The 288,358-nt window shown below is 41.5% G+C and overlaps 4 protein-coding genes and 2 long non-coding RNA genes across 13 annotated transcripts; 2 read left to right on the top strand and 4 right to left on the bottom strand.

Annotated features, from left to right (window-relative positions):
• Nucleotides 1-37,790: 37,790 nt before the first annotated feature.
• Nucleotides 37,791-38,704, bottom strand: LOC140697188 (uncharacterized). Its single transcript, XR_012074035.1, has 2 exons — nt 38,618-38,704; nt 37,791-38,094 (listed from the first exon to the last, which is right to left on the bottom strand). It is a non-coding gene; the product is annotated as an uncharacterized lncRNA (long non-coding RNA).
• A 24,189-nt stretch (nt 38,705-62,893) lies between these two features.
• Nucleotides 62,894-116,313, bottom strand: PAPOLA (poly(A) polymerase alpha). Of its 7 annotated transcripts, none has more exons than XM_015247668.3 (22): nt 116,083-116,313; nt 102,247-102,429; nt 101,765-101,831; nt 98,747-98,828; nt 97,075-97,184; nt 96,569-96,622; nt 94,524-94,635; nt 93,784-93,873; nt 93,555-93,693; nt 91,980-92,052; nt 90,558-90,678; nt 89,518-89,602; nt 85,193-85,246; nt 84,545-84,664; nt 83,153-83,262; nt 79,740-79,861; nt 75,716-75,858; nt 73,265-73,365; nt 72,833-73,053; nt 69,075-69,137; nt 67,158-67,232; nt 62,894-65,082 (listed from the first exon to the last, which is right to left on the bottom strand). In XM_015247668.3, the coding sequence occupies exons 1-22, from the start codon at nt 116,088-116,090 to the stop codon at nt 64,987-64,989; spliced, it is 2,229 nt and encodes a 742-aa protein (XP_015103154.1). In that variant the 5' UTR covers nt 116,091-116,313; the 3' UTR covers nt 62,894-64,986. The 7 variants fall into 7 exon arrangements, with proteins under 7 accessions (XP_015103154.1, XP_006213961.1, XP_072819775.1 ...); XM_006213899.4 differs by having other exon boundaries at nt 102,247-102,417; nt 116,083-116,312; XM_072963674.1 differs by lacking the exon at nt 116,083-116,313 and adding an exon at nt 108,321-108,357.
• Nucleotides 116,314-116,366: 53 nt separating this feature from the next.
• LOC116281028 (uncharacterized) lies at nt 116,367-117,637 on the top strand. Its single transcript, XR_012073812.1, has 2 exons — nt 116,367-117,256; nt 117,383-117,637. It is a non-coding gene; the product is annotated as an uncharacterized lncRNA (long non-coding RNA).
• Nucleotides 117,638-130,778: 13,141 nt separating this feature from the next.
• On the bottom strand, nt 130,779-196,588 carry AK7 (adenylate kinase 7). The gene is made up of 18 exons (XM_015247665.3): nt 196,406-196,588; nt 191,781-191,969; nt 185,680-185,788; nt 179,711-179,805; nt 167,974-168,084; nt 157,850-157,930; nt 154,766-154,854; nt 152,663-152,753; nt 151,718-151,795; nt 150,541-150,690; nt 147,745-147,873; nt 145,392-145,521; nt 140,817-140,945; nt 140,507-140,578; nt 138,125-138,322; nt 134,668-134,888; nt 131,335-131,493; nt 130,779-131,023 (listed from the first exon to the last, which is right to left on the bottom strand). Exons 1-18 carry the CDS (start codon nt 196,568-196,570, stop codon nt 130,985-130,987), a joined length of 2,235 nt encoding a protein of 744 aa, XP_015103151.3. The 5' UTR covers nt 196,571-196,588; the 3' UTR covers nt 130,779-130,984.
• Nucleotides 196,589-199,423: 2,835 nt separating this feature from the next.
• On the bottom strand, nt 199,424-221,805 carry GSKIP (GSK3B interacting protein). The gene is made up of 5 exons (XM_072963673.1): nt 221,723-221,805; nt 221,046-221,134; nt 217,781-217,915; nt 204,506-204,764; nt 199,424-201,512 (listed from the first exon to the last, which is right to left on the bottom strand). The coding sequence occupies exons 3-5, from the start codon at nt 217,912-217,914 to the stop codon at nt 201,351-201,353; spliced, it is 555 nt and encodes a 184-aa protein (XP_072819774.1). The 5' UTR covers nt 217,915; nt 221,046-221,134; nt 221,723-221,805; the 3' UTR covers nt 199,424-201,350.
• Nucleotides 221,806-221,919: 114 nt separating this feature from the next.
• Nucleotides 221,920-281,105, top strand: ATG2B (autophagy related 2B). 2 transcript variants are annotated; one of them, XM_006213904.4, is made up of 42 exons: nt 221,920-222,521; nt 228,823-228,985; nt 232,033-232,185; nt 232,663-232,765; nt 234,020-234,182; nt 234,930-235,109; nt 238,997-239,093; nt 239,599-239,784; nt 240,752-240,906; nt 240,997-241,102; nt 241,802-242,063; nt 243,504-243,654; nt 244,320-244,412; nt 244,552-244,740; nt 246,520-246,793; nt 248,319-248,421; nt 250,090-250,285; nt 250,547-250,689; nt 255,057-255,214; nt 255,609-255,781; nt 256,259-256,409; nt 257,396-257,595; nt 257,764-257,844; nt 259,024-259,130; nt 259,387-259,479; nt 260,067-260,137; nt 260,522-260,598; nt 260,871-261,041; nt 262,325-262,466; nt 264,214-264,416; nt 265,401-265,627; nt 266,627-266,735; nt 267,685-267,879; nt 268,551-268,652; nt 273,551-273,629; nt 274,752-274,959; nt 275,857-275,926; nt 276,282-276,364; nt 276,975-277,096; nt 277,340-277,494; nt 278,335-278,484; nt 280,624-281,105. In XM_006213904.4, exons 1-42 carry the CDS (start codon nt 222,360-222,362, stop codon nt 280,852-280,854), a joined length of 6,237 nt encoding a protein of 2,078 aa, XP_006213966.2. In that variant the 5' UTR covers nt 221,920-222,359; the 3' UTR covers nt 280,855-281,105. The 2 variants fall into 2 exon arrangements, with proteins under 2 accessions (XP_006213966.2, XP_072819773.1); XM_072963672.1 differs by having other exon boundaries at nt 274,731-274,959.
• The last annotated feature ends 7,253 nt before the right edge of the window (nt 281,106-288,358 follow it).

The following is a 288,358-nucleotide window of genomic DNA, read 5'->3' as shown; positions in this document are numbered from 1 at the left end:
AGACAGAGTGAACACTTAATAAAAGTTTGAGTAAATGAAAGGGTGGATAGATGGATGGATGGATGGATGGATGAGTAACCCAGGGATTCTCAGTGGCTCCTCTCTCCATTCTGGAGGGGGCAGGATTTGCAAATGTAGGAACTTACTAGGATTGTTCTGGCCAACATCCTCCAGGTCTTCCCACAACTGCGTCTGTGACTCTGAGCCCGTGAAGTTCAGGGCTGGTGGGACATTCTGCTATAGCAGAGCAAGGAGCTATGATAAAACTGGACAAAACTTCCCTCCCGCCAGAAAAACACTTCAGACAGCTAGAAATCAACCAAAGCTAAGGTGAAATTGTGAAATGGTTAATCATGAAAAATTAGTGCACTTCAGATAAGAACAGTGGAAGTACCCAGCATTCTCACCCAGGCTGCTCCCATCCCTCATGCCAGATCCTTCTCCCAAGGTGGGACAAGCCATGAAAACCAGTAGCTTTGATGCCAGAGGGGTGACTTGATTTGGGGTGGAGCACTGAAAACGCCCCACCCAGGGGCACTGTCAGTAATAGTAGCAATTTCAGTGGCAAGTGAAGAGGGAAGACCAGCAATTCAGCTAGCCTGAGGCACGTACAGACCGGCAGACTAGTCAGAAATTTAACAGGGAGGTGTGGGAAATAAGACAAGATAGGAAGCCTTGACAAGCTCTGGACACATCCATGCAGAAGAGAGTGGGGAGGGACCAAGCCATACAGGTATCCCAGGTGGATTGTAAGCCTGCACACATGTGCTGAGAAGATATGAAAGGAAAAAGGGAGCAGCCTTCAAAACCCCTTGAACTTGGCACGTGCTCCTTTACCTACACACACTGATCCATCGGCAGAGGGTTGAAGCCTTACCTATTCAAGGTGTTTGAACACAACTTCTGACCAATCATTGACTAAGCAGCAGGTTGTAAAGAAACAGGGGTAAAGTCTAGGTAGCCAGGCTTTAAAAGAGAAAGAGAATTTTTTGGAAAAAAAACTAAGCAGAGACACGTGCAGGTACACTCTGAGGGAAAATAGATTCCACAGGGTTAGTCCAGGCAAATTATTTTTTTAAAAAATCAAATCGCCATATCAACCACACTTGGAGGGCAAGGAAGAATCAGAATACACAGTTGCTATGCTATATAATCTTAAATTGTACAGTTTTCAACAAAAAGTTATGAGCTCTGCAAAGAAATAGGAAAATGTGAACCATACTAAGGAAAGGGGGAGAAAAGCAGTCAGTGGAAATTTTGTCTAAGGGAAGCCCAGTGTTAGAAGTAGCAGACAAACATCAAAGCAGCTACTACAAACGTGTTCAAAAAACTAAAGGAAACCATCTTTTAAAAATTAAAAGAATGTATAAAAAATTAAAACAAAATATAACAATAGGCTCAACAGAGAATAGCAATAAAGAAAAAAATTTTTAAAGAAACAAGTGAAAACTTTGGGGTTGAACAGTGCAACTAACTGAAATGAAAAATTCAGAAGAGGGACTCAACACCAGATTTGACATGGGGATAAGAAAAAAACAACAAATTTGAAGATAGATCAATAGAAATTACCTAATCTGGGGAAAAAGAATGAATAATAATGAGCAATACCCTGCAGACATGTGGGACAACATAAAAAATATCAATATGTGTATATTGAGAGTCCCAGAAGGAGAAGAAAGAAAGATGGGGGCTGGGATGGTAATAAAGAAATAGTGGCCAAATGTTTCAAATTTGATGAAAAATGACATGTTCTAGAAGCTCAATGAACCAGAAGTAAAATAAATACAGAGATACACCTTAGACACATCATAGTCAAATTGTCGAGTGAAAAAGAGAAAATCTTGAAAGTAGCAAGAGAAAAATGACTCACCACATACAGACAAACAGCAATGTAATTAATGGCAGGCTTTTCATCAGAAACAGTGGAAACAAGAAGGCAGTGGACTGACATATTCAAGATGCTGAAGAACAAAAATGTCAAATAAGAATTCTATATTTGACACAACATTATAAAATGATTATAAATCAATAAAAAATGTTAAAAAAAAAGAATTCTATATCCACTAAAAGTATCATTCAAAAGCTAAAAGTAATATGGAGACATTCTCAAACAATGACTGAGATAATTTGTTGCTAGTAGACCAGCCTTACTAGAAACACAAAAGGAAAATTTTTATGCTGAATGAAAGGAAATAACAGCAGATAGTTACTTGAATCCATACAAAGAAATAAAAGGCACCAGAAAAAGAAAATATGTGGATAATATAAGACTACATTTTTCTTATCTTTTCCTAACTTCTTTAAAACACATAACATTGCAGGAAATCAGTAATAATAACACTGTGATGTTAAGCTTGTAACATGCACACACACACACACACACTCGACCATAACAGCACAAAGAGGTGGGGGGTGAAGGACGTGGAGCTATATTGGAGCAAGATTCTATTTTTTTCCTTTTTCAGTGGAGGTACCGGGGATTGACCCAGGACTTCGTGCATGCTAAGCACATGTTCTACCACTGAGCTATTACCCTTCCCCCCAAAGATTCTATTTTACCTGAATTAAGTTAGTATTGATCTGAAGTAGATTGTGGTAAGAAGTATATTGGAATCCCCAGAGCAACCACTAAAAAACATAAAATAAACTCAAAATTTGTTTTTAAAATACCAACAAAGGAATTAGTATAAGTTTTAAATAATCTATTTGACACAAAAGAAAGTAGAAAAAAGAAGAAAAAAGAGAAAGTACGAGAAAAAATAGCAAAATGAAAGACATACATCCAACCCACATCAATAATTAGATTAAACGTGAATGGACAAAACACTCCACCAAAAGGCAGATAGTCAGACCAAATTAAATTTTTTAAAAAAATCCAACCATATGCTATATTTAAGAGACATATTTTAGATTTAAAGACACAAATTTTGAAAATTAAAAAATAAGTTAAAAAAAAAGACAAATTTCAAAAGTCAAAAAATAAGTCAAAAAAATAAAGACAATGTATTTCAACAAATACACTGAAAGTAAAAGAATTTTAAAAAGATAGCATGCAAGTAGTAAAAATAATAAGAGTTGGGGTGGCCATACAGGCGTATCTTGGTTTTTTGCACTTCACTTTATTGTGCTTTACAGATGGTGTTTTTCACAAATTGAAGTTTTATGGCAACCTTGTGTTGTCAGATGATGGTTAGCCATTTTTAGCAATAAATGATTTTTAAATTAAGGTATGTACATTGTTTTGTTAGACATAATGCTATTAAACACTTAATAAACAACAGTACAGTGTAAACATATTACTGGGGAACAAAAAACATTGATGTGACTCACTGTATTCTGATATTCACTTCATTGCAGTGGTCTGGAACCAAAGCTGCAATATCTCTGAGTTATGCCTGTATTAATATCAGATAAAATACACTTCAAAATAAGAAATATAACTAGAGACAGAGAGGGACATTTCATAATGATTTAAGGGATCAATTTATTAGTAAAATATAATAGTCATAAATATATATAAATACCTAACCTTAGAGCCCCAAAATGTATAAAGTTATAATTAACAAAATTAAAGAGACAGTCATCACAACATTTTTTATAATAGCGAAGAGATGGAAACAACGCAAATGACCATCCACAAATGAATGGATAAACAAAATAGATATAACCACACAATGGAATATTATTCAGCCTTAAAAATGAAGGAAGTTCTGAAACATGCTACCCATAACACAGATGAACCTGGAGGACAATATGCTGGGTGAAATAAGCCAATCACAAAAAGGCAAATCCTGTATAACTTGACTTACAGAGGCATCTGAAGTAGTCAAATTCATAGGGACAGAAAGTAGAACAGAGGTTTCCAGGAGCTGGAGGAGGAGGAAATAGGGGGTTGCTTAATAGGTAGAGGGTTTCAGTTTTTCAAGATAAAAATGTTCTAGAGAACTGTTGCACAGCAAGGAACATTACTTAGCACTGAACTATACACTTAAAAATGATTAAGATGGTAAATTTTATATTATTTTTACCACAATTAAATATTAAAAATGTTAACTGAAAGGACAGACAATTCAATAATATTTGTAGACTTTAATATCCTGAGCTCAATAAAATGACGAGACCAATCAGCAAGAACACAGAACATGACACTATCCACCTATGTGACCTGACCAGTGTCTCTAGAATACTCTCCCAATGACAGCAGAACACACATGCTTTTCAAGCACACACGGAACATTATCAAGAATAGATTACGGTGGGGAGGGTATATACCTCCTTGGTAGAGTGAGTGCTTAGCATTCATGAGGTCCTGGGTTCAATTCCCAATACCTCCATTAAAAAAAATAAATAAACTTAATTTTACCCCCTCCAAAAAAAACAAAATAGATTATGTTCTAGGCCATAAAACAAGTCTCAATAAAGCCAAAAGAACTGAAACCATACAAAGTATGCTCTCTGATCACAATGGAACTAAATTAAAATCAAAAACAGCAAGAAATTCGGGTAATCCCCGAATAAGTGGAAATTAAGCAGCATACTTCTAATTACCTCGTAGGTCAAAGAAAAAAATTAACTGGAGGAAAATAAAACTTCAAAATTTATGGGATGCCACAAAAGCAGTGCTTAGAGGGAAAGGCAGCTTTAAACATTTATCTTTTTTTAAAAGGGCCTCAAATTAATAATTTAAGAAGTAAATAATAAAGATGAGAACAGAATCCAATGAACTATAAAACATAAACCAATTAAAAAATCAATAAAACCAAAAGCTCATTCTTTCAAAAGATGAGCAAAGTTGACAAACCTTTAGCCAGACTCATCGAGAAGAACAGAGAAAAGACGCAAATTATCAAGATCAAGAATGAAAAAAGGAATATCACTGCCATGTGGAAGTTCAAAAGAAACACTGTGAGCAATTTTATGCCAATAAATCAGACGACTTAAGTGAAATAGATAAACTTCTAGAGGGGCACAAATGATCAAAACTGACTCAAGAAGACATAGAAACTTTGAATAGGCCTAGTAGTTTTTAAATGTTTAATTAGTAATTCTAAAATCTTCCTACAAAGAAAAGCCCAGACTTCAATGACAAATTCTATCAAATATTTTAAAAGAGAAATAATACCAACCCTTTACAAACTTTCAGAAGACTGATTCTATCAAGCAATATTACCCTGATACCAAAGTCAGACAAGACACCACGAGAAAACTAAATCAATATACCTTATGAACATAGCTGTAAAAATTTTAACAAAATATTGGCAGGCCAAATCCAGCAATATACAAAAGATACTATTCTCTATGACTACCTAGGATTTGTCCCAGAAATGCAAGTTTTGTTTAACATCTGAAAATCAATGTAATAACATTATATTAATAGAATAAAAGACAAGAACCGTTTGAAGGTACAGAAAACATTTGACAAAATGTAACATGCATGATTAAAAAAAAAAACTCTCCACATAGTAGGAATAGAAGAGAAATTCCTCAACCTGATAAAGAGCATCTACAAAAACCTATTACTAATATCCTACCTAACAGTGAAAGGAGGCACACTTCCCCCCCAAAATTGCGAACAAAGCAGGATGCCCATTCTCACCTTTCTATTCAGTGTTTAACTGGCAGTACTAGCCAGGGCAGTCCAGCAAGGAAAACAGATAAAAGGCATCCACATTGGAAGAAAAGTGAACCTGTCTTTATTTACCACTGACATAATTCTATGTGGAGAAAAACCTAAGGAATATGCACATACACACCTGCTAGAACTAATGAGTGAGTTCAGCAAGGTCACAAGATACAGGATTCATACACAAAAACAGATTGTAGGTCAGTATTCTAATGACATACAATCTGAAAATGAAACTAAGGGAAAAATCCCATTTACAATCTTATCTGAAAGAATAAAATATTTAGAACTAAGTTTAACAAAAGAGATGCAAGGTTTGGACACTGCAAATATAAAACACTGGTGAGTTAAGATGAAGAAAATTTAAATAAATGGAGAGATAGTCCATGCACACAGATTGGAGATTCAATATTTTTAAATATTGCTGTCCAAATTGCTCTATACGTTTAACATAATCCTCTGAAAAACACATTGGGCTTTTTTAAATAGAAATTGATTGGCTGATCTTCAAATTCATATGAAAATGCAAGACCCAGATAACCAAAACAATTTTTAAAAAGAACACAGTGGAAGCACTTACACTACCTAACTTCAAAGCTTACTATAAAGCTACTTTAATCAAGAAAATGTCATCCTGGCATAAGGAGAGAATCATTAGAACAGAACTGAGAGTTCAGATTATAATACTATTACACTGATGATCAATTGATTCTCAGCAGAAGTGCCAAGGCAATTTAATGGGGAAAGAATCACGTTTTCAACAAGTGCTACTGTGACAACTGACTGTCCATATGCAAAAGGTTGAATTGAGACCCTTATCTTACACCATACACAAAAATTAATTCAAAATTAACTAAAACTTTTAGAAGAAAACTTAGCAAAACACTTTGAATCTTGGGTTAGGCTAAGAGTTTTTAGAAACACCACCAAGAACACAATCTATACAAGAAAAACAAATGATAAATCGAACTTCATCAAAATTAAAAGCTTCTGTACTTCAAAAGACACCATTAAGACAATGAAAAGAGAAGACATACACCGGCAGAAAATATTTGCAAATCATATATTTGATAAAGGATTTGTACCCAGAGTACATAAAGAACTCATACAACTCAATAATTAGAAGACAAAAAAACCCAATTTAAAAATAGACAAAACTGAATAGACATTACCAAAGAAAATATACAAATGGCTAATAAGCACATGAAAAATGTCAACATCATTAGTCATTAGGGAAATGCAAATCAAAACCACAATGAGATACCATTATACACCCACTAGAATGGCTATAATCAAAAAGACAATAACAAGTCTGGCGAGGATGTGGACACACTGGAGCGCTCACACGTCGCTGGTGGGGATGTAAAATGGTGTGGCCATTTTGAAAAACAGTGTGGCAGTTTCTTCCGAAGTTACACATAAACTTACCACACAACCCAGCAACCTCATCCCTAGGTATCTGTTCAAGAGAAATGAAACATTTGTACACACAAAGATAGTATATTATTCATAACAGCCTCAAAACTTGAAACAATCCAAATCAATTGGTGAATGGATAAACCAAATGCATAGCCTTACAATGGAACTGCATTCAGCAATGAAAAGGAAAGAAGTACTCAGATGACTTAGATGAAACGCAAAAACATCACACAAAGTGAAAGAAGCCAGAAGCAAAAGACTACATATTGTATGATTTCATTTACATGAAATGTCCCAAAAAGGCAAATTTATAGAAACAACAGATCAGCGGTTATCATGGGCTGAGGGGTGGGAGCAGGGACTGACCAAAAATGGTCACGGGGGAATTGCCAGGGTGATGAAAAGGGTTTAAAACAGGATTAGCAGCAGTCCCACTCCTGAGCATATATCTGGAGAAAATTGATTCTATAAAGGACATTCAGATCTCCCAGCACTGAACTGACTTGAAGCTTCCAACTGACAGTGATTTGAGGAGTGGCAGAGTTTGACCAGCCAGGAGCCCTTCAACAGAAGTCTGACCTGGCTTCTGGAACACTGCCAACCACTAGGGGCGACTCTCACTGCCCTGAAAGCAGGAGGCTCGACTGTATGACCGCTGGACGTCCCTTCATGATCTCCATGCCCTTGACTGCATCCCACCAGGTGCTTAATGGATGCTCTAGATGTGCGTGGTAATGAATGCCAATCAGCCTCGGAGGGCAAACCCTACAGAGGCACAGATGGAAATACACCCACGACAGCTCCGACTGTCTCATGCTTTCTTCCCATACCTAAAGGTGTGCTGGGCCACAGCCTTGAAGCTTTGTGAAGTGTGTTACCTGTATGTGCATTAGCACCAGGTTCTGAACATGACCCCTTCCTCCAAATTCCTGTGTGCTGAACCCCCTGGCTTTGGGATCCCCAGAAGGCAGGGCAGCATTCTTTCTCTGATGCAGTGACCTGTCTATCATCACCCATCCCAGGCAGCAAGCCTGGACTTTGGAGAAATTCACAGTAGTTCCTCAGTGAGAAAAGGACACCCCTCAACTTAGTTCACCTTTTTCAGACAACCCCTTAGATCCAAGTGAAGCTGAGAGAATATCAGTTATCCAGCCACAAACTGGCTTCTTCGGGGCTTAATATCCTTATCTGGAACTCAGTCATAATAGGTATGTATTGAGCCAGGCCCTACCATAGACTGATGGCTTAGAAGCAACAAACGTACGTCTCCCCGTTCTGGCTGCTGGAAGCCCAGGATCATGGCACCAGCATGGTCAGGTCTCTGCTAAAGAGACCTACTTCCTGGTTTACAGCTGGAGCATTTTCCCTGTACTGTCACGCGGTGAAAGGGACCAGAGACCTCTCTGGGGCCTCTTTTATAAGGGCACTAACCCCACCACAGGGGCTCCACCCTCATGACCTAAGCAACTCCCAAAGGCCCCCCCTCATAATACCACACCCTCCAACATCAACATTTCAACAAGTGCATTTGGACCACAGCAAGGCTCTAAAACAGTGCTGGCAACTGTTTTCGATAGAAGACCAGACAGTAAATGTTTTAGGCTCTGTGGGCAGCCGGTCTCTGTCACAACCACTTCACTCTGGTGTTGTAGTACAAAGGCAGCCACAGACAATGTGTCAACAGACGGGCGTGGCTACGTTCCAATAAAACTTTATTTACAAAAACACACAGCAGGTCAGATTGGCCCACAGGCCTTCGTCTGCCAAGCCCTGCTCTTAAGAATACAAAGAAGAATAGATGTATTTGTGTGTTAAGGGAGGTGGGGGTTCTTCCGGTCTTCTGAAATTTTGTGAAACTAGAAAAACAAGCCTTGATCACAACTAACTTTGACATGCCACAGCAAAACGAAGGCATGCGGCGAATGCCTCGTGCTGACCTCTAGCTCCAGACAGGAGCCCTGGCTCTGAGGCCGCTCCCTCCACCACTTACCAGTGCATGTGCCCCATCCAAGGTCCTTAGTTCCCTCTTCTGCAAATTGAAAATATTGATGCTAATATGAATCATGGGATTGTTATCAGAATCAGATGAGATAATACATGGGAACGTGCTCCTCAAATTACAGAAAGCTATGGAAATAGAAGAGAGTATTAATATGATCTCTCAGCCTGATACAAAGCTTGAGATGTGATCCCAGATCTGATGCTAATTAACCAGTTCTGGGCAGGTCTCTTCTCCACTCTTCACCTTGGTTCCCTCATCACTCAGATGCTCCAGATAATCAAAGTGCTTTATTTAAAACATGCACTTTTATCTTATTGTCTTTATGTCATTATTAGATAATAATAGTGATTATCATCATTTTATATCATTATTTTTGTCTTTGTTTTTATCTGAAAGCTCGCTAGATATTTTTATTTATTGCCACGGCACATACTTGTCTGCCAAAGCCACTTTGCCCCATTTGCTTTGGAAACAGGCTGTCATTATTGCCCCAGCCCAGAATGAGGACCCTTCCCTGGGCTCCAAATGGGTCATTTGCTCACCTCCACCACAGCACTCAAAACCATGTTCAGTCATTGTCTGTCTGTCTGTCTGTCTCTTCCATGGGGCTGTGAGCAACTTGACTTAGAGGCAGGGAGGACTGACTGAAGACGTCTGATTCATCTTTGTATCCCAGCACCTGCTCCAGTGCTGGATTCCTCTCCCAAGAACCTCTGGATCTGCTCAGCCATGGTTTTCTGCTGAATGGTGCTGCTGATGGTCCCGGAAGATGGTCTGGCGCCAACCGCAGGCTTGACGACCACAGAGAGGAAACGGCCCTCATCCTTGCCAGCTTCCTGGTCGGGCCATGTTGCCAAGGTGCATCTCCTGCTCGCGTACCTGACCCCTGCTGTGGCCAGACTCGGATCTCCAAATCACCCTCGAAGACAAGCCAACAGCGCCTCACCTCTGTCCTCCCGCAGCCCCCCTCCTCCTGCCTGGAGCTTTCAGCTTCTGCGACGCACCTGGAGGTGCCCTCACACCTGCAGTGACTTGTTCACAAGGGCCCACAAGCCTGCAGGCCTCAGGCTCGTGCTCTGATCACTGCTGCCACCTTCTCAACATGAGCTCCCTCAGCAGCTGCCAGAGGAGCTGGGCAATGCTCGCCGTAGGAGCAGAAGGTCAATGGCCCAGGAGGCAAAATATCACCATTGGGAAGGCAGAGTCAGTGAAAAGGTCTTTTCCTTCCCCGGGACAAACATTCAGGTAGTTCACAGGCCTCCAGAAGCTGTCCTGCAAGGACAGGCCATCAGCTGTACACGGTGGAAACTCAGTGTCTTTGTCTGGGAGGCTATGATCATGGACCAGGTGGCTTATACATAACAGAAATTGATTTCTCACAGCTGTGGAGGCCAGACGTCTGAGGTCAGGGTGCCAGCGTGGTCAGGCTCTCAGAGCCCTTTCCTGGGTCGCTGTTTTCTCTTCGTGTTCTTACATGGCAAAGGGGGCGCTAATCCCACTCACGTGGCCTCCACCCTCATGACCTACTCACCTCCTAACACCATGAACTTAGGGGCTGGGACTTCAACATAGAAACTCTAGAGAGAGATGCATTCCAGCCAGAGCACCTGGGAACACACTCACATATTTTCTCTCCCCATCCTTCCCTCTGCCTCCCCTGGGTTTTTAGTCCCCAATAAATTGTGAGCATCCAAGTTTTTGCCTCAACTTGATTTGCTCAGCAATGTGAGCTCAGACATGAGCTCCCAGGAAATGCCCACTTTGGGGACAACCATCTTCTCTCCCAGTCCTGGCCTCTCTTATCCCTCCTGACCCAGCCCAGACCCCACCTGAGCTACATTTCTCCTCGGGCTGCAGAGCCTCAGCCCTGGACTCATTCCTTGTTCCCTCAGAGGCTGGCTGTGCACGTGGCTACCCCTCTGCTTCTTCCTTCACAGTGGACTTGGGCGATGGTTTTAAATTTTGCCCACACGTTCTTTGACAATCCTCCCCTCGAAGCAGAAAGCCGAATTCTCCCTCCCCTGAGACTGAGCCAGGCTTAGCAGCCTGCTTTAGTAAATAAATGTGGTAGAGGTAGCAGTATACTGACTTCAAAGACTAGACCTTCAAAGGCACTGCAACTTTCTCCTCCCTCTTGGATCACCTGCTCTGGGAGAAGGCAGCCATCCTGTCAAGAGGACACTCAAGCAGTGCTGTGGAGAGGCCCACATGGCACAGAACTGAGCCTCCAGCCGACAGCCATGTGATGGATGAGCTGTCTCTGAAGCAGATCCTGCAGCCCCAGTCAAGCCTTCAGATGAACAGAGCCCCACCCAACATCTTGGCTGCAGTCTCATGAGAAGCCCTGAGCCAGAACCTCCCAGCTAAGCCACCCATGGATTCCTGCCCCCCAGAAACCATGCAAGATAATAAAGAATTGTTATTTTAAGCCTCTACGTTTCGATGTGATTTGTTACACTGAAATGGATAATGGAAAAGACTTGCAACACCACACGTGCCTTTTACTGTCTTAGGGGCTCCCGCCCCATTCAAGCACCTCCTCAAGCACCCACCCATATCCAACCCTCTCTTCTCAGTGAAGAAATTTGTCTCCCACTTTATGGGGCCCGGGGAGGGATGAGGCAGTCGAACATGCACGACTAGCCACCTGCTCCGTGCCCTCTGTCAGCGTGCTGACTCCTGCCCCATCCTAGCTGCCTTGCTTCCAGTCACCGGGGTGAGGTCTCCCCACGCACCTGCTCAGGACCAGCCCCTACCCTGGGCTCCTGGCTCCCCACTGGCCCTTTGTCATTGCTGGGACTTCTACCGTGCCCCTCTACAGGCTGAAACCAAGTCTCCCCTTCTGTGAGACCCTTCCTGCAGGCCGCCTCCTGCCCCCATTCTCCCCATTTATAACCAAGCGCCTTAGACGGCATGCTCGCTGTGCTCCCACCCACCCCTCAGCCGAGGAGGGGTGGCTCCTGCACCCCCACTTCGCCCCAGCTCCTCTCCCCCAGGGCACCAGTTACACCCCAGCTCCTCTCCCCCAGGACACGTCCCAATCTTTCTCTTGGGGGCTACTCTGGAGCACTTGACTCTGTGGACCACTCCTTTCCACCCCCACTTCCTTGCCTCCAGGACGTGCTCCCTCTTCTCTCCAGGAGCTCTCCAGAGCCCCGTCTTCAGCCTGCTGCCCCTCTTACGCTTCCCAGCGGCCTGTCTCTCACAGTGGAGACTACCTTCCCTTGCCGGTGGCTCTCAAATCCATGCTCATCCAGACCTGTCCTCCAACTGTGAATCTGTATCCAGCTGCCTGCAGCGTGTCGCCAAAGTCCCTCGAAGTTACCACGTCCAGAAACCATAATGCTGCGCGCTACCCTTTTTGTCTCTCCATCCCAGCTGATGGCACCTCCATCACCTGGCCTAAACCAAAGGCCTGGGAGTCGCCTGGAAGTCCCTGCCCCGCTTCCAAACACTCAGAAGTCCTATCGCCTCTTCTCCCCAAATAATGCTTAACCCTGTCCCCTTTGCTCTACACTCTGACTCCCTGACCTCAGGAAGAACCTGGCATCTCTGACCTGGGTCATTGCTCCTTGCTGGTCTCTCTTAGCTCTGTAGATCTAAGTGACAGAGACAATGGCTCTGCACAGGGAACCTCCCAGAACTGAATCGTCCCGCCCCCTCCCTAAGATTCTTCAGGGTTGCCCCTTCAGCCTCGGCGACCTATCACCTGTCAACTCAATCATCTTCAGCTCCCGTTGGTCCCAGACTCAGGCTAGCTATCACCAAATGTCTACCACCTGCCCGTGCACACCCCACGCAGTGTGACCTCCAGGTCTTTGCACTGGTCCTCCTGCCCCTGCTGGCCTTTCCACCATCCTTCACCTTATTCTTTGCCATCTTCCAAAACTCAGCGTCATCTCCTCTGAAAAGCATCCCCCAAGCACCTCTGGGCTACATCCTACCCTGCCTTGATCTTGTGACCTGGGGCAAATGGGAGTGACGCCCACCTCATAAGACTGAATAACACCAGGGTACCTGGCCCAGGGCTGGCCTGCAGTCATCAATCCACAGCTAGTACCCTTCCCGCCCTGTCCCAGCCCTCACGGCCCTGGGCTGCTCCCTTGTCTGGCCCTGGTGCCTAACGCAGAGGACTGGCTGAGAACGTGTCTTCTGAACTGGAGGAAAGAGTCGAGAGATGGAAGGAAAGGCAAGAAGCACCTGCTGGCTGATGGAGCGGTGTGGGGTAACCGTCCACCCTCCATGTGCTGGCCCCCTCTGCTCTGTCACCGATTACCTGATGGCTTTGGTCAGAGGATTCCAACTCTCTAAGCTTCACGTGTCTTTAAAACAGGAGTAATAACGCTGGTGCCTCTTCCACGGGGAGTCTGTGCGCGCTCCGGCACCATCACCCGGGGTCAGTTGGCATGAACCCGGGGCACGTGGTGCACGGCGCTTGGCCATGGACCGCCCGGTCCGGCCCTGGCCCACTTCTTCCTGACGCGCTGTGGGAGCCCCGGGACACACATATGTGCTACAAACTTGTTTCCTTGGAAAGCAGGCATCGTTTGTCCTTGCTGTTGCCCATGGGCACTTGTGCACAGCCTGCCTGGCTGGGGAAGGCACGTTGGAGGGAGCTGGTGCGGGGGTCCACGCCACCCACCCGTCTGCACCAGGGGTGTCGTGTTGGGCCTGCGTGCCCACCGCCCGGCTGCCTCCCCAGTCCCCTCCCCTTCCATTCCTCTCTCCTTGCCTGTCTCTCCCTCCTCTCTCATCTTCTGTCTCCTCTCCCTGCTGTCTCTGTTTCTCACCTCCCTGTCTCTATCTCTGCTCTCCTCATTCTGATATCGTCTCTTTGTCTCTCTGTCTTGTTTCTGTTTTTGTTCTCTCTCCCCTTTCTCTCTCTCCCTCTCGTTTCTTTCCTCTTCTGTCCCTCTCCTCTGTAGCCATCTTACTCTTATTTATCATACACCTCCCTTCTTGACTCTCCGTCCTGTGCAAAGAATTTTCCCCTTGCTGCCTCCAGGCAAAGTTGGTGGAGAAGAATGAATTTTTCATTTGTTTCCCATTATTCTGCTCCTGTACCGAAGAAAGTGGAACTCAGGCCCCTCTGTATGTGACTAGAGATACAACACACCTTGATCTCTGAGTTTAGTTTTGTCATTTTCCATTAAAGTAAACCCCACTTGGGAAGTCAGGTGCCAGGCATGAGTCATCAGAGTGGCGAGCCTGTCGGCACATCCCGTGGACCTGGCCCTGTGGGCGGTCAGGGGAGATTGGGGAGCTCCCTTTGGCTTCAGTCTCCAGCAGGAGGGTAGGAACATGTTAGAAAGTCTTCTCCAAGTTTCCAAGGATGCAGGAGCTGAAAGTTATGTTTCTAGCCAAGAGCACTGCACACACGCACACACACACACTGAAGGGAGCTCTGCACAGGTCTCACCTGTCTCCCTAACGAATGTATTCACTAGATCAGCATCTTGGGTCGCTGGAGCCAATGTGATGAGGAGGACTGGGGAAAACAGACAATCCCCAATGAGTCTTCCTTCCTCATTCTAGTTTCAAAAGAGAAACTGAGTCAAGACCCACACGCTTGGATTTGTTCTGTTAACTGTGAGGATGTCACGTCCCTCCTTGCTCCTCCACTTCCCATGATGTGGCTGGGTTCAGGGAGACTGGATCAACCATCCCAGCGTCAGATGGGCGCTCCATGGGGACACTCAGCGCTGCCCTGAAGGACGAGGTCAGTCCTTACCACACTCCGGCTTCCATTTCATCCCCCAAGTCTCCACTTCAATGGCACCTCCAAGGAGGCATCGGCCTTGCTGCACTATCTAAACCAACAAGTCTTTGGTACCATTCTCTGTCACAGCCTCTGATTCATCCCTTCCTCACACCTCCTTCAACTGGACCAGTTCTGTTTGTGTATTACCTGTTGATTGCCAGCCTTCCCGCTGCAATGCTTGCCCCTCTAAGACAGGGACCCTGCCACTGGCTCAGAGCCTGGCACATGGTAGGTGGCCAGTTAGTGTCTGTTGAATGGATGAATGGATGAATGAATGAATGGGGTCATCTTATCCAAGCTCCTGTGTGATATGTGACGGAACTGAGGCCCCAGAGGAAAAAGCGATTTGCCCAGGAACGCACAGCCCATGAGGCTCCGACTCACCCCCACCCCAGGTCTCCCTTCCAAGCTTGGTCTCCCCTCAACCAAGGGTCCTTCGACAGGAACTTCATGCCCACCCTCCTGCCATCCTCTTAAGCCAGGCCTGTATTTCCTTTGGAGTAATAATTAAAATAACATATTCACCAGCTGTTTTTCCCCTAGATTTAATCTGCCCAGGCTCTGATTTGCATATTAAAAGCACTAATTAGCCCCTCCGAGTGCTTGAGCACGGAGAGTGCAGTAACTGGCCATACCCTCCCTGAAGACCATCCCCAGTGCTCCGGGCTGGGATTCGGGCAGAGGCCGAGCCCTGGGCAGGGAGGAGCCTTTGTGTCCCTGTGTTTGGGGACTGCGGTGCCACCCAGCTACATCCATGGCTCTTTTTCCCTTTGAAGTGTCGTGTTTGATCTGTTAGCTCGTCTGTCAATTTTCGTTGTGGCACCTTTGGAGTGGTGTGTCTGAGCCCCTCCTGGCCACACCACGCGGGGCTCGGGACCCTGGAAGGTGGGCGGCCGGGGTGCAGCGACGCCCCGAGGTGAGCCCCTGCATCACGGCGGGCTGTCCTCCTCCCAAACTTTCTGCCAGCGCCTCCCAGCGAGGATGAGAAGGGGCGATTGCAGCGAGCCGGGCCCTTTAAGTGATTCCTTTATTGGAATCATACAAAGGAATAGCTAATCGCTGTTGTTATTATTTCCTTAAAAATAAAATCAGGGGAATGTGTGCGAGGGGAGGATGGAAGGGGGGGGCGTCCATAAAAGCTGTCAGCCCACGAGGTGGGGCTCTGAGCATGCCTCCTGCTGACTGCAGGCCCAGGGGTAGCTCGGCGGCCCCGAAGACGAAGATGGCTCCCCTGGGCTGAGATGCAGGATGGGGACCTGCCTGCTCCATGCACAGCTCTGGGAAGGAAACCGAGGCCTAACCCTCGCAGGAGCCGGCAGAGGCCAGCCAGGGACCCGGCTGGGGAGTCAGTCCCAGAATTTCAGAGATTCCAGCCTGGCGTGCCACATGCTGCTCCCCACTCCCGGCCCACCCCCCCTCCCCAGACCCTGGGTTTTTGCAGCAAACAGCCCCTCCCAGGAAGGCCCAGGAGCCTGCGGGGGCTGGGCCACAGCAGAGAGAGCCAGATGGCGGCTGTGTGAGCACCAGGGGGCAGGGCCAAAAACCGTAAAAGGGAAGAACGAGCTGGCAAGAGAGTTTCTTTCTTTCCCTCCCCCGGCTGGGCTCGGGGTGGGCTCCAGCTCCCACGGCTTCAAGGGAGGGCGGGCGGCCCGGCACAGCGCTGATCAGAGCACGTGATGGCCAGAGCCGGGTCTAGAGCCAGGCCAACCTCCCTGGCTGCCCCTCGGCCACTGTCTGCCAGTGCCCCCCACCCGGGCTGCGCCCTGGCCAGGAGACAGAACACCCCGCATCCGCTCTGGGCCATCTTGAGATGCTCGCATCGCCCTCCCTTGTCCATTCCTGTACTTGCTCCAGATCTGCTCGTTGGGCATCACGCCTGCGCCAGACAGGAGGATGGATGGAAGTCTGAGGAGGGGCAGGGAGGGTGAGAGATGCTGTGGCCTTGAGTCTTGTCGACACCCAGATCAGTTGCCCAGAGGAAGCAGCCTAACTAGAGGCACGGCTTGGCTTTGAAAGGCAGGCGTCCAAATAACAAGCAGGAAGCGTCAAAGTCACGTGTAACCCCTACAGTCAGCACGAAGGCCCCGGGGTGGGGAGGGAGGAGCCAGCACCCGGGACGCCCTGTGGACAGGAGACTACCCCTTAAGAACCTCTCCTTGGCGGGGACATCCCCAGAAACTCAAGGAAACACGGAGCCAGCTGAAAAGCCTTGTATCGTGCAGTGCAGACAAGAACTATGGGGACGAGAAAAGGCCAGCGAACTGTGGCAGCCTCAGCGAACTGAGGACTCTAGCCAACGGGAGAGCTGGAGTCCTCCGAGCTAGCTGGACCTGCACTGGAGCCACAGAGGGCTGGACCCGGGGGAGATGGGGCCGGGGCTGGATGGCCTGAAAGAGAGATGACCGTGCTGGGCCACTGGGGCGCCATGTGTGTGGAGATGCTCCCTGAAATCGTGGGAGACAGGGCGGCAAGGCAGCGGGGGAGGTGGGGTGTGAAGGGAAGGGACGCCCAGCAGGTGGAAGAATTTTGGCTCCCATTTGGGACTCTGAGAGCACAGGCTTCGTTCGGCAATGTCGTCAAATATTTCCAGCCTCCAACAATGAGGCACACGGGGCAATGGGAGGAAATGTCACCACCGCTGGCAGGATCCCAAGGGGAAGTGGAGTGGAGGCAGGGCTTCACAGGACCCCCGCAGGGGCTGGAGAGCCGGCCCCGGAGACCGCCCCCACCCCACCAGGAGAACAGGCAAGGGGCGGTCCCAGGGAGGGCTGGCGGCTTGATTTAGGTCTACCAAGTGGCCCACGGGGGACCCTGTTCCCCAGGAGAAATGAAGACTAACAATGAGGAAGATGGCGGCCCCAGCCTGGAAGCTCGGGCGTCACAGCCTAGAGAGTCCGAAGTCCCACCACGTGTTCTGGGTGCCATTGTCCCGGAACGGTGGGGTTTTCCCTGAGGGAACAGAATCTTTCCAATGAGACAGCAGGGACCTTGAATCAATTTGTTGCTGATAAACTCCTAACCATTGCATTTAAGGCCCACAGACGGGCAGTCCCAGGGACTGGCATCAAAGCCAGTGTCACAGGGGTTGCCCACATCTGTGCTCTTTGAGCACATTCATCTCCTCCCAGACACACCAGCTGGAAAATTTTCCTCTCTGGGACCGATGATCTAGGCTCTGAAAGTGGGTGCCCTGAGGGCACTGCTTTGACTTGAGGAACACAGCAGGGCCAGCAGAGATGGTCAGGCTGCTGCCGTGGGCTCCTCTCGGCTCTCGGATCTGGTTGTTGATGAATCAGTGCACAGCTGGAGGGCGTCCTGAAGAGGCCTAAAAGCCCAGGAACTGTGCGGAGGCGGGGCCTGGGGACAACGGTGGGGTGTGAGGACGCCCTTCTTGGACTTGCAGTCGGAGGAAGTTGACTTGAGGAAGCCAATTCACCCCTCATCTGACCCTGGGGAGGTGGAGGGTCGGATTTCATCAGTTGGCATAGAAACAGAGGAACCCAGGCTTGGAGAGATGCCCAGATGAGCACATCGTAGCGAGAACTGGGTAGAACATGAAGACAGTGTGGATGGGAGAGAGACTTTGTATGTGTGTCATGATTTTAATTTCTCCCAAACGATCTTGAAAAGCAAGAGACTGGTAACTTTATCCGACTTTCCAACAGAAGAGGGCTTTCCCGCAACACTTACAAGCTGGGCTGCTGTCTTGGTGGCATTTCATGCTGTGGGTTGGGTCATGTTTAGTTTGAACCCTACTTTGGCGCAGCAGTGACATCACTGCCTGCTGCAAGTGATGTGACCGTGTCTGGCAGGGTTGCCTGGACAGACCCGAGGTCGGAAGCAGACTCGGAGGTGGCGGGACCTGAACTGGCATCTCCTGTGGCCGTGGATCCAGGTATGATGGACCCAGTGGGAATGGTCCAGGAACTTCCGAGGCATCTCAGGAAAGGCCCCAAGAGGCTGAATTTCACAATTCCTTGGATGCAGGAGAGTTTTAAAGAGCTAAAGGGAGGTTCAAAATTGACCTTCCGAGATGCATCTTCTCAGATGCCTCTAATTTCTCCGCCAGGAGGTGCCTAGTCACACGCCTGGTTGACCTGACGCCCAGCACGTGTGGGGAGCATTGGTCCTTCCCAGGGAACACTGTCAGGCATCATGGACATTCTCAGAAGGGCCAAAGGACTCTGGAGAAGAAAGTCCTAGAAATCGGTAGAACAAAGCCGCACTCAGGACCGTCTTCCCCTCCTCACGCTTCTTCTCGCCACGGTGGGCTGGGAGGTGCGATGGGCTATAAAAACTGCCCTGCCTCTTTTATCTTCTCCTTGTTGGATGGTCTGTCCAGGGAGAGTGTGTTGGGCTGACAGCTGTTCTCGCTAAGAAGTGACCTTGCCCCTCAGGAGGAGCCAGGACAGTCAAGAGCAGAGGAGCCAAGTTGCTGGTGGCCGGGGGTGAGCCAAGCAGGCGATCTGCTTAAGGCCACACGAGCTGATGCCGCTCCGTCCATCCAGAGGTAGAGCCTGTTGGTCAAAGCCAGTCCCAAGGCCAAACCAAGAGACAAGAGGTCGGAGGACTGCAAACTAGTATGGCTGCATTTTCCCATCCACCACACACCTTGGACAACTCAGCATCTCCATTTCTCAATGGACACCCCAAAGAGACTCATGCAAACGGACAGGGACCAGAATCTTCATTATAGCCTCATTGGTTATGGCAAGATCGAAAATAAAAACTGTCATTGGGAGAAGATGTAGATTAAAAATGGCATGTTCGTGCGTTAGAAAACTGTACAGCAATTTATAAGATGAACTCAGTCTCTATTTACAACTTGGATGAATCAAAGAGCATGATGACTGGCAAAAAAACAACCCATAGAATTGAACGTATAGGATAATACAATTTTAAGGAAGTATTTTAAGTACAAAAATAATACTGTATATTATTTGTATAAATAGTGCATATACTTACACAGATATAGCATGAAATTGAGGGGATACGCATTAATTAGATGAGATTTCGTGGCTACCAGGGGTAGAATGGGTGGAGGTGGGGCTGTGGCTGGGCCAATGAGGATGCTGCGTCTCTAAATGAGAAGAAAGACGGGTGAATAGATATGTCCAATCGATACCTTTGATATCCAACACATCATCATTTCAGAATAAAGATATAAACTTGACAAGAGGGAGCCATGAAGGAGGAAGATAAAGGAGGGGAAGTGGGCAAGGGGGATTTGCAGAAAGTTGAAGAAAGATTAGCAACACGAGTTGAGGTAGGACCCGCTTTCCCATGGAAATACCCCTGCACACAGAGTGTGAACACTCTGTGCTTTGTTATACTTTTTAACTGTTGCCCATTTCTGTTCATTCTTGCAATGAACTCTCTTTGTCAGAAAGGCCACAGGCTGTTGGCGTTGTCTGGATAACACTGGTACTGGTCATCCTTTTAGACTTTATGGGCAAAGCAGCGGCTACTGCCATCCAGGCGAGTGTGTGGTTCAGTGGATCAACGTTTGTCCATTGACGCATTGGGTGAATAGGGATTGAGCACTTTTCATGTGTCTGGTGCCCTACAAGGCACTGGGGGCACACCAGGGACCCAACAACCATGGCTTCTGCCATCATGGAGACCCAGTGAGAAGCTGCTCTTGAAAATTCTGCTCCTCCCCTGAATTATCCGCTCTGCTGTGCTTTTGTGGCTTCTTCCACCTCCTCCACCCCAACAGAGTTAATATCCGCAGGCCCTGGGGTCTCCATCCATAGCAAGCTGAAAGAAACATGGAGAAGGAAAGCTGCCCTGCCTGGGGTCAGACCCACCTCTGGGGTCTCCTGCCAACGCTCTCTGACCTCCTGGACTCCAACCTGCTCTTGCCAGGGACCGCCACGTTGATCAGGCTCCGCTTCCTAGTCTGGAGCCCAGGGCTTCTGTCCTCCCTTCCCACTGCCTTGCTACCTCTGCATTAGACCAGACGTGGAGAGGGCTCGGAATGTGCTGCTGGGATTCTCTGAATTGACAAGTCTATGGAATTCCTTCCAGCGAGGACATCAGTGTGGTCCTTGTTCTGGGCTAGAGGGGGCAGGACGTCTTGATGGGGTGGGAAGGATGAGAGCCTAAGGAGGCCACACGAGGATGGACCCACCCTGTCCTAACTGCTCTCGGCTCCCCAAACGCATGCCACGTGCCTGCCCGTCCATGTTCTCACCCGTGGTGTGTTTGCCGCCTGGACTGTGCCCCGACCCTGGGAACACAGGCCCTGCCCAGGACCCCTCCCCTCCTCCAGGCTCCCCAGCACCTTGCACACGCCTCCATCTCCGGAGGCCCATAGCACGCCCTGGCCCCGGCCGTCGCGCCAGGTCCCCATCCAGGGTTCTTCCCCAGCACCACCATGTAGAGGGGAGGGAGGTAGGAGGACAGAAATCAAGCGCTGGTTCATGAAGGAAGCGGGAGGAGGGAACCGCAGGGAGAATGGAAAGATGAGGTGACACCACTTGATCCAAAAGTCCCCGGGAATGGTATGGCTTTGGCCCTTTTATGTCTCAGGAAGGAGGTGGGAGCCCTGAGGCTACAGTCATGCCAAGAAGGCCCCCTGGGGCAGAGCAGGCCGCGGGCCTCTATCCACAGGACCAGAGTGGGTGCAAAACCCGCGCAGAGAAGGGTTTCTGTCTAACCCCGCGGCTCGGGCCACACGCAGCTCTCCCTAGAACAGCGCCGGCCGGCTGCCCCCCTCACACACCTGCTGGCTCTGTATCCAGCAGCAGCGGCCGCGCCGAGGCCCTGAAGGCCTCCCGCACCCGGTTCAGTGCTGGGCTCTGGAGTCAGGCCGCCTAGGCTCAGACCTGCTGCGTCCTGAGCGCATGGCTGTGGACCCAGCCCCTAAGCTCTTGGAGCCTCCACTTCTCATCTAGAAAGCACGAGGGATGATGGCATCCACCTCACTGGTGGTTCTGAGGAGCAGTGAGCGCCCACAGGCGTGGGGCTGTGTCCTCTCACTTAATCCCCACTCAGTCCCCAACCTGAGGGAAACCGAGGCTCAGAGATCTTACGAGGCACCACCAGGTCTCCAGCCAGTAGGTGGGAGAGCCAGGATTTGGGTCCAGTGCTTCTGTCTGGCCCTGGGGAACGGAGGGGCCCCAGGAAGGGCCACTGCCAGCCCTCCTCACCTCCCAGTGCAGCCATGGCTCCAGGTGCCACTGTGATCAGTGGTCCTAAGTGGCACCACATTGGTGACCAAGAGGTGCCCCATAGTCCACTGCCACTGGCTGCGCCCCACCCCAGACCCCATCCACAGCGCACAGCCAGGTCTCCAGGGACCACCTGCACCAAACCCAAAGGCTGCTGTTCAGGCCTCGCCCATCCCCTCCCTGACCTTGAACCCTCTGCTCATTGGCTCTGAGTCACCGCGGCTCACACCTGCTCTCCCTGCAGCTCTCCAGCCACACCTCCTCAGGTCCCCTGCAGGCTCCTCTTCCCAAGTCTCAGCTGCTACCTTCCCCCCGCCCCCTCTTCTCATCTCAACCCTCAGCCACTCCCTGGGTGTTCTGGCCCAAGCTCCTCCATGGCCACCACTGATGACCCATCTAATGCCAACCCAGGTACCTCCTGAAGGTCCAAACTTATGGATCCAAAGGGTATTTTCCACCAGGATGTCCCAGAGGCACACCTGCAGCCTCCGTCGACCCGCAGCTGAGCTCTTCTCTCTCCCAAATGCCTGCTCCTCCTTTGCCCGGGTGCCCACCATCCACCACCTAAATGGAGATGTGGAGTCATCCTGGACTCCTTCTTTCTGGTGCCTCACATTGAAAGAGTGGCCAAATCCTGTTAATTCAACTTCTTAAATATCTTTCTTATACAACACCTCCTCTCCACCTCTTCTCCTCAAGCTGAAGCCTCCTCATCTCTCACCGGGACCACTGAAGTTTTATCCATGGGGTTTCCTTGGTCCAGGTCCCCACCCTGGGGCTGATGACCTGGTCGTATTTCTCCCATCAAGGGCGGCCCACTCCACCAACATGGACTAAGGGTCTAACGTGTCTGCCTTGTTTTGGGTGCCAGGGAACTGATATGGCTGAACGCCACTCTTCTCTCAAGCAAGCCTCATGGCAATAGCAGAGAAAGAATGAACTGCCCTACAAATTACAAATTACAAGCTATGGGAGATAGCAAATGGCACAATGGGAGGACCCAGGGCCCTTTGACAGGGTCTTGGGGGCCATGCAAGATTTGGGAGGGACTGACGGCTGAGACGTGCAAGTCTTTCTCACTGTCATAGGCTGAAGTCCAAACTCTCCAGTTGGCCTGTAAGACCCTTTGTAAGCTGGTCCCTAACTCCCCCAGCCTCATTCTCACCCCTTCCACACACACACACACACACACACACACGCGCACACTGCTCTCTCCAAACACGCCCAACCACCACGTGACAGCGGGTGGGGGTCCGTCTCCCTGCCATTCAGCCCCGGTACAACATCTTGCATCAAGGATCGTGTCAATGTGTGAGCTTGCAAATCGGCACTTAGCTCACGTGCCAAAGTCCACAGTCCTAAGTTTCAGTGGCAGAAAGACATTGCTGAAAATAATTGTGCCTGGCAGCACTGGGCTGGTTCCAAAAGCCGTCCGGTGCTCCAGCGCACGCGGAATCTTTGGTTGCTCTCTGCACCAGCCAGATGCCTCCATATCCTGCCCAATTAATCTGGAATGAGTTGGACTGTGATCATGTACATTCACCACAACCTGCTTCTGAAAGAAGGACCACAAAGCCGCTCCCCGGCCGCTTCCCCTCTTCCCTGCCTCGTCCCCGTCCAGAGCTCCTGCAAGGGCCCTGCTGCTGCCAGCCCCCCACAGGTAGATGGGATCAGGTTGTGGCAGAAAGCGACAGCCCCACCGGCGAGCTGGCAGCGGAGACCACGGCGCTGCCAGCCATTAGCCACTGACTCCATTCCCGCTGGCTCCGTCAGGCGACGGATGCAAATTCCTGCTCGCTGCCTCTCCCGGGAAGGAGTCCATGCACTGAGCCCTTTCCTGGAAGGGGCTCTGGCCCGTTTCATGTGGTTGAAACTCCGAAGGCATTCCTGAGGCCTGGCTTCTGCAGGCAGGGACCTGTTTCCCCAACCTGGCGCTTCCCAAAGATACCAGAAAGATGAGGCCAAAAAAGGGAAGGAACACACCTGAGTACCTGTCCGATGTTCTCTCAATAGTTCCCTCCAGCAGCCTCCCGAGGAGGACTCTGCCCTTCTTCACTCTTGCTGAAGCGCAAACGGGAAGCTCAGAGAGGGTGAGTCCAGGGTGTAAGGGCGCCCAGCTGGTGGGCAGCTCAGGTGAGGGCTCCTGGCTCCATCACCCCGTCTGCCGCATCACTCAAGCCTTTTACCGTGAGCAGGGCGGGGCCGTGACGAGCAGACCTCTCTGTTCATCTCCGTCCACGTCTACAGCAGAGTTCAGGGGACGCCTTCCTCCTTCCTCTCCTGCCCTGTTTTCTTGGCCCCTCTCTTTCTGAGGTCTCAAGGGTCCTCATTCCCACCTCCCCTTGTCCACCATTTCTGGCTATTCTTGGAGCGCAGAGAAGACCTGACTCCAGAAAGGGCATCTGGGCCTGGAAGACGGCCGGGAAGGTCCCAGGCCCTGAGGAGGAGTCGTTCTTAAGAAATCAGTGACCCAAGAAACTGTTCACATTGTGTTCCTCCCAGAAATTCAGAAAACTTCGTGAGCGCTCAGCCTGATGAGCTGGCTTAAGTTTCGGCTTTGGGGGGAGGTTGTTCTTTTTTCTCCTTCCTTTCTCCTTTCCCTGTCATCCTCCCCAGCGTCTACACTCACAGCAAGCCGCCGAGTGCCTGCACCAGCGCTCTCCTCCTCCACGCCCACTGGAGGCTTGAAGTTATGACCTAGTCCCCCACTGCTTCCTTCTGGCACCTTCTGCCCTTGCTATGTCCCTGCGCCCTCACCATGCATTCACCCCCACCTCCATCACTTCCGAGAGAGAAGCTCTGTCTTCTGGGCCCCACCCTGACCAAGGAGATACCCTATGTTCACCATCCTCCAGCACCAAAAGTTCTGTCTTTTTTTGGACCATGCACAGAGCCAGGAGCAGGAGAGAAGGGGGAAAGGAGGCAGAGGAGGAAGGGATTCGGAGAGTGAATCGTCCCCCAACATAACCAGCATCCAAGACAAGCAAGGTTTCAAAGTAGGGACTTCCTCTTTCAGCTGGGCTTCCGGTGGCCTTGTCAAGCATCCAAGCCCCAGAGGGGCTGGCTGGTTTCAGGCCGTTCTGGCGCGAGGCCTCTCCGCGCACAGAAAGTCACTCCAACAATTAAGCTCGGTCCCTTTGTTCCCTCCCCTTCCTCTCTCTCTCCCTCCCCCCCCCGCCCCTCCCATCCCTCTCCCTCCTTCCTGCGAACCCACGCCCCACTGTGCGGGGTACCGCAGCCACCCTCCCTGTCAGGCCGCCTCGCGATAGTACTGCGGAGCCGTGGAGAGGAGCTAATTGGATTTGTTGTCACCTCCTGAAGCTGCCAGGAGCTCACGTCTGCTCTGGTTACAGATGAAGACATCACGGTGACAGGCTCAGAGACAGCTCAGCTGGCATCCCAAGGCCACTAATAGAGCCATGTTGATTTAATGTCCGAGTGGAGAGGTGCAGACAAGCTGTTCAAGTTTTCCCTTCCAAACAAAGCAGGGATAGACCATCCGTCATCTGTGGATCAGTAAATAAGCATCCGTGTGCCTCCAGGAGCCCTTAACCATCGCCACGAAAGAATGACAAACTATTTTAAATGGGGAGACGGGACTTTGAAACCAAGCATCTCTCTGGTTTATGCTGCCCTCAGGGAGCTCGGCTAATTCCACCAAACATAAATTTTACTTAACTATGTAATTATGAATGAAGCCTATTAGCCTTAAAATCGCCCACTCTCTGAAGGTGTGCCCCCGTGGATGTGGTCTCGGGGGGAGCGGGGCAGATACAGAGGCCCTGGTGAGGATGCGGAGGCCCGCTTATTTGCAATGAAGTCATCTGTTTGTTCAATAGGCATCTAATGAGCACGTACTATATGCTGGGCACTGAGTGAACTGGGGACATACCTGCACTTGGAGGTGTAGATGGACACGTGGATCGGCAGCTACAGCCCAGAGCAGTAGGTGCCATGGAGGAGAAAAAAGCAGGGGGGTGAGGGGAGGACCATAGGGGAGCGCCATTCCCTCTGAGCTTCTGGAATCAGTTCCCAGGGGAAGGAGCATTGAAGTCTAGGTCCCGCTTTCAGAGGAGTCGGGGGATTCGCCACATCCTTCTTCATTCTGGGTGGCTGGGGTCTGTAATGGGTGTACCGGGGCTAACCATTCCTCCGTCGTCAGGCTGGTCCAATAGACCAGGGAAGCCTGCAGAGGCCTGTGAGTTTCACAGGAGAGGGGGAAGGGGCGATACGGCACCCGAGGTGTGAGAGCTGCAGCCTGCGAGGGGTTGAGTCTTGGAGCCCAGACTGCCTACCCAGCACATCAGCCCCCCGCCATGGGCTGGAGTCGGTCCCCTGCTTTCCCACAGCTTCTGAGCATCCAAATGATGCCCCTCCAGGGAGTTATCCTAGACCAGGCACATGCCAGGATACTGACCACCCATGGGCCATTCTCAGTGATGGGGCCCAAGCAAGGGGTATTGAAAAGATTTAAAACAGAGTGGATGCTGGCCAGCTGGACAACCCCCTCGGGCCTAGGCATCCGAATGCTCAGCCCCTAGGGCCTCTCCCATCCCTGCCCCAGTCTCTCTTTAGGATCTCACCCTAAGAGTCCACTTGCCACTCCCTTCTTCAGCCCCAATCCCTAATGGCCTGATGGAAACAGTATTAGAAGGAGCCCCACAACTAAATGGAAAGGAACCCTCCTGGCCACTCCACACTGGAGAACCATCGGAAGCCCATCCTGGGAAGGGACCTACCCCACAACTAAGGAAGCAGACTCTAGCAGAGGACCTTTACATAATCACAGACCATGAGGTGGAGCCCCTGCGTCTTGACAAAGACTTCCTGCTCCCTCAGCTGAATTGTCCCTCATTCCCCACCGTCCTCCAGTCACAGAAAAGTGCACAGAACTCCACACACCCTCAGACTGAAGCTTGGAAGAGAAAACAAACTGACTCAAATACACCGGGGGAAGAGCCAAGAGGTCGCCCACACACCCACAGGTATTTCCCCAAGTGCATTCCAACAGAGCACACGACACCTGGGACAGCAGAGCTGCCCCAGTGGAGGAAATCTGACAACATTAACGTGGCACCTATGTGGCAACCCTCAGGGAAGTGGGTGTAGGAAAGGACAGAGAGACAGAAAAACAAATATCATGGCTCATAGGGAAAAGTTACTCTGGGAAGAGAAGGAAATTCCTCATTATTGAACAACTAATGAGCATGGTAACTCAATAAAACAAAAGCAGAAAAACAAGATAATGTAACAATGGGAAGAGATGAAAAGGGAGATTGCTCAGACCTAAGGGAAAAGATTAAAGCAAAAACATCACTACAAGAGCCAGAACTCACTTTTAAACAACAAGGAACAGAAGACCAAGCTCAAAAGCGAAACTATTGACATAATGGAAAAGCTTGAGAAAAATCAGTGGATGCAAATGGAATAGAGATCAAGGTAATCGATGTTCGCCCCTGAAGCAAACAATCCAACAAACAAAACAGAAGATGCATTTAAAGAAGTAATACAAGAAAATTTCTCTAAAATGGGTAACTTTTCCAGTGGCTCAAAGAATAGACATATATTTAATGTTCCAGAAAAACTTAACTCAGAGCCATCAACACTGAAACACTGTTTAAACTTTAGAACATCAAGGATAAAAATGAGTTCTTTGAAGGCCAAGACAGACCCCCAAAGAAAAAAAAATCTAGTTGACCGAAGACTTGTCTGCAGCCATGTTCAAGGCTAGAAAGCATCAGAGAAGTAGTTGCAGGGTTCTAGAGCAGCCAGGAGAATTATAACCGAAAAGATGCTATTTGAGTACAATGGTAACAGGGGATATTCCCAAACTTAATTAAAAAAAAAAAACTGACTTGTCATTGAAACCACCCAGTTCAAATAAAAACCAGGAAAGGAAGCAGTATTTGAAAGCACCAGTGGCAGGGACTGGATCCATTTAAATATGGAGCTAAAATTCAGCAATTGTGGAATTGCAGTTTTAAAAGAGACTTTGTATTATAAATTATTGGAGCTAGTGGGTAAGGATGGGAGGAGGTGTGGTGGTCAGCCCCAGAGCTGAGAGTCCAATGGATGGTAGCAAAGTTAGAAATATGGAGGGCCTTGCACTAAGCAGAAGTAAAACACGTGCTTTTACTCTGGTTTCAGGAACCCCATCTAAATGATGGCAGCAGAACAAAACAGCTAAAAACTCATAAGAACAAAGAATATAGGAATAATCACCCAGACAATAGGAGATGTCAACAAAACTTTGGAAGATGGATGGTTGATGGATCGGTGGTAATTGACTTCTCACACCAGAGAGCTACAACATAATTGATTTCAAGGGATGGGGAGGAGGGTGGGCAACAAGAAGCAAGCCAGGCCCCTCCCACCCAGCAGCCCAGCCAGGCCCAAGAGCCAGAAGGACGAAGGACAACTGAAGCCTAGAGGATCAGATGGGACTGAAGACAGAGGACTGGTGGACAGCCAGTGTAAGGACAGCAAGACCACCAGACAGGTCACCTGGGCCTGAGGGATTTCCCAGGATGTAGGACTTTTGGTGCTAAAACCAAGGTGGTCCCTAGTTAGTCACCCTACCACCAGATATCCTCCCCTACCCCCACCCTGTGCTCCTGTGAAATTGCCACTCCCGCCCCAGGAGAAGACTGGAAGAAACTTCACTTTGTGTGACAATGGACCAGGGTGTGACTCAACAGCCGCAGGTGCTCAAGTGAAGACCCTACTGAAAGTTAGGGGTTAAGAGAAGTTTTGCCCAGAGAACATGGTGGACACTCGGCCCCTTCTCCTCATTTGCTTCAGATTCTTGGCAGCAGGACTTATACCCCCACCTGCCCTCCACACACAGCCCCACCCCAAGTAGGAGATCTGGCAATTCCCCTTTGAGGACCCTGTCCAAGAGGAAAGATCTACAGATACTGATAGTTGGGAACCCCCAAAAGAATGGCCAGATGGCCACCCAGTCATCCTCTATGAGGCAATGTCAGCCCACAGGCCCTGCCCCTGCACCCAGAGCTTCCACTTCGCTTTTTAGTGCCTCACTCTTAACTACATTTGGACAGCCAAGGATCACCACACATGATCACCAGACCTGGAGAAAAGCTTCTAACAGAAAAGTAGAAAAAAGAAGAAAATTATAAAGAGACAGCAACAGAAATCATAGAAAATACAGCATCCGTAAATAAATCTGGATGCTAACAAAACAACAACAATAAAAGGAACAACCAGAGAGCAAGAAAAGGGCCTAAGACATTGAAAACTTGACTAAAGAAATTTTAAACTCAGTAGACAGCTTAGAAGGCGAAGTTGAGGAAACCTCCGCAAACAGAAGCGAGAAAAGCAAAGAGATGCAGTCACAGCACAAATTCAACACGCCGAAGTGGTGACCGTGGCGAGCTGCTGTTCTCTTCTTCGTCGTTTTGTGTGTTTTCCAAATTTCCCACAATGGACACATAGCAGTTTTACAGTCAGAAGAAAAACATCGATAAAAATGACATAGTCAAAAGCCTGTGACCACATAATAGGCAGCATGCTGGGGGGCAGGGGTGCTGGGACAGACTGGGGAGGGCGGCTGCCAAACGCCCCGTATTCTCCACGGGCACCCAGATCTCCGGGCAGCAGGGGAGGGGGTTCCCAGATCCCTCCCAGCCAGAAGCCCAGTAGCTCAGGGTCAGACGGGACTGGGCCTACGGGAGGCTGGAGAGAGGGTGGCCAGCCGGACAGGCATGGAAAGGGGAGCAGAAGCTTGGATTGAAATAAGATGGGTCATTTTTCTCCCCATCCACAAAGGAGCCAGCAAGAGGACAGCCAAAGAAGAACCTGGGAGCTGCCAAAGTAGGAAGAACTAAGGAGCAGCCCCTCCAGGGCCTCCAGGAAGGCTGTAACATCTCCCCCTCGCTCACTGAGACCTCAGTCCTTGCCTCCATTCAGCAAAGCCGAAGCACACATCTCTATGCAGGCCCGCGCTAACTGCAGGCCATCGGGTGTAGGTTGCGCTCAGTGGTAGACAGTGTGCTTTGTATGCACAGGGTCCTGGGTTCAATCTCCAGTACCTCATGTAAATATATATATATATATACACCCAACACAAGACCCACAGCCCTGGACAAGGCCCAGCCCCCGAAGCAGGCACGTGGGCCAGAACCCATCCTAAGCCCCCGGCACTCTGACCCCATAGGGGCAGCAGGGGTGAGGAGGCCCATGACGGGGGACGAGGGGTCTTCAGCTCCCCCTGATAACTCCTTTAGGCGAGAACGTGTTTTGAAAAACCACGAAGGCAGAGGACAGTGATAACCATGGTTGCTCCGAATCCTGGGGCCCGTGAGGAAGATGATGGCAGTGACTGTGGGAGGCACCCAGGTGCTTCTCAGGGCCACCTGGCGGCCTGTCGTCCTCTCTAATCTTTGCCCGCACCCCCACCAGTCACACATCGTCACCCCCAAGTTCCCCAGAAGGAAACTGAGGCTCAGGGAGTCAGGCGACTGGCCCTGGGCTGCCCGGCTGCGGAGCGCAGACGCCCCCTCTTCCCTGGGCAGGCGTGTTCCACCTTCCAGGCTCCGAGCCGCTTGCATCACGCTGCCTGGGGAACCAGGCACGTCACCCACGGTGGGGACAGCAGAGAGCAGTCCAGAGACACGTGCCCTGATGTCCTCCGGCCTGGGGGCCAAAGCTGCCCCTCTGCCCGGCACCCCAGCGCTCCTCCCCAGTCTCCCCGTGCCCCGCTGGCCAGCCCTGGGCCTGGAGCCCGCTCCTCGGGCTCCCGCCAGTCCCCTCAGCCTCTCCAGGAGAATCCTCATTCCTCCAGAGCTGCAGCGCCCACACCGCCCCTATCCCGGGCTTTCTGCGCGACGTCTGCCAGGCCCTGCAGGAGAGGAGCGGTCCCTACACGCCTTGGGCATCTGCAAGATGGAAGGAGGGTCTGGACAGAGAGTGTGACTCTTTCAAGCAGAATGCAAGCATGTCCTTGATGAGCCCCGCGCTTCTTTGACGCGGGCTGGAACCAGCGTGCCCGGTGCCTCCCGCGGCCTCTCCTGCTGAGGGCTCTTCTCAGTTCAGGGGAAATCAGACTGACGTGCACCATCTCTCAGGTTTGCAGACACGCACGGTGATGCAGGTTCTTTCTCAGGCTGAGGTCACACCTTATCCAACCCCAACGTGGTCCAGAAGCTCCCACCGTGCTGTGATCTAGTACCAGCCCCGTGTGCTTTGAACTCGAGGGCCGAGGTTCCCTCCCACCTCTAGACTTTGCTCATGAGACCTCTGTGGCCCAGTGTCTTCTCCTCCAAGAAGCCTTCCTGGATGCCTAGCGAGGGTGGTGGGGGGTAACCCCTTGCTGTGACCCCTGAACACCCACTCGTCGCACTGTAATGTGCCTCCTGGACCAGACGGGGAGCTCTGTGTGGGCGTGATGGGTCTTGCTTCCTCATGGATTCCCAGAGTCCAACACAGTCCTGCGCTGTGAGAGCTGCGGGGCGAAGGTGTGGTGAACAGGGGACTCTGGTTCTGAGAGGTCAGTGAGAGGGCCTCCGCAGCTGTCGGGCCTCCTCCCTGGTCTCACTGCCATGGAGACACTGGACCTCAGGATCTTCCTCCACCTCACACAACGGGCTGCAGCCAGATGACCAGAATCGGTTCCTGCGGGGGCCACGCAAGTACCTCCTGCTCTCTGCAGGAATTTGAGAGCGGGTCAGAGTTGGGCGATGGCTGTCCGCACCCTGACCCATGGTCCCCATGTGTCCCAGCCCACCGCAGTGCCTCCTCCCCTAGGGCTCTTTCAGCACAAACACCCCCCCGAAAAAAGAGCCCAGTTTGTCACTGGAGTAGAGGCCAGCCCAGGCAGTCTTCCCAGCTGGTGGGACAGCTGAGAAGGCGTGCTGAGTCCCGGGTCTGCCGAGGAAGGGGAGGGTGTAAAGGGGCAGAAAGAGCACGTCCGGCGTAAACTTGCCGGACTTCACCCGCGAGTGTCTCTTTATCGTCCCATCTCCGGCAGCCCCTCACAGCGGGCTGGCCACAGTAAAAGAACTGGCTTCTTGAAGCCTCAGTTTTCCCCATGAGAAAGGCGTCCGTGTTCCAGCTGTCTGGCACATGGGAGGCACAGTCAGTGTGATTCCTGTGCCCCGCCACCTCCCTCCCCTTCTTTTCCTTCTTGAAGGCAGCTTTTGTCCACAAGCCTTTCTTGATCATGTCCCCCTCTGTCCTTGATCACGTCCCGGCGTCTTTGCCAGGGGACAAGGCTGGGCGGGGCTCCCCCTCACAGAGCCCCGGCTCTCCCAGCCCCCCTGGCCCACACTTACCACCGGGCTCTCCCCGCCCTGGGGCACCTCTAAACAAGGGAGGCACATTCCAAGGGAGAGCTGGCCCATAGCCCCCGCTAGCCCCACTGGGCTCCTGGGCCCCCTCGCGACCTCTCCTCTGCACATCCCCCTCCTCGGGCTGTGGACACGCTCTTTCAGGCTGGCCCTGGAATGGCATGAGGCACAGTTGGTCATTTCATCCAAAGTGGCTTCTGAAGTGCGACTGAGTCGGGGCCAGGGAGAAGAAAGAAGGGTCTCTTTTTTTCACTTCAGAGGCTTTGCCCACCAGGGGGACAGGTATGTGGGTCGCCTTCCGGGGGTCCTCCCGGGATCACCTGCACTTGTGGGAGTACTGACCCCACCCTTGTTGGTTTCAAGGCCTCATTAAAGAAATGGAAAACCCATCCATCCACCCTGCACAGAGCTCTCAAAGCCACCTGCGCCAGGTGTAGGGACAGAGGTGGGCATCACAGTGCTGGCCCCTACCTCGTGGAGATGACCTATGAAGGGGCCGAGGAAGGATGTGAATCGTTGCCCTTGTGATAAGGGCTTTAAAGGACAGATACAAAAAATTTCTGATCAGGGGGTTTCAGGGAAGGATGCCCAGAACAAGTGACAATGACAGTGAAACTCACAGGATAGGCAGCGTAGGAAGAACTGGAAGGGGCAGAGCAGAGAGGTGAGACTGTTCCAGGACAAAGGAAGGGGACATGCGAAGGTCCTGAGGTGGAAGAGGGAAAGGGGCTGAGCCAGGCCGTGTGGGTGTGACCGCAAGGGAAGGGGCAGCAGATGGTCCACAGCTGGCCACATCAGCCTTGGCAGGTCTGCCCGGGAATTGAGCTTTTCATAGACCAGAGTTTGGAATTAGGAGCTGTGTTCCCCAAGCGATGCTGTTAAGTCCTTGCTCGTCTCTCTGGGTCTTGACGGACTCGTGGGTTGCTCAGACATGAGCACAGTAGCTGTGTCTATCCTGCAGAGGAGGCTCCGAACTTAAAATATGCACTGTCAGCCCCGGGAAAGGAAGCCAATCTGCCAACACCCACATGGCAGGGAGGAGCGGGGTCCCCAGGGAGGGAGCCCCAGAAGGTGCCAGAAGGAGTGCAGAGTGGCCCAAGCACCGCTCGGATCCTGGCTCAGCCCTATTGGTTCATTTCTCTCAGCCTCGGTCTCCTCATCTGGAAAATAGGGACGATGACAGCTATCATGTTGCTAGGACTAGTCATGAAAGAGAAAAGGGTTTGCCTGCAGTGCGGTGAAGTGCCCGGAGCGGTGAGGAAGCACAGCGTTTAGCCCCGCAGATGGAGGAGCGGCGCCCAGCTGCGGTCCAGGCAGCGCCGTATCCCGGCCGCCCTCCGGTCCCTGGCAGCTGGCGGATCACGCTCCTTGTGTCTTCCAGGGACACGGCTACAACCACAGCCCATCCCGGAACCACACCCCAGTCTACGCCTGAAAAGACAGCCTCTGATGAGAAAGTCTGGGGGACCTAGTGATCCTTCCTGTGCCCCCAGAGTCTCAGACTTGGCCCTTGGGGGAATCTTGGGCTGCCTCCCCCTACCCAGCACAGGGGACACGTGTAGACTCAGTTCCTTCCTGTGCTTCCCTGAACACACTCGAATCTGGCCATAGCTTTCTCCAAAGCATAGCTAACCACTAAGGGAGGACTACTCGGGGGTCGAGACTTTATCCTGGGGCAGGGGAGACCTGCTGAGGGATTTTAAGCAAGGAAATAATATAAGAGGACTGTGTTTTAAAGAGAGTCCTTGGAGAACACTGAATCTAGGACAAGACTCAATCTGGCCCTCGGAGAAATGGCCTAGAGAACCAGCTTCTGAGCTGCGTCATTCGGAGCTTCAGGAAACTCATGAAATGCTGACGGGCCACCTCTGTTTCAAGCCCTAAGCCAGATATGGGGGCTTTCTCTGTGAACTTGCAGAGATTTTGGACAAGTCTGTTGTTTCTGCCTGTCCACTATCCACTCCCTGTTTGTATCAGTCAACCTAGACTGGGTGGGGCTGTAGTAACAAATGACCCCCAGGCCTCAGTGACTTACAATGGCAAACGTCTATTTCTTGCTGCTATTTCACGTAGGCTTCAAGCTGGCTGTGGCTCTGTTCCAGCATCTTCTTCACTCTTGGATGCAGCCTCTGTGTGGGACAGCACCTCGTAGAGGCAGAGGGAGAAGACGAAGGGGGCTGGCGGAAGCCTGTAGTGTTAAATCTCTTAGAGCTTCTGCTCAGACACGGCACACGTCACATCTGCTCACAAGCCGTGGACCAGAGCAAGTCCTTCGCCAAGCCCAAGGTCAGGGGGAGGGGAAGCATACTCCTCCCGTGGCAGGCTCCGCCAGTCCGGTGGCACGGGAGGGAGGAAAGAAGAATGATGACAGTCTCCCACCCACTCCGTCTGGTAACTCCTCCACCATAGATGCTGGTTCAGAATGGGTGTATGGCCCAAGCGAGGCCAACTGAGTCAACGAGATTTGTTTTCTAAGCCTTTCATTAGGGCTGAAGAGAAAGGGAAGTGTTTATTCCCATTGGCACTTCTGCAAAGTGAGCCTGGAGCTTCCAGAAGTCATCCAGGAACCACGTGGGGACGGTCTGCCTGAGGATGGAGGCCTCCCAGAGTCAGCAGGAGCAGGGCCAGCTCCCAGCAACGTCACCTGAGCCCCTGCAGCTGCCTGTGGAGCAAGCGGCCCTTGGTCTGGTTTGGTTATGAGAATCTGTTCAAGCCATTGGCACCGGGTTTCTGTCACTTGCCACCAAGAGTCCTGATGAATACAACCTAATCAGACCCTCTCTTTGACCATCACAGCCGAACCTCCCTGAGGGTCGCTCTGCCTCAGTAACTAAACATAAACTCCTTAAGGACAGAGACCCATAGCGCACATTTTGAATCACCCTGAGTATTTAACACACTCCTAAGCGCACATCTAGGGTAGAAGCACTTACTGAGCCCTTATTCTGTGCCAGGCATCGTGCTGGGTGCTTTTACATGTCATACACCATCCCAACTTTTTTTAAAATTATTTATTTAGTTAGTTATTTTTAAGGAGCTGCTGGGGATTGAACCAGGACCTCACACGTGCTATAAATCCCTCCCTCATAAATCCCAACCGTTGAGGAGCCCCATCAGATAAATATTACTGTCAAGATTCAAACTGATTAAACTCCCCATCCAAGTTGCACCCAAGTCAGTAACAGCACTGGTGCTGGAGCCCACATTTGCCCCTGCTGTTGGCAGTATTGTCTCCTGGAGCATCCAGACCACCTCCCACTGCTCCAGTTAAAGGTTCTGACTGCCATTAAAGGGGACGTGTCACTTGTCTCCAGCCCACCTGCTTGTGACCAGGGTTGGCGAGATGGCCTGTGCTCAGACCAGGGCCAGGTCTGGACTCTGTGGGCAGCAGGAGAGTCTCTCTGTCTTGGCTCAAAACCCCAGGGCTCCCCCCCTGATGTCCAGCCCAGCCTTGGACCTGACCAAAGCCCAGTGGACCCGAAAACAGGCACCAGAGGCCGTAGCCACTCAGTTCAACCGTCTCCAAAACCAGCCCACCTTCGGGCCAGCCTTCTGCCCCTCTTCCCGTAGGTCTTATAGGCCAAACACCTCCTGCCAAAATTCCAAGCGTGTGCCATGACCTGAGCTGTGTCCAAGCTGCCCCGAGTCCTCTGTCTTCCTCGAGCTCCATGTCCCCAGCACCCAGCCCTCCTACCCTGAGATTATTAAATATAACCCCCATTTGCAGGAAATATGCAAAAACTGTTTATCTTTGGAAACTAAAATATATGAAACTGAGTCATCAGGCAAATTATATGCATCAGTAAGTGATAAATGTTCAGGGCCAGCAATCCTGAAATAGCGCATGAAAGCCTTTTTGCGACTCCTCTTTCTGCCTACAGAGCACTTTTGAGCAAAGTTCATCACTGGCAGTACAAAGTCAAGCCCCACGGAACCTTTCCCACTGGTCTTGTCAGCTCAGAGGATGCTGGGGGCTCTCAGGACAGAGAAACTCGCTGGGCCACTGTCCCAGCCCCTCTCTCCACCCCAGAGCAAAGGCTGTCTTGACATCTCGTTGCTCCAGATACAACCCCAAGACTTCTGCGGTTTGGCAGCTTGGGACTGGAAAGAATTTCAGTAAAAAGCCCCTTTCCCCAGCATCTTCCCAGTACAACAGCCTGAGGGGCGGGCCACCAATGGCAAGTCCTCATTCAGTATGGCCAGCGAGGTCCGGGCAGACAGGGGCAGCTCAGGGCCCTGTCCTCCACTGCTCCTCTTCACTGAGACCCCAAGAGGGACCACAGCTCCTGGCAACTTCCCCCTCGTATCAGGTCCCCCTCCATCTCATCCCATTCGCCACCGACATGCACATCCACTGCTTCCTTCCCCTCCCCCCACACCTCCTGACCACATGGGGTCCCTGCAGATACAACATGAAGCCTTGGGCCACACTGGGCTGGACAGTGGGAGTCCAATTTCCAGTCCTGCTCTTCCCCAACCCCCTACCTGATCTTAGTCCTTCCCTGGGCCTGTTTTTACGTCTCTAATCCAAGAGTCTCTAGTCTAAAGTCCATTGGTCCATGATGGATTTTCTCATTCTGAACAACTGCTTGGGAGAATCCAGTCACTCATATAGACGCTCATTTATTTATTCAACAAACCACAGTGGGACATCTCTTGTGTGCAGGCACTCTGCTAGGCCCTGGGGCACTGGAGGAATGGCGACAAGGTCCCACCCTGGAGCTGCTGGCCATCTGGGACCAGAAGCACACCCTGGGTTGGGTGCCTGCTGAACCATGAAGCAACATGCCGCCCTCTGGTCCCAGACTGGGTCTCAGCTCCACCCTATGGCCTTATTTGCCAGAGTTCTGCGTGGAGAGGTTAGAATTTTTGTTGAGCATAGTGGTTAAAACCTTCACAGAACTAAGTTCCAATTCAGATGCCCTCCCTCATCCTCTTTTCCCACCTCAGCTTTTTTGCCTGAAAAAGCAAATAATAAGGAACAATCTTACCAGGATACCTTGGGGATTACGGGAGATCTGAGTAGTACTTGGCACACAGTAGGCAGTTAGTAAATGCCGCTTGCTGTCATTACTAAGGGAGTACCTCCCACCCCGCTGCTAATGCCGGGCCACGCTGAACTTGCCAGAGCCACACAGGTGTGGTTTCCACCAACTCAGGCGTGGTGTCAGTTTTACTCTCAGCTGTCAGAGCCCAGGACGACCTCTGCTGTCCTCTGCGGTCCTCCATCCCTCCCACCTGGCTTCCGTTCCTGCCCTATCACCATGGGGTGATCAGACTTCGGCCTTGCTGTCCTCATCTGAGACATGGAGCTGGTGCCACACACACCCCACTCAGGGCTGCCCCGGGGACCAGGTATGATGGCGTCCACAGGGCCTGTCGTAACCATGAAGGGTTTCATGGCTCAGGGTCAGCCTCCCATAAAAGCAGAAAGTCACTCTTCAGTGCAGGACCAGCTGGGATGCTTTGGGCCACAAGTAACTGAAACACAGACTCAAAGAGGTTTAAACAATAAAGAGATTCATTGCCTCACATACAGAGGACCCTGAGGTGGCACCAACTTCAGACGTGGAAGGTTGGCTGACCAGCTTCATTGTCGAGGGGAGTGGGAACCTCGGACCAAATCACAACTCACAAAGCCAAGGCCGGGTGGAGGAGGTTGGACCCTGAACAAATCAGACTCTGCCCGCGGGGAGGGAGTGGGGGTGATTCAGAGCAAGCCCGAGTGCCTGCCTGCTCACAGCTGCTCACACAGGAGCCTTGAGTGTGAACATTTCCATCCACATGCGAAGCCTTCTAAGCATTTCCTAATGGAATGGAGACAATGAGTAGCAAGAATGAGTAAACCCTTGACGGGAAGGATGCGTAGCCCTGTCCCTGGGCTTTCCTCCCAAGAGCCAGGGGCTCACACTGACTCAGACTGAAGCAGCCCCGGGCGGATTTACTGCCCACTACCTCCATCCCCACTGGGACTCTTGGTCTGGCAAGTTGCTCTAGAAAATGCCGAAGATTGTCTGCATGAATCCTCCTCCTCCAGCTCAGGAATTACAACTCACTGGGAAGGGGTGGGGAGCAGAGGAGACCAGGACCTCCAGGACCCTCCCCAGGACACTCTCAGCCTCACACCCTGACTACGGTCCCTCTAAGCAGGGCGCTGCAAAGGCCTCACTGGAATTACAGACTCGGCGAGAGGGAGGGTTCATCACAGCTTGGCTGCCAGGGCCACACGGCGGGGCAGGTACCGGGCCCCGACTTGGCCTCAGGGAACCCCACCCCCAACCCTGCCCGACCATCATTAACCGGGGCAGTCCTGATGCCCCTGCCACGGACCCCAACCACTGCCAGCGAAGACTCTGGCTCTGCACTTGGCCCCCAGCAAACCATCTGGACGGCTCTAGGGCCGGGCACCCAGCAAGGGGCCTGGTGCCTGTTGGTTGTCGTGGTTACAGGAGCCACAGAATCCCGCGGGCAAACGTGGACCACAGCCGAGGTGTGCTTCCGAAGGGACCAGCTCAGCATCAGTCCCAGAGGTGGAGGAAGTGAGGCCAAGTTAGGGGCAAGGAGTCAGGGGGAGCAGGAAGATCAGGTCCCCAGGATATCCCAGCTTCCAACCACAGGGCAGTGGACACACCCCATTTGTAACTGCATATTACAGCACTGTGGTAGCCACATCGAGGCCAGTCGGCCCTCTGTCGTTCCCTCTTCTCCAGAAGTGGCCCCCAAAGCAGGGGCTGACCCAGAGTGGCCACCTTCCATGCCGCCCACGCCCCTCCCCAATGTCTGGGCCGGAGTCTGCCTCCACCCCATTATTTGGAAACTAAGCCATGACGGTGCCAAGACCTTGGGCTGGGGCGCCGGAGTGAATTAGGTAAGAGCCCGCTCCAGGTGATGGCCGCCACATCCTGCCGCCCAGGTCCCCTTGGCGGCCCTGGTTCCTGTTCATCCTGAGGCAGCACCTCCTCCAGTTCCACAAAACTCCCCCTTCCCGCAGTAAATTCTCTCCTGTTGGGTATCTCAGAGCATGTGTCTGTTGTCTGCCCCGCAGAGAATCTGAACAAATACAGGGGCCTTAGACCCTCCCTCTGCTGGAAACTGAGGCCTGAGAGGCCCTGTGATTTGCTGAGTCACAGGGAGTGGATGGCAGGTCTGGGAGAAGTCAGCTTCAGCCCCCACTCCCGAACATTTCATAAATAGCTGGACCCCTTGGCCCTGGCTTCAGATGGGCCCCACCCCGCACACGCTGATGCTGCCACAGGAGGCAAAGTCCTGATCTGGCTCAGAACCAAGCGGGAGAGGAGACAGAGAAAGAAACGCCCTGTCGCCTGAGCCCCTGCCCACGAGCCTCCCAGGAGCTCCGGGGGAGCGGCTCTCACAGCTACTGCGAACGGCCCTCCACCTGGAACACCTCTCCAGCTCCGGCAGCTTCCTGAGGACGAGAGAAGTTGGCACAACCCCCAGGTAAAGACTAGGTGGGGAAGCAAGAGGGAACGAGTGGTTTCTGGTGTGTTTACTGCTCCCTTAGCTGGAAGGAGTGATTCTGCTCTCAGTAGTACATAAACTCTTGGCAAAGTTGGGTTTTTCATGGTTTGCTGAACTCCTGAACACAGATGTCCCATTTGTGTTTCATTAGTACATCAGCCGCTCTGCGGCTTTCGACCTCTGCACCAGGCAATAATTACCTGGCTCGGGCCCATCCCCTCACCAGCTGGCTGGGGACTTGCTCTGCCCGACCAGGGCTGTGTCTGCTGTCAGCCCTTTCCAGGCAACTGGACAGCTCCGTTGTCACCAGGGTGTCTCAGCTGGGCCCCCATTAGCATGGTGGGGGCGGGGGGTGGTCCTAAAGACTTGAGCAGATACCTCCAGAGGGAGAAGAACCTTCTAGATCCCGGGCACACTGGGGCAGGCTGGAGGAGGAAGGGGGGAACGGGGGAGAGGAGGGAGGGGAGGGGAAGAAGGCTGGAGGGGAGGAGAAAGGAGAAAAGGGGCTCTGCTGGGGGCAGATGGGAACAGGATGCACAGGAGAGGGAGGGGAGGCGGGTGGCAGCCCAGGCCCTGGTGTGGGAAGCCTCACCCCCGGGCTCGACATGCACAGGCGGGGCTGGTGGGGCCCAGCCTGCATCCCAGCTTCACACCATCTGGGTCCAGCCAATGGGCGAGAAAGAAGAGAGAACTCTGGCTAAAGATGACAAATTTCATCTCTTGGCGCCAACTTCCGTAAGTTAGCCCAGACGCCCTGCGTCTTGGTTAGAGGAGCCTGGGAACTTAGCAGCCGTAGTGCCTCAGCAGTGCCGGCCCCAGACACGAAAAAGGAGAGAGACAGTGTTCCTGGAGGGTATTTACCCCTGGAAAAACAGACGAACCGGCAGGACAGCCCTCCAGCTACAAAAATGAGCATTAGTCTGGGGCCCATGAGCAGACATATTCAAATGCCCTTGGCTGTGAAGAAGCTGGGCTCCTCCCACCCCAAGGAGCCCCTGGGATTGGAGGTGCCCTGTTAGCTGGGATGAGCAATGCCCAGGGAGGGTTAAGACAAAGGATCAGCCCTGGGCGATCAGGGAGTTGGCATCACCTCGGAGACCGGAAGTCAGCCAGCCACCTGCCCTAGAGAAGTGAGCTCAGCCCCAGGCCCTGCCCGAGTAAGGTCCGTGTCCACCTCTGTCTCCACCTCCCCAGTCCACGGTCATCTTGCCAGGGCCGCCTTTCCTCCCCCCCTGGCACCCATCCAGATGTTGCAGGCAGTGCGTCCTCTTTGTTTCCAGAAGGAAATGCTCATGAGAGGCCGCTGTGTACGTGAGGGAGTCAACTGAAGTCAGGGGGCTGGGGGTTCCATCACTGCAGTGAAACAGCCGTGATCTCATGGTGGCCTCACCACGTGCTCACGGCCCCACCGTCTCCCCAGGGCAGGGATCCGGGTGAGGAAGCCGGGCACTCACCACGGGTGCAGAATTTAAGAGTGTGCCAAATATCAGGAAATTAGGAAATATTTTAGTGCAAAAAACAATGGGAAAAAAAATCTGTAATGAACACAATTCAACATTTTAAACAGAGACAGGGTCATTCTTATCAATTTTTCCTTTTGTCTTGGGCTCCAATATGGTTCTGCATAGGTTGTATTTAAAATGTTGACATTTTGTTCATCATGGGGGTTTTTCAGTAATTTTGAGTTTTTAAATATAGCACTAAAATATTATTTTTCTCGGTTACTGAGATTTGGGGCACCCCCTTCCTTCTGTACCTGGGGCTAGGGCCTCTCTCTTCCACCCCAGTACCCCCTCTCCCTGCACACTTCTCCTTCCCGCTTACTCCTCCCTCTGCCTCTGCTCCCCAGCTCACAGGAGCACCAGCAATTTCTTCCTTTTATTTTTTTAGGGCCACTCAACTCTTTCTTCTACCTCCAAACTCAGCCCTCCACCTCCCAAGACCTGAAACTTAGAAATTACTCTTGGCTAAGGCCTGCCCAATTCAGACAGAGGGGGAGAGAGCAATACACAAGGATGGGAAGACATACAGGGGGGATTTTCTACGGACATGAGGCCCCCTCCTTCAGAGAAGACTGTCCCCGACCCAGTTATTCTGACAGCAGGAGAACCCCTCAAGCCAGGAGGAGGCTGCAAAGGCAGATGATCTGGGTAAGCTGCCATAAGAATTACGAGGATAAAAACCAGCAGCCAGAACAACAGACAAGACAACCCAAATGTCCATCAACAGATGACTGGATAAAGAAGCTGTGGTATGTGTATACAATGGAATACTACTCAGCCATAAAAAAGGAGTAAAATAATGCCATTTGAAGCAACATGGATAGACCTGGAGATCATCATTCTAAATGAAGCCAGAAAGGGACAGAAAAATGTCATATGACATCACTCATATGTGGAATCAAAAAAAAAAGGACACAAATGAACTTATTTACAAAAGAAAAGAGACTCACAGATGTAGAGAACAAATTTATGGTTACCAGGGGTTAAAGGAGGTGGGAAGGGATAAATTAGGAATTCAAAAATTGCACCTCCTGGGGAGTGATGGAAATGTTAGCTATCTTGATTGTGGTGGTGGTTTCATGGGTGTATACATCTATTAAAATTCATCAAATTGTACATATGAAATATGTGTAGTTTACTGTATAGGAACCATACCATAACAAAGGTGTTTAAAAAAAAAGAATGTAGGGTCAGGTTTGAATGGCCATTGTGTGCACTGGTAAAGGGAGATAACTTCTCCCACCATCATCCTTTCCCAGGACCCCAACATTTGGCATTTTCCTTGGCATTTGAGGAGGTGCAGGAACCCTCCAGGTGAGACACCACAGAGTCTAAGGCTGGTTTGGAAGAAGAAGGGAAGAAGAAGGGAAGGCTGGTTAACCTATTCTTTTTTGGTGGTGGGGTGTGGGTAATAGGGTTTATTTATTTATTTTTTTTAATGAAGGTACTGGGGACTGAACCCAGGACCTCGTGCAAGCTAGACATGGGTTCTACCACTGAGCTATATCCTCCCCCTAGATTAACGTCTTCTTGCCTCTCCCTCTGAAGCTTGGAGAGCCCCCCATGGCTCCCATGGCCCCTCTGCTCTTCTGACTCCACCTTCTGTGTCTGAACTAAGACCCACATGTCTTCCTAGTCCATGCCCAATTTTTATATTCCATGAGTCAAAGAGCCACTCTTGAAGAAGAGCTAATGGAGATACAGAAGAGCAAGTGCCAGGTAACAATTTCTAGGAATATCTAAGTTCTGCTTCTGAATCCAAATTAGTTAATACGCCCCAACAAAGACAAGCAGGAGCATGGCTGAATGGGCAAGAAGCTAACATGGAAAATGCACCCAAGTGAGTTTTCTCTACTGCTTTGCTGTGTGCATTTACTGAGCCAGTTATGTTTAAGCAGCCTTGGCCTCTGTTTTCCCATCTGTAAAATGGGATAATACAAATAGCTGGCCCTTGTCCATTTTCTCCATGCTTCTGCAAATTGTGGGGCCTCCTCAGAGTGTGTGGCCAGGAGACACTCCCGTGTGTCACTTGATCACTACTGAGCACCACTGATGACACAAGAAACCAGTGCTGAGAGCTCACAGTGTCTGAGCTTTTGAATCTCCCTCTTTCCAGAAACTGTTACCTTGAGTGAAGGAAAGCATACTGAAGATTGGAAAGCAATAAAGACCAGGTCTCCAGAGCCCTAGTCACAAGGCAGAGACCAGCTCCTGGGGGGACCTGCTCATACACAGTTAGAGAATGATGTCACCACACCAGGGCCAAGAATCTTGGAACCACCACCCAAACAGGAACATGGCAAGAAAATGGGGCCACGGAAGTAAAAGAAAAGGAGCACAGAGAGGGATGGACAGACGGGAGGGGCGGAGAGAGGGGGAAATCTCAAGTCCAGAGGAAGAAGGGCCGCCTGTGACCCTGGAGGGTCCCGGGCTCTGCAACCAGCCTGAACTGCTGTCTTCATGACAGACACGCGGGCCTCGGGGCGTGAGCTGGCTGCTGGCCCAGAGAGCCCAGCGCCAAGGACAGAGGCGCTGTCACTTCTCGGCCAGGGCCCTCTGGCCACGTCCCCTCCCTGAGCTGGGTCTTCCCTTCGTTACTCAGTATGGGAATGATGCAGTCTGTCTTGTGACGGTTAGGAAAATGGACATGAACTGCTAGGAATTTTCAGAGACTAAATAACGTGCCACAGGTTACAAGGTGCTTGAGGTAGGTCCGGAACCCAGGCTTCCTGGTTCGCAGCCTGGTCCGCTAGGCCACCCTGCTCTTTGTGGGCCGACACCCTGTCACTTCATTAATCCGCCAGGACAGAAGTCACAAACTGATGCTCTAAGAGACAGTCAGTCTTCATAGCACTCGAATATTTATTTTTTATTTTGTTGCTGGCGTTTTTTTTTTTTCTTTTAATAGGAAGTTTCACATAAAAACCTGGATTTCCACCTTCCCTGGAGAAATCATAAGCTGGACAAACACTAGGCCTGATCTCCGCATGGTGACGATGGACCAACCCTGGGAGGTAGCTGCCCCCCGGGGCAGGACATGAGTCCTGCTTTGCTATGCACCCCGTTCCCCCAACCTATACCAGGCCTGCTTACTGTTTCCTTTCCCCTCTGGTCCCCTGAGCATGTGGGCACAGGGACATGCAGCCTTTAGGAGGCAAAGCCTCTTGCTGCCTAGAAAAAGCCAAGAGACCTTGACACCATGGCTGATGAAAATTACAAAGCATCCCTTGAAACATGTCCGTGGTGATTAGCAGGCTGGAGACGTGATTTATGAAGAAGGATGAGCACAGGAAATGTGTCGAGCTTGGCTAAACAATGACGTGGACAGAGATGCGCCAACCATGGACCTCAGGAAGGAATTGAGTCCTTAGAGGAAACCAAAGGGGTAACACAGGAAAGGAGAAACTGAGTCACAGAAATTTTCAGATGAATTATCAGGAAACTACCCCTAGAGCTCTGAAAGCCTGGGCAAAGGGAGGGGAAATGCCTGTCCTGTTCCTGCCTGACTTCTCCTCAAAGGGGGGCACCCGATCATCCAGTGGGACAGAGGAAGCAGCTCACCTGCAGAACTCTGTGGACTGGAGGAAGTGGCCCCAGGAAGGGAGACCAGTCTTTGGTCTTCAGCATCCAAAGGAAGTGGCACTGGGGCCTGGCCAGCCTCAGCATCAGGGATGCTTATCAAAGCCTGGCCACGGGCCCTGGTTTTGGAAGACTAGTCTGTTGGATCGGAGCTTTAGTCAAGACTCTTCAGTTGGGTTTTCTGATCCCTGAAGCTGAAAGCAGCCCACTACACAAGGACTAAAGGATTGCAACTCTGCTCAGAGAGGAAACGGGTGTGACAGGCTGGGAACCATGGGGCCCCGGGAGTGGCTGGGGGCCCTGGCCTTACCTCACGGGCATCCTGACAGCCTTCCGCCTGCCCTTCTGGTCCTTCTGACACTGCAGGCTTCTGTACTGGAAGGCCTTGTACCTGTCAGTTTCCCCTGCAAGAAACTGCTTTTTCCATCACTTCTAGGCCACAAAGGGACAATTTTTTCTCTAAGTAACTTTCTTCCTCTGCTTTAAATAAGCCTCCCTCAGAAAAGCCAGAGATATTTCCTTTGTACACAGAACTCCCTACCTCACTGTCCGTCAATAAGGGGTAATTAAATCCATTCAGCTACAGCTATGTGATGGCTGTGTGTGCAGCCACTAAACTGATGCTGACAAATGATGCTTAAAGGCACAAGAGATGCTCTGCATGCACTATTAAAAGGGGTGGGGGATACAAAACCATGTGTACAGTGTGACCCCAATTTCATATGTATATAGAGAGTTTTTTAATATACACACAGTGAAAAAAGACTGGAAGAAAATACAACATTTAACCCTGGGTGGTGGAATTTGGGGTAACACTTATTTTCAACTTCAGATTTCTACATAATTTTCTAATGTTCTACAATGAGCCTAGAATAGGGTTAAAAACTAGAGTGAATATTAAAATAAAGCACTTGCCAGCGCTCAAGAAAGCACAAGGAGAGACAAGACGTCGCCTAGTGTTTTCCTCAGGGTCCAGGTCTCCAAGCACCTACAGATGTCACATCAGGCCAGAGCTGACCGTTGGGCATCCGGGTGAGCACAAGGCTCACCCTGCTGTTTGTACAAAAGGAAAAAGTCAGAAGCTGGGGTGCCTCAGCCCAGGAACCCCCGAGAGTGTGCAGAAGCCGCCTCTCCTCCCTTGGCCTCCGGGCGCCCCCATCGCATCCGCCTCCTGCCAGATCTGGAGAGTTTGCTCCCTGAGACCGAGAGGCAGCAAAGCCCCCAGAAGGGAGCTGGGGTTGCTGTGGCCCCTGCACAGGCCGACTCCCTGGGAGCCCCTCACACTCAGGGAGTTTGGCACGTGGGAGTTTAATTCTCTTATCAAAACTGTACAAAATCCTAATTTTGCAGAGTGGCAATTTGGGGGGAAAAAAAAAACCCAGCAATGGGAAAATGTTGGGTATGCAGCACTAGACGTTCAGTTCTCAGGGGATCAATTATAAAAACACTCATTCAGCTATTTCTATTCAAATGAACACCTGAAGAGGAGGCCTCAATGGTTTTAAAAGTGTGTGGATATTACTGGATAAATGTTAGTCCAATAAAAGGGATCATCATCCGCTATTTGTGTACATTTAAGTTGACACTAAAAAGATCTTTGTGGAGGATGGTTGCGGCTGCTGCTTTCTCTGCTCATCTTTTTATCTCCGATTCCCTTAACACTTTAGGAACTGAAGAAAACAGACCAAATGTGGCTGGGTCATGGGTTTGGTTTTTTTTTTTCCTTCTTTTCTTTCCCCCAAGATTAAAGGGACACGGGTGTGGGGAAGGCCACACCTGAAGTGGGGAGCTGAGGTCCCTCATGCTGATGAATATGTAATGTCCTGCTTGGAGGCGCAGTCACGATCTCTAATAAGAATTCACGAGTCTGTGTTTGAAAACAGACATTTGCATTTGCCCTGCGGTCACAGTACATGGACCATTCTTATTCAAAAATTTATTTTTCTTCTTTTTGTAAGGCCTGGAAATATTCCGCATCCGCCCTCCCCACCAACACACACGTCCTTCTTTCTCTGTTCCCTTTAAACAGAAATTAAGAGAAGGCAGCCCGAAACCCCTATTAGGAGCTGGCAGCTCCCGATAGTCTGGGGCCTCCTCTTTCCCAAATAAAGAGCTGAGACTCTGGGGACAAAGAAGAAGAAGAAGGGGGCCCAGAGCAGCCCCTTCCCCGGCAGCCGCTGGACCTGGGGGAGGACCCCCAGCTCCCAGATAGAGACCCCCCAAACCTGGTTCCAGCAGATATATATTTTCTCATGTCCAGCGGGTTCCTCAGTCCAGAATGAAATACAGAATTAAAAAGAAGGGGAGCACAACCGATGGGGAGGGGAAGTGGGGGCTTACAGCTCCCCCCATAAGAAGTCAGGGCGGGGGTCACAGGGCAGGGGCAGGGATGCCTCTGGCCGGCATCTCTCTGCCAGTGCAGGACAGGAGGAGCAGGGCACAAGGTTTCTGGGGGTGAAGTTCCTGGGAAAACAGCACTCCGCTGGACATTTCTGAAAAACAGCCTTTTAAAGGGGGGCCTTTTTCATCCTGAACCACTAAACTGTTGGCAGTGTCTGACAGGGGGCGGGTACCACCGTTTGGGGACCAGGAACCAAGCGTGAACACCTCCTCGCTGTTTGGCTCTCTCCTCCCTTGCTGCTGCCCCAGCAAAGGGAAGCTCCCGCGGCCTCTCCTGCTCGGGACCCCCGCCTCCCAGGCGGCCGGCCACGCCCGCGCCAACCGCGCGGATGCGACCCCCACGAGGCAACCCGCCCTGCCGCCCGCGCCGACCGCGCGGACACGGCTGCGCGCGGCCTCCCGCGGACTGAGAGCCGGCCCTGCCGGCCCCGGCGTCGAACCAGCATCCCGGCCTGTCCTCTGCGGAGCCCCCGCCGCGCCCCCTCCTTCCTGAGAGGTCAGCCGGGGTCAAGCGCTGAGCCCACGAACACCGACTTTTGCGCCTTCCTCGAAATTGCAGGCGCTCGGAGAGCCGTGGGCTCGTGCCGCGAGCGCGGCGCCTCCTCCGGGCCCGGGTGTGCGGGGCCCTCCTGCCTGCAATTTATCCAGGAGGGCGGCCCGGACCGGGCGCGGGGGAAGAGGGGCCCCGCGACGGAGGGGCCCGGCTGGTTCCTTTGTGGGCCGCCCTGGGGCCGGCCGGCCGAGCTCCCATTTCAGGGCTAACAGTGACACCTGCAGTTTAACCTGCCACATGTCACGCTGCAGGACAGCCCACCTGGAGGGGCCAGGCCTCAGGCCACCCCGTCCCCATCCCCCAACCTAGGGCCAAGAGGCCAGGCTTGCCAGGGGTCCCCAGGGAGGGGGCCAGGCCATTCAGCCCTCTGGGCCTAGACTAGGATTCAGAGAGGAGGGGGACCCACCTACTGCCGCCTGCTCTACTGGCCCTTCTGACACTGCCAGCTTCTGTTATTGAAGAGCCTTGCCCCCGTCAGCCTCTGCTGCAAGAAACTGCTTTTTCCATTATTACTTCTAGGCCACAAGGGGAACATTTTTGCCTTTTGCAACTCAGAGCCTCCTGAACCAAGGACCACGGTGGGCTGCTCTCCCCTGGCCAGCGCACCAGCAAGCAGCCCTCTGCCACCAACCTGGGCAAGCCGGGCGGGGAAGCAGCAGGACCCGGAGTGCCAGTTGTAGCAGCAGCTGAACATCCACCGGTGGGGACCTGGGCTGTGCCGCACTTCCTCGCTGGCTCTCTGGTCCTCGCCACCCTGCAAGGCGAGACCACCTAGGCCAATGCCCTCACTTCACAAATAAAGGGACGGGACCACAGAAGGGAACCGGCTTGGTCAAGGTCACCCAGACCACCAGGGGCCCCTTCCTGGCCTGACCATCACAGGAAAAGGCACACACAGCCTTTTCATAGATCATCCACTCTCTGTGCTCACAGTTGAATTGTTTCTCTGAATCCAGTGCCGGGACCTGACGCTGGTTTCAGCAGCCCCAGCCCCACTTCCTCCCACAGGCTAGTCCGAGATAGTCTGAGAGCCAGGACGCGGGGAGGTGGGAGAGAAAATGAACCGATGCAAACATTTCTTTATAACTTTTCTCAATATTCTGCTGATTGCTAGCTCAGTAGCAGATGTGGTATGCTTAATGATGCATAGACAAGAAGCAGCCCCTAATCCCTAAATGAACTTCTTATCTCTAAATATATACAGGGGAAGCTGTATAAACTCGATTTAGCCCCTCTGCTCTTCCAGCTATCCGGATCAAAGAGTGGGAGGAGAGAGGGGGTGCCTAGGAGACCTGGCAGGGCACGCGGAGGGCAGGGAGGAGAAAGGCGGCCACCCACAGCACCCACCGCCCCCGTGTGACCGACCGGCCCTGGCAGACAGGCAGCCCGACGTCCTGACCATTTCCACGGGCGGATCGGAGGGGCTGCCTCTCCGGGAGCCTTCAGCGGGCTGCAGCAACGACAGCAAACCCTGCCCCAGCCAGCATTCCCTCCATTTCGTTGCTTCCCGTTAACGGTGCTGAAATGATCTCCTCAGATTCCTCATGTTGGCCTCTGCAGAATTCATCTGTGGCAAGAATTTCTGATAAAGGAGGTTAAGAGCATTGGCCCTGGGCCTTCTTCACTGTGGCAGGCCCTGGGCCGGGGCCAGGGAGGGCCCAGGGGCCAGTGGGGACAGATACGAGTCCCGAGGGTAGGGTAGGGCTCAGAGGCAGACCTGTGGGCTACAGGAACCCAGACTGGGGGCTCTGCACCCTCTTCTCTGCACCAGGCCACGTAGGTGTGCCAGGGAGGCGGCAGAAGAAACAGCCAGTGCAAAGGCTCCGAGGCAAGGAAGGCCTGGCCAGTTTAAGAGCTGGCAGGGAAGTCTGGACGGCTAGAGGGCAGGGTAACAGGGGGCCTGGGGGCCGCCGGGGTAGGACCTCCAATACAGAGAAAGGAACTTGACCTTTACCCTGCAGGAAGTGAAGGGGACCCGCGGTTCCCTCAGGCTGCTGCTGACAGAGGCTCCCACTGCCATGCTGGTGGGTGGGCAGGAGGGTCCGGTTCAAGACTCAAGCCCCACAGATCCCAAGAGGCCAGTCCAGAGCCCCATCAAGCCACTTGAAATACCTTGTTTAGCCCAGAAGTCCTGCTCATCTTGAAGGAAACCCAAAGAAACACAAAAAGACACAGGAAGAAAGAGTGAAGTCGCCCTCCGCCCACCCCAGAGCCAAAGGAGAGCTTATGCATATGCAATGTGGGCCCACTCGGAAGGCTTCCCATTAGCCGCGTGGAGAAGCCGTGGCTGGGCTGGGGATCTATATTTCACCTTACGTTGCACACAGCTGGGTTCAGACTGGCACCGGTGCTAATATGCAAAAAAGGCAGTATCTGTATTCATCAGGACTCTCCCTGAGAAGCCAGGAGGGGCCGGGCTCCTCTTTCAGATCCAGCAAACAAAGAGAGGTGGGTGGGGCATGCCGGGGGTGTCAGGCTGGCAGGCACGCGCCAGGCGGGAAAGAGGCCATAGCAATGGCAGGAGAGACCAAGCCTTTGTCAAATCACAGATTTCAGGGGAAAAGCATTCTTGTTCAAAGAGGAAACAGAACACAAAGGAGCTCGGAGCCGAAAACTCTTCCAAGAACCAGTCAACGGGCCTCATTTTATTGATAGGAAAACTGAGGCCCAGAGAGGAGAATTAATTTTCCAAGAGACACACAGCAAGTTGTGACTTTTCTGGATGCATACGCAAATGCAGCTGCGTTTCATTTTGGTTCATATAGGTAAAGAAAGATCCAGGAGCTTCTCAGAGAGTCAGTCCTATCTAGGCCATGCGTATTCTGCTAAGCACTGGGTGGAGGGAAAAAAGTTGAAAGAGTGGTCCTTGACATCAAGATGCACGCAGACTGTTGGGAATAAAAACAGCTCATACAAGCTCAAACAAGAAAAAGCAAACTGTAATAAGACCTTTAAGTATGGGGCTGTCTGCATACTCGGGGAAAGCCATGTGAAGTGTACGTGGAGGATGGATGGACCACGGGCCTGGTCCTCGGCGGACATCACCTCAGGGGCTGGGGCTCGAATTAATTCTCCCACTTGTCCCTTTCTTTCACTTCACTCTGAGCCAAGTCTTGACTCCCCCTTTCCCCAAATCCCTTTCCTGAGGGTTTTCTGGAAGAAATCTAAAAACCTCACCAGTCTGTATAGAGGGACGCAGAGAAAAGACATAGCCCCAGTGGTTCAAAGTGTACGTCTCTTAAAAAGTCAACTTGAGGCCAAAAGGCAGCCGTCCTTCTCTCCCCTCCCCTGGCACAATTAGCAAATCATTTAGCAAAGCAGCTATCTATGCCAGACATATGCAGCCTACAAGCTGGACACCTCTCATCTGAGCTCGTCTCCCGATCTGTAGAATGCAGTCAACAAGGCCTGCTTCACGAGGTCCTCGTGAGGAGTACAGGGGCTCGGGTGTGTGGCAGCATTTAACCTCGCGTACGTGAAGCTGGCTGAAGTTAACGCCATCTAGGGTAATCTGGTTCGAGCTGCGAAAACAGATACACAAGCGTATCCACACGCTGTTCCCACGAAGGATCCGTGAGATGGCCACAAAGAGCCCGGCTGTGCCCCGGACGAGGTGGGGCCCAGCCTCGGGGATGGGCTCTGTGACGTTCTGCTCAGAGCTTGGAGCCTTTCCCGCTCACTGCTCGGTTCAGAGATTCAGGGCTGAGTTCCAGGGGGACAGAGTATCTGCCAGACAGACAGCCAGATAAATAAGCTTTCGCTCGTAGCCTAGATCGTCTGTCCTCCTCCCTGAGTCATCCCTTCCCCTTTTTAATCCCCACTCCACTGGTGACGACCGCAGGAGTTACTCTAAAGTCAGCCCGTGCGCCTCAGAAGGTAAAATAGTTAAGGCCGAGTGTGAACCTGGACTTGCTCTCTCTTGAATGCTCTTAGCATCCGTTTAAGGACGTGAAAAGTAAGGCAGTGACACCATATTCATTTTTTATAAAAATGATTCACAGGGCAAGGTTTTTTTTTTAACTTCATTTTTTGTAGGGGAGGTAATTAGGTTTCTACTTAATGGAGGTGCTGGGGATTGAACCCAGGACCTCACGCATGCTGAGCACACGCTCTGCCACTGAGCTATACCTTCCCCCCAAGACTGGGTTTTTTTGAAACCACCTAAATGGCTTGGTTTCCTTTACCAGCACTGGTCCAGCCCTGTGCTATATGTGTGCTGGCCACACTCACCAACTTGTTAAGCCCCTGTCATTTTATTCTGCAAAACCTGCCGTAGCCAGGGAGGCGACTGGGTAGACTTTGGGTAACCAGCCATTAGTCCTAATCCAAGGAAAGGGTTCCGACAGTGAGCCCCGAGATCTATAAGGACCTTCCAGTTCCAACCACATCCCCGTTAGCTGTGCTCCCTGTTATGGTTTATTCAGTAAATGGCAACAAGAATGGCCACAGAATCTCTCCCCGGCAAGGAGAGGAGGGATGACAGGCAGAAACAGCTCCTGCCTTGCGGAAGCCCCTTGGCCGTCAGGGTCCTCTCTGCAGCGTCTGTCCGCTCAGGACCGGTCAGAGGTTTGAATTCCGACTGGACTGCTTCCCAGCTGGTGCCCTTGAACAAACCACTGAATTTCTCTGAATTCTTAGGCTCCAGGTAGCAACACTGCTCCCACAGGGCTGTTTTGAGAACTGAATGAGAGATGCAGAGAGTGCCAGACAGCACCTAGGATGGTCAGATGTCCCCCTCCTCCACCCTGAACATGCCTGTTATAGCAACTGGCTCCACCATCTAGAAGGTGTGGGAACTTGGACAAGTATTTAACTGCTCTGGGCCTCAGTTTCATCATCTATAAGATGGGAGTCATATTATCTGCTTAAAGGATTGTTGATTCAATGAGATAATCAGTGGAAGGCACTTAGCACAGTGCCTAGTACATCAAGTTTTAATAAATGTTAGCTGGTGTTCCTCCCGCTACACTGGGAGCTTCTCAGGGTGGGAATTGGTCAATCTTTCATTCCCTGAACTTACACTGCCAATCACCTACCACGCATCACGGCTGTGGCTCTAGGTATGTATCAAGACAGCCCCAGCTTTCACAGCTCTGTTCCCAGACAAGACAGTGTGTGGCAAGTGCAAGAGACTTAGACACGGAGTGCTTCGGGAGTGGAGGGGTCTCACCCAGCCTGAGGGACCCAGACTTCTCAGAGAAGATGGTACCTGGGCCACAACCTGCAGGAGTAAAAGCCAGCCAAGCCCCAAAAGGATGGATAGTGAGGAGCTGGGGCAAGGGTTTCTGAGCTTAAGGAAGAGCACGCGATGGCCAACGGAAGAGGGGCACACTCGACCATCCTCCTTTGACACACCTGGGACTCACGCCGGGCACCTGGGGCTCAGAAGTGCTGGTGGAGTGATGCACCGGCCTGCTGCACAAGTCAGCAGGCTCACGGCCTCCCTCCAGGAGGAGATGCCGCCCCAAGGTCTCCAGGGAAGAGACATCCGTTCCCTCCAGAGCGTAACCAGAAGCAGAGCGTAACCAGCGTGAGCAAACAGCAGGGCAGCGCGTGGAGCAAGTGGGCAGCTGCGCCCTGTGTGACTGGCTGTACCAGGCTGGGCTGCCCTGGAAAAGCATCACGGCCCCGGGGAGCCGCTCACACACCCAGGCCCCCCGGGTCCCAGTCAGGCCTGGGCTGGGGCCTCAAGCTGGGCTGCGGAGCAGCTTGCGTTTTGGAACCAAGGTTCTCCGTGAGGTTGTTCAGGGAGGGGGGGAGCAGGGGCCGGGAGGTGTGTGTCTTGCCTGGGGCCGCACTCCCCTGGCCTCCTTCCAGCAAAGGTTCCCAAAGATTTGTCCTCCTTTCTCCTCTCCCCGCCTCCTCCTCGGCACCCCCCCAGATCTCCCCTCCCGGCTGAGAGGTTTATTGTTCCCTGCGCACCCTCCCCTCCAGCCTTCAGGGAAGGGTGTGAGTAGTACCAGCAGACAGACAGACGGGCCTCATCAGGACGGGAGCGCCCCAAATCCTGCTTGACTCTTTTCTCCAGTGTCTCCCACTCAGGTTACAAGATGCCTGGGGACTGGGGTGCCCTTTGGTCAAACTGCAGCGTCTCCCACCAGCGGTGGGAGCAAATGCCTCCCTCTCCCCTCCACCACTGGGGCACCGACAGCAGCCCAGTCTAGCTCGACCTCTCTGCCTGCTGGGGGCGGGTGCTGGGGGCCCGAGGCCAGTGGCTGCACGACTGGAAGAGTGAAGGAGCCGCAGAGCCTGGGCCGCAAGGGGGCCGTGGGGAGTGGCTGGGGGTGAGGGCTGCCTTTACGCATCACTATGGGAAGAGCTGTTTCAAGCCTTAATAAAGACTCACAAATACTCAGCAAAGCCGAGCTCCCACGATGATGGATGCCAAGGACTAAAAGGCTTCCTGGGGGAGGACCCTGCAGAGAAATGGGTCCTACCTTAAGAGGTCATTACATGGACCCCACTTGTCGGACGAGAAAGGGCACACTACTCACAGCCTCCGCTGGCTTCTGTGATGTGTCACTTGCCTCACAAGCCCAGTGAACTTGTTTCAGGGACATGGGACCCACAGCAGCCACGAGACAAGTGTTACACCCCTGGGGGTCGCAGCCAAGTGGCTGCGGCAAGGAGTAGGGTGCAGGCTGGTCTTGGTTGAATGAACACTCAGGGGGGCAGAACTGTGTCCATTAGAATTATATTACTACACTGCAAAAATAAGGGGGTGGGACTAGGGGGAAAGATCTGGCTAAATTAAGACCCTCTGAACTTGTTTGTTCTAACCATCTTTGTACTCATTTCAGCATAAAGCCAGCCATCACAGTGAGCCACAATTCAGTCCTCTCCTGAGGAATTTCAGAGTCCTTCCCCATCACACAGCCTGTTCCCGCCTCCACTGACCCTCCTGGTTCCAGACACCACCACGTTTCTCCAAGGCCGCGCTCCAAAGGGTGGCTCATTAGGACCCACAGGATATTCTTGGGTTCTTCACCACACCTGTTCAACAGCCATAACAATTTGTAGGGAAAATGCTTGCAATATAAAACTACTTACCCAGTAGGATTCTCAATTGTATATAAAAAAAAAAGTGCATGAAAGACGAAGAAAATACATGAAGCGATCTTAAAAACTAACTCTAAGAGGCAGGGTTACAGGTGGTTTTGTATTTTTCAAGTGTTACAGTGAGTATCTATTCTTATTATAATCAGAAAAGACCAACAATGACAAATTCTAGACATCAAATGTGCCTAAAGTCAGTTCACCTAACAATGAATTTGCCAAGACATATTCAGCCACAATCCACATCGTAAAGAACGTTTACCACGGTCACAGCCTTTTATACACAAAATAATGGACAAAACCCTCCCTACAAACAATTCATTTTTAGATGTTAGATACTGATTTCTACTTTCACCTCTTAATTTAAGCATTGTTTTTATCTAATTCCTCTCAGGGCACTTGGGCCGTAATTTTGTGTTTTTAATACGAATTTACCCCGTGAGCCCCTTCAGACATGGTACAGTAGTTACAGCACCTCCGAGCACCCTCAGAGATACCACTGTTGATCTATTTGCTCTACTCTTGAGTGGTGTAAAACCTGTTAGCACTTCTTCTAGGTACTCTCTGGCTTAACTGGCTAAAAAAAATTTATAAGAAACCATCTTAATATGCAAAATTAACTTTTTCAATCCTAATTTTAGACAAGCCAACTGTTAAAGAGAATTGGGAGTGAATGGGTCAGTTCACCCAAACTCGCCAAAGCCTGAACCTCCCCAGGACTACAGTCCTCTAGTCTCGTCGAGGTCCATCTCCCCTGCAGTCTGCAGACTTCTGGCCCCCTCATCTCTAGCACGCCGTCAGGGCGTCCAAACAGCAGAAAAGCATTTTAGCTGTGGTGAAACTAGAAGTCTATACAAAAAAAAAAAAAAAAGAGAGCTAATAACACTGGCCTTTCCCAGTAATATCCAAGAAAGTACACGAAAAGGCAACATTGCAGAGTAGGAAAACACAAGGTCCCATTTCAGGACTGAGTCCTGACAGCACAGGAGGGCAAGGTGCTTCCCAAGCTAGGCCTGTGCCCCGCCCCCAGCCGTAGGCGGTGGCGCCCTTACTGCGCGTCTGCACTAACTTCCCAGGTCACTGAAACAGTCAGACCTGCCACTTGACACCAGCTGATGTCAGAAATTCTTCCCAGTCCATTCGCTGAGTCTGAACCCTCAGCTAGAAGCAGGCAGGCACGCCGTCTCCCCAGAAGCTGTGCACTGCGTTTCTCTCGGCACTAAGACAGAAAGTGTTCTGGTGAAGAAGCCAATCTGTCCCCATCCCGCATTAATTAAAAAAAAAAAAAAAAGGACTAGAAGAAGAAGAGAAAAGGGGCTTTACTTGACTCCAGGCTTTTTTCTCCATACTTTGGTCCTGCCCAAATTTCCTATCAAGAAAGCAGCTTTGGGAATTTGGTTTGCCAGCTATTCCTTTGCAGTCTATAGCTGGCCTTTGGGCCTGCCTTCTAACAAACTCAAATTAGGTTTAACTTAGCACTTAAAAATCTGTGATTCTCTAAACATATTATTTACTTGCTAATCCACATTAAATTCCAATAAGAAATAAAGAGACAGAAAAATGTTTTACTCAAACTGAAAGGAAAGCTTTAACAACCTGCCCAGGGGCACCAGGCTCTGTGGACAAGGTGGGATTTATACTTCCTGAAGGCCTGGGCATTTCATTCCAGCCACTGGACCAGGTCCTCATCTTAGCACCAAACGTTACACCCACTGGCAGAGGCTTCAGGAGCATGAGGCTCAAGACGTGATGCAGCCTGGAGTACAATTCAACAGAAAGGCCAAGGTCTGGCAATATCCAGCTTATAAATCAGAAGAAATTACTTATTAGAGTTACCCATTTTTTCCCTCCCAGTACTACCTAGGAACCTCCAGTGAGGCAAGTTTGGGGAACTCATACCAAGCAGATGGATACAGAATTTCAAGAAACTAACTGGTGACAGTATTTAGCTGATATAATTATTTACAAATAAAATCCACCATCGGGTTGACCTGACACAAACTTTAACAGAATGTCAAATATTCAGCCTCTTTCCAATGTTAGATTTCCTAACTCCTACCTTGGACCAAAGCTCAAATTGCCATAAACCATTTTGGCTAACCCAACTGAGAACTAAAAATTGTCAAGACGTTAAGGTCAATGAGTGTTCCAGGGTAAACGCTGAAATCTGCCTGCAGCTGACTTGAAGAAAGGCATTCTTTCCACCTCCACGCAAACAAGCTGTTTGCTAGTTTCAATTCACCTATGCGAAAAAAATCGCAGTCAACAGGGATGTCTTAACAGGCAACTTTGCTGAAGACTTTCTCGAATGTGCCAAGCCTGACACAGTGATCCAGTATCCTATGAAATTCAATTCTTAGACCAGGGAGTGGGCACCCCACCACAGTGCCACTTCTACAAGTGGCAGCTCAAGCCTTTCGCTGAACCAAAATGCCTGTGTCTCCTGTCTTATTCTCCATGGGGCCCCAACCTCCCAACTGGCTCCAGCGTGTTGTCAGCCTTAGACACAGCAGGTGGGATTCTCCCTCCCCTGTCTCTTCCCCATGGAAACCAAAATGACAGGTTTCAAATAAAACACCACTCAGTTCAGAGCCCCTTAGATGCTTTAACTTCTAATCCTTCATTCATGGAAGCTCTATTGATTTGAATGTTATAATCTTAAATGGTGATCAAACCAAAAATCACAAATGAGAACTACCAAATAATTCTGAATTAATGAAGTTTTCCTAATGTCTGTGGTTTAGCATCTAACCAGCCATTGCTAATAAAAACGTAACAAAAAAGTTAACTTTCATGGGAATATGAATTCTAAGAAGCTAGCAACGAAAAAAGTGCTGAGCCGGGGAGAATCTGAAAACGTGCAGAATAAGCAAGGAAAGGGGGGCATTAAGTTATTTCCTCTGAGTTTCTAGCTTCAACTTAACTGTACACTTCCCCTTTACCTCAGGTACACTACCCTTTTTTAAAAATTTCACTCTTAGCCAGTTCAAAAGTCTAAGCCATTTCAAAGTCTTCTGGAAATACAGTAAAAATTTCAAGTTTTCCTACAGCCTGCTTGTTTAACAGTAGTCAGATCCACGGTTCTTCATAAAAGCACTGCAAGGGCAAGAGGGAGCTGATGCAAAATACCCGGAGTCCTTGCAGCTCACCGTTCCTCCAGCCACCGCAGTGCCCCAGTCTCTTCTGTAGAGATTACGGCTTACAGGGCTGTGGTTGGAGCCAATGGAACTCCTTGGGAGGTCCAGGGGCCTCGAAGAACAAACCTGGCCTTAGAGCGCAGGCCCTCAAACATGCTGTGACTCAAAGAAGGCTCACCACACCAGGGTCCTGCAAACATCACGTTACTTCCTCCCAAATCACAGCTAAGTCAAGAGGACAAACATGCAGAGATCTGTTCTGGAGGTCTCATGTTAAAGGAAGTGGAGATTGGTCACAATCTGCTTCTAAAGGTAATGCAGAAGATTGCTGAAGATCAAGGAAGTCACCGTGAGCCCAATCTAAAAATTTAAACACTGCCCAGCAATGGAAATGATGAAATACAGACTCCTCCCTCAATGCAAATGGACGATGTTGTCACAGACACAATGAACTAGATGCTTCCATGGGTTCCTTTTAACTTTGAGATTCTATGAACATATTAAAGATAATTTTTAAGGCCTTGTGACATACATACACATACTTCCAATCCAACAGTTCTGACAGAGGCAAAAACCATACTTGCAAAATCAGCTTTCAAAGATTTTCACTGTCAATCACTTAATAAGACAAAGGCCACAATAATACAGCAGTCTCCTTAAAAAAAAACCTGATCAGAATAGTCTCAGATTCAAGAAAAACTAAAGTAGAAAACATGTGACCTCGGACAGTTTAAAAAACTCTAGGCAGAATCTCTGCCTTTAAAATCACTATGGGAGAGTGCCCCGAGCTCTAGGGCTCTGTCAAGGAAATGACACAGAACAGAGAACAGCTGAACTGAGCTTATTAGTGGCGATAGGTAAGAAGTATACACAATTATAATCAACATGACTAAGACATCCAACACCCTGTGGCCAACAGTTAGCATGCACGAGGTCCTGCGCTCAATCCCCAGTACCTCCATTAAACAAACCTACCTACCCCCAGCCCCCACCAAGAAGGGTACTTACTGCAGCCTCAGCTTATTCTTGAGGTGCGAGACATGACTCCCTGAAGACTGAGGAGACTGCTCAACTCCGGTTTTCTATAAAAACGGTAACGTTTTCTAAGTAAAATTTAATGTTACTAAGCCAAATTAGAATGTATTATGAGTGCTTTTAAGAACTTGCAAAGATAATTATTTTACAGTTGGGAGGGGATTGTTATATTTGCAAATGTATTTGTCCTGAGCATTCCATGAACTTAGATAAGTATGGTAATGTGAAACTAAGTCTAAATTAAAGAGATGTAGTAGCTTAATAGTGCACTAAAGCTCCCTCTGACAGCCTTGGCACAGTGTCCAGGCACGGTCGGCTCTCTGCTGGGGGCGGCGTTCTTGGCTGTGAAGGCAGATCATGCCCTCTGTCACTCATGGGGAGCAGTTCTGCCCAACTGTCTCTTTCCGACAACTTTATCATCAATCTCTTTATTAACAGCTCCACTGCAGTCAGAAAACGCAAACAAGGACCAATTTTCATGCCAGATTTCTGGAAATCACATAGCACCAGGCACCACACAGTGTGAAAGTTTTTAAGGAGGGTGTTGTGCCAAGAGAAAGACAGCATCCACAAGGAACAAGCACAAAGTTGGGATATTTTTCATTATTAAATTAAAAGACATACCCACTTTTTTATGCCTAAGATCTGAATAGAACCCAAATATTCACATACGTGTATGGGGACTGAAGAGGGCACAGCAGTGGCACAAAATCACTACACTCCCCGGAGATAACTTTGTTTTTCTGCATTTCCATAAAATTTATCATACTCTCTGAAAATATTTTAAAGGATTATGTAACATGATCAGAAGACTGTCATAAATGTCTGCAATGAGCTGAAAGAAACCTGTAAAATTGAAAATTCTGTATTATTCAAAATATATTTTTCAGATTGAAATCTGCTGGATCAAAAACGGCACCTTACAAATTAAACAAAATACTTCTAAAGACTTACAAATTATTTGTAAGACATATATTTTTTAAAAATTGGGCCATAATCACACAATAGGAAATTTAAAACATCCAAATTAAGTGAAAACTGAGTACACTGTCTGGATAGTTCCAAACATAGAGATGCATGTTCTTAAAACACTAGGTGATAATTTTATCATTATAACTGTCAGTTACATTACACTCAGCACAAGACTTAAATCCACCACAGGTCAGGATTAATCTTTAGTGGGTTTCCCTTTAATCTATTTCATATTTCAATCTATTGATGCAGTTGTTTGAAAAATACTCCGTATCTAGACGTAAAACAAGATTTTTATGTTTTTAAGACTCTGATACTAAATAACTGAATGTACACTGTTCTACATAATGCACTGTGTTGTAGTGTGACTCAGGTAAACTGTCTTAGGGCAGTGATGTCTGTGCTCAGGTGGAAGAGGAACCCTGCTGCTAAGACCAGAGTGTCAAGTTGAAGCCCAGGGAGACTCAGCTCCAGAGTTTCTAGACGTCACTGCTTATTCCGATGTGAAACAAAACCAAGACATCCTTAGGCTCTCCTTGATCAATTCTGGGACCCACCAAGATGGACTGTGGAGGGTTTAGCATAAATCCATTCTCTCCACTAAAAAACAAGAACATCACATGTAAACAAAAACTCTAAGCTGGGTGACAAGGAGGAAATTATTTTTGACTAAAAGCATCATCCTGCACCTTAGAAATATCACAGCAAAAAATACAAAGCTTTGATTGGAGCACACACAGACTGTTCTATTCCTCACTTCACCTACTAGTAGAATTTAAAGATACCCAAAACAGGAAAAAAAAAAAGTGACTGCAGTCTTTTTTACATTATTATTAAAGTAGTAATATTTTTAATGTTAATATTTTAAATAGTTGGTGGTTAAACTCTACAAACTCTAAACAATACTGTGCCCCTCTGTAGGTATGATCTTTAGCTATCTGAAAAGGTGAGAAAGGTGACTGGAGAAAAAAGTACAACTACAATCACAACCTTCCACACAAATGTGAGCTTCCTGAAATGTGAGCTTAAGCACAGCTTTAATTCTACCCTTCATAGGAAAGGCCTGTGAATTGGGAGGGGATGAGGAAAATGAAAGTGTACTTAAAATTCCATCCCTTTCAACAAATACGTGTATGGTTTGGTCAGCTGCGATGATGTTCCCAGAACATTACGACAAAAGCATGTCTCCGAGGAAGAAAAGCAGAAGTTGAAAAGACTTCTCAAGTATATGAAATCACTTCTAGAATGAAGTACATACAGCCACTTCTGAAATACATGGCTCAGAAATATTGATGCCATCTTTCTTGGTGCCAGTAAAATGTCACAAGAATTCTTAAACTGGTAAGTACAAAAAAAGGAGAATAAATTGATTCTACAAATGAGAAACATATTACACAGAATTAAATGGACCACTTGTCTCTACATGACTGAAGGTCATGTATACTACAGAACATGCTTAGTACTTCACGTACCAAGTTCAGGTCTGGGTTGAGACAGCATCCATTCCATTTGGTTTGAAGAAAAGCTAACCAAAAAGGAATAAAGTGGAGAACTGAAAAAAAAAAAAAAAGTAAAACAAACAAAACATACAATTCAGGCTAAAAGGCAACTAATTTTCCTTGTATTATTCTTTTATTAGAATTAAAATAGGCAAAAGTATATCCAAAGGATTGTTCAACGCCTTTTTATGTAAACAATTTTTTGTTTAAATACACTGAGGTGCACTAACAGTTAATATTTCCAGAGCTTGGTCTACAAGTTTGTGTGTATTAATGATTTATCCTTTTGTGTATCAATTACTACTTGGAGCTGCTGATCATTTATTGCCACCTTGAGTGCAGGCAGTATTAATACTACGCAGAGCTCTAAAACATTTTTCTGTATGGAGAAAAAAGCATAGGTGTTAATTAGAAAAATACAAAATTTATTCCAGAATATACTCAGAGCCACAAAACGCACACTTTTAATTATCATTTTACTAATTCAGCAAGAGGCATGAAATGCTGAAAGGCCATATGGGTGACAGAGAGTCATGCTACTCAGTCCCATGTTTTAAGCATCAAGGCAGAGGAAGTACGGCAAGGTCAATTCTATAGGTGTTAACAATGGAATCAAGGGTAATTTTCACAGTATTTTCCCGTGTACTTAATAGTCCCAAAAGTTAAATTTTATTTTAATAGAAAGTCATTCCACATTGCAGTCATGTATTTTTATATAAAGGTTTTAGTATTTGGAATTTCAGAAATGAAAATACACACAACTGCATGTTCCTTGAAATAATGGCTTTTCTATAAGGAGGCCCCCCCGCCACTCAAAGCATTTAAGATGACCATACTCAAAAGTTGGCCATCACATACAAAGCAATTCATTCCTAACCCGAGTTAAGAGTGCCATGTTGACCATTTGAGGGTTTAAGCATAATCTCATATGAGTTTGGTAGAATGAGAAACACAGGATCCTAAATTCACTGAAAATCAACAGTGCCACCTGCTGACATCAGAGGTAAAGCAACAACAGCTTTAAAAACCTCGAGCTTCGAAAAGGAAGCACATGAGCGGTACACTCTACATGCCTGGAATAAATGCAAATAAAAGATACAGTGTCTGTATACACAGGATACAGTGGATGGTGGAGAGCTGCAAAGTTAACTATTGGGTACTATATTCACGTTTAACTCCCTAGTGATCAAATTATATAAAAAAACAAATACCTGATTATGTGAAATATTAATTGCTGCTAATGGCATAAATTCACCAGAAACAGATCTTTTCTAAATGTAAACAAAACAAATCCTTTTGCAAATCTTCACTTAGAGCTTACTACAACTTACAAGTAGAAGTATTATCACTGAAAAACAATAAATAAATAGTCAGTCAAAGAAACCAGCCAACTGTGGGATTGTGCTGTTTTTTTTTTATTGTGTTTTCAATGGAGAAATACATCATCTGTTTACAAAATAGCTCTTGAAAAATACAAGGAGTACAGATACTATAAAACAAAGCAAACTCCAGTCATGAGACACTACGTACATCATGCGAAAGCAACAGTCTGACCTCCAGGTTATGAAAACTAGAATTAAAAAGTCACTACACAGAAAAGGTCCAAGTTTCCAGCTTGGCAAAACTTGGGTGCAGTTACATGAAACGTTTAATAAACTGAATTCTTTTTCCCCGATGTGTAAACAAAATGACAAGACTAAATCTGTGCCTGGCAATTTCAATCTAACTCTGAAGCTACACAAAACACACAGACACCTTGTACACTTCACCTGTTAGTCTGACCATCTTTTCTTCTTAGGTGGCGGGAGGAGGGCAAGGTGACTGCGCGGAGCAAAGGTGTGGGAAGCAGAAACAGTGTGAACTAGACATTCTAAAGTATGGTGAAAAGAAAGCTTCAATTAATGCATGGCCTAAGGGGAAAAGACTACACTCCAACTTTGGAAAATTAATTTAGAAGGACAGGAGAAGACTTTAAGTAACTGCAGTTTAACATGAAAAATGCACGTGTGACAGAAGGGAGCACAATGGAGGATTCATAAAACATGCTCATCAGGAAAATCTGTTAGGTCTGCTTTGTCCAGATTAAGAAAGAATAACTAAGTATATCAACATCTGGCATCCCTCGTATTTTGTAAAGATGAATGCTCTGCTGCTTAATTATGAGGAATTATTTTCTTTAAAGAAAGGAGTTCTTAGTCTAGTGACAGATAAAACAAAACAAAAAAGGAGTAGAGAGCTAACTAGATGTCAAGTGCTTGCTAGAAATGATTTTAAAATGTTACTACATGTAAAATTTACTGACAAATTTTGGTCAATCATTTAAAAATAAAAATTAGTTTAAAATTCTTGGAGAAAATGCCTTTTCACCCACATGTTTAAAATTGAAAATCAACTTTACTATAGACAGGAGTTCTGTGGAGTGTACAAAATTCCTCACATTTAGAGATCAAATGGCCATCCAAGATAGATATCATGTTTCACAGGCATTATTTTCGTCACCCTACAGTTTCAGCCATGGGACCAAAATTTAGTGTTCTGTGCCATGTGGCCACAGGGTCACTGGTTTCACACCATGGCTTACGAAAATACTGGCATTTTGTTTCCTGTGAAGTAAGTCCTACCTTATGCATACAAGCAAAAAGGGGAAAAGAAAAAGAAGGGGGAGGGAGCAAAAAGCTTTGTTTATTTCAAAGACATCAGATTGAAGGCAAAAGAATATGGAGCTTTAATAAGCTCAAAGAAAAATATTCGCTGGCTGATCGCTGATTTGTATGCACTCTAAACAATTCTATAAATAAAACCAATATATCATTTCTTAATCATGACCCCATCAAAACAAAGTATTTCCTAATTATTCTTTCAATGTCAAATATATACCCTAGAGTTGACATTTCATTTGTAAGGGTTACAGCTACCTCACAGGGACTGAGCTATGAGCTAGGTGTACTCTCATCCTTTCTCAGAAGTGTAACAGCACACCGCCGCACAACGGCATCCAATTTGAAGACTAATGGTAAAGGAAATTCTTCAGGAAAAAAAAGAAAATCCATCAAGCTGAAAATCTAAAATTAGTTCTACTTTCTAATAAAAAAAATACATAAAAGTGCATCATCAGAATAAGGAATTCTTATGCCAGTTTGTATTGCAAATTTTCCAAACAATGCATCAAACATAAACCCAGTCCAGATGTCAATTATGGATACAAATATAGCTTGAGGTTTTGTTTTTTGTTTTTTTTTTTAAAGGCAGTAATTTTTTGAAATAGGTAATGCAACTGTTGCTAACACAATAATAATAGTACTCTTGGCTTCACATACTAACCTGGACTTCCGATCAAGTGCTGATTAGCCCAGTAAGGGAGGTCACAGAAAAAACCTAAATCCATTTTCAGTCATGTCTAGTCTTGTACCCTCCATTCTCCGTTTTTAGCATTTGAAGACAACAGGTTGAGTTGGCAGATATTGTTTATGGACCCCTGAGGTTGTTTTTACCGATTCAATCTCAGTTTTATTGAATTCTTGATAACAGGAATAGGATTTGCAGGGAGAGCAGGGATATCAGAAAGGTCTGTACTGGATGTTTTCTGAGAACAAAAGCAAAAAACACAACATTGTTCAAAGTACTGTAACTTAACAGTGAGATTTACTTTCCACTGCTTTACTTCCTAAGAAATAGACAGCACCTTATCATACATGTTAAAAGTTTAATGAAAAAAGACTAAAAGTGTTGTCAAAAATGGAGTGCAAATAAACGTGACTATTACTATGAAATTGTTCTAATACCTGTAGAAATTTTCAAATAAGTAGGAATATTTTGGCGACATACAAAAACTAAGTCATTTCAAATATAGCTTTAGTAAACAAACCCCTCAATCACCTATCATATACTGATTAATGACTAAGTTCGTTAAGCTATATTTACTTGTAATAACACTAACAGCTGTAATATTAACTGGCACTAGAGCACCCCCTTGTGGGAGAATATGTAAAGTCCACCTTATACACAGGAGCAGCAGTAACAGTTAATGGTAAACAATTATTTTCTGACCCTGTAAATTAAAAATTAAATCTACACAACTGAGCAGTAATTTGATTATTCAAAGTTTAGGGAGGTTTTATAATGTAAAAATGATTAAATTACAAAGACTTCTTTAACATTCAAAAACATAGAGATGAAATTTTTAAGTGTTTTATTATGGAAAATTCCAAACATATACAAAAGTATGAAGAGCATTATGTAATGAATTCCCATGTACTCATTATCCAGCTTCATCAATTGCTAAATCAAAGCCGATCTACAGTCCTCCCACCTTTACTCAGATTATTCTGAAGCAAATCCCAGAGATCTATCATTTCATCTGTAAATATTTCAAGTTTATCTCAAAACAATAACAATTTGTTACATAGACACAGTATTATAATCAACCCCCCGGAAATAAATATGCCCCTTACAAACCACCAAATAAGGAATGTGTTCTTAAAAAGTCAACATAATCATTCTTTTTACATAATTGGGTGATTTTTCTCTCAGTGGCTCTAGAGATCTTTCCATTAGAAAGTTCTAATTCCTTACAAAAATATCTAAAAGGCAAACACCCATGGGTACTAATCACTATAGGAATGAACTGAACCAGACTATGAAAATAGTTCCCGAGATTGATGCAGCAAACCAAAAGACATGTCGTGTAATCACAATCACAGGACAGTTTAATTCTGATAAACAAGTTTGCTCATGTATCAGTATTAAGCATAACACTTCCTAATGTTGTTGTAGTTACTCCTCTCCATAAAACTTTTATTAGATAAAGGTTATGAAAACAAAGACACCTCAGAAAGTAATCATCATATTTATATCATTAGGGACTATGAAGGTTAACAGCCAGCAAAAACACGCTGTAAAATTAACACGTTCAAATAACTGAAACACAAAGCAGCAAAATATCACTATACCAGTTGCCTTGTAACAGCAGTTATCTCAATTATCTTGTAGGGGTTAATCAGTTTAATGACTACTTAAAGAAAATACTTCGTGTCAGAGTTTGACCTAGAGTTTGGAGTATATTTAACTTGAAAGGATTCAAGAAGAAAACAATTATTTCACAGACAAAATGAAGGTTCACAAATCAATGAATAAAGTCCAGATGCCTAGTGTATGCAACGGACTGTCACAAGTAGACTTTCCAGGACAATGAAAAAATAACTTTAAAGAGCTATGGATTACACTAAATTAATAACTGACAATCAGGAGTGAAAAGTGAGGCAGAAACATATTTTAAAAATAAAAAGATAAATCTCACCAAAAAAAAACCAAACAAAAAAAACCACCTCATGAAGAATGGTTTTCAGTTCTAATTTTTCAGTCTCTGACCTATAAATAAAACCACTACGTGATCACTGCATATTATGCAATGAGGATTTAAATGATCTGCAATATCAAAAAAGATATAAGGGAATGAGTTCGCATCTCCAAAGCACGAAAGAACAGTTCCACCATATCCAGTACTCTACCTTTAAGTACAAAAAATACATCTGTACACTAGCAATTACTTTCACAAAGATAATTTTAATAAATTTCAGTTTATGCTCACTTTAATCCATTAATCATAACACTAATCTTTACAACATTTATAAAACTCGCCTTGCTTTTTGCACTTAGTACCTGAGAGGCCAACAGAGAAGCCGCTGTCTGAATGGTTTCTGATTGAGTTGTACTTGTCTCTGTATCAAGTTGTTCCTGTGAGACAAAGAGGATGGGGGAGGAAAGAGGCTTAAAAAAGGATAAAGGAACATAACTGGGTTCGGTGACTAATAAAAAAGACAAATTGGAAGACAGAAGGGATCAAGAGAAAGATGTGACTACATTACAAAATCATCTACCATCAAAGGGTTAATTATCCACAAAAAACCCCTTGTTGTAGGTTATTTCACCATTTCAGATACATATAAATTTCTATTTGCCTACTTGAATATTATAAGGCATGGTCATAAAATATCTCTTGACTTTCCAACCAACTAACTTGGACATTTTAAGTAAACAATAATTAAAGACATGCACATGCATATTATGAAATGTTGCCCAGACAATAATTAACAGAATATAAACCCAAGCTCTTAGCCATGTAAAAAAAATAAAACCTACTCAATATTATTAAATAAAATTACCCAGAAGCACAAAAACTGCTCCTATGCCTTTAATTAAACGTAGAAAATGTCTCTAAAACGTTCTTCCTTCCTTTTGGTTTCTCTTTCTCTCCTCAAAACCCAGAAAATACAAGACGCACCATGTCATTCCACTGCTCTGAACTTTTTTAAAGCAGTGCACACACAAAAATACATACATACAAAGTGAAAAGAAATACACAAACATTTGCATTTCTATAAAACAACATATACAATAATAAAATAATGAAATACAAAATTTCTCCTATGAAACTGAAAACGGTGAACAGTGTCTAAGGAGTAAGAAGTGCAGTCTCTCTGAAGCATGACTTAGCAATAATACATATCAAGTTTTAGAAGCGTCTCTTTGTCTCAATAATTCCTCTTTCATTAATTTATCCTAAGACAATAAACATTAAGTGGATGGCAGGTATTTAGCTATAGTCAACACTACAGTAGGCAAGGGTGAGTTCCTTTTTTAACAGAAACAATTGTTAACAATAGGGAACTGGTTGAATAAAATATGGTAACAGTTTTAAGGTAGCATTCTTTGTAGCTACTAATAATTTTTTGTAGATTATGTAATGGCATGAACAATTTTTCTTGGTTTACAGAGTGAATAAAGATTTGAAAGCAAAAGGCACTGGTATGTATGCACACACAAAATCTGTAAGACACCAAAGGAATACTTGCTAAAATATCAATCATGGAAGTCTAGATAATTTGGGGGAAGGAGGAAGATTTCCATTTTTTTCCTACAATAAGGAGAAAAAAGTTATAAGCCTTTGGTACATTTCAATTCTGGGGGGAAAATGATGTTCATAGTATAGTACTTTGGCTAAACCAGTCTTTCCCATCTCATTTACCTTGTTTCAAACCCCTTGCACCCCAGGTTCCAGCCAGAACTGTCTGCCAAAAAACTGGTTCTCTAAACAGACCACATGCTCACCCCAACAGTGAGATGACCTGCTCATCTTTTACTACCAAAAATCCTACGTACTCTGTAAGGACTGCCTCAAATACTATGTCTTCTTTTATGAAGCCTTTCATTATTTCTGCAGTCAGAAATAACATCTTACTCCTCTTGCCTCTCACCACCCACATCCTCCTCAATTACTTTGATAATGTAATTAATCACTTCTACCCCTTATCTTCTCTACTTATATACAGAACATCTCACTCATCACTCTATTCCATTTAGTGCCCACCAGATAAGCCCACATCTAGAAGGACCTCATACACCTGAGGAATTCAATTTCAGCATTAACATTAAAGGGGGACAAACACTTCTTTAAAAACAATACTGAAAACAACCTAAAACCTATAGAACTGTATACGGTACAATATTCTAAAGACACTTCTATCATATCTTCTGTACTCTTAACCATGTACGTATTCCAAGGCTAAATTAGTATACCTTTGTTTCTGTTTTATCATGTCCACTCAAAGCAAGACAGTTAGCATCTTCGCTTGTTTCATCCTGTTTTTAAAAAAAAAAGCTTTATTCTCGAAGATGAAAATTTAGATTACTTGCCAATCAATGCTTTAATTTATAAAAAATCTTAAAGTATAAAATAATTAACCTGTAAGACCAAGTATGCCCTTAAAATAGATTATTGGTTCACTTGTTTAAAAAAAAGTTTTCATGTTAACAAACTTGGCTTCAGTTTCCACCAAAATTTTAAAAAGAACATGAGGAAAACTGTTGTTGATCATCACCACGTATATTCCCAAAACCACTAAATTCATAAAATATTTTTTGTAAGAAAGAGTTTAAAAACAAGAGTTCCGTGATCAAGTAATTTAGGGACTTGGAACACTATCACTCCCTTTCTGGGACAGTCTCACACACACATTAGCACATTAAAGGTTCTGAAAAGTTACAGAAAGAATCTCTAACTTTCCCAAACTTAACCAGAGAATCCTCCTGGCTTGTAAGTCTTATTAACATCCTGAAGAATAGGAGATCTGAAAAATGCTCTCCTCGAGTCTTATTTTTTTTTAATTTATTATAATTCTATTCAAAACAAACAACTCATTTTTGGTAAAGAGGGGAAATGGGAAACCAAAAATGGCTGTACTTTCCCATTCCTACAGAGATCTGCAATAAACATCACTTTCTTAAGAAAAACAATTCTGACACTAACTCCTCTGTTCTATTTATTAGGCAGAACTAAAACTTAATTTTACATGTGGCTTTAAAACAAGACATAGAAAACACAGGTTAACTTATAAAGTAGAAAAGGTTTAAACCAATGTCAACCAATTCCCATAAGGACTTTCTTTGTATTCTGTAAACATACAAACTTAAAAACTAGTAACTTAAATCACACTGGGCAAATTTCAGTACTGACTGGATAAGTGACACTATGGAATTATTGTTAATATCAGTAAATATATATATATATATGTATATAATATTTATCACCCATCACACAAATATACATGGTGATAATACACTGTAGGTGTGCTTTTGAGATATTTATGGTTGAAATGACATGCCTGGGACTTGCTTCTTAACAATGGGAAGGGAGTAGGTGTCCAGATGAAACAAGACTGGCCTTCAGTTGCTAACTGTTAAAGTTAAGTGATTCAAACATAACTTGTTCATTACAATTTTGTGCATATGTTTGAAATTTTCCATGTCTTAAAAAAATACACACACATATATACATATACATATAGCATCATTTAGCCATATAATCCAGGTGATAGAGAAAACTTTATTTTTATTTTACATTTCTACCATATATATGCATTTGAGAAGCTATATTATATGATAAAAATCAAGCAAAACTAAACTACCTGCCAATACCTAAAACTGTCCTATCTACATACATGTTAGTAGTACGACCAGTTTTTCTTTCTGATTTACTAACATTTCTAATACCAAATACTCAGTGAAAGTAAAAGACGCAGTAGGAGTCCTACAAAATCAGGATATTTGTAACAATCTCCTTCAACTTAAGCACCATGAGATCTAGGCCTGGGTTTGAATCCTGGCTTTATAAATGAGAAAGGTATTAAACCTCAAGTTCCTCTTCTGAGGGTGAGGAAATTAATTAGTCTAGGAGATAACCTAAAATCCTAAGATCCCTTCCACGTCTTAAAATTTTATTTTTGTCAGTCAACTCCTTGGAGCTGCCATAAGCAAAATCCAAACTGTAAGAAAATACACAGAACAAAAAATTATAATGAAAAGGAGGAGACCGTGATGAACCTGTATTTTAAAAGATACTTAAGAAACATCCATCAACTGCTACAGAAGGATCTTATTTACTTACAGATTTGAACAAATAAAAGGTTATCTAAAAAAAAAATCAATGACACAATCAGGGACATTTGAGCAATGACTAAATATCTGGTATTAATGAACTGTTGATTTTTCTAGGTGGGTTTATTTTGTTTATATTTTCTTCTTTGTAATTATTATCCTTTAGAGATATAATTTAAAAAATACTTATGAAATGATGACTGAAATCTGTGTTTTGCATCTTAATAATCCAAGCATAGGGAAAGTGGAAAGGGCTGAAAGAATTAAGGGTACAGGGACTGGCTGAATTCACTATACCTGAAGCTACATGATGGGTACATGGGAGTATGAAATGGTTCTCTTTACTAAGTTTGCATACATTTTAAATTTTCTGTACTGAGTTAAAAATTCTATATTCCTATTGCCTCTCTAAACTAGACATGAAACATGACTGTTTTCTAACAAGGTTAAGTGCAAACGAAATTACAAGCATTGTGCTGATAAACATTTTGGAGCTCTTAGAGGTTCATTAAGGAATTAAGCCATTAACATTAAGGAAACAGAATGATAGATATCTAGAGTTATGCTTACATATACCTTATTAAGGCAAAAGAAATGTGAATTCTGAAAAGCTGACAATTCCAAATATCAATCAACAGAAAGTGGAATTACACTGAAACTACATTCTTAGGTCGTGCACAACACAACTATGCAGCACTGGGGCTTTTAATAAAAGATCCCTAGGCCTAACTTCTGGACAGTCTGATTCAGTGTGTCTGGAGGAGGCCCCAAAAGCTATATTAAAAAACAAAACAAAACAAAAACACAAAAACCTGAAAAAGTAATTCTATTACATAACCAAGGTTGAAAATCACTGCCTTAAAGAGGTAATTACAGACACAGATGTGCTTTCAGACTACATGGTGCTAAGATATACTGAACGCATTTTTCATTCTCACAGCATCATCAGTGACAAAAATCAACAAATTATTCATATTCAATTAACAGTGACTGCTTCCCAAAAAATCTAAAACAAAAGGATTCAGAGTAAGCCAGGGAATAACACTTACAGAGACAATCTTTCACCATTAAAGATCAAAACATTATGTAAGATACTTAGAATTTTGCCCCGATTCTAAAGAAACTATAGTGCAATGAGTAAGTTTCCAAATAACAAATCAGGAGCCAAAAATCACAACAAAACTGGTGTTTTGGGCTGTCATCTCTGGGACAATGGTGAATGTCTCATTAATAGGAAATACCATGAGTGACTCCAGGGACCAATAAAACTGTGTTTAAGGCTTAAGACAAACATCAAAACCAATGTACACTTTTAATGGTTTTCCTAAAACTATTTGAGACTTTGACAAAGTAGATGAGCCACTATAAAAAGTGGAAGTATTGTGAGAAAATTTACTGAAGGGTTGGAGGAAATAATGATTCAAGGTACCAAAACTAATCTGACTTTTCAACTTACGGTCGGTCATTCAGTAAGAATTCCCTGAGAAACCTCTTGTATTCATTGACCTTGTAATATCAAGTACAGTGCAGAAACTGCAAGCTCTACTTGGATCACAGAAGCCACAGCGATATGTGTATCAAAGGGGCTCCTGATATGTGTATCAATACATATGAAAGATATAGTTATGAGAGTGATAAATTAAGATGACATGTAAGTCCATGCTAAACTGTGTTACAGACTAGACATGCTATAGAAGTTTAAACAAGAAACACAGCTTTATGAAAGAGGTAGTTACTGAAAAGAGCAGAAAAAGGGTGAAGAGAAACTATGGCACTAAAGTACTACCTAAAAATTATCTTAAAAGCTTTCCCCCTTGCTGCTTCTCAATTAGGGCTCACAAAGGTCTTCCACTGGATTTTAAAATAAGCAAGGTGGTTTCCCAAGGCTAATATATAGATACCTCTTCTGTTCTGGTCTTCTTGGGACTCTCTTCTTTATGAGGTGAGGATGTCCTCTTGACTCCTACTATAGGGTTAGGGATCTTTGCTGCTGCGTTTCCTGAAGGTCTTGGTGCTGGGTTTACCAGACGTGTCGAAGAAACAACTCTGGAGACCGTAGGCTTTGGTGGTGGTGAAATGGCTGGCTGTGTGGCAGTTTGAGGAATGCTTTCACTCGCTGTACCTAAGCGGTAAGTATGTAAATACGTAACAGTTAACTCATATCAGTATCAAGTTACAAGTAACGCTTTTTGATTTTATGCGTAAGCTTACAGGCAAATAATAAAATGGTGTTAAAAACAATTCAAACTACTTAACTAAAAAAGCCATCTTTCAAAATGAAGGCTAAAACCAAATATAACGTTAAGGATTCTCAAGCCTGTCGAACTCCTTACCCCCTGAGCTTTCACTGGAATTTACTTGTGGCGCAGAGACTTCAGTAGCCTGTATGTTGGTCACAGAAGCTGCTGTTACAGCTGGAGCAGGACTGTTTCTGCTAAAAATGGAAAAAAAGGAAAAAAACTGAAATGTGAAAAAAGTAAATACAGAAGTATAAAATGCAATAAAAAATTTAGTATGTACAGAAATTATTTTTCTAAAGTAAATGATTCTTCAATTTTACTTCTCATATGTATGTACACATCAGTAATGACTTTGACACAATACAATCAGCAAAGCACAAAGACATTCTAAAGCAGTGCTAGCCAACAGGACCTTCTGTAACTATGCCCCATATCTACACTGCCCAGTACGTAGCCATTAAGATGTAGCTACTTTGCACTTATAATATGCTGGTGGGATACAGAATGTTTAATTTCACTTAATAGTAATTAAATTTAAACCACCACATGTGGCTAGTGATTACCACACTAGACAGAACAGCTAAAAATCTGTCCTCATCTGGTTTGGGGTAATGGACGTAAATGATTTGATGTAGAAGAAAATACTATCAAAAGCTAAAAACATGAAAATGGTCTGAGAAACAGAAATAAGTTTCTGCATACAAAACCTAATGGATCACAAAGCCCTAAAAGCCCGTCCAGTGGCCCACGTAAACAACAGAGAGTCTCAAAACCACTCCCCTCCTTCAATGTTCTGGATTCCACGCACTCCTGTCGTTTCAGGAAACTCAAAATGCCCCTTCTTTACTAAATCTCCTCTCTCTGCAATTTTTCTGTCTCAAATAAATCCTATACATTAGAATTTAAATAGTCTCATTTTTATTATCTCCTATAAGAAAGAGCGAGTCCTCGGTGGTTTTTCTCTTTCAGCTATAGCTTATACTCTTCAGCTGTTGAATGATGATGCCATAACAAGTTGGACAAAACTAGAAAACTTAGATTTTTGGTGCTTACATGGCATTCGCAAGCAACCACAAAGCTTTCAAGCTCACTGCTACATGGAAGTAAATCAGGTCAAGAGAGTGGGTGATGCCACACCTCTAAGAATACAAAGATGAGATAAAGGACTAAGGAGAGAGCCCGAAAGGGCACAAATATCTAATGATTAAACAGAAAAGAACTGGTCAGAGAACAACTACAGATGCAGGAGAAACCTGAAATAGCTAAGTGGCTAGTATAAAATAAATACTCAATATTTGTTAAGCAGATACATAATCATAAACTTAAAAATCCAGAAGTCTAATTTACAGAATTTAATAGTAAATACTTCAAGAAGCTAATATTAAACTTCTGAAATTACTCGGTATGTGCACCTATTTTTACATACATGTGCACAAACTCAAAGTACTTTTATACAAGCTCCAGAATTCTTATTAAAATCTCTAATTCTTCATCCTTTTTGAATGAAGAAAGATGAAACCATTAACAAAAATCTGGAAGTAAATGCTGTACAAATGGAAAACTGTTTTAAAACTCCAAGATTCAGGGACCATGCTGATGCCTAAAGTCTTCAGGTTTTGCATGACTGTGAGCTAAAAACACATCACACATTCAGAGTCTGAGAGACCAAAACTAAACCCATCATCTATTGCCCTTCGGCATTTTCTATTTCATACTAATCCACAGATTCATCCCACCTGCATCTGTGCAACTGGTTATACTTTAACAATCCAAATTTTAAGTGTTTTTTTTCCAAAAAGTAAAATATAACATGTATTCATTAAAGTGTTCAAGGTTTAAGTATCAACTCATTAATTAATGAAGCGATCAGCATAACCACCACAATCTGAAACATTAGCAGCACCGCCAGAATCTACAATAAACAGTTTCCTTTGTGTATCCGTTAAACAAAAAAACTGCAATGATACACTATAGACTTATAAAAGGTAAACATAAAGAGCGCTTTTTGTGTTCTAATTTTTGCCACCATAACTGTATTTTTCCTTCAAAATAAAAATGTTTAGCTGCTTTAAATATTTTTAAAAAGACACTTAATTCTTCAAAAGAAATTTCATCTAAAACCAGCCCACATAAATCTTCACTTTCCTCAGGAGATCTCTGATTTTCATAGATACTTCCCCCCGCTACACAGGGTAATAAACATCTTCAGGACAGAAAAGTGCTTTGTCCCTCCTGTCTGGTTCTCCTTAGCACAGCATACGGTTCACCATAGGCAGCAGGTGTTTCAACACATGAAACTGGAAGGGGCTTTGGCGCTAGAAACATTCATTCACATCTAGACATTCTGTCCAAAAATGGAAGACAAGTATGACACAGTAGGACTAAAATAAAAATACTCTCCTCAAAACTTAGAGTTAAACTGCTATTTTCTAAAAATTTAAAGATGAAATTAAAACAATAAACAAATACCTTTAACAATAACAAAAGACTGTATCTACTACATTTAAACAGGCATTCCACTTCCTTTTTTCCCTTTTTCCTTACCCCTGAGAGCTGCCAGAACTGTTCAATGGACTGGTCTTCATAGCACTAGTAGGTGAAGGCACAGACATGCTGTTATCACTGTCCATAGACAAATCGAGGCTGCTGTCATTCAGAGGTGTCAACCTGACGCCTTCTGTTGAATGCTGCAATTAAAAAAAAAAACAAATATATATTTGTTTTACCTGGATCTTTCAAACATGAACATCTTTTACTTCACTAATAAATAATTTCTACTAAAAAGGGCAAATCAGTAAATTTATGATAACCAAAATGTCGTGTTGACTATGAAAGGCAAAGATTTGGGACACAGATACTTCCTGACTTCTAAGGGTCTTCAACTTAACTACAGTTCTTCAGTGATGAAAAAGGGAAGAAAAAAATGCTACATTAAATGTACACACTGAATGTAAGACAAATTGCAAATTAAAAGCACTTTCATATGAGAATACATGTATCTTAAATCAGAGGACTATAATTACATACACACACATACATATACATATGTATTATGAAAAAAGTCAACAATGAAATTAGAAGTAATTTTTTGTTTATAGATTTTAAATTATTATACAATGAAGGTAAAAAATACACAGCTTCAAAAAATATATCAAATAGGTACAATTCAGTGCAACTCCTAGATGTTTGTATGAGCCTCTCTCAAAAACAAGAGATTTCCAGTGCTCTCTCTGCAACTTACGATTTAGCATGGTATATTTAACAGCATAAATTATCCCGTTAAAATAAAAAAAAAAAATTTTCTGAAAACTAGACTTATAACCACATTTAAATCCTAACGTTGGTCCTGTTTCATAAAAATCAAAGCACTCAAAAATAGTTACTTAGGTGCAAGCAAAACCAAAATAAAGCTAAAAAAACTAAATGGTGCTATGAGACAAAAGTTGATTTCCAAAGTGATAAAGTTTCCATTTCTGCAATGAATGCTATTATAACATCAAATTGATTTTTTCAGCCTTTTTTTTCGAATACTTTAGTTTCAGTGTTCACTTACCTACAGAAACATTTTAATGTAAATAATTTGCATTGTTAACAAAATCCCACACCAATATGTCTGTGTGCGTCTGCTTGTTCTCCAGTTCCCCAAATGACCTCATCTTTGATTAAGTCCTACACAGACACTACTTGAATACATAAATCAGTACTGATCAAGTGGGGAAGGTGAGATCTGGCAGAAGGGAGAGGAGAGAAAGTAATCCGTTTTGCCTATGAAGTCAGTTGTGAAAACAAAAATTTTCTAATATTGTAAAATAAGCTTCTTTCCTATGCAAAAATGTTACCAATCTCACTCTCTACCAGAAAAGGATCTGTTCAGCAAGTAAATTAAACTCAATTCTACAGTTACCTGAGAGGTGATCAAATACCTGAGAGATAACCAGCCACTGCTGGGGATGATCTGTGATGAAGGTTTTAACTGATTGCCCTGAATATAAAACCATTAACCTGCTTTGCCTCTGTGTATGGCACAAGAGACTTCAATGCCAAGAAATCATAGATATTCTATCAAAACTTTCTAATAAAAGATAAATGAAAACAGAACATACTACAGAGAGAAATAAACACATTTTTCTGCATTCAGACCTAGGTCCAATTCACATCTCGCAGTACCTGACCTTGGGTAAGTTTGTGAATCGCTCTTTCTTCTGTAACAGAGACAATACCTACTGGTTGCTGTATCATTAAATACAGAATACATGTATTTTTATTTGCAAATTGCAGTTAATAAAAGGAAGCTATTACTAAGAGTCCAAAGAAAAGAATCATGCACCTAGATTTCTAGACACTTGTTTTCTTGTAAAGACAAGAAAGTGCTATTTTACTAGTGGAAACTTGGAAATAATTTAAATCATGTCAAATAGAGGACAGACTTAATCATACTGTAGCTGTACAAAGAAATACTAAGCAGTCATTTAATATTTGTAATACATTCGGATAGTCACAATATAGAAAGCACTCAAAAAAGGAGGTCACAAAATGATAAGTATCATCAAAAACCTTTTAAAAAGAAGTAACTGTGGTTACATATGTGCACCAAGTAGTCTGTATAGAAATAAACTAAAACGTTAAGACCAGCAATTACTGGGTGATGAGATTATAGTTAAACTTCATTTGATACACATAATTTTTGGACTAATCAATAAATTTCTGATCACTAATGATTCTTCTTATAATCTAGATTATATCTAGATAGATACTACCTTAAGCAATCAAATAAAAATCAGACTTACTTGATGTTGTTTACTAGTTTTTCCAAGTATCAATACTGCCATGTAAACACAAGTTTTAAAAGGTAATCTGAATCAAAGGTTCTGGAAAATCTAATTATCTCATTTATAAATAACTCTTTCTTTTTTACTGAAACAGCTAAGTATTAAAGAACATAACCTATTTACTTTCACTTCTAAAATCACATGAAAATGTTTATATATTTTTGTATGTTATAAACACATCAGAAGACAAATATTTGACTTGACACTTTGGTTTAAAAATAAAATTAATGGTAAATTTTATGTTAAGTATATTTTATGACAAAAAATAGATTGCTCAGGAAAAGAACAGCACATTTTTGCCAGTTTCCAGATGATTTGATAACTCAGAAACCATCGGTTGAGAAGAGAGTAATTAACAAGTTAATCTGTATGAAGGCTTTAATGTAATACATTTTTTAATGAAACGTGCTTTCAAAATTGCATTTTACACACAACCCACCCCAAAACACCAAGTACCCTACCCCCAGGTTATGACTAATGATAATGGTGATAATAAAAACAAATATGAGCATTTTGTATGTGCCAGCCACTAGTCTGAACTACCTTTTACAGGTAATGACTCATTTCATCCTCACAAAATACATAATGAGGTAGGTAAAAATATTTCCTATTTTTAAAAACAAGGTAAATCAAGAACATGGTATTTGTAATATTATTTGCCAAACTCTCAAAGCTAGGGGGCAGAGGGATCTAAACTTGAACCAAGGAGTCTACTGTAAAATTCCTGCCCTTGATTTAGATACTGTTATATAATATATTCTATGTTTTTAACATATATTACATATATATATATATACACACACACACACACACACACATATAAATACATACACATATTCCATGTTTTAAGAAACAAAACATTAAAAAGTTGATGCCCTCTCTGTTAATTTCATTCCTCTCTTCCCAATCTCAGCTTCAGATACCCAACCATTATCCAGAAGGTGGTGGTTCTCATCCTCTAACACATACTTTCATTTCATATTCTATCTTTAAAAATAAATTGTTTCACATTTTTTAAACTTGTAAAGTTTATATAAAAGTACCAATTGGTACACATTCATCTGTACTTTTAAACTCAACATATTAACGTGTATCTCTAGTTCACTTATTTTCACTGTTATATTCCATTATAAGAATAAGCCACTTCTGAAATCACTTTAAGTAAAAATGAAATTGTTATTTCTGCACTAAAATTCCATTAAGTCCAAATAAGGAAAAAGACAGCTAATATAGTAAGTTACCCAACAGGAAGCACTAACACCAGAACAACACATTACAAAACAGTAAGTCTGCTTACCACAGTCAGTGATCTTTATACTCAATAATTTATAGTTTTTAAATAATATACATGTATAATTCTTATGCAAATAAAATCTTTTTCATTAAAAAAGTCACAATTTCCTGGATCCACATATTACCTAATTCTGCATATTTTTTAAAGGAAAGGAAATTAGACACTGATGTGAGATATTAAAGGATACGAGTAAGAGACTTCAAAAAGAGAGTATAAATATATATAAAATAAGGATAAGGAGCATTGCCACTAATTTGAGCTCTGAAGGAAGCATGTGCAGAAACCTGATTAGGAATAAGGTTTCACCTAGTGGAATTTCTTCTCAAAATGCTGTGATCTATTTCAAATATGACTTATTAACTGAGCCTAAATTCTGAAGTGCTGACAGGCTGGATACATAAAACATTATGTTAGTAATGCTTTTGTAAGTACTTTCTAAATTTACCTTTTTCTTTTTCTGAAGCACATGATTAGGCAGTAGTTGATGGAGTTGCTTTCTTTTTACATGCATTGCAGCAATTTTCATGTCCACCTCAAACATCTTGCTGTTTATTGCTTGCCTATAAACTACACAATTAGGAAATTGTTACAAGAAACAGAAACATTTTAATAAAGGCAGTTAAACTCACCCAGAAGCTAAAGTAGAAATCTATTTTCCATCAATACTACCTATCTGTAAAATTAAAACGTCAGAATCTATCTCTAATCTGACATATTTCTTTGCCTAAGCAAACTCTAGTACAGTAAGTGCCTTTTAACACAAGGTATACATAATGAATAAAAGCACAGAGTATATTAATTCTTCCAGTGTAGTAACTTTTAAAGCAATAAAAGAGTAACTCCTTAAGAAATGGCAGAATTGGAGAAAAGGGCTTTCTTAAACCCATACTCATTTATGCTACCAGTATAATTTAAAATTCTACCCCAAGTATGTAATAAATGCAGTGAAACAAAACAATGCCTGAAATACCTTTTCAAGGATCTGCAAGATAAAATTTTAAGACAAGTTATACCATATTTTCTATTACAGAAATAACTTACATAACAGAGATCACAGGAATAACAGGGAAAAAAAGATAAAAACACATTCAAATAATTTAGTTCCAGAGGGTCCCAAAATGGAAAAAACCATTCACTCAGTCATGTAAGTACTGGGCACCTATAATGTATCACAGGTGCAGTGGGATGTAGCTGAAAATAGAGACCAAAAGAACTTCAGGGTCCACATTCTAGTGGGGAAAATATAAAAACAGACAGAAAGTAAAATGTATTTCGTACCCAATCAGTGACAAGTGCTATGGAGAAAACACTGAGTAGAGAAGACGACGGGAACGTCAGCCTAGAAACTGAGATCACGTCTGAGCGGAGACTCAGGTGAAAGTGAGGAAACACACTGAGAGCACCTGGTGGACCAGCATTCCAGGAGGAGCAAACATCGAGGACAAAAGGCCCTGAGCATGCCTAGGATGTCTGAGTAACCCGCGGATGAGGCAGAGGTCATGGGGAGGCAGCAAAGTAGGAATCCGTAATTCCTCATCTGCAATTCTAAAATCCCAAAAGCTCCAAAAACAGAAGTTTCTCCTAACTGATACCAAAACTCATGTGGCAACAAACCCTCATCTGAATGATCTGTGGCTGTTTAGTATCTCTGCCTTTACTTAATATAAATACTGTACAGAAATGTTACTCTTTGACTATCAATTGTTGTCCTGGGCCCCACTGGGAACACTTCTTACGAACTTTATTACCATTCTGGCCTCAAGACACATGGATAAAGGATTCTGAACTTATAACAGAAAATGAAGACAGAGACATAATGAGAAGACTAGATCACAATAAAAGCTTGCAAACCACAGTAAGGATCTGGACTTTTATTCAGCGTGAGATGGGTAGCCATTAGATTTCAAGCAACTGAGACATGATGTGGCTAAATATCATGTTGGATGCTGACTGAGAAGAGCTAAAAAGGGACAAGGGCAGAACAGGAAAACTATAGCAGGGATCCGGAAGAGCAGTGCTAAGAGGTTTGGACTAGGGTAACAGCAACAGAAACAGCTATCAGTAGCAGTAATCTTAACATACTCAGAAAGTAGAGGCAAAAGGATTTTTTAATAGATTAATATCAAGTATGGAGAAAACAGGATTCAAGGAAGACTGCAAGATTTCTAGCCTGAACAACCACAAGGACACAGCTGCCAATGCCTGAGATCAGAAAGATTTGAAGAGAAGCTGGAGGAGACTGAGGGTAAGCATTTGAGTTTCCAACATGTTAAATTCGTTTTATGAGAAAATCCCACAAAGCATTCCACTAAAATGTTTCAAGATACAGGACAACGAAGTATTTCCTTTCCAAAATACCTGGGAGTTCCTTTAAAATCTTTTAAAATCTTTAAAATCTTCATTAGTACAGTATCTGAAAAGCAGTTCAACTAGGTGCAATGTACAAAACAAGTATGTAGTCCAAGGGTCTCGGGTGGTTTGTTAGTTTCAGTTGACATCAGTTGATGTCAGAATTTTTACTTTGGAAAAAACCACTTCTGTGGTCAGCAAGTGGAGTTATCACACTCCAAATCACACCCTTAAAATCATATGAGTGTTTTTGCTGTCATAACGATTAAAGGGTACTGCTTGATAGAGACACTATAAATATTCTTCATTGAGGACAGTTCTTCACAATGAAAAACTGTACCATGTCTTACTTACATTCCTAAAGCTGAAAAATCTACTTATCAATTATTTGAACAAAGAATTCAACTCAATTTTACATAAAAGCAAGGTATTTTTAATCCGAATTTTCTAGGAACGTAACCACCATGTACAGCAAGAGATCACCTTTCATTTTATTTGAAACTTTAATTTTTTATCATGTTACCAATGGCAATGCTACTGATGGTCTCGGAATCACAACAGATAACACCTAAATTAGTAGGAATTCATAGATATTCCACTTCCAGTGATTCTACACATAGGCAGAATCACCTTCTTAAGTATGTCTTCTAGTCACTGTACCTGTATTTACATACTGAAATACGTATTTTTTCTTTTATTTCTCCTTTACATTTAGTTGATACTTTAAAAAATTTTATCAACTTTTGTCTCTTCTTGAAGGAGGTAAAAAACTTAATGTTACATTCAAATGTCCTTAGGGGAAGACTCTTTATTGGGGACAGGTGAGAGTGACACACACTGAATTTTTTTTTTTTTTTTAAGGAGAGGAAAAGGAGAGACGTATGAAAGAAAAAAGAATTAGTCCCTAAAGAAGATGCATTTTCATCACTGTCCCCAATCACATTCGCCATTCAATTTAAAATTTGAATATCTATATACAGCCTTAGCTTCTGTCAACTGTAACCACCATTAGGTCTTTAGTTAAACCATACTACCTTGTATCTCAGGGTATAGGTCAATCTGAAATGTAGTTCTAATCATCCTATTCCCCACCCATGAATTAACACTTGAGTCTGTATCTGACACAGAAGATAAATTTCCTCATGTTACCAGAAGTTTAGTTTCATAAATTTTAAGATTCAAGATTATTGAAGCTATCGGACATAACTCACTCTTTTAAGACAATCAAATATTCAGGTGGTTTCTAATTTCATAAGTAACCATGGGCAAATTAAATTTAAAGTGGTTCAACCACTTAACTTCAGGTCTACCACAATAGAAAAAAAATCATTTCTATATTAGACATCACTGAAACTAATAACTAATCCAAAAACATAAAGGTTACTTTGATGATCACTGTTCAATATTCTTAAGTAATTTTAACAGTTATTGCAAATATCACTATTGGTATACATAAAGACAAATTCAAATATGCAAGTACATGTCTTGATTATCTAAGCAGAAATATACCTGTATCTGTGAAAGACTGAATATCATAGGTGAGATCAACACTGAGATTTTCAGAGTTTTCTGTTTTTTTAAACACTAACCCAATCACCCACATCGTGCGAAATTCTTCCCTGTAAAGTAAGAAGAGTATTACCATAGTTTATCAGGATTTCATGAAAATAGTTATCAATGTGGTTGACAAGCTGGAGTATATGGAAAAACTTAGAATACAAATACATAAGCAAACTAAGTAAAGTTCTAAACCGAACTTCATCAAAACTCAAATTCCTCCCCCACACCTGTCCCCTTTATTTCTATTGCTATATAAATAGTCCCCTATATTCCTAGGACAAATACACTCTTCATTATCTATGTACTGACAGCCAGTGTTCTTAATGATGATCCTAAGTACCAAAGGCACTGCAAACAAAGAGAAATTTTGTTCATACTAATGAAAGGAATGGTGTTTTAGAAAAATTTAAAACAAAAGAAAAAGTCTAGGTATAAAAATTCAACTAGAACTTAATATACATTCCTTAAACTTTTAAAAATTGAAAAGGCCACATGAACAGCAATCTGACCACAGCATAACAAGAAAAATGGGTTGATACATCTACTGAATGGATCACAGTCTTTTAATAAGTAAGACTGCAACAACAACAACAAAAATTATAAAAACCTCAAATGACAACTCTACATGAATCAGAGTAATAGCTATTCTATTACAGCATAATCTTAAATGATCCATTCTCCAGTATTTTCAATCTTCCTTTAATGCTACTGTTTTGTTTTTTTTTTTTAAAGCTCACTACTAAAACTCCCCTCACCCTCCAAATACAACAAAGAAGTGTAGGCAAAGTAGAATTTCATATAGGTAATAATACAGCAGCAATCAAACCAGAAACTGATCTATAAAAGACCCTTAAAAGAATGAAGTGAGGCAGCTTTTAACAACATTTTCTCAATGTTCCAGAATCTAACACAATTCAAATTTTTGCAAGGTCAATTAAAGAATGTTCTGTTTTTTTGAAAAATTAAGATAAAAGGCAAAGATTGATGTTTGGTATAGCAGCTATTCTGTAAACTACTCTATAAAAAAGGGGGGAAGGAATGTTAAGAAATGTTAAAGTGCAGATCTACAAAATCTGAACTCAAATTAGTTAACAGGCACCTCATTACCATACACCACTATCGGCAAAAACAATTTATTTCAGGGGTGATTTTTCTCAGAAAGCCATCTTTCTCTTCAATGTTTCCGATCAGGAAACAATAAATCATAAACCTCAAACTGGTCTGAGCCATATACTATCAACAGGGTAGTGACTCAAGTTATTACAAACTGTCTTTATAAAACTTCCATGGCAAAAACTGAAAAGGGGTGGGGAAACTGGACTGAGTTAGAAGACTGCTTACTTGTCAGGATTTTCTTTGGGTGCTGGAAATGACTGGGGATTCACATGCGCCAGTGTAATGAATTCATTCTTCTCCAAACTTCCAACCAGGATTCGAATTTTTGATTCCACCAAGCCCACCCTGAACAAATGTCATGTATTATTAATGAAAATTCTGGTTAATTCAGAAAGATAAAATGCACAAAATCAAGTATATTTGTGTAAAGCTGTAATATGAAGATCACAACTTAAACACACATGGGGGCAGTTCAACTGTCTAAATTTCCGCAGATAAAACTAAAGCCTTATGTTCTACCTCAAAAATGATGAAGCAACAACTAGGGGAAGAAGAAAACCAACCCATATTTCAAACTAGGAAGGTCACAAAAGACATGCCCACAAATATTTTAAAGAAAAAAAAATCATTTAACTAGAAAAAAGTACGTTAAATATACAGTTAAGAAATGATACATGGCTCTCTATAAGGCAAACGAAAGTTGTATATGGATCTCCAAATTCCTATACTTTCATTACAAGCAGCAAAGCTCCATTTATGAACAAAACCAAATTGGATGTTTTAAGGACTTTCATCTCCTACTGTGCTCTGTGGCTATCTGATTCATTTTGAAGTTTTGTTTATTTTTTTGGTAAAGTCTAATCTTATACTCACCATTCTAGGCGTTGTTTTTCTGTTGGTGCACTTGCTAGAAGTACAATATAATGCCTTTGAAGATAAAGACAACATGCTATTTATTTCATTTAAGTGCTCTGTGCTGGATATTAATACCATAATGTAATAAGCTTCGTGACAGTTACAGATCAGCATCAATTTAGCAAGAGAGAACTGCAATCTCACTTTGCACATAAAATAATAAATGCTAAATTCCACAAGTTTCTAACTACTGGTGAGTTTAATTCTTCTAAAAAAGATGGTGACTTTATGAATAATTACCCAAAAAGCAGCTTAATTCAAAAACACTGAATAAACATCAACTGATAATTTGGTTCAATGATTCTGGTGGAGTGCTTTATCTATAAAGAGATATCTCACTAAAATATAATCTATTAAAGCAAAACCATTTTAATGTAAATAAAAGCACCAAGGCTTTGGCCACAAAAATGGGATCACTAAATATACACACATTACATCAGTAACTTCGAAAATAGTATCAAATACATCATGCTTTTTAATTCAAATTAAAAGGTAGCAAAAATTAAACTGAATACTTAAGTTAGGCCCCGTGATTCTTTTCAATTAACAGTATGAATTTCTATAACAAAGAAGCAGACATCATTAATGTGAGAAAAACAAAGAAGTCTGATTTCTATGTGGAATCCAATTCCACTCAAGTTAGAGAAAAAGCAAGTTTTCATTTCAGAAAACACCATCATGACCAAGTATCAACTTTAAACCTGTTTAAAACAAACTATTTACAACTGAAGTATATTCATATAACTCAATTTCATAAGACTAAAAAAAAAGTTCAATCCAATAGACTTTTCTACAAAACCCATTTTAGGTGTTAGAAGCCAAACTTCTCACCAGAAACAACCTCAAAAAGCAAACTGACAGCATTATCTAGTCCAGATACTAGTTAAAGAGTGTGACCAAAAATTTTAAATTAACTTCAAGTACTTTTAACCTTAGATAACAGAGGTTAATATACATAAATATGAAAACATGTAAACAGAAATAGAAATACGCAATCCAAATCCATACAGATCAATACTTCCTTGCTGTTACCAGTTTAATTTGTTCAGCAATTATTTGGAGCAAACTAAATATACAGAACAAACACAGAAAGCCCAAATAAATATGCCAATAAAAGTCACATAAAAGCACTAAAAGCTCATGCATTTTATGCATTCAAAAACCCTTCATGTGGCCTTAAATGCTCTTAAATCAAACAAAATCCTAACAAGCTCAGTAACCTGATTTCCAGTTCCCTAGGAATGTGAAAATGGACATCAGATTTTTTTTAAAGGGGGTAGGGGATAGAGAAAGAACTCTCTGACAAAGGTTTAAAAACTTACAACAGGAGAAGACAAAGTATAGAAAGCAGGCATGCACACAAAAACTCAAAAAAAAGCAAAGTTGCCTGGGTACACTTAACATAGGGACAAAACTCCCTCAAGTCTCTAAATCACTCTTACCACACTGAAATGGATACCCTTAATGACCACCTGAGTCTTGAACAAAAGCTTAAATGATATACAGTGTTCTCTATTTACAGCAGAACATAAAATCTACTTGAGCATGATCTTGTTGGCAATTCAAAATTTTAAAGCCTGAAGCGCTTAATTTTGGTTCTTACTGAAATCCAGGGTAGATGAGGGGAATCTACTCTGCACATAACTTATGCATAAAGGTGTCTGTTTAAATGCAGCTCAAAGTGTTAAACAAGTATTTATACTGAAGTTAAATGTCCTTTACTCAGGCACACTTAAGTAAATAGGAAGCGGAAGATATAAAATACAGTAATTAAGTTTAATAGGAATAACCTGCCATTAAGGATTTGCAAGACTCACCCAAGATACTGAAAACAAAATCCCAACTCAATTTGTTAAGTTTTCAAAACGAGAATTTGCACTCAATTCTTGTATGTGCACTGAAAATCTAACTCCTAGACAAAAATCCTTGTAATTCCATTTAGTAACTCATGTCCAGGAGTTACAGTTCACATATTTTTGAAGTTTTTAAAAAATTTTAAGGTTAAATTATTCTATACACACATACTCTTTAAAATTATAAATTATCCATCTTATTCCTGATTTGGCCTTTTCCCCTAAAACCTTTCCCTGTTTTCTAATGAAATGGAACATCTGAAATAAATATTCACATTTCCTATGTCAATAATGATTTATTTTATTGGTTACTTACGTCAGCTTTAATATCTTAAAGGTAAAACATGAAAAATATTTTCTTAGAACTATACAATTTCGCAAGACAATGTTACTCCTTTTTTCACAAGGAACACTAATACCTTCTGAAAAATGGTTTGTGTGCTCTCTTAGACAAATGAAATTTCTTTCTTGGTTCCCTCCCTTCTAAGAATGGCAGGCAGGTATGTTACACAGGACGTAAAATCCTATACATACCAAATACAGTATTTAACCAACTTTGACTCAAGGGAAAACTAAGGATTTCAATTCAGTCGTATAGCTAATCTTTGGGCTAATTCATACAATACGTTTAAAGAAAACTTCAAATCTGAGAACATATCTAAGTCTAATTACAGCAATCACTAATTCTTTAACAGGAAATTTTTGAAATAGAAGTAGAATTTGGTACAGTTAAAATTAGCCCATTGTTGCCAAGTTTTTAAGTTTTTTTCCCAGGACTCACAGCTTAAAATTAAATTTTCCTGATATAATTTCATCTGTTTGTTACTATATCCTCATACTTAACTATGTTTAAATAAGGTTATCTTTAATAACCTAAAATAATTTTGATTGTTTCAAAATAATCCAATAAAGACAGTAATCTATAAATCTTCTAATCAGTCAGCAGAAGACTTTATAGGTACTATTTGGCATAGATTGAAAGATAGCTTAAGTTTTAAAAGATTAATCAATCAAGCTTTAAAAACCACCTTCAAAGTTCTTGTAATGTAGGTTTATCCAAATAACGTTATCAAGGTTTGTTCAATTTCAACACTAATCTTTCTCAAAGAGAAAAAGCAAGCACATAGAACTTAGGTACTTAGAACTTTGTTCTACCACCTCTTACTCCCAAGAGGAAGTGAGACAGGAGAAAGAATCAATCTAGCCTCATCTCTGACTCTCAGGGATTACGAGATGCTGACACTCTTCCGCAAGACCAATTTCTTTATTATTCTCCTTACAAGTAATCATGTACTCTTTTATGTTATAGTTTTTAAAGTTCAGAATATATGTTTGTTAGTTTAAATGTTCAAAAGTACTACCTCAACAGTAGTTAAAATAAAAAAAAACAAAGGAAAATTATCTGTCAAATGGAAAAACACAACTTACGGGGAATAAGTAATAAACAAGAACATTCAATGTTATGCTACTTAAATTTTACTGACAATGCAGTGCTCCCAGAACACAACAATTAAGCTGGCTCCATTATTGCTTTTTCATGCAAAAGATACAGAAACAAAACACAGAGACATCATGAAGGTCATCATTCTTGTTTTTAATTGGGGAAATAGCATAAAGCAATCTTGCTTAGATTATTACAAAACACAATCCAACACAAGATCAAATGGTCCAAAAAGTTTCAAGCATTAAAGAAAAAAATTTTTTTTTTTTAAGTGGGACTTTGGCAAGTTTTCAGCTCAGGGCAAATAAAAGTGCAAGTCCATTTTTTTTTAAAAAGTAAGGTTTATTATAACTTACAGTTTTCATCAAAACCAACACAATCAGGCTTTTAACCTGTACTAAGGTATTAGACCATTATATTAAAACCATTAGTAAAAAAATATTACACCCACTGAGAGTTCATGAAAATGATTTGTAGAAATATGTGAAGGGGCTTTCTTAACATTAGGGGGAAATTATAGGCCAATCATGTGCTGTAACTACTGAAAACATTTTACTATCTACATTTACTGACATTTTTATTAGCTTTGCCTATATTATAGAGAAACTTAATGATAAATAAAGTTTCCAGAACTAGCTGAAAATATTTAGTTACTTAATAGAGAATATTAACTACAAATTTTAACAGTTCAGGTATACAGATTTAGAATTTTGGTGATGACTAACAAGCCTTCAGAACCTATGATGCTACAAATGTAGAAATTCATTTACATCAGGCAGCAAAACTGTAGTAACTACAGCTTTGACAAAGAAATAATAAGGAGTTCATTAAAAACAGTATGCCCTTTGTGACAGGAAGAAAACTTGTATAGAAGATGTTTAAAGGAAAATTCAGAACTACATTAGTCTAGCAAGAAGAGATGTCACATATGCTACCATTAAACCAATACATAAGAGAGCAACGTGTCCAACATGCCTTAAAATACATACTTGTACTTTTGAAAGAAGTTTGGAGCTTCAAAAAGTTTGGACCACTCTGCCTTACTCAGCAAAATTTCATCTGTGATAGCAAGACCTAAATTAAAAACATATTAAAATGTTTGCATGCTTCAGTCTAAGAATCTAGAATTTCAAAGATCTTAAATATACCACATGCATTCACTGTAATTCTATAATCATATTTTAACACAGCAATTTTAGTCTATGACTCTAGAGCATAAAGGTCCTTACATACATACACTCCAAACAGCTGGAGGATTTTTTTTTTTGGAGATCCAGGTTTCTGGTAAATTACCATTACTCTAAAATGCCATGCTCATAGAACGACTCTCCCAAAACTGAAGCACTGTAGTTACCCGAGAGAAAAAAAATTCCCATAAGCTTTGCTTCTTGCCTTTCTAAAAAAGTTTTCCCATAAAAGAATAGCTATCTTCCCATGAGGAGCCTCTTTAGACAACACAAAAGAACTTTTCACTTGAGTTTGAAGTTGGTAGTCATAGAACTGCTTCTATTTCCTTGACTTGTGTCAAATTAAACAATCCCGTTCTAGCTACTTCCCTCTAAGGCCATTCAGCAGTAGCTACTCCTTCAAGTTAGCAGTACTCCTGGGATCCAGAAAAGTTTAGCGGTTATTACAAAATAATGGGCAGTTTGGCCAAAATCCTGCTCAAATTTCCTTCCAAGTATATAATAGCCTAGAAAATCCTCTCATGTCACCCACTGGAGACATAACTATTTCACTGATAATTTTACATGGCAACTGTATGGCACTAAACCATAAAGGCCCAGCTAAGGATACAGCTTTAAATCTTGGTTAATCGTCTAATATACAATCAAAAATAAATTGCCTAAAAAGAAATTAAACTAAGGTTTTTGAGTTAGTTCTCAAATATAAACTGTAATCAATAAATAAGCACCAAAATCCACTTCAGCAAATGCTTTCTTCACTTTAACTCCATACCCGACTACTGGGTGTACAATGGTACGTAAATCCTTCATGTATAAAGGAGAGCATAAGCATAAACACTTACCTTGTTTAAACTCCTCAACCATGACCATCCGTGTTGAAACGGACACATTGTACGTGGAGTTCTGTTGTGGGTATGCTGGTGTAATTATAGGCATAAGATGGTACCTATCACTGGGGTTTACCTACATACAACAACAGCCAATCAGTTTCTTCAAGTACATATGCAACAGACACTTGGACTTTTTACCCCTTGTTAAACTGAACCAATGATTAAATGTTATTTCATTCATAGCTGGAGTTGAGAAAGAAAAACCATGTAAAGAGACACTGTTTTTATCGAAATTCTTTACAGAATTAGAGATTTGGTCTAAACTAATGGTTTCTTTCAATCATTTGGGCATGACTATTTTGGTAACCTTACTAGAAATAGTGTGCCTGTCAAGCAAAAAAGGTTCTACTTGGGCATCTATTGATGTTTAGTTTTTCTTTTTTCAACAACAGAAAAAGGGATGCACACACAATTACACTTTTGAGAAATGTCATATTACAATATGTTCTGTGTAAAACGAATTCTAAACAAGCTGGAAACTTAGTTTTTAATATACCTTTAACTTCTCAGGAGTAGAAGCTTATTAACACATGATGAAATTACATTATGTTGGTCTCACTGAGATAATGAAATGATTTAATAACTGTTATTTTAATCCATTTACTAATAAAAGTGGCATATTTCCACAAAGTAAACTGTAAACTCCTACGAGGTTTGGAAAACTTGAAAATACACAGCTTAATGTCAATAACAAAACTTAAAACTGACTGCATTTTTGATACCGTAATAGCAAATTAATGTAGAAAATGGAATTTTATAAACCTAGAAAGCCTTATTCAAACCTAAATTTCTTTTCTCAATTAATAAAGTGCATGTTGTTAACAGCTAAACTGAGTAAGCAGTAAAGGTCATAACTTACGAAGAAGCAGAAGGGAAGCTCCTCTTTAGCCCAACCATGCCTTTGTAATCTGAATTATCCAAACCAATTTTTACAATTACATCAGAGCAATTAAAAGTGATATTGCTGAGAAGTTATCTGCCACAGTTAACATTAAGCAACAGCTTTCCTATAATAACCCAATTTTAACAGAATATTTAGAGCAAACAAAAAAAATACAGGGATTTTTAGTATCCTTTTATTTTTTTTTAAGCACAAATGCCCACACAACTTTGACTTACAAGGTAGTTCTATGTAGAATAAATTAAAATGTTAGTGACCTTGATATTAAAAACTATGTACAATTAAATGTAGTTTACAGGGTACATAATTATGCTTCTCACATCAGGACAATTATAGTTGAGATTAAAATAAAGTGTAATACGAACATGTCCACTCATACGTAAAAGGATGGAAGTCTCCCTAAAGTTTATGCAGATGATTTTTACTTGTTATTGCACAGTGTGAATTTGTAGGGGAAAAAATAATACACTAACCCTTGGGTCCCATACAGGCAAATTAAGATTGCATTCTTCAGGCTGTTTCAATAGGACTGGATTTGGCCATTCCCTGTTTAAAAAGATTGTAGCACTTGATAAGACTATTGGATATTACCATCTATGTATTTTGTTAAACATAACAGCATTTGTGAATGTGATCCTTCTTCATTCATTTTGCACCCTTGGTATATATACAATCTTTTACTCCTTTCTGTCGACGTTAGACTACTCGAAATACTTTTCCTCTATGAAATTAACTTAAACCATTTGGTAGTTTTCTCCGACTGAAGTCAAACATCTGTGCCTCTCAAAAAACTGATAAAGCACTAAGTTAAGAAGTACTATCTCAAGGCATCTGATGTGTTCACCTCAGGATAAACCCCCTCTGAAAAGACAAAGATCCTGTCTTTACATTAGCTCCATCCAAAGACAACTGAGGATAAAAAGTTAGCTCATTATAGGCAAAGAAGTATAAATAACTATAAAAACTGACGAGGAAAAATTTTCTCTCTCATGACTTTAAGGTTATACAACATGAATATGTGAAATAAAACTCTGGGGCATGAACACGTTTTCAAGATGTGTTCTATGAATTAGCTACTTCAGTCCTTTAGAGAGGAGATTAAAAAACATTTACTATCTTTAATATCAACGTTAGCTTCTTAAAAATATTATTTATTATGTGTGTGTAGCTTTAAGAGAAATTCTCACATTTTTCTCATTAAACCTGGTTATATGATTAACTGCTATCAAATCCATAAATTATAGCACATGTACTGAAAAGTGTGGCACAGTTCTAAATTATAAATGTCTCCAGTAACTCTGATTTTTATAAAATAACTAGAATTCTTTTCAGAGGGAGGAGGTACAGAGGCTGGCACAAATAGGGAGGAAAGACAAATCTTTAAAATCAATTTGATTAAAAACCAAGAACTCAACCTGTTAAGCCAAAGTAACTAATATGAAATGGCAATAATCTCTCATCTTACTTTTCTTAAAAGAAATAATGGCTGACAAATGTGACCATGCTGAAATGAGAGAGCTTAAAAAAAGGAAAAAATCTCCTGAGTTAATGACTAATCTCAAAGGGATGATCAATTGCTTTTTTTTTCAAGCACTTAGTTATTCTTAAAAGCTTTACATACATTTACATCTTTAATACTCTACCAAAGATAAATGGGCAGCTGAATGCAAAAAGCAAGAAGCTAATGGCCTACAGATTTAGAAGAACTCAAAGAGTAAATTAAAAGAGGTGGTATATGTAAGTTTTATCCAAAGTAACTGATATCACAACCTATCAACTCATTGGATTTTAGCAGACATTATAGCTAAAATTCAGAGTGTATTTAGAGAGTACAAATAGCACCTGCCTTACTATCATGGGAAAGCTAGGGGAAAGGAATGAAATTTAGGCTTGCCATTTACATACAACATGATCTCCCCCAGGCTACCTAAACTGCTACATTATGAACTAAAATTTGAATCTGAAACCAGCTCCAGAAATGTCATAGAAATAAGACTAAACTTCAGTGTCTACAATCAATTTTATTTTAATATAATCTAAACACATACCATTTAGAAAATACCAAGAAAAATTTATGTACAAGAGTTGATGCTATTGCATTTGGATAAAGCTGGCAAGTTCTTGCTACTAGCATAGCCCAGGAAACACCACCGAGGAAACCTAATATATTGGAATAGATGTTGTGGCCTGTTGACAAGGGAAAAGCAAAAAGAAAAGTTAGTGTTGAACAAAAGCTTAAACATTTTTAATAAGCTAGCCAACAAATTCTGAACTCACGTTTGGCCCACAGTTTGATAGCTCTCAGGGTTAACCTGAAGTTGTCAATGTTTGGTACTAGATGTAAAATTTCATCGGTTACCCTGCAACCTGATTAATAGGAGTGGGGGGAGGGGGAGAAAAACAAAATTAAATCATCGAAGTTAAATGGTATTATCACTTTAAAATTTTCTGAGATTAATGTCAAATTAAATAAAAATTTACTTGGCAGAATCAGTAATGTTAATAAAAAGGCAAAGAAAAAAAAGAAAACTTCTATCTTCCAGCACACATACTACCCTAAACCAAAGAATCTAAACTGTAATTTGCCTTATCTCAAACTTTAACCCATAATTAAAATGTCTTCCAGTTCAGATATACTGATGAAGGTTTGATCCAGTTATGTTTTCAAGAACTGTTCTACAAGAGCATGGTAATAAGCAATGCTAAGACAAGCGTTAAAAGGTAACCCTTTTAAATACAACAGTTGAAACGGTACAAAGGTTACCAAGATTAAAACTGAGAGTTTCATGGTGAAACCTATTAAATTAAATGTGCCAGGAATAAAGGAAATAACATAGCAAGACAACAAACTACCAGATACCCCTCTGCAATCTAACTATTCAGTAAAGCTCATTTTATTTAACTTACTATAAATAAACAATATGTTTGTAAAAAAACTTCATTATAAAACTTGAGTTAAAAACTTTCGTATTTGACCAAAACTGGTACTATGCAAAAGGGAGCAGGTTTTAACATACCGTTAAGACTTCTTATGCATCTTATATCTAAGTTTTTAAGCAGACTGTCATCTCGTAAGTCCAAGTCTTCTGGAATAGTCTGCAGTGCTAACCGTGCAAACAAAATATCAATCTAAAAAAAAAAACAAAACTTAACATTTTATATCTGTCAAATTATTTTTAAGGCATTTCTTTAAAAAAGAAAACACTTAGTACTTCTTAAAGCCAGGATCTTCTCATCAGTTGTTAACATGAGAACACCTCCAAAAGGCCAAACAAAATTCTTATCACAGGTATTTTAATCAGATAATGTTAAAACATGGTTAATACTAAACAGAACTTGTACAAATAGCTACTTGTCATTTTAATCATACTAAGTTTACTAAGTTTGCTAAATACATATATACTAGATTACTTAAAATTAACTGTTTAGTTCTCCATCTATATAAACTGTGAGTTTATTATATCCTAAAAGCTGCCCAAATATAAGCCAATATGGTTAAACGTAGCCAAATATACCTGTCAGTAAAAAATGAGCTCCTTCTATTTAAGAACTTGAGTATCTATAATATTACAGTCTGTTTCTTTTTCACTAAACAAAAACAAACAAAAACTGGCTAATTTTGAAAACTTATAGAATGCAACTGACAAAATTGGGTTTTTTCCTTTTCTCGGGGAAAGGTGGAGGGCAAAGAAAGTTGGCACAGATTTGGTAATTATTCCTTAGAGTATGATTTCATGGTTCCAAACTTTGAATGCTGTGAGAGAAACAAAACTCTTTTACAAGATCACTTTGAAAAGCAGTATTTTAAGAGCTTAATGTGAAAACTCATTTAAACATGCAACTACAGGACAGGAAAAAACTGTATACTTACACAAGTAAGTACTCGCGATATAGCCTAAATTTTCCAATGATACAGATTCCAAAAGTCCAGTATCTCTCCCAATTTAAACAGAAATAAAGACTATATGCTCACAAAAAAACAAGTAACTCAAAAAGCAACTCAGTGATGACACTGACTTTTTAAAATAAGTTAGTATAAAATTATTTCACAAAATGTTGAAATGGAAAGGCATTCCCTAAAATAGCATTATTTTATATACAATGTATGGACAGAAAACTAACACATTAAATATCTCAAGTAACCATCTGACTTACACCTCCATCCTGAAAAGTTTAGTTAGGTCTCCCACCCCCTGCCCCCACCCCCTAAAATCTCCCTTTTGTTTGTAATGTTCTTTTTGGGAAAACAGGGCATTGTTTACATTACAGATTGTTTTATATTTATTTAAACTTTGACAATAAATCAAAACTGCCTGAACCTGATAATCCGTTACTAAATTTACTATTTTATGTCTACTTATTACGGTTTGTCATATTTCATAGAAGATAGCAATTATAGAAACCACCTCTTTTGCAAAACAATGAAGTATTATTCTTCTAGTTTCTAAAACCGTATAACCTTTACTACCACCATCAGTGATTTCCCAGCACCATTATGTACAGCGGAAGTAACATAACAAATAACCGAAGTTGCTTCACTGTCAGCTTTGTCGCAACTATTTCCACTCTACACGCTGAAAACCGCAAAGAGAACTGCACGTCATCTCAAGAATTTGAGTTCATATATCCTTCTCTATAAGAAAATATTTCGGTATACGTAACATCAAGTCACAATTTGCTCTCAACTTCTTAAATATTTTATTTGAATGAAGCCAAGGCAGCTCTATTTGCAAAAATATATGGTTAAATTGCCTTAATAAGACTAAAGGTATATAAAATTTGCATATGGAAAAACTATCAAGTAAACCACTCTGCAGCAGCATTTCATAGTCAATATTTCATTACTTCTGGCTATATTTTAGTTCCTAGTTTCACAAGGCTCTTTTTAAAAAAAGACTAAAAATGGTGTATTTACAAATAGGCAGTCACTTCCAATTCAAAAAAACTTAATTCTTATTAATATTACATCAACTTACCAATTATAAAACTTTAAAATAAATCAAGTTTTTAACCTACATCTATCAAAATTACACATAGCAACAGCTGTTTATTTGAACCTTACCTCTATCCCATCAAAACATAGTTTGATAACTGGTACAAATGCTTCTTCAACAGCCTGTGAGAAAATTAAAACAAGTTTAGGGTTTCAGAAACTATGTGTTAGAACTATATTGGTTTTAGTACTTTCAAATGAACGCAATACTTGAAATTGTTTAAATATAATTTAGTACACTGCCTAACATGGACTAGGTTCTCAGTAAACAGATTTAAGACACTAGAATCCTGAATCAGATAAGCCTAGGCTCTTGATCTCTGCCATTCAGATATGTGATGGTGGCCAAGTTGCTTAATATTTATTTTGTGTGCCTCATTTCCTACTCTGTACATAAAATTACAGACTTACTGTTTTATTAGACTTGTTTGTAAAGAATAAAAATGCATGCATACAAATTAAAGGAGTCTGGCAAACTCCTTTCAATAAATTAATCGCTGTTATCATAAAACTCACTCAACTGACGAAATTAATTTTTATAATTCCTCCCCTTTTCACCCCAAACATTTACGCACTCTTAAATCTTTTACTTCTTCCTGTAATTTCAACTTTTCATAGAATGAGGTGAAAAAGTCACTTCGATCAACATGTCTTGGTGCAACACACAATGCATCAATATCGGCACCTAAAAAAAAAAAACCCATCAGCCACTAATTACTATTACAAGAAAATTATTTTGCATCTTATCATGGTACTATTTAATGTTGAAAACCTATTAACATTATACTCTTCAGCCTCTAAAATACACCCGTCTCCTAAAAAAAAAATTACCAATACAAGAAAAACATGACTCTAATTGATGGGACATGTTTTTCCCTGTAGCATCCTCTATTTGCAGTGGCCCAGGTGAAGTGAGAATCAAAGAAAGGTGACTCAGATAGGACTTATGGTAAGAGAGAGAATTATTCAAGAACACCTCCAACATCTTGGTGTCATTCATCACAGCCATGTTCATTGGTGAAACAAAAAATAGTTAACTCCTATACATTTTGTAACTGGAGCTTATAGGCTCCTACCTGCCCCTAAATGGGACCTATATACTTCAAGAAGGACCAATGGAAAGAATCCAAAGAGGCAGACCATGGTAAGACAGCTGTTATTAATTTGGTGCTTGATAGGACAGCAATGAGTGCATAGGGAGAGCACAAAAAAGATGACTAAAACCAAAAACTGAGATCACGTAAGAGGAAGAGATCAATATGTAATCAGGTCAACACAGTCATTTTCCTGAAAGATGCAACAGCTGAAACTCGGAAGACATATTCGTGAAGGGAGTGAAAAGCGTATAGTTCACAGGACACATCAAAAGCAAATGCACTCCTACAGGCACAGAATGGTGGAGATGGGGAGAAGGAATAATGCCATGACAAAGAGATCACGAGACTGGCAGATACTTCTAACAGAGAGGCCAGTGGTTAATGGTTGAAGATGACTGCCTCAGAATCCTAGCTCTGCCAAGAGATGGCGGAGAGCTGTTCAAGCTGTACTGCCTCTTTAAGTCTCAGACTCCTACTTGTTATGTAAGACTAAGAATACTGAGGAATAAATAAGATTATGAAAATCAAAAGCATGTAAACTCAGTGTTCAGGAAAAAAGAAAGAGCTCAATAAATGTTCTCTACATTCTTACTGCATATTTACTTAGAGGAAAAAACTGAAAGCATAACTAATAAAGTATTAACAGTGATTGTTAATGGCTGCAGATACACTTTTTTTTTTTGGTTTGCTTTTTGCTTCACTATTATTTCACAACTATAATAAATGCATGGGGAAAAGAAAATCCACAGGCTCTTTTTTCAAGCTTTAATTTATTTTTGTTCTGATTTCCAGACTGATATTCTTCAAGCAGAGGAAATGACACAGAGAGCAGCACTGCCCAGAAGAACTGTCCAATGGATCTCTCCAATGGGAAAAGGGTACTTTACATGCACTGTCTAGTACAGCAGTCACTAACCATATGTCGGTATTCAACAGAAACTACATTTTTTATTTCACTTAATACTGTATTGACCACGCAGGTATAGAAGGTATCATTTTATACCTTTCCTCGTACCAAATTTAGGCTCCCTGAAGTACTCTGTCTTCCATGCAAACCTAAGCTATATAATACACCACAAGTAATTGAGATGTCATTATAATTTTTATAAAATTAAATATTCCTTCTCAAGATAATGAAAACAATATTTACCTTTTGTATGTACTCCTAATCTATAAGATCCAAATGTAAAAATTTTTCCACCAACATTTTCAATTACAGATTGTGGGAGATTCTGTTGAAGCAAACAAGAAGTTACTCTGTCAGTTTCAAATAACACTGTACATTAAAAAAAAAAACCCAAGTAAGATTTCAATGCAAATTTATACAGAGGTACACAAATTATAAGCTGTACAATACACCAGGCCTTCATAGGTCAACCTACCTTGGAACTTAAGCAATTTAGAACTTTTAATTAGGGTGTCTTTAGTGAAGACCCATACTATTTTGGAAATTTTGCCACATTTTTAGAAACGGCTATAAAAATCATGTGATTCCACAGAAGCAATGTTAGAATCAGAGATTTTTATTCATGAGGTGCTGCATAATTCATGAATGTCAGAATATAACAAAAACATATATTCTGATTGCTTAAAAGGTTATAGTCAATGATTATAGCAAATATCCCACGGTATAGAAGACTATAATTTTACCATATCAAGAGTGACTTTAAGGCCAACAATGCTACATAATAATTTAGACTTTCAGATTTCCAAAAGGCTTTAGTGGGATGATTTTGAACAGAACCAAAATTACTCATAATTTCTTAGGGTGGAAACACCAGGAAGGAGAGAGAGGAATGCACTTAAAAATCACCTTCCTGACCCTGGCACTACTATAAAATACTATGGAGAATACTGAACCGCCCTTTGTGGTAAGGATGACATCTGTCCACACAAAAAACAATCAATGTATGCTAGGTCAATGTTTCTTTTTACTTTCTAATTCCTCAATAAAGTCTTACTCAGTAGCAGAACATAAGAGACCACTCTTCCTCAAAATGACATAAACTGTTACCAAAAACACTAAAAAAAAAAAAAAACTGTAAAAGTCTCAGGGATTCCCTTGTTTCACATTAATCATCACTTATGGAAAACAGACAACCTATATGTGTAATACTACATTTTTAAAAAGTAGACAATACCATATCTTCCTATATTTAGGTATTTTGAAAACCCACTTGTAAAGCTGGCCTGGTTATTTAAATTAGGCCAGCAAGATGTGCGCAGAAACATGCCTACAAAGGAAGTTAGAAAGAAGCTACCTGAGAACACTGCTCTCAGACATCTCTAGCAAAATATTCATCTTCTGGATGAGCATTCTCCGGCAGAACTGTCCAGCATAGTAGGCGCTAGCTACATTTCACCACTTGGCACCTGAAATGTAGCTACAGTGGTTGAGGAACTGAATGTTTAAATTTTAGTTAATTTAAGTTGAAACAGCCAAGTGTGGCTGGCTGGTAGCTATTACCGTATTAGACATTACTATGTTTGCATCTATTAGAAATTGTAACCCAGAAATAAAAGATTTCTTAATTCAGGTCACAGAAAAACATTTTCAATTGCAAATCTTTTTTTTTTTTGTAAGTCTCAGACTATTAGATGGCAAACAAATCACACAACTAAAATAAAATTCAAATTTTATATGTTTCCTCCAAAATATTATAAACTAATTATAACTATGTATTAAATCAGTGGTTCTCAACTGATTTAACTGGAGACATTTTTGGTTGTCACAATTTGGAGAGACTGGGCAGAGGTAATGCATCTAACAGGAAGAGTGATGCTTTACATTTTATGATGCACAGGATAGCCCCTAATAGAGAACTACGTGGTCCAAAACTATCAACAGTGCCAACATCAGGAAACCCTGTATCCAGGTCTTAAAACTAGCCAGCTAAGAAAGAAATGCCCCCTACAAAAACAGATACGTAAGATCAGACTTGTGAAGCCTAACCTCTAAAGTCCCATTCCCCAACCAACTTGCTGTGGACAGAGTTAGGCTACAGAGAAACGGCCACAGACAAATTTGGTTAGGAATAAGCATTCATTTCATTAACGCAAACAATTTTTAACCTCAGGAAAATCAGCAGAAAGAATTGTATGAAGAATTACCCCTTAAAAGAAATGAGACCATCAACGAGATAGTACTCTTGTTTCACAATGAATAAATCTAAGTTCTGACTTTGTCTACAGTTTTCAACTTAAACATCTAAGAAAAAGCCTTTAAAACAAAGTTGTTTCCTACATAAGATTAAGGAAATTACTAAATTCAATAAATGAGTAAAAATCCTTAAATTTGGACATCCTTTGCTCAGCTCAAAAGAAGTTCTTTTCAAAGTAATCATTTTTATCAGAAACTATCAAAGACAAACACGTAGTACACTTGGAGTTCCCAGTTTAGATAGAATACTCCAATTGCTGAAGTTTTAATCAACTGCTTGAAATACATATATACAGCTTTAAGAAAATAATATTACAAATTTGACTAAAACCAAGACTTTAACTTACTTTTCTTCTACCTTTATACCTTCTCTCAGGTTTGCTTCTACCCTTGGTTCCCTTTCCATCAATCTTTCAGCTGTATTATGGACTAAATACACATTTTGTCCTACCCTGGAAAAATGACCACTATTTATGGAATTTTTTAATGGTTCAAATGAATTATACACAACTGTAAGAATACATTTCTTTTACCAGAAGCTCAGTCGTGGATTCAACAGTTGAATGAATTTTCATAATACAGTAATAGGAACTCAAATAATGCTATTATAAAAAAAAATACTCAATTTGAGATTCTAATATCTGAAAATCTAAAAAATACTCATTGTTGCAGAATTCCTTAAAAGGTAGTAAGAGTCTCAAATACTTAATATACATGTTTAATACATTTTTAAAACACCTTTTGGGGTAAACATTACTTCTGTGAAGTTTATAAGTAATTACTGAGTTTCAGCTTTAAAGTGTTGCAACCAAAAGTATTCATAAAATCACTAAATTCAGTTTTTCCTACTGTCAAAATATCTAGAAACCAAATATAAATTCTGTTGTCAATAGTCTATAACAGATTCCACATTAAAGACTCTAAATCCACTCAGATAAGAACAAGTTATATAAGACAACTGTTGTATTCAGTTGGGAAGTTACTTCATACACAAACAAGTCACCTTACCTTGCTTTCACTGATTTCTCGTATCCACTCTTTCACCAGGTTATTTAACTTTCCCAAAATTAAAATCCTGTTGACAGAACAAATATCAATCAAGTATCAAGTTGCTTGTTATCCTAGATCATCACTAATAAAAATGAAGAAGTTTTCAGTAAGTGGCTTCCTAAATTTTAACCAGTTTTTATTAGTTAAAAAGAAAGTACATAATAGTGAGCAATCTCTAGGTACTGCTACACTGGGTAAGGCATTCCCCTTTCTCCTGACAATCCTGCAGTACCGTACTAACCAAAATTACCACAAATCAAAATTAAGGGATGAGAATTCTATACAGACAAAAAGATTTTTCTATGCATCACTCTTGTCTGAAACAGATGTTTTGAGGAGAATAATTCTGACTTTCTGAGTACAGAATTCTTCAAAATCAGTTTATTATGTTAATAAAAAAATTATAACCAAAAAAAATTTATAAACATACACACACTGACCTGCGCTGCAGCTCCTCTTCCTCTTCAAAAACCCCAAAGGGCTTCAGAGTCTCAATTAATTTCTGTGTAAGCAGGCAGTCAGTCTCCTTGGGAGCTGCTAAGCTGATGGGAGAGGTAATGCCATAGTGCTTCTGTGGCAGCTGTGTTTGTGATCCCTGCGTTGTAACTGGACTGCAAACAGAACTGGATAAAATTACTGCCAAAAAATTTCTACAATTTGAAACATGACTAGAAAAACTGCTTTACTAAAATGTATTTCTAAACATAGTTGGTTCTCTGCCATAGCCCAAAAAACTTTCCTTTTAAGGCATTATTTGTTTTAAACAAAAAGTAACACAAAAATCAAGTGACCCCCCCTAAAAAAACCCCCACAAAAACATTAGTTCTCCTCCCACTCCAAGGATATTAACTCTGTCACCATCTAAACTGTAAGAATCCAGATCAAATATATTGCTAGAAAAAATGCAATCTAGGACATAAAGTGGACTTCTGAGAAATTTCACTTCTTGAAAAGGAGCTAAAATCTGTTATACTGTTATTTCTGAAGAGATGAGCTACATACAAAAATGCTATTTTACCAATACAAAAGACTCCCGAAATGGATCTTAACATCTGACTTACAAAAAATGAAACTCACATACCATAAGGCAAATAACATAAACATAACTTGGGGGGGGGAACTAGATTCACACTAAGCTTGTTACAAATTTTGGTAAGAGATTTACACTTCAAAATGATGCTAGTCAAAGGCTTTTTCCTTTTAAGAGAAATTCCAGATTTTTTACAACCAGTAGGGTTTTAATACAACCGGTGAAAAGGTCTGGCATGCTCTAAATGCTTCAAAAAACTAACTGGACTCAATTACTATTTTATTTTTTATGGGGGAGGGGGTGAGGTAATTAGGTTTATTTATTTTTTTATTTTTTTAGAGGAGGTACTAGGGATTGAACCCAGGACCTCATGCATGCTAAGCATGCACTCTACCACTTGAGCTATACCCTCCCCTTTGACTCAATAATTTTTTTGGTCAAACCAATTCTTGTTTTTTATTCTCCCTGTTGAAATAATTAATTTTATCAGTCAATGGACAGGGGCTCTAAAGATAAGCAGCACAATTTATTACTTAAAAACTACCTAGTCGAATAACATACAAAACCAGGTAAGGGCTTAAGGAAGAAGCTAACATCTGAACCAGTTATTTGCCCCAAATTCTGTTCTTTAAGAAATAAAGTGTTTATTTTATATACACACATCTCTACTTTTTTTCCAAGTCTAAATATGTATATATATATATTTTTTTAATTAAAGTGCAGTAATTTACTAAAGCAATAAGGTGCCAAGAATCCTAAGCAGGTTAAGTCCCACTATGCATTTACTACCTATACCTGGGTTCTGGTTAATATTGCGACTGCAGGACTGACTACGTTTTGTATTTTGTCTTCTGATAGCAACACAAACCTAAGAATGCCAGGAAGCCCAGTGTTTGTTACTAGTCACTGGGCCATATATCATGCAGTCATTGTTTCCTGAACTAGCTATGCATTGTCTCAATTTTAACTCAACTTTTACAGTAACATTTACTGAATAAATATGAATCAGATTTATTATCTCTTGCAGCAATTAATTTCTGCCAGATCACTTCCTCCTACTGCTTTAATCTAAATCGCACAGCTATACAAGGCTATGTTAATTCACAGAGCTGGGGATCCACATGAGCGCCAAGCACTGTCAGAAGACTAAGAATCTTAACATTAATGTTCTATTCTTCACATTTATGTAGCATCTCCTATGATTAAAGTATACAAATTAGCATAAGCATAAATGCATTCATAGTATCTTGGTTAATATATATTTTAATATTTCAATCAACAAATAGTTATCATTGGGTTCCATAAAGGTGATATCAAAAAGGTGGCCCTCATAACACAGCAAACTATGTTCAGTATCCTGTAAAAACATAATGGAAAAGAACCTGAAAAAGAATAATTTATATTTATGTATACTGAATCACTTTGCTGTACATCTGAACCTAATACAATACTGTAAATCAGCTATACTTCAATAAAAAGGGTAGCCCTCAAAACTGCCTAACCATTCAAAAATCTTCCTTTGCACCATACTTTAATAGATTTCAGATAAACTACGTATTAAGTATAAAAAAATACACTTAGCACATATCTTAGGGTAATTATATTCTCCTGCATCGTTCACTGCTTCATACGAGTTTCTCCAAGTAAACTATAGCCCTTTATGACCTAGGGTTATACTTTTTTTGTTTTTTCTGTTTTTTTATGTATTTTTAAAAGTAATTTCAACATAAGTAGAGCCAGAAATGAAATCATTCTAGCTAGACTTGGTTCAAGTAAGAAAACTTCAAGTAAAGTGTAAACTGAATTCATGTCTTCCTAACTTAAAACAATAAACCTCTACTGAATTGTTCTGTTTTGGTTTTTGTTTGGTTTTGAGCAAGTAATAGTTCTTCTGCATTCTTTCCCTTTCTGAGGGTGCTAAATACATCACCAATTGATTCTGGATCATCAACAAAATATGAACACCCACTCTCTGTGAGGTTAAGCTTTCATGCTTATCTTTCCAATTTTGTCTTTCTCAAATATTCAAGTTTAGAACTGTCACACACAAAAACAATGCTTGGAAAGCCTTCTGTCTACTTCAACTATATTATCAGAATACTGGATACAGATTCAGATTCCTAAATTCACACCAAGTGTATCCACCCTAATTTGAAAAAAATGTTGATATTTACATTAGTTTCCACGTAACATTTTGATAGAACAAATCATACACAAGTTGCAAACTTTTATTTATTCAAAATGTAGTCACATCATCTAAGATAAAACCACATTTCCTTGTCCTAATTCAAGAAAGAGTATGTAGCACTTATATCTATATGTATACATGTGGAACACATGTCTAATACAAGTATACATACAGAACATATACTAATTCAAGAACACATATAAAAGAAATAAAAATAAATCACAACCAAATAAAAGGAAAAAAACATACATACTCTGAAAGGTACAAGATAAACTGTGCCTCCAATATAAATGGCTTAATCTTAGCCTAAGTGGTTGGACTAGGAATTCTAGGCTGCCAGATGCTCCGACTGTCCAAAACGTCCCAAGTAGAAACGCTGGCTATGATTGAACTTTGAGTGGAAGAAGGCAACTTTTTCCATTTAATTTAAATATCAGAAATTAAGTAGAGTGATAAAACAATTTTAGGATCTTTTTGTTGCTGTTCTATTTCTAACGAAACAAATACACACACTCCAATATTGGGTAATTTGAAGGATTCTACTTACAGGTTTTTCTCCTGGAACCATACACCAGACAGCTATCAATCCCAAGAATGCAAAGCTCTTCCTCCCATTCTTGAACACATCAGACACCTGCCCATGTCCATCACTTTCTAGAGACATTTTTACCAGTACTTAGTTTATTTTAGACATTATTCTATTTTAAAAATAACTTCTACAATTGTGTAAAACAATGACAAAAAAAGTAGGTACTAAGCCACCATACTTGTGATCCATTAAAATGTCTCTCCGGTTTTCAATTCAAGTATCAGGAACACTTGTGCATCTTCTGAGCAACTGGCTCATTTTCATCTCATGAACATATTTGTATTTACCTTTAGGATACTGCCTGAAATCTTACAAGCAAAACCAGTGGCTATCCAGCAGGTTCTTAATTCTACAAAAATTCAAAGAAATCACTATACTTCTGTAAAAACTATTTTATTACCCTAATTTCTTGCTATTTCATATCTCTATCCTTATTCTTCCTTTTCATCCATCTTTAATGCAAACATCTTGCTAGTTTTTAACATGTGATTAAATCATTCTTAAAAGTCTTAATCCTTTCTGGACCCAAGCAAGATACAAATACCTACATATACACTACATATATGAATTTTGGGCCCCTCAAAATTACAAATGACAAACACTCCTTTCCCCACTGCACTTCTCTGGGGGTCAAGGAGAAGAGGGCACAGTACTAAATACTTTCAGAATTCTTCTCTTAGAACACAGGGTGTTTATTAATACTTAAAATTTTCATCAAGGGAAAGCTTACACAGAATACATGCCCACCTTTCCTTCTTCATTATTATTTTTAATTTCAGCAATATTCTGTATAACAGTTCCATTCCAACTGCACTTGTTCTGACTCTTGGCATCTTGGTTCTACTCTTTCTACTCCCTTCCTATGCCAGTCCACCATCCATATTGCTACCAAGTGTATCTTTCTAAACCACAGCTTCCTTGAAAACGCCCATGACCTCTGGTAATGGCATTCAAAACTCCACAAAATCTGCTCTCAACTCAAAAGCAATCTGATAAAGTAGAAAAAGAGGAAGCAGGTCTGATTCTACTACTAAATATATCACTCTGGTTTCACTTCTGTCAGTAGTCATATTATTCCTGGCAAGTTGTACCTCTATGGATTTTTCTTAAAATTTATTGTAGCTCTTCTCTGCTTTGGATGGCAAACTAGGAATTTAAAAACTGTTAACATGTTTCTGACACCAAAGACCAGTTTCCAAACATAGAAAGTTTTTAAACGAATACTCAAAAGGTCTCCCCTTTCCCCAAGCTAGGCTGCCTAAGACCTACCTCTAATTAGGATAAATATTTAGGTACTTAGAAACAGCAACATTCTTGTGAAACTGGCATGTGACTGCAGCCTACTTATTTCAGTTAAATACTTGCTTCAAAAGTTCAGTTAGTTTCAATATGTAGGTTCTGAAATATCAAGAACCACTTTGGTAAAATAATTACGAACAGTGCAAATTCCTATGATTTCCTAACTGCAATTTAATAGCCATATATTCAAACAGTCAAAGTATAACCAATCTTTGGAGATATTTTTATTGACAACCATTTCAAGTCAGTAAGGAAAGCATCAAATACTCAAATGAAAGACCTACATTAGTACTTGTTTTCGCTAGCTGAATGAAACCCAAAGAGGATTTTCACTTTTATGGAAACCAGGCAAAATGCAGAAACAGCATTCAGCATTTGTTTTGCAGCCAGCCATTTCAGAGGCATCACGCATGCACCCTGAGCAGTAAGAGTGGCACCGCCAAGCTCCTTCCCCAGGAAACACGGATACTCAACATCAAACCACCACAGCTTTGTTGTGTCTGTGAGCAGCTATGCTTTACCTCAGTTTCTTCTGTGCATCTGTTAGAAAGATGTGTCCTAAGGTAATTACTTCTTCACTTTATGCCAAAGTTCAGCTTACAAAAGGTCTCATAGGACCACTCTACTTTTGGACAACGAGGGAAACCTGTATTCTTAATACATTCTTAGATCAACTTTTTAAAAGTTTCACTGCAAATCAAGTAAGTAAATTAAGACAATCATTTTTTCTGCCAGACTGGAGAAAAACAAAGCTGATGTACATCTGGTAAAAATAAAAGACTTATTATAAACCTCCAATGTTGGTGCTGGTATAAGAAAATGAGCACTCTTGTCTATCACAAAGGAAGTGAACTTGGTACATCATTTTAAAAAGCAATTTGGCAATATTCAATAATTTTTTTTAAAGCTTATGCCTAGCAACTTCACCTCTAGCAATCTATCTTACAGAAAAATACTAGGATACAGGACTCAAATTGAAGGCTCTGAAGTTGGAATATATCCTCTTTAATTTACAACACATTTTTAATACATGAAAGATTACATCAAAGTACAAATTTCCAGCCACTCCTGGTGTAGAAATATAATGGATTAGAAGATAGGCCAAACATGGGCCTAAAATCCTGTAGAGCAACAATAAGCTTGAAATGAGCAGTGTCTACCCCAGTGTTATCCCTTAGAGAGGGGGTATGCTTGGTATTTGTAGATAAATACCTTTCTTGATTCCACAGATTCTGGAATTTGACCCTTCTCATAGGAATAACACAAGAAGATATCCAAGGTCATTCTCTGAGCACTATATACAGAGCACTAACAAAATGGAAATTACCTAAATATCTATTAACATAATACAGGACTGCCTAATTCTTACAAGTTATACTATGCCATATAAAATGAATGAGGTAGTTACCACATGTAGTAGCATGGAAAGATGCCCACAATATGACAGGTGGAAAAAGCTGTAAAACATAATTATGATAATAGCTAGTATTTATTGAAACCACAACATTATTTCAGGTGGTGTGTCAAGCACCTTACATTATTTCCAGTTGTTCCAATGACTCTATTAATTGTTTCCATTTTACAGATGAAGAAACTGAAGAGAGAAAAGGCTTACCTAAATTCACTAGGCCAGCGTATGATCTCAGGCACCTGACTATAATTGTAGCCTCTATGGTGAAGTGCCTCTCTGTATCTTTGACAATAGTCTTGTATCTTTAAAAATTACTTGTGTATTATGTCTATACATGTATAGAAATAAACCAAGCTGAACTGATATGGGAGAATTTCATTTTAAAAGATCTTGTTTCAATTTGTTAAATTGCTTTTAAATATAAATATTAATGAAGTCATACAAAAGTTGAAAATCACCTAATTATACTTTCACCATTAAGCTTGTGATAGTAGAGACAAAAATCACTCCCTAAAACCACTTCTTGACACCAAAAAAACCCCAATATAAAACAATAATAAGCTTTTTATTATTAGCTTTTTAGTTTATGCTAATCAAAACATGTTTTTTAAAGAAATGAATACAATAAAAACTTTAAAGTAGATTTTTCAGTGTAATACTTCATGATTAGAAAAATACAAAGCAAATCATGCTTTACTAATGGCTCCAGAAAACTGCTAAAGTATCCAAGGTTATCAAACTTCATCAATCCAATTTTCCTAAAAGAAACTTTTCCTCATTTAACTTATTTTTGTCAGAAAGCGTATTATTTATTAGGCTGAAATTTACTGAACTAGGATTCTAAATATGTATGAAAGACAATGCTAAAATCAGGAATACAAAGATAATCTCTGTTCTCAGTGACCATTTAAATTTGGTCTGGGATTCAGATCCTTGAACAACAGATGAATGCAAAGTAAAAGCTTAAAATACATATTACAGAAACAAAGAATCAAGGCTATGCCGAAGCAAAAGGTTAAGGCGGTGTGCACTCTAAATGACTGGGAGAAGGGGGAAAGGGCATTCTAGGCAGATGACTAACACACAAAGGAAGGGACGACAAATCACCAATGGTGTTTTCCAAAACAGTTAATGTTTAACGACTTTGCATCCCAATTTAAACAAAGCTACTGATGAATCCCTGCCCCCTCCTATGCGGCATTTGGAATTGGGTGGCCCATGATATTAACAGTGTCAACGGCCTCAAAACGTATAGCTCATAGCCAAAAGAAAACACTATCATTTCTTCCTAGCTTTAGTCAGTGAAGTTAAAACTGAAAGCTTAACTTACTTGATATCCTTCGTTGGAAGCAATCAGATAAATCACAATAACATCTAATGTAATCACAGCACAATCTGCTGTTTAAAGGCCTTAACATCAAATATAATGTGCCCATTCGAATTAAGCAGGGAAAAAGGACGCTGAACAGAATAGGAATATGGGATCTCTCTAAAGTATCTGAATGTGCATTAAATATTAATGCTTAGCAGAAATAATACAGTCTCCTCTTTCACAAGAGGTTTAATATATATTTTAATTTTACTGGTAGCTTAGGAGTCAAGCATATAATCAAGACAATGTATTTGCTCACTAAGAAATTATCCTGAGGATGGCTAATTCACCTGCCATCCTGTGTAAGTGGTACTAAACATATTTAGAACCTAACTCTAGTCTTAAAATATGTATTCCAGGTGGATTATCCAGCTGGTATTTAGCAAGCAGCAGCAGAGACTCAAACACAGATGAAGGAATAGTTTATGCCCAAGGGGAATAAATAATGGTGAATGCCAAGGCCAAACTGGAAATACACGGTTGATTATGCACAGGAAAAGTACTTGTTATTCAGTCATAACAATGCCAGATTATTTTTCCTTTCCTCCTAAGGGCACTTGCAACTGTCCCCTTGCCCCCTCTCCAAGAGGGACTAGAAGTAAAAAAAAAAAAAAAAAAAAAAAAAAAAACAGCCAAATCACAGCACTCCTGCATCAATATTTGCCAAGCACAACTTGAAAATGAAGGAAATGTAACTACAGAATCCAGAAAAGCATAAAAGTGTATCAGAAAAGAATAGTCAAAATATATTAAATCATAGTATTATACACATTAACACCAGGAAATGCAATTTTGATGTTTCTGATAACCAAAATGACAAGATTATTCTTAAATAGTAACTTTAAAACTAAAAAAAAAAAAAAAAGTGGAATACAAGCTGGTTTCTGAACCATATAGACGAGAAAACAAATTTGAAAGACAATTCTGTGACAGAAGTGGAATAAACATATCTAATTTAAACTCGTGCATTTTTTTCTTCCCCAAATTCTTAAATTTTCACAAAGGAGAACACTATAAAATTCTGCAAACTTACAAATCCAAAGACTGTACAACAATCTTCCACAAAACTTGATTTTGAAAATTAACTCTACTTAAAGATATGTAAACAGACTCCAATAGAGCTGAGGAAACACAGTTTCCAACAAGGTACACAAGAGGAAAGGTATATAGTACTAGAGTGAGAATGGAACATGGAACCTAGAGTTCAATTAAGCTCCTATCTACAACGGAGCACCCTTAAGACCTCAGATAAGTGATGACTCTGAGCCTCAATTTAACCAACTTTGAGAATCACTATATCCTGCAATGGTGTCGTTTGTGAATTATAAACTGACACTGTACAATTATTTAAAACCTGCTAAACAATCAGAACATTGAACATACAAAATAAAAGACAAGCTTCTCCCACCCAACCAAAAATGAGAAATAGCTGGGACTCCAATTGGCCTCATTTTGCCTAAAAGTAACTTTCATAAACCTGTCTAGATTTAACTGAAGGTGAAATTTAACTGTAATGCTAACTTAAAGTTGTTGAGTTACCAAGGAATGGAATATTCTGACAAATCAAAACATTTTAAAAGTTGTATGTTTTCAGGTCAGAAGGCTTGGAGCAGAGGAGGGGGTACGTGGGGGATAGGTGTCAGGGAACAGGAACTGAATAGGCTTATAAATTTACTCAAATCCAAAACCTTCCTTCTAAACTTCTCCATCAAAAAAACATGAACTGAAAACGCTGAAGCTAAAATATCACATTTCAAAACCATAACCAACATTTATTAAGCAGTAAGCAATTCATTACAAAATCTAAATCTTAAAATCTGAGAAACAAAAATCTCTTTCCTAAAGGTTATCTAAGACATTGTTTTTTATTGACAACAAAAAATGTCTTTCAATCATGTGTGTGTCCATTCCTCCAAACTGTGTTCAAAAACCACCAGAGATGCTATACTAACCACCACTGGTAACAGCAGCTTGGGAGAGCTGTCAGCTACTACCCTACAGCAGCAGGTCTCAAACTTTTTGGGTCTTAGGACCCTACAACTCTTAAAACTTATTGAGGACTCCAAAGAGCTTTTGTTTATATGGATTATGTCTGCCAATATTAACTGCATTGGAAATTATAACTGGGAAATTTTTTTAAATGTCTATTTATTTTAGTAACAAGAAATCTATTACATGTTAACATAAGTAACTTTAAAAAAAAAAAACTTTTCCAAAACAAAAATATTCAGTGAAAACAGCACTGTTTTACATTTTTGCAAATCTGTTTAATTCTGGCTTAGTCTAGGGCTGCTGCTTCTGCATTCAATACTTTGATAAGTTGTTTCCGTAACTGCACATCAAGAAAACCTGGCATTATATCATTATAACTGGAAAGGAATATTTCAGGAAGACTTTTCAAATAGTGGATATTCTTCTCTAATATTACACCAAAATGCCACAAGTGGTTAATTTCTTAAAGATTACAATATGAAAGCAGAAATCACATCAATAAACCCTTCGTACTCTTGCAATAAAATCCACTGGTCCACCCTGCACTTTAAATGTACCTTTTTAACCCATGTATGATTTCATCACATTACGATTGGTGGTTTGGAAATGTGGGTTCACTGAAGATATGCGTATCTTCCAAATGGTAACATATTATCATACAGTATCAAAAAATGTTCATCAAGGGAGGATACAGCTCAGTGGTAGAGTACATGCTTATCACTATCATGCACAAGGTCCTAGGTTCAATCCCCAGTACCTCCATGAAAAGTAAATAAACCTAACCTCCCCCCCACCAAAAAAACTGATAATGCTTGCTTAAAGGAAAAAAAAAAGAGTTCATTAATAATCACCATCAATCTAATCACAAACTCTTTTACTTATTGGGAGGCTGTCAAGCTCACAAGGACAGAAAAAAAGCATTTCAAAATTCTAATTTCTGCTTGAAAGCTCAAATTGTATCATTGGCCACAAATACTCAGTTGTTTTCCTTAAAGAGACAGGGACAATTCATTTTTCAAGTAAATGCTAAGTAGTCAAATATGAATATCCATAGTTCGTAACTTGTTCTTTCAGGTAAAAACAGAGCTCCATGAGAAAAGCACTAGCTTAGCTCACAAATCACTCACGTGCTCTTTGCAAAACAACCATCCTCCTTTTTCGCATACAACTTTGTGTAACTCCCATTTTATCACAACTTATTTAAAAGACAAACTCAAGGGTCAAGACTTAATAAAATCAATATTTTTTTACTGCTTCATGGAGGCCTGTTTTTCCAAACTCTGTGTGTGTATACTGTAGTAATACAAAGACAACTAGTAGAATACGGTGCCCTGCCTCCATTCTTCCTAAAGCATGAGCAGCATTACCCACCACTGCTTTTGCACAATTGGTTCAAACGTCAACAGAGTAAAAAAGACATAACATCTCAATATTACTGTGAAAACAGTTTGGATTTTATATACTCCTCAAAAGGATCTCAAGGACCCCCCAATGCCCAGGCTTCTACAAATCACACTGAGAACCACTGCTAGTGTTACTAGCCACCAAAAGATCCCAGTTCTGCCTGTTATGAAACTACTCAAATTCCCTCTTCTTTGTGACAGCCCCACAAATACTTGGAAAAAAAGCTACTGTCTCCCGCAGGTCTTGCTAAATACCTCTTCCAACATTCAACAACGTCAACAACATTCTACAAAAGTGGCATGAATGCTAAGTCACTGATTATCTACTCTCCTTAAACTCTTTTTATCACCAGTGTGATAGCCAGAACTGAGTTAATAGCAAATAATGATCTGACCAGCACGGAGCAGGGCAGAAATCAGAATACAGTTTCCATAAGGGTATTATTCTAAAGTAAAGCAGTGATTCTCAACAAAGAGGTTTTGGCCCCCAGGTATCTGGCAGTATCTGGACATGTTTGGTTGTCATTACTGAGGAGATGGGGGGGGAGGGGGACTCCTGAAATCTAGTAGATAGAGGTCAGGGATGCTGTTAACACACTAATATACAGAGGCTTGCCCCCTGCAAGGAATTATCAGCCTAAAACATCAGTAGTATCAACATGAGAAACCCTGTATTAATGGATCCTGAGACTATCAAAACTTTTGGAAGCTTCACCATGATGGGTCTTAACCACACCAGTCTTTCAAAATCATGTACTTAATTACATATGCTTTTAAACAACATATGGAGGCTTGTTCACAATGTTTTGTAATGACCTGTAATTCAATAATCTGTTTTTTGATTTCATCCATTCTGACAACTCACCTATGATCTACACTTTAACCCCACCTACTCACCCAAAGTAACAGGACAGGCATACCAAAAATGAAAGTGGAAGTCAAACACAAGATAGCCTGGGAATCACAATTCAGAACATCAAAGAAACAAAATTAATGACACCAGAACATGAAAAACAAAGAAAGCAAATTAATGATGGGGAAAAAAAGCCTATTTAACTACGTAGTCTTTGGTCTTTTTGTTGTATATTTTGAAAGTAAAACACTTCGAGTTAAAAATAAGAGGGACAGCTAATGAAAAACTGGTCATACTATTCACATTTCAAGAAACACACGAGAAAGGCAATGTCCATGTGTGAATCTACTGTCTTCACTTTGTCTTCTATTTCAAACATTTGAACTAACTTCCAAAGAATATGAAGCACTTACATCTTTAAAGGAAATGTACACCTCCCTTCCTCAAAGAATGTTGGGAAAAAGTAGGTATAAAAGTACTTTTACTTTCTAAAGAGAAAGACAGATTAAATTATTTCTTCACTAAAGCGTTGTTAAGAAATACATTTCCTAGTACTGATCAACTTTTAATACTGACATGATTATTAGAAAGAGAAGTCCCTTTTCAAAAATAGCAATAAAATGTGAGCTAACACAAAGAAGTCACATGGCACTACTGCAACATTTAGGTTTAACTGCTGCTGAATTTTTTTTATGTCACAAAAATCTTGCTTAGACTCAGTTCTCATAGTAACTCTTATCATTCCACACAAGGATGAGTCAGTTAACAGAGACCTTGAAGACTACAAGATTTTTAGGTCTGTATAACCAGTTAAAACAAATATTCTCATTACAGAAATATGTGGATAGGCTTCTTAACAAAATGACAGGAATGGGTGAGAAGGAGCATGAAATTCCTTTTTAAAATATTCTGTAAAATGCGACAGATGTCTTTAAAGCCTGTGTCAAAGTTAGAGCCTCACCTGTAAAGAGAGACACACATGTAAATAAAGCTGTAAAACTATAATCAGTGCTATCTGCAAAAAAGAAGCTTTTTTCCACGTAAAAAATAATACAATAAACATCGGGTGTTACATCAGGTGTCTAGAAACCCTAAAACCTTCACGCTGCATTTGAGTAAAACTGCAAGTGTCAATTACATGCTTCGTTTTGAAGCTACAAAGAAAATTCGGTTCCTCGTCTCTTACACTTAAATCTTCAAAAATGGAAGAAATGCAGTCTCACTATTTAGGCCTCTACAGTGCTGTATGTACGTAGAAAAAAAAAAAGGCTGTAATCTTTCGACCCCAACAATGAGTTGTCAAATTACATTCCATTCTTTGAAAGAGAAAGAAAGAAAACGAAAACTTTTTAAAAACCCTATAAGGAAAAGAAAGTATAAGACGTAGGCCCAGTGAGATGAGAAAGCACAGATAGACCAGCTTTAAGTCTACAACCAGAAGAACAAAAAGTATCATTGGAGATGCAGAGAGAAGGAAACAGGATGAAATCTGGCTAACCTATCAAAACAAAACAGGGAGGGCAATACATAACACAGGGCCTTTCGAAGGGGGCACCCTAGAAAGTGCCCTTTTCCTGGCGATTGAAAGCCTGGGGAGCAGTTCTAAAAGAGGGGCTCGGCGCTCAAAACTGGGTGCTCATGCAAGCTCAGACGTGGAAGTGGGTTAACACTGGCAACGATTTGGGCATTTCGGAAACGGCAAGGAGAGGGAGGCAGGGAACAGAAGCAGCGAAATGAGCCGAAGAGGCGCCGGGGGGCGAGCCCCAACCCCGTGCGCAGACCCCGCGAGGAGCAGGGCCTTCCTCCCCAGCCGCTGGGCACTGTTTTTTTCCCCCTCATTTCTCTAATAGGACGAGGCGGAGGAGCAAGAATAGTAGGATTAGAGGTTCCTCTGGCTCTTCCGGAAGGGGAAGGCCCCCAGCCCCACGGCCGCTGAAGCCAGGAAGGGGTGGGGGGAAGCGGGAACCGAGCACAAGGGGAAGTGCGACGACGAGTGGGAGAGGAAACAGGAAGAAGCCCCAGTCCCGCCTGCCTCCCCCCTGGGGCGAGGGCCCGGCTCGCGCGCCCCCCCGCCCCCCTCCCCTGACGCCCCCAAAGCCCCGCCGGCGTGCGAGAGAAAAGAGAATACAAATCACTTACAACGGCATCGTCTCCTGCGCCGGCACCGCCCAGTCACTTCCCCCCCGCAACCGCCGCCGCTGCCGCCCTGGGCATGATCCACTGAGGCGGGAGGGAGGGGGGGGCCTACCTCAGCCCTGGGTCCAACCCCACTCCCGCACCCGCTCCCGCCGCTTTAAGCGCTTCTCCTCCTTCCCCTTCGTCCTAACATGGCGCCCGAGCGCTACCACAGCAACGTTCTAGAACCGCTGACGCCGCCACGTACGCCGTGCGTGCGCCTGCGCAGCAGCCGCCCGGCGCCGCGAAGCCTCACGGGAACGGCAGTTCGTGCGCCGGCTGGCAGTAGGGCGATTTCCGCCCCAATCCGGTCTGGCTTCTGCAGCGGGTATCCGGGGACGCGTGGGAGCGGTGCGGGAGGCTACGGGCGACGGTCAGCTCTGGCGCAGACAGCGCGAGGAAGGGCCCGGAGACGCGCCGCTCCCGGCGCATTGTGAGGTCCCGCGGTTCTTGCCGCCCGAGGTCGCGGCGACCGCGCTTCTCCTCGGACCGCGTCCGTGGAGGCGTTTGGAGGGGACCGAGGCACCCACGCGTGCCCCTGGTGTCAGCCGAGCGCGGGCCTCCGGACGGGGCCACGTGGCTCGTAACAAGTTACTCGACCTGTTCTTAGTCTTCTGCGAAGTGAAAGTAATGCCTGCTTCCTAGGGTAGTGGCGCCTGTTTAATGTGCTTATGCAGGAGGGGTGCTGGACACAGCCGGGGACAGAGGGCGCAGGTGTTATCAGGACTCTTTCCTTCCCCAGTAGACTCGCCTCCCCAGTGCGGAGCTTTGGACCTGTTCTATCCACCAATATGTATGCGGGCGCTCAAGAAATATTTGTTGAAGGAATAAATTTGCAGGCTAGGACTGTGATGGCAGCGGATTCGGGAATACGAGCTAATTTTACATCAGTATGCACTGAAACTCATTGATAAAGCTGTTCAGTGAAAACATTGGCGGCAGTAACTGGGGATATTAGCAAAGACCATAGGTTACCTGAGGCTGTGTTTTGCAGCCCGCTTTATTCCTAAGGTGGGATCTGGACGCTACCTCCCCTCCCCCCAGCAAAAGTTTGATAAATGGTGCCTGAGACAGACTTGACTCTGATATTCCTTCGCTCTTCGAATTTAGAACTCGCTCCAAAGTGTTAACACAGAAGGTTAGTGAAGGGGAGGGGAGAAATCAAATACGGGAGAGTTAAAGTTCTGAATTCTTTATGTGTATTAATATGCGCTTGTAAATTCTCAGAAAATTTGACAAAGGATTTCCCTTTTTTCACGAACAGCTAGTGGGACTAACGTTCTAGAACTAATGGTCCAGTGGGAAAAGCACAGGATCTGAATCTGCATTGTCCAGTACAGTAGCCGTTTGTAACGTGTGGCTTTTGAGAACGTGAAATGAGGCTAGTCTGTTTGACATGCTGTGAGTACAGACGACACACAAATTTCAGAGATCTTCATGTGAACAAAAGAATGTGAAATATTGATAATTTTTTATATAGTGTTTTGGATGTATTACATTAAAGAATATGAAAATTTCACCTGTTTCTTTTTACTTTTTAAAATGTGGCTACTAGAAAAATTATATGTGGCCCTCATTTCTGTTGACCAGCAATGATCTGAGACAGATTTGTATTTGATTCTCAATTCTGTTTATTCCCTTACCCTCCTGTCATCAAGGTAGCATTAACTGGGGGCCCAGTAATAGACCTGTCCTTAAAATTTTGGAAGTCTGAGATCCAGTGAAATCAATAAAATATTAAGGCTATGGTCTTTAAAAATGCTCCTAAAGATAGACACTGATGATATATTTTATAAATTAAAGAATAGGAACTTCTTGAGCTCATGACTGTCCTCTGCCTGGCATCTCAGAAGGCAGTGAAGAGATGGACATTAAACCTACATGCTTTCAGTCAATAGTTGTTCCACATCATTTTTGTTTCAGCCTTCCATAGACTGGAGCAGCAAGGTAACACAACTAAGGACTATTTATTTAGTATCTGGAATTGAGACAGAATGGAAGGGAGCAGGGCACAGCCATTCAAGGAATGACAACAATTAACACCAAAATCGTGGAAGATTCAACTCCTAGTTGGCCTTGAGGATTAAGATAGTGGAAGGTTTGACTTCTAGTAGACGTTGAGCTTCATTATATGCTCATTGTAAGGTATTAATGTGATAAGTAACATGCCTGCAGACGCCATGACAGTCCCAAGGCTAACCATAAAAGGCCAAAGAGTGGGCGGTGGCCCAATTCCTGGGAATCCCAGCCCCTCCCCTAGGGTAGTAGGAATGATCCCACCTGTAGGCATGTGAAGCTACTGAGCCCATAAAAACTGGCACCACCACACCTGGCCGCCCTTTTTCACTCCCTCCTCTTCTGAGATGGCCTGCATTCTGTCTATGGAGTGTGCACCTATTTTTAACTTAACCTGAGCACCCAACTCCCACAGCTCTTTCCTTGCCTTTCTTTTGCCTTTTGAAGTAGCCTACCCTCTGTGCCCTATGTCTCTCTCTAAACAAATCTACCTTTACTCAACTGTGGCTTGCTCTTGAATTGTTTCCTGCGCGAAGCCAAGGACCCACACCCGGTGGGGCACGTCCCAAGGACTCACCAAGACCTGGAACACAGCCCTCCTCACGCCCCACACTCATTTTTCCTGCATCAGAATGTGCTAGGTACCATGTTACTTGCTGAAGACTATTAAAAGGAACTATATTTTCAGATGAGTCAAGGTAGACTTCACGTAGGAGGTGACTTTAGAAGTCTCTTGATAGGAAAGCTGGGATTCAGTAAGTAGACAAGAGAAGAGCATGCCAGGTAGAGGGAACAATTCAGAAAGAGGAAGGAAGAAAGGAAGAAAAGGAAAGTGCAAATAATTTGAAGTTTACTTGGAGAAAGGGAGACTTTTGAAGTAACTAGATCACAAACTATGTTGTGGGGAGTGAAGGGAATGAAGCTGGAAAGCAAAGTGAGGGGCAATCATTCAACACATTATTACTGCGGGCCTGCCATGCACCATCATGATGCTAAGCAGGGATTACTTTCCACTATGAAAAACACTATCTAGATCACTGTCCCACGTAGACCTCACATTCTAGGCGATGGGAGCAGATAAACACATGACCAGGTAAGGGGATTATAAATTGTAAGAAGAACCATGAATTAAATAAATCAGGTGATAGAATTACGTGGCAGTTCAACTTTACATAGGGTGGTGAGATTAGGCCTCTCAGGGGAGCTGACCTTTGAGCTAAGACCTGAAGCCTTTCTGAGAGATTTGGATTTTATCTTTTTGTGAGTGGGGAAGCCACCAAAAGTTTTAAAAACAGGAATGAGATTCCACTGATGTTTTGGGAAGGGTCACTCAAAGGATAGGGAATCAATTTGAACTGGGAGAGGTTTTGAAGGTGCAGAACAGGTGAGATGGCCCTTGCCATGATCAGGTAAGAGATGATGACACTTGAAATGAAAAAATAAAAGGACTAAATAAATAAATAAATAAATGGACCAATTGGAGAGAGATTTAAGCAATGGTGTCAATCCTGGTTGTGAGAGGTGAGGAAGAGAAAGAAGACAAAGATGGTTACAAAGCTTCTAGGGAGGGAGACAGAATGAACCAAGCAGCTACCAGGGAATGAAACAGGAAACAAGAGGATAACCGGGCCATGGTGAAGGGAACTTAATAAAATGGCCACATTTAGGCTAACAGATTGCTTTCTCTTATGCTTGCTCTTAGTACTGTCAACTGACCTGACTGGTTGCTACTCATAGCTCCAGGCCTGTTGTTAAAATAAAGCTACTAACTTTACTGTTTCTGCTTTATTCCAGTAATCGAAAGTAACAGTCATACTTGGTTTCTGAGTTGTTCTCCAGGGAGAAGGTCACAGAACTGTAACCTTACAAAACAGGTTAAATACCAAGAAGACCACACCTTGGGCTCTTACAAGATAAAGAGATGGAAAAAGTGACAGCAGCGAGCCTCTATAGAATTGGTTACCTGGAGGCATCATGACACCACTCTGAGTCTTAAGACGAGAAAATGATTCTGTTGACAGCTATCGATGCTTTATTGTTTGAGCTGTGGCCATAGAATCACCCCGCCCATCCCCAAGGTGGGCTCACAGTTTTGAAAGCACCAGCCTGCTGTAAGTCCCCTTTGCCCGGCTAAGTAATAAAGCTGTGTCTTTCTTCTAAGCTCCAAGACCCTGTCTCTGAGTTTCAGTTTGACTCATGAGGGACTGGGGCCGATCTTTCAGCAACGAGGGGATGAGACTGTGAAAAGAGTTTGATGTGGGTTGATTTTAAAGTGCCCATGGGACCTTCAGAAATGTCAGTCAGGCTACTGAAAACATACTTCCAGAGCTGAAGAGAGAAGTCAGGGCTGAAGATGGAGATTATCAACCCTGAAAGCAACAATCCTGTCTTGGAATCCTGTTTCTTCCTTACACCCAGCCACTGCAGTCTAATCCAGCTTATATTTCATAAGTAAGTTGCAATCGAGGTGGTCACAAATCCCCAGTGTTTAGGACCCAATTAAGGCTATAATTTGAGCCAAGGAAAGTGGAAAGTGAGATAAAGCCAATTAGCAGTATGTTGGTTAAGACAATATCCGTACTGTGTTAGCCTTGCCCGGCTTGTGCCAGGAGCCCCGGCCCACTGCCTCCAGCAATGCTGATGCGGCCGGATCGGCCATATCGCTGCAGCCCTTGCCCTCCCCAGGCCTGCTTTCTAGCAGCTGCTAAGGAAGGGGCAAGATGTTTCCTACTGGCATCTTAAGTATCATTCAGATTGCGCTTTCCACACAAGACTGTCATAAAGAGTGGGAGATTCCTAAACTGGTTATTTTAGGTTCACGGGGCAGGCAAATCAAAAAAAACAACACACACACACACACACACAAAGAAAAAAGATATATATGGGGGTGGGGACAAGGAATAACGATTTTATTCAGAAAACCAGCAGACTGAGAAGGTGGGAGACTGACTTCCTAGAGAACCATCTTCAGAAAATATTTTTGAACCTCTTCATGTTGCCGAAAGTTTGGCGCCTCCCCCCGCAAAAAAGATCGTCCCTGATGAGCCAAATTGCACAGCTTTACTACTTTGCCGGGCCAAGGGGACTCAGAGCAGGCTGGTGCCTTCAAAACTGTGAGCCCACCTTGGGGATGGGCGGGGTGATTCTATGGCCACAGCTCAAACAATAAAGCATCGATAGCTGTCAACAGAATCATTTTCTCATCATTGGACTGAGTGGCATCATGATGCCTCCAGGTGACCAATTCCATAGAGGCTCACGGTTGTCACTTTTTCCATCTCTTTATCTCATTAGCACCCAAGGCATGGTCTTCTTGGTATTTAACCTGTTTTGTAAGGTTACAGTTCTGTGACCTTCTCCCTGGAGAACAACTCAGAAACCAAGTATGACTGTTACTTTCGATTACTGGAATAAAGCAGAAACAGTAAAGTTAGTAGCTTTATTTTAACAACGGGCCTGGAGCTGTGAGTAGCAACCGGTCAGTCAGGTCAGCTGACTGCTTTAAGCGCAAGCAAAGAAGAAGCAATCTGTGTTTCAGTGTCATTGATAATTGAAGATCCTGTATGATACAGAGATTTTTATCCCAATAATAAATTACAATGACTCATTTGGCTACTAATGGTGCATACTTTTTAAATACTTGGCAATGGTTTACTTTTGAGCTGTCTTTTCAGTAACTTCTCATTCCCCTTTTAGATGTTTTGAAGGACGTGCTTTCTATCATTTGCGTGAAAGAAAGAACCATAATCTCATGTTGATTAGAACTGGCCCCAGACCTGTGCCTCCTCTAGTCTCTGCCTCTCAGTCATGCCCCAGGCTCAAGCCAGCACATGCTGGTATCTTTGATTCGTTCCTTTCTCTCGCTACCCATATCCAGTCCATCATCAGATCCTACTGATTCCCCCTCCAAAATCCATCTGAAACCCATCCCCTTCTCCTCTGCCACCACCCTAACCTTAGCCACTGTCTACTCGAGCTTGGACCTCTGCAGTAGCCTCAGTACTCTTCTCCTGCTTCCACTCCTGCTTTTCTCCCACCAAGTCTCCATAGACAGCAGCTGGACTTGCAACATTCTCTAGATCTTATCACTCCCTTACGTTGCAACTGAGTTTAATGATTCAGTATTGCTCTTAGCATAAAATCAAACTTGGCAATGGTTTACAAGGTCCTGCATGACGTGGCTCTTGATTTTCTCTCCAAATGCATCTCGGACTCTTCCCCTTTCCTGGCTATGCTTCAATTCTACTGTCCTCACTTCTTTTCCTTAAACATGCTGAGGTCCTCTCCACCTCAGAGCCCCCATGCTGTTGTCCTCTTTTGCAGAGCTGTCTAGATCTTCTGATGCCTGGGTGCTCAGTTTGTCAAAGCTCAAATGCCACTGCCTCAGGGATGCCTTCCCAGACCACCTTATCAAAATTGTGTTTATTTGCACTATAGTCCTTATCACATAACCAGAACTTCCTTGTCAATTCTCTTTTATTATTTATTCTGTGATCCCCACTAAAATCTAAGCTCCATGAAGGTTAGGGACACTGTTTAAACTAAGTCCAGAGAATAAAACAGTGCTTGGCACATATTGGCACTTAAAAAATTAAGTTGTTTCTGATTCCTTCAGGACATCATAGATTAGCTCCGTATTCCTGTTCAAATATTTATAATTCTGCAAGTATTCTGGCTAAAAAAAACAAAAACAAAAAAAAACACAGTTGGTAATTACCTTAGGATGAACTGCCCTATCAAAATACCACAGAATGGGTGGCTTAAATAACAGAAGTGTACTCCTCACAGTTCTGGAGGTTGGCAAGTCCAAGATCAAGGTATCAGCTGGACTAGTTTCTGGTGAGAACCCTCTTCCTGGCTTGTAGATGGCAGCCTTCTCACTGTCCTCGCGTGGCAGAGAGGGAGAGTAAGAGAGAGAGAGAGAGCGTGTTCTCTGATGTCTCTTCCTATAAGGATACTAACCCAACTGGATCAGGGCCTCATCCTTACCCTTATGACCTCATTTAACCTTAATTCCTTAGAGGTCCCATTTCCAAATATACAATTAGGGCTTCAACATATGAATTGTGGGGCATACAAACATTCAGTCCATAATAGTGATCATCTCAGATTGTTAACTCCTGGAAGGTAAGGATGCCTGTTCAATCATATTAACTAACATCTTTTAATATCAGGGAGGGCAAGTATAGCTCAGTGGTAGGGTGCATGCCTAGCCCCCATGAGGTCCTAGCTTCCATCCCCAGTACCACCATTAAGACAACAAAAAAAAATTTTTTTAATATCACAGTAACTAGTTATCTCTGTGATAACAATTTGCCACAAAATTTAAGCTACTTAGAATAACACACATTTATTATCAAATAGTTTCTGCAGGTCAGGCATTTGGACCTGGCTCAGCCAGGTCCTCTGCTTCAGGGTCTGTCAACAAGGCTACGTTCATGGTGTCAGATGGTCTCATCTCAAGGCTCAGCTGGGAAGGATCCACTTCCACACTCAGCTTGGTTGGCAGGACTCAGTTCTTCAAAGCTGTTGGACTGAAGGCATCAGTGTCTTGCTGGCTGTATGTGGAGGCCCCTCCCAGTTTCTGGCCACGTGGGCCTCTCCAACAGAGCGGCTTGCGTAGTTAAAGCACGTAAGGCCGGAGGCAGTAGAGGTGGCTAGCGTGATCTCACTCATAGTCCTCTGTAGGCTAAGCTTTGCTGCACTCCATTGGGGAGAAGCAAACCACATTCAAAGGGGAGGGGTTGCACAAAGTCATGGACACCGGCGGGCGGAGAGCACTGGGGGTGTCTTAGAGTCCGCCGGCCACATCAGCTAAACTGACTTTGGGCCACACCCAGATGCATTCTGAATAAAGGATCTGACTCACATTCTGATTAACTTCAATTCTTTTTAAATATAAAGGACTCCAAAATTTTTTTATAGGAATTCAAATGGTTTTTTTTTGTGGATCTAAGGAATTCTATGGGTATGAACAGTCCACATTTTAAGAAGTGCCTGGTTTTTATCTGTTTGTTTTCAAAATAAACAACTTTTATTGAAGCATTATTGATTTACAGCATTGTCTTAGTTTCAGGTGTATGGCAAAATGATTCAGTTATGCGTATACATGTATCTATTCTGAAATTTTTCAGACTCTTTTCCGTTATAGGTCATTACAAGAGAGTGAATATATAGTTCCTGTGTCAGGGTGTTGTGTTTTTTTTAAACTTTAAGGACACATGGTATACTTCACTATTTTTTAAGATAGAGTACCAACTCCTTTCTAAATGATTATTAAAGTACAACTTATACAGTGAAGTGTGCAAATATTAAGGCCTTTGTGCTTGTCCCCATCTCTGTAGCCCTCCTAATTGAGCCAAATGAATTTTTACCTATGTACACACCCATGTAGTTATCACTTAAATCAGGAGGCAGCAGCAGATACTAACTAATATACATAAAATAGATAAACAGGTTCATACTGTATAGCACAGGGAACTATATTCAATATTGTATAGTAACTTATGGTGAAAAAAGAATATGAAAATGGATATATGTATGTTCAGTTATGACAGAAGCATTATGCTGTACAGCAGAAATTGACAAAACATTGTAAACTGACTATACTTCAATAAATAAATTAAATATATATATATATATACACATATATATATGATAGCAAATGTCCAGTCTCCCAGCAGGCTTCCTGCCAGTGAATAGCCTTCCATCCCCACTACCTCCACCACCACCAAGTAACCACTATTCTGATCTCTATCCCTGTGGCTTAGTTATACCGTTTTTTCAACTTTATATGTGGTATTTACACTTGTATCTAACTTCCTTCACTCAGTATTTCACCTGTACGATTCTTCACGTCGTTGGAGGTAACAGTTCACTCTGGTTCACTGCTGTGTGGTACTGTCTACTACTACAGTGCATCTTTCTCCTATTGTAGATATCACCATGTATCTTTCTCCTGTTCATGGACATTTAGATTGTTTCTAGTTTGAGGCATTTGTGAGTAATGTTGCTCTGAACATTCTTGTACAGGTGTTTTGTAGACAAAACCGCTATCCCTCTTGGGTATATACCTAGGAATGGAATTGCTGAATCATGTATAGATCTATATTTGGCTTCAGTAAATACTCCTAAATGATTTTCAAAGGGAGAGTACCAATCCATGCTCCACTGTGTATGTGAGTTCCAGCTACTCCACACCCTCGTCAACACTTAGTATTATCAGCGCATTTAATTTTGACCAAAGTGTTGTAATGGGATCTTTTCATTTGCATTTCTCTGATGATTAATGACTTTCAGCCCTTTTCAGTACGCTGGTTGGTCATTTGAGTATCTTCTTTTATGAAGCAGTTACTCAAATTTTCTATCTTTAAATTGAGTTGTCAGGTTCTTGTTGACATGTAGGAATTGTTAACATATTCTGAGTACAGGCACTCTGTCACAAGTATGTACTACAAATATCTTCCCCATTCTGGGGCTTGTCTTTTTATGCTTTTAATGTTGTCTTGAGAAATCTTTGCCCACTCCAGGGTTATGAAGAATTCCTCTTATGTTTTATTCTTTTCTAGTTTTATTATTTTGACTTACATATTTAGGTCTGTGATCTATCTCAAAGTAATTTTGCCTATAGTGTGAGGTAGAGGTCAAGGTTTTTTGGGGGGTGGGTTGTTTGCTTTTAATTTATAGCTCTCCAATTGACCTGCATCATTTATTGAAAAGTCCATACTTACCCTCATTGAATTGTAATAATGCCTTTGTTGTAAATCAAGTGATTATGAATATGTGGATCTGTTTCTGGACTCTTTATTCTGTTCCATTGATCTATGGGCTTATCTAATTACAGTAACTTTATAGTAAATCTTAATGTCTGGACAGTAAAGTCCTCAAGGTTTGTTGTTCTTCAAAACTGTCTGGACTATTCTAGGTCCTTTGCATTACCATATATATTTCAGAATCAGATGATCAATGTCCACCAGAGAGACAGATTGAGAGAGAGAGGGAAAGAGGAAGGAAGGAAGGAAAGAAACACACTGAGATTTTGATTGGGACTCCATTGACTCTACAGATCATTTTGGGGGAAGAATTGATGTATTAACAATATTGAACTTTACAAGCCATTAACATCGTATATCCCTCCCTTTATTTCACTTTTAATTACTATCGGCAGTGTTCTTTTTTTTTTCATTTTCAGTATAGAGTTCTTACACATCTTTTGCTGGGAAACAAGCTGCTGGAAAACAAGCAACTAGAAAACAATCCGCACCTAAATTTCCATGAGCTTAAAATATTCACACTTACTTGCTTAAAACGCACATGCTTGCTTTGTTTTAATGTTTTACTCAGTAGATGACCTATAGCACATATATATGCTAAAGAAAATTTATAAGGAGAAATCTGAGATTGACGTAAGGGAGCGAAGGAGGGCAGATATTTCCTTAGGGTAAAACTATGGACCCTCCTGGAAAGCCAGATCATCCATTAACAGAACTTTGTTCCCGCATGAAAGCATGCTGTTTAACCCAAGGGAAGTATTTGCTATCTCAAGATGTCCCGGAGGCAATACTAGGATAGCCTTAGAAAATCTGCATACCCCAAGGAGGGTGATTGTTCCTGGAAGGGAGAGGCGTGATGTTAATCAGTTAACCAGCAAGCAGAACCTAGTGCTTAGGGCATGGAATATCTAAAGCCCCACCTCTACGATCGCATTTTTCCCTGAGCTGTATACTCCTAATAAATATGATGTCTACTAGGCTTTCGATGCTCTAGATCCACGAGATCTTGAGTCCCCTGGTCCCATCTTTGCTCTTTACTTTGTCTCTTTGTTTCTTAAGTCTTGCTTTGCCCGTCTCCAGACACGGTCCCGAGCTGCGCTGGGCGAAGCAATCTTTCTTAGATTGTCCCTAGGTATTTTATTGTAAATGACACCAGCTCTTTTTAAGTCATATAGGAAGATGTCTATCCAAAATGTAAGCATATATAACAATGTGTCTGTCAAAATCATAGGTATAGAGAAAGAATGCTTAGCACTGACAGGCTAGCCTACTCAGATCTGGAGGGGAAGATTGCCTTCAAAGAGCCTAATTATAAAATGACAATGGATCAAACCAGAAATATGGAAAGTCACCTTGAAGACAGTAAATGCCTCCTAATCTACAAAGACCTGAAGAGAGAACATGCCAAGGGGAGTCACAGAGGTAAAACTTGTCACTGCCCATCCAGAGGATGTCTGGGAAAGTGCATCTTGTCAGAAGGACCAGAGCACCTGGCAGGCACAGCAGGGATGGAGCTATCAAGCCAGCTGGCGCCAACGCCTTGTCCTGGTTTTGCATTCACCAAGCACTCCTGATCTTTGGCATCTCACATAACCTGCCTTCAGGAAGAGAATGTACTGCTGAAGTGGGTGCAAGTCTCAACTCACCCATCTGTTTCTCATTGTAAATAAATTGGTCCTCTGTCTTCTCTGCTGGTTTCTTGGGAGATTAGTTAAGAAAAGTCCACATCTCAGGGTCCTATCTATCCTTAGCCACTGTTGAGATCTCTCTTCTTAACTTGCATGGCTGAGGGCCAGACTCCAGAGTGAATTCACCAGAATCAATGCCACTTAGTGAAGCATCTTGGTGATGCTCAGAGTTACTTAAGTGTCCTGTCATAGCCATATAGAAATGTAAATAAACTATGGACTTTGTTGAATGACTAGAGATATGATTAGATATATTTAAAAAAAGCTGTGTAACAAAATTTCAGCTAAACAGCTTTACACACTAATATTTATTGCAATTCTACCATGTGCTCTGCACTTTTTTGGTCTCTAGAGAGACAGTAAAAACAAAACAAAATTCCTGCCTTCATGGAGGTTACATTTTGGCGGGGGATATAGACATTAAACACACAAGCATATAAAATGATGTCAAGTGTGGGCAGAGAAAAGGAACAGAGTAGAATGCTATCAAGAGGACAATCTGGGGAGGCCTCTCGGAGGAGGTGATATTTGACCTGAGCCGCGGATGAAGTGAGGGTAAGCCGTGTGGATACATGGGGGCAGAGTATCCCAGGCAAGGCTCTAACACGGAGTGTACTTGGCAATGAAGAGTGAAATGAGGGGGCAGTGAGGTCACAAGGGATCAGACTGTATCAGGCCTGGAAAGCCCAGGTCAGGACTTGGCCTCCCACTCTGTGTGAGTTAGGAAGGCATTGGAGGGCTTTAAGCAGATCTGACTTCTGCTTTAACAAGTTCCCCTGCTGGTATGTTAAAAGAAGTCACAGAAAGGAGCAGGCCCAGGGAGAAGGTGACAGGAGCAATCCAAGTAGGAAATGATGGTGTCTTGGGCCAGGACAGTAATGTTGGAGGGGTGAGAAGCAGACAGACTTGGAATATGTTTTGAAAGTTAGGCCAATATGATGCACTGATGAACTGAATATGGGGCAGCAGGATAAGAAAAGAGTCAAAGATGCCTCCGTGGTTTTGGGCCTGAGCAGCTGGAAGCAGAGAGTTGCCAATACCTGGGTAGGGAAACCAGAGCAGCAACGGGTCCGGGGGAAGGAAGAGATGAAGCCAGATTGTCCATGCTGAAGTCTGAGGTGCTTATCAGACATTCAGGTGCAGGGGAGAGAGAGTTTCAAGGAGGAAATGATAAAATGTGTCAGATGATTGGAGAGGCTGAGTGAGATGAGGCCTGAGAACTGACAATTAGATTTTGAAACGTGGAGGTCGTAAAGAGGACCAGAATATTGAAACCGTGGCTGGGGGAAGATGTGGAGGTCTAGGAAGTTTTTTTTAATTTGGATTGGTTTTCTTCTGGGTTTGTATGCAGGTTAGGATAATAAGTTTGAAGCTAAGGGCGATGATCCAGAAGAGAGGGGGAAAGCAAGCTGCAAGAGAGAAAGCGCAACCACAGGAGCAGAATCAGGTGATGTGAGACGAGATGGATTCAGGGCACAAGCGGAAAGCTGATCTTAGGCGGGAGCACTGACAGTTCTCCGCAGCAGGTGGACAGGCAGGGGCAGGTCTGCAGTAGAGGATGGAGATGCTCTCTTTTCATCGCTTGGGTTTTCTCAGTGAACTCAGAAGCAAGGTCATGAAATGAAGGCATGACAAGGTAACTATTATAAAGACCCATGATTTCAAACTGTTGAAAATGTATTCTCTTTATTTACTTGGTGTTTTTGAGTAAAATTTAAAGATCAAGTGGGAGAGGGTATAGCTCAGTCGTTAGAGCACATGCTTAGTATGTGTGAAGTTCTGGGTTCAATCCTCAGTGCCTCAATTAAAATAACTAAATAAATAAATAAACTTAATTACGTGCTCCTTAAAAAAAGCCAAAAACAATAAAGATCAAAAATAGTGCACTGAAGCAAAAGAAAAAAAACAGGTAAATTGGACTTCATCAAAATTAAAAGTTTTTGTGCATGAAAGGGCATGATTAAGGGAGTGAAAAGACAAGCCACAGAATGGGGGAAAATATTCACTAATTGCATGTGATAAGGGTCTTATATCTAGACTATAAAAATAACTTTCACAATTCAGTAAGAAAAAAACAACCCAAATAAAAAGTGAGCAAAGGAGTTGAATATAGATTTCTCCAAAGAAGATGCACAAATGGCCAGCAGGCACATGAAAAGGTGTGCTTTACATGTCACAGTGTGATACCTTCCACTAGTCTGGTAGTTCCCCCCAGTAAGCTGAACAGAGGATTACTGTATGACATTTCCACTCCTAGGTATCTACCAAAAAAAACTGACAACAGGGGTTCAAATAGGAATTTGTATGCGACTGTTCACAGCAGCTCTATTCACGAGAGCCCAAAGGTGGAAAGAACCCAAACTTCCATCAACACATGAATGAGTAAACAAAATATATATGTGGTGGAATATTATTCGGCCATGAAAAGGAATGAAGTGTTGATACATGTTACAATAGGAATGAACCCTGAAAACATGTTGAGTGAAAGAAGTCGGATGCAAAAGGCCATATACTGTATGATTCCATTTATATAAAATATCCAGAAGAGACAAATCCAGAGACAGAAAGGAGATTAGTGTTTGCAATGGTAAATTTATTCTGTGTGTATTTTGCCACACAAAAAATTATGCAGTTATATTCAGATTACATTATTTTAAGAGATGAAATATATATGCTATTAAAATAAACCTAATTTCTCATATAGTATAATTCTGGGAATTAGGGGATTTTTAGGGCTGGAAAAGACCATAAGTATTGATTATTTAATTGCTATTGTAAAGTTAGTTTGTTGAAAATATTTGGCAACTTTCTAATTGTAACAAATATTGAAAATTATTCATCCTGTTACTTGAATTTTTCTACCAAGAAGTTTATAATTCTCTCTAACTCACAGGTTGAGATGCTGATCTTGAACTCAAAAAGCAACCTTGCAGAAACCAATCATGTCTGACTTACTGTGACTCAAAGAGCAGAAGCTGTCCTAATTTATTTCCATTTCTAACACCATTGGTACTGGGGCCATAACAAGGCACATAAATTCATTAGCTTACTTGTTAGAGTAATATATAGTCTGATTTTCTTCATACTTAAGTCACTATAAACATTAATGTGCAGAATACTCAGACTGAGAATGAAATACGAAATCAATATTTGTCCCAAGAGCTATGCACAGATATCTTATCAATTTACTTTCCAAATATGGCTTTAATGAAGTAGTGACTCATTGCCATAGAGTTTTTTTTATAATGATTCTACATAATAAAATATTTGTTTGCAGGAAATGAAAATAAAAGAAATTTTCCATTAACTAGAAAAGCATTTGTTTTCCAGTTACAATGTTAAACTTATCTCCAGCTCTGTAAAGGTATGTGACATGAGATATTTAAAGTTTCACAGCATTTCAGGGTTGTTCTTGAAGAGATACTCTGCCTATAATTGAAAGAAAGACAAAAGGACAAGTCAACAATTTAGAAGATACTACAAGATATTTATTAGTCCTGTATTTGTACTATTAATGTTTACAATTTAAAAATGAAAAAAATTCCAATGAAAGTACATAAATTTTTTACTTTCAAGTGAGTAATAAATAATCTTATTATAAACTACGGAGGTATTAGGGGCTATTTCCCAAATAACCAGACACATAATTTCTCTGTCTCAACTGGCTTTTCATTTAGATTCAGGCACATTTTATTTTCAAATTGATATTTAAAAAAACAAACAACAACTACATCTCTTACCAGAAAATCCACGGGATCATCGGGTCTGATCTTACAGCACTCGTTGAGGCCCTGCATGAGTGTTGGCATCACGTAGGTCATTAAATAGTTCCTCAACGGAAGGGACTGGGCCTCCAGAAATTCTCTTTCTTCTCTTTTCACTTCCTCTAGTCGTTTATTCTACAGACAGAACATTCAAGGGTGGGGTAAATAGAAAAGGAAGACGGCTTTCACACAACTCACCCCCGAGGGCACTAGAAGTAGATACTGTCGTAAATGTTCATCGCCTTGTGATAAACATGGCGTTTCCAGTCAGCGGAGAAGAGATATAAATGGTGTTATAACAACTGCCTAGTCATTTAGAAAATAATAAACTGGGTCCCTACCTCACTTATGAAACTGAAATCATTTCTAGCTGCCCAGATGAAGCAAAGTGAAAGAGAGAGAGAGGAAGGAAGGAAGGAAGGAAGGAAGGAGCACAGAAGTGCTGATGGAAAGTCTGGAAGGTACTGGCTGGGTGGATATGTGTTATTCCTTGCTCAGCATATAGCCCCCCTTTGCTGGCAATAATAATTCCAAATTTCCTTTGAGAAATCTCCTTTCTCTGCCTAATGGTTTGGGTGAGACTAAACCTCCACAGTCCTGGCCATTGATATTAGTTGAAGATGAGCACATGAGGCAGAGTCAAAGGATCAGGCCAACATGGAAAGCAGAGCACAGAGAAGGATCTTCGGTCCTTGATGACATCACCTGAGCAACTATATCAAGCCTTGCCTGAAGCCAGCCCTACCCCTGGACTTTTCTGTTATGTGCAACCATAAATTTTCTTTATCACTAAGCCATTTTGAGTTTGCTTTTCTGTTTCTTGCAAGATAGAGTCCTCAGCACATCCACTAAAAAAATAAATGGAAACCTCATTAACTCCTCCCCCACAACCCCCTAAAAAAAAACCCCAGCAAGATAGAGTTCTAACTGATATTATTGTCTGGAAAGAGGTCTTTCCCAGCAAATCAGCAAGCCCAGAAATCAAAATGGGAAAAAGACTGATGGATTTGATGACATATAAACATAAAAATCTTTTATGGCCAGGAAAAAAAAAAGCACTATTAATGATGTTAAAAGATAAATGATGAAGCAACACTATTTACAATAGCCAAAACATGGAAACAGCCTAAATGTCCATCAACAGATGACTGGATAAAGAAGATGTGGTATATTTATACAATGGAATACTACTCAGCCATAAAAACCGACAACATAATGCCATTTGCAGCAACATGGATGCTCCTGGAGAATGTCATTCTAAGTGAAGTAAGCCAGAAGGAGAAAGAAAAATACCATATGAGATCACTCACATGTGGAATCTAAAAAACAAAAACAAAAGCAAACAAACAAACAAAAAACAAAGTGTAAATACAGGACAGAAATAGACTCACATAGACATAGAATACAGACTTGTGGTTGCCAGGGGGGCGGAGGGTGGGAAGGGATAGACTGGGATTTCAAAATTGTAGAATAGATAAACAAGATTATACTGTATAGCACAGGGAATCACAGAGGAAAAAATGTGATAATGAGTGGGCATATGTCCATGTATGACTGAAAAATTGTGCTGAACACTAGAATTTGACACAACATTGTAAAATGATTATAAATCAATAAAAAATGTTTTAAAAAAAGATAAATGATGAGAAAAACTATTGGCAACGTATAAAGAGCCAGGATATTATAGGAGTGCACACTATTTGCCAGACACCGTGTGTACTTTTACATATATTAATTCTTTAATCATGACAGCAACTCTATGAAGCAGGTACTATCATCATCCTCATTTTACAGAGAGAAACTGTGACACAGAGTGACTTGCGCGGGGCCACGAAGAGTGGGTGGAATTTGGCCTCCAACAGCACAACTGGGGAAACTGCTGTCTCCTGGGGCCATTCCTGTTGCTATCACATTACCTTATCAGGAGTGGTTCTTGTCGTTAAAAAAAAAAAAGACACATAACCCAAACATGGGCAGAGAAAAACATGTAACATTAAGAAGAAATATATATGCCTAACTAACGTAGGGAAAGCTGTTGAATTGATGATCAGAGAGATGAAAGCTGAAACAGTGAGATACAGTGAGATCTGGTCTGTTCACCAGGTGGGCGTGTGTGAGCAAAACTGAGACAGCAGAGTTGGGAAACACACCGGTGGATGATAATAGGAACTGGTTTACCCTTGCTGGAAGGCAGTTTAGAAATATGTATCAATCATGAAACCATGTACAGTCTGGCCCAGCAAAGCTTGGGAATTTATGCTAAGGAGATAACCAGGCACCCAAAGATATGTGCCTGAGGAATTCCTCCCTTCTTTCCTCCCTCCCTTCCTTCCTTCCCTCCACAAATATTTGTAGAGTGTTCACTCTGTGCCAAGCACTGTTTTAGACTTTGGATATACAGTAGTGAACCATGTAGATGAAAATCCTTGTCCTTACGGAATTTAAATTCTGTGCAGGGAAAAGACAACAAACAAGATAAATACAAATATATAAAACATATAGTACTTCAGGTAGAATAAGTGCAAAGAGGGAAATTTAAAGGTATACAAAGGGATATGGCATGTTGCTGAAATTTTAAAAAGAGTGTCCAGGAAAGGCCTCATTAGAAAGATGACTTTTAGCAAAGACTGGACGCAAGTGATGTAGTTTCTCAGATGGTGTGTGGCTTAAATGCACTGGGAAATATTTGAAGCAGCGAGGTCACAGAGGACCTTGGGGGCCACAGTAAGGACTTTGAACTGTCACTACCGGTGATGGAGAGCATGTGAAGAGTTCAAACACGGGATGTATTTTAGAAGGATCAGCTGGCAGCAGCATGGGGACAGATTGGAGATGGACTGGGCGGAGCTGGGAGACCAGCGAGAGGGCACCACAGAATTGTGGTCAGAAGAAGTGGAGCCCTGTGGGTGGGCATGAATGCTATTTTAGGAGGCAGAATAGGTAAGACTCAATGATTTGGAGAAGGAGGGTGGAATGAGGCTGACCGCCCAGGTTAGATGGGTAAGTGGAGGAAAACCCAAATGAAATCATAAGGTCGGATCGCAGCATAATGGTACATGTTTATAGGGATGTGAATTGCTAAACTATGTCAATGGCTGGTTATTATTATCATTATTATTTACACTAAGCAAAAGACCATGGGCATCTTTTTAAAAATGGTACATATGACAAAGCAAACAAAACAATGGGAAAAAGAAATTTGTTTGGGGGTATTTCCATGATGTTTCTCTCTTAGTAGGATGAGAGGTGCAACAGATCTAAATGGCTTTACCAGTCCCCCCCCACACACTCGCTCATGTGCACACTCACCCACTCCTCCCAGCGAGCAATCTTCTCTGCTGTCTCCATGGCCTCCTTGTGCTCTCGCTCGGCCTCCTCCATTGCCTCCCTGGCCAGGCGCTCCTCCGCAGCCCTCCGCTCCTCTTCTGCCTTTTCTTCATCCGTTAAACCGTAATTTCGAGGCTCCCCAATCTCTTTGATGAGCAGTTTGATGCCAAGTCTGTTCTGAGCATCTTTAAGTCTTTCCACATCTTTAAATACCAGGAGGGAGGGAGAGATCAGCACAGACTTTTTAATATTCTGGTCCTGCCTGCAATATATTCTGAGACCATGGGCAGGGAAAATTCTTTATTACGATCACTTTGTGATGGTAAGTCATGTAAATTACCATAGAGGGGGTTTCCTTTTCTAGTTACCAGCACAGTTTAGAATTTCCGGTCTCACTGGCAAGTATCAGGCTGGTATCTGGGAGTCACAGGGAGCAAGGCTGAGGCACAGGACCTTGAGCTGGGACAACCACTGCTGATCCGAGGGGACGCGTAGGGATATGGGCCTCCTCAAGGGGAATGAGCTCTCTTATTTACAGAACAGAAACAGACTCACAGACCCAGAAAACAAACATGGTTTCCAAAGGGGGGAGGGGGGAGGAGGGATAAATTACGAATTTGGTATTAACAGATACTCACTAATACATACCAAATAGGTAAACAACAAAGACCTACTGTACAGCACAGGGAACTACATTCAATAGCTTGTAATGACCTATCATGGGAAAGAATCTGAAAAAGAATAGATATACATATGTGTGTGTGTATTCCTGAATCATTTTGCTGTACACCTGAAACATTGTAAATCAATTAGACTTCAATTTTTTAAAAAAGGAATGAGTTCTCCACCCCTGGAAGCAATCAAGCAGAGGCTGGAGACCTTCAATCAGGGGTTTCCACAGAAGGAAGGAAGTCTGGTGCTTGGTGGAGGCTGGGCTGGGTGACCTGCAGGTTTCTTTTGTTTTCCGTTTCTGAGAATCAATGATTCCCCGAGATACATTTTCAATTCATAAAAAATTTAACCATTTCAGTTAGCCTAGCTGAATAGGAAAAACTCCAGAATATGTGACTAATGTTAATATCAAGACCAGAAGAAGAAGAGGGGGAGGGGAGGGAGGGAAGAGGCTTGTTGGTGACAAGAAGTTCCACCACGAAGTCACTGAATAGTAAATTCTACACCACTGTCTGGGGTTTGCTTGGAAGGCATCTGCATAGAAGGGTGAACAGTGGATGCATTTTGGTGCCGAGAGCCCCCAGACCTTCCTCGAGGTACCTGCTCCCCCGGCCCCGGCGTGCAGCCACTGCTGTGCTCCCTCCCCTGCCCCAGGTTCGTACTGTGTCACCTTGACCTAGACTAGAGGCACCGCCAGGTTCTAGCACGGGAAGAGGGGAAGAGCAGGGCCAATGCCTCTGTGGGCGGGCAGAAGCAAGCCCGTGAAGAAGTAAAACAAAACCAAAACCAAAACCCCAAAACCCTCCCGTCGGCCACTTCCTGGTTGCCTGAGCTCTGACATTTAAATGTATTTCTCTCTGGCTCCTCTAGTAAAGTAATTACAACCTTGATGTGCTTGAAAGTGCTCTGAAACATTTTTGAAAAAGCTCACTTGGGGAGAAGGCAGTCACAGAGAACACTGCTGCCTACGGGATACTTCGGCCCTGACCCTGGGGTGGAGGAGCTGCGGATTAGCTGGGGGTGGCACCTGACCGAACCATGACCTCCCACTTGCTCTTATAGGAATGTGGAATTAGGACGGAAACGGTCACATCCGGCTCTGGGCCGGACTCCCGATTTAACATGGATACTCCCGGGCTGTGGGCAGCCCTGATCCACCACGTGGGCTGGAGGAGAGAGCCAGATCCCGGTCCAAAGAGCGAGAGAGAAGAGAGACGCTGAGAGCAAAGTGGAATCCAGAACTGCGGAGAGAGGATGCAGGTGCGAGCATCTTTCCAGGGCCAGTTCCAGACCCTCCTGAGGCCGGGCTACCTTCCTGACCTTGCCCCCTCCCCCACGCCCATCCTCGTGATACATTTCTCCCCCTTGCTTTTACGTTATTGCCCTGTTGTCAGTGTGGCAATGAAGCCGAATGTATGACAGGGCACAGAATGAGGCAGGAACACAATGGTGGTCATTCATCCCGCCCAACCATCTCTGTCTTTCTCCACATTTCTCCCTGGGGCTCTCCTGAGCTTTCCATAACTAATTTTGTGGTCCCTATGGAGAAGATGACAGTCACTGTTTTTATGACATTTGTTCACCATTCTTCCCTAATTCTCTAATTAAATAGGGTAAACTGCTTTCCATATTAGCAGGGGCTAATCCTCAGCTTCTATATCTAGAACATGTGTCCATTGTGCACAGACATGTCCAGATGAGGGCAAAACCCAGCCTCCTCTAAGGGTGCAAAACAGAGAAGAATTTGCAGATTTATAAATTGTGTTGTCTTTTCATTTCTTAATAGCACATCATTCTATGTCTTAGTATTGGTACTAACCACGAAATTAATTACCTGTTGTTGAACTCTTCCAATATCTCTTACCCCACCATTTGGAACAACTCTACAGCCAGAGATTATTCTCCTATTTCACAGATGAACACACTGAGGTAGAATCAGAACCGGGATCCGCTGTCTTGCCTCATGCTGACATTATCGCTTCGCTCTAAGCCTCCCAATACTCCAGGGCCCAGATGCTGTCCCAGCTGGCTCTTGAGGATGAAGAGAGGCTTGGGGAGGCCCCCAAAGTCAGCCCAGCTGCTAAGCTTCCACCAGGCTAGGGGTTTCTCCCCAACCCCAAGGAAGAGGAGGTATCAAGATCCAGAAAACCAGAGAGGAAGTTCAGGGGTTCACCAAGCCAAGGGGAGGAGAAACAGCTGCGACATATGGGATCTGGAGCCAGGAACAACAGTGAGGGCGGAAATGTGGATGGGAGTCACACTCACTGGGTGCTCGCTGTGTGCTGTGTGCTGAGCGCTGAGTCAAACGTTTACGGGAAACGGGAGAAATGCGATGAAGAGCTATTTGATTTCTGAGTAGCTAAGGGGTGAGCTGGCTGTTCTGAAGGCCAGGAGGGGTCTGTGAAGGGCAATGGTGCCTGACAATGCTATGGGGACACTACGCTGCCTCCAAGGACACTGGGGAAATGGCCCAAAGCAGCCAGCAGCAAACACATATCTTTGAAGTGCCCTTAAAAAAAATGCCAATTTGATGTTCAACTTCATAGTACATCCGTATGTTTTCATACAACGGTAACACCTCCCACACCACCAAATCCTCAAGTAGACAACTCCCCTGCCTTAACGTGTGACTTCCTGTGCCCTGGGCACGTGGTTTACTTCCCCGCCCTCCCCCAGCACCATGACAGGGGTGCGCTGGGTTTGCTGGGGGTCCTGACCCTGGGCAGTGGTGTTCCACATTCACATTGTCCTTGAGTTTATCTCGTACCAATATGTATTGGGTGGATTTCAAGTTCATCAAAATAGTTTAAGACAGTCTCATCTTCGGTATTGATGGCCCGGTAGTTGCTCAGAGCCCGGAGGAACTGGTCCTGGTTGTAGTGGGTCCCCGCCACGATGCTCTCGGGCAGATTTATCACCCGCTCCTTCAGGAACTCATCCGAGGCATCCAGCGAACAAACAAATTCTGGAGAGGAGAGGCTCATGAGTTAACACAATGACCGCGGGGCTTCCAAGCAGGTGCTGGTGGACGGGCCACTGCTCAATCTAAATGTCTGGTTACCAGCTGGGACCTCCTGTTGCCGAAAAGGGCCTGACAAATCGGCCTTCTTGCTGCCTCTCATGGACAACAGATACATGCAAGGCACCTGTGTTTCCAGGGACCACTCTATGAGGTCCAGTCAGTTGGTATTCTGTGAGATCTACTATTTTTCTTTCCTTCTCTCCCTCCCTTCCTCTCTGCGTTCCTTCCTTCCCTCCTTCCTTTTAATAAAAGCAGCAGAAATTGTAGATACAAATCTCTAGTAGTCCTGTGATGTCCATCACCAGCCTCCCAGCCAGTCCTCACCTCGCCAGTTTTCTAGTACAACATCACAGGCTCCCAGACAGACTCATGGCTATGAGAAAAGCTTTGATGGCCAATCTGCCAGATTAATAAAAAAAACAGTAAACAGTTCACTTTGAGTGAGAGCACACCTCACATATGCAAGCTAACCACCCTCTTTACATAACTCACTCACCAGGCCAGTATTTCTCCTGCCTTAATTCATTCCAAGGCCAGGACCAGGCAACTAGAGATCAAAGCCCCCTGCAAGTACTCAAACTAGCCAATCCTTAAAAAACAAAAACAGAAAACAAAAACAGAACTGTTTATCTTGCCCTGCCTTGCCTTTCCCACGGAAACCCCAAGAGAGGCTGCGTGCTGACTCTCCCCTGCCTCCTGACCAAGCCCGGTGCTTCCCCACGTGGCCCTGCGTGGTTGCCATGCCCCCTTCTCTGGGAAAATGTAATAAACTCTTTAAACAGCATTAGCCCCTCAAGTTGTCACTCAGGCACTTCCATAAATTAAAATCCTGCAGATACAAATGAGACGATGATCTGATTTCCTCCAAGAAGACAGAAAACATTGACAACTCCCAGAAAGAGGGTAATTTATTAAGAACAGACTAATCACTCCAAATAAATTACATCTTAGACACGTTTGGACCATATCCAACAAAGAGAGGGCAGCCTAGTGGACCAGGATTAGGAATTATGCATCATTTTACCTGTTTTCCATTTCCTCATCTTAGGGAAGGGTTTCATTAATTCTGGTTTTTTGGAGGCAGTGGCGTGAGAAGACCTGCGTTTGAGTTCAAGTTTCAGGCAAACTCTAAATACCCATCCCTAAAAGACCACCTCACCCTGGTGGTCTCTGCTGCATCACAAGCTGTGTCTGGATCAGGAGGAGGAGAGGATGACAGCCGTGAACCCACTCTCCTGGGGACTTTGACACAGTGAGCAGATCCTTCCGAGTTACAACCCTGGGCTGAATTATTGAAAATAGCTGTTTTTGTATTTACCATACGACCAAGCCATGATTATACCTCATCCTCACACAAACTGATTAAAAAAACTGATTTTAAAAAAAGTTAAAGTTCATGGCAACATCACAAGGAATTCCTGCTCGGGACTCAGCAAATATTTTTCGTGGAATAAGTTGTTTATGCTTCTCTTTCAGGGGTATGTTGTGAAAGCCTAAATATGTAAAAGAATAAACTTGCTGTGGAGTTAGGGAACCGAGAAGCTTTTTCCTGCCCAGTCTCCATTCTGGATTCTTGAATGTCTTTCAGAAAAGCTGGAGGCATCATCATCCCTAGCACCGAATATAGAGCAGGAAGGAGGGGCAGTGATCTCGCCCCTGGTGGTCTTGCCGAACGACTCAGAAGTCAGGGCACTGCTCAGCACAGGGAAGAGAGCCAATATTTTATAGTAACTGCAAATGGAGTATAATCTTTTAAAATTGTGAATTACTCTTATACACCTGAAACTTACATAATACTATAAATCAACTGTACCTCAATTTGAAAAAAAAAAACAGGAAAAAAAATTCAGGGCACCAACAGATTGGCTAACCTTTTGTTTTGCTACTGGAGGAAATAGCAGAAATGAATGTTCTCAAAGGGATTTCTGTTCATTTCAGCTTTAGTATCTCTAATACTTACCCCAGTGCATTCTTTAATTTGGAAGTTTGATTTTAAGTGTATTGTTTTAGTTTTTTCCTTAAAAAAAAACACCCTACTTTATTAATATCAAAAAGATTTTTTGGTACAAAAGAGATATCACATGGCATTCCTTTAAGCATGACCTTGTAGAAGTGTTTGTAACTTACCAGGTATGATTAATTTATCAAAGGGAAGCATTTTGCCTCTGAGTTCCTCCTCCTCCTCCTCCTCATCTTCTTCTAATAAAACAAAATACACACTGTTCTGTTTATTACATCCTATTACTGAGGTAGCTCAAAAAATTTAAATATTTCAACTAGCAGTCACTAATAAAAACTAGCCATAAATAGGAAAGCATGCTTTTTAGATACAGTCTCTCTGATTTTTTTTGTTTAATGGTGACTATTATTACTCTGAGCAATAAAGTTCCACTTATCTGAGTGTAAACATTCAAAACAGAGGGAAAGCCAAACTTACGGTTGAACAACTCTTTGGCTTGATCATAGGTCTTTGGGAATCCATCCAAAATGTAGCCTTGATTCCTGCAAGGCATGGATTTTAGCTTTTCTTTTATAAATCTAATTATATATTGATCTTCCAGTCGGCCTAATAGAAAGAAAAAAAAATTCCTGTGCAGTTACCCTCTACATAGGGCTTACATTCTAAAGCCATCTCAAAAAACTGTGTAATCAAAATTACTACTGAAAAAAACTCATTTTTCCATCAAAGTGAAAAATGTACTTTGTATTTCGAACATGACGCATGAATTCTGACGCCCAGTAAAGTAGGAGAACCCGGTGAGCTTGTCTGCAAGAAGGAACAGAAGCAAACGCTGATGTCTGGACTTCCAAAATGGTCCTCTGTCATCACCACTTTCGGGTGAAGTTGCATAAGGAGTAAGTGAGGAAATCCAGAGTGTTCTCACTTGCCAGCAGGGTTCACTCAATTCTGTTTTGATATGATGCTTCTATAACCTGAACACGTAATAATAAACCTTCTGTTGTGAGAATTCAGGGGAAAAGTACTCATGCATGCTGCTGCCACGCAATTTAGTAATAGTAGGTGCTCAGCAAATATTTGTGCATTTGGAAAAAAAATCAAGTTTGATCTTGACCCTTAAAGGTACTGTTCTCTTTAAGGCTGCAGGAGTGTGGCCCCCCCTGCCCCCTGTCTTTGCCAGTCAGTATTTCAGACCTTGGCTCCACTGGATGGTTCCCTCTCCAGCTGTGATGCTTGCAGTTGCCTGAGGAAGGTGAGGACAGAGGGGTTTGTTCTAAAACTGCACAGTGGTTTGAAGACAATATGATGTAACTCCTCCAGAATATTCATCTATCCTTCCATTCTAATTATTGAACAGCTACCATTTCTAAGACGCAGCCCTGCCCTTACACGGCTTAATGTATATTACAGTAACGCAAATTTGGTGAGTTTGAGAAGTCGATCTCCAAAGCTCTTTCTAGGGTAGCACTACACTTCCAGTTTATCAGTGGTTCTATAATATAAAATAGTTTGGGGCCTCTTTGTACCACTCTATTAAAGACAATAAAATGATCTAATTAAAATACCTCTCCTTTCTTCTACCTTTCATTGTCACACGAATCATTAAGCGGTAACTGATGCAGAAAATAACTGTCTTTCAGAAATTGAAATAGTATGGCAGAGACCAAAAAAAAAAAAAATCAAAGGTGTTATTTAGCATCATGAAATTCCTCAAAATGATTTGACAGTACTTCCCAGGAAGGTTCAAGACGGTGTAAAGAAATACAGCCAAATTTTAAAAATGTTGAGGAATCCACTAATATCCACAGACGAGTTTTATTTAAGCAGTCTCTTCAATTTTCAAAGGCTTCCTTGTTAAGGAAAGGCATGTATTCAGAAATCTAGCCTCGGTCCCCTCGAAGGCATCCCTTGGTTCGTTTCAGGCAGTGTGTGCTGCCATTCATTTCTGTTTGCTTCAGAACTAAGTTGTTCAATATCCAAGAAGGGGGCTGGAGCTGCCGTTTAGGATAATCATGGGCTGTGAGTACACAAAGGGCCAAGCCCTGGTCCCTTTCTCAAGAGAACTGTGACCTCCTGGAGGAACACCCATGACCTTGGCTGGCGGTGAGCATCTTGGAAGGGGACTGTCACTTCTGCTTTAAAATGCATGAGCACAGCCCTCCTGGATAGCCTTGAAAACACGACACTGCTTTTTTTTTTTTAAATATTAAGTCTATCTTTCAAATAACAGTAATATTTAAAGTGCTAATATAAAGCCATATTCATAATTACAAAACCACAGTTTAAAAACAGAGCTGCAACCAAGGCTTTTCAAATAATCTATGCAGAGTAGACACTACAAAACTGATACATTCACATACATTTCCCAAATCCCAACTTTTTATTTTCAAACTCACAGAAGAGTTGAAAGACTACTCTAAGGATCACTGGGAATCCCACCAACCAGATTCAATAATGCCACGATGCTTTTGAAATACATAAAGTGAGCAAAAAGAATCTAGGACTAGTGCATTTCTGTGATTTAACCAAGTCCCTGTTTTGGCTGTACGGTCAGAGGCCAACGGGAGCGGAATGGTGAACAGACTCGAACACGGAGGTGCCTTGCTGGGGGATGGTGAAATCTGCCTGGCTGGAATCATCAGAATCGTATGATAACAAGTTGGGTCATGTGAGGGAGAGGTGAGTGGGCCTCTGTGTCCTCAGGCTGTGAAATTTCTACGTAGGTCCGAGCTATGGGTTCAAAGGTCTTGTTTTGTTTAAACGTAACTAAGGTCTGTGTTCTAGTTTCAGGTAGATATGAATAGGAAGGAATTTTAGACAAACTTGAAAAAAAAAGTACTTTCCTAAGGCAAAAGGGGACTGACTGAACCATTCCAACCTTGTAGTAAGGGGTGGGTGAGCATCCCGATGGGGGGAGGGGAGAGGGCAGGGGTGTTCGCTGCTCTGAAGACTCTCCCTTCCCCCAGAGACCACTTCCTCTGCTCCCTCCTGGTCTCTCTCTAGACAGAGGCTGCTGGCTGAGTTTGGCCTCTCTTGCATCTGTGGGAAGGACAGAGTCTCCTGCCAAGGACAGGTCCTTCTTTAGCTCGGGCGATGCAGTGACTGTTCTCAACCTGGCACTGTCTCTACTATAATTCTTGTTCTGTGTGGTCACCTCCCTGGACCTGAAAAGAGACCTGTCGGTACTTTATAGCATTCTGTTGCACAAAGTCCTTGGCTAAGACTTTTGGGTCCTCGCAAAGACCGGTTATATGCTTCTGTCCATAAATACTGTGCAGTGTGTTTGCCACGTCCTGCTAGCCTGAGTACAAGATGTTCTTGCCCCTCCTCCAGGGGTGCTGTTGCTCACTGCCCCCAGTGCCCTGTTTCTGGCCTTTATACTCCAGGCTTAAGGTATCTGTACACATGGCCGCAAAAACCTGGGGATTCCTAAACCCCCTAGTCCCTGCCCCTTCATGTGGCCTTGCCAGATTTCCTTCCACAGGTGTCTTCACAAAGGAATGTCTCATCTTAGGTTTTTCCCTTCCCCGCAGTGGGGCCCAGGAGCTCTTAGACTCTAAAACCAAGATGGTGACCCCCAACCGGGACAGGCGAGGCAGAAGTGTCAAATCTCGAAGTGTTGATCTGGGTTTTCTGTGGACCTTCCTTTTCCTCTGGGCAATCTCTCTGGGACTCTAAATTCCATTTCCTCCTGGCCCAGACTCAGTGTAAGTGGACACTCAGTGTATGCAGACAAAACTGTTTTCCCCACCCTGTAAACTAGATGGGAGTGGCCTCGGGGGAAGGAGAGGCGAAGGGAGAGGGGTAACCAGGACTTCAGGGGAGGGTGTGGAGGGGCTAGTCCTTGAAGTTGAGTAGCTGGGAAGAGGACTGCCTGGAGGGGCAAAGGGTGGGGTGCCCAAAGACCAGGGACCAGGGACCAGGGACCAGGGAGGGCAGTCTAGAGTGGGGTCTCGGGAATGCAGAGGGTGGTCCTCAGGGGGAGAGTCTGTGAAGAGCCCGCAGAAGCACATCACCCAGAAAGACCCACACCGTCTGTCACCAGGGCCAGTTTACATCTCTGCCCTTCTTCCATAATCCCGCTTGCCCCAGCCCAACCCTGGAGGATCAGAAACCAGCAAGATGGGAAGAGGAAGAAGAAAGAAACCCGACAGACTTGCTTGACAGACCGAAGAGGGAAGAAACCCTCCACTGGGTAAGCGTCCGGACTTGGCTACACGTTGGACTGCTCTACGGCCAACGCCAGTATGACCAGTTTGTCGGAGGATCTCAACTACCTAGGTATAAAAATAAAATGGTTTTCTTTTTCTACTAACAGCTGCCGACTTAGCAGCTCCCTTTAAGGGTAGCAAGCTCCCTTAAAGACATGTCAGTTCAAAACCTACTTGGTGATTACCTGATTGGAATGGACTTCTTACAGCATGAAGAAACACAGAGGCCACTTACTCATTATCTAAGAGAATTTCAGGCCTGAAATTCCAACCAAGGGTGGGGAAAGAATGTACCCAGAGTTTGAACTTAAAGTGACACCTTACTGTGATGCGTAGGTTCAACAAACTGGTTAAAATTACCATGCAAGCAAGAATATTTTTCTATTTATTTGTATTTTTTCCTGCATGAGTTACTTATTGGCCCAAGTTGTTCATCTATTTTTTTCTATTCAGGATTTAATGATTTTCTGATTAGTTTGCTTGAGTATTTTATACACTAAGGATATTAACTCTTGTCATATTGGTGGCAAATATTTTTCCTGGTTTGTCTTTTGCCTTTTAATTAATGTTTTTTTGATGCTTTTAAAATATTTACCACCACACAGTTGATGTTTTTTAACACTTAGACAGTTCTTTCCCATCCTATAATCAGATAGTCAACAAAATGTTAATGGTGATTTTCTCCTGCCGGGGATTGAGATTATGAATGGTGTTTTTTTTGTGGTTGAGATTACGAATTTTTTTTGTGGTTGTTATCATTTCTGTATTTTACTTTTAATAGCAAACAAGCAGTTTTTTTTTTAATTACAAGGACAGCACAGCCATGTGCTGTGTGTGCTACCTGCATTCTGGTCCATGCTTTCCTTGATGCCATCTAAGAGCTCCTGAGCATCCTCCACGTTCTCCTCCTCTTCCTCCTCTTCATCTTCTTCTTCTCCTTCCCCTACATCTTTAGGTGTGACGATTGCCTCCTACATACCACAGGGATATTCAAATTGGATAATGCCCTGTATTGATTGGCTGCCTGTAAATCATCTGGCAAGTGATCCTGGAAAGGGCTGATACCCAAACAGGGGAGGATCTCAAGGACAGGAGCACAAAAGTGGTCAGGATGGGTGTATCTACAAAGATGGATGAGAGCCTCGGGGTTTTTCTTACTCTGTTTTAGGAGAATAGTCTATTTCTGTGCAAATGCCAGAATTGCTTAAGAATCAACACTTTTCTAGGTACCAGGCTGGATCTTACTTGAAGGAAACACATTTTGGTGAAATCAAGACTTATAATAATCATTTATGACCCTTGAACAACATGAGTTTGAACTCTGTGGGTCCACTTATACTTGGATTTTTTCAGTAAATATATACTTTTTTTTTAAGATTTGAGGCAATTTGAAAAAAGTCATAGGCAAACCATGTAGCCTAGAAATATCGAAAAAAATTAAGAAAAGTTACATATACCATTAATGCATGATACACATGTACATGCTAGTTTATCCTTAAGTAGCATAAGCTGAGTGATATTTAACATGAAATTAATCACATGTTAATTTTCTTACTGTTTTATAACTTTGCTTTCAAAGAATTTTTGAAACATTTGGTACAGTATGCCCTGCTCCCTCATACTTAGAGAAACTGTTTTAGCCTATCATCACAGCTAAGTTTTTAAAAAAAATGTAACAATGTTTCCAATACTGTATTATGAATCTGACTATATTACTTTATGCCACAAAATTTTTATAATGATTCATTCATTAGTGTATAGGCGAGGCTACCGTGAAACAACTGTATTGATTATACTAGGCTACCATAAAGCCATCAATCATGCTGCTGCTACAAATGCTGTTAGCAATACTTGAATTGTCATACCTGTAAATAAATGTGAATTTCTTTTTCATAAAAAAAGTCATTCATGGAAATGTACCTCAGGACCTACCATTTCCAATAAAATGATAAAAAGCACTTAATTAGGGGGAAGGCGTGATGGCAGAGCACAAGGGATGTTCAGGGCAGTGAAGCTGCTCTGTATGATACTGTAATGGTGGACTCATGTCAGTATACATTTGTCCAGAGCCACAGAAGGTACAGCAGCAAGAGTGAACCCTAATGTCAACTATGGACTTTAGGCAATAATGATGTATGAATGTAAGTTCATTGATAGCAGCAAATGTATCACTCTGGTAGGGGAGGCTGATAATCATGATCGGGGAGGCTGAGTGCACAGTGGGTAGGGGATGTTTGGGAAATCTCTGCACCTTCCTCTCAACTTTGCTGTGAACCTAAAACCACTTTAAGAAAATAAAGTCTTTTTTTTTTAAGCTGTTGATAAACAGTCTGATGATACCCTGAGAAACACACATCAAGAATAAAAAAATCTGGGTGTATATTTAAAAAACCAAAACCACACCCCAATATTCATAGCAGAATTATTTACAATTATCAAAATATGGAAGCAACCTAAGTGTCCATCAACAGATTAGTGGATAAAGAAGATATGAGATATACATGCAATGAAATACTACTCAGCCATAAAAAGAATGAAATCTTGCCATTTGCAACAACATGGATGGAGCTGGAGGCTATTACGCTAGGTGAAATAAGTCAGACAGACAAAGACAAATACTGTACGATATCACTTATACGTGGGTCTAAGCAGTACAACAAACTAGTGCACGTAACAAAAAAGAAACAACTACAGAGAACAAACTAGTGGTTACTGGTGGGGAGAAGGAAGGGCCTGGAGAGGCTAGTAGGGGTAGGAGATTAAGAGGTGCAAACTATTAGGAATATAGCCAATACTTCATAATAACTATAAATGGAGTATAATCTTTAAAAATTGTGAATCACTGTACTGTATACATGTAACTTATATAATATTATATGTCAACTATACTTCAATTTAAAATAAAGAATAAAAAAACCTAAAAATGATCCAGTCAACAGAGAAGACACAAGATTTATTTTGAGCAACAGCTGGGGACAGACTAAATTTTAAGGGCCACCCGTGACAGATGCTTCTGTCTCACAGAGGAAACCCTGCGGGATTCCGTGTTTTCATAACTAGAATCAACGAAATCCCATTCAAAGAACACTTCTTTGCAGGATGCCATGGAAAATTAGTGAGTCCTTTATTATAAGACTAAGGAAAAAGACTTTTTAAAATCTAAAAACTCCCAGGAAAGTAGTTAAAAGCGTTACCAGTTTGGCTATGGCCTCGGAAACGACGTCCCTCAGTTTAATGTGATGCAGTTTGTAGTGTTTGGACAGCGCTTCACCAATGCTGGACTTTCCCACAGCAGGAGGGCCGAGGATGCAAATTTTGATCGGCTGGAAGAGGAGAATAAGCATTATACACGGAGCTCTGAACGATGTGTAGCGAAACTGTGTTTTACTTCCAGGGTGAGCCCTTTCAAAGTCTCAGGATCCTACGGGCTGACTCTCACTCCTCCACCAGGACTCCAGAGTCACTTCCTCCTGGTGTTTAATGAGCACCTACTGTGTGCACTGACCTGGGCCTAGGGGACACGACACTCAGCCAGATGTGCTTAGGGGCACCTTAAAAGCACTAAAACCCAAAATACTCGAGCCTCACAGGTTGCCAGTTCCACGTGTACAGTGTTACTTCTGCAGAGACAGCAGAGAAACAGAACTTCTGGCCCGTGTTGAGGGTGCTTAATTCATTGCCTCATGAATATCATTTCTGGACTAAACTTGGTCTCTAATTATACTTTCCTTTTTAAAACAGTTAATTTATTCTAGTTTTTAAAAAATACATTCATTTAAAAAAATCCACCATTTCTTCTTCTGAAAAACTTGCTTAAATGCTTAAGAAGCTTGTCACATTCATAGCTGGTGAGCAAATGCTTATCTCTAACAGAAATAAGAATATCAGTGACAGTCAGTCAGTTTTTTTTTTTAAATGGTCTAAACAGTTGTGAAACCGAGGTCCCTGGAATTTTGCAAGGCAAATTTTTTTCAATTTTAAATTAAAAATTAAAAAAACATTATGCCCATGAAAAGAGTTTCAATGGGCAGAGGAACCATATGCTTAAAGATTTCAGCATTTCATGCAAGGAGTTGATTGTCGTTAATACAACCATTCGCCAAGTGACGAAGCCCAGGCTGTGAAGGGCAGGAGCAGAGACACTGCAGGCGGCTGGGTAAGGCGTGGTGGACACGTGCGGTCCCCTTGGCTTGGGGGCAGGCTTTCTCAGGGTGATGGCCATGACCAAGATGGCAGTCAGTGGAGGGGGCAGGAGAGCAACTCTGGAGCTGAATCTCAATGGACAGGGCTGGGCTCCGAGGTGGGCATGGTGCATACACCGTGGCCTGCGATCCAGCTGTCCCGCTGAGCAGGTTCACGTGTGTCCACACATCAGGGGAGGATCTGTCTCCTGGGCTAGGCTCACCTCATCCGGGGACAAAACCGGATGGTAGTTTATTCATTATTTATAGTGAAAAGTCTGGTTACCCCTGAACTCAGAACACTCCAAGCGCCCACGTCTGGTGCAGTGACACTCCAAGGCTGACACGCATAGAGGCTAGCTTGATGAGCCTGGGTCAGAACAAGGAGAGTTGGATGGATGGACTGCTGAGGGGTATCCAAACGAGGTGGCTTGATGCATCTGTCCCTGCACGAGGATGACTGCGCCTTGCTAAAGAAACTGAAACTGTGGAAGCCCTTGGCTTGAGGCTCCATGTTGCTGGATGTCGCTGGTGTGGCACTGTCTCCACTGCCCTTAGTCGTGCTTCCTGTTCTAGGCTCCTATGTTGACCAGCACCCCCAGGGATGGACAGACTCTGTTTAACTTTCAGATGTGCTTACTTCGATCATGTTCTTTCGAGTTTTGCTAATTAGGAACCACGTGGTCTCTTTGAGGTGTCTTGTCCCAGCTCAGCTCTGTGTGCTATTTGACAGCTGACCCTCAGAGGACAACACTAGTCTAACCCCTGGGGTAGTTGTGTGCCTCAGGACGATCTCCAAGCACAGCCATCATGGTTGTTCCAGACACTTAAAAGGGTCATTGTTTCTTTTGCAAAGTGGTACATCTTTTACTTATTCTTCACAAGGCGTGCTTTTCAGGAGAATACGGTTCATAGGATACAATGGCGACTCGACTTGCTCACCCGTGGTATTTCCACGGACAATGACAATTACAACTGTGAGGGCGCCTGTGATTCCTAGACTTCAGTTTTCAAATGCCTTCTCACGTAATATCCACTCTCATCTTTGGCATGCTTCCCTGGAATAAATTCAAAGATCTGGGCAAGTGCTGCATTTACCCATTTCAGAGAGCAGGGTGTGGAGGCTCCACAATTGGACGGGACATTCTAGCAAAGTCTGCATCCTAGCTATGAATCCCTGATCTGCTGTGTGACCTTGAAGAAACTGCTCCATCTCTCAGCGCCTTGGTTTCCTCATCTATAATATGGAAATAAGAATATCTGAGGGCGGGTGAATATAGCTCAGTGGTAGAGTGCATGCTTAGCATTCACAAGGTCCTGAGTTCAATCCTCAGCACCTTCATTAAAAAAAAAATATATACCCTGTATAGTTATGATGATTAAAATGACCAGCGAATCCCCTGGCCAATAAGAAAGGATCAAAGTAATAATCAGACTTCACTTCCTTTCTACCCTTCTCCCAGATGTACACCCAGGGATGAGACAGGTAGACCAGTAAGGCATCTGATATCTTCCCTTCCAGAGACAACTCTGTGACCATCAGTCTGAAACTTACTATCATGTTCGATTTGTGTGAATCATAGCAATCATCTGGGTCAGCTTTAAAATTTTTAATAGTCAATTGGCAAGGCTTCATAGAATATAGAGGTAGACTGTCAGATCTGGACCAATGTGCCAACTTTGAGAAAGAACTTGAATTTTGAAATTTGGACATTTGGAAAAGCATGTAGTTTCATTTGTGTAATTACACTAGAAGTTTCATTTACTTTGCTTAGATTAGAAGTTTAAACAGGAAGCGGCTGTAGTTACCAGTAATCTCCTGCTTTGCTTATACTCTTTGAGGACACTGTTGATGTTCTCCACGAATCCTGCTTGGGCGACCCATCGAATGTTAAAATTCTCCTTCACAAAGAGCGCCTCCATTCTCAAGTTGACCAGTAAATGGTCAATACACTCTTGCTAAGAGATAAAGGAACATTTGTGAATTGCCTTTTGTTCTCCCTCTTGACAGTTTTAACAAACCAAAATCACTGAGGTTACTAATGAAGAAATAGGTGCACATTTACTAAACATGAACGTCAAGTAGTGCAGCACCAAGTTTTGACAGAGCACCTGCTGTGATACTCCGTGACCCCAAACTCCCCGCACCTGCTCTCTCGTAGTTACACAAGCAGCTCCAAGAGCAGGGAGACCCTGGGAGCCCAAGGGGAAGGTTTCTTTTTCGCAAATTTTAATTGCATCTATTTTGTGAGTAGCGCAATCAGATAGTTCAAAGTCCAAAAGAACAAGAAGTAGGGGGAACAGCATTCCCTTTGACGCCATCACCACCCACCCACCTCTGCTTCTCAGAGGCAATCGATGATTTCAGAAACATGCCCCAATGCAGTGTTTCACTGCAATTTATTCCTAAAAAAAAACTTTTATCTTAAAACAAGCCAGAGGAATGTGCTGACGAGTAAAACAGTACTTGTGTTGTTGTAACGGGATCAGAATCTCAGTCTCCTGTTTGAATTTTAGAAAGAGGCCAAAGAGAACGATGCCTAGTGTCTTACAGTATTTTATACACCAGAGAGCTTTCCAACACATTTTCTGACCACAACCTTTGAGGGTTTGCCAGAAGAGAAAAGAGACTCACAGAAGTTGCTATGGGATCGAATGCCCAGCTGTGCCTAACGAATGGAAATGAGCTTGGAAGTCAGGTATTCTGACACCAAATCCCTCGAGAACGAATACCTTTTAATTTTAGTGTCACTACTTAGAAAATATTTTTGAAGCAGCGTATAGACACAGCTGTTCCTGTTTGGTATAGTTTTGAACTTGAAGTGAATTACATCTTCCTTTAAAAGGGGGCCACTTTCTACTTCTCTGTGAAATAAGTCAAATAATTACAAATTGATAATAAACATGTCTGAACTTTCTTCTCTGACCAAAAGAGAAGAAAAGAGTAAAAAATAAAAATTAAAAAAAAAATCTCTTATATACTGACTGTTAAGTCCTTGGTTAGGAAAGCATTTTCTCTGGGTACTTTCTGGACTTTCCCAGGGCCGGTACTTCTACTGATGCACTGTTAGAGAAGAAGAGAAATATTATTTGGTTGACCTATAAGATTTTCATATAAAACTTCTCAAGCGAATGTAAACATAACTGAGTACCAAAAAAAAATTTTTTTTCCCAAAGCAACGGGAGAGTGCATGGAGGGTATTCACTCATTGATCTATTCCACAAATACTTAACAATCGCCACTGCATGCCTGGGACTGGAGCAAGGGATGAGGAAGGACCACTCCCTGCCCTCAAGGAGCTTCAGTCTGAAAAGGGAGGCAGCTGTGTATACAGATGACGGTGTGTAATGCTTGATGCTGGGAGTACAGGAAAGAGGTGCCTGGTCTGCATGGGAGGTATGGGCTGGGAACAGGGAGGGTGTAGAGGAACACATCTGAGCTGAATCTTAAAGATGAGTTGGGGGTGGCCAGGGGAAGGGCAAGAGAAGGCCGCACTGGCTGGGCTAGCTGGGCGACAAGGTGACAGGTGGCTTTAGCCAGAGCGTCCCCGACTGGAGAGGGGGCCCTCAGAGACCCAGGGCTCCCGGAAGCTGCCAGGAGCTGTGGTGAACCTGACCATATCAGCACTTCGGGGCAAAGGTCACAGATATATTTTAGTGTCTCAGCATGTGATTTGTGAGTGTCTGAGCCCTGCAGTGTTTTCTGCTCCCCTCGGTGCGTCCACTGGAGAAAGGCCATTTTGGTTGTCAATTTCCCAATACAGATACTGCAAATGCAGGCAGTGAGCTTGGTTTTAAGGATCCTCTGTTTTAGGGGTGCTCAAACTTGTCAGCACTCCTGATTCCATAATTATACTTTGGTGGGAGGGTGGGATGGGGTGGGTAAAACCATTTAAGAGATGCCATCCAGTGTAGGATGACACAGCTGTACCTTGACAAAGTCTTCCAGAGTATGAATGGACTCGTCCACGGCAACCAGGTAATGGAGCTTTGGCACGTGGTCTATTATGTTTTGAATCACTCTGCAGACCCAAAGGGAAAATCATCACCAGAGGGAAAAAATAAACCAAAAAAGCAGTAAAGTAGGATTCACTGACCGCCACCCCAGGGGCCAGGCCTGGGGTTTGGTGATGTAGTCAGTGATTTCGCTTCATTTTGCAGCAAAGTCAGGGTTGGGTGACGGTCTGCACTCTACAGACGAGGAAGCTGGTGAAGAGTTAAGTGATGTGTCTCGGGCTGAAGCACTTCTGCGAAAGCAGAAGGTGGGTGGGTGGGGATTTGAAGCCAGGTCTGTCTGGCTCCAGATTTGCCCGGACTTCAAGCCTAGCTGAGCCCCACAGGACCTGCGTGGATGAAGTCTGCTCGCCCAGCGGCCCATCTGTCTCACGGCCGTGCTTTGGGGTGGATGTTTCACAAAGCGAGACACAGATTCAGAGAAGCTGTGGCTCCGTAAATCACACAGTGTGGGATTAGCTTCACTTTCCTGCCCTGGGTTCATAATGAATGATTGCTGGGGGAGGGTATATCTCAGTGTGCACACCGAGCATGCACGGGGTCCTGGGTTCAGTCCCCAGTACCTCCCATAAAAATAAGTAAATAAGTAAACCTAATTACCTCCCCCCTTAAAAAAAAATGAACAATTGCCAACATTTCTGAGCGCATAACAAATGAAAGGATCCCAGAGAAACAGCAGTGAGGTCTGTCACAGGCCTGGCCATTCTAGCTACATCTTACCTTCCTTTTCTGTCAAATGAAAATAAAACAAATGCACCTGTCTAAACATCTGGGCACATTTGTTTTATATTACTTCTCAGAATACTTCCTCTTTTAGCGTCTTTCTTTGTTAAGTATTTGACCATCTTCAAGAAACCTGTAGGAAAAAACTGCTACCCAGTGGGCTCGAGTCCATCTGTAACAGGAATAATTTAAGACTCAAGGACTGCGCCAGAAATTAACACAACGCTGTAAGTTGACTATATCTCAATTAAAAAAAAAGACTCGAGGACTATGCTAAGTCTTTTTTTTAAATAAAGTATAATTGTTTCACATCTTTGAAACCTGGTAACGTAATAATATAAAATCTCTGCAGAAAAGAAGCCTCACTTTGTCCAGGGTAAATGGAAGCGATCTAGGTTTTGTGTGGAGTCCGAAGCTTAGACAATTTAAGGGATCCTTCTTTGAGAACAATAATAAAAATTAGGTTTAGGGAGATGAAAAGGATCCACACAGGGGAGGGGCCCTGAAGTTTAAGTTTTGTTGTTTCCCAGTAAATCTGTAAATCTGCCTGGGGTTGAGACTAATTGACTAGTGGCTGGTGGATGAGAGAAAGAGGGGGAGTTTAGGAACCGGAATCCCAGGGAAGTGCTGAAACCGCCCCCTTCTGTGGGGTGAGCCCGGCGGAGGGGGCTGCAGAATAAAGCCCTGGAACGTGAAATGCAGACTTGAGGAACCACAGATAAAGTGAACCCTCTCTGACCTAGTGTTTAAGTCAGTGTCTGCAAAGAAGGGTCCTCGGGCCTGTCTGAAACAAGGTGGGGATACTGTGTGAGCGTGAGAAACACGTGTTAACTTCACCTACAATTGCTCAAAACAAAGCAAAACAACCCCACCCCCCAAAAACCACCCCCCAAAACAAACAAACAAGTAAACTTCCTGTTTAGAGTCCACAGCTTTCTGGAATTTGAATTGGTGGGCTGGACATATAACTCCCATCTGGGATAAAGGACCAGGTCCCCAGAATGCACGTAATGAGTTCTCTTCCCAAACTGGACGACGTGCTGCTCAGCAGATAAGGTTTCTGGAAGGTGAACCTGCGTTTGTCAGAAGTGTGGCGCTTTAACATGATGGACACAATTCCAGCAGATGCAAAGTGAGGAAAACGAAAATACCTTCTGCTGAGGGTTGTTGTGAAGAACGAGTACTATAATACGGGAAGGGTCTCGGTGCTTGGTAAGTGCTCAGTAAATGCTCACTCATAGACAAACACGGTAGTCAGTTCATGCTGGGAAAGTCATGTCTCCGGGGAAACACTTACCCTGCTAGATCAAGAACATGAATTGCTGGAACCACATTTGTTCCATCTCCAAAAACTGGTAACGCGGGGACCTCACCCAACCAAGCCATCTAGAGGAAAGAAATGCAAAGACGCGTGTTCCCCCAGTTACGTGCGCGTGACTGTTACAGCTCCAGACAGAGCCCTAGACGGGGGCATCCAAGCCACCTGTCCACCTGATGAAGTGATTGCCTCGCGACGTTTGGAAATCAGTTATGATGAGCTTTAGCTGCTGACCAGATCCTACCAGGAGGAAATAAAAAGTGCAACCCCAGGGCTGAAATGCTTTTCCAGAAATCTATAATCCAGCATCTTCAGTCATCACCCCATGTTAGCTACACAGAAAGAAAACACTTTAGTAGGCATGATGTCTTTAGTTCTCACAAAAATGAGAATTCATATTAAAAATTACCCCCACTGTAGACGAAATGCTTAGTCGATAAAGTAGCCTTCAGGATCTCACACTTCTGATGAGTCCCTGAGCCTCAAATCCTTGTCTTTTCTCTTCATTAAGTTTTTCAGTGAATAAATAGATAGACTGGGCACTGTTTAACTGTCAAGGACTAGCTTATTTTAAATTGCTTTTCAAGAGTGAAAGAGGTAAGGATAGGGTCCACAGCAGACCACCGGATCTTGTGAAATATTTTGGACTTTGGGAAACCATTTAAGGGTTTTAAGCAGTGACATCACATTATAAGATTTGCTTTTGTTGCCTTGTGAAGGAATGACGGGAAGTAAGAGTTTAAATGGAGAGATGGAGGCCATGACAGGTGCGGACTAGCCTGTGGTGGGGAGCTGGGGGCATTGCTGGGTTGCAGAGAAGGGAGATATTGAGGAGGCTGACTCTGCAGGACTCAGGGATCTCGTGATGGATGACAAGGAGGGAGGAGTTGGGTTCTGGTTGGTGCAGGTGGGTGGAAGGTGGTCCTGTTTTCTGGGATGGGGCCCTGGAGGAGCTGCAGGTTTGGGGGAGATTGTATGTCCAGTTTGGATTTGTGAAACATCCAAGTTGAGGTGCTGAATAGGCAGCTGAATCTACAGAGGTAGAACTAAGGGGAGAGAGTCCCACTGGAGACTTAGGTTTGAGAGTCACTGGCACCAGTCATGGGATTGAACAGCCCAGCCCAGGGAAAGAGTGTAGATGCAGAAGACAGGGTCTAGGGCAGAGGCCTGGAAGGCCAGTGTTCAGTGGTCAGGTTGGTAAAGAGTATCTGAGCGTGGACGGTGAGAAAGAGCTTTCTTTAGCTTATCCTCATCAGCTGTCATATCTCTCACATTGAAAAACCAACCAGCCAAGCAGGGAGGGTATAGCTTCGTGGTAGAGTGCATGTTCAGCATGCATGAGGTCCTGGGTTCTATCCTCAGTACCTCCATTTAAACAAACAAATCTAATTACCTCTGCCCCTACCAAAAATTAAAAAATTTTTAAAAACAACCAATCAACCAACCAACCCTTTCCTGACTACACTTCTAGCTCCTGCCTTTTTTCTCTGCCACACTTTAGAGCAAAATGTCTTGAAATATTTCTTTATTCTCACCATCTCCACTTCCTCTCTTCCCCCTTCCTCTTGAATCCACTGCTATCAGGCTTTTGTCCTACCCAATATCCAGGTCAATTCTCTGGTCTCATCTTATTTAATTATCTGCACTGTGTGACATGGTTGGTCATTATTTCTTTTTAGAAACACTGTTTTTGCACAGTGTTTTTTCCAGCCTTGAATTCCCTCTTACCGCACTGGGCACGTACTCCTCAGCCGCCTTTTCTGACTCCCTCCCAGGCTCCTCGTACATTTCCAACTGTTGGAGCATCCCAAGACTCAGTCCTCAGACCTCTTCTCTTCTCCATATTCATTCTCTAGGTGATGTCATCCAGTCCTACGGTTTTTAAATACCATTCATATGCTGATGGCTCCCAAGATTCTCTCTCTAGTCCTGACCACCTCCACAATCTCCAAGCTCATCCGTCCAACTCCCTCCCTGCTCAGTACCTACCCCGGGATGTCAGCCACCTCGAAGTTAACGTGTCTAAAGGGGAGCTCCTGGACTTCCCGATGATTGCCCAACGTGCCCTAGCCTATTCCATTCCTTGCTCTCCCCACCTTGGTAAACGGCAACTCCATGCTTCCGGTTATTCGGACCAAAATCCTTAAGAGTCATCTTTTCTTCTTGCCACTCTTATATCCAAGCTTTGAACCAATCCCGTTGACTCCACTTTCAGAACATGTCCCACACCCAGCCTCAGTATCTCCACCCAGGTCTTAGGCACTACCCTGCCTGCGCCTGCTCTTGCCCCACTAGAGAACATTCTCAACTCAGCAGAATAACAGAGTTACCCCTTCAAAGGTTATGGCAGATCACACCACTTCTGTGTTTAAAATAGTCTGATAGTTTCCCAATCCACTCAGAGTAAGTGGTCGCGGGCTGGGCTCCACTTGACTCCTCCATCGCCCCATGACCACGCCGCCCACCATCCTCTTCTGCTGGAGCCGTGCTGGTCTTCTCGCTGCTCCTCAACGCAGCCAGCACACTTCTGCCTCGGTTCTTTGCTCTCCCAGCGCCCACTGCCTTTCCCCAGGAAGGAAATTAGCCAGCTCCCCACTGTCTTTCACTTTCTGCTCAAAGGTCACATCGTTAGAAAGGCCTTCCTCAATCAGCACATGTAAGACATGACCTCCCAACCCTCCCCCAGCACTCTCTTTCTACCTTTCTCTGCTTTCCTGTTTCCCAGACTATCTTCCAGCATCCGAAATGCTCTGCTTACTGGCTAACTTGTTTACTGCCTAACGCTCTTCTCCACCCTGCTAGAATGTAAGCTCCTCAAAGGCAAGGACTTTATTGCGTAGCTGTGTTCCCAGTATCTACAGTGGTTTCTGGCACATGGTAGGCACTCGATCAATGTTTGTCTCACGAATGAAAGGAGATCTATCCTTTTCTTTATCATTCTGAGAGTGGTGGATACAAGAAAAATAGGTGGTTACGTTCGACACCCAGTAAATAAGCTTCAAATTGTATAACTTTACTGCAAAACACTTTTAAAAAATCCTTACAGTCATGGAAAAGTCATACCTTAAAAAAAGTATGTAAGATGCCTCCTTCCATTCCGTACTGAAGTCCAGCAGCAACCACGTAAGTGGCGAATTTTTTGACCTATTGGATAAAATATAAGAAAAAAGCTAAGTGTATTATTACGAATCTCATTGAATCAGATTATTTTAGTGATTATTTTAAATGAGCATTTTAGTAAGTCTTATCCCCTCTTTCAAGCACCTAATGTATTATTGTTTAGGATAGAAAAGAGTATCCATTAAAAGGGGAACTCAGCCCCAACCCCAGTATTCGGGAATAGCTCTGACCACTATTAGAATTTAATTGGGACTCTTAATTAAATGAAAGCCAGTATTTATTCTTTGTGAAACTCAACACCTCTAAGCACTAGGCTGGGCCCCTAGGAGCAAAGTAAGATGTAAAAGTCTGTCCTTCCATGATATTTTGATTATCAATTAAGGGAGGTAGACACCCATGAAACCACAGAGTTTGGTAACGGGCCTTCATATGAGGATTTTAATAGAGATGGAGCGTTATTTCATCCGGGAGGGGTAATTTAGGTGCTGGGAGAATTTGCCTCAAAATACAACTCTTTTTAATGTCATCAAAGTCCTGGCAGCTACGTTGTGGAGAAATGGGCTTTCTGGCGTGCTGGGAAGCCGAAGGCAGAAGGAATACTTAGGGAGACCTGGTCACTGATTCGCTTCCTTTCACGCCCTCCTCCTTCATAGTCCAATAACCATGTGGCTTTGATGATGTTTATTATAAAAATCCAGAGAGACTCAAAGATCGCTGATGTGAGGTCCAGGTACAAAAGGCGCAGCGACCAACAGAGATCTGTTTAGATTCTATTAAACATTTGGCTTCACAGGCCACCCCACTTTGGATTTTTAATCTTTGGTTAATTAAATTGAGAATTTGTTCTTACCTGAGAGAGTGTGACTTGTGAGTGTATGTGTGTGTGACTGGCCTCTTGCTAATGCATCACCCAGTGAGAACACTGCAGTTGGTGTCAGAAGTAGAATTATCAATAAAGACACGCCCCTCCCACCCCATCACCACTAGGATTAGATTTGGGGAGGTTGGATGTTGGTAAGTTGAAGAGAGAATCATTGCTGAAGATGGAGCCCGAGTGGAGACGGGAAAGCCCTCGGTCTGAGTGGGGTTTCTGAGGAGGAACCACGTCACTGTAATTGATCTAAAGTCCCGTACATCTGGACCAAGTGGGACAAGGGCAAGTGGCCCAGCTCCCTGGCTTTTCCTAACTGTCCAAGGGAACGTGATCAGAGAAAACTCTCCAGAGGACTTGAAGAGCCTATGAACATGAGGTAGTTCTGGGGATCCTCTCAAGTCCCAACCAAGTGGGGGTGCTGTGGCTTTCCGAGAAGAAATGAGATAACCAATGAGTTTTCAGATCGAGGGGGTGGGTGGGAGAGTGGAGCTGAGAGATGAGGAGGGGGCTACAAAACAAAGGGAATAAAATAGAGGCCAAGGTTTTAGATGTGGGTGGGGGGAGGGCAAAGAAGTCAGATAGGCTTGTCTTCATTCGTTGTCCCTGGTAAAACAGTCAAGGAGGAAACTGGCTCCCATTCAAGATTTTGAGTTGCCAGTAGCTTTGTTTGGGCTGGATCTTGTCCCTTCGGGATTATTCTGAACTGAGACTACAATTTGAACAAAGACATCAAAAACTAAACTGGCTAAACTTTAGTGTTTCCCACTGTCCATACACAGATACATGCAACTTTTGTTCTTACCAAGATAGTTTAAAGGAGGTCAGCTGACTATTCTTACCCTGGGAGACCAGGGACCCTTTCGGAGAAGTGGAGGAGAGGGTCTGGGAGGGGACAGCATGGAGCACTCTGCCCCAAACCAATCATTCTCCGGGCAGCTGTTGCCTGTGACTTTCACCGGAAGTGAAAACAAGATGGTGGCATTAGCCTAGACAAGGGCCAGAGAGGAAGGCCAGAGTCTGGCTGGCTTGTTTGAATTTTGGTGAAATCATATCCCACATTTGGGAATCCGATAAGGTCATAAACATTAAGTTATGGGGAAGAAATTTATTTTTACTTTCTGTAGCGAAGTCATCAAAGAACGCAAAAATGGGGATACACATATTAGACATTTTAGTCGAATCAAGATTACAGATATTTGTACTTGACCTTTCAATGGCTGGTCTGTTCTTGCTTGAGAAGAAAACCGCTGCAATATACCACTCACTGATTGATACAGTGATAAAAAATAAACAGAGCATGCTAACAATTTTAAGAGTTTATCTGAGCAAAATTGATTTAAATTGGGCAGAAGCCAATCTAGCAGAGAGAAAGGAGCTCTGAGGAGTTATACAAAATGAAAGACTTTTCTGGGCAGAAGTGAGTGGGAGCAAGGAAATTGTAACAGGACAAAAAAATAGCAGGTGGTTAGAGGAAAGTTCCTGTCCTCCAGCGGCTGGCTGGGGTCCAGCAGGTGGCTTACCTAACGAGTGCTGGTCAGGTGACTCCTGACTGATGGTTTAAGACCCCCTTTCTGGGTGAGCTGAAACTGTAATTAAGTCTCCATCTTGTGATGTGGGGCTCAGTATAAGCAACTCCATTTTGGGCCTGTTGTCTTGTTTTTGACAATAGACAATATATAAATAAAATCTAAACATAAAAGTGCAATTCCAATGTGTCATAATCCACAGACAGAGGGGACGTTGGGTCTGGTGGAACCTATACAATGTGAGATCTATACAGGCATTGAGAATTTTTCTACATAAACAACTAAGAAGTCTGATCATTTTTGGTATTAATTCTTAATCAGCTTTTGGTACTGCAGTCTGGCAAATTTCTGAGACTATGAATATTAGTCTTTATCTGAAGATATAAGAAAATGATGTTAACTCCTAACACTCCCCTTGACTTAAGGCAAATAACAATACTGGAACTCAAGTGTGACATTGTGATTTAGAGTAAAAAAATATATATTTAGTCTTCATTTTCATTTCTGGACAGAGCTCCTAAAACCACTGAAACTTCCTAAGCAGTGAGGGTGGTAAAGGTGTCTTATGTTTGGCTAATGAGGTGACTTTCAGATCTCACTTAAGGATGGAAGAGCCAACCATGTGATGAGAAGGTTGGATCCCTCAGCTCCCCGTCCTCCAGGGAGAGGAGAGGGCATGGAGAGTGAGTTCAGTCACCAATGGCCAATGATGCAATCAATCATGCCCATGGAATGAAGACTCCCTAAAAATTCAAGAGAAGGTTCAGAGAGCTTCCGGTTTGGTGAACCTGTTGAAATTTGGAAAGAGTGGCATGCCCGGAGAGGGCATAGAAGCCCCGGAGCTTTCCCAGTACCTGGCCCCGTGTCTCTTCCATCTGGCTGCTCCTGAGTTATATCCTTTTATAATAAACTGGTAATCTAGTAAATACAATGCTTCTCTCAGTTCTGTGAGCTGATCTAGCAAATTAGTCAAACCCATGACAAAGTCATTAGAACCGCCAATCTATAGAAGTTGATCAGAAACACAGATGACAAACTGGGCTTGAGTCTGGCGTCTGAAGTGGATGGAGCAGTCCTGCAGGACTGAGCCCTTAACCTTTGGGATGTGATGCTATCTCCAGGTAGACAGCATCAGAACTTAGCTGACCTACAGGAAACCCAGCTAGTGTCCGAGGATTGCTTGGTGGTGTAAGAACTCTGCCCCCAGCACAGGTTGGAATTGGGTCCAGAACCTTTATAAGGAAAATGAAGAGTCTCCGTCTTCTGCTCCAGGTAATACGATGATTAAAAAAAAAAAAATCTAACACTTATCCTACTACAAACACCTAGAAGTGCCTGAATTATCCAATAATACCCTATGGGTGGCAGAATTCTCAAGAAAATAAGAGATAGCCCCAGGGGCCAAAAGCGCAGACTTGAAGAGGCATGGTGAGAGGGGACTGCGCAGCAGCCCAGGGAAGTTGATGGTCTTCATTTAGGAGCGTGGGTTTTTAAGTCCGCATGGTACTCGGGACAAAGCATCTAATCTGGTGAGGTTAAGAACTGGACCACAATAAGGAAGGATTCATTCACAACAAAAGGGTGAACTAGAAAAACAAAATCCACGCTGTGACAGACGGAGGTAACATGGAAACTCCTAAAACCAAGGCAAGGTTTTGGGGGGGGAAGAAAGAAAGCTCCCCAGAGGATTCTAACCTTGGCCTTGTACTTGTCTTTCAAATTTAAATTAACCTTCTTAATCCCGGGATCCCAGGGCCAAAAATTTAACATAACAAGCTATTTTAGACAGTGAGACACCAGGGGCATTTTATAGAGGTAGATACAACCCCCACCCCCAACTTCTGTCCTTTGAAGCCCCAGTAAAGGAACACCACCGGGGTGAGGGTGGTGACTTCATGGTAACAGGTGTGTGCTGGCTGAGAGCACAGCACTGTCTATCAAGCCAATGATAAATGAGAGCGTATTCTCAGTGTGAAGTCCCGTTTCACATGGACCACTCTGCACCCTGAGGTCTCCCAATTCGACATCCTTGAGACTTTTATAGCAGTACTTTCAGAAGACAGACTTTGCACTAGTCCACTTTGCCATAAGAACCTATTTACATACGTTTTTAAGGGTGATGATGAGTCATAAAGAAGCGGATGTTGACAATCTGAAGAGATGCTATTTTAAAAAATCCAGGAAAAAAATACAGGATTATTTTGAATTGGAGATTTAGAAACCACAAGAAAAAATTATTTATTTTAAAAAACTTTACATTTTTTGTAATTAAAAAAGCCTACTAAAGGTGAACTCACAAATCAAAAAATACAAACTTTGTGAGGGAACAATCCAGCATGAGTGACTTGCCTTGCCTTCAGAAAGTAAATGAGTGGCGATTAAAATAAATGTTTGAAATAATGAAAAAAATTAAGAAATTGGAAAACAAAGGAAAAGAACAAGGCAGGTGGTAGAGCAAGGAAGAGAGAAGGTGGCTGCCTCAGGGAGAGGAGGGAGACAGAGGAACCTAGCATGGCTTAGCCTCCCTCCCTCCTGCATTCGTCTGAGCCCGGCTCAGCAGAGCTGGGAGCAGAGAAATTTAAAATTAAATGACAGACTGATGGCTTCCATATAAAATTTGCCTTGAGCCTTGGAAAGAACTAGAAACATTTTCATTAAGACTTGAGAATGGTCTGAAAAGCTGTGGACTCGGCTAGAGATAATGTCCTAGTGGTAATTATTGAGAAACAAACAATTGCATAGTTTCACTCCTTTAGTATCTTGAAAGGGTTATAAGAGGATGCCCAGAAGTGAATAAGCCAAGAATTTAACATTATTTCAAAGAGAAAAGGATAAATTCATTTCATAGTGGGTAATTTTTTAGTATACTCCATTTCAGTCGTTGATAGATTCAGGAGACTCCAAATTAGTAAAATTTGCAAAACACCGTTAAGAAACTTGACCTAAGTAGGTACATACAGAACTCTGCACAGTTTGAGATGCACAGGTTTTTCAAGTCCATATGAAATTTAAAAACAAGCAAACAACAACAAAACAAACAAACAAACAAAAACAAAGCATAAATACAGGACAGAAATAGACTCATGGACAGAGAATACAGACTTGTGGTTACCGGGGGGCGGGTAGAGGGTTGGAAGGGATAGACTGGGATTTCAAAATTGTAGAATAGATAAACAAGATTACACTGTATAGCACAGGGAGATATACACAAAATGTTATGATAACTCACAGAGAAAAAAATGTGACAATGAGTGTGTATATGTCCATGAATGACTGAAAAATTGTGCTGAACCCTGGAATTTGACACAATACTGTAAAATGATTATGAATCAATAAAAAATGTAAAAAAAAAAACAAGCAAACAACTGGCTATGTGTTATGTAGCACAACATCTCACCAAATACTACAGTAGGACCAACATCACACAGGCCACAATGTGTATCACCATAAAGCAATTAAATTAGCAATGAACAACAAAAAGATAATGATTTCTCCATATATTTGGAAATTTAAAGACAACTTCTTAATAACTCACAGGCCAAAAAAGAAATTATAATAGACTTTAGAAAATTTTTAGAAATTAATGATAACAAAAATACTATTCAGGGCATTTCAAAACTTGGGGGATGCAGCTAAAACCACACTTGGTGGCAAACTTACGGCATTAAGTGCTGATATTAGATAAAAAACAAAGACAGAATATCAATAAACTTAGCATCTAACTCAAAATGGCATAAACTCAAATTAGAAGGAAGACGTAATAATAGAGAAATTAGTGAGTCAGAAAACAAAGCTATAAAGAGAACACAGCAAAACCTACTTCTTAGATAAGAATAATAATATAGTAAAACTAGTTAAGGTTGATCAAGAAAAAGGACAATGAGACACAAGGAAATAGCATTATTGGAGTCTGAGGGGTTGAAAGGGACATCCATTTTCCTTTCGGAGTTCTGACGTGAGAAATTCTTAAAAGACAGACGGAGATCAAAGTACCGTTTTATTATGGATGTGGGTTAGGATGGGCAACATGCCTTAGGTGAACGGTGATGAGGCACTTCCTAATCCTGAGCCCTAGAATACGACAAACTTTCACATCCAGGCTCAGGCAGCACAAGAAAACTACAGACGATCACATATAGGAGAGGGTCCCTGTCAGACTTAGGGCAGTAACAGGAAAGAGCGCAGTTTGCAGCAATAGCAGAACCTGAGAGAGACGAGAGGGAGGCGGGGCCAACGTAACACGGCCACGCCCTCCAAAAACCCACCAATCGGGTAACTCGCTCAAGCTTCCTGATGCGGGTAAGGGGCGGTGCAGGAAGGCAGGCGTAATTAGGGACTTAGAAATTTAAGACTTCCCCACGGAAACCAGAGGCTTGAGAAGGGAGTGATGCCCCCTCACAAATATTAGTTCTGAAAAGGGGGACCTAATTACAAATGGAGATTTTAAAAGTCAATCGTAAGAAGGGGGAGAGTATAGCTCAAATGGTAGAGAGCATGCTTAGCATGCGAGGCCCTGGGTTCAATCCCCAGTACTTCCATTAAAACAAAAACAACAACAACAAATAATAAACAAACAAACAAACAAACCTAATGATCTCCCTTCATGCAAAAAAAATTTTTTTTAAAAAGTCAATCATAACAGACTGATGGGTAAATTCATGCCAATTAATTTGAAAATTTAGCCAGAAGGCCTAATTCCTTGCTCTGAAACCCCGCCACTGCCTTCACATAGTCTAATATACTTTTGGCAATTCTACCAAGTACTTAAGGGATGCTCCCAATTTCATACAAATTGCAGAGAATCGTAAATTTTGCTCCTTAATTGTACTAGCACTGGAGCAGCATGACACTAAAACCAGAAAAAGACTCTATGACAAAGGGAGATTATAGGCCAATCTCACTTGCAAACTCAAATTATTAGTGCCAAGATTTTAAATGTGACCTTATTAAAGCAAATGCAGAAATGTTTTTTATTCAAAAATTATCATGAGCAGCTTGATCAGAGAACATAAGCATCAAAAGCCAGTGGAATAATTATTACAACAAATTTCATAAATTGCCACTGAGATTTGACAGGTTTCGTTTTTTTTTTTTCAGGGACCCCACACACAACAGATACTTGGGGACCACTTAATGATTCAAATGATTTTTGCAAACACATGGGCAGTGCTGGTTAATTCAAAATATTAATTAAAGTCAATATAGCTGTATTTTTAAATATAATATTTTAAAATTTTCTGAGTAATCATTGAGACTCATTGAACAATGGACATGCCCATTTAAAGCCACATTCAGTGTTAGGCATCAGAACTATTTAGGCAACTTGTGTAATTATTAGAGCTCCCTCTTGCCTCAAAATACTAAATATGTTTATCTTCTTGTGTTTGTAATACAGCATATAAATATAAATGTGATTGCTGCAGATGTGGTAACAGTAGATGAACTGCCAGACCCAGGAGTGCAGAGACCACATCTGTTTTGTTCATGGCTGTGAGGCCAGCTCTTAGCCATAGTGCATAGTAGGATCTTAACAGATATGGGTTAAATGATTCCTTTCAAGTTTCTATCTTCTGGATGAAAAACACTAAGAAAAGAAGGGTACCTGAGATGACCAACTTGGTCAGATCAACCTTATCTTATTAACCGTTCAGAAAAAAGTGATTGAGAAAGCTCTTTTTAAGATTAAAAAATTGATTTTTAAAAATAAAATTTTGATTGTATCATTTAGAGCATGGGGCATATTTAATGTTTTTAGAGTGAAAAAGATATGAAGATGATATTTGTCCTCTTTTTTTTTTTTGAGTAAAGGTAGATTTATTTAGAGAGATACACACTGCATAGAGTGTAAGGCAAGAGAAACGCAAGGGAAGAGGTGTGGGAATTGGGTGCTCAGGTTAAAGTAAAAGTAGGTACACACTTCACAGACAGAGTGCGGGCCATCTCTGAAGGGGAGGGAGCAAAAAAGGGCCAATATTTGTCCATGTTAAACTATCATTCACATCAACTACTTTGTGTGTGATCATGTCTTCTCAGACAGTGAATTAGACATAAATGATCAATAAATCATGGACTTTCTATTTGGGGCACTATCTGAAGTTTAATAAAATAATATAGTTGGAAGAACTTTAGACTGTCTAGTCCACCCCCTTTATTCTACTTATTTTAACTCCAAAAGTTAAATGACTTGGCTAAGGCCATAGGTTAATGGGTATAAAAGAGACTAGAATAACGAATCCCATGTTTTTTCCTTCAAATATTTTATACTCACAGTGTTTGTATTGCCAAATTTAAAAAGAAAAAAAATTTATGGCACAGAGTTTGGGGACAAGAGTTCCTACTGTAATATCCTCTGAGACCACTGGGTGTCGTCTTAGAACTATAATTACACATCACTACTGTGGGGCTTCTGATAGTGGGGACGATGTAGTGGATGGAACCTTTAGAGGTGTTGAGGTTCTATATAAATTCTACACAAGTTAAATGAGGATGATGATAAGAGCACCTAATTCACAGAATTTTGAGTGTTATATATGAGATATATGAGGATTACACGAGGTACGGCAAGTAAAAACGCCTAGCACAGTGCTTGGCACATGGTAAGCAAGCCCTCAATAATTTTTGGCTGTTACTCATCACCAGGGCATTCCTGTCATCTATTCTGATAAAAGACAGGAGAAATAAAACAACTTTATAATATATGGGCATCAAAATGATGCATTTTGCTGTAACAGAAGGCTGATAAGCTATTATTTTTTTCACAGGAACTTCTCAGCTATAGCTGTGTCTTAATAATTAGTGACCATGGATGTGTCAAGATCTATGGAATGATGGAGCTTTGGAGTCAGAGAAACAAACAACACAAAAAAACACAAACCCCACAGGCTTTGTTGTCCGATAGATCTACCGTTGTTGTAAGGAGTAGATCAGACAAAACCAAAACCAAGAAGTGCTTGTTAGGGAGAGTATAGCTCAAGTGGTAGAGCACATGCTTCGTGTACAAGGTCCTGGGTTCAATTCCCAGTACCTCCTCTAAACACAAATAAATAAATAACCCCCCCAATTACCTCCCTCTTCCAAAAAACAAACAAAAACCAAAAACCAAAAACAAAAAAAACTAACAACAACAACAAAAAAAACCAACAAAAAAAACCCAAGAAGAGCTCAGCATAGTGCTCATTAAATCCTAGCTGTGTTAACTTGAGCGAGCTACTTAACCTCTGGAAGCCTCTATCTCTTATTTGCAGGATGAGGTTAATATGCACTTTTCAGAGTTATTGTAAGAAACAAATGACATAAAGGGAAAATGCAGTTCCCTCTGCCCCATTCCCACTCTGTGTTATTTGCCTCTTCTGGACCAAGGATCACTTTGGACCTACAGACCCCTTGGTAGGTAAGGGCTTGAGCTCTGCTGGGGACCCCATACAAGGCTTTCATCTTAGGGGCCTGGACCAGAATCTTGGCCAGGACCTGTGACAGTGCCTCTTGGGGTGAGCCTGAAGCTCGGATGTCTGTGGGTGTAAGGACAGAGAAACCAAATGCAGAGATGTGGAGCGAGAAGCGAGCTGAGATGATGTACGTAAAGCACGTGGAGCACCCTGGCCATGCACAATGTAAGCACCCCAAAAAGAGCCTTTCTTACCCCAGATGTTCTACTTCTTGAGACTTACATTTTTCCCACATTTGAGAACCAATTTTTCAGCGTTTATGTGGTCCAGAAAATTAGGGTGGTGCTTTCTTCTTCGATAATCCTCTTCAGTAAATGGAACCTCTGAATCATCCTATGAAAGAAAGACCAGACCCCACGTGTTAGAGCTTTGTAAACTTCTAAGCCCAAAGATGCTCGAGCAACTATGTTCCTTTAAGCTCAACTAAAACATTCTAAAAACCACCGCTTATTTTTACAGTGATTGAATTTTCATGAAAATGTTTAGCTAGCCAAATTTTATCATTTAAACTTAATCTAAAGAAAATTTAAAAATTTGTATGTCTTCTTTGGTAGAGACAGTGACAGGTTGTTACTGCAGTCCCATAAAGGCATTAAATAACCCATTTCTGAGTTTGAGATTCGTAAATGATAGCCACTATATATAAAAATAGATTAAAAAAGACAAATTTCTTCTGTATAGCACAGGGAACTATATTCAGTATCTTGTAATAACCTTTAATGAAAAAGAATATGGAAACAAATATATGTGTATACAGGCATGACTGGGACATTATGCTGCACACCAGAAATTGACACAATATTAACTGACTATATTTCAATAAAAATAAACACATAAATAAATAAATAAATAAATAACCAATTTCCTAACTTTTAAATCTAAATTTTGGGTTTTTTTCTCTTTTCCACACTGTCCCTTTTCCTGAAATCAGCCCCATGCTAATCAGAACATACCATGTGTAAGTTTCTGCCTCAGGCTTTAAAAACTGGCTTCATCAGATAAGATGAAATATCCGTCTGCCCTAAGAATCAGGAATGAAAAGCATTTCCTGACAGTCCACTGAGCTGTTCATCACGCTCAGCCTCTCCACAAATCACTCTCCTGTCTAACCCCATGGAGTGACAGTTAAAGGAAAACTTCCTGGAGAATCAAAAGGAGGAATTGAGATCCATGATACAGAATGATTTCTCCCCAGTCCACCCAGATTTAGAGGTCCTACTTGGAGTGGGATTTTTAAAATACGGAGTTCAATCAGGAGCCTTTCGATCACATCACACTGGTCTAAGTAATCAGCCCAAAGCACTTGAGTCCAAGGCTTACATGAAATTAACAAGCGAGGCAGAAGAAACACAAGGATGAGGACCCTGAGGTAGAAAAATTGTTGGCAGGTTTGAGAAATTGGAAGAAGGGCCGTAATTATTGGAGCCAAGCTGGGAATTGGAGGAGGACGAGGTAGGCAGTACTCAGGGTACCACGTGGCTTGTGGACCACGTGGAGGAGTTTCCATTCATTCTAAGAGCATTAGAAGGCATGGAAGGGTTTTAGGCATTTTAAACAGGACTGTAATATGATCTAAATTATATATATTTTACTTAATTGTTTTAAACTTTATGTTTATTTTTTCCCCTTTAACAGAGGCACTGGGGATCGAACCCAGAGCTCTACCACTGAGCTATACCCCCCAGCCCTGAATTATATTTTAAGCAGATCACTTAAGCAGTTTCCTGGAGACTGGATTGGAAGGAGGCAATGACAGGCACCTGTGCCAAGGCCATTCTGATAGTCCCTAGACACAAAGAGAACAAGATGGATTTAGGAGACATTTTGGATGATGAATGAACAGGCTTTACCAGAGGGGAGGGTATAGCTCAGTGGTAGAGTACACGCTTAGCATGCATGAGTTCCTGGGTTCAATCCCCAGTACCTCCATTTAAAAATAAATAAACCTAACTAACTACTATATATAAAATAGATAAACAAGTTTATACTGTACAGCACAGGGGACCAATTCAGTATCTTGTGGCAACCTATAAAGAAAATGAATATATGTATGTATACATACGGCTGAAACATCATGCTGTACACCAGAAATTGACACAACATTGTAAATTGACTATACTTCAAAAAAAGGATGCAAAAATAAGGAAATAAATAAATACATGTATACATACATACATACATACATACATACATGTAATTACCTCTTTCCCCCCCTTAAAAAAACCCACGGAATTTACCAACGAATTGACTGATGTGTGGAAGGTAGTGACGCTGAGCAACTGAAATGGTGGTGATGCCATGTTCATAGATCAGTGGATCTCTTAACCATGCACGGTGGCTTATAGGTAGGGCTGCCAGTTGAAACAGAGGACACCCAGCTAAATTTGAATTTCAGATAAACAAATGAATATTTCCTCAAGTATGTCTTAAGTATGTCTTAAATAGTGCATGAGATATACTGATGCTAAAAATTACTTGCTGTTTATCTGAAATTCAAATTTAACTGGGTGCCCTGTGTTTTTACTTGCTAATTCTGGCATCCTACCCCCACGGGGTCTGTAATCAGCTTTGCCTTCAGGATGGATGAAGTCCTAGCATTTCCCAAGCCCTGGTGAATATGACACGGTGGCCAGCTGCCCACCTGACTTTCCTGCTCCTTGTGACCGGCTACCCGGCACCCCTCTTCGGGAGCCTGCCCCTCCCTCAGTCCTCGCGGCTGAGACTGGAATGGTCACACTCCAGGTGACCTGGCTCGCTGGCCACAGGTCTGGACAGCCAGTCTCTCCCCTGATGTTCTGAGCCTGGGACTGAGAGGAAACGGGAGGTCCTTCTCTCTGGCCAGCTGTCACTGCAGCCCAGAAATTCAAGCCAGCCTGGGCTGCAGGTTCTGAGTTGTCACCTCCACTGCAGGTTGGGACAGAGACCCAGTTTATACATTTCGAACCTTTGCTGCTCGCTGGTCCTTGGGCTGTGTTCCCTTTAGTCCTTAAATTTCATTTGTCACAAATAAACAACCAATAAAGTATATTTTAAACTTGCGTCTTTCATATAGGTTCTAGTTTCCTACAACTATTTGTATCATTTGCTTTTCCAATAAGTGATGAGTTGCCATTTTGTCGGCATCATATCAAGGACCCTCTCGTTCCTGTATATTGATGTCTGTTAACATTCTTGGAAACCGCCTGCCTTATGCACACCTCATTACAATCAATAAGCTCGTTGAGACCTTATTCTCCCAGGACTTGAAGAACTGACTCTGCAGAGTGACCTTCCTTTCTTTAAGGACACTGGGCGAATCTGTTTTAAGACTCTCTGTTGGACCCTCTTTTTAAGTAGCCGTTGTGTCTGACTGCCGTTCAGATCACCTGACGGTCTCTCTTCCCACTTGGTTATTATGTGTGATGACTGGGCTATTTGGTTCAGTCAGTGTCACCTCTGGTCACCTTTCTTTACTCAATATAAAAAAAAACCAAATACATAGCTATACTTTCAAAACAGATACTAAGGGGAAAAAAACCATATATATTAAGATTCTCCTACTTATTAAAATTATGTAATACAAATGAAAATATTCTATTATATGCATCCTTCTTTTGTGTTAAAACTGCTTTATATACAGTTTTGTATTTGTTTAGGTGCTTTGGGCTACAAATAACAAAAACAAACTCATTTTTTAAATTGAAGCGTAGCTGATTTATAATGTTTCAGGTATACAAAAAAGTGATTTGGTTATACACATATATATATCTCTTCTTTTTCGGATTCTTTATATTGAATATAGCTCCCTGTGCTATACAGTCGGTCTTTGCTGTTTATCTGTTTTCTATATAGTAGTGTGTATCTTTTCATCCCAAATTCCCAGTTTATCCTTCCCCCTTTCCTCTTTGGAAACCATTTGTTTTCTACATCTGTGAATTTTTCTGTTTTGTAATAAAGTTCATTTGTGTCATTGTTTTAGATTCCACATATAAGTGATATCATATGGTATTTGTCTTTCTCTGTCTGGCTTACTCCACTTAGTATGATCATTTCTAGGTTCATCCATGTTCCTGCAAATGGAAATATTTCATTCTTTTTATGGCTAAGTAAAATTCCATTATGTATATATATCACACTTCTTATCCATTCATCCGTCGATGGGCATCTAGGTTGCTCCCATGTTTTGGCTGTTGTAAATAGTGCTGCTATGAAAATTGGGGTGCATGTATCTTTTTGAATTAGCGTTTTCATCTTTTCTGGATATACGCCCAGGAGTGGGATTGCTGGATCAAATTCAAAATAGCCTAAGCACTGAGGGGATTCATTATTGCCCATGAATAAGGTTCCACAATCAGGCACTGTGTGATGGGCATCTTCTCTGCCCTCCATGTGCCCTCTTAGCTCTACCTGCCTCAGTGTGTGGCCGTCCCTTCCCAGCTCACAGCAAGACTGGCAGCATCAGTTCCACAGGTCACATCCAGGCATGACAACATCCCCAGAGGGACAAAGGTTGCATCTAGCTTGAAGTCTCTCTTAATCAGTGATGAGCCCTTCCCAGCAATTGCCTGGCCCACTTCCCTCTCTGACTGGACCCACTGACTTCCTGGGCACAGAGCTGGACCACACATCCCAGGCTCTCTGGCATTTGGATGTGGCCATATGACTGGGTTTTAGTCAGAGGGATTTGTAGAAGCGATGCACACATCTTCCAGGCCTGGCTCATAAAGCTGCTTGTGCATCACTTTTGTGCTTCTCCCTCTCCACAGGCTTGATGGAGATGCGCCCGGTGGCCCCGAGGTCATTCTGAAAGGTGGCCCAGCCATCCAGTGGAAAGAGCCTGGGTCTCAGTTCAGAGTTGGGAGGAGACTTACTCATTCATCAGGAACACCTGCTGTACATTTTATATGAGCAAGAAATAAACTTCCAATGTGGTTAAGACAGCCTACGTTTGGGGATAGTTTGGTGGCTACACCCTCAAATCCCACAGCTGGGTTGCGTGCCCACCCTTAGCCAAACATTGGCAAGGGGAATGGGGCTACCATGGCTTGTCTGGATTAACTGGGATTTTCCCTGAGAGCTGGGGCTGGAGACCTCCTTCCCCGGGTCTCACAGACAGTGTGGACACCTGAACACGTGAAGATCCTGCTGGGAAGACAGGAGGATGGCTATGTGACAGGAAACTGGCAGCATCTGCGCCAATCTAGGACTCATTTTTGTCTTTTGAGTCACATAACGAAGTCATGGCCTTTTCATAAGCTCAACTGATTTCAGTGAACCAGGAAGTATCAGTCAGGGTCCTGGCAAGAAACAAACAGCACACTCAAGGTAGGTAATTTGAGGAGGGTTCAATAATTGGGCTATTTACAAAGATGTGGGCAGGTGGAGGGAACTCACACACGCCCTGGAGTCAGCAACAGGGCGCTCTGCACCACTCCTATGTCCCAAAGTGTAGAGGGAGCAGGTGAGAATTGGGACCTAGAGGTAAGCAGGGTGGAGAGGGCTTCCCGGCACGTGCAATGACTGCGGTTGATGGGTTCAGCCTGCCAGCAGCATCAGCAGAAGGGAGTTGGGGGGTTAATTCTCTGACCTCAATCTTCTCATTTCCCCCACCCTCTCACTGGTACTCCCCAATGGCCAAACCCAATGGGAGGCAGAGGGCAAGGATGCTTGCTGATCTAGACTGGGAGGTCAGAGCAGGGTGCAGAAGAGTGGAGGTTGGATGTGAATGGAAGGATGGAGAATATCCAACACACATCATTATTTTTGTGATGCTCAACTTCCCACAGCTGGGGGATCTCCCTCTGCCCTCTCTGCATAGCTCATGACATCTCTGAAAATATCTTGGCTTTCTAGCATCAAAAATATGTTGCAGGCATACCCAGAATTTTATTGACTCGAGACATGGAATCAGGTCCCTCCCACGGTGTGCTGGAGTTAGTTTTGCTGGAAAGCAGTGTTAGAGACGCATTTGTGGTCCAGGGATGCCCAGAAGGGCTGCGAGTGGGCTGTTTTTCATGACAGAGTTGAAGATGTATCTTTCTTAGAGTCATGAGTTCACAATGATTTTTCCCAACTTATCTTGTCAGTGTCCCCGCCTTTTCTCAAAACAGGTTTCACTGGCGTTGAGATTTCCTGTGACGGTGACAAGCAGAGAGGAGAGGTTCTAGAGAGGATTTCCTGTGTTCCCCAATCTCTGTCGCCCACTAGCATCTCTGTCCATGGATTTTTATAAGACATTGTTCATATCATTTTAACAACTTCCTCTTTCTTCCAGCTGGATTCTGTTACTTGCAACCAAAAGTCCCTGATTCCAACTGATGCCAAGATCTTCCTCTGCCCTACATCCTTCGATTAATTTGTTGGGGACAAACCTGCCTTAAGAGCAGTTTGGGCTCAGTTTGCTTCCCCACCTCCCTAGAAGGGGAACCAGTAATCTCCACGGCCAGACTCTAAGGAAAGCTACACCTTCAGGTTTGAACCTTCTATTCAGATCATGACTTCATCTGGAGCCGTGAGCATCTCTGGAGAAAGGCATCCATAGGTGTTAAAGGAAGTCGTTACACAGTTGCACTCAAATGGTCTCCTTCAATATTTGTGCTGACCTGTGTGTTTGAAGCATCCCAGATCCTGGGAAGTTCTGTCCTAAGATTTAGATGAGCTTAACTGATAATTACAGACCACCTGTGATTTTAACAAAAAATCCCAGAACCGAGCATTCATGAAACTGTTAATTACACAGGGAAAACAGAAATTCCATTTGGGCTTTCTTCTGCTCCAGGGTGCTTCTACTACATTTTATTTATTTGCAGACTTTTTACATGAAAATAATTTCAAATTTACAGAAAGGCTGCAAAAATAATCGAGAACCCCTAAATGTCTTTTATGCAGATTCACTAATTTTTAACATTTTGCCACATTCTCATTCTCTCTCTATTTATATGTATATTTTAAGGACAAATAAAAAGTAAAAATAAGAGGCTTAAGCCTCCCTATTGAACATAAGGGAAGAGACATCTCTCTTTTTCCTTAGAGCGTTATACTTTAGAAAGCTTACCATTGTTAAGTTCTTTCTCTGCCTCTTTGAAATGTGTGTGAGTCTTTTTAGAAGCTGAATAAGCCTCCTGCCGGCTTTACTACCAAGAAATATCCTTCTGGACCTGGGAGATATCTCTCTGAAATGTAAACAGGGAGACAGTGGCCCTATCTTCCAGTTTCTCCAGGAAAGTAGGAGCTTACCTTTGGTGGAGCCTAACCTTGCTCTAAGTCACAAAACTACTTCCTGTCATAAAGATATAAAAGGTTCATTTTCCCTCTGGATAAAGCCCATTAACAAACACACATGATCACCCCAAGTACTCAGCGGATCTAGGACAAACTATGTGTGACAGGTGGTGCTGTTAAGTCCTCTTACTTGAGAACTAGAAACAATAACTATAAACTATTTCATGGAAACATGTATCTAATGGATTATATCTGCTCGGCTATATAAAAAGGGGAAGACAGTCTCTTCAGCAAGTGGTGCTGGGAAAACTGGACAGCAGCATGTAAATCAGTGAAGTTAGAACACTCTCTCACACCATACACAAAAAAACCTCAAAATGGCTTAAAGACTTTAATATAAGACAAGATACAATAAATCTCCTAGAAGAAAACATAGGCAAAACATTCTCTGACATAAATCTTAGCAATGTTCTCCTAGAGCAGTCTACCCAGGCAATAGAAATAAGAGCAAAAATAAACAAATGGGACCTAATTAAACTTACAAGCTTTTGCACAGCAAAGGAAACCATAAGCAAAACAAAAAGACAACCTATGGAATGGGAGAAAATATTTGCAAATGATGCAACTTGTCAGGCTTAATTTCCAGAATATATAAACAGCTTATACAACTTAATAACAAACAGTAAATCCAATCCCAAAATGGACAGAAGATCTGACCTAAGCAAGCAATTCTCCAATGAAGGCATACAAATGGCCAATAGGCACATGAAAAAATGCTCAATATCACTAATTATCAGAGACATACAAATCAAAACTACAATGAGGTATCACTTCACACCAGTCAGAATGGCCATCATTCAAAAGTCCACAAACAATGAATGCTGGAGAGGGTGTGGAGAAAAGGGAACCCTCCTATACTGCTGGTGGGAATGTAGTTTGGTGCAGCCATTATGGAAAATAGTTTGGAGATTCCTCAAAAAACTAAAAATAGACTTATCATATGATTCAGCAATCCCACTCCGGGTACATATCCAGAGGGAACTCTAATTTGAAAAGACACATGCACCCCAATGTCCATAGCAGCGCTATAATATACAACAGCCAAGACATGGAAGCAACCTAAATGTCCATGGACAGATGACTAGATAAAGAAGCTGTGGTATATTTATACAATGGAATACTACTCAGCCATAAAAAAGTATAAAATAATGCCATTTGCAGCAACATGGATGGACCTAGAGATCATCACTGTAGGTGAAGTAAGCCAGAAAAAGTAAGAAAAACACCACATGATATCACTCATTTCTAGAATCTACAAAAAAAAAAAGGAAAAAAAGGACACTATGAACTCATCTACAAAACAGAAACAGACTTACAGACATAGTAAACAATCTTATTGGCGGAAAGAGGATGGAAAGGGATAAATTTGGGAGTATGAGATTTGCAAATGTTAGCCACTATATATAAAAGTAGATTTTAAAAATTTCTTCTGTATAGCACAGGGAAATATATTCAATATCTTGTAATAACCTTTAATGAAAAAGAATATGAAAATGAATATATGTATGTATAAGCATGACTGGGACATTGTGCTCTACACCAGAGATTGACACATTGTAAATGACTGTACTTAAATTAAAAAAATTTTTTTAAAAGGTGAGACTTCCCTCTAACTTTTCCATCTCTTAGCAGACCACTCATGATGTATATGACGTTCCAGTTTGATGCTTGCTCAGTAGTAAAGCTGTTTTCTCTCTCTACTTCCTTGTGGAGAGATTTTCTAAGTTGGGTGAACATTTTGCTTTTAATTATATTTCCTCAATTGTATATACATTTTATTAATTTTTTTGGAACCATTTTAGAGTAGGTCGCATCCAATATGCCCCTTTTCTCTTTAATTTTTGTGTGTATTTCCTAAGGACATTCTCCTATGTAAACTTAGGACAGGAAGATTCATAGTACAGGAAAGCTCAGGAAATTTAATATTGATACATTGATTTTATTCACTTTACAGTGCAAGCTCCAATTCTGTCAATTGTCTTAATCATATCCCTTATATCATTTTTTTCCCTCCAGGATAGAGTCCAGTCCAGGACCATGTATTACACTGAATTGCCATCTCTCTTTAGCCTTCTTCTTCTAGAACAGTGTTTCAGCCTTTTTTTGTCTTTCATTGTCATTTTTAAAAGAAGATAAGCAAGTTATTTAACAGAACATCTTGCAGTTCGGGTTTGTGTGAGGTTTTCATGGGATTTGATTCACATCTCTACATAGCAAAGCTTGTTTCCTTTGTATCCCCATCTACTTCTTCATCCCTTAAATTATTTTGAAGCAAATTTCAGACTTGATATCATTCATCCATAAATACTTCATTCATTTTACTGCAGTTGAATTTATCAATCTTTTTTAAAAAAATCAAATAGCATGTATTTTCCAACCATAATGAAATCAAAGAAGAAATCAGTAAGAGAAAGACAAAAATAAAACTATTAGAAATTAAACAACACACTACTGAGCAATCCATGGGTCCAAGAGGAAGTCTCCAAAACATTTAAAAATACATAGAACTAAACTAAATTAAAAAATAACATATCACCACTAATGGGCTTCAGCTAAGGCACTGCCGAGAGGGAAACTTACAGCACTAAATTCTTATATTAGAAAAAAGGAGAGAACTCAAATCAATAATCTAAGTTGCTACTTCAAAAAGTTAGAAAAAGAAGAGCAAAATAAAGCCAAAGCAGGCAGACGAAAGGCAATAATAAAAATAAGAGCAAAAATAAATGAAATTGAAAACAGGAATACAGAGAGAATCAATGAAACAAAAAGCTGGTTCTTCAAAAAAAAAATCAATAAACCTCTAGCAAAACTGACATATGAGACACAAATCACCAATACTGTCAATTAAAAAAAATCATTTAGCATTATTGAGTCTTGTTTAAGAAACACTTCCCTGTAAATTCTATGACTTTTCCCTAAATCATAAGGGGGTGATAGAAATGTTCTATATCTTGATTGTTGTGTTGGTTACACAACAGTATGCATTTGTCAAAACTCATAGAACTCATAGAATTGTGTAAACTATAACTTAATAAACCTAACTTAAAGCCATCTCGAGCCGTTGGGGAAATGCAAATTAGAACCACAGTGGGGCATGCCAAAAGGACACGGGAGCTAACACAGGAGCTGTTTTCCATATTTTCTTTGAGGGAACAATCTCTTCTCCACTCTCAGCCCATCTAGTCTAGGGGGCTGATCATCCCTGCCTCTGGAAGTGGGTAAATGATCCCAGGTGTGGCCAGTCAGAGCTCCGCATTCCCCTGGCTATAGTGACTGGCTTAAAGCGAGGCTCATGACCTGAGACCTGGATGAACAGCATATTCCAGTGCTGAGATGAGACATAGCCAAAGTGGGAAAGAAAACTGAAGCTCCAGGGATGTAAGCTTGGGAGCTCCTGGGAGCCAGAAGGAGGGGAGAGATTATCTGAGAATGAAGCCTATTCAGAGGGAAAAAGAAAGAATGGGAGAGAGAAAGAGAGTAGGTTAGTTCTGAGAACATTAAGCTTCTAGATCCAGCTGTTCCTGAAGTCCATTATTGGACTTACCAGTTATGTGAGTTAATAAATCCCCACTTTGCTGAAGTCAGTAAGAGTTAGTCTATAACTGAAGGAGTGAGGACAATCCATCAGGCCAGCAAAATGATCAGTCAAGGAACCAATGATTGTTCTGCAGCAGACACTTTTCTAGACTCTCTGAAAGATGGAATTTCAACAGGAATAAAATAACTGGCCTGCTCCTTGAGGTAATGGCAACCAAATGGAGTAGGTGAGTGAGCTTTATTAAAAAGGGACATGAAACCTTTGGCCCCTGTCCTTGAGGACCTCCCGGTCCACAGAGAGGGGAGATAAATAAATAAATGGCCTTTGAGGTAATAAAGTCTGCTAAATCTCTAAACATTTTCTTGTTATAAATAACGTATTCCACTGATTCTAACATGAGTTTTTAAAAGATTTATACTGAGGGGAGGGTATAGCTCAGTGGTAGAGGGTGCGCTTAGCAGGCTCAAAGTCCTGGGTTCGAGCACCAATACCTCCAGTAAAAAAGTAAAAATTAAAACAAAAAGATTATACTGTGACTCAGCACTGAGGTGAAAAGGTGGCTCATAGGCACAGAGGCACTGGAGCAGAGCAGCAAATGCAAATCTGGTATCAGGGGAGAAAATAAACAATGCTAGAAGAATGACTCAGTATTTTTTTTTTTTTGCAAAATAATAACCACGAGCTTTATAGGAAATGACGCAGAAATAAATGACATGACTCAGGCTTCACACTGAGTTATTGTGAGGAAAGACAGAACGCAGGTGTGACTCAGAGAAGCTGGACTTAGTCTGAAGAAATTTCGGGAATACTACACTCACTGTATTTTGCTTGTATTTTCCTTTGACTGTGTGCAAAAGCATGTAGATGACAAAAATACAGGTCTCAGTAAGTCGAAAAGAGAGCTCTTCCAATACATTTAAAATAAGAGTGATAAGCAAGCATTGTCATAGCTGAATAGGCAGCATTATTATTATTTTCTAAGCGGCGTGTAAAACAACGCGTCCCTTAGAATTGGATGTGCTTGGAGCACAGGAACTTTGCCAAGTGCGTATCGTCCCGGGACAGGGCTCAGGAGCGTAAGGCGACACCATCAGCTGCGGAAAGCTCTGTCCGCGTGGAGACTGCACGGCATCAGAGGAGAAACGCCGGCGCGCTACTTACCGGGTCCAGGGGCTTGGACCGCGCCCAGGTCATCACCGTGGACACCAAAATAAACACCTTCCGCTTTTCGAAATGGTTGATTTCTTCGTTCAGGGCTGGAGGGCCAAAAGGCAGAGCGGTTATTTGGATCCATGCAGAACGTGTTTTCAGAATCACGTGTACTTTTAATTACCAGTGGGACCTGAAGTGACTCCTCTTTCAAAGAGCGACTTAACACCACGGAGCTTCCCCTCTGAGGTTTCACTGCCCCATCCCCATCTTTGCTCTTGGCCGGCTCCCTGCAGCCGCCTGACTCTTTTGAACCCAGCTCAAAACTTCAGCCCCTTATTTCCTTGCCTTCAGCAGTGTGCTTTCACTTAAAAAAATTTTTTTTTAAATTGAAGTAGAGTTGATTTCCAATGTTGCTAGTTTCAGGTGTACAGCAAAGTGATTCATATAAATACGTTATATGTATCTGTTCTTTTTCAGATTCTTTTCCGCTATAGGCTATTACGAGATGCTGAGCATAGTTCCCTGTGCTAGACATTAGGTCTTGATGGTTTCCTTTCACTTTATCCGAGGGCTAGTGTCACTAATCACCATAGCTGACAAGGACTGGAACAATTCATGCCTTTATTGGATTCTTACCATCAGGCGCAAGACACTACTATTATCTCTGCGTTTACAGATCAGGGAAGGGAAGCACAGTTTGCCCGGAATCCTGGAGGGAAGTGGTGGGGCAGAGTCCAATCCAGGAAGCCTGGCTGCCTGGCCTGTGGTCTCCCCACTGTGCCCCACGGCCGCCCAGTGTGGAGAATGGAGCCCGAGGCCCCAGCAGGGCTGGGGATGCGGGCTGCAGGCCCTAAATCAGAAGGCAAGGCCCTCTTAGGATTTCACATAGAGCAGTCCCATCTGGCTTAAGCCTTCGTGGAAGGACTTAATCTGCCCACCCCTCCCACTCCCCCTGGCTGGGGGAGGGCAGCCCGCGCCGGAGCGTGGAGGCCTTTGGTGAGGCAGCAGGCTTGATTATGAACCATTGGTAGTGACTGGAATTGAGAACAGTGGTGGGCTGGACGGGTGAGAATTTGGTTTCCAAAGGGTTTGGGTTTGTCATTTCCCAGGAGGGCTCTCCCCACGTATAAGCATTGAACCTCCTTGAATACTTTCCAGTGGCACATGATTTCACTAAAATACTTCTCATGACATAATTTTCCAGAAAACACAATCTTAAGTGAAGCCTAATTAAATTGTCAGAGGATCTAAGTGACACAGTTGTCATGGTGCATTTTTAGTCTCATGAGCTGATGTCTTAAACAACAAGCAAAACAATAAAATACTGATATCCTGAACCCGAGAAACTCATGGATCCCAACCCTAAGATGAGAAAGTATTATTGGATTAAGTCTAAGAACACTATGTCCACACATTAATTCCAAATCAAATGTTACCTTCAGTTTCTATATTTATTCTCTTAGCAAAAATTGCCTCTTCAATTTAATTTTGCTCTTTCACCCTTGCTGCTCTGCTGTGCTTCAGACTGGCCTATTCTGTGAATGCTTGGCACACTCAGAGGTCTTCTCACTGGGTTATCCTCTTTTACTTATGATCGTTTTAATGGGTCTAAAACCCTCTGCTTGTTCACAGGTGAACGAGCAGCACATTTTATCTATATATGCAAATATTTTCTTGCATCTCCAATACTTAATTTCTTTCTCCTATTTTGCTTTCCTTTGATAGTATCTGTGGAAGGCAAAGTAGAATTCTTTTATACTAAAATATGTGAAAATACTTTAATAAAACACAAATAAGAACTAATACATATCCGTTGTAAAAACAAAAACAGAACAGCCCCCAAATCTAAGTACATCAGATAAGATGACAAAGTTCCCCCCACTCTTCTCTACAGCCCCACCCACTCCACGTCCGCCCACCCCCACGACTGACTGAGGGCTATACTTTCTTACAGACACAAACACTTTGTATCTCAAAAAAGGAGGTAACACATTGAAAACTTTTTCACAAAATAGATAATACAATTTTCTTAATTAAAGTTCTTTAGTAGAATGAAGAAAGCAATAAGACATACTCTACATTTTAAAGTTTATGAAAGGAAATGCAGTGTCAAAGGTTGAGAACCCATTACATTCCCCTGAGGAGCAGTGTGTGTGGGGGAAGGAGGGGCAGGACAGAGGGTCCTATGAAGGGCTGAAGCAGGAAGTCAGTGGCCAATGTCTAAAATTCATAATCAAGTGGGTAGGTATAGCTCAGTGGCAGAGCGCATGCTCAGCATGCACGAGGTCCTGGGTTCAATCCCCAGCATCTCCACTGGAAAAAAAAAAAAATCAAGGGACATTGGTGCAGGCATTTTTGTGTATTAGGAACAGGTGGTGGGGGAGGGTATAGCTCAGTGGTAGAGTGCGTGCATAGAGCGCAAGAGGTCCTGACTCCAATTCCCAGTACTGCCATTAAAATAAATCATTACATAAATAAATAAACAAACCTAATTACCCCCACCCCGAAAAAAATTAAAAGGAACAGGTGGGTTAAATGAAATGGAATGGAAGAGAAATGCAGGGAATTGTTGCTCTTTATTCTAAATCCTACTGTGCTTTTTAATCTTCAAAACATGTCCAGGTCTTATTTCAGAAAAAAATGAAAAGTTAAAGAGGGGGTTGGAGGATAAATTGGGAGTTTGGAATTTGCAGATATTAACTACTATATAGAAAATAGATAAACAGCAAGGTCCTACTGTACAGCACAGGGAACTATATTCAATACTCTGTAATAACCTATAATGAAAAAGAACGTGAAAAGGAATATATACACATATGTATAACTGAATCACCTTGCTGTACACTAGAAATTAACACAACATTGTAAACCGACTATACTTCAGTTTTAAAAAAGTTAAAGAAAACTGCAAGTATATAGAAAAAAATCAACTTCCAAAGACTGGCACACAGTGAGAACTCGATAAACATTAGGTCTGACCATTATTTTAGGTGGTGCAATTATCTTAGAAAGTGCAATTATACGTCACCTGTAAATATTTGCAAAGGGACAAAATGTGCAAAGTAGGCTTTAAAAAGCTCTGTTCCAAAAGATGACACATTGTTCACATTTTTGATGTGTATCTTACTGAACGAAACTAAGGCCCAAAGTTGTAAGTGAGAAAACAAACAGTCTAGGCTCCTGAGGACTCCCACACACCCACAGAGAGTACTTTTCCTTCATTATCTCTCTGAATATGGTACAGACGTTCCCGAGGCCTCATTCCATTTCTCTGAATGTAAGACAAATTATAACTCTGCTATTGACCCTCTTTGGGGGTTAGCAATGTACTGCCTGTCTTTGTAAATAAAGTTTTATTGGAACGCAGCCCATTTATTTACATATTGTCAATAGCTGTGTCCTTGCTACAAAGGCAGAGCAGTTGGCTTGAAAAGCCAAAAATTTTTACTTTCTGGCTTTTTACAGAAAAGGTTTGCTGACCTCTGAACTAATTTGCTGACAACAAAGATATTGAAGTGTAAAAAAAATACTGAAAAGTGAGGTGCTCTGTCTTTTTGGCTGTCCTCCTAGTCTGGAATGATGATTCAAATAAGCTGATTAGCTCTTTTGCTCCTGTCTTAGTAGGGAGATGAATCACAACCAAACTGCTAAACATCATCTTGTACCTTAGAGTTCATTAACTTTTTCAAAGCATTTTAAAAATGAAAGCATTCTCTGCAACCCCTTCCTGACCCTAGCTGTCAGGGAACATTTGTTGAACTGAAACAAATCATCACAGTTAGAAATAATTCTTGTCCTCCTGAAATCACATCCTTCTGGTGATGCCTTTCGTGGGAACATGCCATTCTCTGTTCTGCATGAAAGTTTCTCCCGTGTCCCTCAGCTCTCTTGTGGACCTAGAAAAGCCTTGAGGGTATAGCCTTTTTCTTACTTGTCTTTGTATTTTCCCGGTATATTCAACCCCACATTTTTAAGCAGTGCCTATAGAATGATAAAGCTTGAATTTTGAAAGTCCATGCTTCATTTCTTTTAATGAGTAAAAATATTCTCTTCTTTGGACACATAGATCAATGGAATAGAATAGTGAATCAATCTATGTGCCTGTGGTCAATTATTAGTCTACAGCAAAGGAGGTAAGAATATACAGCGAAGAAAAGACAGTCTCTTCAATAAGTGATGCTGGGAAAACTGGACAGCTACATGTAAAAGAATGAAATTAGAACATTCTTTAATATCTTACACAAAAATAAACTCAAAATGGGTTAAAGACCTAAATGTAAAATTGGAAACGATAAAACTCCTAGAGGAAAACATAGGCAGAACACTCTTTGACATAAATCATAGCAATGTTTTTTTTTTGGATCTGTCTCCAAAAGCAAAAATAAGCAAATGGGACCTAATTAAACTTAAAAGTTTGCATAGCAAAGATAATCATTGATAAAACAAAAAGAGAACCTACTGAATGGGAGAAAATATTTGCAGGTGATATGGCAGATAAAGGGTTAATATCCAACATGTATAAAGAGCTCATACAACTCAGCATCACACAAACACACACACACACACACACACCAACTAAAACACTGGGCAGAAGAACTGAATAGATGTTTATCAAAAGAGGAAATGCTGATGGCCAACAGGCACATGAAAAGATGCACAGCATCGCTAATCACCAGGGAAGTGAAAATCAAAACCACAGTGAGATATCACTTCATACCTGTCAGAATGCCTATCATCAAAAAGAACACAAATAACAAATGCTGGGGAAGATGTGGAGAAAAGGGAACCTTCATACACTGTGGTGTGCATATTGGTGCAGCCACTGTGGAAAACAGTATGGAGTTTGCTCAAAAAACTAAAAACAGAACTATCATATGACCCAGCAATTCCACTCTTGGGTATACATCTGAGAAAACAAAAACACTACTTTGAAAAGATACATGCACTTCAATGTTCACAGCAGCATTATTTACAATTGCTAAGATACAGAAGTAACCTAAGTGTCTGTCAACAGATGAACGAATAAAGAAGATGTGGAATACTACTCAGCCATAAAAAGAGTGAAATCTTGCCATTTGCAACAACATGGATGGACTTGGAGGGTATTTTGCTAAGTGAAATAGGTCAGACAGAGAAGGACAAATCCTGTAGGATATCATTTATATGTGGAATCTAAAAAATACAACGAACTAGTGAATATAGCAAAAAGGAGACAGACTCACAATACAGAGAACAAACTAGTGGTTATCAGTGGGGAGAGTGAAGGGGGAAGGGGCAATATAGGTGTAGGGGATTAAAAGGTGCCAACTGTTAGGTATAAAATGAGTTACCAGGATATATTGTACAGCATGGGGAACACAGCCAGTGTTTTATAATAGCTATAAATGGAGTATAACCTTTAAAATCTGTGAGTCACCATATTGTACACCTGTAACTTATGTAATATTGTACATCAACTACACTTCAATAAAAAATTCTATTCTTTGGAAGTGTCTATTGCTTAATTAATTACACAAGGAGGCCGTGAGACTAAGGTGGTTCTAATACCTTAGCAGCTTAGATAAGCAAACCAAAACCTAACAACAACTAGTCACAAACAGCCAACTAGGCTCTTCCAAAGAAGGTAGACACTTAAGCTATAGCCAATCAAAGAACTGCTTTGCTTCCGGCTTCCCTCTATAAGAGTCTTGCCCTTGGCTCCTGCTGGCAGAGTGCCTGACTGCTTCTGGTTTGGTGCTGCCCAATACAACTCGATTTTTGCTCACATAAACTCTTAAAGATTTTCATATGCCTCGATTTCTCTCTTAACGTGATCCACAGGCACATCCACGGGTCTGATTTCACTTTGTTTTCTTAGGTACGTCTCAGATCAGCTCTTCTACAGCCCTAATTTGCCTAGTGTGCCTTAGATGACTTTCAGGTACAGTAAACGGCACCAAAGTCGCATCTCTGGAGATCACAGGGTGCATCTCACTGACCTGAGACTGCCCAGATGGCTTCCTCCACTTGCTGCGGGTTCTCGGTAATGTTATAGATGATAACATCACACTCCAGCAGGTGCATGAGAAGGTCCTCTCGAGAGATGGCCTGAAAAAGAAAGCTGACAGTCATTTGTTGCAAGAGGCTAATGAAGTAACTTTACTATTTTGACAGGAATGACAATTTCCAAATTAGATGTACTGCACTGAAGGTCCCACAAGAAACATTTGCAGAGGGATTTCTATTTAAAATGAAATTTTGGCTCTCTTCTGTGTGTAGTTTTCAAGTAACAAAGAAGTTTATGAAAATGGCTGGGAGCAGATGATGAAAAAATTGCATAATAATCTTAGGCACTATTTCTGCGGGCTGTTTAAACCCCGATTCAGGAGGGAAGAATTAGAACACACTGGAAGAAACTGTGTGAGGCATTTAAAACTAACTCAATCTCTATGCCAGTTTATTTGAGCAATTATATACCATGAATCACTCAGAAGTGCTGATGAGTGATGAATGTGGATTATTTCAGAAGCCTCAAGATGGATTAATCTGTTCTTGTTTGGGATGTAAGGTAACTTATCCCAATTGACAGCTGGGAATATTTTTAAATGCAGAAACTCTTGATGGTTAAAAACATCAAGTTCTTCCATTAGATGAAAGTAACTTTGGTGATCATTGTCTTTAACTAGCTATTCCTTGCTGCGTGGATGCCAGCACATTTTCCGGCAGTGCCATACCGTGGGTGGCTATTAAGACAACTGTAAAATGACCAGGATTTGCATGAGTTGTTATTCCTGCTGTCTCAAGGATCAGATATTCCCCTACAGATCCTTGACCAGTTGCATGAAAGCAGAACCTTTCAGATCAAACTTGATCTCTTACCACACAACTTTGTTGGTGAGCCAAAAAGGGAGATGCTTTTCTTTAGAGGTTAACATATCCTTGTTAAATTCAGCTGCACAGACCACCAGTGTCTCCAGTCTGTTCTTTAAGTCCTTTTGCGTCCAGCTGTTTCCGTGTCCTAGGGATGCTGTAACTAAGTTCCAAAAACCAAGTGACTTAAACAGCAGAAACGTGTGTCTCACGGTTCTGGAGGTTAAAAGTCCACGATCCAGGTGTGGGCAGGGCTGGGTCCTTCTGAATGCTGTCAGGGAGCTTCTTTTCAATGGCTCTTTCCCAGCTTCTGGTGGTTCACTGACCACCTCTGGCATTTCCTGGCTTGTAGAAGCATCACCCAGATCCCTGACTTCATCTTCACATGACCTGCTCCCTGTATCTGTGTCTGTGTTCAAATTTTCCCTTTTTATAAGGACCTCAGGCTTATTGGATTAGGAGTCCACCCAAATGAATTAATTGAACTTGATTTCCTCTGTGAAGACCCTATGTTCAAATATAACTCAGCCATAAAAAAGAATGAAATAATAACAACATGGATGGACCTACAGGTGATTGTACTAGGTGAAGTAAGTCAGAGAGAGACAAATACCATATGATATCACTTATGTGTGGAATCTGAAATAGGACACAAATGAACTTATTTACAAAACAGAAATACACTCACAGACATAGAAAACAAATTTTTGGTTACCAAAGAGAGAAGGGCATGGGGGAGGGGTAAACTAGGAGTTTGGGATTGGCATGTACAAACTACTATATATAAAATAGATAAATAACAAGGTCTTACTATACTATACTCAATATCCTGTAATAAACCACAATGGAAAAGAATATAAAAAAGAATGTGTGTATATATATATATACATACATATATATATACATAATTGAATCACGTTGTTGTACACCAAAAACAAACACAATATTGTAAATCAACAATACCTCAAAAAAGAAAAGATTCTATGTTCAAATAAGCTTTCGTTCTGAGGTACTGGAGGTTAGGACTTCAACATGTCTTGGACACAATTCAACCCATATTATCAATTGGATTTATTTTCTGGGCTATTCACGTGAGAGGGAAGACCCTCTGAAAATGCTGATGCAAACATGGATTGTCACCTTGTCAGCAACATGACGTTGTGAGAGGAAGCCACTCCCCTAGTACAGCCAGGACTCACCTAGACTCAGCAATGACACGAAGAGAAAGGAGGAACACTGGGGGATGGGGAGAAATCAAAGACGCTTGTTCCTATGCAGGGCGTTCCAGGTCTCTTTCAAGAGAGAGAAGATGAAGCCTCTCTGATTCTGGCCTGTGAAACCATGTGAGCACGGTGTCCAGAGGAAAATATGCACACGTGTTAATCATAGTTGGACTGATTTAGGAAGAAATAGGCGCGTTTTCAAGAGAATAGTCATCCTGACCGCATACTCAGTGATCATGTACATGCATTCCTTTGTTTATCCAACAAATATTTGTGGGCCCTGATTTTGACCCCAAGGAGAGAGAGACAAAAATGACTACTACATAATTACTGATTCTACAGAGGTGTGTGTGTGTGTGTGATTGGGAACTTTTAGCAAATAACTATGGTCTAACATGTACAAGGACACAACTAAGCATGTATGAAGACTGCACAAATTAGAAAAAGGTAACCTGCTCTGGGTGGGAAAATTGTAAGGCACCCACTCTGGGGCACACTGTAGCCAGCAGAACACATCACTTTTCAGTCCTAGTCATGCCCATAGCTGGGCATGCTTGTGCAGTGCACAACCTGCACAGCCTTACACAGCAGCTCCCAATGTGGAAAGGGCTATCACGGAGGTAACTCTGAGGTTTGATGAGCCAAGAGAAATATATGATTCTGGCTTATAGGAGTTGATATTTGAGTTGGGCTGGAAGGGTGAGTACAAGGTCACTCAGCAGAGCCTGGGAAGTTTGGGGAATAGCAGGCTATTTGCTGAGCCAGGCAGAAGCACCTTTTACAACCTGGACCAGCCTGTTTTCCAGAGGACCTTGGGGGCCTTGATCTGTGTGGTAGAGAAGAGTTCGAAGCTGCATTTGCCTGACTGAGAACTCACAATTGCCCTTTCCAGGCGGTTCTGCATGCTCTGTGTGCCCACCTCTGTCATCATGGATGGAGCCGCTAGTTTACATCACAGAGTCCCCCCTAGGCTGTGAGCAATGGGTGCATCTGTGGCTCTTTAAAGTGCTCGATACACATTCACGGAATCAAATTCAGGTATAAATAATGATCAGTGATGTAGATCTGAACCAAAGCAAATAGCTAGGAGAATGGAAAGGAGGCATTCTTTAGCGAGCTAGTAAAGAGACCGGTTGAGGATTCCATGACTGAGAGGACACAGGAGGTGACAGTGCCCACTAAAGAATGTCACTCACCATCCAGCTCTGCAAGGATTAGGTCATTAGCCACTGCAACAGCCCACCTCTGACACTCCCCGAAAGGAACTCAGGGTGGGGATCAGGAATGAGGCACTCTGTACTCTGGGGAAAACTGGCAGAACAGGACTTCACACAGCTATTTTAGGAGAAACTTTTAGGAACCTGATTTCTTGCATCTTCTCATACCTAGAAAAGCAGTAAGATCATTAATGGAGACATCTGTTCCTTGTGACTAGCAGTGACCTTTTACTGGGACGTGTGCTTGGTTTTGTGTACCCCCTTAACCAAAAATCACATAGATACTGACCTGCCCCTCTGCCTCTTTGGAGCAGTTCCTCAGAGCGCTCCAAGAGGCTGTCTCCCAGGCTGTAGTCCGCAGTAAGCCCCTAATAAGATGGAACTCACAGCTCTTAAATTATGTGTTTTGTTTTGTTTTCCAGTTCACAGTCGGGAGCCAAGAGCCCACAGCAATACCAGGGTTTCAGCTCTGATGGGGGCAAGTGCATGGTGAATGCTATAAAGGACACCCTTAGTTGTCGAGAAATGTCTATTTCGTCTTCCTCTTTCCCAGCAGAACCGCACTTAGCCCATGGGAGGTTAACTCATCCTGTAGTTCAAGGGGTGGGCCTTACTGATCTCAGGGTGAGTGACTGGTTCAGGAATGGACAAGTGACTCAATTCAAGGCAGTGAGATTCAAGGAGATACTTGTGGGGTGCTGCTGGAACACTCATCCTCCTTTCTCTGTAACAGCCTTTCTCTTCATCAGGTTGTGGCTGTGTATGTGTACAAATCCCTGGACTGTTGCAGTCTTGCTACCAGCCTGAGGATGAAGTAACCCTCAGAGGAAGATGGAACCCAGGAAAGGGCAGGAAAAGGGGCCGCAGCCCCTGGATCCCTGGATCATGCCAGGCCTGAAGCAGGTTCTTCCTTGAGATCACCAGCCACATAAGCTATGAATTAACCTGATTTGCATTGCCTTTTTTTTTCTATTACTTGCAGCTCAAAACACCCCAAACTGATACAGACAGCAAGGCCCTTAATAAAAATTAGGAATACAAAGGGCTGAGTGTAATAAAGTTAATTTGGGGTATGCTGATGTAGAAATGATGCAGGAAATCTGGGGGAGAGGGCTAGGAAGCAGTTGGATTTGCCGGTCAGTCCACAGGGCTGGGGAGGGATGTGAAAGGCACTGGCCTGTATGGGAGCTGAAGCTATAGGGCTGGATACTATTTAAGAAGGATGCCTAACAGGAAACTGTATTCATTATCTTATAATAACCTATAATGGAAAAGAATCTGAAAAAGAATATATATATATGTATATGTATAACGGAGTCACTTTGCTGTACCTGAAACGAGCACAACATTGTAAATTAACTATACTCAATTTAAAAAAAGAAGTAAAAAAAAAAGGATGCCTATTGGCAGAGAGGGGAAAGTGGGGGGGGGGAGGGACTTCATTTAAAGGGTGGAAAGAAGAAAAGGAGTTAGTGAAAGAGTCCAGGAAGGAGTGCTTGGATACATAAGGGAAGTGAGAGGTCATATGACGGCTGCAGATGCAGGAAGGAGAGTTTCTCCTGGGAAGCAGGGGGCTGGGTAAGCCAGGCCCTGGGGAATTAGGAGCTCACTGGTGATAATGGCCTGGGCACTGCCTGTGAAGGGGTGGGGACTGGAGGGTGCAGGAGTGAAGCCTGCAAATGTGGCTGAGCCCTCTCTCAAGTTTAGTGGTGGCAGGCGCCCAGGGACAGAGAAAGAGGCAGGAGGGCCAAATTAAGTGTGTGTGTGTGCGCTGTGTGGTGGTGTGGTTTTTTGTTTGCTTTTTTTCCATTGGGAAAGATTTGAGCATACGAATAGGTGGAAAGAGAAATGCCAGTGTCGAGCGAAGACCCAGAGAGGGTGAAAGGGGGTAAGTGGTGAAGAAAGCTCCCAGAGATGGTGGGAGGGGGCTGAAGCACTCATCCACGAATGCTGATTGAGGGCCACTGCTGCCAGTCTCGTATAGGCATGAGAAAAAGTGGGGTGCAGTCTCTACTGTCAAGGGGCAGATAGTTACAATCAATGTGATCCACAACAGACAGATATTAACAATAGAGTGGGAAAAGTGTTAGGATCTAGGCAGGTCAGAATCTAAACTGGGAGTAGGGAATCATGGAGGGCTTCCTAGAGGAGATGACATCCTGAGTTAAATCTTGAAGGATGAATAGGGCTGACTCGGGGAGAGAAGAGAAAGGCTGTTGCAGGGTACAGTGTGGGCAAAGCTGTCTCTTAGGGTCTGGAGAGTAGCAGTTATGGTGATGGGAGGAGTTAGACTGGGACAGCCACCCCTCTTGGCAGTATTTAAATGTCTCAGGATGAAGATTGTGTAGAATTTGTTTTGCGAAGGAAGCACTGTTTCTCAATAAGACAGCAATATAATAATGGTATGTCATTCCCGAGTGGTAAATCAAAGGACATTTCTCTTTCACCGATGACGCCGGCCGTGGTCCACAGTCATGTTGGTGTAAAGCGGGGCAGAATATGTTTGAAACACAGGGTAGAGAATTTTGTGAGTCTAAAAGTCCAAATGAGATCTATACTTTCTAAGAGTAAATTATTTAGGTTCTTTGCTGCAGGCAAGCCTTTAAATTGGAGACCATGGTGGTTAATCTCCATCACAGGTGGACGGCCCCCACCTTTCCCTTCCCCACCCCCTCGCGATTGGCAGAAGAGACGAGGTGAGAAGCAAAGACTCATGAACACATTGTAAGGACATCGGAGCCAAAGGTGGCTCTTGCCTTGGTCTCCTCTTAGCAGCACCCCTGGACTTACACGGTACGTCTCCACTGCAAAGTCGGGCTGGGGGGTTTCGGGCGTGGAAAGCGTGCCCACGATCTGGAACGTGCCTTCCTTCAGTTTGGTGGAGGAGGCTTCCGGCATCGCCGATTTATTTTCCTCTTCCTCTTCCTCCTCTTCGGTAATTTCTTCCAGTGAAGCTCCGACGACACAGTTGGAAAGAAACTGCAAGACAACAGAAATTTCCCAAATACTAAGCACAACTTAGAGGAAGGACACTCAATGACGATTCTAAAAACTGACCTTTACCGAAGGCTTGATAGCGGCGCCGCTCAGCAGAGCTAGTGCTTTGTACACTGGTGTCTCCTAGAAGTAGGTTTAATTCCCAGGACAGCCCAGTGAAGTGGGTACTGTTACCATTTCTCATTTTATAGGCAAGGCACTCAGTCTCAGCTTAAAGAACTCATTAAGGGTATCATCCTGCCCTTGCACTAGGCAGAGCTGGGCTATCTTGTTCATGACGTTATGTTGCGGAAAAATGTGTTACAACTCAGTGTTATAGCTCCATGTTACAGCTCAGTGGTGACAGCAACCTGGATCTTCCCGAGAGACCAAGCAGCACTCGGAGTTGGAGAACTCAGGTTTATTACGCCAGCGGGCCCAGAGGAGTTAACACCCAAGCTGTGGACCCCGTCTGTAGGTTTACACAGGCTTTTATAGGCGGCCAGTTTACACTTTGCAACATTATATGCAAATAAGGTATAACAAAAGTTGACTAATTCTGAACAAGCTTCGTAGAAATGGACCAATCAGGAGGGAGAGAAATAACCAATCAGGAGTAACCTCCATGTAAATGAAGTACTACAAATGGACCAATCAGGAGTGAGCTCAGGGAACCAATAGAATTTTAGGGGTAAGTTCCACTTTCCTAGAAGTAAGCGGTTTCAGAGGGAAAGAATGAGATAAAGCCGCTGGGCTAGGGAACTGGATGGTGCTGGCAGGAGAGTAGTGGCCCTGCCTAGGGGTCCTACTGGTCTTTTTTATGGGGCTTCCCACCTCAGTTTGTTTTGTCCTGTCCAGCAGAAATGTAGAAACCTAATGTGATCCACTCATGTGACTTAAATTTACTGGGAGCCACATCAACAAAAGTGAAAAGAAACAGGTGAAGTTAATTTAGATAATGCTTTTCTTTAACCTAATATATTCAAAATATTATCAATTTAGCATGTCATCAATATAGACATTATTGAGATATTTCATATTCTTTTTTCCCCATAGTGTTGGAAATTTGATGTGCATTTTACACTGACAGCACATCTCCATTTGGATTAGACATATTTCAACATTCAATAGCCAATAATGAAATAGAATGAGGTTGACAAAGTTTCTTTTCTTCTTTTACAAAAGCTATCTTTGTGAGTGGCTTATGCAGTGTTCCAAAGTTTCATATATATCAAGTGTATGTATATATACATAGAAATAAATAATAATTTTAATTTATATATTAAATATATAATTTAGAGATTCAACTTAGGTAAATAATCGTGATAATATCACACCTTGGGAGTAAAAACATAAAACCAATCAAACAAAAAGTCCTATCCTCATTTTTTTGATGAAAAACAGTCCAAGTTAGTAGGCAAGGTGTCAGGTTCAACCTCTTATTGTAATATATTTTTCCCAAGTATGCCATATATATTTTCATTTGTCTCTCAAACGCATTCAATTTTATGATCCCATTTCACAATCGAGTAATAAGTAGCAGTAAATAATTTGCCCAAGATTGCTTGGGTAGAGAGAGGTAAGGTTGGAACTTCTGATATTATACCCAAAGCTGCAGAGGTCACTTACTACTCCCTCCCAGGGACCTGGGGGAGAAGGGGGTGGGGTGGCATTGCCCAACTGTGCCATAAGCCTAAGGATAACATACATGGTTTCCATGTTTTTTAGATGCTTTATATTCCTACTCCCCTTTGCTTAGTGCAGATAACAGCAATTACTTGGATTTTCAGAAAGTGAGGTCCTGGTTAGTTAAGGGATAACTGGAAAATTCTCTGATATGCTTTTGAAAAAAAACCTCTACAAATGAAAAGGTTTTATTGTAAAAATATTATGTTGTAAAAAATAATCAGAGATCGAAAGGAGGTCAAGTAAAAAGTTAAATTCTCTTTCCTCCCTCCCTCCTAATCTCAATCATGTCCCCTCCCTTTTTAAGTCATCCAATGGTTTTCACTAGATTTAGAACCTAAACCAAATTCCTGACCAAAGCCCCACAGTATCTGGGCCTTTGTACTTGACTCTGATTTTTAAATTTACCTAATAAATACCAGTGGAGTGCTGACCAGGTGTCAGGCACTGTTTAGTTGCTGCGGGGAACCATGTTTCTGGGTCGTGATTTAACCACTGAACTTATTTGTCAGTTACCTGTTCATGGGCCTTTTCATAAAATATATTAAAAATTGTATGACTGTATTTCAATAACAATACACAATCTTTGACTTTAAAATTTAATTTGCCTTCTTCTGATTTTAAAATAAATTTAAACATTTTTGTCTTTTGGGTCCTGGGCACGGTGCCTGCTGGCGGCCCTGGAGCCTCTGGTTCACTGCATCCTGGCCGCTCTGTCCTCTGCAACCTGACTCCCACCTCAGAACCTTTTCCTCTGCCGTGCCTTCTGGGAACTAGTTCCTCTGGCCCGATCCTCTTCCTATGTACGTAGGATTAAATGTCACCTTTCAAAAGACCCCTTCCATGCAACTCTATTGAAAGCAACCGCTCTTTACCACGCTCTGCTATTCTCTTTCCTTTGGAGTACTTGCCACATGTTGAAGTATCTTGCTTATTCTAAAAATTATCTGTTGGCTGTCTCCTTCCAGAAAGGCAGGGTCCTCAACTGCAGCAACATTTTTTGGTCTTATTTACTGCGCCTGCCTTTTAGTAGGAGGGCATGAATGAGTGAATCCCAAACTCCAGAGATAACAGCTAAGTGTCTTGTGGATCCTTGGAGATGGTTTTTGTATTTAGATTAGTCTGTCTGTCTGTTTACCTACCTATCTATCTACCTACCTACTTACCTACCTGCCTATCTATCTAGTGATCTATCTTCTCTATATTTGTATCTATCTTTTTGAAAGACACAAATAAGTTCATACCACTCCTGGCTTTTTAAGGCTTTGTTACTGCATTTAGTTTTGTTTGTGTCCTTGTCCCTTCTTTCTCCACTTTCCTGGTAATGTGGAAGATATAGCATGTGTTTTTCACCCCTTCTAGTAGGTATATATAATATATAATTATATACTATTTACATACAGATATATATGAAATGATATATATACTATCACATATGATATATATGACATATATATACTATCACATATATTGTTTAGCATATGTAATTATATGCTACATTTAAAATATACTATTTTTACATATAAATTATATATATTTTTCGACCAATCAACTGTAGATGGTGTAGTGGGTTGAATAGTGGGCATGTGTGGCTGTATTTGGAAGTAGGGTCTTTGCAGATGTAATCAGGTTAAAATGAAATCACAGTGGATTAGAGTGGGCTGTAATCCAATGACTGGGGTCATAAGATGGGAAATTTGGACACAGAGATGCTTAGGGGAGAACACCATGTGAAGACAGAGGCAGAGACTGGAGTGGAGTGATGAGCCTAACCAAAGGATGCCTAGAATTGCCCACCAGAAGCTAGGAGAGAGGGCTACAACAGACTCTCCTCTAGAGCCTCCAGTAGGAACCAACCCTACTGACACCTTGATTTCGAACTTTTGGCCTCTAGAACTGGAGAGAATAAATTCTGTTGTTTTAAGCCACCCAGTTTGTGGTAATTTGTTACTGCAGCCCTAGGAAAACAATACAGATGATACGCACTGTAGCCCCATCTTATTTTAGGCAGCTTGTGTTGTCTGAAAGTGTGATCAGTAGCCTCACAGAAGTCTATCCAAGGTGAGGTTAGACTTCTGTGTAGCTCCAGAGGGTAGAAATAAGGTCAATGAGTCCTACTCAGGGAAATAATAAAATTAGGGATTTCTTTTGGCTACTGAATACTTTAAGATGAAGGGCTCTAGGGTCGTCTTTTTGAGTATCTTCATTTTCTTGGCAGGTCTAAAGACTGGGAAGGATGAGGAAGCTTAATGGGACTCAGGGCCCCAAACAGTGCCCGGCAAATAATAGACACTAAAACCGTATGTTGAAGGGATGATGACTTAAAAATACTTCGTGGGTGATATAACCATTAGACTTCCTATTTGTCAGTTAACCTGCTTCAGACGCGGTGGCTGAGTGGAAAGAGAACCTGGTTAGGAGGTCGGAGACCCGGGCTCTACGTCTAGGTCCTGCCCCTAACTTGCTATGTGATCTTGGGCAAGCTCTCTTCTCCTTTTGAGCCCCAGTTTCCTCGCATTAACAGGGGAGCAACGGGGGCTGGACCAGTGATTTCCAAATAGCTGGGCTTGCAGGCAGGGCGCTTGCTTGTCTAGCCTGGGGGCAGACTGGGGAGCAGGGGGCATTGGCCTTGTCAAGGAAAAAAACCTTCCCTCAGGGGACCCCCTGAGAGCGCCCCGTGGGGTTTCGGGGGCCCGGGAGCTGGGGACTGGGAGCTGGGGACTGGGGTTCTGCTCTGACCCATCGCGGCTCACCTTCCCGATGTTTCCGCTGCTGTATGAGTCCAGCAGGTTTATAAACACCGTCTGGATCCGGATAACTTTCTCCGTTGGGGCAGCAACTTCCTCTTCAGCCATGGTGGGAGCCGCTCTGGTTGCTAAGGAGAAAGCGTCCGTTTGGTTGCCAAGGAGGTGGGGCATGGGCCCCAGGACCGCTGGGACGGGGCGGCCCTCGGGGCGGGGCCTCGGGCGCTGGGCGGGGCATTCCTGGAGTAGGGGCGGGGCCTCCGGTTTCCCGCGCTCCCAGGAATTTTCCTGCCTAGGGCGCTCCGCCCGAGTGCTTGTTTCCGCCTCGTCGCTCGTGCTCCCGGGCCCCCCTGTGCCCCTGGGTTTAGGGTCCGGGACGCCCGAACGACAACGTGTGTGGTCTCCCGTGTGCAGCCAGTTGCTGCTTGGTCCATTGGGCTCAACCGGCTTAGTTCCAGAAAGACATCTCGGGGTGAGCTAGGCGCCGCTAGAGGCCATTTGTCCTGGGAATTCACCCACATTCACAAAAGGATAGAATTTAGACTTTTGCTCTTTCCAAATCAGGTTAGACATGCAGTTGTTGATATAAACCGACAAATTAAAATATGACATTAAATTTTTCTTATCACATCGCTTCTCGGCCTTTTGGCTAAGATTAAGTGATAATTTTTTGTATCACAGAACCACAAAGGTCATGGTGGACTGTGTATACATCCTGTTATCTTAGAATAGTTTGATTCTACTGAAATATTTTTGTGCTTTAAAAATTAACTGGTTAAATGTGAATATTTAACACATGGAACCATTTTGCACTTTTTTTTTTTTTAAATACTGATTATCTCAAAAAATGGAAGTGGCATGGGAGCTCCAGACAGCCTGGAGGTTTTGGGCACTCAGGCAACTGGGAGACTTGGCTTTGCGTTCCAGCTCTTCAGCCGTTTGTGGGAGACTGGGACCAATCTTTTAACCTTCCCATAGCTATTAAATTGACTGTAAAACAAGGGTGAAACAACCGACCTAACAGCTGTCAGGATTAAATAAGATACATGAAAGCATTTTCTGAAGTGGTCTCCAAAAGTGATTTTTTTTTTTTTTGGCAACGCTAAAAAGCACACTTCTACAAGTGGGAGACTTCTGATTCCATTTTTTGTTTGTTTTGTTTCCCAACTTCCATGCCCTTTCCTTTGTATAGGTATGTCTCATTGAAACTTCTTTGTTTTGATAAAATAACAGTTTAAAACTTGGCAAACTCAGTTTGGGAACAGCTTGCTCACACACAGCAAATTCTTTTTTAAAATTCTCATCAAGTACTGACACTTTAAATATAAAAAGATTCATGCAAGATCAGAACAAAACTTGATGGAACACACCAGTATTCTTTTAAAAGACCTGTGAAATATTCTAGAATTCACTAGATGCCTCATTTCCGGTTTGTCCGTATTGACATGCAGTTAAGCGGTTAAGTACTTTTATTAAACCGGTCATGCTACTATAAAATATAACTCACTTTTGTTTCATTCTTATTATTTAGATTACTGATAACAGGTAAATGAGCTAGTTACAGTAACGGGATGGCTTCCAAAGAGTTTTATAGCAGATTGGTAGGTTAGGAAAAGAGATTCTAATGATTATTTCCATTACGCCAACTTATGTGTCTTTTACTGTTACCCTTTTACTCTTTGAGAATCAGCTTTCAGATAACCACAAAGTTCAGGTAATGCTTTTACTGACACATATTTTATGGGGATGGTTGGTGGAGTCAGAAGACCTCAGTTCTGACCCTACACTACTGCTCACAGGTGGGCTGCGAAGCAAGTCCCACAGTCGGTCCACGGCTCAGCTACGTCACACACAAAATGAAGAGGTAGAAGGCAGAGTTCTGTCTGAAGTCAGAGTGGCACATACATATCAGAATCTCAGCATTTCCTACCCTGTTCCCCCTTAACAATCAAACTGCACATTTTGTGTTTTTGGCACTGGCAAGAGAATACTGCAGTATCGTGGTGGAAGAAACCAGTAATGCTCGGTACACCAGCAGTTGCTGATTAGCTGTGTGGGATGTGTAATGATTGATTCTGGACCTGGAGGAAAGGTGGGAAGAGTGTCATTATGGGAAATGAGGTGTGCAATCTTTTCATAATCAAACTGCCTCTTTAAGGATCCTGGGAGCAGGCACAACTCAGCACACCTTGGTGCTTTTGCTAGAGAGACATGCTCTTCAGCGGGCTTAAACCCCACTGCCTATTGCATTTCCTCTCTAATTAGCACATACGAACTAATGTAAAAACATGAAAAGTATAAAGAAAATGAAAATTACCTATCTTACCACCTAGTGATGACTACTATATTAACATTGTAGGATATTTTGTCTCATTTTCCTTCTGTTACATATAAGATTATTTTTCAAGATAGATTACAGTTTTCTATCCTTTTCCCAAGTAGTACAATTTTACCCCAATTTTTAATGGCTGCATATTCTTCCATCAAAAGGATTTGGCATAACTTTCCCACTTTTTAGAGCTTTTCCAATTTTTCATTAGAGAAAATGAACATTCCTGTATATCTTCTGCTGAATCGCTTCCCCATGCTAGACTGCTAGGACGTCACCAGCACAGAAGTTATAAGCTTTGTGAAGGCAATAATACTAATGTTTTCCAGGAAGGTTTCACCAATATAACCTTCAGCAGGATGTAACAGTGCCCTTCACTAAATCTTTACTGATATCATTATATTTAAATAAGAGAAATCATTAAATTGTTAGGTAAAATGGCTCAAAATAGCTAAACTTTTTTTCATATCTTGCATTACTGGTCTGGCTGAATATCTGTCAAGTGGTTACTGGATATATAAATTTTTTCTGAGTTGACTATATTATTTGCCCATTGTTCTCATTTTTTCTTACTGATTTGTAAGGGCTACTTACTTGGAGGTTCTTTTTCCTTTTTCTTCTGGAAGTGAAATCAAGGCTTAATTTACCTGGTTAAATTCTTTAAAAAATACGTAAAATGAAGGTTTTAATATCTAGTGGAGGTTTTAATATCTGTAGTTTTATTAGTGTCTTTTCTCTGTTACTCTTTTATGGGAACAAGAAAAGCAAACCACTTCACATCAAAATGTAACAATATGGAATTCAAAAATGGAAACAGAAGCTCTCGGAATCAATCATTTATCACAAAACTAACACTTTCGATTTTTAAACATACAATCACTTTTCTTTATACTTAACTCAAAATTAGTAAACAGAATTTTATTTAAACTTTACAAACATCCTTTACATTTAGCCTGAGATTAAGCATGAGACAGTTCAACCTGAAGTTAGACTTCGTTGCCCAGTTAAGCATCGGAAAATAAAGCTGAGGATGAACATGCATTTCTCAAACATAATTTAAGCATTCCAATGAACTTTGACAACGAAGAGTGACCCAAACCCAAGTTTAATTTGCTCTGGTCTACATGGTCTTCAGAGCCTAAAGGTACCTATTACTTAATGATGATTAAAAAAGTCTTCAAATGACAAATTATGAAGGTGGGTCCAGATGCAGAATCTTAGTTCAACATTTCTATAGCTGCTGCTTCAGACTGGTAAAAAAACAACACCCCAATCCGAATTATTCAACATGTACTTGAAAACACGTAGCAGCATGGTACAGTTTACTTTTATAAATATTAGTACCTGTAATAAAATATAAAATACAGAGTCTCCCTTTTTCAAATATTAAGTCTCTGAATGCTTCATTCATCCTTTGGTTTCAAACCCATACAATGCACTCACATTACATTGCAGATTTAGCATTGAGACAGAACACTGTACATCTGTTGGGAAGGAGGGGTGCTGTGGGAATACCAAAGCCCTACGTTATAGAAAGTAAACGTTGAAGCAAAAATACTTTCTGAATATATACTGTACATTATGTAAACAAACATTCATAATAAGAATCAACACAGGCCAAAATATTGTTTTCTAGGAAATCAGAATCTTCTTTCTTTTAAATCACACGCACTGAAGATGCTTTTTGTTAGGAAAAGAGTGGAGCCTGTTCCTGCATTTGCTTATGTGCTTAAATGTCTTGGAAACAAGTAATTATTACATTCATTTGCTAACGGCTTGTCCTCTTAGCTGGCTGGCTGTTGCAAACAAGGAATACGGTACTGTCTCAGTACCTGTTTTTCATGTAATACTAGCTAAGTAATATATAGTTAATTCATTTTTATCAGTTCATATTAATATATAAATAGATTAAATGAAGAAGTAGACTTCAAAATTTGTGCAGGGGAAACTAGTTGATAATTTGTTTCCAATAAGGCTGGTAGCAAAATAATTACTACAAAGTCAGTAAACCCCTGATTTAGCAAGCTGAATCAAAGTTTGAAGTTAGGTCATTTTCATTCTTATATCACTGTGCAAATCTAGAACTTCCTATGTAAGAGAGAGTGCTGGCAGCATCGAAGTCCTATAATAAGAGAATAAAATACTGACTAGGTTTTTGAAATGCAGAGATGCTATAGGAAGAAATTTGCATGTCCTAATAAAGGCGGCATAGCGGTGGCCTCAGGATTTCCTTAATGAATCAGAAACTAAGAAAGATAATTCATTAGTCAATAACGTTCACAACCAAAGCCTAAATTTGAAACATGATAAAGACACAAAATCAAAAATGCACTTTCTGGCCTCTTGCTCCCTCACCTTCAGAGATGGCCTGCACTCTGCCTATGGAATGTGTGTCTACTTTTACTTTAAACTGAACACCGCCCCCTACCCCACGCCTCGAGACCTCTCTGGCCTTCTGAGATGACCTATACTTGGTCTATGGAGTGTGCATCTCTCAGAATAAATCTACTTTTACTCAAAAAAAAAAAAAAAGCATTTTCTACTATGACCATATGCAAGAATTTCAAGCTTTGTGTCAACATTCTGTTCCAGTGACACCCCCTCCCCTAACAGGAAGAAACTTAGTCATGACTGCCCATCCCTTTTCAAAGCTTCTAGTCTTTGAAGGAGTGCATTTCCAAATGCTTCCCGGTAGGCAGGGCTGAGCGTATCCAGCAAGGAGTAGACTGTTTCATGGTAGGGAGTCTGTAAATGATCATCCACCTGGTCAAAAGCATAACCTACTACCTACGAGAGAAATGCAACAGTGAATTAAATATCATCGTGGTACAGAAGTCATTCTGTAATGACATTATGTATTTCTCAATCAGTAGTTAAAATACACATTTTTAATACAACCTGTGATATTTAAACGATTTATAACACACAGGAACACCAGCAGCCAAATGCTCTCTTTGTAATTTTTTTCTCAAAATTTAAATGGTTTGATTTACCTACTCCTGATCTTGAAAGGAATGTAAAAATAGAGAAAGAATTTAAAAAGCTATACAAAAACAGTATTTCATTTTCATTGTCTAAAACATGCTTCTATTTAATTCCACATATACCGAGGGTCTTTTTATAAAGGCACTAGAATAATGTATGATTAGTCCATATTTTTATCATTATTTATGTGATTTGGACTCTTTATAAAGAATTCTACAAACTGTTTACAGGTTTCATTCTGCGTTATAATTAGTTACCTGAAATGGCACTTTCACATTACTAATACATTACTTACCTGCTCAACTTGTGAGATAAAAGGGAAAGTTGTTGTGTGTGTGTGTTTCTTTAAACACAGCTAAAGCTTTTCTCTCCAACAAGATTTTAAGATCTACATCGTGGTTCACCAGCATATTGTACGGCAAAATCAACTTAGCTTTTGCTGACTTCACTAAAGCTTATGAATTCCCCAAATAAATCCTAAATTTTTATAACGTCGATTCAAGCCATGGAAGATGCACGTTCATGTTGGAAATAGAGGCAGCACTGTTGTTTTTAATGAAAAGCAGAGGCAGACACCTGAGGGAGATGAGTTGCACCCTTTCAGAACCATGCTGCCGCAGCGCCTTCTGCAATGCACTATGATGTTGCTTGCTGCTCTCTTAGACTGCTCTTCCTACAGGACAGGGATCACGTCTTTTTCACATGGGTTGATTTCTAATTCCTGACACAGGATAGCTGCCCAATAGATGTTAACTGAATCAGACTGAAAAAACTGAAAATATTTGAGTACCTACGTGCCAGGTTTTGTAACGATCCAGATCTTTCTGCAAACTTATTCACACAATCCCCCAAATCCTTTGCATTTTTGCATTTTTTTTAAATCTCCAGGTTATAGATAAAGAAGCAGGTATGCAGGTTGACTGACTCACCCAAGATCACTCATATTCACATATAAGACTTCTGACTCTCACCAGAATCTTTCTTACCTCACCAGAATTAAACAGTGTAAGACAATTAATTCACCTGGGGTCATTTATCTCTACTTTCCATTTGTCTATTTCCGTTTAAGATCTACTTCTCAAAATGACAAGCTTTTAGTACAAATTTAGGGATTTAGGCAGGGGAGCTCAAAGATTAGTTAATTCAGGGACTGCTCTGAAAGCTAAACTGCCATGGTGAGGGCATCGAGAGCAGTGAGGATGCTGGCCTTGCAATCGGCTTCAGTGTAAGCAAGCCCCCTGCCAAGGGCCACGTGATTCATATACATCTTAGGCAAACCGAATCCAGTGGAACAAAGAGACGTCCCTGCGCTTGCGTAACCTATCATCTGCTGTATTTACTTGCTTAAACCAGGTGCCCTACTTTACGATGCTGTGCAACTTTCTGGGGAACTACTCTTAACAGATACAGAAAAGTCAGAGATCTTTGACCAAGAGAGAAGATTAATTAGCAAAACAGACATTAGTAAAGTTAAAGTAGACTTTTTTTTTTAATTGAAGTATAGTGGATTTATTTACAATGTTGTGTTAGTTGCTGGTGTACAGCAAAGCGATTCTGTTATACATATATATATTCTTTTCCATTATGGTTTATTACAAGAGATTGAATATAGTCCCCTGTGCTACACACGAGGACCTTGTTGTTTATTTTATGTATAGTAGTTTGTATCTGCTAATCCAAAACTCCTAATTTATCCCTCCCCCCTTTCCCCTTAGGTAGCCATAAGTTTGTTTTCTATGTCCGTGAGTCTGTTTCTGTTTTGTAGATACGTTCATTTGTGTCATATTTTAGATTCCCCATATAAGGGATACCGTATGATATTTGTAAAGAAGACATTTCTAATGTCTATTCCTTTGTTCAGTAGGTCAAAAATTTCCATAATGTACAGTAATTTTTTTTAATGAAAAGTTGCTCTTGGGTAGTGCTTTCTACTATTCTAAATGCAGGATTCTGGTTTAAATGATGTAGGGAGGTCGAGGTCACTCTGCCTAGAAAAGCTTACAGGTAACAAAGGACACTCCTGGAAATCTGGAGGTGGAGCCTTCTGCTGTGACTTAATTCTGTTCTAACATCTAGGGAACAGTGGAGTCAAGTACGTTGTTTTAGTAGAAGAGACATTAGTAAGAGGTGGAAATAGATTCTCTCAACACAGTGACTGTAAAGCTCAACCAATGCAGAGAATGCATCATTCTGGCAGACATACTTAGCTATACTTAAGAATTAAATTAACTTGGGGTGTGATGATTACAAGAAAGTCCTCTGCAAATCAAATCTGTTTTCTTGCTTTCAAAAAATTCAATTTTCCCATGTTGACTGAAAGACTTGAGAATAAAAAATTCCGAGGAAAAAGAGCTTCCTTAAAAAAGTCATGGAGGCTCCTAGGTATTGAATTCTCATCCAACACTCTTTCCTACTCCCCAACTCCTGATCCCCCTCTTTTTTTAATTTTATTTTTTATTGAAGTGCAGTTGATTTACAATGTTAGTTTCAGGTGTACAGCAAACTGATTCAGTTATATACATATATACATACATTCATTTATTTATTTCAGATTATTTTCCATTATATGTTATTATATTATTTCCATTATATATTATATGTTATTAAGAAATTGAATATAGTTCCCTGTGCTATTCAGTAGGTCTTTGCTATCTATTTTACATATAACGTGTGTCTATTAATCCCAAACACCTAATTTGTCCCTCATTCACTCTTTCCCCCCAACCCTGACCCTTTTTGATAAGGTGGTAAAGATGTGATTTTTTTTCTTTTTTCTTGAGAGAAAAGTGCCTTACCTTGAGCCCTGCTTCGGTGAGCTCCAGGCAGTATCGGTTCCTCTCTCTCGTTTCCACGTTGATGTAGGCCACGTCATCGGCACAGCGCAGGGTTTTGGAGACGAACATGTTGTTCACAGCAAAGAGAACGTCGCTGACGACTGCTTCGGCTTCCAGCCGCATGTCTTTCACATCGGTCCCTTCAAAGCCATTGAGCTCTGCACCTTCTTCAACTCTGGACATGCTGCTTAGCTCCATGGGATTACAGTCTGTTTCCATTCTGCAAAAAAGCAAATATAAAACTGACTTACTGGAAGACATGCCACGTATTAATGTTTGATTAAAAGCGGCTATGCCTTACAATTGCTGCTTATTAGAAAACATTAACTAGCTAACAACTTTTAGGGAAAATACTGCCTACAGCCATTTTCAGTAGTTGTGCATAGCAAAATTAGAGACACCCACAGATTTTCAAAAAAAGGATCTCTGTTCTCCACTTCTCCCCAAGAGGTTAATTCCCATATTGATAAGAATCCAGATATTATTTTTAGCTATTTCAAATACCACCACTTAGGCAAAAGTTCTAGTACATACCTCTTTTTAAATGCATTATTGTTCTAGGATAGATATTTAGAACTGGAATTGCTGAGTCAGAGTACATGCTTGCTTAAACTTTCAGTAGGTACTGCTGATTCACCCTTCAGAAAAAGGCTGGACTGACTGATGCTCCAGCAACAGAATATGAGGGACCGCACTCTCCTTCACCACGCCCTTCCCAATCCTTTTTGGTATTTGCCAATTTGAGAGGCAAAGAATGGTGTCTCATTGTTTGAACATGTATTTCCTGGATTAAACATCTTTTTGGGTATTTATAGGATATTTTTAGCTCGAAGATCATACAGTTGTTTAAAAAAACAGAAATAGAAGTGAACTGAGGGCGTCTGAAATCAGAGTTCAGATCTCTACCTACCGGAGTACACTCTCAATAGTTCCTTCTATGACTTCTGGATTTGGGGTTTTGCTTAAGAAGCAACCTTCCCCATTCCGTGATTATATTTTAAAACCTCTCAAACTTGTGTTTTAAATTCTGATTCTCTATCCCTGTATTTAACTCTTTGATCCAACTGGAATTTACTTTGTGTAGCTTTATTTTCCAAATGGATAGCCTATTATTCCAACAGCACTCACTGAATGACTCATCTTTTCACTACTATTTGAACTGGCCCATATATCATAACTTGAAAAATGTCATTTCTCAGGCTAACTTGACCCAGTATCACTGCCACTTTGCTATGTAGTTCTTGCTTCTCTTCTGTGACTGGTGGAGCAGTGAAGCATTGTAAAAACTCGAAGTGTATGAATGAGAAAAGTTAATAAATGTGGAATGTAAAAACAGCTTTTCAGAATCAGATATTATGCTTTTTTTTTAACCTGTAGGCTTTAAAAGTCAATTAAGATTTCATTTATCTGATATGGATTAAGCCTCCACTGTTCTAAATATAGGACAACTCTTCAACTCATGAACATTTATTTATACTGTTTATCTATTACCTTACCAGTTCCAACTCTTTTTCTAAAGTGACTAACTTGTGCTCTATTTGTGTGATGTTCAAACTCCTCTAAATTAGTGGTTCTCAATTTCAGCCACAAACCCCATCTCAGAGAAACTGAATCAAAACCTCTGGGAGATTTTTTGGGTATTTTTTCAGAGTTTCTGGGTGATTCTACCGCATAGCCACTGCTCTCAATTATTAGCAAAAATCTTAAGGAGCCAGGGTACCTATAGCTATGAGTCATTTGCACATTATAAAAACCAAAAGTATTTGCTAAAGGCAATTTATATAACTATGTAAAGCTATTTCAAAAAACTGCAAATGTGCAAATATAGTCCTCCAATCCTGTTTCAGCTAATGATATGTTTTAAGGGTCTTTTAGCTTGTCTCCCACAGCATTTTACAGGATTAGTCGCTCACTACTAACAAGTTAATTATAAATTTACCAATTATTGCTGGAGGAATTTGTCAGATAACTGAAATCTAACATTGACTTACTATATGCAAAAGTGAAACATTTGGTTTTCTAAAAATTTCCACCTTGTCTAGAAATAATCATTATACTCCTTAATATTAAACTTGGGTTTATGTATAAGAAATGAGCCAACTTAATTTTTTTCCAGTCAATTTTGAAGATTTTGAAATGTTGCTGTCCACTATAAATCACTTAACATCCTGAGTACCAATCTTTATTTTGCTCACCTCAATTACAGATGTCAGAAATAATAATTATTACATGAAAAAGATGTTTATATGTTTAAAAAAAGAGTCTAATTCATTGCAATTAAGACCTTAGTGATAGAGAAAGATGAAGAAGCTAATGCTAGCATGGAAGAAGTCCTCAGTAAGGGACAGGTCAGTAAAGTAGTTCATCAAACTGTTGCAGAGTAATTAGCAGCAAGGGGCAAACAAGAGAAAGACACCTTTCCTAAGACTGAATTTTCAGATTTTTTCCTGAAATGTCTTTGAATGATGCATAAAGTAGTAAACACATTCAGAACTTTTGATTATACATGTAAATGAAAATATTTTTATTATTGAAGTATTACATAAGTTAGCAACATTTTAAGCTTTATTATTTTAAGGTATTATTCCAATGATTTTTTATGGTTGTAACTGTTCTTGATTATTTATCAATATCCTTTCCCTTTTCTAATAGCACCCAGATTTTCCAAGGGGAATCGTACCTCATCCTTTTCTATGAAGGAAGTAACTTCATAATAAGTGAGACTGACCCCAATTCCAATTAAAGACTGTCTTAAACTACTCAGTACACAGAGTTCTTCCTAGTCACTCCAACCCAGCATAGTTTGCAGCACACGCCCCAGTTGTTCCTGCTCGCCATCCCAAGAGGAGGGAAACCCAAGGATGATGCTGACAATGGGAAAAGGACAGAACCAAGAGATTCACAGAGAAATGGCGCCAGAGCCCTGATGGTGCCCAGCCTCTGCACTTTTCAGTTATTGCAGCCAATAAATCCCTATTATTTTACTGAAAGCACCTTAATTGATTGAGGAGTGTACCTCAAATGAAAAGCATTCATTGATCTAGCTAGCCGACAGCTTTAGGAAAGAGGTTTAAAAAGTGGAACCCTGATGATATTTTTGTGTTAGAAAGTACCTAATAAAAGCTTTGCAGACAGTACCATTAAGTGTCTGTATTAGTTTCCTATTGCTGCTGCAACAAATTATCACAAACTTAGTGGCTTAAAACAACACAAACTTATTTTCTTATTTCTTACAATTCTGGAGGTGAGAAATCTAAAATCAAGGTGTCAGCAGGGTGGCACTCCTTTTGGAGCCTTCAGGGGAGAATCTACTTCCTTGCATTCTAGAAGTCACCTCCATTCCTTGTCTCATGGTCCCTTCCTCCATCTTCAAAGCACATCACTCCAACCTCCGGTTCTGTGGTTACACCTCCTTTTTCTGACTCTTGGCACCTGCACCCCTTTTATAATGACCCCTGTGATTACACTGGGTCCACCTGAACAATCCTGGATAATTTTTCCATCCAGGTCCTTAACCTGAAAAACCTGCAAAGTTCCTCTTGTCACATAAATTAATACATTCAGTATCCAGGGATTAGGACGTGGATGTCCTGTTGGGGGCTGGTCATTATTCTGTCTGCCATTGTCCATATCCTATCAGCAGGGAAAGGAGTACAAAGGTAATCAAAGAAACTTCATTTTCTGACCTTCCTCTTAAAAACACTCATAATTTACTTTTTTTTTCTTTCATACTTTACTTTTAAAAGGAGGCCCAGTGTACTTATCAAGCTCACTGCCTTCTTTGGAAAGATTCCTTAATCACTGGTTTCACGATTTGTATTCTTAACCCCAGCACCATGATCACAGCAAAACGTACAGGGGATGGGTGTTTCGATTAAAGGCACCATTTTGAGGCTGGCAAGGGGTTTTATGAATTGTTCTGAATCAAGAGCTCTGTCCAACTACCCGATTCTGGATGGTGTCTGGCCGATCCAATCAGATCCTCTCTTGAGTAGTATGAACACAGAGCCAAAAAAACTGAAGTCACTTGGTGATGACAGGAGATACAGAAACAGAGCAGGAACAACTGGGCAGCACTATTAATGGGTCCCTAGAGAAGTGTTTTCTACATTTTTGATTATGCATCGCAATAACTAAAAATATTTTGAGCAGGTATCTCATATGTGTATTTACTGACATACACTATCACGATGAACATACCAAAACACATAAATATGAATTTAAAGAGAAGGTAAAAGATGAAATATAAATTTATTTTCTTCTTCTTAATGGATTATCCTGTGTACCTGACTGTGGAGGCCTGCACCACTGGGGATGAGAAAATACATACCCATGTTAGTGAAGGGACAACTAGAATTACTACTGAAACATTAGAGGTGCTGTTGGGTTATCAGAATGCTTGACTCATTAACGTGAATCTTGCTAAAATCTTGCCCTGGTTCCCCTTTCTGTAATCAAGACAACTTATCATCATAAAAGAGATTCTAGACCAGCAGAATTTTGTGGCATGATGGAAATGTTCTTTATCTATGCCATTCAGTATAGTAGCTACTAGTCACGTGTAGCTGTGAAGCACTTAAGTTTGGCTAGAGTGACTGTGGAACTGAATTTCAAATATTATATAATTTTCATTCATTTAAATTTAAATAGCTAGTGCCTACTGTATCAGCACAGGTCTAGACCTTTCTGAATACCTGTGGATAATATAATGAACTGAGTTACATTATTGTTAAAAAAAAAGTCAATAGATGTAAAAATACTAAGTAAAGCTTATTTTATATATGAGAGCAGGATTTTGAAATACATATGTCAAAATCTATTTTGAATCTTAGCAATTCTATGGAGGGAAATTAGCCATCATTGTTTCAAATGATAAAAATGAATGAATAATTTCTATTCTCCAACTATGTCAACTTAGACTCTAAGTTTATAAAGCCAGCTTTTTTCTAAGCATTAGAGTATTAATTAAAGTTGTCTACAGCCTTATTTGGGATGTAAGACAGGCACATGAAATATGTACACACATATTAATGCTATGCACACATATCATAATTATAACATAAGAAATGTATAATTAGAGAAAAAATGATATGCCTTGGTCCTACTACAAACTACCACTAAACTTGTATAAACTTGGGCTGGCCATGTAACTTCATTGGGTTCACGGTTATAGAATAAAGGGGGAATGAACAGGAAATTCTTTACTGTTCTTGAGAACTCTGACATTCTGTGATTTACAACATAATTGTTAGTTTTGATGGGGCGTGACTCATGACTTGTGGGACAGGTCAGTCAAAACTGGGCTTGAGTGAGCACAGATGAAATTTATGGATAAGCAGAAAGCATTTAAGAATTGTGAAGGATTCTTTAGAGGGAACAATAAATAAACAAGCTACAGGGTGTAGTAGGAATTGTAAAGAGATTAGCCTAGCTAGTCTAATACAAGAAAAATGTTAAGGGAGTGACACATAGGAATGGCCCAATTTGACAGGGTGCTAATACCTAAACAATGGAATTTGATTAAATCTCCTGAGAATGGGAAGAAAGAGCAATGTCTTTATAGTTAAAGTGGGTTATCTTGTAGGTAGCATATAGTTTGGCCCTGCTTTTTCATCCAATCTGATAATCTCTACCTTTTAATTAGTGTTTAATTAGTCCATTTACATTTAATATGATTACTAGGAGATTATTGATATGATTACTGTAATTGATGCAGTTACTATTTATCTTGCTGTTTTCTATTTGTCCCATCTGTACTTTTATTTCCTTTTCCTTATTTTTCTGCCTACTTTTGGACTGACCACTTTTTAGGATTCTACTTTACATTCTTTGGTGGCTTATTAACTCTCTGTTGTATGTTTTTGGTGATTGCTTTAAAGTTTATAGTATACATCTTTAATTTATCACAGTCTAGTTTATACCATTTCATGTATAAGAACCTTACAAGAGTATATTATATAGTCTTTGTGCTATTTTTGTCATACGTTTGACTTCTAAATATGTTGGAAACTTCACAATACATGCTCTTTCTGCTTTAAACAGCCAGTTACTTTTCAAAGAGATTTAGGTAATAAGAAAAGAAGCATTTTATATTTAACCATACAGTTACTATTGCCCAGGCTTCTCATTTCTTTGTGTTGATCTACATGTGCATCTATAATCTGTATAATTTTCCTTCTGTCTAATGGCTTTCCTTAAACATTTCCTGTAGTGTAGGCTGCTGAATTCTTTCAGTTTTTTTATGTCTGAACAAGTCTTCCTATCGCTATTATTTTTAAAAGATATTTCTGCCTGGTGGAGAATCCTAGGCTGACTGTCCCCATCCCCACCATTCCAGGACTTTAAAGATGTTTCTTTACTATCGGCTTGCTTGCATTGTTTCCCATGAGAAATCTGATGTCATTGTTATCTTTGTTCCTCTTGGTGTAGTTTTCACGCTTCTTTTGCTTGAGGCTCATTAAGCCTCTTGTATTTGTGGGTTCATAGAAGCAAATTTGGAAAAACTTTGTCATTATTTCTTCAAACATGTATCTGTCTCTCCTCTCTTTGGGGACTCCAGTTTCATGAATATCAGTCCAAGTGAAGTTGTCCTACGCCTTTGTTCATTTTTCAGTCTCTTTTCTCTTTGTGTTTTACTTGACTTTGAATAGTTTCTATTGCTATGTCTACAAGTTCTTTTCCAATCTTTTCTTTAGGGTATCTAATTTCTTCTACTTGGATTCTTGTTTAGAAAACTTACTTTTTCATATTTCTACTTAATTTGCTCAGTCTTCTAATTTTTTGAATACATGGAATAATTATAATAAATGTTTCAATGTCCCTGTCTACTCACTTCATTGTGTTATTTCTGGGTTGGTTTCAATTGATAGATTTTTTTCTAATCATTATGGGTAGTATACTGCTGCTTTGCATGCCTGGTAATTTTTCATTGGATGCCAGACTGTGTGAATTTTACCTTGTTTGGTGCTGGATATTTTTATATTGCTATAAATATTATTGATCATTGCTCTAGGAATGTAGTTATCTGGAAAAAGCTTGATCTTTTGGGGTCTTGCTTTTAGACTTTAAGGCAGTATCAAAACTGATTCAATCTCTGGTTAATTTTTCCCCACTATGGAGGGAGGCAAAACCTTTCTGAGTACTCCACTGGATAGCCTATGAATTATGAGGTCTTCTATTCTGGGAGATACGAACAGAAACTGGTTCTGTTTGAGCTCTGAAAATTCCTCTAATCCTTTTGGGTAATTCTTTCCTCAGCCCTGGCTAGTTTCTCATACCTGTATGTTGATCAGTATTCAGCTGCAGACTGGAGGGGGAGTCTCTGTACGTATCCACAGCTCTCACTCGCTGTGAAGTTCTCTACCTCCTACTCGGTCCTAGCAGCCCGCGCTTCCTGAACTCCTTGCTCCAAAGCCTCAATTCAGGGAGACCACTGGGCTTTACGTGGGTTTCTCCTTCCGAAGCCATGCCTGGAAATTTTCTCCAGAGAACAGTTTGCACCTTGCCTCTCAGGAATCACTGTCTTGCACTGCCTAAGGTCCAGAGTCTTAAAACTATTGTTACATATATTTTTTGTCCACTTTCTTGTTGTTTCAGGTGGAAGGGGAAATCTGGTCCCTGTTACTCTGTCTTAGCCAGAAGTAGAAATCCCATTAGCCAGTTTTGAGTTAACTCTGCAATCTTCTTTCGTCAGTTTTTCTTCCACTGATTTTTTTTGGTCTCCCCTATACTACTTGGAATCAACTTTACCATCTTGATGGTTCTTTAATTCATGAGTTTAATCCATTTTTGACACATGCTTACTATATGTTTGTATAAGACCCAAGTTTTTAACTTAAAAAAAAATTGTACTTTGACACTACTTTCAGACCTTTTAATTCTTTCAAATTCAGCTCATACACACAGGATTCTGTATCTGATCTCAAGATAAAGTTAATCACTGAATTCCTTAGAATTCCTGCTGTGACGCTTCTGTACTTGTCATCATACCTCACGGCAAGTGGAGGTCTGTGATGTCAGTATCATCAGCACAGTGACTGGCACACAGTGGGTCTTCACTGAATATTTTCTGAATGAATAAACCAAAGAAAAAAGGCTAACTTTTTGCTTCTCAAGCTGTAGTACTTTGCTATGTGACATGGGGCATACAAAGCCACAGGGTAAACATGGCAGATACTCCTGGAAAATACACGTCACTGTTACAGCAATAGTATCATGGGGGGTGATGCAAAATTGCCTAGAATTTTAAAGCAAATGGCAGTCTCTGTGTCCTCTTTAGGTTATGCCTCCCCACCCGGAGGGTTTCCTGTGCCTCTGAGAGGAATATATGAGTGAAAAGTAAGTAAGAGGACTGCTTTAACCCAAGGAATTGACTCAAAAAACTGGAAATTCCAGGCACTGGATTTGGGTGTATAAAGTTAACAGGCAGAGGTTGAAGCTATGGGAGGGTGGAATGTTAGTACTGGGCTGGGCCTTCTCTAAGTCTTTACAGCTCGTCCCACTTCAGTTATGACAATGCTCTTTATTAAAAGTTAAGGTTGGGGGGAGGGTGGTAGCACAGTGGTAGAATGCATGCTTAGCATACATGAGGTCCTGGGTTCAATACCCAGTACTGCCACTTAAAAAGTAAACAAATACATAAATAAACCTAATTACCTCTTTCCATCAAAAGAAAAAAAAAGTTAAGGTAACCATCGACAGCTCTTACTCCTGTTGGTATAATTTTGGCTTGTGTAAGTGTTTTTAGAGGACTCATGCAACTGGTTATCAAGATACTGTTTATAAAAAAAAGATATTGATTACTTTTATTCCTTCTTAGTGTTTTTATATTCCTGGGAATAGACATTTTACAAGGATTGCAAATAGAGACGACCCAAGGGGAATTTCGCCTGAGAGTTCGCGTGGTGAAAACAGTTATACAGGGGCACCCCCATCATGCACCTCTGGTTCTGCCACAGGCTACTCAACTAGTTAACATAAGACAATATCCGGTGCCCAGAGGCCACAATGAGATAAGACGGACTATCTTAAAACTTGAGGAAGCCAGTATTATTTGGCCGTTGCATAGCCCATATAACTCCCTAGTGTGGCCAGTGAGGAAGCTAGACGGCTCCTGGAGGATGACAGTGGACTATCGAGAACTGAACCAAGTCACCCTCTCCACCCCATGCACGCGGCTGTGCCAAATATAACAGATTTGATGGGCCGGCTGTCCCATGAACTGGGTACTTGCCACTACGTGGTTGACCTGGCCAATGCATTCTTCTCTGTAGACATAGCCCGAGAGCCAAGAACAGCTTGCGTTTACCTGGGAAGGTAGACAACGGACGTTTGCTGTGTTACCACAGGGATATCTGCACAGCTTCACACTGTGCCATGGCCTGGTGGCCCAGGACCTGGCCACATGGCACAAATTGGCTATTGTTCGTTTGTTCCATTATATAGATGACATAATGCTAGCATTTGATTCTCTTTCAGATTTGGAAACCAGTGCCTCAACTCTGCAAGAAGCCCTGGTGGGCTGGGGGAGCGCCGTGAACGAGGACAAAGTGCAAGGACCTGGATATTCTGTCAGATTCTTGGGTGTCGTCTGGTCGGGTAAGACAAAGTACTGCCTGAGGCGGTAAGAGACAAGATCCAGGCATATTCTCGTCCGGAGACGGTTAAACAGTTACAGACTTACTTGGGCCTTCTGGGATATTGGCGGGTGTTTATCCCTCACCCGGCCCAAACAGCTGAGCCCCTCTACAAATTGATTAAGAAGGGAGAAGTCTGGGATTGGACAGATGAAGCCGAACGTGCATTTGTAGAAACTAAGAGGGCAGTGGCCCAAGTGCAGGCGCTGCGCACTATAGATTCAGACCTCCCTTTCCGGCTAACAGTCCATGTGCACGATAATGGATATGGTTGGGGATTATGGCAAAAGCATGGGCAATGGAAAGTGCCTTAGGGTTCTGGTCTCAGCTGTGGAAAGGGGCTGAATATCATTATTCTTTAATTGAGAAACAGTTGTCAGCAACTTACGTATCTTTGATAGCCACTGAGCCCCTGACGGGGAAAGAGGACGTACAGGTACAGACCACATACCCCACTACAGGACGGATACATACGTGGGCAAAGCAACCCTGATCGGGGACTGCACAGACACCAACCCTAACTAAATGGGGTGCTTACTTAGGACAATAGCCCCACTACGCCACTAGACCCGTGGCTGCAGAGCTGCAGCAGGTGTTAGGGCCTGTGATATTTGTTGTGCCTACTTTACAGATGCTCCCACATCAGGGGGTGGATTCCACACCTATTCCCTTTCATGAGGGAAAGGGGCCACCCCCGGGAGATGCTTGGTTATGGATGGTTCTTGCAAGGGCAGTCCGCCCACTTGGGTTGCAATGCCATTGCACCCTGCCACTGAAGCCTTCTGATATGAGACAGGAGAAGGCCAGTCCAGCCAATGGGCTGAGTTACAGGTGGTATGGATGGCGTTAATGTATGAACCCAGCCCCTTACAGATTTGCACAGACAGTTGGGCTGTACACTGAGGCCTCACATTATGGCTGCCCCAGTGGGCCACGCAGAACTGGATGATTGGGCACCAACCTCTATGGGGATAGTCTATGTGGAAACAATTGTGGGACAAAGGCCTAGGAGGTCAGTACACTATTTACCACGTGCCAGGGCACCACCCAGCCTTGGCACCGGGCAATGATGCCGCTGACGCACTAGCCCAACTTTGCCCTGTACAGGTCATGGCCCTGGGACCCCATATAGGCCTCTGGCTCCATAAGAAACTTGGTCATGTAGGCCTGCACATGATGAGACAGGTAGTGGAGCAGTGGGGCCGGCAGTTGAGCCAAGTTGAAGCCAAGAATGCCATACGGCAATGCCCATGGAGTGCTAAGTGCCATTCACACCAGCGACGATGGCCCAGCAGGCGGGGATGATTGCACAGGGGATCCAGCCGTTGCAGGTATGGCAAGCAGACTGCATAGGTCCATTTCCTTCCAGTGTGGATTTGCGGTACCTGCTGACGGCAATAGACACCGATACGGGCCTGGGTTTCGTTCATCTGGTGCTCCAAGCTACGCAGGACTCTACCATCACAGCCCTGGAACTTTTATGGGCCTTTTACGGGATTCCCTTGGAAATACAAAGTGATAGAGGGACCCCATTTACTGCCCAACAGACCCAGGAATGGGCCGAGGAAAATGATATTAAATGGACATTGTATGTGCCTTATCGCCCTCAAGCAGCAGGAATGATTGAGCAATACAATGGCCTACTAAAGGATAAATTAAGGGCTCTCAGACCACAAGCATGAGGCTGGAACACTGCACTGCCACAGGCGGTACGTCTTTTAAACGAACAACCTTGCCATACAGGTATGAGCCCACTTTAGATAAGTTATTGCGAGGGAGCTCTTGGAGGCTCAGGGTTGGGCCCATGAATGACGCCTCCGATATATCAATAGTAGGGCGTGCGTTAATACGTGCTCCCAGGGTTTTGAACTCAGGACAACAGAACACATGGACATGGAAGGACCAGGTTCAGGCTGAAGGCCCCTGGCTGGTCCTTTTAGAACCACGGGGCGACGGGCCAAAGAAGCCCTGCAGGTGACCCCACAGTGTGGGGGAGTGGCCTTTTGATGTACGGGTCACCCTAGGAGAAATGGGGGTGTCCCTGCTCAAAGAAGCAGAAGCCCCGTGACTCTGGGCAATTCCACTGATAGCCCCCGAAGCACTTCCAGAGTGTAACCAACCCAGTGTGGGCGGATTGGTGTGGTATCAGCGCCCAGGGCGAACAGCCCTTCCTGCCACTATACTCTCATAGGACGGTAAAGTAGCCTGCATCCCCCTGGAAGGGAGAGACTTGCCAATTACGGTGTCCACCTTTGCTTTATCCTTCTGCCCAGGGTAACGACGAATACTGTCTCCTCCAGGGCGCACACATTTGCGGAAGTCCACAACATCTCTCATTGTTGGGTCTGTACTGAACTTCCCATAGAAGCAGGAGATGGACTGCCATGGCAACTATACCCCGCGTCCGAAACTAATTGGAGCGCAATGACCGAATGGAACGCCAACAGGGCAGCAGGATCGCCCTGGGACTTGCTGTGGCAGACTATCGAAGATATGCTCTGTTGTGAGCAGGGCAATGCACCCCACTAAGTGGAAGGACAGTATGGAATGGGTGAGGATGGATAAATAGTATTCTTGTAAAATTAACAAGTCTAAGCCCCTTCTGTATGGAGCAGCATTTTGAAAGCGATGCTCCAAATCACACAGTAGGGTAGCTCCCTAAAGAGCTATGTGCCAACATCACTCACAATATAAATGCCTCTACGTGGTGGGATGGACGGCATTTGATTGGCACAAAACCCACTGATTTCCTGTCTCCAGGGTACCTGTGGGTATGTGGCGCTGATGGATGATCTCATCTCCCGGCTAAATGGACAGGGCGCTGTACTTGGGGTAAAGCTTACTTGCCTGAACGTATCCAGCCCACCTTAATGGAGCACCCTGTGAACTGGGATCTGCTGTACACCCAGCTGGCACCGTGAAAAGCATGCAGCTTGGCGGTTTTACCCCCTGGCCCTGTTCCTGCCAGGTGCTGAGACCATCAGTGTAGAACTGCAGGTAGAAGCTTTAGCTCAGCACATATCAGCTGCATTAAATGTCACTAGAAAAGCCATCAAGGAATTATTAGATGAAACCACCCAAATGCGAAAGGTGGTTTTACAAAACAGGACGGCAATGGATATTCTCACTGCAAGTCCAGGCGGCACATGCACTGTGTTACGTACTGAACGCTGTATCTATATACCAGGTCTCTAGAAGGGAGTCGCTGAGGCACTACAAGAAATAGATCAACAACTAGATCACGTAGATCGTGTAATTTAAGACCCCCTTAAGGAGTGATGGGCATCCTTAACGTCCTCCTGGAGATGGGGGCCAACTGTCCTGGTCATTGCAGCTGCCTGTCTAGTGACAGGATGCTGTTCCCTATATTGTTGTTGTGGTCTTTGGGCACAGTGCTCTGTTCTGTGGACCAGGGTCCCCATGACCTAGGGGGTGGAATGTCGGCGGTCTTAAGTGAGTAGGCCGTGGGACCCAGGTCAAAGTTCACAATAACTTGCATGTGTATGAGGTAAGAAGCAAATATATGCATGCGTTAGTAGCATGAGTAAGCATTATGAACAATACGCATGCGCGAGCATAATGAAAGGACCAATGCGTGCACCTGAGCGTGCGTGCCACCCGCTTGTACTGCAATAAAGTGCTGTTTTGCTCCATGTCGGTTCCTCGTGCATTTTTCCAGTTGCGTAGCTCACCTCCTCGGATCCCTCTCCAGCCTCCCGTGGCTGACAGGTACATTCTAACCAACATAAAACAAATCAATATCTAAAGAGATGAAACAGGAAACCTCTTCGCTTTTCATTTAAACTCTAAACTGGCTCTCTACCAGCCTCTGAGCAGCATTCTGTTGCCAGCTCCTTCAAAAACTGGAACACCTCAAGGGTACTTTTAGTTATTCTGGTAGATTGCGTTACCTTGCATAAAGTTTCTAAATGATTCCTTGGAAAACAGATAAATTATTTAGGAACTAGCTCTTACTTCATCTGTTGGTATAATTTTGGGGCTGTGTTAGTTTTTGGAGAATTTGTGAAAGTAGTTATCAAGATACTGATCACTAAGTTCTTTATTCTCTACTTAATTCAGTAGACTTTGTTTCATCACAAACTTACAGGATCAAAGAGCTGGACAGAGACTGTAGATCGTCCTTGATGACAAAAGAATGGGTGTCAAAAGACGGTAATATATTCAGCATGACAAAAGAACAGAGCCAGAATGATTTCAAGAGCAGTACACAGATGTCACATTTTCATTTTGAAAGAAGCTCATTTTTCGGTTGATATTACAACAGTCAGCTGAGGGCTAGAATGCAGTGTCTTAACCATGATTATAGTTGACCTTTGAACAACACAGGTTTGAACTGTGCAGGTCCACTTACACGCAGATTTTTTTCAACAGTAAATTCTACAGTACCACACTATCTGTGTTGATTGAACTGGTGGATGTGGAACTGTGTATGTGGAGGGCTGACTATAAGTTATTCACAGATTTTCAAGTGCAGGAGGGTTTGCGTCCCTGACCCCAGCGTTGTTCAAGGGTCAACTCGACTTTTATTTGCATCATACATCACAGTCTGGAAAATCCTCTCAACATGAGTAAGTGGCCATATGGTGTGGTGGTTAAAGGGCTCTTTTGAACAGACTGATTGGACTAGAATATCAGCTCTGTCACATACTCCGCGACTTGGGGCAAGATATCTTAATCCCTACGAGTCACCTCTCTAAAATGAAGCCAGCAACAGCATCTCCCTTAAAGGGATTTGGAAAGAACTAAGTGAGTGAATATGTGGAAAGCGCTTAGCATGGTGCCGGGCACACAATAAGTTGGAACATATTATCAGTTAATTATTACCTATTAAAAACAAAGTACTTAAGATATTTTTAAAGAAGAAAGACTACTCTTTGACCTAAGCCCTTTGACTCCAAGGTTGGCTCTTTTTACAGTGTGTAGGCCAGCTGTGGCTGCCACCTTGTACCATTCTGAGATCCCAGCTTAGGAGTACTGCTATCTTATTTCTGTTAGCTCTCAGATACAAGGCTTACAAGGCCAATGTCTCAGCTTTTCTTTTATTTCACGTGGATTTCTTTCAAGGATGATTATTTTGACATGACCCACTCAGCCCCTGGTATTCTAACCTGTCATTTCAAATCCCTTTACTGAACTTTTAAAAAGTTGACAATGTTTGGTTGATAATTACCTTCGTCTTCCTCACGTAATTAATGCTAGCTGTTAACATTTTATCACAGTACTTGGCCTCTCATAAAACACAAAACACTGTGATTTAGGATGAGTTTGTACCCTGTTTGAGCCAGAGATACAATAACGACAGGCCCTACACCTTAACAATTTATGATGAATTTCTTCCAGAAAGCACAAAACGTACAAGGCAACACACTTTGAAGGGAGCATGTCTGTTTTTATAAAAAACCTTCCAATTTTTATTTTCCTTTTCTGATATGTGAAATTCCACACATTCTACGGACAGCCTGAATGTAATCCTACAATCCTAAAGAAGTCACTTATTTAACATTTAAACTTGAGGTCAATTGTACCCATTTCTCAAAAGTCTGGTTCAAACCTCTCAAGGTCTAGTCTAATTTCCTGCCAGATTACAGCCCACATTTTCACATCACTTTGTTTATACTCCTTTTATGGCAAGTATTGTAATTATTATTCACAAATATGCCTTATCATCTTCAAAATCTATCCAGAATCCAACTGCTTCTTCCCATCTTCATTGCCATCACTCTAGTCCAAGCCACTGTCATCTTCTGCCTGAATTATTGTAGTATCTTTCTAACTGGTCCTGCCTTTTCACCTTTGGTCCTCCCACCTCCACACAAATCTATTCTCAACACAGGAGTTAGCATGATCCTGTAAGAACTCTAGCCAGATTATGTCACTCCATTCCTCAAACCCATTCAGCCACTGAGTAAAAAGCCGAAGTCCTTATACTGGCCCTATAGGAACCCGCCTCAACTCCCATCCCTACCAATCCCCCAGCTTCCATTCCTCTTTTCCTTCACTGCCTCCTGATGTTCTTGAACTCACCAAGCATGCTCTTGCCAGAGGGCCTTGCACTCTGTTGTTCCCCCTGCCTGGAAAACTCTTCCAGATGCTCACTTGCCTCGCTCTCCTGCCTTCTCTAAGTCTCTGTTAAAATGTCACCTTACGAAACAAGAGAGGCCTTTCCTTTACCCTATGTATAAAAGTGACAAACCTCTTCCCCTCTCTATTCCCTTTATACTGCTTTTTTTTTTCTACAGCATTTATCACTACATGGTACATGATACATTTGCTTATTGTTTGTTTCTCCTCCCTTCAAAAAAATAAGCACTCCATGAGGGCAAGGACTTAATCCGCTCACTGTTGTATACCCAGTATCAACAATCCCTGTCCCGGAGCAGGCAATCAATACATACTTATTGAATACTGAATAAAGGAATGGCCCTTTCACTATAGAACGTACGCTCCTTGAATTTCTCTTCACCTTTTTTACATCACCCATCGTGGAGAACTTCATTTAATGGACCCTTCAGAAATATTTTTCAACGAATGAAGAGCAAGGGAAGCTTTCTCCACCGGCCAACATTTCCATGCTGTGTTAATATTTCTAAGGCATTCGTTAAAGTTATCAACATGTAAGTAAAACTTCCTTAAAACGGTCGTTTTAATTTACTATTCTTAGTTAAACTTTAGGCATCTGGACTCTTTTAGGTTCGTTCCCTACTGATATCGTTAGGTTTCCTAACAATCTTCGGAAATAAGATGTCCCAATACGCTTCCTGTTGACACAGACTCAGAGAGAGCAGTGGCCGGTTCAGTGTGGCTCGGCTAATAAGCGCCTGGGGCAGGATTCTAACACAGGATACCTGGCTTCCGGGTCACGGAACTCCCGCACGCAGGCCTTCTCCGGGATTACCAAGTCAAGGGTTGGCTCCGCCCTCGCAGCAGTTGCCTCCTAAAAGGTAGAAATACGATTGCGCACACTCCAAGAATAGCACAAGTACTTGCCCAGGTTTTCGCGGGGTCGGAAGGCTTTGGCATCAATCAGAGAAAGCAGTTCGGCCCACAAATGCCTTGAAAACTCGTTTCCTGGACGCTGGCGCAGCACACCCAGGATGAATGAATCGCTCTGTAAACTGCAAGCCGCTAGACAAACAGTAGCGAAGATGAAGCTTTGAAAAACAATACCTAAATGAGGCGGGCGACGAATAACTTGCTGACAATGGGCACCGGTCAATACTGGGACTGGGGACGGGACTAGGGGGGCTGGGGGGGAGGGGTGCTCGAGAGGGGCTGCAGCTCTCCCGGAGGAGCTGCCAGCGGTCCAAGCGCCCGTCTCCGGGGTCTGGGTCTAAGGTGACCCGGACGGCCCAGGCCGGACCCGCCCCCAGACCCCTCTCAGCCCGGGCACCGGACCCCTTCTGCCGTCGCCCCTCACGGCCCGGCCCCTTGCATCGCGTCCCGCTCCGAGGGCCCCTGGACAGCCCCCGAATCCCTCTCGGCAACCGGCCAGCCGCCAGCCCCGGGCCCCGACGCTGCTCACCTGCGCGCGATCCCGGCTCTCCTCTTCCGCGCCCCGGAGGCGTCTGGAACCGACCTGCGGCACCGCCCCCTCTTCTCCCCGCCCTCGCCCCGCCCTCTCGAAGCCGGAACTGCTTCTTCCGGGCCCTTTTCCCCGCCTCCGGGACCCCAGTGTGGCGTCACTTCCGCCTGCGCCCTGTCGCGGGCTGGGAGAAGAGGTCTCGTGAACGCGCGGGAGCGTCCCAGAGTCGGGAGCGCGCCCCGCGGATGACAACAAATTCGTCGTGCGACTGCGGTGGCAGTGTCCGCTTCAGTCCCGGCCTCAGGCTCTGCTGCCTCCCGGCGCGGTCTCTTCTACCCTCTCTCTGTGTCGGCTAGGACCCCCTCGGAAGCCCCGGGCTTGGGGCGACCGGGACTCCGCGCCTTGTACTCGCCAGGCCTAGCGCGACCGGCGCGGCGCAGGTGATGGGGTCGCCGTGAGGGACGGCGGGCGCCGACCGAGCATGAAGGGGCCTCCCCGGGCTTAGGCCCTGCTGCGGCCTGGGCTCGTCCGCCGGGACCCGAGGCGCCGCTGCCGCCGCCGCGGCCTGGAGCTCGAGCCTGGACGCCCAGGCCGGAGCCGCCCGCAGCCCCCGCCGGCCCAGCTGCCAGCCCTCATCATGCCTTGGCCGTTTTCAGAGTCCATCAAGAAGAGGGCCTGTCGGTACCTCCTGCAGAGGTACCTCGGTCACTTTCTGCAAGAGAAGCTGAGCCTGGAGCAGCTCAGCCTGGACCTGTACCAGGGCACCGGGTCCCTCACCCAGGTACCCCTGGACAAATGGGTAAGAGCTGCCAGCGGCCAGCGGGGCGGGACTCACTCCCTTCTTTAGGGCGATTTGAACGAGTGTTACCCCAGGTGACGTGGATTCAGTCCTTCTCTGGAAATTGTTAGGATCCAAGTGTGGCAGGGCTCAGAGAAATGTGTTGAAGTGTTGTTTAATCTGTTTCTAGCAAGTTTGCGCTTCCAAACCCACGTGTTCCAGAAACTTAACTGAGGTGATGGAATCTACACTGTGGGAATCAGCTGAGTCAGTGATTTGGGGGTCTGTGAAGCTGGCTGAAAGTGGTCGATGGAAGAAGATGATCAGTCTTGCCCCCTTGAGGATAGGAGGGGTCACCGGGTTCTGTGTAAACAAACCGTATTTCATGGGATGACACTCCGGAAAGATTAAGGATGAGGAGGAACTTTGGGGATGTCAGAATGCCTAGTTATTCGTTTATTTATTTTAGGTTGGTTACTTACACACTGCGGCCTCCGTACAGCCTTTGCAATCTAGAAGGTTAGGTGAAGGCCACGTCTGCCGGTTTGCCAGCTTTTGCTTGTTACGTTTTTAGGGCCAGCCGGTGAATGCATGTGTGACCCTAATTGTGCCTTTTGGTTATGCCTCTTTCCTTCATGTGACAAGTCGTAAAAAACAGGTGTTGCAATAAGCGCTGAAGCTGCAGTTTTCAAACGTTTAAAAACCTGTTTTCCACTTGTCATCCAGAGGTGGTGAATTGACTTCTTTTAACAGGTGCTTGGTGTGCAGTTTAACTCAACCACGTAGATCTGTACCTGCATTTCTGTGTTCAGTGCATCGTATTTTACTTCACGTGTATTCAGTCTTGAGTTTGACAAGAATGGAGTGGCTTTCCCACTTCCCCGAACTCCATATACATAAGCATGTAATTTTATCAGCAAGCAGATGACTTAAACCAGGGAGAATACACAGAATATTGGAAGAGCCCTGGTTTGAGTAGCAGAAAGACCCAGTCCCACCCCATGGTCACCCATTCTGCCACAGTTAGCCAATTGACACTGGACATAGTAATTCACCTGAGTTCAGTAAACATTAATGGAGGGTTCACTCCATGCCAGGCACTATGTCAGGGTACTGCATTGCTGTAATTCTTACCAGATTCTGATGGGTATTTTAAAATTCATTGGCCCGTAAGTTTATCCTTTCGGTAAAATTATGAATAGGCTGTCTTGAAGGAGGAGGGTTGGGCACTTATTAACAAGTCTTTTTTTGTTTCATATGACTTTGTATGCGTTATTCTTTAATTACTTTTCACATTAATCCTATAAGGTGGGTATTACTATTTCCATTTCACAGATGGCACTAAATAATTTGCCTCAAGTCACAAGGCTAGCAAGGGATATAGTGAGAATTCAAGCCCACCTAATTCTCTGAGCCTAATATTTCTTAATTAGTCACATGGCTTCAAGCGAAGGAAAGAGCAGTTAATGTAATTGAGCATTTGTTTATTTCAGGCACTGTCCTGGGCACTCTCATTTGTGTGCTTTTATTTAATCCTCATGGGAAATCCGAGGTGGTAATATTTGAATTATACAGTTTGACTTCAGGATCATTGGAAGAATAACTTAGGGGTGGACTTAATCTAAGGTTATGTTTTGTTCTGCTCCTTGAAGATGAGGAATATGCCCAACCAAAATGATAATGTCGAATCATCCAGTAAACATTGACTGTTGCTGATTTTGTTATTAATTGTAGTGTACGGTGTTGATGACTAAGATAAATTTTGGTGTGACACTTAGATGTAACTATTTAAACTTCTGATTCCATATTCAGTTACTTTTGACACTTGCTTTTAGTGACTTTTATGACTGAAAAAAGATACCTCACAAAGATTCATAGATCCAAATGGAGGAATCACATCATTGGCGACATTCCTGATGTCTCAGCCATCAATTACGCAGAGGATTGTGTTGAAATCGCCTATGACATTCCTGTCTTCCTTGATCTCAATCATTTATTCTTGCTAATTAATTGGAAGGTGTTGCATTTATATATATAAAGAATTAACCTTAAAACCCCTTTTTAAAAACACTGTTCAGTAGACTTTAGATTCGTTGAGATAATTTTTCATGCGTTCAAACCTTTTGTAACCTGTGTAGATAATGATTTTTTAGGAAGTTTTTTTAATAGACATTGTCTCAGCAACAAAATCGTGTAACAGTGGAAACATTTCCAAGCATTTATCAGAATGTCCTCTCTATGGTATAAGTATTTGAAATGCAGCTGCTTTTCTCACTGATTAATAAAGTGAGATATCTTTGAGAAGACAGATGGTATGTTTTGTTTTTTTGGAATATACAGATGCTACCAATAGCCATCTGTCATCACATAAATGGTAGCTGTATTTAGAATTCTTCTCTTTGTGAAGAAGAAAATTGCTTATTATTTTTAAATTCAACTCCTAAATATTTGTCCATAAAAAACTCCAGGAAATCAGAAAACTGTTGTCATTTTCTGTCTCTTACAAAGATTCTACTGTTTAAAGGTCTGTTTTGCTTATGTAGACTATATGCTCCAGTAAGTGTTATTGTGCTGAAACACAGGCCAAGCAAGGGTACCAATCTTCACCCTTCCCATCATGGAACTACCAGCCTTCTCTAGTTAGTCTTATGGTATGTATTAAAAAGAAACATATAACTTAATTTTTTTTTTAATGGAGGTACTGGGGATTGAACTCAGGACCTTGTGCATGCTAAGCATGCACTCTACCACTGAGCTATACCGTCCCCCCACTTAATGTTTGCTTTTATTCATCCTGCCAAGTACACCTTGAGTTCCCAGTAGTGCTCATTACTGTGCTGGGTAGGCACTGTGGAAGACAAAGAACCATAGTCAGCATTTATAAATTGTTTACTTGGTACCAGAAACCATGTTGGTAGCTTTACATGTTATTTCATTTATTCTTCCAATAACCTTATGAAATTGATACATCCCTATTTTATGGATGAGGAAATTGAGATTCAGAAGTTAAGAACTTGTCCAAAGGACCCAGATAGTGAGTGACTGAACTTGGACCTAAACACGTAGTATGTTTTAAAGGACTATTCTTCAAACATGTTCTATTTTCTTTCAGAGATTTTTGAAAAATTACCATATTCCTTGTACATTTAAAAATTGACTTAAAAATTTTTTCATTACAAGTTTAGATAGTTGTAGAGGATAATTTTTGTTGTGTTGTAAATACTGATACAATAAAAATACAGTTTTTTAACCCAGTGGAATCGAAATGCCATTACATAGTAAAAAAATGCTTGAACAAAGTCTTCATTAATATTTGGAAATTTAACATTGTGTGTTTTCCCACTGAACTCCTTTGTCCACCCTACTTCCTCTGCAGAATTTTCCTGTAATTTACATATTTTATGCCTATGTCTTTTATTGCTCATGCTGTTGTTTCTCTGCAATAAAAACATGTAACAAAATTGATATTAAAAATTTTGTTACCATTAAGCTTTCTTTTGCAGTACGTGTATTTCTGGTGTAACATTTTAATTCCCATAATGATTTCTTCACTATTTTTTCTTTTTTTTTGAATTTTTTAGTGGTTTTCTTAGTGTTTGCTCTGGGCTTATCATGTTGAGCTTATCAGTATCTCAATATAGTCATTAGGCTTTCAGTGTTAAATTTTTCCTCTGGATTGTGTGGTTATTATAGTTACTAGAGTGCAGTTGCTCAAAAACAGTATAAACATATTATACATTTGAATAAGTAAACATAAAAACTTTTATTGGAAATATATTTATCCATGTTATGGATGTGTTTCCCCCCTTCCCTGATTTGTTCATGTATCAATAGATAAATATACTTGCAGCAATAATTTGATAAGATTCTTTGTAAATTTCAATCTACATTTTTAAAAGTTTTAAGCTTGAGAAACACTGATGCCATAAATAAGTAGATGAGAATTGTAGGGATTCTGCAGGAGTGGCATCGCTTAGTTCTTGGAATTTGATTGTCATACCCAAAGCACGTGTAGGATGGGGAGACACGAGGCAGCTCACTGCAGGCCCTGCCTGGGGTTTTTACATCCTAGGCAGCGTATAAGGGAGGGCTCAGGGAGGGAAAAAGGTGTGTGTTTTTTGGCTAAGTGGGAGAAGGGAGCCTGTACGAGGGCGTATGGGAAAGGAGACCTAACACGATGCTGCTTCTTTAAGTACTCTTCTCAGGAAGATCAGTTTTAGGAAGGAATATATTTGAAGATTGAGGATCTACATATGTATACCTTAAAACCATCCATGCCCATGTGCTCTTTAGGAAGTCTGTAGGATCACACAAATACCAGTATGAGGAAAGCCAATTAAAGTAGTAGCCTCCAGTGAAAAAAATGTGAGCCAGTTAGTGTTCAACATGAGGCTTGTAGACAAGAAATTGCAACACTCCCCTTACGCCACAGAGCATATAGGAAGTACCTCACATGCAGACTAGTGTTTAATGTATATTTGTTATTTCAACTCAAACACTCTATATTGTCTGCCAAAAAGACATTTATTCTACTAACTATACTTACATTAATTCTCTCTTCCTTCTGTTGTAAACACTCCTCTGAGACTGCTCTCAGTGGGATCACCCGTACCCTGAATGTTGCTGAATTCAATGGACATTTAAAAATCTTTGACTTTTTAAAAATTAAGCAAATATTTATTGTATACTTCTTATGGGCACTATACTTGGAGTATAGGATTCAACAAACTCATTATTGTCTTCAAGGAGCCTATGATCTAGAAACAAAGAGTTAGTAAATTGAACAAGTAATTGTTAAGTGTGATAAGTGTTGGGGAAGTAGAGAGTGACAGAAGACTCGCTAACAGGAGGACTGACTCTACCCTGAAAGTGAGCTTCCCGGAAGAAGTGGTGTTTTAAATGAGGGCCAAGTAGGTCTGAGCCAGGTGCAGAAGGTGGGTGTGGGAGGCCAGCCACCTGGAGAATGAATTGAGACTGCTGGCGCCTGCAGTAATCCAGAGAGATGGTGGTGGGTTGCCCCAGAATTGACTTCTTGTTAGCTTTTGCTGCACTTGACCACTCCTCTCTTTATGTTGTCTTTCCACAGTTTTCTGGGACAAGAGGCTCTCTTGATTTTCCTTCTACTTCTCTGTTTGCTTTTCATAGTTTACTTTGTAGGTTCTTCTTTCTTAACCTGTTTCTTAAATGTTGGTGTTTATCAGGATTCTCTCCTAGACTGCTTGTCATTTTACTCTACGTCAGTTCCCAAAGGCTCTCTCTCCTCCCCCTGCGGCTTCGTTTACCCCTCTGAGTTAGTAATGCCTTTCAGTATTGCAAGCCCAGATGGCCCACCTGAGCTCTGGACCAGACCATCCAGCTGCTTTCTAGACATCTCCACCTCCATGTCTGCTCAGATGTGCTGTTTGGAACTGAACTCATCCTCCCCTTCCCCTGTCCTCAGTCAGTGGTCCCACTGTCTAAGCAGTGCTCCAGGCCAGCAGCCTGGGAGTCATTCTTCGTTCCCTCTTTTCTTTACTCTTCATGATGCCAATTAAATCTGCTTCCTAATACATTACAAAAATTCATCTGTCTCTAACTTTCCTCATTGTCACTATCCTTGCTAAACCAATTTCTCTAGTTCCTCTGCTTGAATCTGCCTCTCTGCTTGAGTTTGCTTTCCAGCAGTACGTGCTCTACACAGCAGGAGTGACCAACTAAAAGTTCTAATCTCATCATGACAATCTTTGCTTAAAATCTTTCAATGACTTCAGATTGCCCTTGAGATAAATTTCAGACTCTAACATTACCGACAAGGCTTTTTGGATCCCAGTCACCCTTATCTGTGTAGCCTTGTCTCTGGCTCATCACCCTGGGATGCCGCACTAAAGACTAAAGCAGCTTCCCACACCCTTCCCCCAAATACTCTTGTATTTCAAATACGTGTGCTTGCACTCTCTGACCTCTGCCTTCTTTGAGTTCTTCTGCATGCTGTTGTCTGCCTGGACCAGTGTGCTTGGTAAGCTCCTCAGCCTTCTGGTCTCAGCTTTAAATAGCACTTCCTCAGGTGGCCTGCCTTGAATCTCCAGGTTAGGTTCTTTCACACACTCAAGTAGTACAGTGTGTTTTGGTCATGCAACTCATCACACTTGAATTAACATGTGTCTTTCATGGTAAGCTATTTTGTATGCTTAGGAAGGACCAGGAATCATCTTTATCTTGGTCTCTACTTTTTATATCCTTAGTGCCTGACATACATATGAACATATTTAGCACTTCTGAATAAATTAACAATTTTAAGCTCTTGTTGCTGTGATATCAAAATGCACTTGGTTTTTCTCTTTAGTGTCTCAATGAGATCCTGGAGTCAGCAGATGCGCCTTTAGAAGTCACTGAAGGATTCATACAGTCAATTTCTCTGTCAGTTCCATGGGGCTCCTTGCTACAGGATAACTGTGCACTGGAAGTGAAAGGGTTAGAAATGGTCTTCCGACCTAGACCTCGCCTAGGTAGGTGTGTTATGATTTTCCTGTTTGCTGGTTTCTATTTTAATTCTTTAGAGATTGGGAAAGTAACCAAATTGCATTAAATTCAGTATTTTAAATTTATTACGATGCATTGTGTTTGTAAGATTTTCAGTAGATAAACTGTTAGAATGTGGTCCTTGTAGAGTGTGTGTGATTGTTATCTTTAGGGTTATTTCTCTCTTTACTTACCCATAGGAACTTTAGTATACAGATGATTGGTTTAATTATTTGTTACCAATTATCTATAAAATGACTTAGGTCTTAAAGATTCAAACATTGTGCCAGAAACAAGGAAGTACGCAAAGATTGATGGAGAAATATTAGAAGGATACAGGATTGGGCTTGAAGGGGCTTCTGCTGGCCAAATCTGGAAAACTTGAGTATCAGAAAGGGTAATGACAATAATGGATTATAACACACTAAATAAAAAAAAAAACCTAAGTCCATATGAATACAAATATGTAAATATTATGTAAGGAGGGCAAGGAGAACGTAAAGTTCTTTATTGCTATTACTTATAAACATAAATGATAATGTATCACCATGTTTTCAGCCACCATAGTAAAAGTACAGGTGAGGATCATCAGTGAATGCTGGTAGCACTGGGTGAAGGCTGGTTGAGGAGCTTGGTATTTAGACAGTATCAGAATAACTCCCACTGTTTACATATTATTTACAAAGAGAAAATTGTTCTTTCACAGTGGAGGAAATTGACAGTCAGCACATAACTGAGTGATCAAACTTAACCTCATCAGTCATGGGTCAGACTGACAACACGTGTGTCCTGATGTAGTGGACTGAGAAGGGTGCGATATCAGTTTTGTACTATTCCTGCTAAATGTGCTTAATCTGAATCAAATCATAAGAAAACAGCAGGCAAACTGAAAATAAGAGAAACTATAAACTAGCTGGTTAGTACTGTTAAGAAAATGTCAGTATCATAAAAGACAATGAAGGAAGAGGAACTGTTCAGATTAAAGGAGACTGAAGCATGAATAATTAATTTTACTTCATAATTATGTTTTTTGTTCAGTTTAGTTTTGTTTTTTTCCCATGAAGGGTATCATTGGGGCAGCTGGGGAAGTCTGGGTATTGAATGAGTATAAGATATTATTGTGTCAGTGCTAAGTTGCTTGGGTGTGTTAATGGAATTGAGCATTTGCGGGAGACTGGTCTTGTTCTTAGGAGTTACATGCTGAAGTAATTAGGAGTGAGTGTTGTGAAGTCTGCTGTTTACCTTCAAATAGTTCAGTGAAAGTTGGAGTGTGTGTGGTAATCTTGATGAATCTGTGTGTAGGGTATGCAGGTGTTCGTTGTACTGTTCTTTCACCTCTATCTTAGGACTGAAGATTTTTGAAAGAAAACTTTGGGAGGGAAAAGCTTTAAAGTAGTAGTAAGTCATTGTTGACAAGTATATGTGTGTGGTAGTTTTAATTACACGTAAGATGTTTTCTGATTTGCCAAACATGTATAGAGTGCTTCATTTTGCCAGATACTGTTCTGAGTGATTTACAAGTATTATCTCACAATAACTATTTGAAATGGATACTTTTTATTATCTCCATTGCCGAACAGGAAGTTGAATCACAAATAGGTTTAATAACTTGTCCAAGGTCATAGCTAGTTTAGTGGAAAAGATGGGATCTGAATTTAGGCAGTCTGTTTCTGGAGTCCGTGTTCTTAACCACTGTGCTGTGTTGTGTCCTGTGTTGTCTACTGCGGAGTGTGTGTGTCTGTGGGTTTTATAGGCCAGTAAAATCATGATGGTAAATCATCTTAAATTATGAACTTTAATTCTTTCAGTGACATGTGATGTTTGTAAAGATAGGCTTGAAGAGTTATAATCCCAAGTGCTGCCTGAAACACCGAAGTAGAATTATAGTACCTGTATTTTGAAAATTGGTAATCTGTGCATGAGAATTCTTTGTAATCTGGTATTTAATTAGCAAGAATATTTTATCTTTCAACCAAGCTGAGTAGATATAGTAATACTTTGCTACAGAAAGTAAAATATTTTCCCCTTACTTTAAAAATATTTCACTAGAAGGACTTTTAAATTTAATTTTGGAAGGCAATAATTCTAGTAATCCTTGTCAGTTTGTTTTGAATAGCGTAAGGAAGTGTGGTGGAATTCTCTCATAGGAGAAGATCTGGAAAGGATTTTTCACTAGTCATGTATTCCTTCTCCAAGGATGCTCTTCTGTTGTATCTACATGCATCTACTGTGCTTCTGAAGCCTGGGTCAGCTGCCGCCTCTGCCAGATTTCCAACGAGTTCCTTCAGGTGGAAGAACTAGCCTCTCTTAGCTGTCGTAATATTTTCTGGTGACACTCAGTAGTTGCCTGTTAATTCTTCGTGATAGTATTCTCTTTCTTCCACTATCTTGTAGTCTCTTTGAGGGCAGAATTAATAATGATTTTATTTTTCTATCCCCTTCAGCAAGGTCAGCTAACTATGGCCTACAGGCCAAATCTGGTCTCTCACCTGCTTTTGTAAATAAATTATTATTGAAACTTCTTTCTGTCTGTCTTCATTCATTCATTCATTCATCCATCCATCCATCCTCTCTGGCTGCTTTTGTGCTAGAGTGAGAGTTGAGTAGTTGTGATGGAGACCATATGACCTATAAAGCCTAAAATATTTACTATTTGACCTTTTACAGAAAGTTTGTTGACCCCTGTTCTACAGTATTTTGAACAGTACCATGTATATAAAATGCTTGAATGACTTTGTGAATTAATATTTGGCAGGTGTATATCATGTAATGAGAGCACATATCTCTGGACTTTTTTCTGTGGTCTGCTTTACAAATCTGTCATTTTCCTTTTCAATTATTATTCTTATATTATTATAAGATGATGTTTGAATCTCAAGAGTAATTTCTAGAATATTGTATCCATGGGTAACATCATGATGCTTAATATCTCTTGGAGAATTAAGAATTTTATGTGTTTGAAATGTGTAATTTTAAGAAATGGGTTTGTTGTAACTGTGAGAAATTGTTTAGGATTAATCTATATTTTCTGCAGCAACTGGTTCTGAGCCTATGTATTGGTCAAGTTTCATGACCAGCAGTATGCAATTGGCAAAGGAATGTCTTAGCCAGAAACTAACAGATGAGCAAGGAGAAGGAACCCAGCCTTTTGAAGGACTTGAAAAGTTTGCTGAAACCATTGAAACAGGTTTGGCATTATTGAATATTTTGAAAAATTTTAGATTTTATTTAGTAATTTAGTACCTTTATTTAGTTAGCCTTGTATCAGGAAAATTTACTGGAGTGATTTTTTTTTTTTTAAAGAATTACTATTCTTACTTCAGAACTTTACAATTGAGGTTATTTTAAGTATTGTATTCAGCTTAATTTCATGTTCTTTTTCACCCTAGCTTCTCCTATGATTATTTCATTACGCTTGTATGATGTGGGGGTTAGAATTCGACAGTATTAGTCATTGCCCCAAGCTGAGGTGTAACACGGGGTAAGCGCTCAGCAAGGCAAAATATTTATTACCAAACTCAAGATTTGGGGATTTTTTTAGGGAAAGAAATTCCACTTTTGTGAGTTCTTGTCAAATTAATTTCGTATTTATTCCTTTCATTAGAAGTTTGTAGTTAGTATACATATGGTCTCATGTTGATGGCTACCTGTTTGTTTACTCTAGTACTAAGAAGAGTAAAAGTCACTTTTATAGACACTGTTTTGAGAGTTGAACATGTGCCAGAAAATTCCAAAACTGGAACTGCACTTGAAATTCGAATAGAAAGGTAAGACTTATTCTGTCTGAAAGCAAATGACCCTATTCTTCCCTTTATAAGTAATAAAATCTGAATCATTAGATTTCAGGATGCTTTTGGAGATGAGAGGTGATTATATTAAATTAATATATTAAATTTTTTTGAGTTAAGTGCTATTCTTCAAGTTATGTTCCAATCCCATTATTGAAAACTGAAAGTTTCAGGGTATAATTATATATAATATGGTGAATATTTGAATTCACAAAGCAAGTAATTATTTTAGTTAATATCAAATCAAAATAATGAATATTTGAGTGGAACTAAATTTAAGGCACTCCTGTTGGAGAGTTTGATTTTTCACATGAGCAGTGTACTATTTAGGTCTGTGTCATTAATGTGGAAGGCTTTTTTTGCTTTGCTTTCTTCGATGTAAGTATTGCTTTAGGCTAAGACTGCTGTTTTCTTTGAGGATTCTGTGAGGATATATTTAAGGTCAATTGTATAAATAGTGATTTACTTAAAAAAGATACAAACACATCGTTTTTAGTTTTTTGTGTATGCCCACCTGGAGCGCCTGTAGACAGCTCCAGAACAGGGACTGATTCGCATGCACACTGCTGAGTGTTGTTTTGAGCTGGTAACTCTTCACCTGACCTGCTAGCAGAGAGAAGCAGAATGAAGCACGGAAGACGCTTGGTATGTGGATCTGTGGGGGCCTTTACCGCATTTTTTAAGTAGATATGTTCTGATTTTTCCTTCACAAAACATACCTATTAGTGAAACAGTTATTGTTAACAGAACCTTGAAATTAGGTTGCATTACCTTAAATGGTATATTTAAAAACTGTCTAAAATCTAATGCATTTAGGACAACATTGTTTTATTTAAGTTGAAGATGAGTCATAAGAACTCATGGAGTAGTTACAGGATTCAAGAAATGCCACGTCAGACTTGTGACTTGGAGCCAAATGCCATCTCACTGTTACTAAGAGATGTTTGTGAGGAAGCACAGGAATTGTTATCCTTGACATGAACTTTAGGGAGTTTCTTTTTCCCCCCAAATTTAGGAGCCTCAGAAAGTTACCTTCTTGGGGTTGATGTCTCTTCATGAAAATATCTACTGGAGTAAAGCATGGTAATGCTGACCCGCCTTGTAGGTGTGTTCTGAGGACAGCTGACACTTGAACAACTCTTGAAACTTTAACAGCTTTGTGCGTTTCTTAAAATTGCAAGTAGGTTTTCCTAGGAGTTTTATGCAAATGCTCTTTGTGTTTTTAACTTTCAGGACAATGTACTGCGATGAAGCTGCCGACGAGTCCTCAGGAATCAACGTGCATCAGCCCACAGCGTTTGCTCACAAGTTACTGCAGCTCTCTGGAGTGTCTCTCTTCTGGGATGAGTTTTCTGCATCAGCAAAATCTTCCCCAGTGTGTTCAACTGCACCAGCGGTAAGGAAAAGAAGACGGAAAACGAAATCATAGACTTTTGAAAGGTTTACACGAGGGCTGTTAAATTTTCCTAGGATAGATAGTGTGTACTGATGGGTTTCTGCCTGATCTGGGAGTTAACACAGATATTCAGTAGTGTGGGTACATATTTCAGAGATTTAAAAATACATTTATAATTAATGTCATTTCTACCATTGCTGTATTAATTTAATAGAGAGACATTGGATACTATGTCTTGGGGGGAAATGGTATATTAACATCCAATGTCATTTTTACAGTAAAAACAGGAAATCAAGCAGTGTTCACGTTTACCTTATGTAATGAATGTATTGCTGAAAATTTATCTTACAAGTCATATCTTACAGAAGCTATATAATTAAGGAACTCTGGTAATCCCTTCTAAGAGTAGAGAGTCCTTGTATAAAAAATTAGTCACTCCATGATTTATCTTTTACTTTATCTTACAAATCAGATTTTCTTAATTATAGAACATCTATTAAATTTTCTTATTATATAATTTGAACCATTACTGTGCTTTTTTCCCTTTTCCATAATTTGCCTTTATTATCAAGGAACTGTACTGTGTTTCGTGCTAGCTGTAAGATGCTGGTTTATCCACTGACATGAAGTACAGTTTTCAACTCATCTACTTTAGTCTTCTTAATTTGACAATTGTATTTTGCATTTCATTTTATTTATACTAAGGTATTTTAAAGAATTTCTTTCTTTCTTCTTGCGTTATTGTAGGAAACTGAGCCAAAGCTGTCACCTAGCTGGAATCCCAAAATTGTTTATGAGCCACACCCACAACTAACTAGAAATTTGCCGGAGGTAGCACCCTCTGACCCAGTGCAGATTGGAGGGCTAATTGGTAGGTTGGAGTTGAGTCTTACATTGAAACAGAATGAAGTACTTCCTGGAGCTAAGGTAAGTGTTTGTTTTATTTTCTGTAGATTAGAAACAAAACAAAGCTACAAGCATCATTTAACCTGCGCAGTGACCCACTGATTGGGTGCTGTAGGTTGTCCTGTACCTAGGGCCCCACTGTCTTGGAGTCAGTGTTTTCACCTCAGCTGGCGCCTCTGTTCTTAGATCACAGAGTTCATGTGAGGGACGCCTTTGCGCATTTGCTGCAGCTCAGGATTTGGAGCTGTTTACTACACTCACTTGTCCCCACGTTCAAAAATGTTCATTAGTTTGTGTAACTAGGAATTGCTTAAAGAATCTCTGTCATCATAAAATTAACAACTTTAAAGAAAGAGAGATTTGAAAAGCAAGAAGTTGACTGAAGGAGATGTTTAGTTACATGTGTGTAAAAATATTCACTGATACGTTTGAACAGAATGACTGCTTTTATAGTTGTATAATATTTATGTAAAGAGATTGATTTTTTCATGATATCTCATAGCTTTTTGAAGGTACTGTAAAGACAGCTGTACTTGTTTCTTAGGGAACAATATTGAACAGTGAAGAATCGGGAAACTTGTGTTTATTTAGTCAGTTAATAATGTGTCTGGCAAGTATTATTTTCAGACTCTGGAAACTAATTTTCTATATTTGTGTAAAATGTAGTTTAAGAGACATCAGGATATTTATTTTTTATCCCCGGACGTAACTAGCTCTAGACGTTTGGGGAACTGCTGTCTGCCAGGCCCCATGCAGGTTCTTGGGACAGCTGCAGGGACGAGTGGAATACAACCTTTGTCTTAGTAAAAGGTGTAATAAGGGACATAGACGTGGCCGTGGGAACATGGAAGAAGGGGCCACTGAGTGCATGTGATTGTATGAAGAACGGTTTTCAGGAGAGTGAAGGATCACCGGAAGTCCTTCCTTGGACTGGAGCGCCTGGTTAGAGTTTCAGCAGGAGGAAGGTGAAGGTTAGAGTGGCAGCATTCCTGTTACTGACTGTCCCTTCTCCCCGTTGGCTGTGCTCTGTCCTACCTCAGATGGTACAAAATCCACCCACAGGTCTGAAGCCTCTTCATCAAATAACATGATGGGGTTGCTAATGGAGCAGAGCGCCATGTATGTGCAGACACTACAGGGAGTCCCTGCTGTGGTAACTTCCTTGGGAAACTGAATGCGTCCATGCCCCTGAGGAATGCATTTACTGTCATTTGAAGAAGGAAGAACCATAGCGATAACTTCTTTAGTTCTGTTTTGATTAATTATAGCCAGCCCTCAACATTTGTATATTTCATTTTTGTGCAGATCAAAACTTTTGCACATTATGTATTGATTTGTATAAATGCCTTTTAAATGTTACTTTTGGACATCTGTGTATTAGGTGACAGATGAGCATCTGGAACTATTGCATGGTGGCGTTGTCTGTTAGCCAAGGGCTTAATGTTTGGAGATATTACTGTTCTTGCCTGTATGGTAATTTTTTGTGCGGCAACTGGAGTATTTGAGTACATTTTGTTCTTATTTAATGATAATGGCTGCTAAATGGAAAAATTAAAGTTCTGAATAGTAGCAGTGAGAAACACAGATCTCATAAACATAGTACACTACAAAGATGACATGAGTTAGAGGCGCCCAAAGTGTCAGATCTTTAGTCTCTTTCATTAGACTTGTCTTTCAACTGTGGGATCAAAATGGTATGGAATATTTCATGTTATTTTTAGTTCTCTGAGACTGTTCACCCCTCAAGTAGTATGTAAGTTTGGTGTTTCACATCCTCAGTTTTATCAGATGTTTTTGGGAATGCATTATATATGAAAATAGGGAACTGCTTATATTGAATTTAGAGACGTTTTGTTTCAATTACCGTGTTACATTGAGTTTGAAATTTGGTATTTTATTTTCTTATTATTATTACTTTTTAACATTTTTTACTGAGTTATAGTCATTTTACAATGTTGTGTCAAATTCCAGTGTAGAGCACAATTTTTCAGTTATACATGAACATACATATATTCATTGTCATATTTTTTTCACTGTGACCTACCACAAGATTGTGTGTATATTTCCCTGTGCTATACAGTATAATCTTGTTTATCTATTCTGCATATGCCTGTCAGTATCTACAAATTTTGAACTCCTAGTCTGTCCCTTCCCACCCCCCGCCCTCTTGGCAACCACAAGTTTGTATTCTATGTCTTATGAGTCTGTTTTCTGTTTTGTATTTATGTTCATTTTTTTTTAGATTCCATACATGAGCGATCTCATATGGTATTTTTCTCTGGCTTACTTCACTTAGAATGACATTCTCCAGGGACATCCATGTTGCTGCAAATGGCATTATGTTGTCGGTTTTTATGGCTGAGTAGTATTCCATTGTATAAATATACCACATCTTCTTTATCCAGTCATCTGTTGATGGACATTTAGGCTGTTTCCATATGTTGGCTTTTGAAATCTAGTATTTTAGTTGTTTTTTTTTTTTTTAATATTTCCAGAGGAAGGTAATATGTACCTTGTTCTTTGTATGCCAAACTCAGAATTACTAATAATGAAATAATTCTATGAAAATTAGAAATGAAACTTTCTTCATCATGCATTCTAATAAAGATCAGAGACTGTGCTTTCAATGCTGAGAAATTACAAAACAGTTTTTAAATTTGGCATATGATCAGAAAGATTTTCTCACTTTCCCCAGCCTTAACTCCTTGCTGATTCATGGCCTGGGGTGTCAGCAGTCAGTATGGAACCCCATAAAACAAGTACTCCATGGGTCAACCTAGGTTAAAATTCTGTCTCTGGATCTGTTAGACCTTGGATAAATCACTTAATCTTTGTGAACCTGTTTCCTTATCTGTAAAACAGGAACAGTACAAGAATTAGAGGAAATAAAATAAAAGCATCTAACATAGTGCTCCAATACTCAAAAATGATAAATAATGATTATTATTATTGGAAAATGTCTTATTTTATTAGTTAGATAATGGAAATTTCTCAAAGTCACTGTGTAATTTATTTTATTTTTTGTTTTTAGAATCAGAAGAAATTTGTTTTTCTCCTGGGAAAGATGCCATTATCCAAATATAAATGTGTTTTCTTAATTGAATTATTTTTTAATTGTAAAATGGCATAAAAATAACAGGAGTCAGTGTTGGCATTAGAGCTAAGAGGAGGCGAGTGAAAACTGAGGCCAGAATCTGTAACTTCTCAGAATGTGATGAGAGAACAGAGTAGTTGCTTTTGTCAGGGTATATTCCACAGGAATCAGCATGAGAGTGGAATGGGGCTTTTTTTCTAGAGAGAAAAATGGACAAAGAGTTGGAAAAGAAAAGGGGGTTTCACATGAGCACTTTCTTCCTGCTGTGGCTCAGTGCCAGTGGGGAGCGGACTGTGTGGAGGGCAGCGGGCATTCGGAGGGCATGCTGTTGGTTATGAAGGTCCATGCTGTTCCAGTAGGGAGTGTGATCCATGGGTAGACTTAGGAAAGCCAACTTTATTTGCTCTTGGTTTGAATCAAGCTTTAAAGATTGTGATTTGAGTCTTTTGAAATGATGATGAGAATGAATGTTCTATTACTGCTATCTTAATATTCTTTCTTGGAGACTATGTCTTAGGCCTCCTCAAATACCTTATGTCTTATGCCCCTTCAGATACTTTAAATACTCAGAAATCTCAGAGATGTGAGATATGACATTGGACTTGTCAACAGGAAATTTCTTCAGAGGATTTTCCCTTGTAGTGGCCTTGTATCTTTTCATTTAGATTGTGTGAATTAATAGAATCTTAGGTGAAGGAATCTAAGACTAAACAGTATTCCTCTCACTGCATTAAAATACTCTGGGATTTGTGGTAATGAGCTTATAAAGATTGTTCATCCTGAGTAGGTTTCTTTTCTTCTTTTTTTTTTTAAGTTGGATATTGATGGGCAGATAGACTCTGTACATCTGTTCCTGTCGCCAAGGCAGGTACACTTGCTTTTGGATATGTTAGCAGCTATTGCTGGACCAGGCAAGTATAACTCTGTTACTATTTCTAATTCTTTAAACCCTTTTAGTTAAATTATGTAGCATATGGTTATATAGGAATATGTGAACTTAAAGCTGTAATATAAATAAGAATCCTCAATAGTTAAATTTGATTGGGTCTTTCAAATTATATTATGGCACAAATTATCAGTCAGATTTTTTTGTGTCACATACTTAACATTTCAGAACTGACTGACTTCCTTGGTTGGGGATAGTACTTCATACAACCAAGAAGGTATAATTCTTAAACACAGTAAATAGGACATATTAAAAGCACTCTTTTAAATGACTTATCTATCAAAGATAAGATCTTGTGATTCCTAGCTGGCTACTTCGAGCTCTCACTTAGATGTCTGATTGTTAGTGGTGATTTTGCACTGACTGTGGTAGTAAGTTGCATTGATATTGGATAAATATGGGTTGAGAGAGAAATAATTAAGTAAGTCCAAATTTAATTACTGTTTTGCTTTCCTTTTGCATGCTTGTAGAAAATTCAAGCAAAATAGGGTTAGCTAATAAAGACAGAAAAAGTCGACCCATGCAGCAAGAAGATGAATATCGAATCCAAATGGAATTAAACCGGTATTATTTGAGGAAAGATTCCCTCTCTGCCGCTGTATCCTCAGAGCAAAGCTTTTATGAGACAGAAACGGCTCGTACACCTTCTAGCCGGGGTAAGCAACTCCAAAAGTTGACTCCAGAGTCATGCATTATCATCACAGACCAAGGTAAACTTAATTTTGGCTGCTGTGATGTGGAGTGTAGTAATGAAGAAAACAGGAGATCCGTGCTGTAAGAAGGTTTAAATTGTGTATGTTTATCTAACCACAGCTTTACAGTGATGCTCTGGCACATGTGTGCTGCAGTATCCTTTCTGATTGTGTACTTTTGTTTTGTAAATCATGATTTGTTCTACGGAAAGTCAGTTAAAAATGTGGATTTGCACAAAAGATAAATGGGAGGTAATTATTCATTTTGTCAAATTCTTTTGTGCTCACATAATGATCTGCAGTGGCTTCCTTTAAATAGGAACCTTTGTCTGTTAATCTTCCTATCAGTTGTCTGTAAATTTAATCTTTACCCAGTTTACTTTGCATTTACAGGTGTTTCAGAGTGTGTAAGCTCTAGTACCGTAAATAGTAAGAGTCGATTTAAATATGGAATGTTGAACTAAATAAAAAATTAAAGTCTACTCAAGAAATTTTGACCATACAGACTTCATTTGCATGAGGGTAGAACAATCTCCAGAAAGAAGGAAGTGGAACATGAGTAGAATTCTAAATAAAGTATTGAACTCTTTTTTTTTTTAAGTAATAGCTGTAGCCATATGAAGCCAGGGATAGCAAGATATTAATATGGTTTTAGAATCTGGACTGTTTTAAAATCATATGACACTTAAAAATAGACCATATAATATGGATTAGCATATGTTTAAAAAAAAAAAGTTCACCAGTAGGCTAGCTTATCCTTCTATTAGCTATCTATCTTGGATCCAAAGAAATTACCCCATTGGTAGTAACATAAAATTTAGGGCATCACTGTATCTCTGAAAGAAGAATGTGTTATTAATATATATTAAATTACTTAAAGATGTGAATTGGGGGAATTATAATGAAGTTGACAAAGTTTCATTCTCTCTAGAAGAAGAAGTTTTCTTTTCCATGGCTGATATGGACATGTCCCATAGTCTGTCTTCCCTTCCACCCCTTGGGGAACCCCCAAATATGGACCTCGAGTTATCATTAACTAGTACATACACCAATACCCCAGCAGGATCTCCACTAAGCACCACTGTGGTAAAGTATTATTTAATTTTTGTTCTATTCTTGAAAAATTGCTTCTAAAATTTTGCACTTTATTAATGTGCTTAAAAAATTGTTTTATAGCTTCAGCCAACTTGGGGAGATTTCATTGATCATCATAAAGAACAGCCAGTAAGAGGGTCAGCATTACCATCCAACCTAGTTCACCCAGCATCTTTACAGAAGACTTGTAAGTAAAAAAACACATTTGTTGATAGTTTTCACTGGTATTTTTTAAAAACTTGAAAAAAAGTTACTTTTGAAGAATGCCGTTGTACTGATTCTTTTCTTTTTCTTCATAAAATTTCCTTTGGTCTAGGCCATTTAATAATGTTTAGAAAGAAAATGAAGCATTGTTGAATAATTCACTGTGAAGTGTTTTAGAATAGTTGCCTATTTATTGTATTCTTTGTGTGTTTAAATACTTAAAATATTTTTATTATAAAGTATAGCATAAGTTTCATATTATTGTTGCCATTCAGGAGTCTTAATCAACTATCTGATTTTTGTTTCACTGTTTACACTTCCCTTAAGAGAGAACCTCAGTTTTCTTTTCTGAAAAATTTAGTTGAAGTAGACACAAAGCTTAAAGGAAATTTGGTCAGCGGCTTTTGGTTAATCGCTGACTTTTTCTAGGACAGTTTTATTAATGCAGAAGTTTTGTTCATATGTTTCCCTGTGTAACATATTTTTTTGTACTTCAATTATCAAGGATCCAGGATGTAAAATGCAGAACGATTACAGTTTATTTTACTTATTTCATTGATTCAAACTGTTGTGTGATCACCTGTAATGTGATCACACATTAGTAATTGTTTTATACTTTTGATGTAATGGGTTGTTTCAAGTATTAAATTTTATGTATATAATTTGAACACATGTATTTCAGCTCTCCCGTCTAGATCTGTGTCAGTGGATGAATCCAGGCCTGAACTTATTTTTAGACTAGCTGTGGGAACTTTTTCAGTCTCTGTGCTTCACATCGATCCTTTATCTCCACCTGAAACGTCACTGAACCTTAATCCGTTGACATCTATGGCGATAGCTTTCTTTACTTGCATAGAAAAGATTGATCCAGCAGGATTTTCAACAGAAGATTTTAAGTCTTTCCGAGCGGTATTTGCAGAAGCTTGCTCGCATGATCACCTTAGGTAAACTCCTGTATTTGTTAATGATCCTTGGAAAAGAACCAAATATGGACTTTTCACTTATCCATCTACCCATCTCCATTTGTTTTTCTAATTCATGTTTTATTTGTAAATGAGTGGAATGAGGTTTTCTTGCAGTACTGCAAGGATGTTTACCATAGAATGTCTCATTCAGGTTATTTGGCATGTGAAACATTCAGATATAAGATCTAGGTAATCTGGAGTTTTCTAATTATCTTTTCTTTAGTTCCCTGCCCTGCTTTTGTCAAGTTTCTTTGGCCATATTTTGCCATCATTCTCCACTGACACCATTATGATCATAAAAATGGTTCTTATTGTCACTGGCTTAGCAGAGATGGCGGTGGTGAGAATAGAATGAACTAATGAAAAGGGACTTTGAAGTGATTCATATGCCACTGCCCGTGGGGCAGGAAGTGATACCTGAGCTTGAATGCTACATTTTCAACTTCCACTTAAAAAAAAAGAATCAAAGCTGTTGAAATAGTTACCGATCTTTTCATGGGTTGAGTCCTAATAGATGAAGAGATAATTAAATTTATAAGTATGTATAATATTGTTACTGTGCAAGTGGTATTTTAATGAGACTGACCTATAAATTCTCCAGTCATATTTTATATAATGACTGAGGCTCATATGTTAATATTTTTAGAAAATATTTTGGGCTTGTGTTTTAACTTTAAATTCTTTGAAGCATTAAAATTAATATGCAAAGTAACTTTTATATCTAGCATATCTAGCAAAAGAAACTATAGGTTAGGACCATAATATTTATAATAAAACTGCAAAAATATTTTTTCCTTCCCGTTTTTGACAAGGTTTCAAGTATCTGCCAGTAGGAAATACAACAGAAGTAACAAAAACTAGATACAGAACTTCATTTGTGTTCTACTGACTGAAGTTTTTAAGATATTGCATGATTCCTCTAGATAGTTGAAAAAAACTATTACATATATTTTACGGATTTGAAAGGCTTTATCCACTGCAGTGTAAATTTTTAAATGTATTAAGAGGGAAGGGCAGTGTTGGGAAACATATCTTGGATAATTTCCTGTCAACAGGTCTGATTTCTTTTTTTTTTTTTAATTTATCTTTAATTTTTAAAAATGTTGTTGAAGAGGGAGGTGATTAGGTTTGTTTATTTTTGATGGAGTTACTGGGGATTGAACCTAGAACCTCGTGCATACTAGGCATGCTCTCTACCACTGAGCTATATATCCTTCCCCCAGATCTGATTTCTTTCTCTTACATCAGGGAATGGGAAATTTGAAGCATCTTTCTGGTTAATATCCTTAAGAATATTAATTATTACTAACAATTTGAACTTGTCAGAACAGGTGGGTATTAACATGTGTACTATGCTTTGAGACATTGTTTAATCTAGAAGTGTATGGATACTCTTAATTGCTGTGTTTTTTATAATAGATTTATAGGTACTGGCATCAAAGTGTCCTATGAACAAAGGCAAAGATCATCTTCCCGCTATTTCAGTACTGATATGTCCATTGGGCAGATGGAACTTTTGGAGTGCCTGTTTCCGACTGATTTTCATTCTGTTCCTCCTCACTATACAGAGGTAAATGCTAGATGCTTTCCTTTTGGGATTATTCTTTAAATCTGTCTTACTTTTTATGAATTGTATGAATAGCAATGATTTTCTTAAAAAAGACATAAGAAGAAGTTTTCTGTGCATGTTTGCATTTATATTTTGTTGAAATAGATTTTTAATTATGGCATTCAAAGGGATTATAAGAGTGAGTCACATTTTTAGAGTTGACTTGTTTTATGGGACAAATGACTTCGTTTCACTAATTTTCCAAGCACTGTTAATTTCAGAAGAGCTCTGTTATTCAGCACATGTTTACTGAATGCCTGCTGTGTGCTAAGTTCATTTATTATTAATCTGATTTTTTTCCTATCCTGAAAGTGGGTCCTTGAGAAACTTTTTGAAGCTATCGAAATAACATTTTTATTGCTATTGCTTTGCCCTTGTGTCTTATTTTATGTTCAAAGGGCTTTATGTGAACCCACATAACATTTTGCAGATGTGATACTAATATCACAGAAGTTAACTGACTTATCTAAGATACATTGCTAGTAAATAACTAACAATGAGACTTAACCCAGATTTTCTGACTTCAAAAAGCTCTTCCCACCATTATATTAGTTCTTCTATTAATTGATGTGATTAATTATAGGTTAATATTGTACATTTAATTTATCTTCTTCTTTGTTTTTAAGCTTTTAATGTTCCATTCCAAAGAACGAACTGATTCCCACCCTCCTGTGTGTCTTCAGCTTCATTATAAGCATTCTGAGAATAAAGGACCCCAGGTAAGAGATCTTTTTGTGTGATTACTATCTGTAAATTTTCATCTGATATATATTTTATCACAATCACAAAGTTTTAATTTAATTTTATAGAATTGCTCGTTATCATATTAATACTTTCTTTCTTTTTTTTCTTTTTAAGAGTAATCAAGCAAGACTTAGTTCTGTTCCTCAGAAGGCAGAATTACAAATTAAATTAAACCCAGTATTTTGTGAGCTGGATATCAGTATTGTGGACAGGTTAAATTCTTTGCTTCAACCCCAAAAACTTACTACAGTGGAGATGATGGCATCTCACATGTATACGTCATATAATAAGCACATTAGTCTGGTAAGTATTTAAAAAGTTGCGACTACTAATCATAATTATAGCCAGTTAATAGGCATACTGGGCTGATTTCTGAACTTAATGGCTATTCTTAATGGGTTAAATAGCATATGTTATTAAAACAGCATTATTTGTAATAAAAGATGGAGACATCTTGTATATCTAGATAGTAGACTAGGTAAATAGGTTGTGCTATTATACTGAGTGAAATTTTATGCTGCCGTTGTAAACGATGGTTTTGAAGATGGTACAACACATGAAGAAGGCTCATGAAGAAGTATTGCGTGAGAAAGTAGAATGTATTATTCCACATAAATTATTACAACTGTGTAAATAAAATTGTATATAGGGAAAGAATGGCTGGAAATACACCATTAGATAAGTTTCGCCTGTTTTTGTTCTTCAAATAGGTAACACTGACTATTTTAGGGTGGTAGTGGAATTAGATTTTCTTTTCTGTGTTTATCTGAATTTTATGAACTGTGACAGTAATATCTTCACAAAACTGTATCTATTCACACATGTAATAAAGTACTTGAATCTCCTTTAAAGCGTAGCCCATATAATGTAGGATATACTTTTGAAAATGGGAACATAATTTATCATATTGTGTTAGCATCACATTATATCACTTTTACTTAGACCTGGTGCCTGGTGTTTTTTCTAAAAGCAAATCAAGTAAGTCAGGTTTGCAAGATGTCTGCTAAGAATTTTACAGTCGGCACAGACAGAGACAACTTGGCTAAAAAGAAAAGGGAAAAGATATTTTACTACGTATTTGCCTCTCCCTTAATTAGTGGTGGGTGTTCATATTAAATCAACAGTCTTTAATTTTTTACTATCAACAACTGCTAGTTCTTTTAAATTCTGTGGAGCTAGTGTCTATATCTACTGTGAGCCATAGATGTGTTAGGATGATGATTTAATCTCTTGAGTTATTTTTGCTGAGAGTAGGGGTTAGTACTGGAAAGTCAAATAGGGGAAAGAAAGAATATGTTTGTTAAAAATCCAGGTGTTAGCATAGAAAGGGACCTTTCTAATTTAGGAAGTTAAAGACTGATCCATGAAATTGAGGCATGTTATCACCTACACTATACTCTGGACTAAATCTTTATAAGTTACAGTACATTTTAGAGAAAAAATAGAAACAGACTTTAATCTGAAGGGCGTGTTCTTTGGCCCTTTTATTGTAAGAGGGCTTTAAGTAAATGGTGCATACGTGTTTTGGTTTCTAAGAGTTATTTGATGGGATCATACCCTTAGGTTGGATGGGAGCTCAGAGTGAATCACTTAGGGAGTATTTGTTTAGAACTTGTGCTGTGCCAGGCCTGGGCCTAGTCCTGGAAATAGAGATGAGTCAAGGATGGGTCTTTGCGCTTGGCATAATTCTGATTTCACATTGAAGTCTATAAAGTAGCATATTAATGGATAAATCCTTCAAATTGCATTTATTTTATTATAGTGATTTTTAACCATATTGAGTTTGTTGATAAGCTAATTCTTTTTTAGTCTAGTAGGATGTGTGTACATCTGTAGCACCTGTGTTCAGTTTTATGCGAAGGTGTAACTTGCCAATAGTTCTGACTTTCGTCAACACTGTTGCATTATAAAACTTCATTATGCTGAATTAACATGGTAGTAGTTAATACGAATTGTATTTTAATGCATTATCCTTAAAGAAGAAGCAGTGATTATATATATTGTGATGTTGAAAACCAGTGTCGTTTATGTTTATTTGTGTAACTTAACATCTTGGCATATTTTTGATATTTTGTGTTTTAGCATAAAGCTTTCGCTGAAGTATTTCTAGATGATTCACATAATCCTGCAAATTGTCGGATATCAGTACAAGTTGCCACACCAGCATTGAACCTTTCTGTTCGCTTCCCAATACCTGATCTTCGATCAGATCAAGAGAGAGGACCATGGTTTAAGAAATCACTTCAGAAGGAGATTCTTCATTTAGCATTCACAGATCTAGAATTTAAGACTGAATTCATAGGAGGATCAACCCCTGAACAAGTTAAATTGGAGCTTACCTTTAGAGAACTAGTCGGTAAGGTTGAACGTGCCTGTAGAAGAGTCAGACTAGAAATGACTGTTACCAAAACTTACATTAAGAAAAAGTGTAACAGTCCCCAAATGCAATAAACTTAAAGACATATATTAGAAAACAAGAGTAACAACTTTTTTTCCCCAGTATTGTATACGTATGTATAATATAGGTCAGTTTTTTAGAAGGAACTACGATCCATGATGACTCACTTAGATAATATAGTGCTTTAGCCTACATTTTAATACTGCCTACCACTTACATGTTGTAAGACTAATAGTAGCCAGAATTTACTGAGTGCCACTCTGTGTTTGCTATGTGCTGAGCATTTCTCACATATTATCTTGTTTCCTTTAATCATCATAGTTATGATAAGCTTATTATTTCCAGTTACTGTTGGTTTTTGTCTCTTTTTTTTATTTTTTGGAGGGAGGGTAATTAGGTTTATTTATTTATTACTATTATTTTTAATGGGGGAACTGGGGATTGAACCCAGGACCTTGTACATGCACTCCATCACTGAGCTATACCCTCCCCATCCCTATTACTTTCATTTTTTATAACTGAGGACTCTTACTGACTTCTGAAGAGGTGCCTTCCAGCGTCACATAGTAGTAAGTGTCAGAATCAAGATTCAAACCCAAGCCTGAACTACAGCTTGAGCTTTCAACCATCATACTAGTCTCTAGTGACTTTTCTTTGTAAAATGTGTCACGTTTTCCTGTATTACTCTGCTTTCGTCAGCTAATGAAGACAGTATACAGACTTAGAGTGAACCCAGTCTGTGAGGAACTCTGGAGGATCCTGACTTTTTCTGTTTTTCCTAAGCAGCCCTCCTCTGCCTACCCACCCAGCCCCTCTCTGCCACCACTGCTACATCCCCCTGCCACCACACCCCCCTCTGCTCACCTCCTTCTCTGGGAATAGGCTGCAGTTTCCCTTCCCTTGTTCTTGTTGAGTTTTACGTATCTATAGACATTTAAAGTTGACTTGCCAATTATGACTTCATGAAAAGGCCTTTAGGGTTATCTGGAGCCTTCCCTTGTCTCTAGTGATAAGAAACTCACTATTCTAGTGGAAAGCCATTCTTTGTAAAATGGAATGAAAAAACATGTATGGGGTTATTGTGAAGAGATAATTCTTACAGTGCTTGGTACAAAATAGACATTTAAGAAATGTAGTTATTATCCCTATGTTTCTAGATTAAATGCATAAAATTCTATGAAGAAGAATCACTAGGTGGCACTCAGTACGTGGTAGCTGCTACATTTAATATGTCATGATGATTGCACTGTACACATTAAGGCTTTGAGTTCAAATAGCAAAATGCTAGCATCTTTAATTTATCTGCTCATCCTGTCTCCTCACGTGCACATGTGCAGCAGGAACAAATGAGTAAATTCTGCAGAAGTCAGTGTTGCATCATGTCCCTGATTTAGAGGATCTTTGTTCCTCTAAGGAGGAAAGTACCTTTTCTGTTACCATTTGAGAAGAAATGAATTTCAGTTAATCAATCTGGCTTTATTAGGGTCATTCCAGGAAGGTAAAGGAGAACCATCTGTTAAGTTTTTCCACGTGGCTAGTGGAGGAGATGGAGATACAACGTCGTCAGATGACTTTGACTGGCCACGGTGAGTGCGCAAACGTCTATGGTACATACGTTTAATGGGATTTTCCTTTCAAAAATAAGTTGCTATAGTTTTTTTTGTGTGTGGGGGCTTTTTTTTGTTTTGTTTTGTTTTTTTTACTATTTTGGCTATTAAATTTAAGCTAAAAATATTCAGCCTTGATGAGAGAACCCAAAGAAGATGGAAAAATTAAATTAAAAAAATATATTGAATACTACTTTGTCAAAGGTGTCTGTTAGATACTGACAGGAATGGAAGTATAAAATGTGTTCTGTGGCCTCAGGTTACCGAGCCTAATTGATGGACAAAAGAATCATTAACCATTTTAAAAATAGTGCATTTTTAAAAAGGGCTTTAGTGGAAGAGATACCATGTAGCACCATCTGGTTAACCGTCAAATGAATCTTATAGTCAGTGATTGTTTTAGGAAAGTGTTTTCAGGTCTGGGGCGCTTTTGTAAAACACTCATCTTGGGCACCACCTTAAGATTCTGAGACAGAGCCTGGGCATCAGTGTAGTTTAAAAGCTATAGCAGGTGATCCCAGTGTGCAGTTGGACTTAGAGCAGCACGGCTTCAGAGGAGTCTTAGGGAGGAGAAATCATTCTTTAAATCAAATTATCCTGATAGTGGGCTTGGGTTATATTTAAAAGAACTTAGTTTTCTCTGAATAATGATCCTTTATTATGTTGAAAACTGAGTACGTGAAGTCTCTCTAAGAATTAAAGCGATCTTTTTTGTGCCATTTTTTTTACCTGCCTTCTTTTACAGCCCTGCCCCCTATGTATCAGACTATTAGATGCCTGGGTAGGCATTATCAGTGCATGCCTGATAGTGAGCAGGAGTTTAGAGCCTGAGTTTTCATCATAAGAAACAGACCTATTTCAATTAAGTAGTTTGAAAGCACGATTTACATTAGGATATCTATAGATTAGGAGACAGGTTTTTAGTTTATAAATAGAAACAACTGGCACCACCTGCTTAGGGGGAAAAAGCTGTTGTAGATGCAGCACAGCTGCTGTGTTTGAGAATGCCATGCCTCCTCGTGACAGCGGGCTGATGTGATAAAAAGGAGACCACCGAGCCCTGTGCTAGTGTTGAGCCGCGGAGGATTCGGGAAGGAATGGCGTTTCTGTGGCACACAAGCTAGTGTCATCAGAGGCTCCTGATATTTTGGGTTTGTAGCCACAGAAGACCACCAGTAACACAAGCCTATTGAAATTCCTGAGGGAAAAGACGGCTTTGCTGTTCTGAATAGATTCCCTAGTCAACCCCTCCTTTTTTCCACTCGGACAATTTATATAATGTGAGGTTTCTCAGGTATGCAAGTATTCCATCATAGTCGAACAGATGGCATGTAGGTGAATTTGGCTTACTGATAATATATAGAATTCTTAGGTAAAATTTGCTGGCTGTTAATGAAATTTTAAAATAACCCTTTTATTCTCAAAAGATCAGATTTTCAGTTAGCCAAGTATAAAATGTTAATGTTCCTTTTTTTACTTGTTGCATCAATTCCACACTTTTAAATTTACAGCAGTAAACATAACTAGACTACAAATTCGACTCCTATCACCAATGACTTAATCAGTGGGCTTTGTATTAGTTTGTATACACGTTAGTTTTGCAGTTTACACTTAGATCTTGATTTTTAAAATGGTCTCTGTTATCAGAATTGTACTGAAAGTAAACCCACCAGCCATGCATTCCATTTTGGAGAGAATAGCAGCTGAGGAGGAAGAAGAAAGTGATGGCCACTATCAGGAGGAAGAGGAGGGAGGCGCTCATTCGCTGAAAGATGTTTGTGACCTGAGAAGACCAGCCCCGTCTCCCTTTTCTTCTCGTAGAGTAATGTTCGAAAATGAACAGGTAAAATGAAAAGTGAGCAAGCAACAAAGGAATTACCTTCTGTCAGATAGCAATGGTTTTAATCCTTTATCTTTAAGTAAAATACATTGTATATTGTTTTTGTTAGGTTTTTAGTTCCAAGATTAAATAATGTCTGTTTCTCCCTTGGTTAAAAGTTACATGCTTATTTAGTTGCTCACTTAGTTGTATGGGTAGAGCAAGAAGATAAATACAAAATGGTTATTTGATGCATTGTTTCTGCACTAAACTGTTATGTTTTAGATGGTGATGCCAGGAGACCCTGTAGAAATGACAGAGTTTCAGGATAAAGCAATCAGCAATTCTCACTATGTGCTGGAACTTACGTTACCTAATATTCATATAACACTACCTAATAAAAGCTTTTATGAGAAGCTTTATAATAGGTGAGTTTAAACACGTTTAGTTGAATCTTTGGGATCAGACTTCTCTTCCTAACTGCCTCCCTGTCGCCCTACCTCCCTGCTTTCCCTCTTGCCCCTTTTCTTCCCTTGCAACAGTATTACTGTCAGCTCAGTGTACTTGGTGCGGTGTTTACCGTAGAACTGTTACTGTCACGGTGGGCTGTTTCCTGACCAGTGTGCCTGGTAACTGGGTTACTGATGGGTGAGGTGTTTATTCCTGTCACCCTCAGTTGGCTAGTTGCCCCCTGTCACCTTACCACAGGATATTGAGAAAATACGTCTTCTTCGGGTGCAGTGACATGAAAAGAGTCGGGAGGTACTTGTAATAGAGGACCAACGGGTACTAGTGTAGAGTCCGAGTCCTGGAGTCTTTGTACAAGGAGCATCCCTTCTCAGAGTTAAACGGAAGCATCTGGTTAGAAGTAGAAACTCTAACTTGTAAACTTGTGTATAAAACTGAAGTTTATTACGTGTAAGCACCTTGAAACATATACCAAGCAAATATGTTGAAATAAATGGCATTCTAGGATTGGAAGGTCGTAGACTCTTGGCCGGCTCACCCAGTCCCTGTAAGCTCAGTTTCCTCATCTGTAACATAGAGATGATACTTGTACGGGTCTCAGTGGGTTGTTGGGAGCATTGAATGATGTACATGTGGAAGGTTCTGAGAGCAGTGCCTGGTGTGCAGTAAGCACTCAGGAGTCATCTGTTATGGCTATCATTCCACCCACTCTGGCGTACCTGAGGGGTGGTCATGTGGGTTTCTAGAAAAAGATGTCCTTAGTGTCTGTCATCCCTTGCTTGCTTCCCACATGCAAGCAAATTATCTAAATTTTTGTTAATCTTCAGAAACTCCAAACTGTTGTTTCTGCTGTAGATTTACTTGGTATTCAGTAACCCTGGCCCTTTATTCCTTAACTGTTAATAATAAGCTCTGGGTCTCCTCACTGGCTGCCAGTGAGCGGGACTGTCATCCTTGGAATGAGGAAGTTAAGTTTCAGAAAGATCCACTTAGTTCAGTTGTCTTGAAGATGTGAGTCACAGGGCAGTCCACTGAGGCGTGGGAAGGAAGTGTTAGTACTTCTATTTAACTTCAAAAAATCTGCTTTTAAAATTTATATTTTTATGTTTGCTTTATAATATAACATAAGTAGTAACATATAACTTATAAATTCACATTGGAAGGCTTTCACAATTCTTTTTTTAAACTGTTGGGAGTTACACATGATCTGAAGTTTGGAAACCATGACCTCTAAGGACTACTCTCCTTATTTTATAGTTGAGCAGTGTCTGCTGAGAACTAACAAATGTGCAGGGCTAACAGGGAAATGACACTAGTGCAAGGTCCAGCCAGAGGTTAATCCATTTCTTTCTCCTTCTGCATTGATTGAGCAGGTGGCTGTTGGTTAAACTGGGATATCAGAATAGTAATACGTACTTTAAATATTCCGTTTATGAATATATGTTCATTAACCGCTTCTTTCTTAAATGCAGGACAAGGCCTTTCTTTGATTATGAGCCGCTGGTTAGCGTTTTTGTTTACTGTATGTCCAGAAGGCTTTGTCTAAAATTTTCAGTTTCACTTCCTTTAGAGTGGACTGAAAAAATAGTTTCAAAGCAGCCTGAGTGCAGAATCCTTCCAAGTGTTTTAGGCTTTTTTTCACTGAAGCCTGTATACTTAAGTCACCAGCACAATATTGAATTAAACTGTACTTATAGTGACATACAGGTGGGATGAACAGATTTGAAACCAAACACAGCCGACCTTTGGTGACTGTACAAAACATCATTTAGCTGGTGGGAGATGTAGTTCTCAGGTGTGCTGCAGCGTTCTGCCAGAGCTGGCAGTTCGCATGTGAGGGACATCAGTGGTATGGCGGGTGAGGGAGCTTAAGTCGGAACTGGAGAGTATCTGTTCGTCTGGGGAGCTGCTAAAGAGAGTTTCTGTTCTTTCTTACTCTGCTCACTTCTCTGTCTCTGGGCCCCTAGAATTACAGAAATACTGTAGTGTTCCCCCATCCTGTGGATCATATAAATCACATATCTAAGTTGCTCAGGGTGTGAATTCTTTGCCCCTTATTTGGCTTTTTTTTATTTTAAAAATTTTCAGACATTCTCAAACTTACAGAAAAATTTGCAAATACAGTTCCAAGAGCTTTCTTTCCTTGAACCATTTGAGAGTAAGTTGCCGGCTTAATGTCCCTTTAGCCTTGAGGACTTGAGTATTTCTCACAAACAGGGACATTCTTCTACATAACCATAATTCAGCCATCAAAATGAGAGAATTAATACTATATGTTACTGTCTAATCCTCAGATCCCATTCAAGTTTTGCTAAATGCCTCAATATTATATATAAAATTTAAAAATATCTTTTTGAGCAGGAGTTATAATCAACTCTGCTTTTACTTCATACATGTAAAATACTGTTTTTTTCCTTTAGTGACTTGGTCAACTGGCTCTTTTTAGAAAGATAGCCCCAGGTACAGGAGGATTTTTTTCTATGTCAAAAATCTTTCAGAATAGAATATTAAAAAGTATTCTAACTGGTTTTATTAAATCACATATTTATTGAGCATCTATTATGTTTCAGGCTCGCAGCCACAGAATCATGGTGCTGTGTCCTAAAATATCTTAAGTGTTTTCTTCCTTGATATTAGAGACATCATTCAACATTTTATAATAATAATCGTGTCAAAACTGTGTTTAGGCCAAAATACAAATAAAGAAAACATAGTAGAATCATTTGAAACTTACATTTACAGGTCACATATCATGAGCTCCAGGCTTTGTTTAAAGTAATAGTTTTTCTTTAACCTATGAAGGTAAGAGAATGGTTGTAGGGAATAAGGTAAAGAAAAATTTCCTAAGAAACTTCTTCGTTTTCACTATTTATTCATACAGGAGTTTAGACTAAGATCTGGGTTTAGACTCTTGTTTCTTTGTCCTGTGAGTAACATGTGCAAGAGGTGGTGGGCCGCATGAGTACAGTTCCGGGCGTCACTGTCAGTGTGTCTGAGATGAGACGTGCTTCTGCCCCGTGTCCCTGGTATTCCTCACCCAGTGATGCTTCCAAAAAGAGACCTTTTAGGTGGGGATTACAATCTACTGAGAGTTACAGTACTCAGTCCTGGTTTATACTTTCTAGGGCCTCAGAAGCTCGGGAATTGGCCCGGGAAGTCCCTAGACAAGTGGCTTCTCACAGGAAGGGGCCTGGGCTGCATCATTGCTTGGCACCTTGATTGGTATTCGCACTAGGCTTTACGATGAGTCTGTGCTTTTGGCAGTCCTTCCCTGTGAGTCATCCACTGGTCCTGCCCTCAAACCTGCAGTGCCTGCAGCGTGACAGCCACTGTGCTAGGCACATACAAAGATGACAAAAACACGAATCCCTCTCTGAGGGGCTACAGTCTAGGGAGGGGAAACAAAAAAAATAGCGTAGCGATGATTGAATTATGTATGTGAAGGATATGCTATGGGTCCAAACCTAACAAAAGTCTTTGTAGAGGACATTGGAAAGTCTGAGCCTTCATGGCAACATAAGAGATGGGTGGTGGGGATGGGGCATCTGAGTAGTGACGAGTATTTCTTTGGAAAAGTAGGATGTGGTGGTAGCCTAGCTTGACGTGTATCCCCTCGTTAATCACCAGTGTTGACTTGACTGTTCCACTAGTTAGAAGGGGTTCCTCTCTCTCTTCCCTGTTCTACACACATTGCTCATCTCACGCAGACTTCCCAGTGAAGCTGTGCTTTCTGTTGAAGAATGAAAAAGCACGTATCCCTAGGGAAAGTGAGAAATGGTAGAGAACTCAGCTGGGAGCTGGAAGTTACCTGGGCTCTGGTCCCAGTTCTCCCACTGATTAGCTGTATGACCTTGGACAGATCACTTAACCTTTCGGAGACAGTTTCTTCAGGTGTAAAGTGAGAATAATAATTCTCCCTCGGCTGCCCCATGGGATTGAGGAGAGTCAGATGAGACAATGTGTAATCTGCTACAGTTTACAGAGGGCTCTCATACACGTGAACAGTCTTCCTTTTGTTCTTTTATGGGTTTCTATTTTTAATAAACTTCCTCCTTTAAAGTGCGTTTGAATGTGTGTAATTTGGACTCAGGTAGACACTAACTGTACGGATTCCTTTCTCCCTGCCTTGCAGTATAGCCATATCAGTTATTTTTCCATTGAGAGAATATAATTGATGCTTTAAAAAAAGTCTTTTGTAGAATCTAATTTCCATTTCACCATTGAGAAAAAATGTATGATTCATGTGACTTCTTAAAGGGATATTCTTTAGTTTATCTTCAGCTGAACCAGGAGTTATGTATTTATTTTTCAACTTCTGTCTTTATAGGATCTTTAATGATTTGCTGCTTTGGGAACCAACAGCTCCTTCACCAGTAGAGACATTTGAAAATATCTCATACGGTATTGGGCTTTCAGTAGCCAGTCAGCTGATTAATACCTTCAGCAAAGATAGTTTTAGTCCATTTAAATCTACAGTTCACTATGGTAACGTATTTTAAATTTCTTCTGAATTAAATGCCTGGTTTATCAGTAAACAAAGTAGTAACCTTTTACATTGATGGATTTAAAATTTTTCTTTGATGTTTTCCACTTTTAACTATGTTTTATAATACCTTTTAGTAAGTTACAGTATTTCCCCACTTCTAGATGTTTATTAAGAATTTTATTAATGTTATTTTTATAATGATAGTATATACATTGCCTGAAGTTCAGTGGTGAAGAGAAAAACATAGAAAGTACATTTTTATAGTATGTCAGATCCTTTGTAAAAATAATGAGATTGTAAAATAAATAAATATTCTTGTGATAATGTTCAAATTTGAATGCTGTTTTAGTAAGCTGATAGAAGAGCTGTAATTGTGACGTTTGTTTCTCATAGATGAGGAGAGTGGATCTGAGGAGGAGACTCTGCAGTATTTTTCTACTGTTGATCACAATTATCGTTCCCGTAGGAAAAAAAAACTAGACTCTCAGAACAAGAACTCACAGAGTTTTCTCTCGGTCCTTCTGAGTATTAATCATGGATTGATGGCAGTGTTTACAGATGTAAAGGTAAAGATTTATAAATCCAAAATGATTTTTCAAGTGTGTCTTATTTTAAGTCTACCGCAATACCCACGTCTAGTAATTGAGGCAGTTAGAGGCTGTTTCAGTGATGATGAAGGTCAGTTTTCTGATGCATACCACAATGACAGCACCTTTGGAAATTTAGCTTTCATTGCAGATCAAAAGGCAAACATTACATGGACCTTCTTTTGGAAAACGTGCTGGTTCTACTCCAGAGATGGTAGCTAGTAATTTATCTACAATAAAGGAGGATGAAGTACAGGGATTCATTTGGCAGAAGAGGCCCTGGGGTGCATAGCATTTAATTATTCAGTTTTTAATATGTTGGATGGTTCAGGACTCAGATCACTGTGCTACTATCTGGGAGTACCTCCCAAGCTGAATCAAGAAGGAGCATCTCAAGGGTCATTCTTAATTTTCTGCATTTAATTAATGACTTCTGTGTTCTTCTGATCTTATTAGCAGGATAATGGAGATCTGTTGGAAAACAAACATGGTGAATTCTGGTTAGAATTCAATAGTGGTTCGTTATTTTGCGTGACAAAATATGAAGGTTTTGATGACAAGCACTACATCTGCCTTCATTCTAGCAGCTTCAGTCTCTACCACAAAGGTAGGACAAATGTTAAATATGTGTTTTGTTCACTTCTGGTTAGACATGTTTACATTTTGCTTAATAAAGAAAATCTATTGAGAATAGAACTCTTGATATTAGAAACTATTTTCTGTGGAGTGTTTTGATTCCAGTGGCAAAGTAATAATTATTGTTGATTATAAGTTGACTTTATGTTCTTTTTTGGCAATAACTTTATTGAGATATAATTTACATACCATACAGTTCACCCATTTAAGGTATACATTTTAATGATTTTTAGTATTTCGCAGAGTTATGTAACCATCATCACACTCAACTGTAGAACATTTCATCACCCCCAAAGGACAGTCTGTACCCTTTAGCTATAAACCGCCACAGCCCTCCAGTGCCTGCTAGCCCTAAAACCACTGATCTACTCTGAGTCTCTATGGATTTGCATATTCTGGCTGTTTCATATAAATGGACTCATACACTAAAAGGTCTTTTGTGGCTGGTACCTTTCATTTAGGATGATGTTTTTAAGGTTCATACAAATGTATCAGTGTTTTATTGCCAAGTAATATTCCATTTTAGGGATTATACCATGTTGTATTACCCATTGATCAGTTGATGGGACTTTACATTCTTCATTCTCTCTTAAGTGTTATTTCCTTTTAGTAACAGGTAGCAGAATTTACATTCTTTGAGCACATTCCTTGTGTTACTTTGTGAATAGAAATAAGATACTTACACATTCTTAGTGTTTATCAAATTTTATTTAAAGTTAACTTTCCTAGCATTTCAAATCTGTTTTTTTTTTTTAATTGGGTACTGTCAGTCATATCAACATTAGTAGAGAAGAAAGGATTATTAATCCCAAACTGGTTCTTGGTTATTTTGCCTCCAGGATTATGTTTGTGTGTATATTCAATGGAAGTACATGGACTTTTGTTTTGAGTTACAGAAGTTAGTGACTTAATTTCAAATAATCATTTTGTTGTATTTTCACCTTATTGTGGATACAGGCATGGTGGATGGAGCAATTCTTCCTACAGAAACACGACTACCCACTTCAACCCGCCCACATTGGCTGGAACCTACTATTTATTCCTCTGAAGAAGATGGCCTCAGTAGAGCTGCTTCAGATGGTGTTGGAGGAGAGGCTTTGAATATGCTCTCTGTTGCAGTTAAAATATTGTCTGATAAATCAGAGTCCAATACAAAGGTTTGTGTTTTGTACTTTTTATACCATTAAGTACTTGTTGCTGATTTGATTACTAGTTAAAAATGACTGCATAAATGCAGCACATTTATTTTCTTAGAAAAACTTTTCAAGTTTTTGAATTAGAGAGTTATGTAGGTGATACATCTAAGTCTCTGTCGCTCTGTATAGGAATTTCTCATTGCTGTAGGACTGAAAGGAGCCACTCTCCAGCATAGAATGCTTCCTTCTGGGCTTAGCTGGCATGAGCAGGTAAGAGAGCTGTTATGTATGAACTGATTTATCTTTTACTTTATTGGTCTATAATACACATACTGGAAAAGTTAATAATTCATAAATGTTCAGTGCTTATTGGATTTTCATGAAGTAAACACTCCAGTATAAACACTACCTTTTATAGTTAGGAAATAGAACATTATCACCACCCCAGGATATAATTGATTTTTTACCTTAAAGCTTGGTTCCTGAATATCTCGAAAACAATGTTATCTTTTATGTCACTAAAGGGAAGGACTTCTGCGTCCCAGGACCTGTCGAGTGCCTGGCGTAGAGGACAGTGAATGATGTGGTGACTTGCACTACAGCCATCTGCGCTTTAAGTGCCATCATTTTAGAATTATTCCCTGGGCCAGCAACATGCTTTGAGGAATTTATGAGGATTTCTGTAATTAATTTCCAGTGTAATAACTGTATGTGGTTGCTTACCTTTTTCAGAGGAAACTTTGGGTAAGAAGTTAACTCTTCTATATGAGGAGGAAAACTAGCACACTGTGACCCTTGTTCATTTTCCTTAGAAGAGAAACCTTTTCTTTGTGCTGGGAAAATAATAAATTGTTCTAAACTTGAATGTTAGAAACTTTCTGAAACATAAAATACATATATAGAATATATAGAGTCGGGGCTAGAGAGATGGTTAGTCAACTAACTGGTTGTAAGGGAGAGATTTAGCTCACTCTTTTTATTTAGATAGAAATATAGCAGAATAAATGTTGGTGAGAAGGACTGGTTTTCAGACTGAGCCGGCTATAAACTAAGGAAAGAGAACTTCTCCCAACAATGGATTGTATAGAAAACCAGACGGAGAGTTTTAAACAGTCTTTAGCAAAATTTGTTTTTTTCAAGAATTATTCCAAGCAAAGTAATGTTGAAAGTATATTATACATACTTTGTTAGTTTCAGAGGATATGATTTTTCCAAGGTCTCTCTGTAGCATTGCAATTGTTAGATGGGCCTCTTCATTTCAAATTCTAGTTTTGCAAATACTTTTTGAAATGAATTCCTTTAAAATGATTTTTTTCTTCACGCGGTATGATTTTCCACTAAATGGTTGCTTTTTTGTGAGCTATTTTATTTTACATTGATGTTAAGGATATCATATCAAAACTTTTTTTTTCTTCTAAAGCAGGGCATTTTATATTTTTGTGATTATAGATTTTATACTTCTTGAATATTGCTGATGAACCTGTTCTGGGATACAATCCTCCAACTTCATTTACAACCTTCCATGTTCATCTCTGGAGCTGTGCACTTGATTATAGGTTAGTTCATAAATGGAGCAAAATAAAGTTTGATTCTTTAAAATATGTACTAAGTTTTGAAAAAACGTATAATTCAGTAGAGTTAAGGTTCAGAATGCTCTTTAAAGGGAGTTTCTTTTGTTGCAGCAGACTGATGTTCTCTTGTTTCTTTCTTTCTTTTTTTTTTCTGATTGAAGTATAGTTGATTTACAATCTTGTGTTAATTTCTGGTGCACAGCATAGTGATTCATTTTCTCTCGTTTCTTTGTGATATTAGGCCTCTTTATTTGCCAATTCGCTCTCTTCTTACTGTGGAAACATTCAGTGTTTCAAGTAGTGTTTCCTTGGATAAATCATCATCTACTCTCAGGTACCCGCGCAAACTTTATTTACTATACTAAATGCTTACACTGTGTACTAAATGCATCTGTTCCAAATGTACTAACAGAGGTTTATTTAAACCCTTTGATTAAAGTCTCGATCTTCTGTTAAAATCAACATTCTTTTTACTATCAATCATGTCCCTTTATCCAAGTTTTCAGTTTTTCATTCTTAGATGATTTGTCTCATCTCTTATGTTTGTTACTATATTTCATTTTTAGGGAGGAAATTAATTCTTGAGACTGTTAGTTTTCTTTTTAAAACATATATATAAACTTCCCATAACACCTGATACACTTCATTTTCCTAATTTAAACCTTGTGAATTTAAAACTACTGAAAATTTAGAATTAATTTGAGCAGATGATTTAATCTTTCTTCACATCATTAAAACTTTTCTATACCGATAAACAGTGAATTTTAAAGATATGTTACATGATGTAAGTTAGAAACTGCATATGACTTTGACTATATATATATATATATCAGAAAGAATGGTGTGACTAAGTCTATAGTGATCATGTGACATATATTTAAGGTTAGTATTTTAGATCTTGAGTTTATCTTTTTTTTCCAGAATAATCTTGGATGAAGCTGCTTTACACCTGTCTGACAAGTGTAATACTGTCACTATAAATTTGAATAGAGGTGAGAGTTAGAAAACAAAATCTGGTATAGATAAATGCTCTTTTATTTTTTGTATGTGAATATTTTAAAGCATTTTAACTCTGTAATAATGCCAAAGAACTAAGGCTGTTATCAGTTTAAATATTGTAATATCAGTGTGTGATATAAGTAACATTGATGAAATGCATCAAATTATATACTCTGTTTAATATCAAGCAAATTTTATTTCTAACTAAAAATAAACTGTAGGATTTTTGTGGGATGATACTATATTTCCATTACATTATGAGTATTTGCAGGACTACTTGCCATGACTTTTAGAGAAATGCTAGTTTATTAGGTGTTGGTTGGATAAACATTTTTTGAAAGTTAACAGACATTTTATTTTATTTTAAAAAAATTTAGATTATGTTCGTGTGATGGATATGGGGCTTTTGGAATTAACAATAACTGCAGTGAAGTCTGATTCTGATGGAGAGCAAGTAAGTTATTAAAATAAATGGATGTTTTTATTTAAATCTTTTTTATAGAAGACATTAAAAACATACTGAACTTACTGTAAAGTTATTTTTCTGCTTACCTAATTTTGGTCAAAAATAGAGAAAATATTTTATTAAGATTGAGGTATTATAAATATGTATTTCCTGTGACAAGACAAATTATATTTTATTTAATGTAAACCTACATTAAAGTTTTTTTTTCCTCTTGTTTTGGAAAACACTTTTATCCTTTTCTCCCCCTCTGTCCTGTCCAGACTGAGCCGCGCTTTGAATTACACTGTTCGAGTGACGTTGTCCATATCAGAACGTGCTCGGACTCTTGTGCTGCGTTAATGAATCTCATTCAGTACATTGCAAGCTATGGGGACTTACAGGCAGCTCACAAAGCAGACATGAAGCCTGGAGCCCCTCAAAGAAAGATGAAGGTACAGTTGCCAGCATCACTGATTAGAACTCATTCACGCCTGCCCTACTCCAGCCGCATGAGTGACTTGTTTACATCAGGGAGGTCTTCCTGACAGTCGTAGGGTGGGAAGGAAACTTTGAAATATCGTCTCTCTGTTCTTTACTTTCAAAGTGATGGGATCTGGGAAGGTGACTCCGTGAGCCTTTTTGGAAAACTATTCTGCTGTTTGATACTTTTTGTTTCAGAACATTAATCTTCTCAGCCAACATACTTTTTTCCAGGCTTAAGTTATTTTCCTGTGTCCTCAGGGAAGAAAGCATTTATCATGTAGAAGCCTGTTACATGCAGGTTGTATGTAGAAATGCCGTGAGGAAACAGAGGGCAGGCGGTCGAGTTATCACCAGGGCCTGACCTGTATTATATTACCTTCTATGTTTGTTAACCTGCAGTGCTATCCAGAGGTCAGTCTGCTTTCTCACATGTGATTTCCTTTGACCTAGTGCGATAGAAAGTTTAAAAATTATCACCTCTATTTTATAGATGAACAGGTCAAGACCCAGCGAATTTAGGTAATACGCCCTAATTAGTAGCAGGCATAGTAGCAACAATACCCAGATTTTTTGATCCCCTGTTCAGTGCTTTCTTATGCCCCTAGCTGTCACCTGTCTGCCTTCTTTTATGTCCAGATTGAACAGTGTCCAGTTTGTTTAGCATTTTCAGGGCTTTCATTCTTCTTCATGGCCTCTTCTGTGAGCAGAATTCTCAGTCCCCTTAGGTGAACAGAGTTTCCAGTAAGGGTCTGACACACCTCACATTACCTTCTGTTTGGGCTGTCTTACCCCTCAGTTGTGTTACACTTCTGTTTTTGATTCTTTGTTCCTGTTATAGTCTCCCTGATAATGAAGTGATTTATGATACTCTGCTGTTTCTTCTCTTTTTAAAAAGAATCTCTATTTTATTAGAAGTTATTTTAAATGATCCATTTCTCCCCCAGCTTTACTGCAGTTTTTTCACCTTCCTTCTCTCCTGAGGTATTACCTCTTCAAGATTGCAGTTCACTGTGCTGGCCTTGAGTGTTAACACATTTATTTCTGTTTGCCAGTAGTTGCTGGGATAAAAATGATGATACTGAAGACTTAAAATGAAAATGTAGCAGCTGCTGGGTGGAACATAGGAAAATGAATATGTTCTTGTTTCTGGTGTTCTTGTAAAATGTGGTGTACATCGCGGACAACATAAATGCTAAGTGGTTTGCTTCTTAGAGCGTTTTCAGTTGTTTTTAATTAAATTGTTTGGCTGTAGGTAGATTCCAGTGGTCGATCATCCTCACGTGGCCCAGTTCTTCCTGAAGCAGATCAACAGATTTTACGAGATTTGATGAGTGACGCTATGGAGGAAATTGACACACAGGAGGCCGCTTCGTCGGTAAAGCCACAGTCTAACGGTGAGACCGCCAGGATGTTCCCTGGGAGCTGGGAGCTTGTGGTTGAGGCTTACGTTATTTGCGTTCTTACCAGTTCCTCAATAAGTGACTTATTAAAGGAAAGACAAGTCTGAGTTCTGGTGGATGTTTATTATTCAGCTTGTGTTCATTGAGGGTCTAGTAGAGAAGTGACATTGGCCAGACAGAGTGTTGTGGCAGATGCAGAGGAGGCGGGTGACGCAGCATATGTTTTCTGGTAGCTTATGGTTTAGTGAAACAAGTGAGCCCTAAACCAGACTGACGCTAGTGCGCGAACAATTGAGAAATGATACAAGGAAACGCTTCAGAATGTGGTATATGCTCTGACCACTGTTCAGAAAGGATGGGAGTCCTTTCGTTAGGCTTCAGTGGAAGTGAGATGAGTTGGCTTTTAAAACGTGGGTAGGACTTAGGTATGTAGAGGAGAGAGAAAAGAGAATTTTGGCAACGTCTTAACATGGACAGAGGCCTGTGTGAGCCTTAATGATCTAGTAACTCAGGTTATTGATACTGGAACAAACGTTCCCTTCTTATTAAAAAGAATCAGACAATAATGTTGAATAAGCAGGGAGGAACCAGACCGAGAGCTTTGAAAGCCAGGTGGAAGCATCTAAATATTTTGAAGTATCTATCTAAAAATACCTCTTTCTAATTGGATGAACATAGCTATTTCTATATGTTATGAAATCTTAAATTTTTAAAAAATTATTTCATAGTGTTAAAAAGTTTAGTATTAAAAGTTCTTTTCATTCTAATATAGAATAAATTAGAGCTAAGGAAGCAAATGGGAGCTTTTAGCTCCCTGTGTACTAACATTATTTGTAATAAATCTTAGCAGCTAATCTACTTATGTGGGAAAGGATATTTAATGAATATTTACTGAGCAGCTTGAACATAAAAGAGTCTGTGCTGAGCCCTGGGCACTCGACAGGGATGAGCAGGCTCCACGTGCTGCCGGGGAAGGATTTAAAACCTAGTCTGTGAGCCTCCTGAGGCAGAAGTGTCCCTGTTCGTTCATCTTTGTGATCCTAGTCCATATCACTGGGTTTGGTTTGAATGAATGAATAGAGAAAGATTTAGCGAATTTAACAATAATTAATATAAATTTACCAAAATCCATGTTCACGTACAGATTTTGACACACATGCAGCCTTTTGTGTACGTCATCCTGAGAGAGCTGCCTGAAAACAGGTATCCTGTTTGGATATCCAGTTCTCCAAGAAGTGGTCTTTTCATTACGTGGGATCAGTTGCTGGCCTAAGACATGCTTGGCGAATGTCTCCCCCACCCCTTTCACAAGCAGAGATTTCCTGCAGTTTGAGGGGAGGCACTGCTAGATGTAACTAGTTTCCCCTCCACTTGCTGTATTGTCCAGGAAGTTTCTTGGAGAACTCCACCCATAGGACGTAACTGTCAATATGAAATTCTGGCTAAAATGGAACTCTGGTCAACACTGGTCAGCTGGTGCTGACTTCCTGATCTTTTCTGACACTAAATAACTTAAGAGGAAACTGTAGCTTTGAGACCATTACTTACTGTTTTCTTAGAAAACTTCAAACTTGTTATTAGTCATTTTATTAGTATTCAGAGAGTTATTGTAAGAATGAGATATAGCAGACAGAAGCACTAACAATATGTATCTCACACATGGTTAAAATGCTTAATAAACGTTCGTGTTGTTGATGTTTCAAAATGTGCAAAAATTGAATGTTGTAATCTTTTTACCTAGGTGTTTTGGATGAAAAATCTCAAATTCAGGAGCCATGTTGTTCAGACCTCTTCCTGTTTCCAGATGAGAGTGGGAACGTGTCCCAGGAGCCTGGCCCCACTTACGCCTCATTCACACACCACCTGATAAGTGATGCAGTGACAGGCGCGCCCACAGAGAATGACGACTTTTGTATTCTTTTTGCACCAAGAGCAACGATTCAGGTAATAAATTGGTAACATAATTGAGATCTTAAAGTAGTGTTACAAGTTATATTGACCAAAGGGTACCTGAAAAAAAATTCTTTAGGTTTTGTTTACTCTTTACAGTTCAGAATTACTTCCTTTTGTAACTTACTATTGACACTTTGCAAATATTTATTATACTTTACTTTTTTTTATGACACGTCTCTCAGATGCAGGAAAATGCTCCATATTTGCAGAAATCTCCTGCATAGTTTTTGAACTACAGAGACAGTAAGCAGTAAGATACATCTTCAGGATAGTGAAATTAAATATCAGAAGGGAGTGCTGTACAGAGTTGCTTACCCAAGATCTGGGCGAAATAAGATGTGGTTTATGTGAAGACATTCGTTAATATATAATTTCCATTTTAGAATCATGCTTACATTTAAAAAGCATGGTCTGGATTTAATGAATGTACAGCTCACTAAAAATGGTTAAGCATTGGTGCTGCAGTTGAACCCCATGAATTACCATTTAGTGTATATTTGTACTAAATTGCTTAGTAGTAATTTAGTAAGTGAAGGTATTTATTTTACTAAGTTCTGGGAAATTAAAAAAAAAACAAAAGCAATCAAATTCAGGGTAAGCTCATTAGGAAAATGATAATTTGGTCAGTATGTTGAAGTATGTCAAGTTTGGAATGCAATATTGACTTTGAATTAAGGGACTATACACACAAACACACTTATACAATCTGTACCTTTTTATTATCAAATCAGTAGTAAAAGCTAAATTGTAGACCATAAAAAATTCTTATGGAGTGATTCACATAGAACAAGAAGTTCATTTTATGGTTAATGAAGGAGAGTGTCTTATGTAATGATTAATATCAATATTACTGGATTTTATATGTTGAAATTATTAGAAAGTATGCAGAATCAAGAAATCCCCTTCGGATATGCACCATAGTCAGTGATTTCTGCTTAGATAAGAGAGTATGTGTTATCTGTTTCTTTGTCTTAGGAGAAGGAAGAGGAGCCAGTTGTAAAAATAATGGTTGATGATGCAATTGTGATAAGAGATAATTACTTTAGCCTGCCTGGTAAGAAGACAGATACGAGCAGAGCGCCCTTACACTTTCCCATTCCTGTAATTCGTTATGTGGTTAAAGAAGTCTCTCTTGTTTGGCACCTTTATGGAGGAAAAGATTTTGGAACAGCCCCTCCTACTTCTCCAGCTAAAAGTTATATGTAAGTTAACTTCCACGTAAGTTTATTTGGTAGGCCAATAAATTCTTTTCATAGAAAAATAATAGAATTTATCCTTTTAAGAATTATTAATAAAGTAGTATTAAAAACTATAAATTAAATGTTAAAGTTTTCCATTTGGAAACTTATTTGCATTTTTTGTATTTTTTCTAAAATATGATGACTTAAGCCATTTCCATTCGGAAATAATTTTCGGGTACCTACTATGTGCCAGGGCCTGTGTGAGAGGCACATTCACTAAAATGAATAAGACTCAGACCCTGTCCTGTGTTCAAAAGGGAGAGACGGTTATGTGAGCAAATGAGGGCAGTGACGTGAAGTGTGTATCGTCAGGAGGCAGGGACCATGCCTGCCCCTGAATCTCCAGCATCCAACAGAGTACCAGGCATAGAGTCACTGCTCTGGAAGTACCTGTTAAATGAGTACATTATTCAATAGTTGTAGAAGAGAACTAGAGAGACTAGGTACCATCCTGGCAAACATTCTCACTGGGGTGGGGAGGGTTAGAAAAGGCTTCATGGAGTGGTAAACTTTGGCACAACATTGTAGTGACTTTTTCTGTTTAAAGCTGCTTTCAAAAAAAACTTAGAACTTTACTGTAATTCTTTTCTGTATTTGGAATTTCTAGGACTTGTACTCTGTCAGGGGTTTCTGAAGTAATAAGGAACTCCTCATAAGGAGGTCTCATTTCTAAGTCTGTCTTGTAACATGAACACCAACATCATAGTTAGGGTTTTCTGTGTAGTTTTAAATATTTAGCAAGCAGATGGTTGCTGTGATGTCAGTAATAAATGTTCTCAGTGTCTCCAAGGTATAAGGTGTGGCTTTGTTTTATAACAGTACAATTTGTGCCAGTGTTTTGATAGTTCTGTATTTTCTGTATCTCATTTTCTCTTTTCATCTTGTTATTTTTTTCTGATGTCATTCATTCCCTTTCTTGGAACATTCCTTTAACAAAAAGTTTTATTTTTTCATTTATAGTAGTCCCCACAGCTCACCTTCTCACACACCCACAAGACATGGACGTAATATGGTATGTGGGGGAAAAGGAAGAAACCATGACTTTTTGATGGAGATACAGTTAAGCAAGGTAAGATGGCATTTTGAAAGGAAAAATCTGATGAAGTAGGAGCATTAGTTGGGGGTTCTTTAGTTACTCCTTGCCCCTCTCTGCCATGTGGTCTTGGGCTGTAAGTGGAAAAGTGCAGGGGTCGTGTATAAAACTCTCACCTCTTTTTCTTTCTCAAATGTTCTGAGAAGATTTGAGGTTTCTGTTCTTGTCTCCCAGGCCCCCCTAGAGCAGTGTGTCTCAGAGTTGAGAAGCTTCAGAATGCCCTTGAGGGCTTGTTAAAACCCAAGTTGCTGGGCCCCAGAGTTTCTGATAAGTAGGTCTGAGGTAGGGCCCGTGAATTTGCATTTTTAATGAGTTCACGGGTGACTCTGAGTCACTCTTCCCAGGATCACACTTGGGGAACCTCTGCCCTGGAGTATCTACCTGGGAAGGCCCATCATTGGGCAGCACATGGGTCAGGTCCTTTGTGAACGCTGGGAGACCCTTGGGCCTGGCTGCCAGTGATACTGTACACATTTAACTCCGTCAGCTTGTCTGGGGTTGTGCTAAATGTCTTATGTTAGGGTGCTTAATGTAGAAATATTGCAATGATAACAATCTATATGTTTTATTGTGTCCTTGCTCTCTTTTGGAACTTGAACCCCATCTCCACTGATTCTTTTTCAAGCAATTTTGTAAGTTTGCAAGCTGATAATTGGATGGCTTGTTCCTGTTGAGGGTTTTGCTTGGAAAGAATAGGGATTTTACCAAGGTCAACTAAGAAGTACAGTCAGCCTTATCCTTGTCTAGTTGCGGACATGTAGGTTAATAAATAAACGTGAAACAAATGAAGGCATGTGCTGTTCTCTGAAAATGAAATTAGGAGCTGAGGATTCAAAGAAAATGAGTGATATTTTGCATTTTTGAGAAAAAAATCTGATTTAAATAAAATGTACAGCTTGTTCTGTGTTTTTTCTTGTCTGTAAAGGTGAAGTTTCAGCACGAGGTCTACCCGCCCTGCAGACCAGAATGCGACTCCAGCCTCCTGGAACACCCGGTCTCCCGGCAGGTGTTCATCGTGCAGGATCTTGAAATTCGAGATCGTCTGGCAACATCACAAATGAATAAGTTTTTGTACTTGTATTGCAGTAAAGAAATGCCTCGAAAAGCTCATTCCAACATGGTAAGATTTAAAACTTCATAGATTTTGTTGTTGATGTTAGTTTTGGAAAAGTATTTTTATTATATCTAATGCAGAAGATGTAGATTGGGGAAAATTATGAGATTTTTTTTTTCTCATTTTAATGTGCAAATCCCTTTTAAATGTTGCTTAAAGTTACAGGTTTTAAAAATTATTTTGCATGCCATTTCTGTAGTTACCAAATGCATTGACACTTGAGGAAAACCAGAAGTCTGGAATTGTCTACACAAAATACACGCAATTGCTGGCAGTGTTCCAGGTGTCTAATCCTTTAAAAATTTTAGTAGAACAGAATTGATCAGCTCAGGGCTTCTAGAAGAAAACGTCATAGAGGTTGTCTTGGAATGTGGGTCTGTGGCTTAGCTCAGGGGTTCAGCAGACTCCTTTGAGGTTATAAGTACAGCGTTATCATTTGCATTTTTTGCCCTCAAGAGGATCTGTATCTTTCACCAGATTCTTGAAAGAGTGTGTGACCAAAAAAAGTTAGATTCAGACTTTTAAGAAAGGAGGGTGAACAGCTCTGCTTTCTGTTCTAATATAGGGACTAGACATAGGATTTTTTTCTTTTTTCTTTTTTCTTTTTCCTTTTTTTAATGAAAAGAAGGTCATAATATCATTGAGGGGGAAATGCGTTTCTTTTTCTCATCTTGTAGTTGACAGTTAAAGCATTACACGTGCGCCCCGAGTCTGGCAGGTCACCACAAGAATGCTGCCTCAGAGTGTCACTGATGCCACTTCGCCTCAATATTGACCAGGTTTGTATTGCAAGCATAATTCATGGAATTATGATCAAACATATACCCCACATTCAGAAAGAGAGATTTAATGTAGTAGAATTATAATGTTCATTATTGTTTAACTTTTATGGGAGTTGCATAATTACAACAGACTTTTGCTGATAAAGAACAGGGCAAATTCATGAGGTATTTGGAATCTGAACTGTTAGTGAGCAGACGATATTGTCTCCTCCTCACTGTCTGCGCGCCGTAGCACTTAATAACTGCTTCTCGTGTTTTCTCTTATCTTTACACACATACCCCTAATGCAGGTATACAGGTGTTTTCAGGTATTAAAGGACCCCCTGATATATATTATTGAAAAATACAGGGGATTGTGGTTTAATCACAGCACCTGGAAGAGAATTTCTTCTTCCCTGGACAGAATGACAAATTATTCATTTATGGAAAGAGATACAAAGAAATCCACTTTCCTGTATTCTAGCAAGCTTCCCATCAAATTCTGGGTTTTGCTGTGACCCAGAGAGATGTTTAAAACTCAGTTGATGCCTCTTCTACAAACTTCATTCAAGATACACGAAGATACGATGCTCTGTAGTAATGCACTGTAGGGGTGAAGAGCGTGGGCTTGGAGTCAGGCCTGGGTTTCAGTGTCAGTTCTCTTACTGAATGTGTGGCCTTGAGTAACTTAACTTTCCAAGCCTGCTTTCTTCACTGATAAAATGAAAAAGGTAGTAGTATATGTAGCATCATTTTTTTTTTAAAGAGGATTAAATGAGACTAGTGTATGTAAAACACCTAGATTGGTGCCTGGCACACAGTGCTAAAGATCAGAAATGTTAACTGTTAATATTATTAACAGAAGCATATAACAACTGTAGAAAATAAATGGGGTTGGTTTTTTTTTAATAATCTGCTTTTGAAGTAACAAGATCCTCCTGTTGTAGAAAATAAATGGAGGGTTTTTTTTTTTTAATAATAATCTGCTTTTGAAGTAACAAGATCCTCCTGTTGTACCTTATATTGATGTAAGCTCAGGTTTGAAAGTAGAGTATATGTGGGGTGGTGTTATCTGTTTGCTTAAAAAATATTGATTGGATAATGTTAATGCATTATTAAATAAGTAACAGATATATTAGGAATAATCTTAAATAACATTTATATTATAAACAAAATATACCACATATTTATCTCAGAGAAAATGTATCGTGAAACACAGGAATTTAGCACAACTTTACATTAATATTTATAGCTTCTGAGCTGAGCAGACTTACCAGTGAGACTTTAGATTTATGTTGTCTCATGAGAAGAACATCTTTTGAAACCCATACTTTAATTTGTCCATTCAGCCTTGTAGAAATATGATGAATTATTTATGGAAAATTAGATCTGTGAAAATCACCAGTGTGAGCAAGAATTTGAGCAAGATTTATCTTTATGGCATGACTTTACTAGACTTAGCAAGTCCAGTTTTCTTTAATAAAGCTTTAATATTGAGCTTAATTTCTTTTTTAGAACAATAAAGCATTATGATTTTAAAATGGAGAAATAGTAATCTTAGCAAAAACAATCGGGGAAATAAATTTTATGACTAAACTGGGGAGGGATGGGAAATTATTCCCTAGGATATGGGACCTACAGAAACAAATCATGCTACAAATACATATGCCTTAACGAGGAATATTATGATACAAAAGAGGCCTTTCTGGTTTGTGTCTTCTAAGATTGACATACCATAACAGATGGTCATCTGAATAGGAAGCCATCTTTTTCTTTTGAAACAAATCAGTTGATGAGTGATAATGCTTTGAGTAATATTTTTCTTACCAAGCATTTCTGATTTTATTTATCTTACCTGGATCATAGACAGTAAGTATGAAAGCAGCATTGTTTTCTCAACAGCTACATTGCTGTTGAAATCCCTTACAGCTGCTTCCAAAGCTCAGTATACCCATAGGGCAGGCAGGGCACTCAGCAGATGGAGTGGTTTCCACCTAGGGAGGTGAGTAGATGCTGGAGGCAGTTTGAGATCCGAAATGTGAAGGGGCCAGATTTCCTGCTTTCTTGGTCTGCTGTTCATTTTAGTATGATACCACCTGAAAATCTGTGTAGGGAAGATTTGTTAATTCCGAATCATTGCTGAATGCCAGCCTTGCCCCAGGTTTGTACTAGGATGCTGGGAATACGAAGATGAATAAACACCCCCGTCCCCAAAGATCTCTGTGTAGTAGGAAGACTGACATAAAACATGATTTTAACACCCTGTGATGAAGGTAGGCGTAAAGATACATGGCACCAGAAGAGGGCTCCTAAGCCAGGCTGGGAGTTTGGAAGATGAGGGGTAATCAGGAAAGGCTTCCTGGAGGAGGTGACTCTCAAGCTGGGTCTTAAGGAATGTAAAAATTACGAATTTTTGTAAAGGCATTGAGGGCCTAATTCAGGTTGTGAGATGAGATGTGAGACCACTGGGTAGGATAAGTGCTCTGCTGAGGCTGAAAATGATGAACATGTGGCCATCCCAGTTTGCATGTTTGTGGTTTTTTCCAGCATCACCTGTGTATGACATTGAAAGTAATTCTTCTAATACTCAAAGTCATATTTCACTGTTAATATCCTTTATCATGGGATCTTAAAGCTACAAATAACTATTTTATAGTTAAGGTTTAACATAAATAATAAGCCAAATTTTTTTAAAGTTTTAAAAATTGTTTGTATTGAGGTATAATTTGCATATAATAAAATGCAGGTTTTAGGTGTACACTTGAAGCCTGACAAATACATACACTTGAGTAACTACTACACCAACTGAGACAGAGAACATTTTCTGTCCCCTACAGAGTTTCCTCATGTCCCTTTGTAGTCCGTCTCCACCACCCCAGAGCAAGCACTGACCTCACTTGCGTCGCCGTAGATTAGCTTTTCCTGATCCCCAGCTTCAAATAAATGGAGTTGTATCTGCCTCCCTGTGCTCAGCCTGATGTCCGTGAGACCCCTCTGTTGGAGCGTGCATCAGCAGTCCGCTCATTTCTGTTGCTGAGAAGTATTTCCTTGTGTGGATGCAGCAGTTTGTTTAGCCATTTACTTATCATTTTATGTTGGGTTTACTTGTTTTTGGCTCTTACGAATAAAGCTGTTACGAAATTTGTGTACAAGTCGTTATGGACATACTTTTTCAGTTTTCTTGGGTAATTATAAATAGCATGTCTGGGTCATAGGTGTCTGTTTATCTGTCAAAAGAAGCTGCCAGATAGTTTTCCACAGTGGCTGTACCATATGTGTTCCCATCAGTAACAGAGAAAAGCAGCAACTGCTTCACTTTGACCAAACTTGGTGTTTATTGTCTTTTTAATCTTAGCTCTTTTACTTGATGTTCATTGTGGTTTTAATTTGGATTTCCCTAATGAGTGATGATGCTGAGCATCTCTTCATGAGCTTATTTGACATTTGTTTATCTTCTGTTGTGAAGTATCTGTGTCTTACTAGTTTCAAAATTAGGTTATCTATCTTACTAAGTTATGAAGAGTTCAGCATAAATCCTAGAATCAAAAATTTGGAACATTTTGAAAAGCTGATATTAGTATTCCTTTGTCTGTTGTTTGTAGTACAGATGGGTAAAAAAACCACTGTCTCTTTAGCCTTTTTTTTTTTTTTAATGAGTCTATTTATAGCTGGAATTTTCTGGGTTTTTTTTTGAGGGCAGTCATGCATGGAGTCAAAACATTTATAGCATTAAAGTATCCCCACCTGGTGGCCAAAGAGTAACACTTTATATACTGTTAACGGGTAATGTTTGGTGTGTGTGTAAACACATATATAGTGATTTATAGTAAATGTATATAATGTGAATAATACATAAAATATATACATAAATACATATATGTAAAGCATTATAATGTAGTGAACAATTCATGAACCTACTACCTGACTGCAGAACCAAATACTTCTAATACTGTTGAAACTACCTGCCTGTTCTTCAGTCCTAGCCCTCAGTCTCCCATATGCCACGTTACCCAGAAAAACCTTTCTAACTTCCATCATTTATACTTCTGATAATTGTGATTAGTAGTAGATCAGATCATTTGGAATTGCCAGTCAGACTTTTGGTGTGCTAACACATACTGTGACCCTATAATTCACTTTGACATTGCATTTTGGTACAATATTAATGTTCTATATTAATTTAGGATTTTTTTAAATGGAAGGGAAGAATAAGAACAGGTTCAGGCATTTAATTTTCATATTCTCCAAAATAGATTTGTCAGTTTGAGTAAGGTAAGCTTAGTAAAGCTGCTAATAATATGCAAATACAGCTTACAGGCACAACTTCACAGCAGATCCCTACTCTGTAATGTCAGAGGAGACCACACTGAATGGGTGATTTTATTTTCTTTTAATTTTTATTTTGAATATCATGTTCAATGAAGAAAATCTATTAAGGCAATATAGCATAGTGGTAAAAGCAGAGGTAAGATATTAAGAACTTTTGAGGTGCATTTAAGTATACACCACATGCCAGCTGCCATTTTTATTGAGGTAATCTTACCATTGCCAATTCAGAGCGAGACTACAGCTGAGTAAGAATGAAACTGCTGTTTCTATTTAGACAACTAAAATGTGTTTTGATTTAGAAATAGCCATTTAATTTCCAACTTATCTGTGTCTTAATTTCAACATCTATAAGTTAATTTTCTTATCGAGTTGTGAGAATTAACAAGGAAGTGCGTGTGTGTGTTTAAGAGAGAGAGGGAAGTGTTGAGAACAGGAACAGTGCCTGGCAGAGCAGGGGCTTCACCAGTCATAGGTGCGCATGGACAGTCAGTAAAGTGTGAGACTGCAACATACTGCGTTCCATAGTTTCGGAAATAGATGCACCTTTTTTTTAAACCTTTTTAGTTATAATTACATCTCAATTTTAGGATGCCTTGTTCTTCCTGAAGGATTTTTTCACAAGTCTTTCTACAGAAGTAGAGCTTCTCATGACTCCAGATCCAGAAGGTATTAAATATATATATTTTGAAAAACTCTTTAACAAGTACTTGGATTGATTTTGATTGTTGTGAGACCCTTTTGAGAATGTACTTACAAATCTTTATTCTTATTTATATAAATCTGTCCTGTGCTTATTTTTGCTAAGTTGTGCAAATGTAGTTTATGTAGTTTACAGTGCTCCCCCCTCATCCTCAGGAGAGAACGTTCTAAGACCCCCATGTGGGTGCGTGAAACAGCACGTGGTGCCAGACCCTAAATGTACTAAGTACATGCCTATGATTAAGTTCAGTTTATAAATTAGGCACAGTAAGAGATTAACAATAATAACTAATAATAAAATAGGACAATTAGAACAATATACTGTACTAAAAGTTAGGTTAGGGTTAGGTCTTTTCTCTTTCACTCTCAGAATATATTGTACAAATTTAATGCCTTTTCCATCTTAACTAAACACGTAACATGCACTGTGGCTGTAACTTTTGCAGTTAAGGTACGACAGCAAAATGAGCACAAATTTCTTTTTTCCTTCATCACAGTTTTATAGAAGGTTCATTCTTGCTATAGATCTTAGCAGCCTTAGCATACGATGTTTTTCCTTATTAAGTCAAGAACCTTGACCTTTCAGTTAAAGGAAGCATGTTGCAGCTTCTCTTTGGTGTATCTGAAGTGCCAGTGTCACTGTTGTTGTGCTCTGGGGCCGTTATTAAGTGAAATAAGGGTTACTTGACACAAGCACTGTGATGCCGCAGCAGTCCATCTGATAACCGAGACGACCACCAAGTGACTCACGGGCGGGACACGCTGGACAGAGGGATGAATCACATTCCGGTGGGATAGAGTGTGATGGTGCAAGATTTCATTGTGCTACTCAGAGTGGCACACAGTTTAAAGCTTATGAATTGTTTATTTCTGGAATTTTCCATTTCATATTTTTGGGCTGCAGTTGTCCTTGGACAGTGAAACTGAGGATAAAGGGAGGCGACTCTGGTCATTTAAAAGGTGAAAGTTTTCTCTGTAGCAGTGGTTGTATTTATTAAATAAAATGTAGCAAAACAAATGTGGACTGATTTAAATCATTGCTTTAAGAAGGCATACCTAATTTTTCAGATGTGTCCATTACATTTTCAGTTAAAAAGTCTCCTGGAGCTGATGTCACCTGCAGTTTGCCAAGGCATTTAAGCACCTCAAAGGAGCCAAATCTACTTGTTTCTTTCCCTGGGCCAAAGCAGCCCTCCCTACACGACAGTGCCAACTCCGTGCACATGGTTAACGGGGAAGAAGAGAAGGACTTCTCAGCTGAAGAAGCGTCGTTCAGTGATCAGCCTGTGTTTTTCAGGTAAGTCATTTAATTTTGATAATAAATGAAGTTATTTTAGAGTGTAAGTTTTAGAGTTAAGGTTGTTCTTTAATGTGTTTGTGTCTCGGTAACCATGAGGTGATGTCAGCTTTCCTTCGCACTGCAAGTAATCAACTCAGTGTCCTTAGTTACGTGTGGGCCCCCCTCCTGCCAGCTCTCCTCCACACACAGCAGCCCTGGCGCGGGGTTCGTCTGTCTGCTGATGCTGCAGCAGGAATGTTCTCTTCCTCCTCCTGTCCCTCTCCTCTGGTCCCGGTCCCGGCCCGTGTGTCTCTCCTCACAGTGATGCTGTCCTTTTCCTTCTTCCCACACAGCTCGTCCTCGGCGGTCCTCCCTTCCCTGTGATGGGAACTTGCTGTCTGGTTTTCTCTCCCCTTCCCTGTCACTGCTATGTCTTTCCTGACCCTTCGCTCCCTGGCTGAGGTGGCACTGTCAGGGAACCCAGGTCCCCTGTGCTGCTGCTGTCTGCTGGGACCACAGCCCAGCCACTTGGCTAGCTGGTGTGTGTTGGCATTTATGTCTCGTTTCCAGGCCCATTCGTTCTTCCCGTCTTCTTTCTTTCCCAGCCCTCAGTGGTCGGGATGGAGCCTTGGCTCCATTGAGAGGGGAGAGGTTGAAGATCAAAACCACCTGTGCTGTGGGGACAGTTAGCTCTCCCTGCTCTTCTGTGCTCTCCTCCCCGTGACATCAGTGGTCCCCACATTTTGTCTTTCTAAGTTCTGAGGTTAGACTTTAGATATAGCTCAAAGTGGGCAGTATAATTATTTTAAAGTGTTTTCATGTTTTAAATATCTTATATGTTGAACAAATGAATTTGTATGTAATTTCAACTATTAGTAATTTTGAATATAAATAACTCCTCTCCTTTATCTTCAGAGAATTTAGATTCACATCAGAAGTTCCTATTCGACTTGATTATCACGGCAAACACGTATCGATGGATCAGGTCTGGAAACTTTGCACAAATACACTCTACAAAATTACCTCATTTGATTTTCTAGTGGACTCAATTTTTTAAAAACTTTTTTCTGTCATATTTTGTATGTTTGAAATGAAGTGCAAGATTTTTAAATTTGATTCTGTTTTTAAAGTAAATATAATTTATTTAAGAATCCATGAGTAAAATCTGATATAAATTGGATCATATAAAATACATCTGTTTTTTTGCTGCAAATATTTTAAGTCTTTTAGCTTCATTAGTGAATATCACTTTGACATTCCTAAATAACAACTATTTTAACTGTTGAGTGTCTCAATTTACAGATTCATTTGGCCTTTTTTTTTTCTTTCCAATTTTAAAGGGTACGTTAGCTGGGATTTTGATTGGTCTGGCCCAGTTAAACTGCTCTGAACTGAAGCTGAAGAGGCTTTTCTATCGGCATGGGTAAGTTGACTTATTATATGAGACTTTAAGGTGTAGTTACAACAGTTACTTGACAGCAAATTAGAAATGAGTTTTCTTAGCAGGCATACATAATTTAATTATTTTATAGTATTATTTAGAGAAACCTCATTTTAGGGATTTTTACTGGTTAGGAGCTAATTTTTTTTCTGAGAGAAGTAGTTTGGGCAGAGTAGTAGTTTTCAAAAAACAGCTATAGTTAGGATTTTTTTATAATTTCCCAAATTATAAATTTGCTTAGTTAGTGAAAAGACTGGAAGTTCATGAGGTAATGGTTCTTAATAGCTGAGAACTATGTGGCAATTTATAGACATTGAGTTAATCTTCTGCCAGCGCTTTAGATGTTTAAGAACTAAGAACAGTAGAAAAACACATTTATATATGTTACCTAAGCCTTGTAGAAATTATTAGCATTACAGTTGGGTTATATATATGTGTGTGTTTGCTTAGGTATATATGTATATATTTAAATGGAAAATCTATAAAATTTTGTCCTTGTAATTTGTACATTTTATTTTGTCTTAAATAAAAAAATCTCCTAAACCTACACATTTTGTTCTCCTTCCTCTATACTAATAGTCATTTGCTCTAGTTTGCTAGGTGTTGACAAATTATTCTCATATGCAATCACCGAATGGCTTACTGACATCAAGAAGAACCAGCTGCCGGGAATCCTGGGGGGTGTTGGGCCTATGCATTCACTAGTACAGCTGGGTGAGTTTTCTTTTTCAATTAGAGGATAACTTATTTTGCATCATCAGTGATTCTTAACCCAATTGGGGTTATGGATGCCTTTGACAGGCTATGTGAGAACCATCTTTTTAGGAAACCTACTTGTTAGTCATACACACAAAAATTTGCCTCTCATTTTAGGGGTTAAAAACCCAAGGTAGAATGATGGCAGAGATCCGAGCTCCAGCGCTCCTGCTGATTTCTGTGTGTTGACTGCTGTTCTAGTGCAAGGCCTCAAGGACTTGGTCTGGTTACCGATCGAGCAGTACCGGAAGGATGGTCGCATCGTCAGAGGATTTCAGAGAGGCGCTGCCTCCTTTGGCACCTCGACAGCGATGGCTGCTCTAGAACTCACAAACAGGATGGTGCAGACCATACAGGTATCTGTCCATAGACCACCTTGATCTGTACAAAGAGGAAGAGCCACTGTAAACAGGTTATTTTACTTTTAAAATGGCACTGTGAAAACATACAAAATGTCAAGAATAGATATTTTATTTGGTTTAATATGGTTTTAATATCAATTTTTTGTTTTGCTTAGCTGTGTAGTGTTAAATAATTAGTAGAATAAAGCACTGCAATATGGTGTCAAATTTGTTTGCCTGTTTTAGGTAAATTACAACTACTAAGTTAGCTGAGGATTTATTTCACACATTGATAGGAAGAGATCATAGCTGAATGTGAAGAAGGCATTACAGATCAATAGTAGTCATATTAAGGTTTGTTATATTCAGAATTAAGCTCCAGTTGACCTTCTGCAGTTGTCCACAGGCCATGCCTTCTTGTCTCACCTGGCAACACGCAGAGTGTTCTCAGAGGACAGAGGAGGGACTGAAAAACTCAGCTCAATCTGGATATTTGTTATTCATGTATACTTTCACATTCTTGTTGTAAAAGTGACACATTCTTGTTGGAAGGAACTCTGATGCTGCAGCTGCAGAAGTGCCTGTCTCAAGGTGTGTGAGTTCCTCTGCCCTCCCTCACTGCCTGGAGGAAGTGCACTGTTGGAGCATCACTCTCCTAGACTTTCTTCTTTTTTCTTTTTAATTGTACTTTTTTAAAATTGAAGTATAGCCAGTTTACAATGTTGAAAAAGAATATGAAAACGAATATATGTATATTCATGTATGACTGAAGCATTGTGCTGTACACCAGAAATGGACACATTGTAAACAGACTTTGTTCTGATTCAGTTTCTACTTTCTATTAAAATGATTCAGGCAGCGGCAGAGACTGCTTATGACATGGTGTCTCCTGGTACCCTTTCTATTGAGCCCAAGAAGATCAAGAGGTTCCCTCATCACCGGTTAGCCCACCAGCCAGTGGACCTGAGGGAAGGCGTGGCCAAGGCCTACAGTGTGGTGAAGGAGGTGAGTGGGCACCTGAGGGGATGGGCCAGAACCAGGCTGCCTGCCTCCCTGGTGTTCATCTAAAGGGCGCTGGTGCTGGGGGTTTGTTCTGAAGAAACCCCGGGGCTGGATCTGGAACTGCGATCAACGGCGAGTATGAGGTAAGGCAGGGGGCTGCACTGCGACCTGCAGGCTCACAGGAAGGGTCGTGATCTAGCAGCAGACCCTTTCCACGCAAAAGCAAGCGAGGGGTGATAGACATGGATGCCATGAACTCACCCATGCATTTAACACATGTATTTTGCTGTATTTCCCTCAGATTTGTTTAAAAGATACAATTTTTCAGGTGAATCACAAGCCCTGATCCAATTCCTGTGCCTTCACTGCATGTTTTTATAGTTTCATATAGGTATGCATTCATTAGCAAATACTGTTGTTTATATTTTAAAGGTTAACATAAATGGTATCATATGTATCGTTTTGTAACTTTCGTCTTTCAGGATGTATCCATGCTGATATCTGTAAGTCTAAACTACTTTATAGTGTTTCATTGCATGAATATAGCATAATTTATTTATTTTCCTGTTGGTGGACAATTTCCATTTTTTTCCTCTAAGATACTGCTGTTGGAATGTCCGCAGAAATGTCCCTTTGTTCATATGTGCAAGAAGTTGTTAAGGGTGGAATTGACAGTTTGTAACTATTTGAATCTTGACATTTAAGCATTGCCAAATGGTCATTTAGTTGTACCAGGGAACCCTGGTTCTTAGTGGCCCTTGACAGAGGAAGTGTGCGGCCCCCGCTCACGTGTTCTCGGGTCGCGGTGCTCGGTGGTGGTGGCGAGGGAAGCACTGGTTATCTGGGATTAGTTCATGAACACTTAGTGCCTGCTAAGCTGTGCCAGGCCCTTAGGTGCATTATTTCATTTAATTCTAACAGTCACTGCAGTGTTTTCATTCCCCATTTAAAACCCTTGCCTAAGGTCACACAGCTAAGTGATGGAGCTGAGATTTGAATTTACTTGGTGGTGTTAATCATTACAGTATGATAAACCGCTACCTGTTTACTGTTTGTGGGCTGGGAGTGGGGAGGATGATGACGGGGACAAATGTATGAATCGTAAGCATTTTCTTTATTGTCACAGTTTTGCTTACCAACTGTTACTTTGTAGACTGTTTTAGAAATGGCCCCTGTTCTTTCAGGGTAAGCGCTACTTTTCTCCTCACTGTGGTGGTACGTCTTTGCCTGCCACGCTGGTAGCAGTGTACTCCTGTTAGGCTGTCAAAGTGATGGCTAGATTCTGCATCAGGACAGGGTTCCTTGATTTCCCTGGAGCGCCCGGAGTTCTTTGCACTGTGCCTTCACTGAAGTAGTCACAGTGCAGCAGGGCCTCGTGCCCCTGGCGGGGTCTTGAGTTAGACGAATGGTAGAGACTTGAAAGTCACGGTGAAGTTCACCACTTTGGCTTGACCTGCCCATTTACATATTCAGCTTTGAAGCTCAGCAGTCATGATTATTTTAATGTTACACAGTGATAAGAAAGATGAAAAGTGCTACAGAAGCTTTATTTCTAATTATTAAACATGTTCCTGCTTTATGTTCTCAGGATTTTCTCTATTTAATCCAATAGAATGTTCCATTTAACCTTTTCTCTTAATTGAATGTTCCACAGTTGTCTTTTCTAGCATGTAGCCAGTAATTTAAAAGAAATTAAATTGTTTTCTGGAGCTTAGTAGAATTAGGTTTTCTTGTTACAGTTGAGTCACAGAAGCTATCACCATATTCATTTAGTGATTTTATTTATTCAGGAAGTTTTTTTGCTAAGTTTGATTTAACTACAGTGATTAATTGTGCCAGAAAAGCTACCCCTGGATTATTAACTATTTCTGTAAGCTTCCCTGTGTGAAATTGTAATGTAGCTACATTTTCTGCACACAAGTGCCACAACAGAATACTACGTCATCATAATTGCGTCTTACTTTCCCTTATAATTAGAATTCTGTCATAAAAATAATTATCCTGAGTTATTTCCAAAGTGCATTTCTGTTTTGTTTTGTCTAGTTACAAGTCTAGTGTTTATTAACTCTCCTGAAGTGTGTATTAAGGGATCATTTAGAGAGTTTTCTGAGCAGTAAATTTCTCTTCCCTCCCCTCTTTCAGGGAATTACAGACACTGCTCAGACCATTTATGAGACCGCAGCTCGGGAACACGAGAGCAGAGGGGTCACCGGCGCCGTGGGCGAGGTCCTGCGCCAGATTCCCCCGGCCGTGGTGAAGCCGCTGATCGTTGCCACAGAAGCAACATCAAACGTCTTGGGCGGCATGAGGAACCAGATTAGACCAGACGTTCGGCAAGACGAATCCCAGAAGTGGCGCCACAGTGAAGACTGACGTTCAGCGGCGGCCCTGGACGGGGATGACGAGGGCGGACAGGAGGAGCGGAGCGTCCCGTGGGCGGCTCCGGAGGGGACTCGTTTAATTTTATTGTGCTCATCTCAGGAACAACACCATTTCTTAGTTAAATAATTTAATATCAAAACAACATGCAACCAAAAACTTTTGACATTATAGGGCTAGTTTGGGACTTGCCTGTAGAAATGTTGGTGCCTGGTGTCAAAAGTCCATAAAGCATTTTCTGCCAAGTTAGTGGAATGCTTGCTTTTGTTAAAGTGACTGTAATTTTCCGTATTGCAGACAAGCTATCATTGGAAACCTTTTAGAGTACAGAGTGCTGAAAAACATTTGAGCACTTTGAAAGCACTATTTATGTTGCTCCAAGGAGTTGATTCTTCTCCAGGTTTAAAAAGAATCACAGCTTCAGAACTTTCATTGACAATGAGAGACAGAAGCCACAGGGAAAATAAAGCAAATAGGATTTTCAATATAAGTATCAGTGAGGAAAAAATAACGTAGTCTGTGGGATTTAGTGTTCACGCACTTGAAAACAACATCGTTTCCATTTACTCAGAAAACCCTTCTCTGGGCGTTTGAGAACGTGAATGTCGCAGACTTGTTCTGTTGTGTTGCACTTTATCCTGTGTGTGTGTGTGTCTGTGTGTGTGCGTGCGAATTAATACAAGTCATGTGCTATATTCTGTACGTAGTTTACAGAGTTACACAAAATATAAGGAGGAGTTAGTCTGAAGGTTTTTGCAAAGGAAGGTAACTCAAATGTAATAACTTCATTTATTCTAAGTGTAAATGAAAATGTGCATTCTATAATGAACTGGGGCCCATGTGATTGTTTATATGTTCAGGTTTTGGGAGGTATAATGCAAGCTTATTAGGAATGTGTGGGAAGGGAGATTGGAAGTGGTTTTTACTCTTTTGAAATTAACCAGAAATCCTCCAGATACGCCCTAGTCAGCTATTTCAAAGTACCGTTTTTACTTGGTTAACAGTGTACGTTTTGATAACCTGTCAGGAATGAATAAACTATTTTTATTTAAAGGTAAAATTGTTTTATGCTTCCATGAATATTTTGCTTTTCTTAGAGCATATTCATAGATGCAACACTATGATTTATTCCAAGATCCTTGGGAAAACTTTCTCAAAATTGGTTTTGGTTAATAACAGGTAAATCATTACCTGGGAATTAGGGGGAAGTTGTCCTCAAGAACTCCATTTCTGACGTTACATTAGCAGAAAGCAAATGTAGGATTTTGTATCCACTGTAAAGTTGCATGATGTGAATTCTCATTTTCTAGAAGTTGGGGTGAATTTGGGTTTCAGAACTACATTTCCGCTTGGGTTTTGGAAAATGACGTTGAATCAGTTTCATCCTCTCAACTTCCCTAAATAAGAAAGCAATGTAAACCAAAAATCTGAACATTTAAAATCTTAAAATTTACGTTAAATAGCATTTAATTTTATTTTGTTCCCTTTTTACTGCTGAAAAATTTAAAAGGACAGTACTCAGAAAACCACCTGTTTAAGTATCACAGGATATCATTGCCATTACTCTGCCCCAGGTAGATGGCATCCACGTGGGACATGATCCTGAGTGAACACTGGCCATGGCTGTTTATTATCACATGGAGCTTCAGCCTGCTTCTGGGCACTTTCCGAGCACCCTCGTGTCAGCCCCCGTGTGCTCCATCTTCCGTCGTGTTGGAACAGGCTGTGTGTGTTTTCTGTGATGATTAACCAAACGAAAAAACACTTGCTCAGATTTAAAAATATAAAATCTCTTTACCTTTTAAATAATTTTCCATTGTTATACTAATTATTTTAATTCAGTTAGATATAGGGAGAAATAGTCATCCTCTTTGCACTCTGAGTAACAAATGGACCCATCTTTTGACAAATTAGGTTTGACAAATCCCACTTAAACGTGTCTTTATAACGTAGTCTCCATGGTTCTCTCTGTTCCGCTCTCCGGCTCCTGCTTGTGATAGAATCCATGTTTGGGAACAGAAACCTGTGTCTCAGATTCAGTGTCAGTTTAACCAAGATGCTCTTTGCTTGAGATGTTTACATAGAAGACCTGTCTTTGAACGCTTAGACATTGTTAAGTATCCGTAATTTTTTTCTTTTTTAATAGTGTCTCTTCAAACTTTGATGTCACAATGACACAGTGAAGAATGTTGGGCAGGACCCTTGTGTGGCCAGATCAGTTACCAAGCGGATAACTTTGCCAAGATGTTCGATTTCTCTAAGCCTGTGTCCCTCTCTGTAATCAAAGGGGTTTCTTATGACAAGACTCAGCAGAGACTTTCGGGTGATGAGAGCAAGCCTGTGTGTGAATGATGGTGTGGGACGTAATGCTCGTTTGAGGGCCCCAGGCCTGTGACACCTCGGACGAGTGGCAGTGTCGAACAAGAACACTGGTCACATCACACCTGCAGTCCCCACGGCCCCCAGATCTCAGACCTCTTAGAGCGATGCGTTTCTGAACGGCCACAGTGCCTTTGCGGCTGACGTGAGAATGGAGCAGGCTGAGCGTGTCCGCGTGTGGCTGCACTGAGTCGGCATGGGTGTCTGCCCGAGGGGTCCAAGTACGCGAGCCTGATCGAGGTGCAGCACTGAGTTTCAGAACTCGCAGTGTCCAGACCGCCTCGCGTCACAGAGGCCGTGGCCACGGCGATGTCCCCCCTTGAGGGCTGATTTGGCTCCCCCAGTTTCCGTCCTGTCTGTCCACAGGTTGCTTTTACTTACAAGCAAAATTTCCACTCGACATTGGCCTTTTAGGATAGGGAGGGTGCAATGTTGCTTTTTTTTTTCTAGGCATCATGGTGTGGACTTTCATTTTAGTAAAGCTTGGTTGCAGTTTGGATTCCCACTTAAGCATATTTAACATCAATATTTTTATGATGTAAAATTCACTATAAGAACAAAAATCTTTCCAAATAGCAGTGTGCCTAAAAAGACGAAAAACCAGTGTCTCCTGCCTCCTGCTCTGTGTCGCTTTTAAATGCTATTGAAATAGTTCCAGCTTTTAAGGGAATTACTTTTTAACCATCTCCTTTAAACCTGCGTTCTGTAGGCTTGGTGCCTTTGTTCAGTTTCAAAACAGAACCACCATGCCTGCTCCTGCTGGGGCCGCTCGCCGCCCTTGGGTGCTGTTTGATGTAGGTTCTGCATGTGTGGACTCTCACCAGAGAGGAGAGATAGCAAGCAGAGTGGAAGTTACGTAGTTTTAAGTGAGGAATCCACACTTGCACTAGACAGTTTCAGGATTAACAACGAATGGTCTTAACGTTCATTTAAATTTTGTATATGTGAGAAGCTGCGTGACTAGGCTTAAGAGAAATCATTTAACTGCTTCAGTTTTCTTATACCTGCATTGGTGTAAATCCTCAGCATTATGGGGAGTGGGGCAGGATTTAGTGAGTCGTGGTGAGCAGTCTTATTCCCTGTTTCCCTTCATATCTCTTGATCTACTTAAGACATTAGAGAAAATGTCTATAAAGTTCTTGAACTTTCTTGAAAATAAGGGACTATGCAAAACACAGAGTGATACTCTGTATCTGCAAATGCATCAACTGGACATACCAACTGGTATCAAATAGAATAAATCAAATAGAAATTTGTAAGTCTTAGGTTAGAAAGGAGGGTTATCTGTATAGTGTATGAATAAAGATGGGAAATTTGTTTTCCTTTTTTTCATTACCAAGAAACCTTATTTCTGTTTACTGGAAGATACAGTCAGCCTCTTCAGTAGGAATAATGGAGTGCTTTAATGCCAATTTATTTTTATCTCAATATTTTCGGGATCATGCTAGGCATACTGCTCCCTTGAAAAGACTATATGCACAGTTGCAAGCCAGCCAGTTTAATCAGACGTACTTTCCTTTCATCATAGTGTCTGCAAATCAGAGACAGAGAAGGCATTCTAACATACCACGGTAGACTTTTGGGGGGATGAGAAATTTCAGTGAGTTTCAACAATGCATGTCTTGAAATGTCAGCAGTTTTAAAACACAGGTTTTAGAGAGAAATTTTCGGCTCCTATAACAAGCGTTGGCCCTTTGGTTTCGAGCGTGGTGCTTCATAGTAAGCACCAGAATGCCATCTGATGTATTTCAAGATTGTAAATGTGACGTTGGCTGACTCCATGACATCTCTGGGGGATTGAAAGAGCAGCCCTTTCCTTTAAAAAATACGTTTACTTTGCTGTTTCACATGTATTTTGTATATATGAAATGGCAGCTTCCAGTTTCTCGTTGGATTTGCCATAACATTGTTTGTATAACCCGTCAGTCACACAGGTCTGTTTGCCTTTTCACTGCGGAATCTGGTAGGGGCGCCGAGTTCAGCTCCCATGTTAATCCATCCTGATTTATCGCAGACATTGGACTGATCACACCGCTGAAGAAACATACATTGTCTGTGTTCATTACTGTTGCTAAGGTTCCTAACTGAAGTAATTACAGGTGTGAATACTTTAAGAATACTGACGCTGTATGAGTATTTTTGTGGAAATGTTAACTTGTTAGTGTGACTATTTAAAATATTATGAAATTAAGAATACTCGAAGAAAATTAAAACATTTACTCTTTGGAGTTTGCTTTAACCACTATTGTCTTTTGCCAAGAACTGCTCCTAAAGCCTGTGTAAAATGCTTTTTGGGGTGGAGGGTAGATCTGTGTCAGATCCTGTTCCTGGGAAATGGTGTCCCTATGTTCCTGGTACTTCTAATAGCAAATCTTGTATCTCCCTGCTACCAATTTCTGAGACACATAGGGCACATAATGTTAAAATTTGCCACTCCTTCCCTTTTTGGGAATACTGTTCACTGTATTAACACATCTTGTAGTTTTGGTCTTAGGGACCTAGATAAATACTTGATAAACCTCTTCTTTTTGGAGAATTATTTTTACTTATAAAAGGAATATTTAAAAGCAATACTTAAAGAATAACGGTACTTTAAAAGAAGTTTTGATGTGACAGACGTCACTCTATAACCATCCACTTTGAGCAACCAGAGAAAAGTCACAAGTCACAACACACTTGCACACGCCTCCTGTGAGAGCGAGGGAAGGGAAGCTCCGTGAGCGGCTTGCTGTGTGCCAGGCATCAGAGTGTGTGCTTTACCTGAACTCATGGCCCCTCTGAGCGGTGACCGCTGGAGTCCCTGTTTTCCAAAGGATGAGACTGAGGTTCAGAGAGGAAAGTGCTCAGGGTCACACGGTTTGACTCCCGAAGCCCGTGCTCATTCTAGGACTTCATTTAAGAGGAACTCACGCAGTTGTCTAACTATGCGAAAACTCATCACTAGTTAGGAAACCAGGAAAGGAATTCTGCCAGAAGACTGAGGTTAGAGGCTCTTAGAACGCTTGACCCCGACAGACCTGCTGGAGACCCTGCATCGCAGGCATCTCAGCTCCCCCCGCTGGGCTCCGCCCCTCCGGTCAACGACTTCTGCCCAAGCCAGACAAACAGGGCTTCGAGCCACCTGAAGAATTTTTTTTTTTAAATGCTGAAGCTCAGGCCCTACCCAACACCAATTAAATGAAAGTCTGGGAAGGGGGTTAAATCAGAGCCTCTCCACTTCAGCTGTCTTGCCCTCCGGGGCTGGGTGAGTCCCTGCCGCGGGGCTGCCCTGCGCACCGTAGGCTGTTCAGCAGCATCCTTGGTGAGTGTGAGTAGCACCCCCGCCCCCACTCGAGCAAACCAGAAGTGTCTCCAGATGTGGCCCAAAGTCCTCTGGACAGCAAAGCCTCCGCGGTGCCAGCCACTGGGCTGAAAGCGCCGCTGGTGAAAGGCATGTGCAGCCTGGAGCGAGAACAGCGCCCAAGAGCCTCCCCACATTCCTTTCTAGAATGTTCTGCCTGGTTCCTCCTTATCTCAGCGTGAAGTTTAACATTTTCAGACAGGCCCAGCCTCCTTACCCACTTCTTTACTCTCCACTCTCTAGTACACACTGCTTAAAACAAACGTTGGGGCCCAAGACATTTGTTGAGTATTCACGATGTGACTCCTACATTGTTCAGCACTCAACAACATGGCCTTCACATTCAGTACCAGCCAGGGCCTGGCAGGAGGCAGACGGCCCCGCGGGGACTGAGGGAGGTGTTAAGAAAGGGACTTGGCAGGGGCAGGCAGGGGCGAGGAGATCCACAGGCGCCCCCCAGGAGCTGACTCTGGGTCACAGAGAGACTCGGTCCCTCTTTCGTTAGGCTCCGGGGCTGCCCGGAGCCTCAGCTCTGTGATCTATGGTGGTGACTCTCCTCTGCCTGCTCTCCTTGGCGACAGGAACACAGGGCGCCTCTCCTTCCCCAACCCCATCCCCATCCCCATCCCATTTATCAGGAGACTGAAGCAACACTAAGGCTCATGCAGGCCTGAAGGGAGAAAGGGAGAGAGTGATTCACCCAAGCTCTCGCTGAAGGAGAGGCTGCCTGAGTGCAGCTGTGACCTTAGGGAGAGCCAGGTGGCCAGAGGGGCCAGAGGACCACATCCTCCCTTGCGCTTCTGCCCTCCCAGCTCCTGCTGGAGCACCCCTTAGGATGAACCTAACTTCCTACAGCATCTCAGCCTCAGCCCCCAGGGCAGAGAGCTCGACGAAGAGCAGAAGGGGGGAGAGGATGTGGAGGGGCAGACACAAGTTCTCCAGCACTCGGACATCATTTGCATTTGTGCCATTGTCATCATTCCGACAACGCTGAGGCTTAGGATAAGTGACCTGCCCAAAGACACGCAGTTAAGGAACACTAGTCACGAGTGACAGATGAACCCCCGAATCCCAGCAGCGTAACAAAAAGTGCATTTCTCATTACGTCAAGTCCACTCAGTGTTCCTGAGGATCTGGCAGCTCTGCTCTAAATGGTGATGGAGGAACCCAGGCTCCTTCCAACTTGAGGCTCCACCTCCTCCTTCAAAGTCTGCCTCTTGGGAGAGAGAGGACGGCTTAGTGCTAGAGACTCTCGCCCACATTCCATTGGCCAGAATTCTGTCACATGCTCACACCCAGCTTCGAGGGAACCTGGGTAAGGTAGTCTTGCTGCGTGCCTAGGCAGGAAGGAAACTGGGGTTGGTGGGCACCCAGCCGGACTCTGCTACCTGCAGCTCCTGATTTAGAATTTACTCCAGGATGTCTGACTCCAGACCCATGCTCATAGCATATATTCTATTGGAAGTGCAATTAGTTATACTCTAAGTTAATATGATACTATCACAGTTGAATATTTTTTTCCTTCTTGTTTGTTTATATTCCTGAAAGCAGTTCCTTACCAAGCAAACAAATTAAATTCAACAAACACTTGTTGGATAATGAGGCAGGAAGGTATAATGTAGTGGTCCTCAAAACTTGTCTGTGTATTGGAATCACCCGAGTATCTTTTAAAAATTCCAAAACCCAGGCCATACCCAAGACCAATTAAATCATAATTTAATGGATTAAATGTATTTTTGAAAAATGTTATTTATCATTTTTTAATTTTTGTCAGGGGGA

The sequence above is a fragment of the Vicugna pacos genome, chromosome 6, assembly GCF_048564905.1.
Source record: "Vicugna pacos chromosome 6, VicPac4, whole genome shotgun sequence".
NCBI classification, from domain to species: Eukaryota; Metazoa; Chordata; class Mammalia; order Artiodactyla; family Camelidae; genus Vicugna; species Vicugna pacos.
This window is presented reverse-complemented; position numbering and strand designations above follow the sequence as displayed.

Coding starts and splice junctions, on each gene's coding strand:
- AK7 (XM_015247665.3), bottom strand. CDS start 196,570: ATGCCCCACCTCCTTGGCAACCAAACGGACGCTTTCTCCTTAGCAACC. Junction 147,874..150,540: donor AGCAAAGCAGGAGATTACTG/GTAACTACAGCC, acceptor CTCCTCTTCCAG/CCGATCAAAATTTGCATCCT. Junction 140,579..140,816: donor AGCCAAAGAGTTGTTCAACC/GTAAGTTTGGCT, acceptor TTGTTTTATTAG/AAGAAGATGAGGAGGAGGAG.
- ATG2B (XM_072963672.1), top strand. CDS start 222,360: ATGCCTTGGCCGTTTTCAGAGTCCATCAAGAAGAGGGCCTGTCGGTAC. Junction 228,986..232,032: donor CCGACCTAGACCTCGCCTAG/GTAGGTGTGTTA, acceptor TATTTTCTGCAG/CAACTGGTTCTGAGCCTATG. Junction 248,422..250,089: donor GATGACTTTGACTGGCCACG/GTGAGTGCGCAA, acceptor CTCTGTTATCAG/AATTGTACTGAAAGTAAACC.
- GSKIP (XM_072963673.1), bottom strand. CDS start 217,914: ATGTACCTGTCAGCCACGGGAGGCTGGAGAGGGATCCGAGGAGGTGAG. Junction 204,765..217,780: donor CGGGTGGCACGCACGCTCAG/GTGCACGCATTG, acceptor GCTTTTTTGCAG/AATGGAAACAGACTGTAATC. Junction 201,513..204,505: donor TCACCGAAGCAGGGCTCAAG/GTAAGGCACTTT, acceptor TTTCTCTCGTAG/GTAGTAGGTTATGCTTTTGA.
- PAPOLA (XM_015247668.3), bottom strand. Junction 85,247..89,517: donor AACTTCTTTCAAAAGTACAA/GTATGTATTTTA, acceptor TTATCTTCAAAG/GCATTATATTGTACTTCTAG. Junction 69,138..72,832: donor AGAAGACCAGAACAGAAGAG/GTATCTATATAT, acceptor TTTTAAAAACAG/GATGAAACAAGCGAAGATGC.